We start from the raw sequence: 244,203 nt of genomic DNA, 5'->3' as shown, positions 1-244,203 counted from the left end.
TTTCTGAACGTTGAGTTTTAAGCCAACTTTTTCACTCTCCTCTTTCACTTTCATCAAGAGGCTCTTTAGTTCTTCGCTTTCTGCCATAAGGGTGGCGTCATACGCATATCTGAGGTTATTGATATTTCTCCTGGCAATCCTGATTCCAGCTTGTGCTTCATCCAGCCCGGAATTTCGCATGAGGTACTCTGCATATAAGTTAAATAAGCAGGGTGACAATATACATACAGCTTTGCCTCTTCCTCTCCCGATTTGCAGTCAGTCCATTGTTCCATGTCCAGTTCTGTTACTTCTTGACCTGCATACAGAGTTCTCAGGAGGCAGGTCAGGTGGTCTGGGATTCCCATCTCTTTAAGAATTTCCCACCGTGTGTCGGGTGGCTCCTGGTTCCTTCCGCCACAGGTCGTGAGGCGAGACCTCCAGTAACGAGCGCGCGGCGACGCGCGGCGGACGCCCGCGATCTGCCGCTCTAGCCTGACGGGAGCCGTCGAGTCGCGACTTCCGTCGGGCCGGGAAGGAGCCGGAAGTCCGGCGCGCGGCGGACGCCCGCGATCTGCCGCTCTAGCCTGACGGGAGCCGTCGAGTCGCGACTTCCGTCGGGCCGGGAAGGAGCCGGAAGTCCGGCGCGCGGCGGACGCCCGCGATCTGCCGCTCTAGCCTGCCGGGAGCCGTCGAGTCGCGACTTCCGTCGGGCCGGGAAGGAGCCGGAAGTCCGGCGGGCTCGGGGCGTCGAGATGGAGGAAGCGGAGTACGAGTCGGTTCTCTGTGTGAAGCCGGATGTTCACGTCTACCGCATCCCGCCGCGGGCCACCAACCGTGGTTACAGGTGACCACCTGCCGCCGGGCTAGGCTAGTCACCGCCTAGCCCTCCCCGGCCATGCCCACGCGCCCACTGTGGGAGAGGACGGCCCGGCCGGTTGACGGGCGAGGGGCGGGCGCAGGTCGTGCTGCCGGTTCTCTCAGGGCGAGACCGGAGCAGCGAGCGGTACCCCGACTTGCTCCTGTCTCAGTCCGACGAGTGGGGTCCCGGCGGCGGGGCAGGGTGCGAGCGGCGTACAGCGTTTAGACCCTGAACACGGTCGGGACGGGTGGCGTCACAGACCTTCCTTTCAGCGCTGGCTGACGGCCTCGAAGGGATCCTTGGGAAGACTTGAGGGCAGGAGCCCTGTCTCGGGCAGAAGGGATCCCTGGGAAGACTTGAGGGCAGGAGCCCTGTCTCGGGCAGAAGTCCCCCGGGAAGGAAGCAGCCCAGAACCGGTCCAAAGGAGCCGTCCTGGGAAGTTTTAAGCTGATGTTGAAAGCCCAGGGGCCCTTCTTGCCCAGCTTTCCTGGCACCAGCCTCGGCTCTGATCACAGCCTCTGGCTGTTGAGAGGCATCCATCCGCGCTTGTCTGGTGAAATGTTCTCCTGAGTCGAACAAATAGGCATGTTTGTGAAAGTAGATGATGTGGAAGTGAACACAGGAAACTGCCCTGCCAGAGGAAAGGGGGGGTTGGGAGCATACTTGCTTGCACCGTCTGTCTTTCTACAGTTTGCATTTTGTCTTCGTTGTCAACGACGAAAAATATTAAAAGAAAATAAGATAATGTCTCATATGGATAACCTAGCCTATGGCTACTTTGTGCCACACGGGGGTGGGGGTGGGGGTGGGCGGTCTTGAAGGCAATGTTTGTCCAGGTTATTTGGACATACAGGGTTGTCCTGCACCACAGGAATGGCGGAGTGTCAGCGTCTCTGGCCTCTTGTTACTTTTCAGTTGTGTTAACATGGCCTCGTAGCTGATTTTCTAGTGAACAAATACTTGATTGAACACCTAGTACCTCCATGACATAGTTTAAAAATAATATGAAAGCAACAATAGTGAGACAAAAACTCATTTGCTTTCTGTGGTCAAACGGGATGGGCCACCAAACCAGGGATGGTCATCTGCCTCCCTCCCTTCAGAAGGATGAGTCTGGTCCCCCAGAGATCGGGGTTACCAAGTGTTAAGGATGGCTAGGTTGGCACAAAGGGAACTGCCAGCCTCTGCACTTCAGCCTCAGATCTCTGCTTAACTTGAGTTAAAGGCCTCTTGTCTCAATAAGAGGAACTGAAGCTGAGTCAGCTGACGTGTGAATCGAAAGTCTGCATTAATGTGGCCTTCAAAACAACCTGCATCCACAGTTATGACGTCTCTCCAAGACCTGGCATATGCTTAGGGACTTCTAAGAAAAGCCTCTTGGAAACACCCAAGGTTTTTGCTTTTGGGGGGTTTACTGAGATGGAACTAAAATGTAAAGTTAATGTTTTAAAAGAGCCAAAAGAGGTCGTTGTGATAGGTCTGTTGTTTTCTGGGTTTATTTCTCCTCAGGCTGCCTTTGAGAATAGATTTCCTGAATACTCATTCACCCCCACATGTCCTGTTGGCTCTCCTTTGCTTGTCTGCTAACGCTTGCTCCCCTTCTCCTTTTCCTCCAAGATGGTCTTAGTGGTCCCAGATGATTGCTCTGACGGCCACAGCCTAGCAGTGTCTTCAGCAAACTATGGGCCCTAGTAGTTGCTTTCTCTACAGAAAAAAACCTAGAATTCTACTTCAGAGACGGTCTCTATAATCTGGAACTGGGGTTGGCCAGCTATGACCCATGTGTTTTTGTTTGGCTCATAAGCTAAGAATGGTTTGTACGTTTTTAAATGGTTGGGGAACATTTTAAAGACGAATTTTTCAGAATGTGAAAATTATATGAAAATCAGGTTGTCCATAAAGTTTCACTGAAATACAGCCCTGTTCAGTAGAAAATATGTAGTTAGAACACCTGAAGCGCCAACATGTGTCGCAGTATGACTGCTTTCCCTCTGCGGCTGCAGAGTGAGGAGTCCGGACGGAGATTGTGTGGTCCTTTTCCCGAGACGTCTGCCAACCCCGGTCTAGAGCACGCAGCCCACATGCCCTTCCCATCCCTATCCCCACCCCCAACATTGGAGAAGGGGAGCGGGAGCCTCTCGCAGTGGCACAACGGTTTTTGTCCCTTTAGGGCTGCGGAGTGGCAGCTGGACCAGCCATCATGGAGTGGCCGGCTGCGGATCACTGCAAAAGGCCAGGTGGCCTACATCAAGCTGGAGGACAGGACCTCAGGTAAAGGCCAGGGAGGCCTGCGTGGGGCTGAGGTACCACGCCTCCCACTTTGTAAAGGGAGGGGCGGGTGGGGCCTGGCCAAGCCACTCAGGGAATCAGGGGATCTGTCCTGGAGATCAGAGCCCAGGTATACCTGTACACTGACTCCATTCCCCAACCTTTAGTTTAAAAGAGTATTTTCCGTCAAGCACCTGTTCTTTTGGGCATCCTTAAGGCAATGGCACCCCACTCCAGTACTCTTACTTGGAAAATCCCATGGACGGAGGAGCCTGTTAGGCTGCAATCCATGGGGTCACTAAGAGTCGGACACGACTGAGTGACTCCCCTTTCACTTTTCACTTTCATGCATTGGAGAAGGAAACGGCAACCCACTCCAGTGTTCTTGCCTGGAGAATCCCAGGGATGGGGGAGCCTGGTGGGCTGCCGCCTATGGGGTCGCACAGAGTCGGACACGACTAAAGTGTCTTAGCATAGCATAGCAAGGAAATACTAATTTGGGAGCCCAGAGAGAAAAGGCCTACAGGTTGGTCCTAAGTAGGAAGCCCTGGAGCTTGCCTGGAAGATAAGCCACACGTTGACTTCTGCTGTTAGCTTGGTTTCTTAATCAGGAATTCTGCTTATCAACTAAATGGTAACTTCCCAGACTGACCACACCCCTAACTGAAAGAACTGGAAATTGTCCTTCTCAGCTCTTTCGTGGCGAGAGGACAAGCCACGCTGGGCTGTGTTGGACTCAGCTGACCGTTGTCACCCTTGGCAACATCTCCGGCAGTCCTGTGCCAGCAGCGCCTCTGGGTGAGCTGTGGAGGGCAACATGGCCTGGAGCAGTCCCAGCCTACCCCCTGGAGCTGGAGTCAGATGCAGGGCTTCTCAGTCAGATGCCCCAGCATTCTGTAATGTCTTCTTTTTCTACCATAGAGGTTTTCCTTTGTGGGGCAAATAAAATGCAAAGATTCGTGAGGAAAACTGGCTGCCTCTTCTCAGATCTGCATCACTATGTCTGAGCTATGGGGCCTTAGACAGGCCACATGACCTTTGACACCTTGGACTCCTTTTTGGTGAAATGGGGATCACATTATTTCCTGCTTCCCGGGATTGTTGACATACGAAATGAGCACATAGATATCCGAATGCTTTGTGAACTGCAAGGTGACCCAAAGCGCCAGTTTGTTTCAAGCATGACTGAACATTGATGGCAGAGGAGTTTGAAGGGACGGCTGCCTGGTCTGCCCAGAGAACTCTGGCTGCGAGATTTGCTGGACGTCCCAGGTGGCATCACAAGGGAATGGCAGCACCTGTTCTCTGGGGACCCTGGGAACTACGTTTAAGGTACTCACCTGGTGTACCAGCCACTGCTCAGAGCTGAGCCTCACGTGCAGGAGCCACCCCAGGACACCCTTAGCTTGGGGTCCCGCCCACTGGGTCGTGTTTGTCCCTCACTTTCCAATCACTCTAGGCCAGGGTGTCTCAGCTTCGGCAGTAGTGACATTTGGGGCCAGCTGAGTTATGTGGTCTAAGTCATACTTAAGGTACTCAGCACAGCTCTGACTTCTCCCCAGTAGAGGCCAGTAGCACCCACGTGCTGACGGTCACAAGTGTCACCGGGCATTGCCAGGTGCCCCTTGGCAGAAGGGAGGTCCACGTCACCCGTGACGGAGAACCACTGCTCTAGGCTGAAAGCATCCAGGTGAATCCCAGATCCCCAGGTACCAAACTAGAGAGGGCAGAGGAGTTAACAAGAAGCTACAGACTTGGTCCACCGATTTGGATTCAGTTCAGCCTTGATCGCACAGTCACCTCTGAACCATAGGATTTAGTAGAAACTGGTCAATACCTGACTCATCAACAGAGATCAGCACGCTCGAAAACAATACCAGTTGTAAATGCTCGCAGAAGATGTGTGTTGCACTACACCTTGGAGAGCCGTAGTTGATAAGGGGATGCATTTTACAAGAGCTGTTTTTATTGTTTTTTTAGTTGTACCTGTTTATTGCTACCAATTCATTTCCCTCTAACCCCCTCCGTCATGCCATCGCATGGACTGTAGCCCGCTAGGCTCTTCTGTCCATGGAATTTTCCAGGCAAGAATACTGGAGTCGGTTGCCATTTCCTCCTCCAAGGAAGAGCTGTTTTTAAAATCAGTCACTCTTTTGGCCTGTGATTAGATTAAATCAGCCTGCTTCAGGTCCTTCTGAGAGTGCAGAAACCCGCCCTCTTCACTGGGTTCACCTGTCCCTCGAGTCTTGCCTTTGGTACTGGAATGATGCAGAACGTGTGATCTCCCTGAACCAGGGCCCTCAGGGTACAGGCAGTGGATGTGAATGGGCGAGACATGGAATGGTGACCAGCTCCAGCCCGTCATTCTCACGTGGAAGTGGAAGCCCAACGTTGCTAGAGCTTTTGATTTTAAGAGAAGCCAGAAATCTGGATTATTTTACATGTAATTTGATTTTGAAGTGTTGGCAGTTAAGTTGAAAGTGCTAAACTAGGAACTGAGTCTGGCCTGTAGGCCAGCTCTGACTTAGACCTCTCATCGGTTATATTCCTGTTGTGTTCCTTTAGCCAGAATGCGTTTGACTTGAATTCCAGAGTCAGGTTTGCCGCTCTGCCTCGCAGGGCAAGAGCCCTAGTCATGGGATAGAAATAGGCTGTGAGGGCCTCAAGGCTCATCCTCACTTCCGCTTTCAGGGGAGCTCTTTGCTCAGGCCCCAGTGGATCAGTTTCCCGGCACAGCTGTGGAGAGCGTGACGGATTCCAGCAGGTACTTCGTTATCCGCATCGAAGATGGAAACGGTAAGCTCGGGACTCGGGGCTTCCTCTTCCGAGAAGGGTTTTCTCTGCCTTTGGAAAGTAGGATTGATTGTGTGTTGTCCCCTAGGGCGACGGGCGTTTATTGGAATTGGCTTCGGGGACCGAGGTGACGCCTTTGACTTCAATGTTGCCTTGCAGGACCATTTCAAGTGAGTGGTTCCAGGAGACACACTCATGCCTCCTCCCTCTTTCGTGGGACAGAATGATCTCCCAGGTTAGGATACCCAGGTGGTTGTGTGTGATCTGTCTGCTGGCAGTCTCAGGGGAACTCACTTCTCCTTTAAGACAGGTCCCCTCTGCGCTCTGCGAGTCCTCATCTCTGCCTTGAGGTCTCCTTTTCCTGAGGCCCATCTCTGACCCCCAGTCAGCTGCCCCAGCCTTGGAGGTGTCCCGTCTCTGCCCCCGTCAGTCCCTTGAGTGGCCGGGGTCCTTTCCCGGCTCCCTTGGCCTTTCCAGACCCATTCCTCCATGCTGTGATAAGCAGTGCTGGGATTCCCAGGCCACTCAGCACATGCCCTGCTGGTCCTTTCTGAAGCTAGAACGGCAGGAAAGCCTCTCCCCTGCCATCTGAGGCCTCCATCTCTGGCTGTGGGGAGTGTGCGGCTGCTCACGTGAGTGCTTCCAGCTCCGCTCGGCTCTGCGTGGCTGCTGGAGCGCTGCTCTTTGGAGGGTGAGGGACCTTTTTGGTGCTTTCCACTTGCTGGGCGTCTGTCCCGTCTCACCATCTACTTTTTAAGCCCCCGGATGGTGTTTTAGTCTTCACGCCACATGCTGAGGAGGAGAGGCCCAGGTTCTCAGATTTCCTGAAGACCAGTGTTAGGACCCTCTACATAAATGGCCTTGTGGCGTTTCATAGTCTTTGAGGCGTAGGCAGTCGGCATCCCGTGTTGCTGGTGAGGAAACTGGCAAACGCGCAGCTGCCTACGTGTCAAAGCCAGGACCTGAACGCAGGCCTAGTTCTCAAGCTGCTCTCAGGTCCTCCCGCAAGGCTGCAGTCACAGCCTTGTCCTGGACTGATGGCAGGTGGGACTGAAGCGAGGGCGTGAACACAGGGCAGCCCTCTCCTTCCTCACCTCGTCCTTCCTCTTCTCTCCCCAGGTGGGTGAAACAGCAGTGTGAATTTGCAAAACAAGCCCAGAACCCAGATCAAGGTCCCAAATTGGACCTAAGCTTCAAGGAGGGCCAGACCATCAAGCTCAACATTGCGGTGAGTGCTGCCCCTGCTCGGCGGCCTTGGCCACCACACCAAGCCCAGCCCAGAGCCGCCACTCTTCTCACAGTTCAGCACGTGTTTATTGAGCAGCAGCCCAATGCCAGGTATTGCGCTGGGGGCGAGCAAGAGGGCTTTGCTATCACAGAGCTCAAGAGTGGAGCTGAGATGAGGGAATCAAGATGTGATTACGTGGCGGGAAGGTTCTGTGACCTCAGGATGTCTTCAGTGCCGTGAACTCCTGGGGTGGGGAGTCCTGCAGCCTAGAGTTAGGGGGAACCAGAGACGCCTTCCTGAAAGAAGTGACCTACGAGCAAGGGAAGAGAGGTCAGAGGGCAGTTCAGAGGGCATGGCGTGTGCAAAGCCTCTTGAGGAACGTCAGTTGCTTGCTGACATAGCTGATGTTTCCGTGTTGGCTCTTGGCAGGGGGGCCCATGTACTTATCTCGGGTTGTGTTTTGGGGACGTCCCTGGTGGCCCTTTGGTTAAGACTCCACGTTCCCGATGCAGGGGACACGGGTCCAGTCCAGTCCCCGGTTAGGGAACTGGATCCCACATGCTGCAACTAAGAGATTCCTCGCACCACAGCTAAGACCTGGCACAGCCAAATTAAAAAAAAAAAAAGATGGGCAGTGCTCTGCTGGTGGGGAAGCGTCGGGTGGGCACTGGGGGTCGCGGGCAGCTCTGCTGGCGGTGGTGTCCTGGCTCCCTTGTCGTGGTCCTGACGGGCCCTGCATCTCAGGAGCAGTTGAGCTGGGCTGGAGTGCAGGACGTGGCCTCTGCCTGGGTGTGGGGGTGGAGCTGAATGATTGGGGGAACTGAGGAACTAGTGGATTTGTTTCTGAAGACAGTTTGTAACCCGAAAATAACAGTCTTCCGCTTCACTTACTATCTCTTTTCTCCTCTCTTCTGCTTCCTGCTGGTGATGATTTGGGACCCTTGAAGTTGGCCAACTATCTCTTAAGAGAAAATCCAGGTCATGTCCCGTGGACTGATTGGGATGTGAGTCTCTGTCTTATTGGGAAAGAAACTAACATTTAAAGAGCATCAGCCGTGTGCCAGGTAGTGTTTTTAGGGCACTTCTCACGTGGATTAAACATTCTCCCCGTTTACAGGAGAGGAAGTGGAGGCGTAGAGAGCTGGAGGATCTTGGGCAGGGTCGTCGAGCTAGAATAATCAGCACAGCTGTACGCATACCCGGGGCCTGGAGGGCTTAGGCTACCCACCCCAGTATTCTCCGGCGTCCCTGGTGGCTCAGCTGGTAAAGAATCCACCTGCAATATGGGAGACGTGGATTCAATCCCTGGGTTGGGAAGATTCCCTGGAGAGGGAGAAGGCTACCCACTCCAGTATTCTGGCCTGGAGAATTCCATGGACTGTATAGTCCATGGGGTCGAAAAGAGTCAGACACGGCTGAGTGACTTTCACTTCAGTTCACTTGACTCTGGTCTGTGATCTCAGCATTGGATTAAGCTGCTGCTCTCCTGGCAAGGTGGGAACCATGCCATCTTCATCTTTGAGATGCTCTGGCTTTTGGTTCACCTCGGTGTTGACGTTTCTGTTTTTCTTTATTAAATGTTTCGTTGAGGTATAATATACATACAGAAAAGTACACACATTGTAAATGCAGAACTCAGTGAATTTTTTAAAAACAAATATGCAGGCTTCCCTGGTGGTCTGGTGGTTCAGAATCTGCCTGCCAGTGCAGGGGATATGGGTTCTATCACTGGTCCGGGAAGATCCCAGATTCTGTGGAGCAGCTGAGCCTGTGCACCCAACTGCTGAGCCTGTGCTGCAGAGCCCGTGCTCCGCAAGAGGAGACGCCACTGCACTGAGAGAAAGCCCATGCACAGCCGTGAGGACCCAGTGCAGCTGAAGATGAGGAAATAAATGTTGAAAACACAAGTTTGCTCACACAAGCTAGCCCCCAGATGAAGACGTGGATGGCTCTCAGCACTCTGGAAGCCCCTCCCCTGCTCTCTTCCGCAGGACAGAGTGAGCACTATCCTGATGTTGTTTTTAACGTTTTATTGATTGACTCACACACCTCATACTCCTTTGTGTATGGCTCCTTTCGTTTACTCAGCCTGGCATGTGTGAGAGCATCCATGTTGCTGAGTGTAGTCGGTTTATCTTCGTGTGGTGGCAGGCCGCATCATGAGGCGGCGCCCAGTCGCCTGACGGCGGGCGTCGGGCGGGCATCGGGCGCCTCCAGTGCGGCTGTGACAGGAGCGCTGCTGTCGGTGTGCGGGTGGCGTCTTTGGTGCCCACGTGTGTGTATTTCTGTTGGGTCCATGTAGGAGTGGAATGGCAGGGGCATCAGGTCATATGTTCAGCTTTAAAGATTCTTACAAACAGCTTTTCAAGGTGAAAGCGCTGCGTGGATGGCTGCTGAGCGTCCTGGTGACGCAGACGTTTGGGGCTCCGGGGTCACCTTGTGAAGTTTTCTGATGGCAGTAGGGTCCAACAGAGCTGACCGATGCTCATTCCTCCCCTCTTTTTAGAGCATGAAGAAGAAGGACGGCGCAGCCGGGACGCCCCGTGCCCGGCCCACCAGCACGGGAGGACTGAGCCTGCTTCCCCCACCCCCAGGGGCAAAGACCGCTGCCCTGGCCCCTCTCTCCGGGGAGTATTTGTCTGTGGGGGGCTCTGTCATCCAGCCAGCAGTTTCTCCCAGCTCAGGTCAGTGTGTGAGGGTGATGGCCCCGCAGCTTGGGCTCCTCTTTCCCCTGGCAGCGGGCCCCGCAGCTTTCCCTCCTTCACCCATGTTGGTCACACTTAGTGCCCGTTGTGAGGAACTGGAGGTTGGGTGCCACAAAGCTGGTCCTGCCCACACTGGGTAAGGGCTTCCTCTCTTCCCACCACTTCTCCTTCAGGGTGTCTGTCCCGCCCTGATGGGCAGGGACTACAACTCACTTGTTGCCGTGAAATCTTCAGCGCATGGGTTCCTGGTTCTCAGAGGCTGCTCATTAAATGAGTGAGTGATGGTGACATGGTCTCTGGTCACAGGATGCTCAGTCGGTTCGTAACAGAAGAGAAGGGTCCTGAGCACAGAGGCCAAATGCACAGGGACCAGACTCACTACAGCCACGCGATCTGGGGAGCTGTCGTCATGGAAGAGGTGGCATTGAGTCAGGCCTTGAAGGACAAAGATCTGGGCAGGGGTGCTGGCGTTGCAGACAGAAGAAGAGCATGAACAGGACTTAGACTTTTAAGCATTGGTGTGTTAGGGAGATGGAGGCTGCACGAGTGTTCCACGGCGGGTGGTGGGAAGTATACCTGGAGATTGAGTTTGTAGCGGGCTCCTCAGCAAGGCTGTTGGGCACTGGACGCCGTGAGGCAGCTCCCCCAGCGGCTGTGCTGGCGGTCACTCCAGGCCGTGAGCAGCGCCCCTGGAGACCCGGGGCTCTGGACGTGAGTGCCTCGTGCCAGCCGCAGAGGTGCTGGGAGCCCAGCCCGGCCCCTCAGTGTCCCCACCCTGCCTGCCAGGCCAGTGTGATGGTCTTCACCTTCCTTGGGCTGGCTGACTGTCCCCAGACCCCTTGCTCTGACCAGCATCTTGGGCTGGAGGGGGATCCCGACAAGAAGCCTGCTTTCTTTTCCTTTTAAGGGTTGGGCTTACCTGGAGGTCAGGCTTCAAACCTCAGCCCTGTGGGGAATCCCTCACCCCAAGAGAACGGCAGGAGCAGCATTTGGGGAGTGCGCCTGCCTAGCCCCTGGAGTCACTCTCAGTGAGGTCACAGGACCCCTGGGCTTGGCATCCTGGGGACGGGGCGGGAACCTGCACACTTCACACTGTTGGGGGCTCACTGAGGTCTGAGGGCCATAGTCTCGGGCGTTCTGTCTGTGGCCGATGCACGTCCAGTGCCAACGTGGAGCCCCGTGTCACGCCAGATAGCGTTTGCGGGCACTGCAGGTGTGGCCCCAGGCCTCCGCTCACAAGGCTGTGCGACGTGACGCGCCAGACAGGCAGCTGCGGGTCGTGACTAGCCAGCATTCACGACCATTTGCTATATGCTCCCAGGCCAGACTGAGTGAGTTCACAGTCTAGCTAACCGTTGTGTGATATTCAGAAGATTGCCTGCTACTTTGTGCCTCGGTTTTTTATCTGTAGGAAAGGAGTGGCAATGATGCCTGCAGCACAGGTTTCCTGTGAGGATCCAACGCGCCAACCACACAGCGCGCAGAGCGGCACCTGGGGCAGCGTGAGCACGCCCCGAACCTTAGCTCTCGTTTGCGTGCCACTGCATCGGTACCACACCATCACTGTTGATGGGCCTGTTGGACGCCCTTCAACTTGTAGTAACACATTTGATCCTCAGACTGGTCAGTCTTATGAAAAGTGTGCATCACGACTGTCTCCATTTTAGAGACACGGAGACGGAGGCTGAGGTAACCTGCATGAAGTCAAACAGGCTGGCCTGTCTTGCCCCAGGGGCTGTGGTGAGGTTCAAACGAAATAATGTCTATTAAATACTTACGTGCTTATTCGCTCAGTCGTGTCCAACTCTGCGACCCCATGGACTGTAGCCTGCCAGGCTCCTCTGTCCATGGGATTCTCCAGGCAAGAATACTAGACTGGGTTGCCATGCCCTCCTTCAGGGGATCTTCCCCAGCCAGGGTAGAACCCAGGTCTCCCACATTGCAGGCGGATTTTACCTGCAGATTCTTGACCTCAGATTCTTTACCATCTGAGCCACCGGGGCAGCCCACGTTTTATAGTTCACTGAGTGTTTAACTGGGTGAATTACTGAACTGTGGAGGGCCCTACTTTTATGTGGTTTTCTGGCCCATTAGACATTAGACGTAGCTGGTGGGACGGCAGGTGGCTGGCACAGGGCCTTAGGAAGGGGTGCTGGCACCACTGGGGGAGGGGCCGGAAAAGCAGGCCTGCCGCCCCGTCGTGCCCTCCACCCGGTGACAGAGCCCACACAGATGCCCACTTGGGACTTCTGGAAGACTCCCCAGCCCCATAACAGTTTGGCTCCTAGGACTTGGCACATGTCTGGCACATAACTTTCTCAGCTAGTTGAGCCAGACACTGGCCCAAGGACTTTATATAAAGACAGTGTTGCAGTTTTGGTGAGCGTTCTTCATCTAAGAGGTCAGGAGGTAGTACACTTTAGACAGATTTCCAGCATAAATGGCTGGGGCGAGGTGTGCTCCAGGTAGAGTGATGGCATGGTACCCACCCCCGCTGGTCCCCTCCCCTCACCGGTCATGTGGCCTCTGCGCATCTCCAGGGGCCCCTCGGGCTCGTCAGAAGCAGCAGAAATGTGAATGGCTGGAGGTGTTTGTTGCCAAAAGGCACGTCTCTGCACATGTTTCTCAGCACCTTGGAATCACGACTCTGATTTCCTGGTTACTGAGGCAACCAGAAGGGGAGGTCTCTGACGCCTCTATCTCCTTCTCTCCTCTTCTTCCCATTGGACTTGGGGACGTCTGTAGGAGGTGCCACCGTGTCCTGGCCACAGCCCAAGCCTGCCACCACTGCCACTGCCGACATCTGGGGAGACTTCACCAAATCCACAGGGTGAGGAGGTCAGGTTCTCTGTGCTGGGACTGGGGCCAGGGCTGTTATTCTACAAACCTGGGATCGCCCCAGTGCCTTCCTTCTGATGTTGGGAGCAAGAGCACCGATGCAGACACTTTCAGGCCACTGAGTGCCCACTCCGGGTGGCACGTTTCTCTCTGGGAAGGCTTTTTGCTGCCTTCCGCTGCTGAATGGCCTGGAGCCGCCCTCTGCAGCTCCTTCTGGTCTTTAAACCACCTCACCAGGTACTCTGGCTTGTCACAGTACCTCTGATCTCCTCCCCACTAGCTATCCCAGGACACTGGGCCAAGCGTTCACCAGGGTTCTGGCGTTGGCCCATCCTCATGGGACCTCTGCCTTTTCTGCTTCCTTAAAATTTCAAGCCTTTCCTAGGGGTCAGGGTGAAAAGATGCTAAATACACAGCATCGTTATGTGGACAGGCTGTAGGCTGGAAGTCAGCACACACTTTCTCTCAAGGACCAGGAAGCCAAAGTTTAAACTGTGCAGGCTAGTTGGTCTCTATCCCAGCTCCTCATCAGCACTCCTGTAGCCCAGAACAGCCACAGTATGTGAGTGAGGGAGTGTGCCTGTGTAGCAGTGAAACTTGATTTACATAGACAGGCAGAAAACTAGATTTGGTCTAGTTCTGGGTTGTAGTTTGCTGACCCTGGCTCTAGAACATTCAGAAACTGGCTTCTTAGAGTTCTTTCTGCCTAGAGAGAAGTTACATCTCTTGTGCTCTGTATTTCCAAACATTTGAAATCGGTCCCCCTCCCTATCTTTCCAGGTCGACCTCCAGCCAGACTCAGCCAGGCACAGGCTGGGTCCAGTTCTGACCTGGACGTGACTCTTCCTCATACGACTTCTGGAGAGGAGCCGCCTCGTCGGGGCTGAAGGAAGGAGCCTGCGGTGCTCCCTGGCCAGCCTCTGTTGGGAACATGAGTCTCTCCTCTCCTCCTCCTTGCCTGGCTCTCTCAACAGACTGGGCGTGTTGGGCGGTACATTGGCCCATGTCACACTGTTGCCTGGGATTCGAATTTGCAACCAGAACATGGAAGAAGAGTTCCTGGATCCCTATCCCCGTCTGTCCTCTTGACATGAGCGAGACTCTGAGACTCTTCCATCATGATGACTCTTATTAAACACAAGCCCCCAAAGCAAAAGAAGGGCTGGAGTGTGCTGCCTGGTTCAGACCAGCCCGTCCGGGGGAGGCCATAGGTCTCACACCATCGCTGTCTGGAGGGGGCCTTTGTGCACGCGCGTCGGCTGAGCCACTCCAGTCAGGAGGAGGGAGTCCTTCCTGATTTCCAGCAGGTCTTTAGGCTGCAGCCTGAACAGATGATCAGGAGGGAAACCAAGAGTATTAACCAGCTTTTTAAAAGTCTTTTAATGTTTGCTTTGCTAATGTGCTGATCTGCACTAACGCATGGTCTTTGTAAAAGCATGCTCTGGCAGCCTGCCCCTGCAGGAGCCTCTGAAAGCATTCCTCACCGTCAGCCGCAGGAGCTGCTCTGAGCTTCAGGAGCAGTGTTCATCTCAACCTCATGGCCTGGTTTCCGTGTGTGCAAGGCCTGGTGGGCAGGGCAGGGCTGAGGCAGGCGCTGGCGGCAGGTAGGCCTGCGTCTGGGCCAGAGAGTGGCTGCTGTTCTCATGGAGGTGAGGGGTTTGGCCCTGGCGTCGCGGGCCGCCATCTGGGCTCCCAGGCTCACTGCGTGGTTCCTGGCGGACTTGGGCTCTCTCGCGGCTGTTTCCTGAAGTGCCTTGTCTGCAGACAGCTCCTTCCTTTCTCCTCTCCTTCGGGGACTGTGCGTGACACACAGAAGGAGTTCTGAAGCAACTGGAAGTCTAGGCTTGCCTGTGTTCCTGGTTTATAGGAAATACTTTTATCTGAGCACACCTCTAAAATCGCTTCCATTGACATCCAATACCTCTTTAACTGAAAGCGTTCCTTTTTGAAAGGTCTAGATGATGAACTGAAAAAAAAGTTGGCCTTTTGGTGGGACCAGATTTCTAAGATAAAAAATAAATCCTTCTCCTCTGTCAGTGTCAGAGAGGGAAATCCTTCTCTGTCAGTGTGTGTCAGAGATGGAAATGTTTTTGTCGCCATGGCTGCTAACTCCTCCAGGATGCCTCCGCAGGACACACACCGCCTTTTACCACTGAACCCATGTCCAGACTTAAGACTGGGGCCACAGCGACAGGTTGGCCAGAATGGGGGGATTTGGCCCTGTTGCCCTAAGGCAACCAGTAATTTCTCTGGTTACAGAGAACAGCCTTTCTGCCCTTCTGGGACATTCTGGGCTTCTTGCCCTCTAATGTGGGGGGCGAGCCTGCCTCCTGCCAAGACCTCCCCGTGGAAGCAGCTCCCTAAACAGTAAGGGTGTCGAAAAACAAGGTAAAGGCTGCGGCGTTTACCACGCCTGTGGCTTCTGTAACAAAGGTGTGCTTTCACTGTCGTTATAGAAACGGCCCCTCTGACTGGTAAGCAGCGTAAGGGGTGACAGGAGCAGGAGGTGGATGGTGAATGTGAGTCAGCGAACTCCAGGAGGCAGTGGCGGACGGAAGCCAGGCGGGCTGCCATCTGCGGGGTCACAGAGAGGCTGACACAGCTGAGCACCGGAACAGCAGCAAAGGACGAAGGGAACTGGAATTGAGGACCCAATTCCAGGGTAAGAAAAGGAAATTACCTCAAGGGCTCTCAGGAGGCGTGAACCGCTCGGCCTGTTTGCTGTCACTGCCCGTCTTCTCTAAGCCTCAGATACTGGGCAAGAGCAGGCTTGGCGTTAGAGGAGGTCCCTCCCCATCTTCCCTAAGCCTCAGACGCTAGGAAAGAGCAGGCTTGGCGTTAGAGCAGGCCCTTGACAGGAGCCACGTGCCGTTGAAGGTGAGCCCTTGGTTCTTGGAGACAGACCTGGGCTTTGATCTAGACCGTCTTCCGGTAAAAATGTGTGCCCGCGGTCTCCTTAAGCCAAATGTCACTCGGACGAGGCATCTGAAGCACTAGCAGGTGCCCATCCTGTAGTTTGACCTTAATCACCTTGATGTAGAATCAGGTAATGCATCCAGAACTGTTATTCATAATGGTGCTGCTGAAGAAACCGCAGTCAAAAAAATCTAACCTGGAAAGCACCTTGAGGGATCTGTAGGGCAGGGGACAGTCTGGTGCGTCACCAGCTAGAATCCCAGCTATGGGACCGGGGTCCCCAGGTCAGCCTCCAGTACCGAACCATGCATCTCCTCACTTCCTTGACTGGAGCTTCCAAACTGGGGTGGGGATAGGAGGTAGGTATTGGGTTTGAGGGCTTTGAGACTACAGGATATGTTCATGATTACATAACATTGCAACATGTCTCACCGGCTTTAAAAAGCCGACTGCCACATTGCGTGAGTTGCCCTGGTCCCAGGGCCATAGTGTTGAGGTGGGAAGATCAGCCTCGCCGATAGCCAACAAGAAGCTGAAGCACTCAGGTCAGCGGTCTGCAAGGACCCGGACGCTGCCAGAGCCACCTGAGCTGAGGAGCAGACCCTTCCCCAGTTGATCCTCAGATAAGCCCCGTCTGCCAGCACTTGGCAGCCCTGCAGAGGACCCAGCCAAGCTGTGCCCAGACCCCAGAACCCTGAAACTGAGTGAGTAAATGTGTCTGAAGCTGCCAAGTTTGCAGTGATATCATTAGGCAGCAATAAAGAACTAATACAAAAGGTGACAAGGCATCGAATGGGAGTCAGAGGAAAAGAAGGGGCTGGACACACTTAATGGCAGTATGGCCTTGGGAGGTCACTTATCCGGCTCCTTGGGGCCTCACTTTCCCTTTCTGTGACAACAGCCGTTGCTTATGTCCGCAAGGCACTGGTCTGTGCCCTTAATGTAAAATTTGTCTCAGGAACTTCCCCGGCAGTCCAGTGGTTAAGACTCCATGTCCCCACTGCAGGGGGCACGGGTTGGATCCCTGGTCCGGGAGGGGTCCACATGCTGCGGGGCAACAAGGCCCGGCTCCACAGCAAGAGAAGCCACTGCGGTGAGAGGCCTGCGGATCGGAACAAAGACTGGCTACCACCCTTAGCAACCAGAGAGCGCGGGCACAGAAGCACAGCCAGCACAGCCATGAATAAGGTTTAAAAAAGATCTTAAAAAAGTCAGGCGTTAGTTAAAGACCCTGTCAGTTAACCTTAAGGTATCCAGCAAGTCCAGTTAACTGGAACACATGTCCTCTAAGCCCCCTGCTTAATGTGGTCTGCCGATGGGGTGCAGAGTCCAACCCAGCCTCGCACCTGGGTTTGGCAAGCACTTGGCCCTAGCAGCGTGTGGGCGCCAAGTCCCAGTCGCGTGTTTCCGTTGCTGGAGCCACAGACTTAGACCCCACCACAGTGGGGCCGGCATAGCTCCCTTCTGGTGGCCGGACCTGGGCCGCAGGGCTGGGTGCCACCTGCTTATGGGGCAGCGACCAGTGTCAGCAGCCCTGCGGGTTCAAATGCCCACAGGCCAGGCTGGGCTGAACCGAGCCCCGGGTCAGCACGGCAGCGGGCTCAAAGCCTCCGGGGGAGGGCTGATGCCAGTGTGTGCTTCCCTGCGGTGGGCTCCTGGGAGCCCCGGGCTAAGAAGGTCCAGCAGAGGAGCTGTTTGCTGTCCCTCCCAAAATATCGGGAGGCAGTGCCATGGTGGAGAGGAAAGAACATGGGGTGAGACCCACTGGACTTCGCGCTGTGTGCCCTCGGTGAAGCCACTGCACCTTTGCGACGTCTCGGTCTCCTTACCTGTAAAGCTGAAATAACCCTAGAACCTGTAGCCTACAATTCCCCTTCACAGAACAGTTCAAAGGGGACGGAGGATGGAACGAGAAAATGGGAGGTTAACAGCCGGCAGTGTGGAAGGCCACCAGCGTGGGCTGCCTGCGAGGTGTGCGCACTGGGACCCCCAAGGGAGACCTGGTACAGGTGGGCCTGGACAGGTCCACTAGGGAGACGGGCAAGAAGGGGGGAGCGCAGACCCTGGAGCTCAGAGCAGGGTCTGAGCGCAGACCTCAACGCTGTGAGCAACATTCTGGAAGTGAGGGCTCTGTGGGGACAGGCAGGACCAGAAGTGGGCTGGGAAGGCCATGAGCCTGTCAGCACCTGGGTTCAGTCGCTCAGTCATGTCCAGCTCTTTGCAACCCCATGGACTGCAGCACGTCAGGCTCCCCTGTCTCCCAGAGCTTGCTCAAATTCCTGCCCATTGAGTCAGTGATGCCATCCAACCATCTCAATCTCTGCCACACCCTTCTCCTTTTGCCTTCAATCGTTCCCAGCATCAGAGTCTTTTCCAGTGAGTCGGCTATTCACACCAGGTGGCCAAAGCACTGGAGCTTCAGCTTCAGCATCAGACCTTCCAATGAATATTTAGGGTTGATTTCCTTTGGGATTGACTGGTTTGTTCTCCTTGCAGTCCAAGGGACTCTCAAGAGTCTTCTCCAACACCACAGTTCAAAAGCATCAACCCTTCAATACCCAGTCTTCTTTATGGTCCAGCTCTCACATCTGTACATGACTACTGGAAAAACCATAGTCTGTAGACTATATGGACCTTTGTCAGCAAAGTATATCTCTGCTTTTTAATATGCTGTCTAGGTTTGTCATGACAAGGCTGTGATCCATGAAGGAGCCGGGCCTGGGTAGGGATTCACCAAATCTGGAGATTCGGGACAGGTTGACACAGACCTGAGCCACGCTGGGGAAGCTGGGGGCCCATCTGCTTGCTGGCAGAGGTCGGTCAGCCCTCCTTAGGGAATCTGTGCCCTTCTCCTGCAAACCTCACAGCCCTCCTCATCCCAGACCCCAGGGATTGACCCCAACCTTGGACCACAGCTCTCAGGCCTGGCCCAGGTCGCAGCCTTGCCTCCATCATCCCCAGGTATCAGAGCCCTAAGGACACACTGGCAACCCCTAATGTAGTTTCTCAGGTGTAAAACCCAGGCTTTGACAAAGATAAAACTACCATTTGGGGAGCTTCCCAGGTAGCACAGTGGTAAAGAATCCACCTGCCGAGCAGGAGATGAGGGTTTGATCCCTGGGTCAGGAAAATCCCCTAGAGGAGGAAATGGCTACCCACTCCAGTGTTCTTGCCTGGGCAATCCCACAGACAGAGGAGCCTGGGGACTACAGTCCGCAGGGTCGCAAAGAGCTGGACACGACTGAGCACCGCCACCATCCATCCCCTCCTACCGGTGGGGAAACGGAACCATCAGCTGTAGGCCTGCTGCTTTTCTTTGTGGGAATTTACTTTTTTCCAAATGTAAAATCACAAAATCAAACATGCTTTTTCAGACAAAACATTCCTTCCTCCACCCTAGAGATTCAGACCTGCCTGCCTCCCCCTTTTGAAATGGACCCAGTGCCTTCAGGGATGCGGGGAAGTCGAGGCCCACTGAGGATGGACATCTGAGCTACTGCCAGAACAGGCAGGACACATCGCTGTTTCGTTCCAAAAGCATGCTGTCCTCTATGGTTTCCTCCCCATTCCATGTGGAGAAGGCACCCGAGCTTCTGAGACGGGAAGGGCAGTACGTGGGCTTCTGCCATTTTATCCACAAACAAGCGGAGGCCAGAGTGCCTCATCGGAAACTGCAGGACAACCAGGAAAACAAAGACATTCTCCCCACAGGTCAAGTGACTGATGCCTCCTCAGTCTGGTTGGGCGATGGGTCAAGGCCAGACTTCAGGAGTTTAAGACCTTGAAGGCAGGGCCAGGGGGCACAAGGGCTTCCCAGGTGGCAAAGAGGTAAAGAATCCTGCCGCCAATGCAGGAGAGGGGATTTCAACCCCAGGGTCGGGAAGAGCCCCTGGACAAGGGCATGGCAACTTACTCCTGTATTCTTGCCTGGAGAATCCCAAGGACAGAGGAGGCTGGTGGGCTACAGTCATGGGATCGCAAAGGGTCAGACACGAATTAGTTGCCAAACAGCTGGGGACACAGAACTCCAGACTGCTACTGGGTCTCAGTTCAGGTCGACCCTACCACCTTGCAGCTTCCAGGCCCTGAGCAACTGGCTTAGTCTTCAATTTCCCGTTTTGGCATAAGGAGCTAATAATCCCTGTTTGGGGGTTATTACCGTCCGGAGCAATAAATGCAAGCCTGTGGGAAAAGCCCTCCGTCCAGTGTGGCTTCCGGGCCAGAGCCCGCCTCACTCTCCCTGCGACCGGCCCCGCCCCGGGCCCAGGGCGCGCCCCCGACGCGGGACGACGCGAGGACGCGGGCGGTTCGGGCGCCAGCCCCTCTCGACCCCGCCTCTGGCCCCGCCCCCGGTCCGCCATTGCCCCGCCCACCTCTGACCCCGCCCTCCGGCCCGGCCTGCGCGGCAGCGGCGTTGGCGCGCAAAGGTAGGAAGCCGGCGGCGCGCCCTGCCGTGGGCCCGGGGCTCGGGCGCGCGCGGCGGGCGGCGGCCGCGGGTGGGGCGGGTCGCGGGCGCGCGCGGAGGCGGGGAGGCGGGCGCACGCGGAGGCGGGCCGGAGCCCCGGGCCTGGGGCATGGGGGCCTCAGGGCGCGCGCCGCCCCTCGCGCTCCCCGGCCCGCCGCTGGCGGAGAGCGCCCGCGGCCTCTGCGGACGTCCTGCCCGCCGTCCGGCTCCAAATCCCGCCCGATTGCCGCGGCCTAGGGTGGGCGGGAGGAGGCGGGGGCTCGCCCGGGACAGGCCTTTCCCAACTCCGCCACCAGCAGGCATCCCTTCCTGCGCTTCCGGTGGGCCGGGCGCCGGCCCTGCCCCCCATGCTTGGGATTTTGTTTCCGTGCAGCCTGCGAAGTCGCAAGAAGTCCCCTTTTGCCCATGAGGAGACTGAGGCCCAGCGCGGTCCACTGAGTTCCCCAACATGGCAAACCCTGCAGGGATTTGGGCCCTCCTGGGGCCTCTCACCGTGGGGCCTGAGACCCCCATCTCTGGGGTTGCCCTTGTGAGCCGGCTCCCTTGTGATTTTTATGCAAGCGCAAGAGGACAGCGCTCTGAGCCGGTGCCTGCCTTCTTGGGGACCAGTCTCCCCAGATCCCTCTGGGACCTCTACTTGTCTTGGGGATTGGGAGACGGTTGGAGGGAAGTGACACTCGGGTACCATCTGTTCTCATCTGAGATTCCCTGTTTTCCGTAGCTAAGCTCACAGCAGGTGCTTACCAACCAAATCCTGTGACCCGATCAGAGCAGAGGCTAAGGCCAGGGCAGGCTCCTCAGTCAGGAAAGACCTCAGGAGTCAGAAACGGATCTTGGAGATTTCTTTGACTTAGTTCCTCTTCTCCCGTGTTTCTCTCAAGCCCTGGGTCAGCCCTTGGAGACTAGGTACCCCTCCCATCTGGGAGTCCGCTGTGGGGGACACGGCCCAGTTTTTAACCTTGGGCTCCTGAGATGTGGCTGGTGTTGAATATGTGTTCCTGGGGTCCTTGTGGGATCCCATTCTGTGGAGAATACACAGCCCAAGACTTGCCCTGTGTGACCCCGACAAACCCAGGGAAATTTTCTTTTCCTTTCTATTTTTTTCTTTTTCATTTAGTTTCCTATATTACTCTTTGTCTCCTAGTATTCCTTCACTCACTCTGCAACTGTTAATGGTATTTGGAGCCTTAAGCTCTTCAGAGACACCAGTAAGCAAGGCCAACTTGGTTCCTGCCCTTGGAGCAGACCAACAGCATACCTGTAGGAAAAAAAATTTTTTTTGGCTGGAAGATCAGGGTTCACACTCTCAGAAGGTGACATTTTTGGCCGAGGTCTGGTTGAGAAGCAGAAGTTGGCCGTGAAAGGAAAGGGGAAGAGCATTCCAGGTGGAGAAGGTGACAGGTGCAAAGGCCCCGAGCTGTAGCGTGCTTGGTGTGTTTGAGAATCAGGAAGGCCAGCGTGGCTGGGGAGGAGTGCGCTGGGGGAGATGAGAATCAGGAAGGCCAGCGTGGCTGGGGAGGAGTGCGCTGCGGGAGATGAGAACCAGGAAGGCCAGCGTGGCTGGGGAGGAGTGCGCTGCGGGAGAGTAGAGATGAGGTGGAGAGGTGGACCAGGCTGGATCAAGCAGGCCGTGTGGGCGTGGTAGGACTTTGAATTTTATTCTGAGCGTGATGGTAGCCGGAGTAGGGGTTGAACAGAAGAGGGATGTGTGAGACCAGATGGGTGGGGGACGAGAGAGGCAGTAGGGACACCCATGAGGAGCCATCTTAGCAGGCTGGGCAAGAGGTGGCAGTGGCTTATTTAATACACATCAGAAACCTAGGGTGGTGACTGGCATACAGTAAGTACTACATAATGGTAGCCATCCTGTGATTGTTTAAAACTTTGGAACCAGGCACACGTGGGTCTCACCTGTGGCTTCAGCTCTTCATGGCTGGAGGTGTTGCTCTTGTTCAGTCACTCAGTTGTGTCCAGCTCTTTGCAACCCCATGGACTGCAGCACGCCAGGCCTCCCTGTCCCTCACCATCTCCTGGAGTTTGCTCAAACTCATGTCCATTGAATTGGTGATGTCATCCAACCATCTCATCCTCTGTCACGTTCTTCTGCCCTCAGTCTTTCCTAGCATCAGGGTCTTTTTCCAATGAGTTGACTGTTCTCATCAGGTGGCCAAAGTATTGGAGCTTCAGCGTTGATTTTCTTTAGGATGGACTGGTTTGATCTCCTTGCCATCCAAAGGACTCTCAAATCTTCTCCAGCACCACAGTTAGAAAGCGTCAATTCTTCGGTGCTCAGCCTTGTTTATGGTTCAACTCTCACATCTGTGCATGACTGCTGGAAAGACCTGACTAGACGGACCTTGGTCAGCAAAGTAATGTCTCTGCTTCTTAATATGCTATCTAGGTTGGTCATAGCTTTCCTTCCGAGAAGCAGTCGTCTTCTGACTTCAGGGCTACAGTTACCATCTGCAGTGACTTTAGAGCCAAGAAAAGGAAGTCTGTCACTGCTTCCACCTTTTCCACCTTTTCCGCCATGAAGTGATAGGACTGGATGCCATGATCTTAGTTTTTTTAATAGTGAGTTTTAAGCTCGTTTTTTCACTCTCCTCTTTCACCCTCATCTAGAGGCTCTTTAGTTCCTCTTCGCTTTCTGCTTTAGAGTGGTATCATCTGCATATCTGAGGTTGTTGATATTTCTGTCAACAATCTTGATTCCAGCTTGTAACTCATCCATGACTGGATGACTTTGAGCAAATAATTTTTGGTGTGGGGAGAGGAAAGGAAAGTGTTATTACTTGCAATAAGTAAGGAGAACACCTGGGATTGTTCCTAAAATAGTGTTTCTGAGCAAATCATTTAACTGCACCCAGGCTTATTGTTGTCATCTGTAAAGTGGGTAGAACAGTAGCAGCATCCAGGGCTGTCAAGAAGGTTTAAACAGATAAGGTAGAGGTGCAAAATTTTAGGCACAGGGTCTGGCTCATGGTAGGTTCAGTACTTTTATCATAATTTCTAGTCAGCAACTGGAGAATAAAGAAGGGATAATGGGTAAGAGCAGCTGGTACATTTGAGATGCATGAGTAGCCTTTGAGGGACTTTTTGGCTAGGGCCTGCAGCTGGACCTGGCAAACGGCAGCTTTGCAGGGCGGGCAGAGGGCTACGCAAGAGTGGGGAGGGAGTGAGTGCAAAGGGTGTCTTCTCTGGATGTACTCACCCAGCAGTGGCTGAGGGGCTGCAGTGCGCCAGGCGGGGCTCTAGGTTGGGTTCACCCAGCAGTGGCTGAGGGGCTGCAGTGCGCCAGGCGGGGCTCTAGGTTGGCTGCTGCTGCTGACAGCGCAGTAACAGCCAGCCCGAAGGGCTCCCCTGGCCCAGGGGCTGGACTCTGCGCGTCCACTGCAGGCGCTGGCCTTCCATCCCTGGCGCCCAGGGGCTGGGACTCTGCGCGTCCACTGCAGGGGCTGGCCTTCCATCCCTGGCGCCCAGGGGCTGGGACTCTGCGCGTCCACTGCAGGGGCTGGCCTTCCATCCCTGGCGCCCAGGGGCTGGACTCTGCGCGTCCACTGCAGGCGCTGGCCTTCCATCCCTGGCGGTGAACTGAGATACCTCATGCTGGCAACCACAAAACAAACAAACAAAGACCAGTGCTATTAATTACATAACAGTGGGGAGTCATTAAGGTAATTCTGGCTGATGCCATGGGCTTCCCTGGTAGCTTAGCTGGTAGAGAATCCACCTACAATGCAGGAGACCCTGATTCAATTCCTGTGTCGGGAAGATCCCGTGGAGAAGAAATAGGCTAGCCACTCCAGTATTCCTGGGCTTCCCTGGTGGATGAGACAGTAAAGAATCCACCTGCAACGTGGGAGACCCCGGTTCGATCCCTGGGAAGGAATCCCTGGAGGAGGGCATGGTAACCCGCTCCAGTGTTCTTGCCTGGAGAATCCCATGGACAGAGGAGCCTGGTGCGCTATAGTCCATGGGGTCTCAGAGTCGGACACGACTAAACAACTAAGCACAGCACAGCTGATGTGATAGTGAAATCCTGAAATCTCACTGACTTAGAACAAAAGAAGTTTATTTCTCATTCATGAGAAGTCCTGTGAGGTGGCTTTCTACATGGTGACCTACAGACCCAGACCCCTTCCAGCTTGTGGCTCTAGCATTCTCTAGGAACGCCGCATTATTTCCTTCCAGCTGGGGGACAGGGAAGGAGAGAAGTCCTCATGGGAGGTTTTCATGGGCTAGGTCTGAAGTGGCAGACTTTAGTTTTGTCTTAATTCTGCTGTTGCTGTTCAGTCGCTCAGTCGTGTCTGACTCTTTGAGACCCCATAGGCTGCAGCATGCCAGGCTTCCCTGCCTTCACTATCTCCCGGAGCTTGCTCAGACTCATGTCCGAGTCGGTGATGCCATCCAACCATCTCATCCTCTGTCGTCCCCTTCTCCTCCTGCCTTCAATCTTTCCCACCATCAGGGTCTTTTCCAATGAGTCAGTTCTTCGCATCAGGTGGCCAAAGTATTAGTTTCAGCTTCAGCATCAGTCTTTCCAATGAATATTCAAGACTGATTTTCTTTAGGATTGACTGGTTTGATCTCCTTGCAGTCCAAGGAGAGTCCAAGACTCTCAAGAGTCTTCTCCAACACCACAGTTCAAAAGCATCAATAATTCTGCTAGTGAGAACTAGATCACATGGCCATATCTGACTGCAAGGGAGTCTGGGAAATTACTTCTAGCCATTTCCCATAGAAGAACTGGAAATGTTTTTTGCTGAACACACAGCAGTTCCTATCACACCATATCCTGGTACATAGCTAAGCATGAATCATCTTATTTAAAACTCATGGTAAAAGCAGGCACTGTTATCATCCCATTTTACAGATAAAGAAACTGAGGCAAAGTCATTGGCCCAGGGTCACACAGCTGATGGGAAGCACAGCCAAATCCAGGCAGTCAGATGCTAAATCTGTAATATCCAGAGCTTTCCATGAGGAATTCAGTGGTTATTTTGAGAGCTGGATGGAAGCTATGAACATTAGAAAGTGCACATACACACAGGGTTTTTTTAGTATGGTTTCTTGGGCTCTGTGATAGAACCCAGAAGGACTGATGGGGAGAACTCTGTGGGCAGAGCCAAGGGTTCTGGCCTCTGACTCCCTTCCCCCATCCCCTAGGGCCCTGGTGGGGAATAATTTAGTTCAGTTCACCAAGCGCCTTTGGGCCCCCTCTCTGCCCATCTGGGCAAGCAGGGCTGCAGAACTTGGCTGGGGGTGTTTGTGGCCCCCCTCTGCTCTGGCTGTGGGTGTGCAGCCTGTATGGGGGGGTTTCTGGAGGCTGTGTCTGGAGGTGGGAAGATGGAGCCCCAGGTTTTTGTGGTGAGAGCTCCCTGCCTCTGAGTCTAGTTTTGCCTGAATCCGGCCTTGGTTGTCATGGCAACATCGAGGCACTTATTTTTTTGGCCCCGTGTGTTGGCTCCTGGTTTTCCATTCCTGGTTTTCCATTTCCAGGGTAGATTCCCTAGTTGGGGACAAGGGGTTTCAGGCTCAGCTTGGACTGTTGTGCATTTATACGGCACCTGCTGCATTCCTCGGTCTGACCTAGACAAGGTTGGTAGAGCCTTGGAGTGCAAATGCCCCTGCCTTGCCCTCAGGCCCTCTGGGAGGCTGCCTGGCTTAAGTGGAAAGAGTTTAGGGCTGCTTCCTCTTTCCGCAGCAGCCGCAGTTTGGAATAGGTGAGAGCCCCCAGCTCTCTGCGCCTGGTTTTCTCATCAGGACATGGGTTGAGGTGAGGATTCAAAGTGATCGCACAAATGTGACACAGTGTTAGAGCAGAGAGCACCCGGAGGCCGGGGGTCAAAAGGTAGCAGGAGCCCAGACGGGCGACGCCAGCGACAGCGGGAACAGCAGCCGCCTTGCTCTGACTGCTGGTGACGGACGTGCCAGCCGTGGTCAGACCCCTTACTCGGTTCAACCCATTTAATCCTCACGGTGACTGTCAGTTTCACGAGAACGCTGAGCCTCGGTGACTCGTGGGTCACACTGCCAACTAAGTGGCAGAGCGGGACTCCGCTGTGGCCCTGATTCCGGAGCTGACGGCCTACCCGCTGCGCCGCACAGCCTCCTTGCCCCAGGGGAGGAGCAGTGGGAGGCTGGGGGTGGAGCTCGGCGCCCTAGGGCCCGGGTACAGCGACCGTGCGGGTTGGATTTTCGGATGAACGAAACCAGTATGGCTCACACGTTCACTCTAAGCCCGGCGCTCAGTCACACGCCCTTTGCCCCCAGATGCCGCCCTGAGACGGGTGCCAATGTTTGCTCCCTGTGCAGGGACACTGAGGCTCACAGAGGCAAAGCTGCTTCCCCTGGGACGCGGCCCGGAGGGAGGCGTGGCGGGAGTTGGGTGGGGAAGGGGGATTCGGTTCCGTGCCTGCACTGGGCAGTTCCGCAGCCCGCTCCTGATGTGTGAAGACCTCCGAGCGCCTAAACACTTTTTCAGCAAAGCGTGTGACCCCTTTTCTGGGTCAGTAAAGATGATCTTGAAGACTGGCCTTTCCCGCCGCCTGGATGTGTGTGTGTGTGTGTTGGGGAGGGGCTTCACCTCCACGCCCTCCCCCTCCCCACCCTTCCCTCCGTCTCCCACTACTCCCCTTCTCCTCCCCTCCCCCCGCTCCTCCCCTCGCCCCTTCACGCCTCCTCCTCCTCAGTCCTCCACCACCAGGCTCCCCTCCCCCACCCTCCTTTCCCCTCCCCGGCCCCGCCCACCCCGTGATCACGTGGGGCCCGCCGGATTTAAGCCTAATCTGCCCGGCGCTCAGCCGGCGGTCTGGCTGAGGGGGAGTCTGGGTGGGTCTCCGGGGCCCTGGCAGAGGCCTGCAGAGGGTGCCCACGGGCGCCCTCCATGAGCTTGGGGCTGGAGCAGTCGTTGGAGGTGGTTATCCAGGTGGGCCCGGGGCTGTGCCCCGTGCAGGGCAGGGGCGTGGAGCCTCGCAGGAGAGGGTGAGGGGCGGCGCGTCTCAGGGTGCGGGCGTGGGTGCGCCGGGGGTCCCCCGCTTGCAGCTCTCGCTCAGGGTTGGGGTGGAGGGTTCTGGGGTTCAGTTCCGGGCTCTGTCCAGTGCCCCTCGAGTGAAAGGGAGTCCCCACCTCCAGGTTTGAGGGTTGGGGTGACCCCTGCTAGCACTGTGGGGTCCTCGCCCGTCCTGGGCGGGAGCCCCCGGCACGCCGCCTGCCCGGGGCTGGGTCTGTGAGTGGGCCGTGCCTTTGGTTCGCTTCTCGGGCCGCCGCGGGCCTCCTTCCCAGGGCAGGGGCGCACGGAGCCCGGTTGGGCTTCGTGCGAGTCTGACTCCCAAGAGTCCTTCCAGGTGGGGTTTCTTGAGCGCCTCCTGGGCACCCACGTCTCGGGAGGCAGCACTGTTTCTTTGCCACCCACGCCAGGGAGCCCCGGGTCTCAGCCCCCCCGCAGATCCTCCCGCTTTCCCCGCAGACTCTGCAGAGGAGCGTCCTGGGGTCCGGCCTGGCCCAGGACTCGCGGCCCGCCGGCCTGTCTGCCCGCATCAGGGAGATCGTCACCCGCAGCCTCTCCCAGCCTGAGAGCGCAGGTACCGCTCCCTGCGCCCGCCCCGCCCCAGACACTCCTGCGTCTCCCGTTTCCCAGTCCTCTCCACAGTCATGACGACGGTAACGACTGCAGCTTCCATTTCTTGAATCCTCACTGTGAGGCAGGCATGGACCCATGATGGAGGGGTCCCATTTTACAGATGAGGAAATGGAGGCTCTGAGGTGTCCTTTGCTTAGACTTGTCTCCACGTGCTGCTGTTAGAAGGCGGGGCTGAGCATCCCCTCCTTGCTTGCAGGCTGCCTGCTGCGAAGACTAAACCCCAAACACAGAGTTCTCTGCCAGGGAAGGGCTGACCTGGGTGAATCCAAGACAATGGGGAGAAGGCAACTCAGCTTAGCTCAGGGCTCTGTAGACGGCCTGGGGTTGGCAGTGCCCATTCTCCACCTGGGCAGGAAGGCTCATGGGCCCCCAGGCCCCTGGAGGGCGCACCCCACAACCTCCTATGTGCTTTGAGAGTCTGGGAAAGGCCCCCTCAGCTGCAGCTCCCTGCAGGGACCCTGTCTGTCTTCCTGCCTCCAGGGATGGGTGGGGCACCTGTTTGGGGAGGCGGTCCCTCTGGACGTAGGTGGAGGCCAGTCGTGTGCCCGCTGTCCTGCAGGCCCAGCCCCCGAGATGGCCTCCGTGCTGTCGCTGCAGGAGGAGAACCAGCTGCTGCAGCAGGAGCTGTCCCGCGTGGAGGACCTGCTGGCCCAGAGCCGGGCGGAGCGCGACGAGCTGGCCATCAAGTACAGCGCGGTCAGCGAGAGGGTGGGTGCTGCAGGGTGCAGGGCTCCCCAGCCTTGGGGGTGGGAAGCAGCCTGGGCAGCGTGCCGTGGGGGAAAGGTGGGCCCCAGAGCCAGGCGGCCTGTGTTCAAGTTGCGACTCTGCCCACTCGAGTGGCCTTGAACACGTCTCTCCACTCTGCATGCCTGCTGTCCATAGTGGGGACAGTAACGACACGGAGCTGCAAGGAACCGATGGGACGAGGGGATGAAGTGCCAGGAGCCTGGGTGTTTCATCCCCGGCTGTCCTGGGTTGGGTGGGGCACGGAGAACAAGACCCCCAAGAGTGCCCTGCCACCCCTTGAGTCTTTGGGCACCGCCTTGTACCCACATGTACCTGGGCCTTGGGGTCCACCCAGCAGGCTGGGGTGGGCACAGACCTGGCCCGCTCTCCCAGGTGAGGCCCCGCCAAGGAAGAAAGGGGTAGCCGGGCCTGCGTCCAAGTCCAGACAGGGTTTGTGTCCGGGGGCCTGTGCAGCGGGGCCGGGGCAGGAGGCCGGCGTGCTGCGTGCAGGTCGTTCTCAGTGCGTTGTCTCCTTCAGGCCACCAGGCTCGGGGCAGGCGGCCCTGGGGAGGTGATGGTGGCTGCAAGCTGGTGAGAGAGCTGCACGCGGGAGGGAGCGTGTGTGCCCGTGGGAGGGGTGCGTGGGTGGTAATGGAGTAACACATAATAGTGTCTGTGGGTTATTGAGCCCCTGCTGTGTGCCGAGTGTGCGCTGGGAGTTTGCTGTTTAAGATACAGAGGTTGGGGCCCTTCCGACACCCGTGTAATACAGGAGCTCACCGAGGCTCAGAGTGGGAGCACGCCGTGCTCCGAGTCACACAACCCGGGGCTCTGCACTGTGGCTTTGTTTCCTGGGGCTGGAAAGAGGCCACTGGGCTGGGCGTCCCAGCGGGCAGCTGGTCCTGGGAGAATGGGAAGGACCTCAGATACGACCCCCTAATACTGCAAGCGGAAAGCTGAAGCTGGCCCAGGGTCCCCTGAGCGGGACTGGTAGAACCAGGGTTGCCCAGGACTCACTGAGCTGGGCCTGTCTACACGAGGGCTTGTGACCCCGTGGTGGGAGGGGGAGGAGCGATCTGTGTCTCCCTGTGGGTGTGGGTTATGCCCGTGTCCTGGCATCCGCCTGCCGGGATGAGCCCCCGGCTTGTTGGGACTTGCAGAGAAGCAGGGCGGGGGGCCTAAAGCGGCCCCCGGCACTGGGCACAGCGCAGGGCTTGTTTTCCCAGGGTTTGCAGGGAGTATGGGGGGCAGGCTGGGCTAATGTGCATTGTTGGTGGTGCCTGAGCCAGCCCCTCCCGCTGAGGCCAGTCATCCTGGGGCCCCTGGCACAGTGTCAGGCCCCGGCGGGAGGCTGCCTCTTAAATGCCAGCTTCTAACCGACAGTGGGGGCAGCACAGCCCCCCGGCTGGGAGGGGAAGGGAAGAAGAGGTGGAGGGGGCCACTCTCTTTCCTGCGAGCATGCGGCTTGGGGGGCTGCGTTAGTCTAGGAAGTTCCCTCCTGCGGCTGCGGAGGCTGGGATAGCGTGCAGAGGGAGCCTGGCATGAGACTGTCCCCTGTGTGCGATGGTGTGCGTGGGCGCCCCCTGGTTAGATGAGGATGACCTTGAGGCCTGTCCTGGGGGTGGGTCTCCAGGGAACGTCAGAGCCTGGAGATCGCCTCATCAGCGGTGGGGAGACAGGCCCAGGGAGGGCATCGCGGGGCCAAGCCCGCTGGTAGAGCTGGGCTGAGCCCCTGGCCTGGGCGCTGCAGCCCTGGGGTATCGTCCTTCTCAGCTGCCCACGTGGTGCTGGGCTGCAGGCGGTGGGGCTTGCAGCCACAGCAGCGCATGTGGCCTGGCTTGAGGTTGTTTGGACCCCTTAAACTCCTAGCGGGGTGGAGCTGAGGTCGTGATCTGTGTCCAGAGGCTGCGTGTGGGGAGGCTGAGGTGGTGACCCCCCCAGGTCAGAGGGCGGACCTCGGGTCCCTGTGAGGCCCCCGCTCTCCTGTCCCTGAGGAGCAGGTGTTGGGCCAGCCCCGCTCCCGCAGTGTCCATGGTAACCTGGACCCAGCGATCGGAGCAGCAGGCAGTGGGTTGGGGGTTGCTAGGGGAGACAGTAAACTTCTTTCATCCTTGGCTTGGGAGCAGCCTGCTTCCCTTTTGACTTATGAGTGAAATTGAAAGGCAGACTTTGTGGAAAGAGGTGGGGTGTGGCCGGAGGGGCAGGGGTCTGGCTGTGAGCCCTGGGAAGCAGCGGAGCACCAGCAACAGCAGGGACCCCTCTAAACCCGAGAGAAGGACAGCGCCTGGTTCACACAGCGGCAGGGACCCCTCTAAACCTGAGAGATGTACAGCTCCTGGTTCACACAGCGGCAGGGACCCCTCTAAACCCCAGAGACGGACAGCGCTTGGTTCACACAGCTGTGTGAAACTAACACCGCGGCCACCGTCAGACCTTTTCTACATGTACGTGTGCATGCGTGCAAGTTGCTTCAGTCGTGTCTGACGCTTGGTGACCCCGTGGACCATAGGCCACCAGGCTCCTCTGTCCATGGATTCTCCAGGCAAGAATACTGGAGGGGGTTACCATGCCCTCCTCCAGGGAATCTTTCCAACCCAGGGATCGAACCCACGTCTCTTATGTCTCCTGCATTGATAGGTGGATTCTTTACCATTAGCGCCACCTGGGAAGCCCTTCTATATATATACACCAACAGCCCACCAAGAGGATACACTCAGATTCACAGAAGCTGCACCAGACACCACACCATCCAGCCTGCACGCACAGCCACACACCATGGTGTATCTGGTGTGCCCACATGGCAGACAGCCCAGTGCTGGCTGGATACATACAGCCAGACACAGGTGTGCACAGATGCACGCAGACCCCCCCCCCCGTACAACTGTGCACACAGGCGTACAAGTGCATGGACACGTAGGCACACACGCAGATGTACCCATCTGCTTCACCACAATGTACACCTTGGACCACAGATGGCAGCTCACCCAGGTCCCCATGAAGGCCCAGACACAGACACACAGGGTCACACATGGAGACAAACGACAAAACACACCCCCCCTACGCCCAGGAAGCACCTGCTTGATGCTTGACACACACACAGCATCCCGGTGCCACGGCCAGCACAGACGCTCTGCCCTTCACCTGGCTTGGGTGGACTCCACGCAGATACTGGCCACGGGTTTGCTGCCCGCCCTCCAGGGAGAGAGACCCCCTGCATATCGCCTGCTCCTGCACCCTCAGACCACATTCCCCCAACATGAGCTGCAGCTGCCACACAGCCTCCGTGGGCATAGGCCCCGGGCTGGGGGTGGAGATGAGGCTGTTCTCAGCTGGCTGGCTCCCTGAGCTTCTCCTGGTGCACTGCTTAACCCCGGCCTGGAGGGCCGGCCTGGCCTGGGCCCCTGGTCCGCATGGGTGATGGTCGTCGTCCCTGCCGTTGGCCTCCCCGGGACCAGACGTGAGTGGGTGTGTGAACGGATGCCCTGCCCCGCCTCTTGAAGGCCAGGCTCTGGGCTCGGCCCTGCTGTCAGTCCACTCTGGGGACCATCCTCCTCTGAGCCTTGCCATCCTCACCTGCCTCCTCCCTCCTTTCTAGACGGCTGGAGGAGGCTGGGGGCCCCCTGGGACCAGCAGGTGCCTGGAGGAGTGAGGGGGTTTGGGCTAGTGGAGGCCGTCAGAGCTGGCAGGCGTCCTGCCGCTGACCCCAGGGTCGGGTGATGAAGGGGCTTCAGGCTGCCTGGGCATGGGGCACAGGTGGGGTGGAGGTCCCCCAGGGAGGGGGAGCAGAGAGCTGGGGGCCAGGCTGGGCTGGGAGGCCGTTCATAAGCCACGCCACGTGTCAGGACACTTGTGCTCGCCTCTTAGAAACCTGAGCACTGTGTGTGGGGAGTGGGAGCCGGGTGAGTCCACTGGTGTCAGTCTGGGGTGTTTGAGACGACCTGAGTGTGTTGTGTGTGTGCATGTCTCTGAGCTTGCGTGTGTGCATGTGTATTGACGCCTCAGTGTATTGCCTGTGCTCGTGCTGTTAAGTCATCAGCATGCTATTCTGAAATAGCATGCTCACTGCTCTAAGGTACAGTGGGGAGCAAAATCCAGGTTTCCTGAGAGTTCGGGTGGCATGGCATGGATCTAACAGTTGCCCACGCAGGGCGCTGGGTGATTTGGAGCATGCCCAGGGCCTTCAAGGTTTGCCCCAGGGGCATCTTTGTGTTTTGTGTGCACACGTGTGTGGGCCCGCCTGCATGCGTCCCTGCACACCCTGTGTGTGTGTCTCTGCTGGCCTCCTCTGTGTTTATGCTTGGCCATGCACACGTGCACTGCGTCCTGGGCTTGCCCACCTGGGCCTGCAAGGCATCGTGGGTCGGCGTCCAGCCTGGCGCCCCCTACAGAGGCCTGAGCCTGCCTTCTGGGGAGGCTCAGGACTCTCACCCGGGGCCCTTCCCCGCAGCTGGAGCAGGCTGTGCGGCGGGAGTCCGGGGAGCCGGAAGCCCCCGAGCCCAGGGGGCTGGCCCTGCACAGCGTGGAGCTGCGGCGGCAGCTGCAGGAGGAGCAGGCCTCCTACCGGCGCAAGCTGCAGGCCTACCAGGAGGGCCAGCAGCGGCAGGCGCAGCTGGTGCAGCGGCTGCAGGCCAAGGTCGGGCCACCGCCCCGCCCCCCCGCGCACCTTTCGTCCCCCAACCCCAACCACCGCGGCTGACCCGCTCTCCGCCCACCCCCAGATTCTCCAGTGCAAGAAGAAGAGCTCGGAGACGGAGCAGCAGCTGCTGGAGAGATGCACAGAGCTGGAGCAGCTGCGGCTGCGGGTGGGCGCCGGGGAGGGGGCAGGGCTGACCCCTCCTGCCCTGCCCAGTCTGACGCCCCCGCTTCCCTACCCCTCAGGACGCAGGGCACAGCCAGGACCTGGAGAGCGCCCTCGTCCGCCTGGAGGAGGAGCAGCAGAGGTGGGCCCACGGGGGGCGCGCGAGGGCCGGCCGCCCTCCGCCCAGGCACCCACCTGCTCTCTTCTGCCCTGCCCAGGAGCGCCAGCCTGGCCCAGGTGAACGCGCTGCTCAGGGAGCAGCTGGACCAGGCGAGCTCCGCCAACCAGGCCCTGCGGGATGATATCCGCAAGGTGACCAGTGACTGGGCGCGCAGCCGGCAGGAGCTGGAGCAGCGAGAGGCCGCCTGGAGGCGCGAGGGCGAGGTGGGCGAGGAGCGGGGGGGCCACGGGGCCTGGGGATCCGGCCTGACCCAGGGCACGGCCTCAGTGGGCTGGCGGGGGAGGGGCCTCGCGCCACCTGGGCCCTTTGATTCTCCAGCAAGAACACGGGCGTGGGTTGTCACGCCCTTCCCCAGGGCATCTTCCCGACCCAAGGATGGAACCCGGGTCTCCTGCACTGCAGGCAGATTCTTTACCATCTGAGCCACCAGGGAAGCCCCATTAGGGAGGAAAATGGCTGTCATAATAATAGCCTTGATCAGTGCGTATTGTGTGAGAGGTGGGCGTTTTCTCCTCTGATCCTCTTAACTTACATGGACGGTGTTCCTGTCCTCCTGAAGAGAGGCTGAGCTGCTGCCCGGTCGTGCGGCAGGCAGCTGGGATGCAGACCGAGGTCTCAGGCATCTTCTGCCCTTCCCCACGGAGGCTTTGACACCCAGCTCCCTGGGCCAGGGGGAGGTGGGGGCTCGTGAGCGAGGCAGCTCCGACCCAGCCTTGCAAGCCGGCGCTGGTGACGGGACACGCACCCCCGGGGCGGCCCTCCGGACGTTCGGCGCGGGTGGGACGTGGGCCTGCCGCCCCGGCCCCTCACTCAGCCCCTCCGTCCCCCCAGTCTTTCAACGCCTACTTCAGCCACGAGCATAGTCGCCTGCTCCTCGTCTGGAGGCAGGTCGTGGGGGCCCGACGGCTGGTCAGCGAGGTGAAGACGGCCACCGAGAGGTGAGGCTGGCGGCGGAGGGGTCGCTCGCGGAGGCGTGGCCGCGGGACACCGCCCAGCTGGGCTTCAGTCCCGCCAGACCCGCCTGCTGTGTGCGTCTCCCGCCTTGGGAGACGCAGAGGCACCTAGTAATAATTAACTCTTAGCAGATCAGGGCAGTCATTTCGTATTTGCTTAATGTATTTACTAAACTGTGACTAAATAGTCATATTTTACTAAACTAAAAACTTATTTTTTTAGTAAAAACTACTTTTTTGTAGTTTTAACAATTTTTAGTAAAGTTTTTTTTTTTAGTTTAGAAACATATTTTACTAAACTAAAAACAATTTTAGTGTTTACTAAATTTACTGTTTCCTAGTAACTTCTAGTACCCTGGAGGAGGCCATGGCAACCCACTCCAGTATTCTTGCCTGGAGAATCCCCAAGGACAGAGGAGCCTGGCGGGCTGCAGTCCGTGGGGTCGCAAGAGTCAGATACGACGGAGCGGCTAAGCACAGCATAGTCATTACTGGCAGCTAGTAAACATCTACTAGATATTCGCTTCTAGCCAGGCTCCTTGTGCCTTTCGTTGCATTTCGTATCCCCAGTGTTGCTCTGAGGTAGGAACTGTAATGGTCCTCACTTTTCAGGGGAGGACACTGAGGCGCAGAGAGGCAGTGACTTTCCAAAGATCACAGAGCAGTAGGAAATAGGCTGAGGCAGCATTTATCACCTCTGTGTTTAATCCACTAGACTGTTCCGGGTCTACTGCCAAGGACCTTGCAACCTCTAGGGAATTCCCTGGCAGTCCAGTGGTTAGAGCTGTGTTTTCACTGCTGAGGGTCCAGGTTCAATCCCTGGTCAGGGAACTAAGATCCCACAAAATTTTGAAATAAGAACAAAGGACCTTGCAGTCTCTAGACTGAGGAAGTGAGTGGTCAGTGGCGTGAAAGTGGAACAGAAAGGATGCCCCAGATGCTCAGAAGGATGGAAGGGGTTGTGAAAGTAAAAGTCGCTCAGTCGTGTCCGACTCTTTGCCACCCCATGGACTCTACAGTCCATGGAATTCTCCAGGCCAGAATACTGGAGTGGGAAGCCTTTCCCTTCTCCAGGGGATCTTCCCAACCCAGGGATTGAACCCAGGTCTCCCGCATTGCAGGTGGATTCTTTACCAGCTGAGCCACCAGGGAAGCCCAAGAATACTGGAGTGTGTAGCCTATCCTTTCTCCAGGGGATCTTCCTTACCCCAGGAATCGAACTGGGGTCTCCTGCATTGCAGGTGGATTCTTTACCAACTGAGCTATGAGGGAAGCCCCCAAGGGAAGGGGTTGGGAGGCCGGAAAAATGCTTCATAGGGGAGATGGAATTTGCACTGACCCCAAAGGATAGGTAGGGTTTTAACTGGCAGAGATGAGGGCCCTCCAGGGAGAGGGAACAGCAGGAGCAAAGGCTTGGAGGTGGGAGAAAGTGGTACCCAGTGGGGCTGAAGCAAAAGGCAAGTGAGTGGGAGGTCAGGTTGGAAAAGAGCCTCACAGGTCCCTTGCCATAGGGGACTTGGTGTCTGCCCCCGCCCACCTCCGCCACACACAGCTTGTGGGATCTTAGTTCCCCGACCAGGGATCAAACCTGTGCCCCTGCACTGGAAGCATGGAGCCCTAAGAACTGGACCGCTGGGGAAGTCCCTTCCTACTTGCTCTTGAGCAAGTAAGGCTGTGGGGAGAGCCCAGAGGCAGGCAGACCAGTCTGTCTCCTTTTGTGCCTTAAGCATTAAGTAACGACCTTTTGGTGAGATATCTCATATTCACTCAGAATCCAGATTTCCAGTTGATTCATCAGTATCACAGATGGTTTTGCTTTGGTTTTTGCATTTAAAATTGTTTGAATGAGGATCCACAGATGTTCACAATGTGTGATTCACTGATTTGTCTTTTAAGTCAAATATTTTATTTGTTCCAGAAACTGGGACAGTTGTCCTCAGAGATTCCCACAGTCTGGATTCTGTGGTGTCCCTTAACACCTTTGTCCCCTGTACTTCTTGTAAATTGGATGTTGGATATAAGGCTTCATCAGATTGAGGTTCAGGTGGTTGTGTTTTGACACAGCTTCTTCATGGTGCTGTGTACCCTGCCGTCAGGAGCCTCTCTTTCTGTGTGTTGGCAGCCCTTGACACTCCATGCCAAGATCCAGACATTCATCAGAGATTGCAAAATCGTGACAGTCTCACTCTGTCACTGCGTCATGTATTAGCTGGAATTCTACAATAAGACACTTCCTCCTCTTAACATCTGATACCCAGTGGTACAGTTCATTCAGGAAAGGGAAGAATTTAACCTATTTGATGTATTTAAAATATGTATTATTTTAAATTAGCATTTAACATTTTAGCATCTTGCTTTTGAATAATTCACCTAAGCACAAGATTCAAATTTTACAAGGTGTACCGTGAAGAGTCCCTCCCACCTTTGACCCAGACGCTCAGGCACGTTTGATAGAAGCAAATACAGCAGACTGTACATGTTCCCCTCCCCTGGCCTCTTCCACTGCTCTTTTAAAAAACAATATTTATTTATTTACTTTTGGCTGTGTGGGCTTCTCTCTGCCTGCAGCAGGCGGGGCACGCTCCCTCGTTTGGCACATGGGCTTCTCGCGTGGTGGCTCTTCTGGTTGCAGAGCACGGGCGCTCGGGCTTCAGCAGGTGCAGCTCGTGGGCTCAGTAGTTGTGGCTCCCGGGCTTAGTTCTTCCATGGCATGTGGGATCTTCCTGGATCAGGGATCGAACCCGTGTCTTCTGCATTGGCAGGTGTATTCTTTACCACTGAGCCACCAGGGAAGCCCCCATTGTCGTTATAATTTACACCTGGAAGCCTACCCCCCCCAATCCAACCCCTGTTCTGTGTCCTCTCCACCAGGGACCTGCTGCAGCTGGGAGGGGAGCTGGCCCGCACCTCACGAGCCGTCCAGGAGGCGGGCCTGGGGCTGAGCTCGGGCCTGCGGCTGGCCGAGAGCCGGGCCGAGGCGGCCCTGGAGAAGCAGGCCCTGCTGGAGGAGCAGCTGCGGAGCAAGGAGCTGCAGGAGCAGGAGCTGGCCCGGCTGCAGCTGCAGAGCAACCTGGACAAGGCCAGCCTCAGTGCCAGGTGGGTTCTCAGAGGCACCGCTTGAGGCAGGCCTCACTGGAGCGCACGGCCGGGGGTCTGGGCTGGAGGGCTGTCTGTTCACCAGCCATTCCCCTGCGGGCGCTTGGCCATCTCCCCAGGCCCTCCATTTGGCAGAGGGGAAGACAGAGGTTCAGAGGGCTCTTGCCCCAGGTTGAATTCCATGTTTGCAGTCCAGCGTCTGCTCCCAGTGGTAAAGAACCCCTCTGCCAGTGCAGGAGATGTAAGAGAGGCGGGTTCAATCGCTGGGCAGGAAGATCCCCTGACCAGGAAGATCCCTCCTCCTCCTGGAGGAGGGCATGGCGACCCACCCCAGTCTTCTTGCCTAGAGAATCCCATGGACAGAGGAGCCTGGCAGGTTACAGTCCACGAGGTCACAAAGAGTCAGACACAACTGAGTGGCTTGGCACGCAGCAGCACTCTGCTCCTGAGATCGAGGCAGGTCCCAGAGTGCTTCCCCATGAGATAAAGTGCCTGGCACCTCATTCTCACTCAGAGATGAGAAGTCTGCAGCCCAGAGAGGAGACAGACTTGCTCCAGGTCACACAGCAGGAGAGGCAAAGCCTAACATCCCTGCCTCAGGTTTGGGGAAGCTGGGGGTTTGAGGAGAAGCTGAGTGGGTCTCCCATTCACCTGTGTAACTCCCCCAACTCCAGAGTGACCGAGCTGGCCCTGACAGTGGAGCGCCTTCAGGACCAGAATCTGGAGAAAGACCAGCTCAACAAAGTCCTCAGCGAGAAGCTTGAGGCCCTGGTGAGACGCGGGGTGGGACGGGAGGGACTGGACATAGGTTGAGGGCTGAGATGCTTGGGCAGCCCACTCAGAATCAGCGTCACGCCTCGTTAACTGAGCACCTAGTATGTGCCAGCCGTAGTGGTTAGCACACTCACTTCCTTTATCCCATTTCATCCTCTTAGCCATTCTGTAGCATGATCCCCATTACACAGACGAGGAAGCTGAGGCCCATGAGAAAATACTTGTCCAGAGTCTGAGAGCCATGATGCTAGTGTGTCAGGACTGGAACTCATGCCTATGCCCTGCTAGCCCAGGGCTCTTTCTGTTGGAACTCAGCTGCCTCCCCACCAGGGGGACACCCCTCATGGGTACTGCCTGGGTTGGTCATCCTGTGTGAGGTCTGGCCTGGATTCCACGTCCAGCTCTCTTCCAATAAGCTGTGTGCCCTGGGTCACACGTTGTACCTCTTGGGGCCTGGTCTGTTCAGTGAGGGCACTGGTGCCGCTGTGGGGTCTCCGAAGCCGCTGGCCTCTGGACATGGCTTTTGAGGCGCCCTGATAGGCAGTGGTCTGGTAGGCCCTGATAGGTAGGGAGACTGTGGAGTTTCTGACTAGGGCAGAGACCCTGACCACTCTTTCTTTGTCTTCCCAACACCACTCCAGGAATCCCTGCGGCTCCAGGAGCAGGCAGCCCTGGAGACAGAGGAAGGAGAGGGGCTGCAGCAGACCCTGAGGGGCATGGCACAGGTTGGAGCCAGGCCAACACTGGCGGGGGCCTGGGCAGGGCCAGGGCAGGCGGGCCTGGACCACCGCGTCCCCTGGTGGCCTTGAGCTGAGCTGCAAGCGGTTGAGGGCCCTGGTGCCCTCCCTGCTGTTTAATGCCCCTTCTATTAATAAGTAGCTCAGCTCAAACTCTGCCTGGAGAGGAGGCACTGCCTGTTCCCTGCCCGTCTGAGAAAGGCTCTATGGTGTCTTCCCAGTAAATGGACGGCGTCCTGGTGGGCTGAGGGCTGTGATCAGGAAGCCTTCTTTTGGGAGGGGCCTACGGTGTGCTGCAGAGGCTGTGGTGAAGCTGGAGGCCAGGACTCCTGTGGCCACGCTGCGCACCACTAACCGCGCAGCTCCCCTCCCCCTCTCGCTTACCCGCCCCCAGGCCGTCCTGTCGGACACGGACAGCGGCATCCAGTTAAGTGGCTCCGAGCGCACAGCAGACGCCTCGGACGGCAGCCTGCGGGGGCTCTCGGGGGCCCGAACCCCGTCCCCATCGAGGCGGCCCTCGCCCGGCCGCGGCCGCTCCCCGCACCGAGGCCCGTCCCCTGCCTGCTCGGACTCCACGCTGGCCCTCATCCACTCGGCTCTGCACAAGCGCCAGCTACAGGTCCAGGTGGGACGGGGCTTGAGCACCCTGTGCTGGGGCTCCAGCCTGGGGGCGGGCCTGGGGCCTCCGTGGGTGGAGCCTGAGCACCCTAGGGAACCCTAGGGAGAGCCAGAGCCCGGGGAGAGGGCAGAGAGGCGGGACCCCGAGGTGGCCGAGTGCTCCGCATCTGGAGTGGGAGGGGCTTGAGCTGATGGGGGCGGAGCTAGAGTCCTAGTATGGGAGGAGCTTGAGCCGCTGGGGGCGGAGCTAGAGTCCTAGTATGGGCGGAGCTTGAGCCGCTGGGGGCGGAGCCTGGGGTGGAGCTAGAGTCCTGGTGTGGGAAGGGCTTGAGCTGCTGGGGGCAGAGCTCGAGTCCTAGTATGGGCGGAGCTTGAGCTGCTGGGGGCGGAGCCTGGGGTGGAGCTAGAGTCCTGGTGTGGGAGGGGCTTTGCGCTACTGGGGGCGGAGCCTGGGCGGAGCTAGAGTCCTTATATGGGAGGAGCTTGAGCCACTGTGGGCAGAGCCTGGGGTGGAGTTAGAGTCCTGGTGCAGAGGGGGAGACGAGGCGCCCACATAGACCAAGACAGAGAGCCTTGGGTGGGGGCATCAGACGCAGGGTGCGGAAAGGAGTGTGCTTGGTGTTTTGGATACTTGGGTAGGAACTGCCTGGGGCCCCAGGAGCTGGAGGTTCAGAGCCCTGGCATAGGTGTCAGAAGGGTGGGAGGGCACCGTGTAGGGGAGTGGAAACTGAGTCTATGGGCTTCACTCCACTTTGACGCCCAGAGATGGACACAGGTCTGGGTCCCAGCGCAGGCTGGTGTACATCCTGCCGAGAGCAGGGGCTTCCCTGGACTCAGTGATTCTGCCACAGGACATGCGGGGGCGCTATGAGGCCAGCCAGGACTTGCTGGGCACCCTGCGGAAGCAGCTTAGTGACAGTGAGGGTGAGCGCCGTGCCCTGGAGGAGCAGTTGCAGCGTCTGCGGGACGAGGCCGACGGGGCCGCCCAGGCCCAGGAGGACGCGCAGCGGGAAGCCCAGCGCCTGCGCAGCGCTGTCGACCTCCTGAACAGGTGCCGGAGGCCAGAGTTGGGGCGCCCAGCCCCAGGGATGAATCAGCCTGCGCGTGCTGGGTGTGCACTAATATGGTCGTAACTGCCCACGTGTGTCTATTCAAATATAAGTCAACATTTACAAAAGTAAAAATTCAGTCCCGCAGTTGCATTAGCCTCATTTCAAGTGCACCTATGACTATGAAACATTTCCATCAGCCCCGAGAGTCATATTGGCAGTGTTATTCTAGACTCTGTTTCTTGGGGATTTCAGAGACAAGAAAGTATTCATTCTTGGCTGCCTGATGTTTTTGATTTTTTGTTCTTGCTTATTGTGTTTTTTTTTTTTTTAATGTAACTACATAATAAAAAGGTTGAAAATGGAGGGAAATAAAAAGGTGAAATCTCTTCACAGCCCTCCCTCCCCCACCCCTCCTGACCCTGTTAATGCCCTGGCTTTGCTTTCCATCGTGTTTCCTGACAGTTTGCAAACGTCCCCTGTGCACCTCCTGTGTGCCAGGCTCATTGCCAAGCCCTTCGCACGTATGGCCTCAGTCAGTGCCAGGCTCATTGCCAAGCCCTTCGCACGTATGGCCTCAGTCAGTGCCAGGCTCATTGCCAAGCCCTTCACACGTATGGCCTCAGTCAGTCTTCCTGTCAAACCCACACAGTTCACCGCTGTTGCTGTTGAGGTTGAGAGACTTGCCCAACGTCACGGCAGTGTCGCTGGGGTAGGAGATGGGATTCTGGTCCATCTGATAGCAAAACCAGTGCTTCCCATGCCTTCGAAGGAGGAGTGCTTTTTTGTAGTTGTATTCTTAGTGAATGCCTCATTTTGCATTCTGCTGTTTTTCTTAATTTCACGCTGTTAGGCTTTCCTCTGCCTACTGCCAGCCTTCGTACCTAGTGTATTTACAGGTTGCCATTTTGAGCAAAGGGGAGTTGGCAGTGGAGGATATGACAGCCGTCAGCCCTAAACCAGAAACTCCAGGCTTGGAAGGAGGCTCTTCCCTCCCTTGCCCTGGCTACCACGTGCTGCTGGCCTGGGCAGCAGACCTTGGGATCTGGACACGCCCGGTCTGTTGGGCCTCCAGAATTGAAGGGCACGGCTGCTGTAAGGGGGCCTTTCCTGGCGAGGTGGGCCAGCAGAGCTGGCGGCAGTGCTGCCCACACGTCTCAGGAACCTGGCCTGGCCTCTTCACCCAATGGCGAGGCTTCCACCCATTTCTCTGGGCTTCCAAGTGGGCTGGATGGGGAAGAAGGACATGTGGATTCTCTTTGCTGGAAAGAGTCGGCTCCAGGGAGATGTGGAGGAGATGAGTGGGCCACGTGCAGGGGGAGGAAGGCTTCCTGGAGGCACGGGCCTCGGAAGATGGCAGTCTGTGGTTCCTGGCTAGGACAGTAGCATGGCCATCCTCCCTGGTGGAAGGGGCCCTGGCAGCCCCTTCAGCGCCCCCTCCTCTCGTCCTGCAGGGAGAAGGACAGCCTGGCCCACAGCCTGCACGCAGCCAAGCAGCAGGTCGAGGAGCTGCGGCAGGAGCAGGAGAAGCTGCAGGCGGCCCAGGAGGAGCTGCGGCACCAGCGGGAGCAGCTGGAGGAAGAGCGGGAGGATGCAGCTCAGGACCGCACACGGGTGCACCGGGAGCTCGAACGCAGGTGGGTGGCTTCTGGCACTCTGCCGGGGCCGCCTGGCTGTCCCTGGGAGCTCGGGAGCACTGACTGTGTGCGGGGCCTCCTACTGTCTCAGGGAGTCCTCGAGGCACCGCCTGCTGCAGGGTCTTCTAGCCAGACCTACAGGAAACTGGGGCTCGGGCAGGTGGAGTCGTTTCCCAGAGATCAGAGAGCTGGTAGGAGGTAGAGTGTGGACCATGATAACAGCTAATATAATAGGAGTTACTCCGTTGTTCGGTCGCCAAGGTGTGTCCGACTCTGCGACCCCATGGACGCGTGGCATGCAGGCTTCCCTGTAGTTGTTATATATAATATATAATAACTTCCCTGTAATTACATATATAACACTCACATGAAAGCAAGCAAAGTCGCTCAGTCGTATCCGACTCTTTGCAACCCATGGACTGTAGGCTACCACACTCCTCTGTCCATGGGATTTTCCAGGCAAGAATACTGGAGTGGGTTGCCATTTCCTCCTCCAGGAGATCTTCCCGACCCAGCAATCGAACCCAGGTCTCCTGCATGGCAGGCAGACACTTTACCGTCTGAGCCACCAGGGAAGATAACATATGTAATATTAAATAATAGTTATATGTAACTTCATATTATAATACAAAGCTATATATAACATTTAGTTCACTTCAGTCGCTCAGTCGTGTCTGACTCTTTGTGACCCCATGAACCTTCAGAGTTAACCTCTTAACCCCTGTGCTGTTCGTTTATTTCTCTGAGGCATAAGTAACAGTGATGTTCAGCACGTTGTGGCAGTGGACATTATCCTTGTTTCTGAAGGCCCTTGGGGGGGTATGTCAGGTTACAATAAGGACACGTGTCTTTTTAACAACTTCACAAGGTGGGTGTTAACCCACTTTGCAGATGTGAAAACTGAGGTTCAGAGTCACCGTGGGCTTGGCTGCCCCTGCGGGTGAGGTCCTGCCTTGTGCCTGGCCCCTCGCTGCTCCAGCATGTCTGGCTGTGGGAGACTCGGGAGTGACCTGGGGCACCCCCTGCCCTCTGTCCCACAGCCACAGACAACTGGAGCAGCTGGAAGGGAAGCGCTCAGGGCTGGCGAAGGAGCTGGTGGAGGTGCGGGAGGCGCTGAGCGGTGCCACGCTGCAGCGGGACATGCTGCAGGCCGAGAAGGCTGAGGTGGCCGAGGCGCTGGCCAAGGTGGGTCCCCGTTTGCCACCCCGCCACAAGCCCACCTCTGTCCTGGGCCCCAGGCCTCCTCCCTCTGGCCACAGACTGACACCCTCCTCCTGGACTTAGGCTGACCTCTGATCCCAGCCGTGAGTGAACTGCCCTCCAGGCCTGGTCATACCTCTGCTTTTCCAGATGCTTCTGGGGCAGGGCCTGTGACTCAGGTCGTCCAGCCCCATCTCTGGGCACAGGTCCTGGGGTCTGTGAGGGCTGGGAGCACAGTTCTTGGTTGGTGCCTGTCCCACTCCCTGTGGTCTAGGCCCTGAGCAGGCCCACCCGCGACCCCGCTCTGGTACCCTCTGACCTCGGGCCGTGCCCCATGGCAGGAGCCTGCTTCGTCAGCCCTTGTCCAGCTCTGTGTGGGCCGCAGGCCGTCTGCAGGGATTCTTTCTGTCTCCTGTTGCATCTCCCTTCTCATGTCCCCCACCCTGTCTGAGGGCCTTGTCTCCCCATACCTCTCCCTACGCCCATCTCTCTGCCTTTCTCCTCATCCTTCCGCATCTCCGTGTCCCTTGCGTCTCTTCCCTGCTTTCTCCGCCTGACTGTCTGGCTGCTGGTCCCAACCCTGCAGGCGGAGGCCGGCCGCGTGGCGCTCGAGCTCTCCATGACCAAGCTGAGGGCGGAGGAGGCCTCTTTGCGGGACTCCTTGTCCAAGCTGAGTGCCCTGAATGAGGGTCTGGCGCAGGACAAGCTGGCTCTGAACCACCTCGTCGCCCAGGTACGTGGTGGGCCCATGGACCCTCCTGCCTTACCCCCGCCCCGCGTACCCAGGCCCAGCCCACCCCTCCCTGGATACCTCCGTCCCTCTGTCTCTGACTCCGTCTGTCTTCCTCGTGGTCTGATGGAAAAGAAGCTCCGCGGTCCCTGTGTCTCCTCCCCAATGGCCTGATGGCCTCCAGCCCCGCGCTTGGCCCTCAGGAACCTCCCCTGTCCTCCCGCCTGGTGTGGGTGACGGGTGGGCCCCTTCCCGGAACGAGGGCTGGGCTTGCCCCTGCTCTCAGCCCCGCCTGACCCGCAGCTAGAGGAGGAAAAGGCGGCCTTGCTGGGCCGGCAGCAGCAGGTGGAACAGGCGGCCGCCGCGTCTCGGGAGGAGCAGGAGCGGCTGCAGCAGGAGCGGCTGGAGCAGGAGGTGGAGCGGCAGGGCCTGGAGGGCTCCCTGCGGGCAGCGGAGCGGGGCCGGGAGGCGCTGGAGCGCCAGCTCCCCGAGCTGCACCGCGAGCGCTGCCGGCTGCAGGAGCAGCTTGCCCAGGTGGGTGAGGGGGCAGCGCTGGAGGGCTTCTAGACACCAAAAGTCACAGGCTCTGGAGCCTGATTCCCCACTGAAATACAGCCCCGCCTCTGCAAGCTGGGACCTGGAGCAAGCTCCCCAAGGCCCCCATGTCCTGGTGGCCCCATCTGCAACATAGGGATGATAGTTCTTATTCCAGAGGGTTGTTCTGAAGAGTGCGCCGTGTAAACACTTGGAGAAATGAGTCACCACTTAGTAAAGATACGATAATCGGTAGAGAAGTTCACAACTGAAATCAGATGTGCTGGGAAACCATAGCCGAAAGGGACCTTAGGGTGTCTGTCCCGGAGGGCCTGGCTTCCTGGGAGGGGTTGCTAGCGAGCAGCCCATGTGGCGCGGGAGCCGGGCTCCAGGCCCCTCCCTGTGGCCTGCGGGGCAGCTCTCCTGTGGTCTGTGCTGTATACCCGCTTTCCCTGGACGTGCTGGGGGAACAGCACGGGTTCGGTTACCGCCCAGACTGAGCGAGGACCCTGTGCGCTGCAGGTCCAGAGAAGGCTGCGATTTGTCAGGATACACACAGCACATCAGGGTAGACCCTGGGCTTGAGCCTGGTCTCCTGCCTGCCAGGCCAGGGCTGGGTCAGGCCCGGGGCTGGGATGCTTCAGGATAAGCAGGGGAGACCCCAGGGGTGGCGCTCATGGCACCTGGTGGGGGCCAGCTCTCCCGGCAGCTGAGTGAGCGGGAGCAGCAGCTGGAGCAGGCCCGACAGGAGACGCAGCGGCAGACGGAGGCACTGGAGCGGGCAACGCGGGAGAAGGAGGCACTGGCCAAGGAGAGGGCCGGCCTGGCAGTGCAGCTGGCGGCTGCCGAGCGTGAAGGCCGGGCCCTGTCAGAGGAGGCTGCACGCCTGCGGTAAGGCCTTGGGCTCTGCCTGGCCCCCCTGGGGGGGATTGGCCAGGGTTGCCCGGTGACCAGCCCCGCCCACGCATTGGACCCGGCTGGGCAGGTAGGGTGGCACCTGGCCCTGCCTGGCCACACCCCGGAATCCACTGGGGCCTAGGGGGCTGGGTCCCGGGCCTCAGGTATGGCGTGTGCTGCAGCTCAGAGAAGGAAGCCCTGGAGAGCAGCCTGTTTGAGGTGCAGAGGCAGCTGGCGCAGCTTGAGTCCCGGCGGGAGCAGCTAGAGGCAGACGGGCGGGCCTTGCTGCTGGCCAAGGAGGCCCTGACCGGTAGGCAGGCCTGGGGCAAGGGGCGGGGAACACCGGGCTCCACCCAGACTGTACCCCGTGGAGTCTTGGGCTCTCCCTGAAGTTGGGATCCTTGGCTCTGGCTGACCCGGCTCCCAGCCCCTCCTCTTGGTGGGCTGCGGGCTCCTCATCTGACAGTTAGAGATGAGGAGCCCCGCCTCCTGAGGCTTCACCGGGATGAGGTGAGGGAAGCATGGCCTTGGCCCGATGCCTGCTGTTTATCGTCCTCTGGGCCCTTAGAGAGCCCTGGACTCTCTGGAGCCGCCATCAGCTGCTTTTATGATGGCTTTCACTGCCCGCAGTCTCTGAACTCGGGGTTTTCTCTCGCTCCACATTTACTGAGCACCTCAAGAAGGGGAATGCCGACAGTGTCTGGTGGCCTCCAGCCCCAGGATGGCGTCTAGACTTGGCCCGCAGCGGGGCGCACCCTCGTCGCGCCATTTCCATTAGTGCTGGCAGCCCCCAAGCACACTGTTGCAGTCAGCCACTAAAGGCGGCGTCCTGCGGAAAGCTGTGCGGCCTTGGGAGGCCCCCTGTCTCCCCTGAGCCTCCCTGTCCTCATCTGGGGAGTGCGGGTAAGCCGCCTAGGCGTGATGTGAAGCTGTGACGTGCCTGCCAGGTGCCCGGCGAGTGAGCGCTCAGTGACGGGGGTTGCCGTATGTTTGTGTCCTCCCCGTTTTGGGGCCCCTTCTTCAGCATTTCGATGGCGGTCCAGGTGGGTAGGGCCACTGGGCCATGCAGCCGATGGGGAAACTGTGGCCCAGAGAGGGCAAGGAGGCTCTCCAAGGGAACTCAGCCTTGATACCAGAGGGACCCTTTCCCCTCTGGGACTTTGCCCCCGTGGCTCCCCTGGCCCGAGTCTGCTGGCCCACTGGGGAGTTCCCCCCAAACCTGACTCCATCCCATCTCTCCTGTACAGGGGAGCTGGCGGGCCTGCGACAGCAGATGGCAGCTGCAGAGGAGAAGGCTGCTCTGGACAAGGAGCTGACGGCCCAGAAGCTGCTTCAGACTGAGCGGGAGGCCCTTTACTCTCTGCGGGAGCAGCGGGCAGCCCACGAGGAGGATCTGCAGCGACTCCAGCGAGAGAAGGTTCGGGCTGCTGGCTTGGGGCAGACTGGGGAGGGCTGGGTTGGGGGTGGCTCTGAACCACTGGCTTTAGCTCTTCTGTGAGCTCAGGCAAGTCAGCCTTCTCACTCTGCCCCAGTCTCCAAATCTGTGAAATGGAACTTCATCTGTGTTTCAGAGGCCCTAGGGGCAGCTGGGAGGATCCATCAGGGGCCCCTTCTTATCAACCATGCAGATTCCCAGGCCCCAATCTGTTCCAGCCCTGGTGATCCGAGGCAGGAGGTCCGCAGACATGTTTGGAAAATGTTGATCTAATGTATAGCAGGAAAGCACTTTAATTTGTGAAGAAGTGCTATTTGCATATGAAAGTAAATTCTGGAGAGCAGAGCACATAGAAAAGCGAGGGGCCGGGTCACTGAAAGAGCAGAGCAGCGGTGTCTGAGCACACCAGCTCTGGAGCTGTGTAGCCCGGCTCAGACCTGATCTTGGCCACCTGCTGGTTTCGCTACCAAAGGCCTCTGTGCCTTCACTTCCTCGTCGTAACCGTGGGGGATGGTGATAGTTTGAGGCTGGCCAGAAGGCTTGTTCGGCATGGAATGGCAGACCTGAATGAACTTTTCGGCCAGCCCAACCACACGAAGGGCTCGCCACAGAGCAGGCGCTTTCTGGATGCTGGAGGCAGTTACTGCACTGAAACACTGCCCGGGCGGGCCTCTGGGCGGGGCCCTGCCTCACCGTCCTGGACCGGGCTGCTTCTGACAGAGGGTTCGGACTGTGGCCCCCTCCACCAGGGGCCCACGCACCCCGTCTTCTTGGATTTGGGTGGATGGAGCCCCCCTCCCCCAGCAGGGGTGGCACCGCGTTTTCCGCAGGGAGTCCTCACAGCTGTTAGGACGTGTGCGGGGCCAGGCGCCCCCCTCAGGCCCCGGGTGGGCTCTGCCTGTGCTGCCTGTGGGTCTCACCCACCCAGTCTGGGGGCCGGACTCCGTGCCCGCCCTCCCTCTCCCTGCAACCCCAGACTCGGCCTCTCAATGTCAGCAGATCTGTGGCTCCCAGACCCAGGCCTCCTCAGTCCTCACAGCCGACCCAGCCCCACTCTGCCCAGACCCCTGGTCCCAGGCCGCCTTCCACGCTCTGCTTGTGCGCGTGTTAAGTCGCTCAGTCGTGTCCCGACTCTTTGCGACCCCATGGACTGTAGCCCACCAGGCTCCTCTGTCTGTGGGATTCTCCAGGCAAGAAGACCAGGGTGGGTTGCCATGCCCTCCTCCAGGGGATCTTCCCGACCCAGAGATCGAACCCGAGTCTCTTACATCTCCTGCGCTGGCACGTTGGTTCTTGACTACTACCACCACCGGGGAAGCCCACAACAACCCACTGTTCTAAAACTCAGACTGTCCGTTATCACCCTGGCTTGAGACCTCTGCTGTCCCTAGGAATCAGATCACTCCTCCCTAACGTCCACTGGTCTGGCGTGGTCTGGCTTGACTGCTCCGTGTGGCTCTGGCCCTGGCCTTCACCCTGTCCACCTTGTAATTCCAGCTCCAGGGACCGTAAACATCACGGTTTCCCTGTTCGTCTTCCTCCTTCCTCCAAGCTGCCTCTGGGGCTGTACTCTGGCCCAGGGTCCTTTTTCTTTTTTCTCTACCTGACTGACCGCTGCTCGTTTCCTTCAGGAAACATTTTCTGCTCCCGCTCCACTCAGCCCCCATCCTCTCAGCCCGCTAGCTGCTGCTCCTTGGGGCTTGCACAGCCCCGGCATGTCCCCGTCATAGCCCTTCCTCTCACCTACCCCACCTGCCCCGAGGCCCGGCCGCCCTGAGGGTGGAGAGCGGCTGCCCGCCCAGCCGCGTGGGTCACGCGCACCTCTGCCTGGCCCTCAGGAGGAGGCGTGGCGGTCACGCGCACCTCTGCCTGGCCCTCAGGAGGAGGCATGGCGGGAGCTGGGCGCAGAGCGGGCCCGCCTGCAGGGTCAGCTCCAGCGGGAGCGGGAGGAGCTGCTGGCCCGGCTGGAGGCCGAGAAGGAAGAGCTGAGTGAGGAGATGGCCGCCTTGCAGCAGGAGCGCGACGAGGGCCTGCTCCTGGCCGAGACTGAGAAGCAGCAGGTGCGTGGGCTCCGGCGGCCGCCTGAGGGGCCAGCCCCTGCTCGCCACCCAGGCTTGCAGCCAGGGGTCCTTTCCGGGCCTTAGTTTCCTCACCTCACAGTGGGAACTCAAGGGGCATTTGTGAGGCGTCACCAAGACCCCCATGTCCAGCGGGTGGGCCTGGCACACGGCAGGAGCGTGACACATAGCCACCACAATCCTGAGACCGTGAGTGTTGTTCCCGAAAAGCTGACCCCCTCCGCTCACCCTTCCTCCACCCCGGGCCAGGCGTGGCGTCCCCGTGACCGCCTACGAGCTGTCCCCACGGAGCCCACGTGCAGCAGCTGACCCTCCTCAGAAAGAACTAACTCCTGACCTTCCTGTAACGAAATGGGGACAGGGCAGGCTGCACCCATCTCTCCTTACCCGCCACGTAACCCGGGGCAGTCACTTTACCTCTTTGAGCCTCAGTAGCCTCATCTGTAAAATGGGAATAACGAAAGGCCCTTCAGGATGTGCGATCTCTTAGGTTGTGTCTGTGTCCAGGTTGTAACCGCTGTTGTAACAACAGTGCGCCAGCGCTTTCCTGGGGCTGCCTCGACCCTGGCTCCACCTGCGGTGGCCGGTCAGGGCCCCAAGCCCCCGGGGGCACCGTTACCAGGGCAGGGTGGGGAAAGGCCCAAGCATCCCCCCAGGACCTCCCAGGGCCCTGAGCCCTTTGCTCCCGCCTCTCCCCAGGCCCTGTCCCTGAAGGAGTCCGAGAAGACGGCGTTGTCCGAGAAGCTGATGGGGACGCGGCACAGCCTGGCCGCCGTCTCCCTGGAGATGGAGCGACAGAAGCGGGACGCCCAGAACCGCAAGGAGCAGGACAGGGTAGGGCGGACGGGCCTGGGGCGGGCGTAGGCCAGGGCGGGGCGGAGGTGTGGCCCCGGGTGGGCGTGGCCCGGGCAGGGGCGGGGCTCGGGGACGGAGGTGTGGCTGTGCCCTGCGGCAGCTTCCAGGCTGTGCAGGAGGCTTCAGCCTTACTTGGGGGTCCCCACTGGAGGCAGAGGGTACAGCTGGGCCCTGTGAACCCCTAGCCTGGGGAAGACGAGCTGCGTGCAGAGCACTTGCTGGGTGTCAGGAGGTCACAGGGGCCTGACGGGCCGGCGTGCAGGGCCGTGCTGGGAGCCGGCAGTGGACGGTGCCCTGCTAGCCCAGCAGCAGTCAGGGGCGGGCTGGCGGGGGCAGGGCCGCGGCGGACACCACAGCACCAAGTCTGAGGAGCCATCGATCCTAGAGCACCGTGAACGCCCTGACGTCCGAGCTGCGGGACCTGCGGGCCCAGCTGGAGGAGGCCGCCGCGGCCCATGCCCAGGAGGTGAAGAGGCTGCGGGAGCAGGCCGGGGACATGGGCCGCCAGCGGGAGTCCTGCCTGCGCGAGGTGAGCCGCCTGCCTGCCTGCTCGCCCCTCTGCGCAGCACAGCTGAGGCCGCTGGGGGCCCAGAAGGTGCCCTTGAGAGTAAGGGAACGAAGGAAGGGAGGGAAGCAGCAAACATTTATTAAGGGCCTTCTGTGTACATGTGGAGCTTGAGCTCTCACAGAAAGGTTGGTGGGGCCCCTGCCTTCTTAACTCGCTATTGACCAGGGATTTTTGCGGAAACTGATGCCTGTGGCCAGCAATTTGTAGGTGAATATTGAGACGTTTTTGGTCAACACGTTCAGGTAACAGAAGTTGTATTAATACATCTCTGGTCAATAACGTGTTAAGGTTGATCCTTAGGATGACCGATCTTTTTGGGGGGCTGCGTTGCACAGCATGTGGCAACTTCTCCAGCCAGGGATCACACCCGTGCCCTCTGCAGGGGAAGTGTGGAGTCCTAACCACTGGACCACCACAAGAATCCCTGCAGGCGCTCTTGGTTGATGATTAGGTGGTCGTAGTGTTAGTTGCTCAGTTGTGTCTGACTTCACGACCCCATGGACTGTAGCCCACCAGGCTCCTCTGTCCATGGAATTCTCCAGGCAAGAATACTGGAGTGGGTAGTCGTTCTGCTCTCCAGGGGCTCTTCCTGACGCAGGGATTGAACCAGGTCTCCCGCATTGCAGGCGGACTCTTCACTGTCTGAGCCACCAGGGAAGCCCTGATTGATGATTCTTTCAGGCCAGAGCACCGCTGACTCCAGCATGCTTTGCCCCAAATCATAACCTGCTCACCTGCAGGCCCAGTCGCGGTAGAGGGATGGGGCAGGCGCCCTGTGGCCCGGGAGACGGGAATGGGTGGGCTCGCACCCAGCCCAAGGGGCCCCGGCCCCCGGCTGTGGACACCTGCTGTCCTCACAGGCAGAAGAGCTTCGGACCCAGCTGCGCCTGCTGGAGGAGGCACGCGGCGGGCTGCGGCGGGAGCTGCTGGAGGCCCAGCGCAAGGTGCGGGAGGGCCAGGACGGCCGCGAGGCCCAGCGCCAGGAGGTGGCCGAGCTGCGGCGCAGCCTGAGCGAGGGTGCCAGGGAGCGTGAGGCCCTGCGGCGCTCCAACGAGGAGCTGCGCGCGGCCCTGAAGACGGCAGAGAGCGAGCGGGTCAGGTGGGGAAGCGGCCGGTGGACCCTTTACCGAGCCCCGCCCCTTCGCCAAGCTCCGCCCCTCACTTCCCTGAACCTCATCCCCCGGACTGACTGCACCCCCAGGGTTCTGGGGGAATCGCACAGGTGGGGTGTCCCTACCCTCCGACCAAGCTCAGACTTGACTCGTTTGAGGTGATTTTCCTTCCTTGCAGGAAGGGGAGTGGTGATGGCCGGTCTGGTTGGGGGGGCGTCCAGACCCTGGCCCTACCTACCGGCATCGCCCTGGAAGCCAGTGTGCTCTCTGGTCCACCTCTCCCCACCGAGGGTCTGCTCCCCGTCCCTGGAGGGCCTGGCCCAGGGGAGGACTGCTTGGCAGGCGGCACTGGGCACCTGCAGGCAGGAGGCTGCCAGAGCCACTCCAGAAACCAGGGGAAGGGCTGCTGTACAGGGTCACTCAGGGTACCCTCCCCAGGACCGGGGGCCACCTCTGCCCTCTGTCTCCTCCAGCCTGAAGCTTGCCAACGAGGACAAGGAGCAGAAGCTGGTGCTCTTGGAGGAGGCCCGGGTGGCCGTGGGCAAGGAGGCCGGGGAGCTGCGGGCCGGGCTGCAGGAGGTGGAGCGCTCGCGCCTGGAGGCCCGGCGGGAGCTGCAGGAGCTCCGGCGGCAGGTACCCCACCCACCCCCCCGTCCCCCCACCGGCACTCGCTGTGCGCCTGAAGTCCACCGCACCCCCTTCCTGGAGCCGCGGCCCCTTGTGTAGTCAAAACCAAGGGCTTGAACTGTAACAAGGCCTGTTACCTGTCCTTGGTATTAATGGGTGGTCTTTGAGGAGTCCTCAAACCATGAAACTGTGCTTGTGTGTACTTTCGTGTACACATTTGTTCACATATCTCCAAAGATTGGGTCTGGGGCTCTTAGCCAGTTCTCAAAGGAATCTGTGAATAACCAGAGGTACAGATCCCATGAACTAGGTTAGGAGCTGGCAAACCCTTTTTTTGAAAAGCGCCCAATAGTAAATATTTCCAGGTTCCTGGGCCTTACAGTCTCTGTTGCGACTACTCTATGCTGCCATCATAGGGAGAAAGCAGGCCTGGATGGTACCTACATGAGTGCAGTGTGTTCCCTTAAAACTTTGCCTGTGGACATTGAAATTTGCATTTGATATACTTTACATGTGTCAGAAATATTCTTCTTTTGCTTTTCTTTCAACCATGTAAAAATGAGTCATTTCTAACTACTTAAAAACATACAAACCATCCTTAGCTCAAACCCTTATAGAAACAGGTGACTAGTGGAATTTGGCCTGTGGAATCTTGGCCTGCAGTTTGCAGAGCTCTGAACTAGATGACCTCCAAGGCCATCAAAAGCAGCAAGCATTTAACAAGTGCCCACTGTATACTGGGCACTGCTCTGGTCACTGAGGACTCAGGCTTCCCCACTCCAGAAGACCAGCAGGACAGGAAACAACCCCCTTTGGCACCCAGGCTCTGCCTCCCCCAGAGATACTACAGCCTGAATAACAGATCCCCCCCTTCCACCAATGCGCCCCTCTACCCAGGCCCCTCCTGTGAGGCTCAAGTCCTGGGAAACCACAGGACTCTCGGAAGGGAGCTCACACCCGTGTGCCAGGCTCTTGCTGGGGTTTTGGGTGAAACAGCACATTTTCAAGTTCCCTTTGCTACCGTGCTGCAGGGTAGGTAGGCCTCAGCCCCACCTGCTCCTGGGGAAATAGGGGGCTAGAAACGTCCCTTTGATTCTACTTGTCTGAGATCAAATCCCAGGGTGCTGCTTGTGGGTTGTGTGACTGGGCAAGTCATTTCACCTCTCTGAGTTTTCATTTTCTTGTCTGTTAAGGAGGGATAATATCAGTACCTATCCTGTATTAATGAGTTCACATGACCAAAGTACTTAGAATAGGGCTGGACATGTGATAGACACTCCATAAAAGTTAGGCATCATTGTGGAGGTGAAAGATGACCCAGAGTCCCTGCCCTGCAGAACTCCTAGGGGCCCAGCACTCCCTACCCCCACTCTCTGTGGTAGGTAGCTGTGATTAGGTGGTACACTGAGCTACTGGTACCCAGATGCCTGACCTGGCTGGAGTTATCAGGCTTCCAGGGGAGTAGGGTTGTGTTCAATGTATGTATCCCTAGAGCTTCCTAGGTGGCTCAGTGGTAAAGAATCTGCCTGCTAATGCAAGAGATGTAAGAGATGTGGGTTCCATCCCTGAGTCGGGAAGATCCCCTAGAGGAGAAAATGGCAGCCCACTCCAGTGTTCTTGCCCAGATAATTCCATGGACAGAGAAACCTGGTGGGCTACAGTCCATGGGGCTGCAAAGAGTCGGACAGTAAGCATGCACACGTGGTCTCCAGAGCAGCGGGTCCCGAGTTCCCTCGGTGCCAGGTTTGGACTGGGCGGGTAGTGGGGCAGAGCTAAAGGACTGCCATTGGAGCTTGTGGCAGTCACGGGCACCCTGGACTCAAAGGGAGCGTGGCGCTGAGAAGGGTCCTCGGTCCTGCCTGTGGCCACTCTCTCCCAGATGAAGATGCTGGACAGTGAGAATGCCAGGCTGGGCCGAGAGCTGCTGGAGCTGCAGGGCCGCCTGGCACTGGGCGAGCGGGCAGAGAAGGAGGGCAGACGGGAGGCCCTGGGCCTGCGACAGAAGTTGCTGCAGGGCGAGGCCAACCTGGAGGCCATGCGACAGGAGGTAACCAGATGGTGGCAGGCGGCCTGGACGGGAGGGTGCTCGCGGGCAGTCAGAAGGGGCTGGGGACTCCAGTAGTGGGGTCTTTTTTTTGGCCATGCTGCTTGGCCTGTGGGATCTTAGTTCCTCCACCAGGGATTGAACCATGACCCCTGCAGTAGAAACAGTCTTAACACTGGACCACCAGGGAAGTCGTGCTGGAGTCATTCTGAGAGATCACTCCTTAGGACTGGTCCCTGATCCCCACTCCTTTCTTCCCCAAGTATAATCATAATAATAATAATAATGACAAGAACTGTGTAGCAGGGGTGGGGAGAGCTTTGTAGACAGAAAGTTGTTTGATTCTCCCAGCAGTCTCATGAGGTAGGTATAATTAGCCCCAGTTTAGAGAGAGAACCAGATACTGAGGCTCAGAGAGGTCAAGGGCACTTCCCCAAGGTCACACAGCCACCCAGGTCTGTCTGACTCCAAAGCTGCACTCTTTCCACTCTTTTCTGGCACCGAACCTACTGTGTAACCCTGACTGAGTCACTCGACCTCTCTGTGCTTCAGAGCAATTATAGGATGGGGGGTGTATACCAGGCCCTGGAGCAGGTCTCGGCATCTAGGATGGATGGTGTTCAGTGAAACTAAGGCAGTGAGTGAGGGGTTGACTCATTCTCAGAACCAGAGGCGTGTGTCATCAGGCACGTCGCTCCTAGGGAGCTTTTAGTACCTCCTGTCATTGTCTGACTCATTGATAAATTATGTGCACGAGAGGCACTGTGGTCTAGTGGTTAAGAGAAAAGGCTCTGGGGCCAGGGTGCCTGACTTTGAATCCTAGCTCTCAGTTTTCTAGCATTGTGGCCTTGGGCACGGTACATAACTGCCCTGTGTCTCAGTTTCCTCATCTGTAAAATGGAGATGATATAGTGGTAATTAGATTTGATTTTCTGGGTAGGGGGGAAGTACTAAGTCCTATCTGTGCAGGCCTTAGCTGTTAGTTTATTACTAATAAACGGTGTACACTGCAAGGCACCTACAGAGAACGCAGAGAGAAAACAAATGCTAACTGTTTCCTTCCATACTCTCACCACGTTCGCGCATTTCCTGCTTGGGTGGAGACCACAGGTGCTGCGTACCCTACTTTTGGGCCCGTGGGCCGGGAGGCTGGATGTCGGTTGAGAGGTGGCTTTGCTGACCCCTACTCCTGGGCCTTGTCCCCGCTCCAGCTCCAGGGGGCCCAGCGGAAGCTGCAGGAGCAAGAAGGCGAGTTCCGGGCCCGGGAGCGAGACCTGCTGGGCTCCGTGGAGGAGGCGCGCGGCGCCCGGAACCAGCAGCTGGACCATACCCGCAGCCTGGGACTCAAGCTGGAGGCCGCCCGGGCCGAGGCCGCGGACCTGGGACTGCGACTCTGCGCAGCCGAGGGCCGCGCTCAGGGCCTGGAGGCTGAGCGGGCCCGCGTGGAGGCGCAGCGGCGCGCGGCAGAGGCCCAGCTCGCCGGCCTGCGCTCGGCCCTGCGCCGGGGCCTGGGGCTCGGGGGGCCGGTGGCCGGCTCCCCAGCCCGGGGCACGCCTGCAGGAGGTGAGAACGGAGGCGGGGGTCGGCGGGCGGGCCTTGCGGGGCCTCCGCCCCTCGTCCGCCCATAGGCCTAGCTCTGTCCCACCACGAGGCACCCTGGGCGCAGGGTGCCGGGCCACCCCTCCTCTGATTACCCCGCCCTGCGGCTGGTTCTGGTGGCTTCGCAGAGCCGGTCCACCTGGGGCCCAAATCACTTTCCGGCTCTTTAGCCGGGGCCACGCCCCCTGAGCTCATCTCAGCCCCGCCCTCTTGAGCCGGGCCACGCCCCCGAGCCCATCTCAGCCCCGCCCCCTCACTGAGGCAAACGGGCACACGTGGATTGATTGCTTCTTTTTAAAGGAAGTGGAAGGTGTTCCTTTTTTTTTTTTAATTGAACCATAGTTGATTTGCAATGTCATTTCTGATGTAGAGTAACGTGATAGTTATATCTATGTAAGTGGGCTTCCCCTATGGCTCAGTTGGTAAAGAATCCGTCTGCAATGCGAGAGATACCAGTTCGATTCCTGGGTAGGGAAGGTCCGCTGGAGAAGGGAAAGGCTACCCACTCCAGTATTCTTGGGCTTCCCTGGTGGCTCACCTGGTAAAGAATCCGTCTGTAGTGCGGGAGACCTGGGTTCCATTCCCTGGTTAGGAAGATCCCCTGGAAAAGGGATAGGCTACCCACTCCAGTATTCTTGGGTTTCCCTTGTGGCTCAGCTGGTAAAGAATCTGCCTGCAATGTGGGAGACCTGGGATTGATCCCTGGGTTGGGAAGATCCCTGGAGAAGGGAAAGGCTACCCACTCCAGTATTCTGGCCTGGAGAACTCTGTGGACTGGTATAGTCCATGGGGTTGCAAAGAGTCAGACACAACTGAGAGACTTCCACTTCACTTTATGTATGTATGTATATTTTAAAATATTCTTTTTTGTTACGGTTTATTACAGAATATTGAATATAGTTCCTTGTTATTTATCCATTCTATATAAACTAGCTCATATCTGATAATGCCAAACTCCCAGGTCATCACTCTCCTAACCATCTCCCCCTTGGCATCCACAGGTTTGTTATCCATTTTTGTGGCCCTGTTTCTGTTTCATAAGAGTTTATTTGTGCCATATATTTAAAAAAATATTTATTTATTCACTTGGCTGTACTTGGGCTTAGTTGCGGCACGCAGGATCTTCCATCTTTGTTTTTGGCGTGCTGGATTTTAAGTTAACTGGGCGAGTTCCCTGAGCAGGAATTGAACCCTGGCTCCCTGCATTGGGAGTGCGGAGTCTTAGCCACTGGACCGTCAAGGAAGTCCCTGTGCCGTATTTTAGATTGCACATATAAGTGAAATCAAATGGTATTTGTCTTTCTGACTTACTTCACTTAATGTGATAATCTCTAGGTACATCCATGTTGCTCCCAATGGCATTATTTTATTCTCTTTTATGACTGAGTAGTAGTTCATTGTGTATATGTGCTGCGTCTTCTTTATCCACTCCTCTGTTGATGGACATTTAGGCTGCTTCCATGTCTTAATATGAACAGTGCCACTGAGAACACAGTCTGCATGTATCTTTTTGAATTATGTTTTTGTCTGGGTATATGCCCAGGAGTGGGATTGCTGGATCATATGGCAACTCTATTTTTAATTTTTTGAAGACCTTCCATACTATTTTTCATAGTGGCTGAGAGTGCTGCATCTTAACGTCCTTACCTCCTCTGGGTCTGTCTGTCCTCTGTGATTGACTCCTGCCCTCTCTCCATCAGCTCCTCATCCTCTTCCTTCTCCCATCACGGTCGCCCACTCCTCCGTTCCGGCCTGTGGCCACTATGTCTACCCTAGAAAGATACACACTCAGCCCAACCACCCTCCAGGAACTTCAGAAGAGATCCTCCCACCTGCCATCTGCTCCCAAGGCCCAGGGGGTGACGCTGGGAAAGGCGGCCTTTCTGGAAGCCCTCATCTGGTCTCAGCCTAACCCCAGGCTCACCTTGACTCCAGGGCTAGAAAGTAGGTAAGGAAAAGTCAAGGGATATTGTTGGTTGGAATGTAAAATAATGCAGCCACTGTGAAAGAATAGTTTGGCAGCTCCTCAAGCAACTAAAATTTAGAATTACTATTTGTTGTTGTTGTTGCTCAGTTGCTGAGTCATGTCCGACTCTTGGTGACCCCGGGGACTTCAGCACGCCAGACTCTGTCCTCCATTATCTCCCAGAGTTTGCTCAAATTCATGTCCACTGAGTTTGTGATGCTATCTATCTCATCCTCTGGTGTCTCCTCCCGCCTTCAATGCTTGCCAGCATGAGAGTCTTTTCCAGTGAGTCAGCTCTTCGCATCAGGTGGCCAAAGTATTGGAGTTTCAGCATCAGTCCTTCCAATGAATATTCAGGGTTGATTTCCTTTAGCATTGACTGGTTTAATCTTCTTTCAGTCCAGGGGACTCTCAAGAGTCTTCTCCAACACCACAATTCAAAAGCATTAATTTTTCAGTGCTCAGCCTTCTTTATGGTCCAACTCTCACATCTGTTTATGGCTACTGGAAAAATCAAAGCTTTGACTATGCGGACCTTTGTTGGCAAAGTGATGTCTCTGCTTTTTAATGGTGTCTAGGTTTGTCATAGTTTTCCTTCCAAGGAGCAAGCATCTTTTAATTTTGTGGCTGCAGTCACTGTCTGCAGTGATTTTGGAGCCCAATTACCATATGACTCAATAATTCCACCCCTAGGTATATACCCAAGAGAATTGAAAAAAGGCACTTGAATAGACATTGTACACCATTTCAAAGTGTGCATGAGCAGGTGAATTGGTAATGTAGTATTTGAATACAATGGAGTTTATTCAACCTTAAGAAAGAGGGCCATCTTGATCTGTGCTGCAACATGGATGAACTTTAATAGGATTATATTAAGTGAAGTAAGCTGGTCACAAAAGGACAAATATAAGGACTTCCCTGGGGATCCAGTTGTTAAGACTCAGCACTTCCACTGCACGGGGGGGCGTGTGTTCAATCCCTGGTGAGGGACCTAAGATCCCGTAAGCCATTTAGCATGGCCAAAAGAAAAAAAAAAGGGACAAATATAGTATAATTACACTTACAGAAAACATTTAGAATAGACACTCATGGAGACAGAATTTAGAGGTTGCCAGAGGTGTGGGGAAGGGAGGATTACTGCTCAGTGGTTATGGAGTTTGCAGTTGCCTTTGTCTGCTGGGGCTGTTGTAACACAGCAGCACAAACTGAGTGGCTTAAACAAGAGAAATTTGTGTCTCGTGGGTCTGGAGGCCAGAAGTCCGAGGCCCTTTCTCTGCAGAGTGAGGGAAGAGTTGGCTCCAGGCTCCGAGCCTGTGGGAGTTTCTTAGCGGCGGAGCGTGCCCCGTCTTCACGTGGAGCTCTCCTTGAGGGTGTGTCCAGGCCCCGCTTTGTGGCTGGGCCAGGTCTCAGTCGCGACATGTGGGATCTAGTTCCCTGACCAGGGATCTAACCCAGGCCCTCTGCATTGGGAGCATGGAGTCTTAGCCACTGGCCTCCCAGTGAAGTCCCCCAAATGTCCCCTTTTATTAGGATACCGGTCATATTGGATTAGGGTCCATCCTTCTCCAGTATGAGGCTTCCCCGGTGGCTCAGGCAGTAAAGAATCTGCCTGCTGTGTGAGAGATGTGGGTTCCATCCCTGGGTCTGGAAGATTCTTTGGAGAAGGGAGTGGCAACCCACTCCAGTATTCTTGCCTGGAGAATTCCATGGACAGAGGAGCCTGGTGGGCTACAGTCCATGGGGTTGCAGAGAGTCAGACACGACTCCTCATCTTACCTCATGACAAATAAGGTCCAATTCTAAGGTATGGCGGTTAGGACTCCAACATATGGATTTTGAGGGAATGCAGTTCATAATGGGTGATGGAAAGGATTTAGAAACAGATGATGGTGATGCTCATATAAACAGTGTGAATATGACTAATGCCACTTAAAGGTGGTCAGGGAGCCCTATTTCGTTATATTTGTCTTATCACAATAAAAGTGTTTGGGGAAATTTCCTGGCTGCCCACTGGTTAGTGCTCTGTGCTCCTAGGGGCAGGGGTTTGATCTCTGGCCAGGGGACGAAGATCCTGCAAACTGTGCAGTGTGGCAAAAGAAATAAGAAAATGCTTGTTGTTAAAGATAAGGCGGTGCTGGGGGCTCGGGGTTTGTGTGGGAGGGCAGGGAGAGCCTCACTGAGGAGGTGGTCGGTAGGGAAGGAAGGGAGAAGAGGCTGCGGGCGAGTGGGTGGGTCCCGAGTGGCGGTCCACCGCCCTGCGACCTGCAGAGGCCACCGGGCAGCCAGGGTGCAGCGGGCAAGGTGGAGAGGGGTAGAGTGACAGCCACGGGATCTGCTCAGGCAGACCTTGCGGGCCCCCACAAGGTGCTGGCTTCACTGTGAAGGATGAGGCAGTGAGTCCATGTCCTGCTTGGGGTCCTTTGGGTACTCACGGAGCTACGAGGCCGTTAGGGTGTCACTGGGCAGAGGATGCTAAGGGCAGGCGGACTCTTCGTCCTGCAGTTCCCAGGTTGACCTCTAGGTGCCGTCCTGTTTCTAACTGCCCTGCCCCGCCTTTTCACTGCCCATCATCTCCCAAGCAGAGTTTGTTTTTCTGCAGGGAAATAGGGGCACCTGGATTCCAGTCTCAGCCCTGGATCTTCTAAGCTTTGAGGCCAGGCAAATCACTTAAGAAAAGGTGGAAAGGATACGCAGAACTATACAAAAAAGATCTTCATGACTCAGATAACCATGATGGTGTGATCATTCACTTAGAGCCAGACATCCTGGAATGCAGAGTCAAGTGGGCCTTAGGAAGCATCACTACGAACAAAGCTAGTGGAGGTGATGGAGTTCCAGTTGAGCTATTTCAAATTCTAAAAGATGATGCTGTGAAAGTGTTGCACTCAATGTGCCAGCAAATTTGGAAAACTCAGCAGTGGCCACAGGACTGGAAAAGGTCAGTTTTCATTCCAATCCAAAAGAAAGGCAATGCCAAAGAATGTTCAGACTACCACACAATTGCTTTCATTTCACACGCTAGTAAAGTAATGCTCAAAATTCTCCAAGCCAGGCTTCAGCAATACATGAACTGTGAACTTCTAGATGTTCAAGCTGGATTTAGAAAAGGCAGAGGAACCAGAGATCAAATTGCCAACATCTGTTGGATCAGAAAAAGGAAGAGAGTTCCAGAAAATCATCTACTTCTGCTTTATTGACTATGCCAAAGCCTTTGACTGTGTGGATCACAACAAATTGGAAAATTCTTTGAGAGATGGGAATACCAGACCACCTGACCTGCCTCCTGAGAAATCTGCATTCAGGTCAAGAAACAACAGTTAGAACCAGACATGGAACAGTGGGCTGGTTCCGTATTGGGAGAGGAGTACGTCATGGCTCTATATTGTCACCCTGTTTATTTAACTTATATTCAGAGTACACCATGCAAAATGCCGGGCTGGATGAAGCACAAGCTGGAATCAAGACTGAAGTGAGAAATATCAATAACCTCAGATACGCGGATGACAGCACCCTTATGGCAGAAAGCGAAGAGGGCCTGAAGAGCCTCTTGATGAAACTGAAAGAGGAGACTGAAAAAGTTGGATCAAAACTCAACATTCAGAAAATTAAGATCATGGCATCCAGTTCCATTACTGCATGGCAAATAGATGGGGAAGTAATGGAAACAGTGGCAGACTTTCTTTTCTTGGGCTCCAAATCACTGCAGATGGTGACTGCAGCCATGAAATTAAAAGATGCTTACTCCTTGGAAGAAAAGCTATGACCAGTCTAGACAGCATATTGAAAAGCAGAGATGTTATTTTGCCGACAAAGGTCTGTCTAGTCAAGGCAATGGTTTTTCCAGTAGTCATGTATGGGTGTGAGAGTTGGACCACAAAGAAAGCTGAGCGCTGAAGAATTGATGCTTTTGAACTGTGTTGTTGGAGAAGACTCTTGAGAGCCCCTTGGACTGCAAGGAGATCAAACCAGTCCCTTCTAAAGGAAATCAGTCCTGAATATTCATTGGAAGGACTGATGTTGAAGCTGAAACTCCAATACTTTGGCCACCTGATGCGAAGAACCGACTCCTTGGAAAAGACCCTGATGCTGGGAAAGATTGAAGGCAGGAGGAGAAGGGGACGACAGAGGATAGGATGGTTGGATGGCATCACTGACTCGATGGACATGAGTTTGAGCAAGCTCCAGGAGTTGGTGATAGACAGGAAGGCCTGGCGTGCTGAGGTTCATGGGGTCACAAAGAGTCGGACACGACTGAGTGACTGAACTGACTGAATCTGCTCTGAGCCTGTGCAGCCTGTGAAGGGGGAAGATTGGGCCTTACCTCTCAGGGAATTACTGTGAGGATGGAATGAGGTGACGTAGGGAAAGCACTGGTCCAGCATCTGGCACATTGTGAGCTCTCAGAGCGTGTGTTAGTCGCTCAGTTGTGTCCGACTCTGCAACCCCATGGGCAGTAGCCCTCCAGGCTCCTCTGTCCATGGGTTTCTCCAGGCATGAATACTGGAGTGGGTTGCCATTCCCATCCCCAGGGGATATTCCTGACCCAGGGACTGAACCTGGGTCTCCTGCACTGTAGGCAGATGCTTTACCATCTGAGCCACCAGAGAAGCCCTTAGCCATCAGTACAGAGAGGTAATGAAGCGAGGGAGTGTCTACCCACAGACTGGGCCCTGGGGATGCAGCCTTCATGGTGCTTGTGGTCTGGGGGTGGGGGGCAGACACTGGACCCCCAGTAGGTGGGAAGGAGCTCACCCCCACCCAAGGCTGGGGTCAGGGAGGCCTCTGAGGAGTGTTCTTTACATTGAGGCCTAAAGGAATAGGCCAGAGAAGTCTTGGGGAGAGAAGGGAATAGCACGTACAGAGACCCTAGAGCCTTTGTAGGGAGGAATGTTGTGGAGTGTGGTAGCTGTGGGTGGTATCAACTGGCCAGCTTATAAGGAGAGAGACTGATGCTAGGGAAGCAGCAGGGGATGGCCAGGACAGGGGCGTGATTTTGACGGTTGTGAGTGCTGATCGAAGGTGAAGTGAGAGGCTGAGCGGACCTAGCCGGTGCTGTGGGGAGCTCACGGGGGCGGCAGGGCACAGTAGGCACGATGCACCGGGATGGTGCAGACACCCCGCAGACAGCAGAGGCCAGTGGCTCCTGTGTCCCCCAGCGTGTCTCCTCCTCTAGGAAGCGTGGAAGGGCTCAGTAGCCCCGACCCCGTGGAACACAGCCCCGGGTCCCAGCCGCCCTCCCCAGGACCAGCCATCTCCCCAGCACCTGCAGACCTGGACCCGGAAGCGGTGCGGGGGGCCCTGCAAGAGTTCGTGCAGGAGCTGCGGGGCGCCCAGAGAGAGCGGGTGAGGGGCGAGGGGCTGCAGAGGGGGCCCAGAGAGAGCGGGTGAGGGGCGAGGGGCTGCGGAGGGAGCCACAGTCAGAGCTGGGTCTCCTCCCCGGTCTCCTCCCCGCCCGACCCCTGGGCTGCAGGATGAACTTCTCCTCCAGACCAGAGCCCTGAGACAGCAGCTGGCTGAGACGGAGGCCTCACGGGACGGCGCGGCCTTGCGGGCCAGGCAGCTGGAGAAGGCCGTGGTTGAGAGTGAGGAAGGTGAGTCTACCCTGGCGTCCTCACCTCACTCTTGGGCTCTTCCCATGGAGGCGGGAGGCGGTCTCCTCCTGGGGACCCTTGTGGGGAGAAACCCCGCGTCCAGACCCCCAACCCCCAGGGCTCCGAGGGCTCAGGTCTCGGCCAAGCCTGACGGGCCAGGTGGGGGCCGCAGTCCGGCGCAGTGTGGACGGGCGTCTGAGCGGGGTGCAGGCCGAGCTGGTGCAGCAGGAGGAAAACAGGCGGCGCGCTGAGCGGGAGTGCCGGGCGGTGCTGGACCGCGTGGCTACCCTGGAGAGAAGCCTGCAGGCCACCGAGAGCGAGCTCCAGGCCAGCCAGGTAGGCAGGGGGAGGGCGGCGGGCGGGGGCCTGGATATGCCTGCTGGGGTGTCTGTGAGTGCTCCCGTGTGTGGGTGTCTGTAGTGCTCCTGTCCATGAGTGGATGTCTGTGACTGCTCCCGTGCATGTATATCTGTGAGTGCTCCCGTGCGTGGATGTCTGTGAGTGCTCCCTGCCCATCAGTGATTGCTCCCAAACATGGATGTCTATGTGTGGGTGTCTGTGAGTGCTCCCATGCATGGGTGTCTGTGTGCTCCCGTGTGTGTGTCTGTGAGTGCTCCCGTGTGTGGATACCTGTGAGTGCTCCCGTGAGTGCTCCCGTGCGTGGGTGTCTGAGCATTCCAGTGCATGGATGTCAGTGGGTGCTCCCTGCCTGTGTATCAGTGAGTGCTCCCATGCGTGCTCCTGTGCGTGCTCCCGTGCATGTCTGTGTTTTGTCTGCGTGGGTCTCTCAGCACTCATTGAAGTGATTGGCTTGTGACTTTCTCCAAAAGCACGTTCAGGTTTTGTTGTCTGGTTTCACACTGAGGTCATTAGGCTATAGAAGAAAGAGTCTGGGCATTTACAGCTGACAGACATGGGTTTGAGTTCTTGCCTCGCCCTGTGGTTTTCATTTTTCTCATCTATGAAAGGGGGAGACAAGTAATTCTCTCCTGGAGGCCATGCACGCACACTGTGAACTCATAGACGGTGCTCACAGGGCCTGTTTCCTTTGTCTCTGTATAGTCACACCAGGGCTGTTCTGGGGGTTTATGTGTATTTGGGCGATGCCTGTGTATCCCTGTGTGTGTGTGTCTGGGGCAGGACACACAGGCCCTGGTACTGACGGTCAGGCTGCTGGAGCCTTGAGCCCTTCTTGCAGGCACAGATCCCCCCTTTCCCCTGGCCCTCCTGCCTGCCCCCGCAGCCCGCCCCCCGCCTCTGGCTCCGGGCCGAGCTTGAGCTGGCTTGTTGTGTCTGCGGCTCCAGCTCTGGCCGTGGGCCCAGCCGCAGGGGCGCGGGAGGCGGCCAGGAACAAAGCTGGGCGGGAGCCAGTGTGGGGCAGCGGGGCCCAGACACGGCAGGGCTGGGGCTCGAGCCCATGGACGGGGGGCCAGGCCTGGGGGGCTGTGGTCAGAGCAGCCCCGTGACCTGCCCAGCTCTGGAATGGTGACAGGAGAAAGGGACTCTGGTCTGTCTTCCTGCCCTGTCCCCAATCCCCAGGCCCCCTCACCGGCTCGTCCTGCTTAGGGTGGGAAGGACCATCATCCCCTACAACCCAGGGGGGCCCTGGGCCCCTGCCCGCCCGGCAGCTCTGGGCTGCCCTCTAGGGAGCCGTGGGGCAGAGCAGGGAGGCCCTGGAGTCTGCACTTTTACACCCCCCACCCCCCAGCGCTCTGTGAGCACCCAAGGTGTGGGCTCCCTGGATGTGCAATAGGGAGCAGGGAGGGAGGCTGAGCCTGGACCACATGGCCCGTGAGACTTGGTTGGAGCTGGAAAGTGCCCTGGGGTCCCTGAGTAACCCCGTGAACAGGGGGGCACTGAGGCCCCAGGAGAGTCAGGGGCTGACCCCTGATCCCATGGCGAGTGGTTGGGCCAGCCCCTTCCAGGCCGCCCCCCACTTTCTCCACGGGCCCTGAGGGGTGTGGGGGGCATGGGTGGTCTGCCATCACCCTGCCCCACCCCCAGGAGAAGCTCAGCAAGATGAAGGCCAACGAGGCAAAGCTGGAGAGCGACAAGCGGCGTCTGAAGGAGGTGCTGGACGCATCCGAGAGCCGCAGTGTCAAGCTGGAGCTGCAGCGGCGTGCACTCGAGGGGGAACTGCAGCGCAGCCGCCTGGGCCTGAGCGACCGGGAGGCGCAGGCGCAGGTCCTCCAGGAGCGGGTGGACTCGCTGCAGAGGCAGGTGGGTCCCCCCGACCTGCCCGAGCCAAGGCGTCATGGGGGCCCCGCTCTCCCAGCAGCCCTGCGAGGCAGCGTGTGTATCGTCATCACCCCATTTCCCAGATGGGCACATGGAGGCTCGCAGACCTGAGGTCTGTGCCTGAGATCACGGAGCTAAGCAGGGGCAGGGCAAAAACTAGACTTGACTGTTTGATGATGGAGTCTGCTCTGAAAGGAGGTGTATGGAGAGACAGAGACTTCACTCATTTTCTTTTCTTTCTTTAAATATTTATTCATTTTGGCTGCACTGGCTTGGTTGAGCCATGCAGGATGTTTCGTTGTGGCACGCAAAGTCTTAGTCATAGCAGGTGGGGTCTAGTTCCCTGACCAGGGATCAAACCCATGTCTCCTGCATTGGGAGTGTGGCATCTTAGCCTCTGGACCAGCAGGGAAGTGCTTAGTTTTTCTGTTTTTGCCTTGGCTACCAGGAAGCTCAGCTCTAACTGGAATGTTCAGTAGCTCTTCTAGCCCTACACCATCACCCGCCTACGCCAAGAACACAAAAACTGTCAGGGTGGTGGTGGTTACCTTTTCTCCTCCATAGCAGTGGGGAGACCACCACAGGGTCTGGGACAACTGGGTTGATGGCGCCCTGCAAGAGGGCACTTAACTGGCAGTGCGTCTTAGGCCAGGCAGCTGTTGGCAGAGCCTGTGGGAGTGCCTGGGAACCAGGAGTGTCTGTGACAAAGGCCTGGAGAGAGGTGGCAGGGCTTGGCTTGGGCACACCTGGACCGCCTGATCCGTCCTCCCCCAGGTGGCAGACGGCGAGATGAAGGCGAGCACTCTGCAGCTGACGGTGGAGCGGCTGAGCGGAGCCCTGGCCAAAGTGGAGGAGAGTGAGGGCCTCCTGCGGGACAAGGTGCAGGGCCTGACGGAGGCCCTGACCCAGAGCAGTGCCAGCCTTGCCAGCACCCAGGACAAGAACGTTCAGCTGCAGAAGGCCTTGACTGCCTGTGAACATGACCGCCAAGTACTCCAAGTATGGGGCCCCCAGGCCCAGCTGTGGGGGACGCGGTGGGGAGCTGGCCCCTGGGAGCCATCCGTGGGTGTGCCCTTTGTGGGGGTGCTGGCCCAGTACGCAGATTGGCCAGTGAGAGGAGGCTGGAGGTGGTCACGACGGCCAGGATGGGGTGTGGGGCCCCGGGTCAGGCCTGCAGGAGCAGGGCTGGGGTCTGGGGGCTCCCCGCCTTGTAGGGGCCCGTGGCCAGGCCTGCGCTCTGGCTTACCATGCAGGTGAGAGGACTGCCCGCGTTTTGGGCTCTGAGCCTGGCCTGGAGGTACCGGGCAGCGGGGAGCCCTTTGCCCAGGGCCCCCAGGCAGCCTGGCACCGCCCCCTTTCCCCCAGGAGCGGCTGGAGGCTGCGCGGCAGGCATCATCTGAGGCGCGGAAGCAGAGCAGCTCCCTGGGCGAGCAGCTGCAGACCTTGCGGGGCGAGCTGGCCGACCTGGAGCTGCGGCGGGCAGAGGCCGAGGGGCAGCGGCAGCAGCTGCAGGAGGTGAGGGCCAGGGCCCTTCCCACTCACCCCCACCTCCTCCCAAGGCTGGGCCGTGCCTCTGGGAGGCAGCGCGGCTCCTTCATCCATGTCCCCATTACTCAGGTGCAGAGACTGAGGTCCCAGGGACTGTTCCCCGCTGTGGGCCTCCTAATAACAGCCTCATCTCGTGAGTTGGCCGGGCAGCTGGCCTCATCACCCCCAGCATGATGGGGCTCTGGATGCCCACCCTGAGGCCCTAGGGGTCAGAGGCTTGCTGGCTTTTTCTGTAGGCGCTGCGGCAGCGGCAGGAGGCTGAGGCTGCGGCCCTGCATGCGGCCCAGAAGGTGCAGGACGAGCGGCGGCAGCTGCAGGAGCGCCTGGGGAGCCTGCAGCGCGCCCTGGCCCAGCTGGAGGCCGAGAAGCGGGACGCGGAGCGCTCAGCCCTGCGTCTGGAGAAGGAGCGGGCAGCCCTTAAGAGCACGCTGGACAAGGTGGGCCGTGGCCCTTGGGCCCTCCCTGGGCTGCCCCTGGTTCCCAGCCGTGCTGCCCGCTGGCCCCGCCCCCTCTAACTCAGCACCCCTCCCCGAGAACCCTGGGACCTCCCTCCTTCCCTGGGCACCCTGATGCCCCCACCCCGGGACCTCCCTCCTCCCCCAGCACCCTGATGCCTCCCCGGGACCTCCCTCCTCCCCCACCCTGATGCCTCCCCGGGACCTCCCTCCTCCCCCAGCACCCTGATGCCTCCCCGGGACCTCCCTCCTTCCCCGGGCACCCTGATGCCCCCACCCCGGGACCTCCCTCCTCCCCCAGCACCCTGATGCCCCCACCCCGGGACCTCCCTCCTCCCCCAGCACCCTGATGCCTCCCCGGGACCTCCCTCCTCCCCCAGCACCCTGATGCCCCTGCCCTCCCCTCCTAGGTGGAAAGGGAGAAGCTCCGCAGTCACGAGGACACGGTGCATCTGAACGTGGAGAAGGGCCGCTTGGACCGCACGCTCACGGGGGCAGAGCTGGAGCTGGCTGAGGCCCAGAGGCAGATCCAGCTGCTGGAGGTCTTGGCGCTGCCCACCCCGCTCTGGACACCCCAGCCCTCTGCCCCTCTGTAGCCCAGGACCCAGCTCCCCGCCCCTACAACCTGCAAGCCCAGACAGTCCTGAGGGTGTGGCCCAGAGCCAGGCCTCAGAGGGAGGAGGTCCTCTCCAAAGTGGAGAGAGACGGAGATGCTAAAGGCCTGTCAGCACACATGCACATGCGGGTGTGTGCTCACGCTTGTGGGCGTGTGCTCACACGTGTGTGGTCATGCTTGTGTGTGGTCATGTTTGTGTGTGCTCACCCTTGTGGGTGTGTGATCACGCTTGTGGGTGTGTGCTCTTGTGGGTGTGTGCTCACGCTTGTGGCTGTGTGCTCACGCTTGTGGCTGTGTGCTCATGCTTGTGGCTGTGTGCTCATGCTTGTGGGTGTGTGCTCACGCTTGTGGGTGTGTGCTCTTGTGGGTGTGTGCTCACGCTTGTGGCTGTGTGCTCATGCTTGTGGGTGTGTGCTCACGCTTGTGGCTGTGTGCTCATGCTTGTGGGTGTGTGCTCACGCTTGTGGCTGTGTGCTCATGCTTGTGGGTGTGTGCTCATCCTTGTAGCCAAAGAGAGCTACGAGTGTACGCGAGCGGACTCCCGTGCATGTAGCGTGAACCTTGTGCGTGTATGTGGCGTGTCTAGGTATAGGATGTTACCTGCATGATGTATCTTTGTGTACAGATGTCTTCGGTTTTGAAGACATACTTTGACTTGTGGCTGTGCCGGGTCTTCATTGCTGCAGGCTTCCTCTGGGTCCAGAGGCCCCTCTATTTGTGACGCCCCGCCTCTCACTTCAGCGGCCTCTCTGGTCGCCGCACGGGGTCTGGGGCGTGTGGGCCTCAGCAGTTGCAGCGCGCGGGCTCTGGAGCCCAGGCTCAGCAGTTGAGGCGCAGGGGCTCAGTTGGTCTGTGGCGTGTGGGATCCCCCAGGACCAGGGATCAAACCCGTGGCTCCTGCCCTGGCGGGTGGAGTCTTCACTACTGAGCCCCCCGGGGAGCCCTGGGTGTCTTCTTGGACGTGCGTGTGTGTGGTGCGTATATGAGAGTACTGGGCTCTTGGACACATGCGCACATTCATGTGAACACAGGTGGTTACATGCTTGCTTTATGACTGTATGTATACAGGCCTGTCTCTGCATTTGAACATCTGTGTGTGTGTGTATGCGTGCGCGCTCCTGAGTGGATCACTCAGCAACCTGACTCGGGATTCGCAGGCCAGGAGGGCTGGGTGGGGGAAGACAAGGCTCTGGTCCTGCAAGCCCCGCTTTGCCTGCAGGGACCCCTGGGCTTCCACCCAGAGAGGGCCTGGCCCTTCACACTCGCGCACACGTGCGTGCGCATCGCGGCCCCAGGCCTGACCGGCAGCCCCTCCTGCAGGCCCAGGTGGCGGCGCTGGAGCAGAACCACAGCCCAGCCGGGCTGGAGGCAGCGGAGCTGCAGCAGGAGGTGGAGCGCCTGCGCGGTGCCCAGGTGCGGACGGAGCGCGCGCTGGAGGCGCGGGAGCGCGCCCACCGGCAGAGGGTGCGGGGGCTGGAGGAGCAGGTACGCGGGTTCTCCGTCAGGAAGCTGAGCCAGGAGCGGGGCGGGAGCGGGAGAGGGCGGGTCTCACTGCCACTTGCCCCTTTCTGGCTTAGGTGCTCCGGGGTGTCCATAACTGAGATGGTTGGGGTGGACCTGGGCTGGTGTCAGCCATGGCTGGACACGGGGGCGCGAGTGAGGCCACTGGAGCTCAGTCCCCTCTCCATAGCTCTGCGCCTGGGCAGGCTGCCTTGCGACTGGCACAGCTGGCCTCAGGATAACCTAGCGACTCACAGTCCCGGGGGCTCAAGGGGCCGTTTTCCCTGAGAGCAACAGCCGGAGTCCGAAGGGCGCTCCTCCTGGGCGAGCTGAGCTCACAGGCTCCCCGTGACCATCGTCCCCATCACGTCTGCAGGGCAAGGCTTGCCCCGTGGGTCAGGCCGGGGCCCAGGTCTGCCCTGGAGTCCAGCTAGCACCAGGCCTGTCCTGGTGGTGAGAGGGGATGGGGCTCCCAAGGAGAGGCCGGGCAGTCCAGAGAGGCCCAGCCGCTCTGTGGAGCCGAACAAGAAGGGGAGGGAATTCCTGGGCTACTAGGACACCTGGCTTTTCCCTGAGCCCTCTGGGGTCCCCGCCCTCTCCCCGGCTCTGAGCCCAGGCTGGGCCTGGGTGGGCCCTTCTTCGTTCTTTTCCAGGTGTCCACGCTGAAGGGACAGCTGCAGCAGGAGCTTCGAAGGCACTCAGCCTCCTTCCCCTTGCCCTCTGGGCCCCCAGAGAAGTGAGCACCTCTCCGCTGGCATCCTAGTGACGGGACCCTGATGGGAGGGCCAGATGGGAGGGGCGCCCTCAGCGCAGTCCAGGGGGCCTGGGCCGGAGCTCGTGGGGGTGAGGGGCAAGGGGCGGGGTGCCAGGGCCAGGACGGGGCTCCAGCCTGTCAGAGCCGCCCCCTCGGGGGCCCCCTGAGGGCTGGGCTGGAGGGACCCGTCCCTGGCTGACCCTGAGCGCAGGCGTGCTGGCCGTGAGGGTCGGGCCCGGGGCAGGCACTGTGGCTGCTCAGAGGTCTCTCCATCTTAGTTCAGTGTTTGTCAGCAGGTTCCTCAGAATTCAGAGTTGCTGTATTTTTATACCTTTTTATGATGTTAACTGTTCAGAATTGTTGTTTTTGTAACACCCCCATTTTTTAAAGAACGCTTTGTACAGATGTGTCCTCTTGCTGTTAATGTGCCTCCTGGGAGATGGGGAGACTGGAGGGCCCTGGGGCCAGAGGGTTGGGGTCCCCTAGTGAGGGGTGCGCAGGGACGTGGGGGAGACTTTAGAAAGGCCCCTGCAGAAAGGTAAGGAACCACCTTACGGGACGGCGGGCTGGGGAGGCCTCCAGGGTCCTGGGCCATCCACTCATTTCACAGACGGAGCCATCGAGGCTTGGGGCTGGGCCCAGCTCTGCTCTTGCCAGCTGAAGCTTTCTGCCCTTTCCTCTGGCTCCTCCTCAGGACAGGTGCACCCCTCGAGCACCAGCAGGCCTTCCAGGTGGCATGGTGAAGGAGGGCAGGCCTGGGGGCGGACCTGGCGTCTGGCCGGGCCCCGCTGGGTGATCCCGGGCACAGCTGCTTCAGCTGTCAGCCTCAGTGTGCTCATTGGTAAGTGGGAACCTGCCTCCCGGGCCGGTGATGCGGGAGCACACAGCAGGTGCTTAGCCTGTGTTTCCTGGGAGAACTGCCTCTCAGCCCACGGAGCCCAGCGGCGGCAGCGTCTGCCCTGCCACTGACCGCCCGCCGTGGACCCCGGCGGGTGGGGAGTTCAGTACTGACTCTAGGCTTGGTTTCCCCTCTGTAAGATGGGAACGCTACCCGTGCCCGCCACACAGGCTTGGTTAGAGGCTTAAAGAGGGCTGTGTGCCAACCCTCAGACGGAGCCTGGTCTCCCCGTGCTCGTCAGAGGGCGCTGTTCAAACGGCCGGCCTGCTTCTGCCCCCTGAAATGCACCGGGCCTCCCTCCCCGCAAACGCCCTTGACGCCAGAGCCCCCCGACCCGACCTTGTAGCGCCCTCAGGCCCCTGCACAGGCGGCCTCCACCCTGCCAGGGCCCTTCCCCGGTGACGGGGGGCTCAGACCCCCCACACAGCCCTGACGGTGAGGAGGCCGTGTTCCTGAACCTTCCGTTTCTGATACAGCCTCCGGCAACACACACACAGCCCGGGGTGGGGCGGTTGTCAGGGCCCACCTTTCTGGGCAGAGCTGAGCTGGCACTGCGGAGGCCACGGTCGCCAGAACCGGCCCTTCCCCAGGGAGGCCGGGCAGCCTCGGGGAGGACGGCAGGGTTGGAGGCCCCGGCCATCTCGGCACTCCCTGCCGAAAAAGGGACTCTTTCGTAAAAACCTGTTTTTAATTTTGTATAAAACAAAGGTGGTCTACGCCCAGGGGCTGTAGGAGATTCAAGCAGACCAGCTGGGGTGGGGGGGTCACAGCCTACCTCGGGGGTGGGGGACGGTCCTGGGGGCGGGGGGGACGAGGAAGGCATGTCAGGGGCCCAGGTCCCACAGAGCACCCGGGTCATCCCCCACCCGGAGGCAGAGACTAGCCCTTCGGGAGCCCCCTTGCGGCTCCGGGGGTGGCCCCAGGCCCGCAGCCCTCTAACAGGACGGGGGGACAGCACCAGGTGAGGCAGAGCCTGGGGGCCCCAGGCTGGCGGGGGGCCAGCTCCCCCTAGCAGCCCCCACAGCTCCTGGCACAGGCGGCCGCCACAGACTGGCACAGGCCACTGCTGGCCAGCACGCCGCACTTGGAGAACTTGTCACGGCACAGGTCAGCTGTCGGGAGGGCAGGGAGGAGCTGGGGTCAGCGCGCGGCCGGGTGAGGGAACTGCCGCGCGCCCCAGCCCTGGTGAGGGGTCGTCCGAGGATGACACGGGACCCACGTCCGACCCACGTTTGATAAGCGGCAGGCGGGCCGGGGACACGGGAGGGGCGGGGTGGGGGCTTCCTACCCCGCAGGAGCTCCTCGTGGGCGCAGACTGTCCGGACGCAGATCTCCTTATTGACGATGTATACGCGGCGGAGGCTGAGGGGACAGGCCGGGAGGGCTCAGCCCCGGGGAGAAGACCCCACGCCCACCCCCGGCCTGGGAGTCTGTCCCCCCCACGGGGCTGGCTGGAGCCCCGCCCCTCACCTGTAGAAGCAGACTTCGTTGAGACACTGCTTGCAGGGCTTGTGTATGGAGTAGAGGCGGGTGCAAGGGTACTGCTCCTCGCGGCAGTCTGGGTGACAGGTGGGGTCAGGGCTGAGCTCGTGGCTCACAGCTGGGGCCCACCTCCAGCCGCACCCCCAGAGGGACTGGCTCTCGGGGCCAGGAACCCCTGCACCCTAAGGCCCAGCCTAGACACACGCACACACACACAGACACACACGCCAACGCACGCACACAGCACTGCCAGACCTTCCCAGACTGCCCGGTTTTATCCAATACATTTATACACATGCAAACTCACAACCGCACCGAGAGACCTATGTCCAAACAGACTTAAGTTCAAACAAACCTACAGCCACACACAGGCCCAGAAACATGGCAGCCTCACAGGAGGCCCCTCACACGGCACAGGGTCCCCCACACACAGGCCGGCGGGCTGTTGGCTGGGACAGTCCCACTGAGCCTGGGAAGCCCCAGAGCACCACTTGCCAGGGGGCTTCCTGCCAGCCACTCCCCCGTGTCTGGGACTAGAGGCTCCTCCTGAGGCCACGGCCAGTCCAGGCCCCTGCCCAGCGCAGGAGCTGCCAGGGTCCCTGCTGACCTCAAGCAGGGGCACCTCTGCAAGGCCCCCAGCCCACCACCTACCCCAGCAAGAGCGAGGGGCCTGGCTGCGTCTGACCTCCCGGGCCCCCCACCCCCCCCAACTCCAGGGCCTCCTCTGTCTCCAACCTCCTGGGACCCCCACCACCCTGTAACTCCCACCACCCCCTAACTCCCGGGGCCCCCTCTGTCTCTGACCTCCCGGGCCCCCCACCGCCCCCTAACTCCAGGGCCCCCTAACTCCCGGTGCCCCCTCTGATCTCCCGGGCCCCCCAGTGCCCCCTAACTCCCGGGGCCCCCTCTGTCTCTGACCTCCCGGGCCCCACTCTGTCTCTGACCTCCTGGGACCCCCACCACCCTGTAACTCCCACCACCCCTTAACTCCTGGGGCCCCCTCTGTCTCTCTTACCCAGAGGCCCCGGCTCCGTGGGCTCCGTCTCCACAGTCCCCGGTTCTAGAGTTGGGGGAGAGGCAGGCAGAGACCATTGGGACAGTCCCAGGCAGGGTGGGGTCGCCTCCTCCAGCCCCGGGCAGCCCTCCACACCCCCAGGCTTGGCTGGAGCTGGTGGCCTACCTAAGGTGGGGGCAGGGATGACTTCCTGCTGGACTTGCTGCTGGGACTGGAACTGGAACTGCTCCTCGGGCGGCCGAGGGGTCATCTCTGCCGGGAAAGGCGGTAAAGGGGTCTGCTCCCTCCCCGCAGGCGCCGCAGGCCTCCACGGACTCCCCACCCCGCTCCTGCCCGTGCTACCCTACGCTCAGTCCTTCACCTGGGTAGTCATAGTAGTCCGGATTGTCTGGAAATAAAGACGTGGAATTGGCGGGGGTCAGGCTGGCCCCCACGCACACTGCAGCCGGGGCCCACAGCCCTGAAAGCCCATCTCCCACCGCCCCACCTGACCCCCGGCCAAGCTACGCCGATCTGGGGAGCGGGCTGGGGAGGCCTGGGGGTGGGCGGTGGGCTTACCGATCTGGTCGCTGTAGTGGGTATACTGCACGTGGTCTGGGTACGGAGGCAGTGGGTCCAGATCATACTGGCCCTGAGCCAGCAGGCCTGCTGTGGGGAGACAGAGCTGAGGGGGCGCCAGCAGGGAGGGGCAGCAGGGCCCTGAGGACCCCTGAGGACGGCAGAAGCCCCTCGGGGGGGCCCGTAAGATCCCAGCGGACTCAGACTCACAGGATGCGAACAGCTTCCTTGTCCACAAAGGCCCTTACACGCCCTGGTCCTGGGCCGCCTCCCTGACCAGCTCCCCCATGCTGGCTCTTGGCCGCTCCTGCCTGCCCCAGGGCCTTTGCACTGGACTCTTCCTGGGCCTGAGAGCCTGGTTAACTTCTCCTCCTTCAAGTCTCTACTGAAGTTTCTGCTCTGCTCGGGGGCTTCCCAGGTGGCTCAGTGGTAAAGAATCCACCTGCCAATGCCGGGGACTGGGGTTCAATCCCTGGGTTGGGAAGATCCCCTGGTGTGGGAAACGAACAACACCCACGCCCGTGTTTTGCACTGGAAAATTCCACGGACAGAGGAACCTGGTGGGCTATGGTCCACGGGGTCACCAAGAGTGGGACAGGACAGTGACTGAGCGCCTGGGACTGCCCCGGCGGTACAGCGGCTGAGATTCTGTGCTCCCAGCACCGGGCCTGGGTTCAAACCCTGGTCAGGGAACTGAAGCCCACATGCCTCGACTAAGGCCACTGTGAAAGATCCCACAAGCTACAACGAGGCCTGAGGGTCCCATGTGCTGAAAGACCCAGCAGAGCCAAAGAAATTAATATTAAAAGATAAGAGAGGCCTTCGCTGGCCTGCCCACCCACACCATCGCGTCTTCCTGTTTCTTTCCATCACAGCACTCAACACAACCTGACATTTATCATCTCGCCCTTCTCTAGGCCGGCAGGGCACCACCACGCAAGGCAGGCATTTGCCCTCTTGATCACTGCATCACCAGGGCCTATCCCAGCGCCTGGCACAGAGTAGGCACTCCACAGGTATCTGTTAAATGAACGAATGTTAGACCTGGCAGGCCCTTTGTGATCCCCACTAACAACTTTCATGTGACAACCAGGGACCTCTCCAAGGTCAGGACTGCAGCTGAGCTGGCCCCAAAGGAGTGCAAATCCCAGGCCTTCAGAGCCTCTTTTAGGGGCCTCCATTCCTGCACATCGGCTCCCGGGAGGACCAGGCAGTGGGAGGAAAAGCGTGGCTCCTGGTGCCTGGGCCAAGCCTGCTGCTGCGGAGGGTTGAGGAGGCACCCCGGAGATGCCTCCAGACTTTGGGGGGGTTGGCCAGTCCAGTCTGTGGTCCAAGAGGTAGCAGGCCCTGGGGTTCGGGATACAGTTCCGGCCACAGGACAAGAGCTGGCCGCCAGCCCCCTGCCCGCACCCACGCGGGAGCCCCACCAGCCCAGTGCCACTTACCAGGCAGGAAGAGCAGGAAGAGGGAGGCAGCTCTCATGACTGCTCAGTGAGCACTCTGGGCAGGTGTCTGGGGACAGCTGGAGAAAGAGGAGGGGCGAGCTGCTCCCCAGGCCAACACCCCAGGGCTGCACAGCCGCTTCTGCTCCCAGAATTCAGCCTGGAGAAGGGGGGCCCAGAACAGAGGCCAGGCAGACGAGGGTCACGGAGGGCGGGCCTTGGGGGCAGCGACCACTTTGGAGGGATCTGTCCCTGAGAGCCCACTGGGAGTTCAGGACCTGAGGGACTCGCCTCCCCCTGGCTCCAGAGCCGATCGTGACAACGGACCCTACCCTGCTCGCCCACACTCCACAGACATTTCTAATCCCTGCCCCTGCTCTCCCCGCCACACCAATGCCCACCCTCTGCTCAGCACTTCTCCAGGAATCTAGTGCCCAGACCACAACCCAGGCCCATCCTTGGGACCCCAGTCCTGCCCAACTAACTTCACAGCCCAGACCCAGCAGTCAGCCAGACCGACACCTGCTCCCAATTAGCCCGGGGGCCCAGGCATCCTGCTCAGCAGGAAACCACATGAGCCCCGCCGGCTCCCGCCCCTCGAAGACGCCTCCTGCCAGGCCGCCCAGGACCTGGCTGATTCCATCACACACTCACGAGACTGAGGGCTATTTGTCTGCTGGGCAGGAAGCACTCAGGGTGGGGTCCGAAGAGCGTCTCTCCCGAGCCTGGAGGGCAGCGCTCAAGAGGACCACGGTCTCCCAGCCCAGGGGCCCTGGACCGCCTGAGACGGTACGACTGCCACACGCATAGCTGGGGGGAGGGGGCAGGCTCTTGAAGCTCTGGGTGAGTCCCGTCTCCAGTCTGGCCCCACGGTGGACTTGGCAGAGTCGACAAGTCCTCATGGCCAGCCCCAGCGCAGTGGGGGGCAGCCTCCAGACTGCCCGCCTTCCGCCGGGGGGCTGGGAGGGAGTCCTGAGCTCACCCACGGGGGCCCGCCCTCCCACAACATGAGGAGTTCTTCCAGGCGGGTAACTGGAAAACTGCCTGCCTAACCCTGCCCTCGCCAGGCCGCGGGGACTCAAGGGAGAGGGGGGACGGGGCAGAGACGTGGTACCTCTCCTTCTGTGACCCCCCCACCCCCACACCGGTACCTCTCCTTCTGTGACCCGGTCACCGCACACCTTCCCCGTCTCACTCCCTCTCAAGCCTTACTGAGGAGGGAAGGGGAGAGGAAGGGGTGGGGAAGCTGAGGCCTTTGACCCAGCTGCCCCGCAGGCCAGGCGTCCACTCTGAAAACTCTCGGCCTCCTCCTCGCGCGGGGACCCAAGGCCTGGAGCCCCCCTCAAGTCCTCCCTGCCCCCCATCTGGCTCCCAGGCTGGTTGGCGCTGTCGCCACTCGAAGGCCGCAGCTGGGGAGGTGGTTGGTGGGGGTTCTGTCTGTCCCCAGAGCACCTCCTAAGCCTCGAAGCCCCCCGCACGGGGCGCCCAGGCTCGCTAGGAGAAGGGGCCCCTGGCCAGGCCGTCCCGAGGAGAGTCCGCGCGGAGAAGGGGCCCCTCCAGGAGACGCGTCTGCAAGCGCGTCCAGACGGCGGGCGATCGGGCGGGGAGGGGGGCCGAACCTGAGGGACGAGGGGGAGGCCCAGCGGGCCGGGGACGCACCCCGGGGGCTCGGCCGGCCCTGCCCTTTGTCTCCGTCCCCGCCGCCCCGCGGACACCCCCGCCGGCCGCCACCTCCCTCCTCCGGGAAGACAAAAGCCGCCCCTCCAGAGGACCCAGGCTTCCCGGCGCCCTCTTACATCTGCTTAGACGGCCCCCGGGCCCGGGCCCCTCAGCCCCTGGGGGCCTGCCGACCTCGGAGCCCCGGCCCCCACCCCTGCCCGGCCCGCGCCTACCTGCGGGTCCCTGCGCGCCGCTCCGAGTCCGCGCGCCGCCGAGCCGCCCCTCCGCCCCCCGCGCCCCGCTCCGGGCCCCCGACGGGGCGGGCGCCGCCCTCCCTCCCGGATCCGCTGGGTCCTAACGCGAGCGCCGCCGGGCCGCCGTGCTCCGGGGGGCGCGGGGCCGGCCTCATGTCCTCTCAGAAGTTCGCACCGTGCAGGACGCGCCCCCGTCCTGTCCCCATCCCACCTGGCCCGCTGTCAACGCGGTGAGGCGGGCGTACCGCCTCCGCCGGACACAGGACGGAGCCAGCCTCCCGAAGGGGACCGCGCGCCCTGCCCTCCGCTCCGGCTTCTCCCGGCTTCCCCCGGCTTCCCCCGGCTTCCAGGACGCCCTCCCGGGCCTCCTGCGTCTCCCCAGGCAGGTTGCGGCCGCAGCGGGCTTCCATAACCAGCGTTTCTGCGGACCCACCGGCCACAGGCTACCGGGCCTGGCCCCACCATGTCCCTAGGGCCCCAAACTCAGTGAGGATTTAAGTCCAGAATCACAGCCTCCTGACCTTCCCCGGCCCGGCCCCGGCCCCGGAAGGTGTTCCCTTCAGGGAGTGAGCCCACCACCCTTCCCTCACACAGCTAACTCCCCACCCGCAGCCCGCCAAGCCCCCACCTCTAATCCCGAGTCCCGGATACCTGCCATCTAGGCCTGCCCACGTGGCACAAGTGGTAAAGAAAGTGAAGTGAAAGTGAAGTCGCTCAGCCGTGTCCGACTCTTCGCAACCCCATGGACTGCAGCCTACCAGGCTCCTCTGTCCATGGGATTTTCCAGGCAAGAGTACTGGAGTGGGTTGCCATTGCCCGCCTGCTAAAGCAGGAGACGTAAGAGATGCTGGTTCCATCCCTGGGTCCGGAAGATCCCCTGGAGGAAGAAATGGCAACCCACTCCCGCATTCTTGCCTGGAGAATCCCAGGGACAGAGGAGCCTGGCGGGCTGCAGTCCACGGGGTCACAGAGAGTCGGACATGGCTGAGCGGCCAAGCAGCAGCAGTAGGCCTTCCCAAACAGCCCTCACCCACTCACCCACTCAGGGTGGGCCAGGGGAGGCTTCTACCTGAAGCCTTTCACTGGTGTCCCGAGGTACCTGGGAACAAGTCTGAACTCCCCTGGAGACCCCAAGGACCCGACCTTCACCACAGCCCGGCTTTGCCTTCTGGCTCCCTCTGCCTGGTCTCCCAAAAGCCTCAATGGCTTTTTAGCTGTTTCTCATCAAACCCCTTCCTCTACCTGCCACAGGGCCTTTGCTCAAGCTGTGTCTCCCTCCTGCAACACCGATGAGTCCCTCCCCCTTCAGATGACAGGTCAAAGCCCCCCTTCCTCAGTGGAGGCACCCCTCTCCCTGTTCCCAGCCGTGGCCCCGGTGGCCTCTCTCCCCCCGAGCCTGTCCACTGCATGGAGACCGGGACAAGCTTGGCTTCAGCTCATCCTCCGTTTTGCTCACTCAGCACGGCGCCAGGCTCAGAGCAGCTGTTCAGTAAACATCTGTGGAATGAATAAACGAATGCACAGTGGATTCTCCTGGGAGACGAGCCAGGTGTGGGGGTTGAGGTCTCCTGCCTGGTCACAGGGGTCTAGGCCTGGCTGGGAGGGGGACCGAGATGTCCTCAGGCCGCCTTGCCTTTCCTTAGGCTGCTTGTCCTTTAGACTCTGAGTCCTATCAGGCAGGGAGTGAACCCGTTCCAGGAGTTATTAGTTCCAAAATGCTGGTTTGTCAAATGAATGGATGGATGAATAACTATGTGCCCCCCACCCACTGATGGCAGAACAGTGGAGATTTTTGTCACTGGCCCAGGGGCCAGCCCAGCCCTCCCTGCCCTCCCTAAGCCCCTCCCTGCTGCCAGGTGCAATCCCACTAGGGTAGAAGGAACCTCCTGGCTGATGGCTCAGCGGGTGAAGAATCGTGCTGCAGTGCAGGAGCCCCGGGTTCAATCCTTGGGTGGGAAGATCCCCTGGAGAAGGAAGTGGCAACCCACTGCAGTGTTCTGGCCTGGAGAATCCCATGGACAGAGGAGCCTGGCGGGCTACAGTCCATGGGGTCCCAAGAGTCGGACACAACTTAATGACTAAATCACCACCACGCTTGACAAAGGGGGACACTGAGCCCCAAGCTACTGCCTCTAGATCTTGACTCCCCGACCCTCCACTGCTTCCACACTCCTCTGTCTTAAGGACGCGAACACAGGCGGTAGCTCATTCGGGGCGGGGTAGCAGGTGGGGCACTCTTGTCCCCGTTTCCTTGGACAGCCGCCCCTTCCCTGCCCGCCTCTCACACCATGTCGTATAAACTGCGCCCAGGCAGAGGTCACCCAGGCAGAGCTCATGTCTTTTGTCCGCCACTGTAGCGCTGTGCCTGACACGTGACTGCCCCACACAGGCAGGAGTAACCAGTTAGGGGCAGAAGGGACTCACACCCAGGCCTGGGGGTGTCCTCTGGCCCCCGAGCAGCATCTGCCACTTGAACCGCCGCTGAGACTCAGCGCCCAGCGGAGGGTCTGTGGGTGCCCCTGGTGGCACAAGTTGTCTCTCCACACCCTGTGCCGTGGTTCTCGGTTTGAGTTAACATTCACTGAGCTCCCAGAGGGCAAGCTGCGGGGGAGGGGGGGGCGGGGTGCACAACGGCTTCCAGTAATAAGGCTGGGGAGGGGCTTTTCTTTCCTGTCGCCCCCCGCCCAGCACAGATGACCACATCTCCAGGGCGGGGCTCGGCCAGGGCGCCCCGCCCCCCGCCCCCACCCCGCCCGCCACTGGGATGACGTCAAGAGCACCCACCCTCTCCTGGGGGAGGGTGCACGTGGTTCTAGCTGAGCCTGAGTCTTCATCTGAGGGAGGGACTGGACCACAAACACAGCCCAGGATGTTGCGGCTGGGAAAGCAGGGAGCTGCCCCAGTTAACGCCTCACAGGTGCTGGCACTCGTCTGAGACATCCTGTTCTCTCTTGCCTCCACAGGAGAGTAGGAAGGTTAACAGCGTGAACTCTGGGGTCAAAGCGACCTGGTCCCGCCTCTACCTGCTGCACGGCCTTTAAGCCTCAGGTTCCGTGTCTGTAAAGGGGGGACCGGGAGTTCCCTGGTGGTCCAGTGATTAAGACTTGGTATTTTCACTGCTGTGGGCGCGGGGTTTGATTCCTGGTTGGGAAGCTAAAATCCTGCAAACTGTGTGGCATGACCAAAAACAAAACCCAAAAGAAGGGGAGGAACGGTGCTCCCCAGCCGAAGGATTAAATGACGATACATAAAAACGCTGAACAGAGCACTGGGCACGCGCGTGACCTGGAAATACTACTGTCAGACTGTCAGAGGACACGGAAGCTCAGAAAGGGGCACGGTCCACCGTGATCTGAAAAATTCAGGGGATGCCAGGAGCAGACACACGCGGGGGGACCCAGGTCTGTGGTGTCAGACAGGCACGGCCGGGAAAACTGGACGCCTTTATTTGCTACATTGACAGCGGCTCTGCCTGGGGCGGTGGCTGTCGTCTACATGGAATGTCCGGAGTGGGGGATGTGGATGGCCAACGTCTCCCTGGGGGGAGGCGGGAAGGTGCGGCCTCGGGGGGAGTGGCGGAGGGGGTCTGGGGTCCGGCAGAGGCTCAGAGGCAGCGGGTCCAGTGTGCAGGGCGCGGGCTGGCGGGCGGCTCTACCGGATGCGGCCAGCAGGGGGCGCTGCCTCACGGCCCGGCTGGCGGCGCTGCCTCACGGGCCCGGCAGGGGGCGCTACCTCACGGGCCCGGGGGGCGGCGGCCACGGCCGCTCCGCCAGCTCCCGCTCCAGCTGCTTGAAGCGCTTCTTGGAGGCCCGTTTGGGCCGGAGCTGCCGCAGGCAACCCGGGAGGTACTGGTCCAGCAGGCTCTGCGGGGACAGGGCGAGGCGGGGGCAGCTGAGGCCGAGTCCCCCCCAGAGCCCCCCCAGCCCCAGCCCGGGCCGGGCCGCACCTCCAGCATGAAGGCCGCCACGACGTTGAAGGCAACCAAGCCCAGCAGCAGCAGCTTGAAGGGGGTGCTGGTGATGCTCTTCAGCGTCAGCGGCCCCTGCAGGGGCCCAGGGGCCAGGACGAGGCCCACCAGAACGGAGCCCAAGAGCACCAGGGCCACCAGGAAGGGCACTGGGTGAGGGGGGAGCCCGTCAGGTAAAGGGGCCCTGAGGGCACCAGCCCTCCAGCCCGTCGTCCAGCGCGCCCCCGCCCAGCACATCCCCCAGCGCAGCACCATTGGTATACAGAGGCCGGCGGAAGGGTGCTCCCTTGGACACAGCGGCCGCCAGGATGAGGTACTGGAAGCTGGACAGGGAGAAGACCACCGTGTTCTCGTAGTTGGGCAGGTTGTCCGGTGCGGGCACGGTCCCGTTCAGAGGCACGAACCTGGGGGCACAGGGCCCAGGGTCAGGGAACCAGGGGAGGGGGACGGGACATGGGGGGATGCGGACCGGCTCCCGCTACTCACCAGGGCTGGGCCACCGTCATGAAGTAGCCCCCCAGCTGCACGCCGGCCACCAGGGCCACCTGCAGCAGCAGGCTGCCGAGCACCAGCCCGCTCAGCAGGGACCCGGGCGGCCGCGCCCGCCCCAGCACCCGTGCCGGCCCTGTGCGGCTCATGAGCACGGCCACCGTGGCGGTGATGACCAGGTCCACGGCCAGGAACTGCAGGTCGCCCAGGTTGGTGTTGACCTGCCGGCGGAGAGGGGGCAGGACAGCTTCCAGTCTGCCGGGAGGACCCGCCCTGCCCTGAAAAGCCCTGCTGCGGGAGGTATCCTGGTGCCCCGCCTCTCCGCAGCCCCTCGCGGGTCTGGGAACTCCTAGTCTGACGGAGCGGACACTCCCCTGCCTCTCTGCAGCCCCTGGCGAGTCTGGGGAAGGCATGCCCGCTGACCTGGGTGGCCTCATTCTGATGGGAGCGCCCAGCCTGAAGGAGGTCCTAGAGGACTCACAGCTCCTGCCCTCCGCCCTCCCCAGGCTGCAGGTGGACACGGGGCAGAAGCCAGCGCAAGGCCTCCGCCGCCCGTGGCGTCACCTGCTTCCGGGGGGTGCTCAGCGTGTGCTCCCAGAGAGAGGGGGCGATGCCCGCTGGCAGGATGCAGGGGGCACAACTGAGGTCCGGGTCAGGGCACGTGGGGAAAGGTCGCTCCGTGGGAGAGAGGCCACCGCCTCCTTCACCCCAGCCTGAGCTCTGCCTCGGTCTCCCAGCAGGTGGATGCTCCCAGGGGATGGGGGGGAAACACGAGCCCAGGACAGCTGCTCTGGTTTCTGAGGACCTACTGTGCACCAGGGGCTCAGCACTTTCACCATCTCAGACAATCCTCGCTGCTGAGACCCACAGTGCCCAAGCCACGCGGCTGGAGCAGGATCTGCAGCCACGCCGACTACCAGAACCTGCCAACTACTAGAACCTGCCGACTCCTCGCCCCTCGGCCAAGGGCCCAGGAGACGCTCACCGTGTAGAGGATCAGCACAGAGATGAACTGGGTCAGGCTGTACAGGGCCATGTACTTGAAGACGCTGAACGATGTGTCCAGGGAACAACGGCCTTCCCTGGGGAGCGAGCATGGGTGTTCGGGGTCCAGGCCCCACCCAGCCCCTCCCAGCCCCCGCCGGCGCCCGGCCTGCCTTACCTGATGACCATGGGCACACACTCGATGCTGGCCACGCTGGAGGTGAAGGGAGAGACCACCGAGGCCTCGGCCTGGGAGAGCGAGATGCCCACATCCGCTGCCTTCAGGGCCCCGCAGTCATTGGCGCCATCCCCGCACATGCCCACACAGTACCTGGTGGGGACGGGAGGGTGGGCGGCCCGACTCCCCCGCCGGCTCTGGGCCCACAGGGGCCTCTGCGGCTGGGACACCACCCCCCGCCCCGGGAGCTTGCAGGCAGAGCGGGGGCTGGCTGCACCCCCTGCCCGCAGGGTGCCTGGGAAATGCTCGGGAAACGGTGCGCTGTGCGCTCAGTGAACAGGTGCAGTTACGGCCGTGGGGTCTGAATCCATGCACGCGGAGGGCGGAGAGTACTTGGCCACTTTACATACGGGTCTTGAGCACCTGTGGCTTTCGGTATCTGCAGGGACTCTCAGAATCAGTCCCCCACAGATACCAAGGGCTGGGGTGCCTGTTAGCAGGACAGACCCAGGGGTGCCCGTGGAGTTCTCCAAGCTGAGGGCTCCCTAATGCCCAGGGTGGGAGCAGGGACACGTGGGCCAGCCGCCCCCTTCGGCCCACCCGCAGGCACTCACTGGAGCTTCTGCAGTTCACACACCAGCTCTGTCTTCTGCTCGGGCACCATGCGGGCAAAGATGGTGCCCTGGACCAACACCTGGGGGCACAGGGAGGAGGGAGGGGCTGAGGCGGCCCCAAGGAGGCAGCGGAACACGGCAGGGGTGGGGTGACCGGGGGACCCCGGGGGGCCTACCTTGGGCAGCAGCTTGGGGAAGTGCTTCACAAGGACACTGAAGCTGGACCCGCTGAGGGCCAGGTGGCTGGACCGGGGGTCTGGCTCCATGGTGTAGCTGGCAGCCAGGTCAGGACCCTGGGGGCCCGGGAAGGTCAGCTCAGCGCCCCCTGCGCCCCTTGAGAGCTAGGGCCTGGAGCAGGTGACATGGGGGTGGCGGCGTGGGGGGCTGTGGCTGGAACTCGGGGTCAGCCTCACCTGGGCCCCGTTCGTGGCTGCGAAGGACTCCACTGGCTGGAGCTGAAGGGAGGCAGGCTGGCCCTGCTCGGGGGGCGCAGCATGGACGATAACCAGGCGCTCCCGGGGGCCCACCATGCCGCAGCCCTGGGCCACGGTGACCGCCGTCTGCAGGTTGTCCCCTGGGGGTGCGGGGCAGGGTCAGGGTCTGGCCGCCGTTGGGGGGCCGTCCTAACCCTGACATGTGTATAGCTGGGAAAACTGAGGCTGGATGGACTCCGTCCGCTACGATCGGCTGAGCGAGCTCAGGCAGGGCACCAAGGTCTCTGAACCTGGGTCTCCTCATCTATAAGACTGTGTCAAAGGTCCTAGGAGAGGGCTTCCCCAGTGGTCCAGTGGATAAGAATCTGCCTCCCAATGCAGGGTCGCGGGTTTGATCCTTTGTCCGGGAAGGTTGCACACGCTATAGGGCAACCAAGCCCAGGCACCACGGCCACAGAAGCCCGTGCTCTGGGGCCTGCCAGCTGCGACCGCTGAGCCCAGCGCTGCCACCACTGAAGCTCGGGCACCCAGAGCGTGTGCTCTGCAGAGAAGCCACGGGAGCCCGCACACCGCAGAGACAGCAGCCCTGCTTGCTGCAGCCAGAGACAGCCTGAACCTGAGACCCGGAAACAACGCGCAGCCAGGAAGGGAACCAGCTCACGTTTAGAAGTGGGCTAAGGAGAGGCGGGGCCTGGGGTCAGTCCCACATGCACTGTGTGATGCTGTGGGCTCTGCTAGGAAGAGTGTGTGTGTGTGTCTGTGTACATGTGTGTCTCTGTGTGTACGTGTGTGTACATGTTTGTGTGTGTGGAGGCGCGGGAGGACAAGGAAAGGACTCAAACCTATTGAGCCCTACCATGCGTGTGTGTGTACGTGTCTCTGTGTGTGTACGTGTCTGTGTACGTGTGTGTCTGTGTATGTGTGTGTATGTGTATCTGTGTGTTTTTCTCTGTGTGTTATGTGTGTACGTGTGTGTGTGTGTGTTTATGGGTGTGTATACATGTGTGTGCGTGTGTGTGTGCAGGGGTGGGAGGACCAGGGGAGGACACAAACCCACTGCGTCCTTCCGTGTCACCCTGGCTGGAGTCTTTCTTCCTTCCTCCGTGAAACGGGCCTTCGGGGCTGGCCTGCCCCTCCGCCCTCAGGGCTGCTCACCCAGCGGGTGGGCCCCAGGCTGTCACTCCTGCCCAGCCTCGCCTCCCTCCTCTGTCAGTGGGGGTAACAACTACTGCTCAGAGTTGACGATACTTGAAACGTCTGAAGAGGACCAGACCAGGAGCAGGAGCCCAGCAGACGCCCCAGAGGGGATGCCGGCACCCTGCCCTCTCGGGGCCGCCCCGCCGGCAGTACCTACCTGTCACCATGACGGTGCGGATGTGGGTCTTGCGCAGAGCCTGGATGACGCCCGGCGTCTGCGGCTTCAGCAGGTTCCTCATGACCAGCAGCCCCAGGAGACTCAGCTCCTGCTCCACAGCGTCCCTGGGGGGCAGGCCCGGGTCAGAGGCCGCGGGCCACGCGCCTCCCCAGCCCCCGCAGGGCACCGGGCCTGGCTCCGCGAGCGCGAGGCGGGCGCTCGGTCCCCACCTGGGCAGTTGCTGGGCGGCTTCCAGGCTGGCCGTGACGGGCAGCGGCTTGCCGGCGAGGGCCACCACGCGGTAACCCGCGGCCGTGTAGCTCTGCAGCCTCAGGGCGAAGTCCACGGGCACTGCCGGGGGAGGGGGTGGATCAGGGGGCGGGGCCAGGGGGGCCCGCCGACCGGAACCCCGGGGGCCCCCTTCACCTGTGGCGGGGTCGCAGAGGCTGGCCACCAGCTCGGGAGAGCCCTTGACGCAGGCCTCAGGCTGGGCGGCGCCCGGCCAGGCCACCACCACACTCATGCGTTGCAGGGCCGACAGGAAGGGGAAGCGGCCGAGGATGCTGACGGGCGCCGGGGGCTCCTGCGGGACCGGAGGGCAGCTGAGGGCTGACCGGTGGGCTCCCAACACCCCACACCCCGCGGGCGCCCCCGCAACTCACCATGCCCTGCAGGTGGGGCTCCTGGAGCGGGGGTCTCATCACTGCCAAAACCTGGGTCCCAAATGTGGAGTCTGTAACTGGCCCCTCCTCCAGCACCTGGGAGGCAGGCAGAGGATGCAGGGATCAAGGGGCGCGGCAGCCAACCCTTGGCCCCGGGAAAGAGGCAGTAGGAGAGACTCGAGTTAGAAGCGTGGAGGACTTCCTTGATGGGAGGCCGGACGGAACAGACGTCACAAATGTGGGCTCTGGAGTGGGGAGGACCCGAGTTCAAACCCTGGCTTTACCATTTACAAGCTGGCTGGTGACTTTGGACACGTTACTCCAAATCTCCCCACTTCCTCCTGGTGAGGCAGCTTTTAAGCCCCCACTACGAGATGAGACCCCTGCAGCAGAGCGCTGGCATGGTGTTGGCACAGGCCGTGACCACTGTTGTTCTTGGTGGGGGTAAGAGAGAGACGCCCTGGGAGTCCCAAAAATGGAGATCGGGGGGCTCAGCCGAGGTGGGCTCACCCTCTGGCCCGGGTGCCCAGAGGCAGGGGGACAACCTGCTTGGGCTCCTCACCCAGCCAGTCGACTCCACCATCTTGAGGTCCATGGGGTCACCCACTGGGGTGTCCTGCAGCCGGCTGAGGGTGTGGCAGGTGGCCAGTGCCCGGAGCAGGGGCCCCATGGGCAGGCGGCGGGGCTCCGAGACCAGCGGCAGGAACTCCTGCCCCTTCAGGGGCACCACCCCCATCACGTCTAAGCCGTCCTCAGTGAGGGTACCCGTCTGCAAGGGGGCAAGAGGGCGGGTCAGTGGCAAGTCCTAGGTGAGTTTGGTCCTGTGGCGGTGGGTGCCCGCGTCCCTGGTTAGGGGGGCCCCTGGGAGCCCCAGGAGGCAGGGCTGGAGCCAGAAGAGGTATCTGTGCTTCCAGACCTTTGGTCAAGCAGGTCCCTCAGCCAGGATGCCCCACCAAGCCCCAGGGCTTCTCTGTCTGGCATCATTCCCTCCAGGGATACTACCCCGCCACTTGTCCACTGTGGCACCAAGAGGGCCTGGCTGTGCCGGGCTCCCAGGGAGATGAAGGAATGAATGAATGGATGAATGGGGTGAAAGGATTCCTGCATTTTCCGCACCGTGTTTCAGCGGCTCAGTTCCACACTGGCCCTTTCACGGGCCTGGGAGCTCTGCGATCTGACCACACTCCACTCTTTCAGTTTAAATAACACCCAGGGCTTCCCTGGGGGGTGCAGTGATAAGAACCCGCCTGCCAGCACGGGGATCCCAGGCTCGGGAAGGTCCTACATGACATGGGCCACTAAGCTCGTGCGGCAAAAGTACTGAAGCCGGTGTGCCCAGGAGCATGCGGTGCGGCAGGAGACGCCCCACGATGAAGCCTGGGCACCACAGCGAGAGAGCAGCCCGCTCACTGCAACAAGAGAGAGCACGCAGCCACAAGGACTCGTCTCAGCCAAAAAAACAACTGCGCAGATAATGTCCAGCCTGCTCACCAGGGCCCGCCAGCCTTTGATCAGTCAGGGCTCTGTGGGTCTCATCTCTTCACTGTTTCCCACAGTCTGTTCCTCCAAGGAGCCAGGAGCCACACGGCTTATCCCCTCCGCCGGGCCAGCCCCACTCTCATTGCGGTGGAAGCCACCCCTCAAAGATCACTGTGGGACTCAAAGAGCCTTGACTGCCCTCTCTCTCCAAGGGTGTCCCCCCGCTGCCTCCTCCCATGTACCCCATCTCTTCCTTCCTAGAGCCCATCGCCATCTGCAGCTCTCCATGGTCCTTGGTTCGCTCATCCTGGTGGTGGGCACATCTCTGAGGGGCTGACTGCTGGATCCCCTGTGGTACCCAGGGGCTTCCCAGGTGGCGCTAGTGGTAAAGAACCCACCTGCCAATGCAGGAGCCAGAAGAGACACAGGTTAAATCCCTGGGTCAGGAAGATCCCTTGGAGGAGGGAATGGTAACCCACTCCAGTATTGCCTGGAAAATCCCACGGACAGAGGAGCCTGGCGGGCTACGATCCGTGGGGTCGCACAGAGTCAGACATGACTGAAGCGACCTAGCACGCACGCTGGGTACCCAGCAGGCCCTCAGTGGTCTTCAAACAAATTAGGTGATATCGGACATTTTGCATTTCAGACCGTGAGCACGACACAGGTGGAGGGCACCTCTGAGTGTCTCCATCCCAGGACACAAGGCGGTTGCCGGTGCTCAGAGAAGGGCCCACGGGCCAGCAGTGGGGACAGCAGGCACTCGGTCAGCACTGCAGGGTGAGGGGTGTGTGGGTGTGTGCAGGGGGGCCTGGCCGTGACGTCGGCGTCCCCGCAGCACCTACCTTGTCGAAACACACCAGCCGGAGCTTGCCTGCCAGGTTGATGCGCGCCGGGTGGACGCAGAAGACGCCCTGGCTCTCCAGCCGGCTCTGGGCATAGAGCGCGCACATGGTCATGGCGGCCGGCAGGGCGGGCGGCACGGCCACCGTCACCACGTCCAGCGCCCGGATCACGATCTCGCCCAGGGGCACCTAGCGGGAGGCGCTGTCAGGGACTAGGGCCAGCCGGCGTGGGCCCTGGGCCCCCCCAGAACTCCCCCCCAGCCCCCAGGCTTACCTGGTTGCGGAGGAGGATAATGATGCTATAGACGGTGCCGAGCAGAGCTGGGGAGACAGGAGAGGCTCAGCGGGGCTGGGCCGGGGCTCAGGGCCCCCGAAGGGCAGGGTGCAGGGGGCCACTCACCCACGACCGAGAGGGCGGCCACGAACTTCATGCTGTGCTTGTAGAACTTGAAGCTGAGCGGCCGGGGGTGCAGGATGGAGCTCACCAGGCCCCCCTTGGCCGTGCAGAACCCTGGGAAGGGAAGCAGGGGTCAGGAGGGGTCACCCGGCCTGCCCCCACACCGCCCACAGCTCCGGGGTCAGCGATCGCCCAGCTGGGGACCCACAGCTCCTGCCCAGACTTCACAAGTTTACTCAACACGGAATCAGTAACACCAGCTACAAGCTGGGTGGTTTACTTCAAATCTAGATTCCAGCTTTGGCTGAAAAGAAGTCCAATCTGGTGACACTGGGTCCCCTTCCCACGCGGCAGTGGCCTCCTGGGGAGCACAGGGCTGCTCTCCCTCGGGGGCTCCTTCCTTCTCGCCAAGGTCCCGCCTGCTGCGCCCAGCCGGCCCGCCCAGCTCTGTGTCCCCTCTCCTCCGGCTGCTGACCCTGGCATTCCTGTTTGGCCCTCCGCCTCACACCTGTCTGCGTCACCACCGCCAGGACGTGGGGTCCCACAAAGGCCCGGGCCTGCAAGATGAGGGTCCCACAGAAAAGTGTGTGCCGCCGGTGGGCCTCCGGGAGGTAGGGCGCCGGGCCCTCGGGCAGGGCCGTCTTCAGCACTGGGATGCTCTCCCCTGGGGGGTACGTGGTGTGAGGCCCAGGCAGCGCCCCCACCGACCAGACCGAGCCCTAAGCAGAGAACTGTTACGGAAGCCCTGGGCCTCATTCAGCTCTTCTAACTGCGTGTGAGTCACTGCCCCCATTTTACAGAGAGGTACACTGAGGCCCAGAGCGCGCATTAGACCCAGGCACAGTGAGGCAGTCTCAGTCCAGGAAACGTCTCTCCAGGGAGCCGGGAAAAGCTGGGGCGCCAGGGTCGGGGGAAGGCACTGCTGTCTGTCCACTGGGATTACTTTGTAGCCAGCTGTGTTACTTTTATAACTCAAACCACCAGAGATTGACTCCAGCCCCAAGCCGGCTGCTGGTGAAGAGCAGCACGGCCTCCCCTGGGGTCTGTGGGGCGGGAAGGAGTGAGGTCAGGACGGTTACCTGAGAGCAAAGGGGAAAGAAAGCTCCAGCTAGGACCGTTCTGAAAGGCAGAGGAGCTTGGCGGCGGGGGTGGGGGCGGGCAGCGCCAGGGGCAGGGGCTAACCTGTCAGGGAGCTCTCGTTGACCACGCACTCGCCGGCCACCAGGGCCGCGTCACAGGGCATCAGGCCGCCCTCCTGGGGCAGCACCAGGCAGTCTCCGGGCACCAGCTCGCTGGAGTCCACCCACTCCTCTGCGAGCAAACGGGGTCAGCAGGGGCCGGGGCGGGGCCGGTGGCCACTGGCTCCTCCCCTCCGCAGGCTCCTCCCCCCTCAGCCTCTCCCTTCCCCCAGCCTCCTCCCCTCCCCTCCCCAGGCCGCCCGCCTCCCGTGCTTCTTACCTCCCTCGGGCCTGCAGACGCACACCCGTACAGACAGCTGGACCATGTCCCTCAGGGTCTGGCTTTGCTGTGGGCAGGCGGACAGCAGGGCACGGGTGGGTGGAGGTCCCGGGACGCCCGCCCCGTCCCCGCCGCCCCGCCCACCCACCTTTCTGGTCCTGTAGACGGACAGGCAGATGGAGACTGCAGAGACGAGCAGGATGCACAGGGCGTACCAGTAGTAGTGGTCGGCCAGCCACAGCGCGATGCTGAAGGCCTGGAACCCATAGTAGGGGTTCAGTGCCTGGGGGGGCGGGGAGGCAGCGTCAGGGCCCAGGGCCCCCGGGGGGGACCAGCCCCGGAGCGGAGGGACCGACGGCTCCAAGGACGGAAGCCAGGCCCGTCTCCTGGTCGGTCCCACCCCGAGTCCCTTGGCCCCGCTCTCTGCTCTAAGGGGACACAGGTCTCCAGGCCAGGCCCCCGCCACGCACACCGTCCGCCTGTCACACGAGGGTGAGGGCAGCCCCGCAGGCTGCCGCCGCCAGCTCCACCGTGCCGCGGGGGCGCCGGGGCGCGGAGGGCTCAGTCTCTGCCTGACGCCCCACGCTGCGCGCGGCCGACGGCCCGCACCAGGCCGGGCTCCGGGCCTCCCCTCTGTCTCGCCGGCTTCCGCCCCAGCTCAAGGGCTGTGTCAGCCCATACTCTCGGTGTGTCCGGCACTGGCTTCCCTTTGTCCCCGTGTGACCCTGGCCATGTCTTCCCCCCTCTGAAGCTCTGGCTCCTCGCGTATGAAATGCGTCCCTGCCGCGAGGCTGCTGGAGCAGGAAGGTGGGCAATGCCCGCAAGGACCCAGGCGCTGGAGCCCAGCTCTCAGTGAAGCGGGAGCCCTGGCCGTGTGGGGTGTCTCGTCCTCAGCCCAGCCCTGACCAGAACTTCCCATCCCTCTCCCTGAGCCGACCAGGGCAGGATCTGAGTCATCTCCACTGCGGAGAAGAGGGCGACAGGCAGGGCCTGCCTGTTAAGGGGCCCAGAGAGGGCAGGTCCCCGGTCCAGGTCACACAGGGCCAGAGCTGGGGCGAGGCCGGGACAGCCCTACCTCGTCCACCAGCAGTTGGGGATAGGACTTGACCGGGACGCTGATCACGTTGGGGCCGTAGACGGCCTTCCTGTAAGAGAGTGACAGAGCCGTCGGGTGCGGGGTGGGCAGCGGCAGCTGGACCCTCCGGCAGGGATGGAGCACCCCACTTCACAGCCAGGGAGACCGAGGCCAGGGAAGGCAGGAGACTGGCAGCAGGCTACGCCCCGGGGCGCAAGACAGAGGCCCGGCCCTCAGGCAGCCCCCACCTCACAGTGCGGTCCTGCAGGCCAAGGCCAGCGCTGGCGCGGCGGAGGTCATCACAGGTGTGGCTGCGGTCCAGCAGGCTGTGGGAGCAGAGAGGGGCTTGAGCGGGCGGCAGGGGCTGAGTTCTGTTCCCCCCTCCTGGCCCACCTCTGCCACCCCAGCCCCCGGGAGAAAGCACATCCCCCACTAACTCTGAGCCTGAAAGAAGTGAACGTGTCAGTCGCTCAGTCGTGTCCGACTCTTTGCCACCTCGTGGATGGCAGTCTGCCAGGCTCCTCTATCCAAGAATACTGGAGTGGGTTGCCATGCCCTCCTTCAGGGGATCTTCCCGACCCAGGGATCGAACCCAGGTGTCCTGCATTGCAGTCAGATTCTTTACTGTCTGAGCCACTACGGAAGCCCTAACTTTCCCCTTTTGTTCCTCTGATTGGGCCTCAAACCCTGTCACCCAAGAAAAACAATGAGATGACGAGAAGACTCAGCAGGGACAGCAGCTGCTGTTGTTGAGTGGCATCAGCGCCATGATTACTTACTGACACCAACGCCAGAATGAGCGGAAAACAACACGCTGCGTAACGTTTGCAGCATTGTTACCAGTCCTGCGTTAACAGGTTGTGTCTGCCGCTCTGATTTTGAAATACATATGTATATAGATAAAGTTGGCATAAGTTTTGTTAAAGCAACTATATTAAAAAAAGATGCCGCCTTAGATAGGTCACTTAGCCTCTCTGGCCTCAGATGTTCACGTGCAGGATGGCACCACCTCCCGGGGCTGCGGGTGGGGTCAATGGGGTAAGTTCTGCACAGTGTTCAGACGGCTCCTGGCACCGACTGAGTCACAAACACCTCAGTGACTCCTGTTCTGCTCTTGCAGCGGAGGCTCCTGGGGCATCCGCACGCCTGCTGGGCTGCGCTGCCTTTTACCAACCACCTATCGTCACTTCACGGCTCCTCCCAGCTGCATGAGCACGCTCTGCCCAGGACCCAGGAAGGCTGGAATTGTGCCCAATTTAGCGGACTCCGCGACCAGTAATGGCCGAGAGAGTACAGGTATGGCCCCCTGGTTTGTTCCTTGGGTGAGGGCACCCCCAGGCGTGTGCGCCTCACTGGCTCAAAGGGGCCCCCGAGGCCTGCTCCCCGGGTGCCCAGGATGAGCCCCTCTGCTGCCTTCTCCCTGCCTCCTGACCCCGGTGTCTCCTAGCATCACCTTCCAGCCTCCCTGCACCTGAATCCTGCCTTGGGGTCTGCTTCTTGGGGCTCAAACTAAGACATAAAGTGAGCTCATGTTTCTCAAGCCCTTAGTAGGTGGCAGAGCAGCTACAAGACCCCGCTCTGTGCCAGGAGGTCAGGGTCCAGGGCGGGCAGTCTGCTCATGGCGCTGCCAACACGGGCCGGGTGCTGGGCCAAGCCTTGTGCCCCAAGCGTGTGCTTTACATTCCAAACAGCGCTAGGATGGGGCTTCCTTGGTGGCCCATAGGTTGAGGGCCCTCCTGTCGACGCAGAGGACACAGGTTCGAGCCCTGGTCATGGAAGACCCCACGTGCCCTGGGGCAACCAGGCCCCTGCTCCCCAACAAGAGAAGGTGCCGCCCTAAGGAGCCTGTGCGCCCCAACTAGAAAACAGCGCCCCCAGCGGCGAAGACGCAGCACAGCCTGAAATAAACAACCTCAGAAAAACTCAGGCCAGGATCCCCTTCACGACTTATTTACAAACAGAAACCTTGAGGCCCTAACAGGCTCCGTGACCTTCCCGGGGTTACAGGGGGCCGAGGCCCGGAGCTGAGAGCGGAGTCCACCCTGGGCTGCCCCCCGCCACCCCCTCTGCCCGGCCCAGCGCCACCGCGGTGCCCACCTGACTTGGCGGAAGGCCTGTTGGGTCTCCATCCAGACGTAGCGCTGCCCCCGGAAGACGTAGTAGCGCAGCCTCCGCTGGAGGGGGCACAGAGAGGGGTGTGCACGTGGGGGGCGGCCCCAGGAGGGTGTGCGCGTGGGGGTGGCGGACAGGGGCCTGGGCTGAGGCGTGTGCCTGGGGGGCGGGCGGCAGGCAGGGGCCCCGGGAGAGGGGTGGGAATGAAAGAGGTGATCCACCAGGGACTCCCTGGGGCTCCAATGGCTGAGACCCCTCGCTCTCAACGCAGGAGCTGGGATTCCATCCCTGGTCAGGCAACTACGAAGAGAGCCTACGTGCTGCAACTAAGGGCCAGCGCAGCCAATAATTAATTTTTAAAAATGAATAAAAAATAAACTAATTAATTCAAAATAAAAAAGGTGATCAGCCAGTATCCTGGCCTCTTAGGAGAACCAGAGGTGCACGGAGCACAGTGGAGGCCAGCTCTAATCGCAGAGGGTGTGAAACTGGGCCTCGGGACGGGCAGGGCGTGTCTGGAGCCCAGCCGTCCACGTACCCGCTCTTCGGGCCTGTGGAGCTGCGCGGTGTCCTTCCAGGCGTCCTCCGGCTCTGCCCCCACAGCCGCCCCGCTCCGGCCGTCCTCTGCCCGCGTCTGTGGGGGCGGCTGCAGGCTGCGGAGGGGCTGGGGTTACTGTGGACCCCGGGCCGGCCCAGCACCCGCCTGTCCCCAGTCACCGCGCCCCCTGGGACAGGAGGCCCGGGTCGGCGCCTTCGCGGGAGGAGAGCGGGAGCAGGGCTCCTGGGAACGGAGACGCGGCTGCCTCACCCGTCCGCGCTGACGGCCTCCGTCTGCACTTGGACCGTACAGAGCTGCCACGAACTATCCTGGAACACGGAGGCGTGGACTTGGTCCGGAAGCGATCCTTCCCCTCCCCGGCCCCACCCCATGGCCAGGTGGTCCCCGCTGGAGGAGGCAGGGATCAAGGATGCGCGGGACCTCCTGGGAACCACCCGCCCCGCCCCGTCTGCCCACTGCTCAGATGGGAAGGCTGAGGTCTAGGGAGGAGACGTGCCCGTGTCAGGCCCCACAGAATGTCAGCAGCCAGGCTGGGCCGGGAACCCAGGCGTCCTGCGCCCCCAAGCCCGACGCACTGCCACCCCTCCTGCTCCAGGCTCGCCCCGCCCGCACCTGCTCACCTCTCTGTCTCTTGTTTCGACGACGAGTGTTTCGGCTCGGGCCAGGGTGCAGGGCCGCAGCCGCAGCCGCACCCCCCACAGGGGCTTCCACCGGAACAGCAGCAAGGGGAGCCCCGCCAGCATCCAGACCACGGCGTGATAGCCGAGGGCTCTCCATGGGCTGCCACAGTAGCCGCTGAGCCTCTGCAGGCGGGACAAGGCCAGGGCAGCTGGGCGGGCTGGTCCACCCCCACTCGGAGCTCGCCGCCCCTCCCTGTCCACGTGCACGCGTGTTCAGTCACATCCGACTCTCTGAGACCCCCCAGGTCACGACTGCAGCCCGCTAGGCTCCTCTGTCCGTGGGACTTCCCAGGCAGGAACACTGGAGCGGGCTGCCAAGTTCCTTTCCGGGGGATCTTCCCGACCCAGGGATCGAACCCACGCCTCCCGCGTCTCCCGCCTCGGCAGGCGGGCTCTTAACCACTGCGCTGGGGACCCTCCCCGCCCCGCCCCCCTCCACGTACCACGGATGAAACTGAGGAGCTGAGGGGATCTGTAGATGTCTCGATCGTCAGGGTCCCATAGCCGGCGGGCGTGCTGCCCACGAGCGGGCTGCTGTCTGTGGGCAGAAGGGGAAGCGTCCTTGGTGGGGGGCTTGGCCTCCTTCCTTAAACACGACTGAAGCTGATACACCTGGTAAGTCGGGTCCTCCTGGCCCTGTTCCCTGTGTCCTGCTGGCTCTCGCTCACAGCTCCTTGTTTCCTTGAGCGCCTGGTGATTTCTGACTGGCTGTGGCCCAGAGTCGGGGTCCAGGGCCCGCCCGGCTTCGCCAGCACCCACACACCCAGCTGCTGCCTTCCTGGGAGCTCTGTGCCCCACTTTCCACCTGGTCTCCACCCCAAGGGCAGGGACAGGGCTCTTCATCCTTGATTAACCTTCCAGCCCAGCACAGGCCTGGCCGTGAGGAGACGCTGAGAATCCGGACCAATAAAACATAAAGGCAGCCTCACTGTGGAGGTGAATTGAGGGGGGAGGAAGGAAGAACCCCATCACTGGGGGTGGGCTGGAGGTGGGAATGAGCTGAGCAAGCCCCCAGGGCTGGAGGAGAGACGCTACCACGTGGGAGGAACAGCAGGCAGCTTCCTTCTGTGAGGAAGGGGCCCATTTTAAAGATGGGTAAACTGAGGCTCATGGAAGCACGGTGGGCATTTCTACTGCAGAACTCATTCTTTTTCTCCTGCTTCTACTACTGTAGAGCTACATTCCTAGCAGAGCAGGCAGACAGGGGGCGATCTGGGGCCCTGGTGGGGGGGCAGGACTCACGGCTCCCAGCCTCTGCCAGGGTTTCTCCAACTGTGGTCCCCAGACATCTCACAGAAGCTAAGACATGACAATGCCCGAGCCCCTCCCAGACCTGCGGGCACAAAGGTGGTGGTGCTGGGCAGCCGCAAGTTTCCCAGGAAGAGCTCGCTGCGGGGTGGGGGGGGGGGGAAGCCGGGCAGGTGGGGAGCAGCCTGCTGAGTTTCTGGGCTCCCTTCCCCGCCTCCCCAGACAGAGCCCTGCGGAGGCCTGAGCCAAAGGTCCCACCTAACAAACCCAAGGTGTCCCAGGCAGCTGACCCTGTAGCAACCTCCAGCCCCTCAGGGGTTCTGGCCCCAAACACTCGGGTTCCTGCAGCTGCTCCAACCCCCGAGGCAGACAGGAGGGTCAGCGCTTCCCAAGGACCCACAACGTGTGGGCTCTGCTCCCGGTCCTTCTTACGTGGGTAACACAGTGACCCTGCCACGTGAGCACAGTAACTACCCCCTTTTTACAGAAGAAAGTTAGGCTCAGAGAGGTTAGGTAGGATTTTAAAGCCTATCAGATCAGACCAGACAGTCTGTTCTCTCTTCTCCCAGCCCCCACGCCTCCACCTAAGGACGGTGATAATAATTAGCGCGGTAAGGGTCAGAGTCAGCACCGCCAACGTCCATTACGCACCTCCTGGGTGACAAGAGTGGCTCGAACCTGCCACAGGAATGAGCTCCTTTCATTCCCCAGCAACACGATGAGCTGCTTATCTTTCCTATCTGTACAAACGGGGGAACTGAGGCTGAGTCACAAAGGCCCCCAAGCAAACGGTGGAGCCAGGAAGTCACGACCCAGATCCTGTGTTCTGGGGGCCAGTGGGCACCATCGGAGAGCAGGGCACACGCCTGGACCGCCTGAAGCCTCTCTCAACAGGACGACCCAAAACCCACACGCAGCCAGGCTCCACCACGGCCAAGCCACCCGGCCACTGGGCGGCTCAGAAAGCTATGGAGCAGCCACCAGCTCCAGCAAGGGCCTAGTCTCTAGGGAAGAGAGAGAGAGAGAGAGAGAGAGAGAGAGAGAGCGAGAGCGCGCGCGCGCGCACGCCACACACACACACACACACACAGAGACACACACAGAGACACACACAGACACATACACAGACATACAAAGACACACACACGCAGACACACACAGAGACACACACACACAGACACACACAGATGCAGACACACACACAGAGACACACAGATACAGACACACACATAGACACAGACACACACAGATATACACAGACACACACAGATATACACAGACACACACACAGAGACACACACAGACACAGACACACACAGATATACACAGACACACACAGATATACACAGACACACACACAGAGACACACACAGACACAGACACACACAGATATACACAGACACACACAGATATACACAGACACACACACAGAGACACACAGACACACACACAGACATACAAAGACACACACACACACAGACACACATACACAAAGACACGCAGAGACACAAAGCCTGAAGCTCTCAATCATCACACACACACACGAAGCCTGCAGCTCTCAATCACCTGGGCCTGGTCAGCCTCCCCTGGCTCACAGAGACCCCTGGGGGTGGTGCCTTTTGCTTTCCGGCCCCGGGCCCAGCCCCGCTTCTGAGGGAGGTTGTCGGGGCGCCATTCCCTGCCCGTCCTGATGGCAGCGCACAGATGACAAAGGCCTGAGCCCCGCTCTCTGCACGCGTGCGGCCCTCCTCTCTGCTGTGGGTCTGTGTGCGTCTGTGGCTGCAGGTGGGGAGCAGGCGGCTTGCCCTGGGGCAGGACACCAGGTGCTCAGGACCCATCCAGCCTGGGCCCCTGACAGGCCCAGCCCTTTTCCTGTTCTCGCTTCAAAGACCACAGTCCCCGCTGGCCTTCCCACCAGAGCCCCCGCCAGCCCTGGAGACCTGCCTCCTGAGGGGGCAGAGTGGGTGGTCTCTCCCTTTTAGGGCTGACCGCGGGTATAAGGGGAAGAGCACCTTACGGGGGAATTCCCTGGCTGTCCAGGGGTTAGAACTCTGTGCTTCCTCTGCAGAGGGCACTGGTTCGATCCCTGGTCGGGGAACTAAGATCCCCTGCAAGCTACAAGGTCAAAAAAAAAAAAAAAACAACCCAAAACCACCACCACAAAGGGGGCTGACACAGGCCAGGCACATCAAGGGCTTGACACGCTTGGATTCACTCATTCCTCACCAGTGTCAAGTGGGGACTGCTTTTATCCCCATTTTACAGATTAAGAAACTGAGGCCCGGAGAGGTGGAGTAAGTCGCCCAAAGGCACACAGCCAGCGTGTGGTGGGATGTGATCCAGCGGGTGTGATTGTAGGGTCCCTGCTCTTAACCACAGCTCCATGCCTGCCATCGCTGCTGTCCCCATCGGTAACCGTGGTCCTGGTTCTTTCACAAGGGCCTCGGCCTCTCTGGCTTCCCCCTCCCCAGGATCGTAACCCTGAGGCAGCTGGCCCAGGGGATGTTTGAAGTTCCTGAAGCGTGGCCTGCAAGTTCCTGAAGCGTGGCCTGTGCAGGAGGGCGTCACCGGCTCCTCTGCCAAGGAGGTGTGGCTTCCGCCCTGACCCATTTCTTGGGCTCCCTTCCACGCTCCCATCGCCCCATCTGAAAACCCACAGCTGTGCGCTCAGCAGCAGCTCCCTGGCCTCCACGCCCCCAGGCCAGCGGCCGTGCTGGGGACAGGGCTGCAGCGTGGTGCCCACCAACTTGTCTCACAACTGGAAAGGGCATTATTCCAAGTCCTCTCTGCCCACTTCCTGCCTCCGCTGAGAGCAGCATGTCAGGCCTGCCCAGGCGTCACCCTCACCCGCTCCTGCTCACAGCACCTGGAACCTACTGAATGAACGAATGAGTGAGGGAAGGCTGCACACCTCACTGACATAACAGGGCAGGGAAGCAACGGGGCAAGGGTCACTGAGTCCCTCTTGCGCCCTGGGCCAGCTGGCAGGTGCCGAGGGACCAGCCTCTTCTTGACGGGCCCCGCTAGAGCCCACCTGGAGCTGCCCTCACCATCTCGCTTCCCCCAGGGTCTAACCAGTGTTCCCTCTGGAAACTTCCTTGTGTCTGTCACACGCCCATCACTTCTCCCAGTCAACCTGGGGAAGGAGGAAGGCAGCTTGAAGGAGGAAGTCACATCTATGAAACACTCTAGATTCCCAGCAAGGTCAAGCTCAGGGCCTGCTTTTGCAGAACACCTGTCAAAATACTCAGAAGGCTTTGTTTATATCTACTCGCATCTGAGGCTCCCCAGGGATGGCACAGGATAGTCAGGGAAGTGTCTGATCTCTTTCGGGACCGCTAGCTGCTTGAGATGAGAAGACTTTCACAAATGACAGCATTGCTCTTCTCGATAACAGCAGCCGATCTTCACAGGTAACCCTCTGACGGAGGGACTATCATCATCCCATTTTACAGTTGGGGAAGCTGAGGAACACAGCCTCAAGGTCCCTTGCCTAGGCTCATAGAGCTTGAAAGGGGAGAAGCTGGAAATGAGTGGGTCTGAATGAACACATTCCTCCCATTCACCCTCACAGCCACCTCTCAGATACTAAGGATTAGGATCCCCATTTCAATGAGGCTCAGAGAGGTTGATTAACATGTCCAAAGTCACACAGCTCTGAGTGGTCAAGACTAGACTTGAACCTAGTCTGATTCCACAGCCCCGGGGCAATGCCAAGAGCACTGCAGAGGAGCATCGCAGAGCCGAGGGACTGGAGTCAAAGCCGTTTGGGAACCTCTTGTTTCCTGCGGAAGCGCCGGTTTCCTGCTGATGACCCGGCGGAGGCCCAGGGCAGCCTCCTCCCTTGCCGCGCTTCTCCTGCAGCCCAAGAGCTCCTCTCCGGGGCCAGGCTGAGTCAGGGACAACCTGCCAGGAGCTCCCTGATCTATGGATCTGGAGTCCAAGAGCCACAGTCCCTCAGCCGGTCTGCATTCTAGAGTCGGGACTGGGGAAGTGAGGTGGGAGACAGAAGGGAGGGGCCTGAAGGGTCTGAAGCTGCAGAGAGGATGCTCGGGTGTTGGTGGCCCTTGGCTGAGAAATGAGCCCTCTCTAAACACCGGAGGTCTACTGGTCCCCTTCGCAGCAGACGGGATTTAAATTAGGTGGCCTCCACACACACGGCTTGGGACAGGTGATAGGGACGGTGTGGTCCCTGGACCAGGGCACTGAGGCTTCCTCTGGAGGCCTGGAGTGACATTTCTACCCCAGGGCACTCCAGTCCTGAGATTCAGGAACCCTTGGCTCCTCCAGCTCCATTCATTCATTCAGCCCAAAGGAACACCCGCTCAGAGGCCCGGACGCAGCGACCTCCATGCCTCTCCCATCTGACGCCGGTCTCCGCACTGGGAGGCCCGCGCCCTGGTTAACCCTCTGCACGGCGGTGCCGGGCGCTAAGCCGCCGGGGCTTTAGGAAGGAGCCACCCCGGGCTCCCGGCCTCTCTGGGATCTGGAGTCGGGGTGGGGGGGTGCCCGGCGCAGAGTTGTGGGGGGCGGGGGGGTGTCCGGGGGCCGATCCCGCGGTGGGGGTCTCTGAAAGGCAAGTGGACCGCGCCCGGGTCTCGTCTGCCCGGCGGCGCGCTCACCTGCGCTCATGGCGGCTCCTCGCGCTCATCGCCGGCACGGGCGTCGCGAGGCCCCGCGGTAGGGGCCGAGGCGGAAGGCCGAGGGCGCGGGGCGCGGCGGAGCCAGGCCGCCCGCAGCACCTGCAGGACCGGGAGGAGGGAGCAGCCTCCACGGTGCCGCAGTCGGGTCTGCGCCCCCCGAGCCCCGCCCCGCGCCCGCCAAGCCCCGCCCTCTGCGTCCGCGCGCCCCGCAGGCCGCCGGGACTTGTAGTCCGAGCCGGCCCCGCCGCGCGCCGGGCCTGGGCGCCCAGAGACAGGAGCGGGAGCCCTGGGGCAGAGGCGCACAGAGAGGGGAAGACGGAGACCCGACAGGACGACCCTCAGACGCATGAACACGGGCGCACTCAGAGATCTAGTCCTCAGATGCAAGCGCGAGTGCACAGCCCTGCCCTCCCGCCCAGATTCGCCTACAGGGTGTGACCCAGCTACACCAGGGCCCCCGGGGTAGCAGCACGGCCTTGTTACACAACCACCTCAGACACACACGTGGGTTCGCACACACAGGCTGGACTCCCAGGACCCAGACACAGCTCAGATTCACACACAGAGCTGATGCTTAGACACACAGGTCAGACCAGCCCGGCCCGCCCCCCATTAGGTACAAGGCACGCTGGTTCAAGCTGCGCCCCCTCTTCTAGGCTCTGTGACCCCGGCAAGCCACTGCGCCTGGGTCTCGTTTCTTTTCTTTTAAAAGCATAGTTACATTTTATTTATTTATTTATTTATTTGATGAGGACTATTTTTAAAATCTTTATTGAATTTGCTACAATATTGCTTCTGTTTTATGTTGCCTAGCTTCCCGACCAGGGGTGAAACACCCGCAGCCGCCCCCCCCTCCAAGTTGAAAGGTGAAGTCTTAACCGCTGGACCGCCACGGAAATCCCCCTGGGCATCATTTATTGGCCTTTAGGAGGATGACGACGTGAGCAATACCTGCTTGACACTGCTGTGAGGCTTACAAGAGGAAAAGCATGTAAAGCACTTGGGACAATGTCTGGCAGCACTGGATAAATGTCAAAGGAAGAAGACACACCTGCCCGGAGACTCCGTCTCAGAAACACCCCTACAGAGATGTGTGTGCACACGGGCAGGCTCTGCAGTGATATACAGAATGCTTCTAAAATGCCAGAGAAATGGCAGAGGTGGGGCTTCCCTGGCGGTCCAGCAGTTAAGAATCTGCCTTGCAGTGCAGGGGACACTGGTGTGATCCTGGTCCAGGAAGATGCCATGTGTGTTGGAGCAACACAGCCACTCAGTCTACACGTTGCAACTGCTGAAGCCCGTGTGCCTAGAGCCCGCGCTCTGCAACAAGAGCAGCCGCTGCAGTGAGAGCCCTGCGCCCCGCTCACTGCAACCAGAGAAAGCCTGGGCGCAGCCACAGAGACCCAGCACAGCCAAAGATAAATAGGTAAGAATTTAAAAATAAAGAAACAGCAGAGGCATAACCTGGGTCTCAGAAGCCTCACAGCATGACTGCAGACAAGCCTGCACAGGTGGGAACAGGAAGCCCCCGAAAAGCACCAGGACCCCGGGCTTGTATGCGGCGTTAGCACGTTGTCCCATAGTGACAGGCACAGACATGGTGTCCCCTGACCCGGGGGTCAGTGGCTTCTGGACTAAGGATTTCCAAAGGATTAGAGACCCCGGGCTCCAGGGCAAACCAGGAAGGATCACATAGAGACTGGAACTGGGCCCAGCGCATCATTACGCATTTCTGCAAAGCCGGGAGCGGCTCTCGGAACTGGGAATAGAAGGGTGAACAGACATGGGCAGCAGCCGGGGGCAAGCAGAAGAAACTCCAGAGTAACTAAAGTGGAAAGGGCTGCAAGGAGACAGCTGTGATGAGGAGTACCCGTGCGGGGAGAGACTCCAGGGGAGGGCAGGGAAGGCTTTGACAGTGTCTGATACAAACCAGGAACTCCGTCCATCCGTTTCACAAAGGGGAGGGTGTTGGCAGGACTTGCTGATGAATGGGAGGTAGAGGTGCAGGAATGGAATCAAAGGTGCCTCTCCTCACTGAGTTTTGCTCTGAGCAGGTGGGGGCAGTGGAGCCGTTTGCTCAGCTGGGGCTGGGGGAGCAGGCTGACACCGGGGGGTGGGGCCAGCTTCCCTCGGTTCAGGTGAGAAGACCCGTTTCTTCTGCTGACGCCCCAGGGAGGGCAGCTTACTCCTCTGAGCCCCCATTTCCTCCCTCAGAATTTAGCTCGGTGCCAGTGCAGACCACTTAACCAGGGAACCCTGATTTTGGTGGCAGGCTGGACAGCTGATTTTGTTAAGGGAAGCACACTGATTGAAATGGCCCACCCTGGCCAGGCAGCATAGTAACCATTTGCATGAGTTGTTTTATGACAGGAGATCCTGATAAGGAATACGGAACTAATAAGCCACCACCAACCGGAAGAGTTCGGGAAAGGTCGAAAGGAGACACCGTGTGTCCGTCCACTTCCCCGAATCCCTCTCGCTAGCATCCATCTTGGCTTAGCGATGCGTGCGCCACCAGGAAAGACTCTGAATTAGAATGATTGGCCAAAGACCACCCGGAAACTAATCTCATCACCATAAAACCCAAGACTGCTAGCCACACTGCAGAGCAGTTCTCCTGGGTTCCCTTACCCTACTGCTCTCCACCCGGGTGCCCTTTCCCAATAAAATCTCTTGCTTTGTCAGCACGTGTCTCCTCGGACGATTCATTTCCTAGTGTTAGACAAGAGCCCAGTTTCAGGCCCCGGAAGGAGTCCCCCTTCCTGCAACAATTCTGCATAAATGACTTCTTCAGATGTCCCTACCAGGAGACTGCGTGCCACAGTGGCCAGGGGCTGGGCCTGGCCCTGGGGAGACCTGGGTTTGGATGCGCATCAGCTGTGTCTACTGTGAGAGCTTTAAAAAGTCACTTTTCCTCTCTGAGCCTCTCTCCTCCTCTGTGAAATGAAAGCTCTTGAAACGAGGTGGCAGGAGCCAGCTTTCATGAGGTCCTGGCGCTGGGCTAAAAACTTCCTAAAAGCAGGGGCTTGGGGACTGCATCTCAAGATTTGTCCCTTATTTTTTGTATTGCTCTTTGGGGCTTCCCTGGTGGCTCAGATGGTAAAGAATCCACCTGCAATGCAGGAGACCCAGGTATGATCCCTGGGTTGGGAAGATCCCCTGAAGCAAGGAATGGCCACCCGCTCCAGTATTCTTGTCTGGAGAATTCCGTGAAAGAGGAGCCTGGCAAGCTACAGTCCACGGAGTCACAAAGAGCCGTACACAACTGAGCCACTAACTCGTTCATTTTCACTTGGCATTTAAGAGACTCCGACCTCTGAGCCATCTGGGAAGGAGCGACAGCTGCCAGGTGGCCCACGGTCTTTATGGGAGGAGGCCAAAGGAGGCTTCCTTCCAAACCACAGAGGATATGTGAGGCCCTGCATCTGCCCAGGGTCACCTCTGGGGAAGCGGCTCTCCCTGTGGTCACCGGGTGGTTTGTGGGCCGGGACCCAGGGAGGAGGTTCCCTGCTGCGGCTGCTGCTTCCTCGGGGACCCACAGGAAGGGCATAATATACCTGGTTCTGTAACCAGATAGGGTAGAGGAGCCCTGGGGAAAGAACGTCAGGCATGGCTTTCTTGACATAAGAGAAGCCATTTTGGCCCAAGCCATTCTGTGATCTAAGCCTGCCCATGATGCTTGCCCTAGACCAGGTCTCAGTAACTAGTGATCTTAAGGGAACAAAAGAATAAAGGATTGTTATCAGGCAAGAGAAGTAACACGAGCAAAGATAATACACCAGTTGTAAATGTCAGCTTCTGTGTCAATGGTGATGATTAGCCTGAAATGCTCAACCACCAACTGGAACCTGATGTCGACCTTTTCCAACTCTTGCGACTTCAATCAACTAAAGCTTGGACTCTGTTGCCTGCCCAAGCCCCTTCATGAATATGCGTGCACCCTTAGCTTAAAACTCCTCTAGTGTTGCTATTTGGGGAGATGCTGCTTTGGGGGATATAGATCCCTGGTGTTCTCTTTTCTCTGCAAGGCATAAATCTTTCCTAATCCTGATCTTTTGGTTTGAAATCCCCAAGAGGCAAACCCAGTTTTCGGGTAGCAGGCCAAGTGGCAAAAGACCTGAGAATGCACTAATTTGGACTGGTTTACTCTAGAGCATTGCCAAACTTCTCAATTTCCCTGGTTTCACTACATCTTTGCAAGAAAAGGGATTTTCTCATGTAGTGACAAACCCCATGACAAGATGATGGCTGTCTAGACAGATCAGGTGGAGTTTCAGCAGTCAGTCTGGTAGTTTCCTGGGCAGGGAGGAGGCGGGAAGAAAACCTGACTGTCGGGTGTTCGTGGCACAGCCTCCTGGCATCCAGCCGTCAGCGCGACGTGGGCGATGAGAAGGGAGCGTTTTTCGTGTTGCACAGACGGCCCACCCTCTGCACAGGGGTCTCCCACTCTGGCCGCGTTGGAAACGCGCCACTTGTGAGAGTCCTGAGGGCTGGGGCCCGGATCCCGCAGGGTCTCGGTGCCCGAACCCGGGGATCTAGTCCCGAGGGCCGGGGCCCGGATCCCGCAGGGTCTCGGTTCCCGAACCCGGGGATCTAGTCCCGAGGGCCGGGGCCCGGATCCCGCAGGGTCTCGGTGCCCGAACCCGGGGATCTAGTCCCGAGGGCCGGGGCCCGGATCCCGCAGGGTCTCGGTGCCCGAACCCGGGGATCTAGTCCCGAGGGCCGGGGCCCGGATCCCGCAGGGTCTCGGTGCCCGAACCCGGGGATCTAGTCCCGAGGGCCGGGGCCCGGATCCCGCAGGGTCTCGGTGCCCGAACCCGGGGATCTAGTCCCGAGGGCCGGGGCCCGGATCCCGCAGGGTCTCGGTGCCCGAACCCGGGGATCTAGTCCCGAGGGCCGGGGCCCGGATCCCGCAGGGTCTCGGTGCCCGAACCCGGGGATCTAGTCCCGAGGGCCGGGGCCCAAATCCCGCAGGGTCTCAGTTCCCGAATCCGGGGATCTAACCTGGGCCCTCTGCAGTGAAGGTGGCGTCCAAACCACTGAACCACCAAGGAATTCCCAGGGAATTAATCACCTTGGAAATGTGATTCAGTTTTCCACACAGTAGGTATTTGAGACAAACCAGTTACTTGAGTTTACAGAGCATTTGCTCAACTGCAAGCTAGAAGCTTTTTTTACATTATTAGTTTTTTAAACTCATATGTGTTAGGTATTTATTTTTGAAGTTTTTTTCAGCATAACTGAAAACAGTGTGAGATATTTAAAGTGTATGATGTGATGATTTAATATACATTGTGAAGGGGTTTTCCCTCATTCATACGCTCACAAACTTTTTTTGGGCGATGGTAAGAACTCATATTCTTTTTTTTAAAAAAATGCTTATTTATCTGTTTTTGGCTGTACTGGGTCTTGTTGCTGGGCCAGGATTTCTCTGGTTGTGGCGAGTAGCGGCTGCTCTCTAAGGTACACCGGCTTCCCCTGCAGTGGGATCTCTGGCTGTGGAGCGCTGGCTCCAGGGCAGTGGGCTTCAGTGACTGCAGCTCATGCGCTCTAGAGCGCAGGCTCAGTGGTCGTGGTGCCCGGGGACCTGCGGCAGTGTGCGGGCTCTTCCTGGACCAGGGACTGAACCAGCCTCCTTTGCATTGCAAGGCAGATTCTTAATTACTGGACCACCAGGGAAGGCCCCCATTTATTCTCATGGAAACTTTACCCACAATTCTGAGAGGCGAATGCTCTTAATCTCCATTTTACAGATAGGAAAATAGAGGCTCAGAGGTTCAACTTGCCCAAAGACGGGGTAAGAAGAGGTGGCTGGCTTCAGCCCTTAGGGAAACTCAAAGCATTCCACGGGATGCCTTTTTGCAAGTGGAAGCACATCAGCTGGACACAATTAGGGCACAGAAGTGGCATGAAGGACGCAACACCGTCCCTGTTCAAGTCTGCAGTTTTATCAGAAAAGTCTTTGTGACTGAAAATAGAACATTCGCCTGCAGTCCAATTGAAGATTAAATAAGCAGTAAATTAAACGACCAGTCGATAACATACTCTAATTTAGCTCAAGTTTAAATGGGGTGAGAGAATGATCCATGGTTGCAAACTTGACGTCTGACAAAGCTGATTTGAAGAGGCAACTCCCCTGCTTCTCGTCAGTAGCTGGCTGGCGCAGAACTCATCTTTAAAGCCATTAAATTAGTCCCGAGAAAACCCATCTTTCCCTACAGGTCTAGAGATTAGAAGCAAAATCAAATTGCCCAGGTATGTGGCCTCCCCCCGAGGCCGTCAGGGATCAGTTATGTGTGAACAGGCCTGCAAGGTGGTGTTTGCCCAACTGCCGCCCAGCCCAGGGCGCGCAGGGTTGTCTGAGGCCTTTCCAGTTCTCACTTCCAAACCTGGAGCTCGAACATCTGAAGACTGTACTGCGTGTTCTTACTGAGGTGGTCAACAATTCTGAGATGCTAATGTTAGGGCTTCCCTGGTGGCTCAGTAAAGAATCTGCCTGCAACGCAGCAGACCAGGGTTCGACCCCTGGGTTGGCAAGATCCCCCGGAGAAGGAAATGGCTGCCCACTCCAGTACTCTTGCCTGGAGACTCATCCATGGGGTCGCGTCGGGCACGACTGTTTATCTCACACACACACAGTGTAAGGGCGGGGCGACAGAGGATGAGGTGGTAGGATGGTGTCACTGATTCAGTGGACATTGAGTGTGAGCGAGCTCCAGTAGGCAGTCAGGACAGAGGAGCCTGGCGGGCCGCAGTCCATGGGGGAGCAGATATGGGCACAAGCGACTGAACAATAGCAGCAGCAAATGGAAGGGCGAAGACTGTGTTTTCTAAATTTCTAGTAATTTAATGTTTGTTCCTTTTTTCTTGGTGACCTTGGCTCCTAGGCAGGAGGGGACAAGCCTTGCCCCTCACCTCTTGCAGTACCAGATGAGTGCCTTTGAACTGTCCCTTTATTTATGGGCTTGGTCTTCGTCACTGCACACAGGCTTCCTCTAGCAGCAGGAGCCTGGGGTCTCCCTGCGGTGACGTCCCTGGTTGGGGGCGCAGGCTCTCGGGGAGCAGGCTCGGCAGCTGCAGGAGCCTGGGGTCTCCCTGCGATGATGTCCCTGGTTGGGGGCGCAGGCTCTCGGGGAGCGGGCTCGGCAGCTGCAGGAGCCTGGGGTCTCCCTGCGGTGACATCCCTGGTTGTGGGGTGCAAGCTCTTGGGGAGCAGGCTCGGCAGCTGCAGGAGCCTGGGGTCTCCCTGCAGTGACGTCCCTGGTTGGGGGCGCAGGCTCTCGGGGAGCAGGCTCGGCAGCTGCAGGAGCCTGGGGTCTCCCTGTGGTGACGTCCCTGGTTGGGGGAGTAGGCTCTCGGGGAGCGGGCTCGGCAGCTGCAGGAGCCTGGGGTCTCCCTGCAGTGACGTCCCTGGTTGGGGGAGTAGGCTCTCGGGGAGCGGGCTCGGCAGCTGCAGGAGCCTGGGGTCTCCCTGCGGTGACATCCCTGGCTGGGGGCGCAGGCTCTCGGGGAGCGGGCTCTAGAGCACAGGCTCAGTAGTTGTGGTGTCCGGGCGTGACTGCCCCTCGGTCTGTGGTATCTTCCTGGACCTGGGATCAAAATTGTTCCCAGCACCTGCAGGCAGATCTTTTTATTTTTTGCATGACATGTGGGATCTTAGTTTCCCACCAGGGATCAAACCTGTGCCCCCTGCATTGGAAGTGCAGAGTCTTAACCACTAGACCACCAGGGATGTTCCACGGCTGGCCGATTATTAACCAGTGGACCACCAGCGAAGTCCAAACTGTCTATTAAAGCCAGAAATGCCCATTAAGGTTCATTCCCAGTGAGTCAGACATTTTTCTTAGCCTCTTGATACAAGAAGCCTTTGTTTCCAGGATAATCTCAGTGCTACAACTTGAAAAACAGCCTTGGAGTATCCCTCAGAGTGAATGCACTGGAACGTGTGTTGGAAATGGGTAAATAAGTTACATCCTTGCCAAAGAGCAGAGAACCAGTGGGTAAATAAGCTAAAGCTGAAGGTAAATTTCACACACACACACACACACACAGATCTTTAGTAGCACCGTGGACCTTATGTATCCTAAGGGTGAAAGTAGAAAGCTGCTGTTATTCACAGTAGCTAAGACGTGGAAGCAACCAAATCGTACATTAACAGATTACTGGATAAACAAAATGTGCCATGTACAATGGGATTCTTCAGCCCTGGAAGAGGGGATTCCGACACTCGCTGCACCAGGAGTGAACCTGCACAACTCTACGCCAACTGAAAGGTGTTACGAAAAAGACAAGTCCCGTCTAATTCCACTTCTGTGAGGTACAGTAGTCGGAGTCACAGAAATACAAAGTAAAGTGACTGGCTAGGCGCTGTGGACGGAGAAATTTTAAGTGTTCAACAGGTGGAGTTTGAGTTTTGCAAGAGGAAAATAGTTCTGGAGATAGAGAGGGCTGTGCAATAATGCGCATGTACTTAAACCACTGATCCGTCCACTGAAAAACGGCTGAGGTGGTAACTTTTGTGCATTTCACCACGAGGGAGAAAAACAACAGAAACTTGCTAATATTTTGTACCTCATTTTTGAAGGGAATGAAGAACTTCACACGTCTGAGATGACAAGGCTCTGGAGGAATGACATGAACGGTCAGCAGGGGTGTCAAAGTGGGGACTGGAGGGGCCTCCGTGTCTCACTTGACGAGCGACCACTGTCGTCTCAGCGTTACCGCTCTGGGGGCAGCAGCAGAGCCAGGGCGGCCACGGCGGGAACCCACGCTTCCCGCTGAGGTCCAGGCCTCTGGCGCGCCGCTGCGGAACTGGAGCTCACAGCTGTGTCGGGGGACTCTGTACCGCCGTCTCCACGAGACAGAGATGTGATTTTAAGTAATTCTAATCCTGGGAGCTGTAGAAGCCAGGATGCTGCACTCCATGGGCCAGTGCTCGCTGAGCACCCCAGGGAGGGAGGCGCCCGCGCTCCGGGGGCCGAGGGGCGCCCTCCAGGACGGGCACACGGGGCAGCAGAGCCGGGAGCGAGCCCCCGGGCCCTGCGGCACCGGTTCTGCGCCTGTGCGCATGCACTCCCCACGATGGCTCAGCTCTGGAGCCAGGTCCCCTTCAAGGACCGGGGCCCTCCTCACAGTGCACATCCCGCTGCAGCACATGGAAGGAACAGGCCTGCTTTTTATAAACTAGAATAACGTTTATTTATTTCTTAGACTGTTTATTGTACATGCTGTATTTGCGGGAAATCACGGCCTCTGAAGGAACTCAGGGGTGAACTGCATTCTGAGCCGGCTACAGTCAGGTTGAGCACGGCAGTCAAGCAGAAGCCTGCTTTTCTTTATAGGTTGCCATCATCTTCTTGATTTCAGCAATAGCTTTCCCAGGATTCAGCCCCTTGAAAAAAGGAGAAGAGCATCGATATGAAACGTTAAGTGGAACTGAACGAAGAGCCCGATGACCTTGGGCGAGACTCCCGCCGTTGCTGGTGCCGGGTCCAAGCCCCGCGACTACAGACCCCGGCCTCTGACTCCTCGGGGCTGGCTGGGGCGGAGAGCCCCCCATCCCCACTCCTGAGACGGCCGCTCTCTCTGCAGGAGCCTGTGGGTGAGGCTCCTGTGGTTGGTCAGAGCCCAGGAAGAGCTCCTCCTCCTGTGACCGCACTGTCAGAAGCAGGCAGGTGTCTTAAAGGCTTCACATCATACTATTATCACTAAATCACCATCACCGGAAACCAGCCTTTACAAGCCCTCAGAACTACGTGGGAGGAACGACCCTGTTACCCCTTCCTGAGCTCCATGAGTTAAGTGGTGGTGACGCTGGCATGAGCTGCAGCCTGGCCCACAGCTGCGAGAGCTGCCCTGCAGGAGGCACAGGAACGAGACCCAGCGAACGCCAGCCCCCGGGACAGCAAGGGGACAGCCCAGCGCTTGGTAAAGTCAGACGCTCGTCCGAGGCGAGTGGCGGTCTCCTCATTTTAGGACAACTCAACTTTGAAACTGAAGCGCGTAGGAAAAAAGAGATCTTCAGAGAGAGAGAGGCAAAGAGAAGTTTTCCTGAAAGCTTATGGGATTAGAAGTGTATCCCTTTGAACTGATCCTTCAAAAGGAAGTTCCCTGGACTATCAGTACACAACACGAGAAACGGCAGATGCTGACAGAGGGCACCCACCCCGCCGGCTGAGGGCGCCCAGGAAGCTGGCTCCAGCACGGCTTCCCGGAGGGCTGGGGGAGGACCTCCCGCCGCTCTGACCCGCCGAGCCGCGTACACGCCTGCCCGCCGCAGCTCAGGAAACGGTTGAGACTCAGACGGGTAGTAAGAGGGCCTGATGCGGCCCCGGGAGGAGGGCAGCCCTGGGCTGGGAGGCGCGTGGTGGGCCTCTAGCCCTGCCCCCGCCCGACCGTGACCCGTCGCAGGCTCAGCTTCCCCATGTGTAAAAGGGGGTGTACCGGACGGTTTTTAGGGCCCCTTCCAGCTCAACCACCCTGGGCCTGTGTGCAGCCTCAGAGCCCAGTGCTCGCCCCTCTTTACCAGGCGGCGGGCGGGACATGCCACGGCGGCCCCTGGCTGGTCCATCTGCTGCAGGTTCTCGCCCAGGAAGGCGCCTCAGGAGGCTGTGTGGAACTCTTAAGAAGCATGAGCACACGAGCCAGGCCGCCTTGGAGCGGCTGTTTTCTGACTGACCGGCTCCAATGGGTCCAGGACCTTTTTTGTTCTAAAGAACAGAAGGCCCCAGTGCTGAGCGCTCACTCTGTGCCAGGCCCTGTCCTGAGACGGTCCGCGGCGTGCGGCCGCAGGGCTCACTGGGCGGAGCCCGGGTAAGGGCAGGCAGCGCTGCCTGCGGCCGTCAGCACCCAGCTAGAGCCTGCCGATCCCCGCGCTGACGCCGCCGAGCAGACCGGAGCCGGGGGTCCGAACAGCGGCGTGGCCCAGTCTGGACTTCACGTCTGCTGAGATACGCCGCCTTTTCTTTTTTTAAGCCGCTAACTGGCTGGGCGTGAGTCTTCCATCTTGCTGCCTATCCTCTTAAAACGAAACTGCTCCATCCACAGTCCCGCGCAGAGGGCGGTCCTGGCGGCTCCCCGCCCATGGGCCGGACCACAGCTGCTGGCTGGCTCTGACGTGGGCTGTGCCGGGAGAGCTGAGCTGGGCCACGCGCCTCCCTCTGGGGAACGTAAGCCGAGAAATGAGGAGACAGGCAGCTGCTGAGGCTGCGGCAGGGCAAGCCCAGGAGCAGGAACAGGAAGAGGGAGTGAAAACTAGGCAAGCAGAGCTCCGAGCACGAGAGCAGACACAGCGAGCACAGGCCTGCCGCGGGGCAGAGAGCGGTGGGCGGAGCCCTCGGCCCCTACGCCGCCTATGCTCAGATGCTTCCATCCCGTGGTTCCTGCAGTCAGAGCGAGCCCAGCGGATCCGAGCAGGAACCCGCGTCCATGCCCGCGGGAACCCTGCCTCGCGCCGACACCCCCGGGCCCACACCGAGGTGACCGCGTGCTCTGCCTCCGGGGCACAGGTCGGCGGGGCCGTGGGCCGTACCTTGGGGCAGGTCTGCGTGCAGTTCATGATGGTGTGGCAGCGGTACAGAGAGAAGGGGTCCTGCAGCTTGGCCAGGCGCTCCTCCGTGAAGTCGTCTCTGGAGTCGATCATCCAGCGATAGGCCTGGGGGAGCGGGCACTGGTGAGCCGAGCTGTGCCCTGACCGGCGGGAGCAGCCCTCTGACTGACATCAAGGCTCCTGGCGTGCAGAGAACCCTGCTCACCCAGCTTAGAGGTCATTTCCACACCCTTTACTTCTCATCCTCTTTCAGAGAATGGCTTCCCACCCTTTCGTAGCATCTTCTGATCACCTCGACTAATGATCCCCACGCACCTCTGAGCCACAGCACCCAGTCCCTGGTGCCTAATTATGCACCAGGGGCGTCGTGTACTCGTCTCGTGCCCTCGTCACCCTCCTCCCTAGATCATGAAAGCGCAAAGGCAGGGAAGCTGTGCTTGACTCTAACTGCCTCCCCAGCACTACTCACTGTCTCTGAGTAAACAGACTTAACGTTTAATCTACTTATTGATTCTTTTAATGAGTGTGGCCATCCAGGAAGCCTGAGCTCAGCCAGCTGAACACGGACTCAGCTCCTGAGCAGCAGGCTTGCCCCAGCAGTGGCCGAGAGGCCCTCTGCACACCCCAACTCAGACACCGGTGTAAGTGCCAAGCGTGAACACACCTCACTATTCAGTCTTTAACTTGGCCAGGATCAGCACTGCTGACTGGTCACAGAACCACAGAACTTCTCTTTTTGTGGGAAAATGAGAATCAAGAAGTTGTTTTTTGAGTTGCTTAAGGCTCTATGAAAAGCACTGACCACAAATCTAAAAAGTATGAGCTTTCTGGGAACAAAGACAGTGACCTCGGCTGTGAACTACACACCCAGTCAAAGGTGATGAAAAGCAGCGCGCGGTTCTTTCTAAGCAACCCCTCAACCCAGCCCTGCAGGCTTTCATTGGCCGGGAAACCTCCAACCTTTCACTGGGTAACTGCCCCTCAGTGAAATTTCTCTCTGCCCTGCCTGCATGTTGAAAATCCCTGAGAGGGCGGTGGGGAGCTTTCTAACAGATGGAGTCAAGGAAAGCGGGCAAGTGGGCAGCAAAGAGCCAGCTGCACAGGAGAATGTCTGAAACATCTGCATGGCACGGCCTGCCACCTGCAGCCACCAGCCACGGGCATGGCCCTCGCCACACTACACGGAGGCCTTCTGCAGATGAAGCCCCAGATTCATCGAAGCCAGTGAAGGCGATGTGACCAACTGCCCTGTTTGTAGCGGGTGCCGGGAAGGACACCGCCCCTCACAACAGCTGGTTTCCAGCACACTGTCCTTCTGGAGTCCTGGAAGCCCGAGCCTCAGCGTCCCTCCCAACAACGCAGGTGCCTCACCTGCATGAGGACGGCGGGGCCCAGGTACTTGTCTCCGTTCCACCAGTAGCTGGGGCAGCTGGTACTGCAGCAGGCGCAGAGGATGCACTCATACAGCCCGTCCTGCGCGGGGAGAGAGGCGGTCAGGGCCCATCACTCCTCACAGAGCCCGTCCTGCGCGGGGAGAGAGGCGGTCAGGGCCCATCACTCCTCACAGAGCCCGTCCTGCGCGGGGAGAGAGGCGGTCAGGGCCCATCACTCCTCACAGAGCCCGTCCTGCGCGGGGAGAGAGGCGGTCAGGGCCCATCACTCCTCACAGAGCCCGTCCTGCGCGGGGAGAGAGGCGGTCGGGGCCTATGACTCCTCATAGAGCCCGTCCTGCACGGGGAGAGAGGCAGTCAGGGCCCATCACTCCTCACAGAGCCCGTCCTGCACGGGGAGAGAGGCGGTCAGGGCCTATGACTCCTCATAGAGCCCGTCCTGCACGGGGAGAGAGGCAGTCAGGGCCCATCACTCCTCACAGAGCCCGTCCTGCGCGGGGAGAGAGGCGGTCGGGGCCTATGACTCCTCATAGAGCCCGTCCTGCACGGGGAGAGAGGCAGTCAGGGCCCATCACTCCTCACAGAGCCCGTCCTGCACGGGGAGAGAGGCGGTCAGGGCCTATGACTCCTCATAGAGCCCGTCCTGCGCGGGGAGAGAGGCGGTCAGGGCCCATCACTCCTCACAGAGCCCGTCCTGCACGGGGAGAGAGGCAGTCAGGGCCCATCACTCCTCACAGAGCCCATCCTGCACGGGGAGAGAGGCAGTCAGGGCCCATCACTCCTCACAGAGCCCATCCTGCGCGGGGAGAGAGGCGGTCAGGGCCTATGACTCCTCATAGAGCCCGTCCTGCGTGGGGAGAGAGGCGGTCAGAGCCTATCACTCCTCATAGAGCCCGTCCTGCGCGGGGAGAGAGGCGGTCAGAGCCTATCACTCCTCATACAGCCCGTCCTGCGTGGGGAGAGAGGCGGTCAGAGCCTATCACTCCTCATAGAGCCCGTCCTGCGTGGGGAGAAAGGCGATCAGGAGCCTATCACGCAAGAGACATCTGTGACCTGAGCTGATTAAACATGACGTGTGGGGTCAGCACACAGGCAAAGTGCACTGAGCTTTGCGTGAGTTTTCTTGGCAAAATCCTGGGAGTGGTTTGCAGAGATTTACCAGATTCATAAAAAAGATCTTGGAACTGATCTTCAGACATGTGCTGGATCAGAGCCCAAAGTTCTTAAGTCCAGATGTACTTATCCTTTAATAAATAACCCCTTACTTATCTTAAAAAAAAAAAAAACAACAAAAAAACACACACACACATGAAAAGACCTTACCGCCTCGAATGCGGTCTAGCAGAAATTAAAAGCCCCCAAGTGTCGAGGCCTCCAGAGTCTACACCGGCCTCTGCCCTGGGTCAGCAGGGTCTCAAGGTTTCCAGGGGGAACATTAACACCGTCCCCAAGAGTCAGCCCACACTGAGCACTGGGTGCCTTATGACCTCATCTAAGCGGCACAATAACCCTGGGGTGGATTAGATTCCCATTTTACAGCTGAGGCTCAGAGGCTCAGCGGAACGGCCTGCTTTGGAATCCTTCCTCTAACACCGCCACACTCACAGACTCAACCTGCCCAACAGGTTCTAACAAACCGGACTTTGATTTGGGGAACAATGGAAACTGCTAACAAGTGGCACAACAGAAGGGCATGCTGACATCTGACGTGACAGCCATGAGCAGATGGCAGAGTTGATGGTCACCACTGTGAGCACAGGTCTCCAATAAAACCCGTGCTCTCAGCTGCTGAGCGTCCACGCCGGGCCCACTGTCTGGAAGGCGTAAGGTCACAGCGCTTACAACCTTTTATTAAGGTCAAAGCCTTAGTAACAGTCATGTTATTTAGTCTCCTTGATATGATAGACTTCTTGGAGTTAGAAATTAGGGGTAGAGCTACGTCCTGAGAATGAGAAAATATTTAAAGAGAAGTTGGCTGCTTGCTCTGACGTGCAGCGTCACCATGCTGACCCTCAACATCCCCACGATGACAGAGCTGGGCGTCCTTACTGTGACTTTCTACTTGCTTTTTGAGCTCTACCGTGTGGCACATGGAATTCAGTTTCCTGACCAGGGATCGAACCCACGCCCCTCGCAGGGAGCTTGGAGTCTTAGCCAGTAGACCACTGGGGAAGTCCCAAAGACTTTCCTTTCTTAATGTTTTATGGGGAAGAGGTATGTATGAGTCTCAGCTGTCTGACTCTACATGACCCCATGGACTGCGGCCTGTCAGGCTCCTCTGTTGGTGGGATTTCCCAGGCAAGAATATGGAGGTTTGCCATTTCCTTCTCCAACAGGGAAGAGAGGACACGCTAAATATTCCCTAGGACCTAAAAAGGCAAAATTCATGTATTCACTCACACAACTGTGTTTGCTGGTAAGACGGCTCACGCCATGCGACCCACAAAGGGCAAGGTGCGGCCCCGCCGCCGAGGCGCACTCGGCCTGCTGACAGGCTGCCCCGTAAATGAATGAGATGGTGGCCCGAAGCAGCGTGAGTCCCCGCCTCATGCAGAGGCAATGTTGGCACCTGTTTCCTCTGGTCCCCCTTCCCACCTCTTCCTGTCCAGAGGAGTGTGCAAGCCAGAGACTTCTTAAAGGAGGTAAAAGTGTGCGAGAGAGAGAGACTAAAGCCTTGATAATAACCCCTTCACTCTCAGAGACTCCACAGCGTGTCCCCAGGCGTGGCACCTCCAGGAGTAAGCAGACCCACACCGCGTTACCACATGTGCGGTGTCGGGAGAGGAGCAGGTCCCAGTCCTGGTTCCGCCTCACCTCTCACTCCTGTCTGTAACCAGAGCGGTGGCAGCCGGGCCGCAGACGGCCAGCACGTGCTTCATTCGCCTGTGCTGTTAGTAACGGACGCAGCCCTCGGTCCTCTGGGTCCTCTGCAGGCCCTGGCACCGAGGCAGCACCGCGCTGCCCCAGGCTGGGCCCTCCAGCCCTCAGTCCTCTGCAGGCCCTCACTACCCGCCGGGCCCTGATAGGCTGGGCATCAACCCTGGACAGTTAGTTCTGAAGGTCCTTTCCGGAAGACGCTAAACGGTCCACATCGTCTCCTGCTGCCCCTGCCGCCAGCCTCCCCAGCCCCGCCCCAGCCCCCTGGGTAAACATCTCTGCCACAAAATCCTCAAGTCAGACAATGAACGGGGACTAATGACCAGTTTCTCACGGTCCTCTATGGACTGCAGATACTGCTCCTTGCCTCCCTGGGACTCATCCTTCTTCTTTAAGTAAGGCTCGATGGACTTGTACTGAGCATAGAAGTTGCTCAAATCCTGTTAAGAGGAAGAGGAAGAAACGGGTCAGATTCCACCGCCACCCTCCGTGTCCTTATTTACCCCGTTTCTTGGACACTGCCCGCGTTCCTGCCCCGTGACAGCAGTCAGCCTCTTCCTCTGGCACAGACACGTGCAAATCCGTGAAAGGAGAAGTGGTCGTGTGTAGGCGTGCTCAGGAAACCTCTCCTCTAGCCACGTGAGAAACCTTCCCACCCTGCAGTACTTTCTCCCGATGTCCCTGAAAGCACCCAGTGAGGGACAGGAAAGGCGGTCAGATATCGGGGGGTGCAAATTAAAGCTTTCCCAATGGAGATTTTCCACATGAATTCTTTGGTGTGAGGGCTAAATTCTTCATTTCTGAAACTGTCCCAGGTCTAAAATTCTGTGTCCTGTTATTCCCAAACAATCCTCACCAAAGCAGCTGCTGGAGGATCTTCTAGGCCTTTAATCTTCTGCCATTCACATTCCTTAATTAAACTCACGACAGCAAAGAAACCTGCCCTGAAGAACTACAGCATAACACACACACCTCCCAACCCACTTAAAAAACAGAAAACTTACAGGAACAAGGTCCTTTATCACATACATATGTGGCAGAGGGTAGATTTTGGAAACTTTGCTGAGGTTGGTGTCGATCCTGCGGGTGCACGCAAGAGTGTTGCCTCCATTGATGTTCATGGCACAGGAGCCGCAGATGCCTGGAGAGGGAACAGGGGCGCCCCGACCCACTGCGTCAGCTCCCTGCCAGGCTCCAGCGGCAGCGGGGGCGCCAACACGGACACGCCGTGCGGAGGCGCCCACCGCCTTTCCCTCCCCTGCTTCCTGGAACGGAGACCCTAAAGGCTGCAGACCCAAAAGCCTGCTGTGAAACCAGGGCAGCCCTGAGGCTGGAAGGTGCCCGCCCAGGGTGGCGCTGCTGGGGCCCGAGGCCCGGGTCCTAGCTCCTCGCGCCAGGTTTGCTGAGGGGAAAAACAGCCTTCTCTGTGTGTTTCTTTTTAAAGTAACTGTTACTTGCCGTGCCGCATGGTTTGTGGGGTCTTAGTTCCTCAACCAGGGATTGAACCTGGACCCCTGGCAGTGAAAACTCAGAGTCCTAACCACTGGACTGCCTCGGAATTCACCGGACTCAAACCCTCAACAGATTAAGACCCCGTCGAATCACCACTGTCTTGGTCATCTTACAGTTGAGGCCTGGACACAGGTGTCCCAGAGGTCGCTCTGATTCTACTGTCTCCATAAAGCAGCTTGGTGCCTACACTGTGGACATGAAACCCACACGAGTTGCCTCAGCACCGGCTTCCCAAGGAGGATGAACTAATGTGAAACCAAACCAAAGGAAGCAAAAGAAGGCGCTGAGCAAGCACCGTGAAATGAGGTTTCCTTAGCTTGCACTCATTTCCTGCGTATGGAATTTCTTAGGTATTTCAGGGTTACAAATGACTACTCGATCTAACCCCTGCTACCACGTGTCTTAAAAAAAAAACAAAAAAAGAAAAGAAACTTCCCTTAAAAGGGCTCGCTGGGAAATTCTTTACAAACAAGGGAAACAGAAGTAGCCAAAGTTAGTATCATTCTGCCTTTTCTATTTTTAGCTCACATGGACCACACCTGGTGTTCTTGGCTCAGAAAGGTTACTGAAAGCATCTCTACTTCCTGTGCTGTCAGGGTGGTATTTGATTGCAGGAGGATGTTCCCTCGACAGCGGGATTCAGCCAAGCTATCGTGCCAGCAGCATCGGCTACATTAAACCCAACCCCGCAGGCCAGCCGAAGCAGAACAGACGTCTCAGCAGCAGGACTTTAAACGCTTGAGCCACAGCAGGACACGTGTGGAGTGCGGTGGGCCAGCAGCCCTGACGATCCTTCCTTGTACGGAAGGTATTTTAGGGACAAAGTCGGCCACGGCCGTGGTCTTGGCCCCAGCAGCCCTGTTCTGGTTTATCCCAGGCTTCCAAGCCAGGCTAAGCGCGTGTACCGCCTGAGGGAACAATTGCAGAATCTGACACCTCTGCCTGAGTCCTGGCTCCCGACTCACCACCTCCAGGGCCTTCCAGAAGCCCGGACCCTCCCCTGCGCGTCAATGACAGCAGCGCCTGCCTGCCTGCCCGGCGTGGAGCGCGCGGCGTGGAGCACGCGGCGTGGAGTGCGCACAGTCTGTGCTCCACAGCCGGCAGGATCATCAGCCGGCACAGCACCCCTGTGGTTTTTCCCACACTGGAGAACTCTCTGGATGATTACTTAGGAGTTTTCTTTAAATCAGCCCCCTTTACTTAAAGTCTTATTTAAAAACTCATTTCCATCACCGCTGCACTGTGGTGCGTAACTCTACTTTTCGGGTGTGTAGCCATGGAAGCACTGTCGTGCGTAACTCTACTTTTCGGTGCGTAGCCATGGAAGCACTGTGGTGCGTAACTCTACTTTTCGGGTGCGTAGCCATGGAAGCACTGTGGTGCGTAACTCTACTTTTCGGTGCGTAGCCATGGAAGCACTGTCGTGCGTAACTCTACTTTTCGGTGCGTAGCCATGGAAGCGAACGGTGTCGGTGGCACAGCCTGGAATCAGCGCGTGATGCAGCGATCGCTGTTCCCACCCAGAACCCCCCACCGACCACCTGCTCTGTGCACGTGTGATGCTGGGAGCGGGCAGTGGGTGCGCGACTCCCCTGTTGGACGTGGTGAGTGTCTAGAAAGTCCCCACCACCACCCGAGGGAAGGGGCTCTGTGGCCACCAGGCAGAGGATCTGAGCTGGTCCCTGAAGGGTGCAGCCGCTCACAGGGGCTGCCAGACACAGTAACCACGCAAGTGAAAGCTCCTCAAGGGAAATAAACTCCGAAACCCGAACCTGTATCCGGATTCAAACTCCCAGCACTTCTGCCCAGGAAAAGCAAGTGTGACCCGTGGCGGGGTACCTGGCGAAGCCCTACAGCCACCGTCCAGGTAGCCCCGGACTCGGCTCTGGCCAGCCCAGGCCTCTTTTGGGAACCAGGACAAAAGTGTCCAAGCCCAGCGACAGGGAGGCAGAGGCTCACCTTCTCTGCATGATCTCCGGAAGGTCAGGGTGGAATCCATTTCATTCTTAATCTTGATTAGAGCATCCAGCACCATAGGACCACAGCTGACCAAGAGAAAAAAAAATCACAGAAATAACAGACCCAGTTGTGTTTATGTTGACGCCCAATCTCCCTGCACGTCACCATGACATAACCTGAGACAGCGGCACAGGTTAGCTGCTCTGCTTACCCATCTGGCCTCTCGGGTCACCTGCAGACTTTTTCTAGGTTTTACTGTGTGCACAGAGTAGAGCGCACACACTCTCACAGTTACGGGCCACCGAGCTCTGCTCTGATGACCACACTGCACGTACGTGTCCAGGAAACGGAGCGTAAAGACAGGGAGGCGTGTTTAAGGAGCAACTTCCACACACTAGCAGCTTGTTTCTTCTTCTAAAGCTCCCTGAAAAGTTTCCCAAATTATTTATTTAAAATTTCAGTTTTATTTTTTTGGATGAAAACAGTAAGTAGCTTTACATGGTTAGTTAACAGCTTCTCAGCTCTGAAGCAGAGAGAGCAGTGTCCACATCACACAGGACTGCTGTAGGTGAATCAACACACAGGAAAAGCGAAACACTTAAGAGCAGTGTCTGCCACACACATTCAGTCTAACGACGACTGCAGAGACTTTGATTCAATGAAAATGGCTTATTCTCTCAGAGCCTCAGTTTCTTCATCTGTAAAATGGAATTAATATTTATATAAAATTATGAAGATTAAATAAAAACATATAGCAACAAGGTCCTACTGAACTATATTCAATCCTGTGATAAACCACAGTGGAAAAGAAATGCAAAAGCGTATGCGTGACTGAGTCACTCTGCTCTACAGAAACTAACGGAACGCTGCAAGCCGACTACCCAGCACTGCAATAAAGAGTGCGTTCTCAGAGCACCTGGCAGACGCGTGCACAGCACATCTACCTCCTGGTTGCCGCCTCCACCCTATTCTCAGTATTTCTCTCTGCGTGAGTTTAAAAAAATATGCCCCCTCCCAATTTTCTACCTGCCGTCTCCTTCTCTCCCCCACCCAACTCTGAGACTCCCGACAAACACTGTGAATTCAGGGTCTGCTGCTGCTGTCGTTCAGTCGCTCAGCCGTGTCTGACTCTTTGCGACCCCATGGACTGCAGCACGTCAGGTTTCCTGTCCTTCACCATCTCCCAGATTTGCTCAAACTCATGTCCATCGAGTCAGTGATGCTTTCTGACCATCTCATCCTCTGTCGTCCCCTTCTCCTCTGCCTTCAATCTTTCCCAGCATCAGGGTTTTTTCTGCTGAGTCAGTTCTCTGCATCAGGTGGCCAAACTACTGGAGCTTCAGCATCAGTCCTTTCAATGAAAATTCAGGACTGATCTCCTTTAGGATTGACTGGTTTGACTTCCTTGCTGTCCAGGGGACTCTCAAGAGTCTTCTCCAACACGACAATTCGAAAGCATCAATCCTTCAATGCTCAGCCTTCTCTATGGCCCAACTCTTATATCCAAACATGACTACTGGAAAAATCATAGCTTTGAGTAGATGGACCTTTGTTGGCAAAGTGATGTCTTTGCTTTTTAATACCCTGTCTAGGTGTGTCCTGGCTTTCCTTCCAAGGAGTAAGCGCCTTTTAATTTCATGGCTACAGTTACCATTTGCAATGATTTTGGAGTCCAAGAAAATAAACTCTGTCAGCTTCCACTCTTTCCCTTTCTTAAAGTGTATAACATGATAATCTGATACACAGTGAAAGGACTGCCATGATAAGCTGGTTAGTCAGCACATCTGCATTATCTGTATGTATTTCTACCAACAATATGTCACACCCTTTCCACTGTACCTCTGCTAACACTGCGAACTGTAACCTTTTTAAAAAAAACCTGGTGTTCTGAGAATGGAGACGTGTTATTATTGTCACGGTTTTGAGATCTTCGAATACTACAGTGGTTGAGTATTTGTCATAAATTCACTGACCTTTCCTCACATCAATTATTTATCGCAAGTCTGCTCTGTGCCAGGTTCTGTTCTGGGTGTGAGACATCCACCAGGGGACAAAGCAGATACAAACTCCCGCCCACAGGCAGCATTCACTCTAGTGGACTGATCTTACGGACTCAGTCTCTCCATGTTCCTTGCCTCGATGTGTACTAAAGTCTGGGGAATTTTCTTTTTGAAGGTCTGAACTACCATCTTCTAGAAGAGAAACTCTTGTGTTTTTGTCCACTGCTCCTCACTCCCAGGACTTCACTTCCGGTCACCAACTGTGTGGGTGCTGTTTCCACGCCAAGTGATTCTGCAACAGCAAGTGGGTGTCCCACAGTGGAACTCAACGCTGACACTATCAACTCGAGGTCCTGGAGACCCCTCCTCCAGTTTGCTAGAGTGGCTCACAGAATTAAAAAGAGAAAAGTTTACTGACTAGAATTCTGTTTATTATAAAAGGATACAGTCCTGCAACAGTCGAATGGAAGAGATGCACAGGGTAAAGGTATTTGGGAAGGGAGAAGAGCTTTCACACTCTCTCCTGAAGGCCACTCTCTCCTAGCACCTCCTGGGCTTTACTGATTCACCCTCTCTGAACCCTGGAATCAAGGATTTTCATGGAGGTTTAACTATGTAGGGAAGACTGATTACATCTGGTCACTGATAAGCGATTAGACCTCTAGCCCCGCTCCCCTCCTGGGAAACCTGGACGTTCCAGCCCTCGACTCATACATTCACCTAGCAACCAGCCCTAATCGAGTGGATTTAGGGGCTTTTAAGAAATCACTTAATATAAACCCAGGTGTGGCTGAAATGAGCTTGTTGTAACAAAAGATACCATTTCACCTCTGTTATTTATCTGAAGCTATCTGAGGAACTGAGAACGAAAACAAATCACCACAAAAGATGGCCCTATAGTTCTTTGGGATTACAAGCATTTTAGAAGCCACAAACCCAAGACCAAATATATACCACAGCATCACACATCTAATAAATCTGATGCTAATCCTGCTTCCGCCCTCAACCAGCAATTGGCTATCTGACTTCTGATTCTGAAAGTCAAAATTTTAAAACATGCAAAAAATTTACATGTTCACACTGTTAAAAGTCGACCACTTTTCCTTTTATGATACTGTCCTCTTTTAAGTCTAAAAGACCATGCTCCTTCCTGAGACCAGATGAATATTTTGTGTTTTCTTCTATTTCTTAACATTTTCAAAGTGTGTGCATGCATTCAGAGTCATTTCAGTCCTGTCTGACTCTTGTGACATGATGCAGCCCCAGGCCCCTCTGTCCGTGAGTTTCTCTAGGCAAGAATACTGGAGTGGGAGGGGATCTCCCGACCCGGAGGCTGATCCGCGTCCCTGCGTCTCCTCATCGGCAGGCGGCTTCCTTACCACTAGTGCCAGCCGGGAAGCCCTCTTTCCTGCCTTCAAGTCGTTATTTTTACATTAGTATTCAAAAATTCCATTTTAATACATATTTAATTCATATGTTCCAATCCCACTTTACCTGCGTCTCTGCATTAAGAGCAGTCGTCTGTGTGTGTTCAGTTAACAAGCAGTGTCTGACCTTAGCGACCCCCTGGACTGCAGTATACCACGCTTGCCTCTCCTCCGCCACCTCCGGGCATTTGCTCTAATCCATGTCCACTGCGTCGGTGATGCCATCCAGCCATCTCATCCTCTGCCGCCCCCTTCTTCTCTCGCCTTCAACCTTTCTCGGCATCGGGGTCTTTTCCACTGTGCTGGCTCTTCGCATCACGTGGCCAAAGTACTAGAGCTTCAGCAGCAGTCTTTCCAATGAACAATCAGGGTTGATTTCCTTTAGAATTGACAGGCTTGATCTTCATGCCATCCAAGGGACTCTGAATAGTCCTCTTCAGCACCACAATTCGAAAGCATCGATTCTTTGGTGCTCAGCCTTCTTCGTGGTCCAACTCTCACATCTCCATGACTGCTGGAAAAACCGTGTGTGCGCCAAGAAGCTTCAGTCATGTTCGGCTCTTGACGATCCTATGGACCACCGCCCACCAGGCTCCTCTGTCCATGGGATTCTCCAAGCAAGAATGCTGGAGTGGGTTGCCATGCCCTCCTCCAGGGGATCTTACTGACCCAGGGATCGAACCCAGGTCTCTTGGGTCTCCTGCATTGGCAGGCGGGTTCTTTACCACTAGCGCCACCTGGGAAGCCATACCTTTGACTATACAGACCTTTGTCGGCAAAGTCTGCTTTTTAATTCGCTTTTAATTTTGTGGCTGCAGTCACCGTCTGAATTGATTTTGGAGCCCAAGAAAATTAAAATCTGTCACTGCATCCACTTTCCCCCCTTCTATTTGAAGTGATGGGACCGGATGCCATGATCCTAGTTTTCTGAATGCAGAGTTTTAAGCCAGCTTTACCACTTTCCTCTTTCACCTCACTCTTTTTCACCCTCATCAAGAGGCCCTTTAGTTCTTCTTCGCTTTCTGCCACTAGAGTGGTATCACCTGCATATCTAAGGTTGTTGATATTTCTCCTGGCAATCTTGATTCCAACTTGTGATTCACCAAGCCTGGCATTCTGCACGATGTACTCTGCATATAAGTTTAACAGAGTGACAACAAACAGCCTTGTCATACTCCTTTCTCAGCTTTGAAGCAGTTACTCTAGAATTATATGTCCTTAACTTCTCAATGGATTGAAAGTTAATACTGTATCACTTCAGGTAGCCACCTTCCAACTTTACAGGAGAACTTGCTCTCAGCTCTTACGATGGTCATCAGTTGTCAGGACATCCCTGGTCGTTTGGCGCTCAGAGTCTGCCTGCCAGTGCAGGGGACATGGGATCAGTTCCCGGTCTGGGAAGATCCCACCTGCTGCGGAACAACTAAGCCCGAGGGCCACACCCTAGAGCCTGTCTACAGGGCCCAGGAGCCACAGCTACTGACGCCTGTGCGCCCAGAGCCCGAGCTCTGCAGCGAGAGAAGCCACTGGAATGAGAAGCCCACTGCCCGCGGCGGCTGCAGAAGACCCCGCGCCGCCAGAAACAAGGCGCCAGCGACCACCCGCAGCACGTGTGAGTCACACGGCAGGTGACACGTTAGACTGCTTTAAGCCATCATCTGCGTTAACAGTTAAGAGGAGAAGGGGTTACATTGATCATATCTGGTGCTTTTCATTACTTTCCTAGGAAGTGAGATTCCACAAGGTATTATTTTTCTTTAGCTTGAAAAACTTCCTCTTCCATGTGGCACAGGTCTCTGGCTATTCTTTCCCTTTTTGTTATCTGAAAATGTCTTAATTTCATCTTCATCTTGAAGGATCTTTTTGCTGAATACAGAATTCCAGTTCACAGAGCTTTCCTTTTAGTAATCGAGAAGTCGTCCACTGTGCTTCGGCTTCTGCACTTTCTGACGAGCAGCAGACGCTCACTCCCACCTCTGCATGCACTGTGTGTTTTCTCCTGGCTTTCAAGACTTTCTCTGTATTTTTATCCTCAGTAACTTGACCACGATGTGCTTGGTGGTCTTCTATGAATTACCCTGCTTGGGACTTAGTAAGATTCTTGAGTATGTAACTTATGCTTTTCACAAGCTTGGGTAATCCTTGGCCATTACCTCTTCGAATATTATTTTTTGCCTATTTTTCCATTGCACTTCTTCTGGGACTCCAATTACATGTGTGTTAGAGCGTCTAATACTGTTCCGTGGATCAATGAAATGCTTTTTTAAAAACTCTCTTTCCTTTTTGTCTTAAGAACAGGCAATTTCTAGTATTTTTTTTAAATTTCTAGTTACTTCCAGGTTCACCAGCGTTACCCACTGTCAGTTTCGACCTGCTCTTAAACTAAGCCCACTCAGTGAATTCTCTGCTTCCGATACTGTACTTTTCAGTTCCAGATTTTCCATCAGTTCTTTAAGTTTCTAACTCTCTGCTGAGACTTCCTATCCTACTGTGAGTATATCTTCCTTTATCTAAGAACACAATTACAATTGCTTAAACTCCTTTCTGCTGGTTCCCACAAGCGGGTTGCTTCAAGGCTGGTCTCTGTTCAGTCTTTTCACTCGAGTATGTACCGTGTTGCACTGCTTCTGTGTATGAGTAATTCTGGCTCGTATGTTGGCCATGTAAACGACACGACGCAGTAACGCTGGACTGGACTGTGCTTCTCAGAAGAGTGATGATTTTTTTTGTTGTTGTTAAGGCAACAATTAGTATGACTGATCTCAAGATCTGGGCAGTTCATAAACAGAATTTGGGACTCCCCCTCTGTACCTCGTTCCAGGATTTCCCCCTCCTTTTCTGGTCACTGTGCTGGCTTCCAAATGCATACTCTGGTTATGTAAGCTAGTGACCACAGTAAGACTGTGGTTTTTTTAATTGAGTTTTAGCCCTTGCACTCCCATATCAATGGGGGCTTACCCTCAGTTAAAGAACATGCAAAGAGAGTTTATTTTTGCAAACCATTCTATACCCCCAACTGCCAACTCTCTCTGCGTCTGCCTGCTTCGGTTCCTCTCCTGCGCCTCTGGTCCCTGCTGCTGCTGCCTTTTTTGAAGATGTATGTATCTTGCCTGTGCTGGGTCTTGGCTGCAGTGCACGGCTTCTCACTCAGGGGCTCCCCTGCTGTGGGGGCACAGGCCCCAGGCACACGGGGTCAGTAGTTGCAGCATGCAGGCTCTTCCTGAACCAGGGATCAAACCTGTGCCCCCCGTGTCGGCAGGCAGATTCTAAACCAGTACACCCCCAGGGAAGTCCCACTGCTTCTTATACTTGTTTTATAAACCAGAGTGTACAGTTATTATTTGTGGAAGGGTTAGGGCTTCCCTGGTCGCTCAGATGGTAAAGAGTCTGCCTGCAATGCAGGAGACTCGGGTTCGATACCTGGGTCAGAAAGATTCCCTGGAGAAGGAAATGGCAACCCACCCCAGTGTTCTTGTCTGAAAAATCCCATGGACAGAGGAGCCTGGCGGGCTACGTCTATGCAGTTGCAAAGAGTCGGACACGACTGAGCGACTTTCAATTTCACTTTCAATCTAATGAAAGCTATTCTGCCATTACTGGAAGTAAATGCAATTGATCTTTAAATTTTTTTATCATTAAAAATGTTATAAATTTAACTCTCCCAGTTTTAATCACATTCTGCAGTTTTAATTTGCAAAGTTTTTATTTTTTAAGTGATAACATTTTTATTATTCCTTAATCAAGTAGTTATTTAACAGAGTGCTTTTTAATTTCCAAGTAATTATGGTTTTTTGCTCTTAATATGAATTTTTAGTTTTATTGTATTATGGTCAGAAAGTGTGCTCTATACAATTTGCCTTTATTTGGATTTTATTAATAATTTTCAGTTGCTAAATATCTGATAATTTTGTCTGAGAAGATCATATATCAATTAACTCTACTAAAAGAGTTTATGGGTTGACAGAGTTTAAAAAAAGCATTTAGAATATTGGTAGTTTTCAAACATTTTTTTTGGTGCCATGGAAGCTTTTGTTCAAAGGAAATACTCATTTATAAATAAAACGGACCACAAAACAGAGCAGGGCTGGTGTTACTGGGGAGGCAGAGGTAGCTGGTAGTGGGAAGCTAAAGCCCAGCTCGCTAGACTCTTTCCTCTCGGTTCTCTGCGGAGCGCCTTTAAAGATGACGGAAGAGCAGTTCAGAGATGTAACGTGAGGGACTCGGCCTGCTGCTGCTCTGGAGACGTGGACTGTGAGCCAAGGGCTGCGCTGGCCTCTGAAGACTGGGAGTGGCCCTCAGCTGGCTTCTGCCAAGAGCTTGAAGGGACAGAATAGATGCTCTCGTCTCCAGAAGGAATGTGGCCTGTGGACACCCTGAGCTTAGTCATGAGACCTTTACCGAACTGCTAACCTACAGGACTCCAAGAGAATAAATATGTTGTTTTAAGCCACTAAATCTGTAGCAATTATTACTACAGAAATAGAAAGCTAACAAAAAGGAATGGATCACTTTTAATATTTTAACTCCATCCCTATCTTGGCCCACCACCATTCCGGACAAGTTTATGGTGTTCATCGTTATTGTAGAATACACAGGCCCACATTCATAAATTAACATAAAAACACTGAGGATTTTTAAACTGTTAATGTGTTAATAATTTCAGATCTATGCATAAAACAATCTCTACTGTTATGCTTTGAGATGGAAGTATTCTAGAAACTGTTACACTTTGATTTGGAAGAAGAAAAGGAATTTCATAAGAGCTGTTCTTCTTGGTATTATCGTTTTTTAATCTGAAATCCCAGATTATTTTTTTTTTTAATTTAATTTTGACTGGAGGAGAATTACAATGCTGTGCTGGTTTCTGCCCTACATCAGCATGGATTAGCCATGGGTATACACACGTCCCCTTCCTCTTGAGCCTCTCTCCTGGTACTATGTTTTTGAATCAGGTATCTATGTCATTCTTGTTTTAAAAACAGATGATAAACTCCAGAGCCACTGGATACTCTCAGTTTTAAAACCTTCCAAGGATGGGAAAAATGTGTCCCTGAATCAGACCAAGAGCTCACCTTCATTTATCAAATACCTAGCTTTCACAGAGATACTCACTTATTCAAATCAATCTCATAAGTTTGCATATGAGGTTTGTCTCCAGTCTTGTCTGGGTCCCATCGATAGATGGCAAATTTCTTGATTCGGGGTGCTGCGGCTGCAGCTGTCTGGACCCCACGGCAGGCCTGAAATTTAAAAAGTTCACAAGAAGGGGAAAAAAGAATCATTAAAAATGCAAGATAAATCATTCTACTTAGTCGGCACTATAAACTGCAATACTGGATACAAACTCGTATATTACTGACACAGTCTTCCTGAGAAACACAGCCATTCAAGATCCAACACAGGGCACCAAGCACCTATGAAACGCCAGCGATGGCACTGGGGGCCGGCGGAATGGCGCTGAGTAAACACACACAGCCTTTGCCCTCATAGAAACCAGTATGCAGTGAGCAAGAAGAGAAACGAAATACTTCTAATAAAACACAGCGAGGGAGCCTGCAGCAGATTTTTACACTACCCTAAGTGGCCGGGGAGGCCTCCATAAGGGAACTTAAGCTGAGGCTTCATGACTAGGGGTGAAGGGCAAGGAGAAGGAGCGTCATAAGCTGAAGGCACACGTGCAGAGGCCTGGGTGGGAGAGCACAGAGCCCTGTGAGGACCGAGAGACGCCCACTGTGCAGGGGCTGACCTGAGACGGGATGAGACGGGGCAGGCTCCAGGGAGGCAAGAAAGACTTCTAAGTTTTGATCTTATCCTAAGAGTAATGAGAAGCTAACAAAAATTTATCAGGTGGATGACATTTTATTTTTGAGAAGACCACCACCGGCTTACAAAGGAAGACTCGTCAGATGACATCTAGGGAAACCAGCTAGAAAGCGACTGCGGTGGCCAAAGCGAGACGCTGGTGTCGATTACGCATTTTAGTCTGAGCCACTGTTTAAAAAAAAAAAAAGACTAGGCGGCTAACACAACAAACATTTACTTCTCATGGTTCTGGAGGCTGAAGTCCAAGATCCCGGTGTCAGCAGCTCTGGTTTGGTGTCTAAGTGAGGACAGACAGCTGCATCCTGCTCTACCTTCACATGCTGCAAGGAGATCTCAGCTCTCTCCTTCTCTCTATAAGGGCAGAAGCCCATCACACAGGCCCTGCCCTCATGACCTAATCTAACCCTAATTCCCTCTCAAAGGCCCCAAGTTCAAGTACCATCACACTGGGGATTAGGGCCTCTGCTATGAGTTCTGGAGGAACACAAACAACCCACCCACAGCAGGGCAGCTGTGCACAGCAGTGCAGGAAACAAGAGAAAGCACACTGCATCTTAAAACAAGGTGAAATCTGGGCACTAACAAACAGCAGAGACCTGCGCTCTGAACACAGCTCCCGGGATTTACAGCCTGTGACAGGTGGTGTGGCGTGAGCCACAGGGCCCTGGAGCGCCGCCAGGGGCTGCTGGGAGACGACAATGGTAAGCGGGGCTGGCTTCCCGCCCTCCGTCCAACAGAGCAGCCGCCCCACAAAAACGTATTTGCAAAAGGGTGCTTTGCTCAAAAAGTTTTCTGTTTAAATTTATACTCATCTTCAAAGCCACTATTTATTACTGCCAGGCACTGTATTAAATGCTTTGTATTAATGATTCCACTGGACCTTCATTTTTAAAGATGAGACAAATGAGGCTCAGGGATCAAGTGACGGGCCCACGATCGAGAGCTGGTGAGTGGAACCAGGACTGGAACCCAGGTCTGGCCCCAGGGCCCATGTTCCCAAACACTATTCTGCTTACTCGGGAATCTTCTCAGGTCTCTCCTCTGTGCTGTTTTCTTCTCTTTCCATCCTAGCTCCTTAAGGACGTGTGTATTAGTCAGGGCTCCCCAGAGAAACAGAACCAACGGTGTGGCCCTACATACACACACGTGTGAAAAGGCATTTAGTACACAGAATGGGCTCACCTGACTATGGGAATTGGCCCGTGTGATTACGGGGATAAGGACCCCCAAGGTCCGCAGCTGCAAGCTGGAAAGCCACCGATGCAGCCCCAGCTCAAAAGTCAGCGCTCGAGACCCAGGAAGAGTTGTTACTTCAAGTCCAAAGGCAAGAAAAAGAAATCAATATCCCAGCCTGAGAGGGGGACTTCCTCTTATTTGAAGGAGGGCCAGTTTTTTGTTCTATTCGTATCTTCAGTTGACTGGATAAGGTCACCCATGTTAGAAAGCACAATATGCTTTACTCAGTCTATCTTATTTTTTGAAACATAATTAAAAATCTTTAAACAATTTAAATTAAAAAAAAAAAATTTTATTTTCTGGCCACATTGTGCAGCTTGTTGGATCTTAGTTCCCTAACCAAGGGGTGAATCCAGGTCCTCAGCAGTGAAAGCCTTAAGTCTCAACCACTGGACCACCAGAGAATCCCCTCAAATATTCTAATACAATTTTAAGGCTTACTTTGCATTTACAGTTATTACAAAACATTGGCTATAGTCCCCGTGTTGCCTCCCTGAGCCCATCTTACGCCCAGCAGACTGTGTCCCCCCCACCCCCCGCCCTGCACCGCCCCTCGCCCCACGGCCCCTGCGGGGCACCCCCCCCACCTGCCCCCGTAACCATGTTGGTTCTCTGTAACTCTGCTTCCTTTTTTCTTTTGTTCAGTATTTTGGTGTATTTTTAAGAGTCCACATATAAATTATATCATATAATAATTGTATTCCTCTGTCAATCTATCAATTAAAATGCTAAACTCATTCAAAACCACTCTCACTGAAACACTCAGAAAAACATTTGACCAAGTATCTGGGCCCAGTCAAGTTGATACAGAACATGTAACAGAATGGAACCCTATACTTTACATATATTTTACATCTCCCAGCATACCTGGTCCAGGCCTCTGCATATAGCAATTCAATCCACGGTTAGGAATGATTGAAGAAAAGAGCAAAAACTGAGCATTAGAATAATGCAAAAATGTGGTTTATTTTGAATGTACCTTAAAAGGCTGAACAACACGACCTACATCGAGCCATTAAGAAATAAAAGTACCCCTCTGTTTGTGGCATTGCCCTACAACGAATGCTAAGCCACAGCCATCCCCTAGTCCTTGAAGCCCTTTTGCATTTAGGCAGACAAAACAAGGCAGAGACCGCAAGTCCTGCGCGCTTCTCCTGTGGCTGTGAGGAGGGGGAAGGCTCTCGCCAGTCCAAAGAGTACTTGGCAAAATTCAAACTACATTCTAGGCCACCTAACTCTCTTATAAACGGCTAAAGAAAGCAAAAACTCTTAAGGTTCACTCAGTAATTACAAGAAATGCCCTGGAGTTTATTACTGGCTGGCAAAAACCACCCCAAATTAAATAAAGCTGAAGACATCAACCCTCAGTACGGGAAGAAAATGTATGAAGAAAATGAAAGTGAAGGTGAAGATGAAAGCTGTATTTTATCAAATCACCAAGCTGGTGAAGATCATTAAACAAAGGAAAGTCATTTCTGCAAATGAACCCTTTCCAACTCGAGACTCCATTGTGTGAAACGTCAGGCATGCTTGGCTAGCGCCACCTTGTGGCGACTAAGAGGAGGTGGACAGACTCGACATTTGGCCGCGTCGTCCCGACAGCCGCAGGCTCTCGGCAGCCCAGCACCTCTGCCCTCGGCAGTGAAAAGGGGCGTCCTAACCACTAGACTGCCGAGAATTCCCGGTTGCAGGTATTAGCTCCGGCAAGCTTTTGCTTGCTTAACACCCACGCCCACCCTTTCTGGGGACTGCCCTGGTGGCTCAGACGGCCAAGCGTCCGCCTGCGGTGCGGGAGACCTGGGCTCGATCTCTGGGTCGGGAAGATCCCCTGGAGAAGGAAATGGCAACCCACTCCAGCATCCTTGCCTGGAAAATCCCCTGGACGGAGGAACCTGGAAGGTTACAGTTCATGGGGTCGCAACGAGTCGGACACGACTGAGCGACTTCACTTCACTTCTTCCCTCTTTTTTGTGCGATTTAATGAGGTATATTCATTATAATAAATTCACCAATTTTAAGTGTATAGTTTGATGAGTTTTGATACAATTGTGTAACCACTGCCACAATCCCAACAGAACACCCCCCCTAAGAGAGTTCTCTAGCGTCTCTCTGCAGGCCGCGCCCGCGCCCGCCCCCAGCAGCTGACCGGCTTCTATCACTGCAGGTGCGCCTCTGACAGACTCCACACAACCACGAGACCACACATCGTGGGCCTAGCTTCTCCTGCTCCACAAAATGCTTCTGAGATTCATTCATGTTGCTGCGTATGCTCATAGACTGCTGCTCTTTAAGTTCACACCTTTCAGTTGGAAATAACTGTAGAATCCCATGCATTTATAAAAAATAATACTGAGCTCCCACCTGTCCTTTACTTGACTTCCCTCAGTGGTACCAATGTACAAAACCACAGCACAACAGTACATTACTATTAAGCCCGACACAGTCAAGGTATGGATTCCCTTATGGCTCAGCTGGTAAAGAATCTGTCTGCAATGCGGGAGACCTGGGTTCGAAAGATCCCCTGGAGAAGGGAACGGCTACCCACTCCAGTATTCTGGCCTGGAGAACCCCATGGACTGTGCGGTCCACGGGGCCGCAGGGTCGGCTGCGAGTGCAGAGCATCACGTCCATCATCACAAGGACCTGCTTCTCTAGAGTCACAGTCAGGCCCTGCAGACCTGCCATCCCCCCTCCTTCACCCCCCCCCCCCAATTAATTACTAACCTGTTACATTTCTATAAGCCTGTCATTAAACAAAAGTTATATAATGTAATCATCTCTTCTGTAACTTGGGGGGGGGGGGTGGTTCATTCAGCGTAACTCTCTGGAGGCTCAGCCACGTTAGACGCCTCAACACATTTCTTCTTATTGCCCAGTAGTGCTCCCCGGCCCGATGCACCACAGTCGAGCCATTCAACCACTAGAAGACTGTTTCCACGTTTGAGGCTATTATGAATAAAGCTGTAATGAACAGTTGTGGATAAATTTCTATGTGAACGTAAGTCTCCATTTCTCAGGGGTAAATGCCCAGGAGTGTAACTGCTGGGTTAAGAAAATGCAGAGGAACCAGAGATCAATTTGCCAACATTCACTGGATCATACAGAAAGCAAGGGAATTCCAGAAAAACATCTATCTCTGTTTAATCGACTACGTTAAAGCCTTTGACTGTGTCAATCATAACAAACTGTGGAAAACTGTTAAAAAGATGGGAATACCAGACCACCTTACCTGCCTCCTGAGAAACCTGTATGCAAGTCAAGAAGCAACAATTAGAACTGGACATGGAACAATGGACTGGTTCAGGACAGAGAAAGCAGTATGAAAAGGCTGTGTGTTGTCACCCCGTTTATTTAACTTATACGCTGAGCACATCATGAGAAATGCCAGGCAGGATGAGCTATAAGCCGGTGTCAAGGTCGGCAGGAGAACATCAATAATCTCAGATAAACGGATGACACCACTCTAATGGCAGAAAGTGAAGAGGAGCTCAAGAACTACTTGATGAGGGTGAGGAAGGAGAGTGAAAAGCCAGCTTAAAACTCAACATTTAAAAAACTAAGATCATGGCATCTGGTCCCATCACCTCCTGGCAAATCAAGGGGGAAAAGGTGGAAGCAGTGGCAGATTTCTTTTCCTTGGGCTCTAAAATCAGTGTGGTGACTGGAGCGGTCATGGAACCAGAAGGCGATCACTTTTTGGCAGGAAAGCTACAACAAACCTAGACAGTGTAATTAAAAGCAAAGACATCACCTTGCCAACAAAGGCCCACCAGTGAAGGCTACAGCCTTCCCAGCGGTCACATACAGTTGTCAGAGGTGGAACATAAAGAAGCTGAGCGCTGAAGAACTGATACCTTCGAACTGTGGTGCTGGAGAAGACTCTTGACAGTCCTTTGAACAGCAAGGAGATCAAACCAGTCAATCTTAAAGGAAATCAACCCTGAATACTCATTGTAAGGCCTGATGGTGAAAGTGAAGCTCCAATATTTTGGTCACCTGATGTGAACAGATGCTGATGCTGGGAAAGACTGAGGGCAGAAGAAGAAGGGGAAACGCTGGATGAGATGGTTGGATGGTATCACCGGTGCACTGGCCATGAATCTGGGCAAACCACGGGGGCTGGTGAGGGACGGGAGGCCTGCTGTGCTGCGGTCCACGGGGTCTCAGAGCCAGAAGCGACCGGGCGACTGAGCAACAGCGACAGGTGGCAGGAGAATGTTTACCTTTCAATAAACTGTGCTCCAATGTAGGAGCTGCTGTGCCTGAGTCAGGCAGGAGGGGGAGAGGGACAAAAGGTCTTAAAAAAATTAACTTCTACAAATTCAAAAACATTAGTAACCCTTGGAATTTAAAAAAAGCCTGGGACTTTGCGGTTGTCAGCTGCAACTCCCTGGTTTTAAAACCTGAGAAATCTGTACGCAAGTCAAGAAGCAACAGTTAGAACTGGACATGGAACAACAGACTGGTTCCAAATCGGGTAAGGAGTACATCAAGGCTGTATATTGTCACCCGGCTTATTTAACTTCTATGCAGAGTACATCATGAGAAACGCTGGGCTGGAAGAAGCACAAGCTGGAATCAAGATTGCCGGGAGAAATAGCAATAACCTCAGATATGCAGATGACACCACCCTTATGGCAGAAAGTGAAGAAGAACTAAAGAGCCTCCTGATAAAAGTGTAAGAGAGTGAAAAAGTTGGCTTAAAACTCAACATTCAGAAAACGAAGAGCATGGCATCTGGTCCCATCATTTCATGGCAAATAGATGGGGAAGCAGTGGCAACAGTGACAGACTTTATTTTCTGGGCTCCAAAATCACTGCAGATGGTGACTGCAGCCATGAAATTAAAAGACGCTTGTTCCTTGGAAGAAAAGTTATGACCGACCTGAAAGTGAAAAAGTGAAAGTGAAGTCGCTCAGTCATGTCCAACGCTTTGGGACCGCGTGGACTGTAGCCCACCAGGTTTCTCCGTCCATGGGATTTTCCAGGCAAAAGTATTGGAGTGGCTTGCCACTTCTTTCTCCAGGGGATCTTCCCAACCCAGGGATTGAACCCAGGTCTCCTGCATTGTAGGCAGATGCTTTATCGGCTGAGCCAACAGGGAAGTCCTACCTAGACAGCATATTAATAATAAAAGCAGAGACATTATTTTGCCAACAAAGGTCCGTCTAGTCAAAGGTATGGTCTTCCAGTAGTCATGTATGGATGTGAGAGTTGGACTATAAAGAAAGCTGAGCACCGAAGAATTGATGCTTTTGAACTGTGGTGTTGGAGTAGACTCTTGAGAGTCCCTTGGACAGCAAGGATATCAAACCAGTCACTCCTAACGGAGATCAGTCCTGGGTGTTCATTGGAAGGACTGATGTTGAAGCTGAAACTCCAGTACTTTGGCCACCTGACGCGGAGAGGCAACTCACTGTAAAAGACCCTGATGCTGGGAAAGATTGAAGGCAGGAGGAGACGGGGACGACAGAGGATGAGATGGTTGGATGGCATCACTGACTCGATGGACACGAGTTTGAGTAAGCTCCGGGAGTTGGTGATGGATAGGGAGGCCTAGTGTGCTGCAGTCTATGGGGTCGCAGAGTCGGACACGACTGAGCGACTGAACGGAAGCAATGTGAAGGATGGAGCTACCATCAACTGAGGCGGGAGGAGACGGCTGGTGTGTGTGTGTCAGGATTCTGGTTTTGTGCCAGCAAAGTTTATTAAATACCCATGTGGAAATTCTGAGAATATGGCTGAGTGGCCATCTGAGTCTGAAGACTTGGGGTGATGTCTCGGCTGGAGACATGAATTTAGGAGGCATCGAAAGCCCGAAGGAGGGTCTATAAAGATGAGGCCTAAGGAGAGAGTCCCTGGAGTTCGGGGCAATGAGAAGAAATCAGCAAAGGGAGAGAGAAAGGCAGGACTGCCAACGCGTGAGGAGGAACACCTGGAGCCCGGCAGGCAGGCCAAAGCCATGTTGTGAGGCGGGCGCTGACGGCACGGTTCAGGGAGAAAGCAGCCACTGGCGCTGGAGCTAACACAGCCGCCCCTGGTGGCCCTGACCAGGGCCGTGAAGTGCTAAGGGTGGAAAGTCTGACTGGAATAGGTTCCTGAGAAGATGCGGAGAGATAACTGTGGGTGGTGAGTTTAGACACCTCTTGGGAAATTTTTCTGTAAAGATGAGTGGAGAACTGGGGTGGTGGCTGGATCTGGCTTTTTCTGAGATGAGAAAAATTATACGACGTTTGTGTGCTGCTGCTGATTTGACAGAGAATGAAAACCTGATTGCGGGGCCGGGGGGGGGGGGGCGGTGAGGAGAATTTCTGGAAAGCTATCTTTCAATAAGCGATGGGACACGAGCATGAGTGAAGGGCAGCCAGAGGAGTGTTGCCAATTTCTCCACAGTACCAGGCAGAAAAGCGCAATATACGGCCAGATGTGAAGAGGTGGGCAAATATTTGAGGGTTTTTTTTGGTAGCCTACCTAGCAATTCATACTCCAAACCCAAGAGTGGGGGGGGGGGTCCTTCAAAAGCATTTTTACCTCAATCTACAAAACTAAAGACTGTTCAAGGCTGAGCGCACCTTTGTAGGACATCTTAGATAAGATGAGATCCACAGTTTATAATTTAAGGGGAGAAGCAAGATCAAACAACTGGACTGAAAAGGAACTGAGGATAAGAAGGGTGAATTCTCCATTATGTCGAAGGCAGCCTGTTTGTTCTCTGGGAAAGCTTCCTTAAGGGGCAGGTTTGGAGCTAGATGGAGACAGGTTTGACCCTGATGCTGGGAAAGATTGAGGGCAGGAGAAGGGGACGACAGAGGATGAGATGGCTGGATGGCATCACCGACTCGATGCACATGGGTTTGGGTGGACTCTGGGAGTTGGTGATGGACAGGGAGGCCTGGCATGCTGCGGTTCATGGCGTGGCAGAGTCGGACACGACTGAGTGACTGAACTGAACTGAGAGGCAGGTTTGCAGGTGGGACAGAAAAGTGAGAGACGGAAAGGAGGAAGGCAGGGAGGCCGCAAAAGCCTGGGGAGAACAAAAGGTCAGGCTTACTTCTGAAATGTGTGCGTGGCACTGCTGCAAACCAAAGCTCTACCACTTGAGAGCTGAACGTTCTTTGGCAAATTACATAACCTTTCTGATTTTAGTTCCTCTTTTGTAAGAAGGCGGGGAGTATTAACATCTACCTTAGAAGATTCAGTGGAGGGCCAAGCTCCTAGAATTGTTCAGAAAATAATTTCTGCTTTTCAATACTGGCAACCGTATCAGTTCCTGTATTATTCTGATTGGCAGACAGATATCCTAACCCTACCAGTGCTGGGAGCAAAGATACACACAAGTGAAAGCAGGTGGTAACTGCCCTCAAGGAATACACAGTCTAGACAAGAGAATGAAGCAACGTCACAAGCGACAACGCAGTAAATCCTTACAGGCAGAGTTGTGGTTCGCTGGTGCAAACTAAAGCGGAAAAGGAGCGCGGAAGAGAAATCCAGCATGTTCTAGGTTCCTAGAATCTCAATATGCCCCAAGGTAATACACCACGCTCATTACTATTCAGGCCGCTTTTGAGGGTATGAATGCACATTCCTAGAAAACGTGAGCGTGGAGGTGTAATCTTCTGTTTTCTCTGCCCTCAGGGCCCTAGGATGGCCTCACCGGGGATTACAAGACTGACCTCTGAAACCAGCCCTCTCTATAATTCATTCTTGGAAGAGGGACCTGAGCTTTGGAACTCAGTCTCATTGGTGGGGCTGTCACCACCTGACTGCTTGCTCAGCAACTATAAAAGGAACTGGTAAACAAGGTCATCAATCACCAATTTAATGCTCAGAGGGCACCAGCTTGAGGCTCTGGTAGGCAGGCCTCACTCCCATCCCTGCTTTTCAGAATGACTGTAAAGTGACTTGTCCAGGTTCAGGGACAGCATATTGGAAAGAATCAGCATTAGAAGATGGGCCATAGGCACTGCGCTGGAAGGCCACAGCACTTACTTAATACCAGACGTATTTTCACATGACTGCAAGGAGAGAGAGATGAATATATTTCGTACACCTATCACGTGGATTTTTTCACACATTATGTTCAAAACAGTGAGTTTAGGTCCTAGATCAACTGGTTCTTGGCTGTGATATTTTGAGCAAGTGAAAAAAAATCTTTTCGGGGGGGCCTCAGTTTTCAAAGGGAGAAGAAAATGGCAACCCACTCCAGTGTTCTTGCCTGGAGAATCCCAGGGACAGAGGAGCCTGGTGGGCTGCTGTCTATGCGGTCGCACAGAGTCGGACAGGACTGAAGCGACTTAGCAGCAGCAGCAGCTTTCAAATCTCTAAAAAGGAGGTTAGAATTCCTGCTCACCCACATCACGGGATTTTTTTCCCCAGAGGAAAAAGATCTGAAAGGGATTTGTAAAACCCTCGTCTTTGATATACACAGACTGCAAGGGCAGTTTCCCTTCCCCTTCTCCATGTTCCCCTTTTCCTGACAATATAAGGGATGCAGAGAAAAACTATCAACGCGCCCTGAACGATATGACTAAGAGCAGCGCCAACCTCTGGATCCGATCCGGGTCCAAACCGTGAGGTCGGCACTACGACGCCGACGAGACCACGGTGTTTGGGGGGCTCTCGGGTGCCCCGGGGGCCAGGTGGATGCCCCCGCTTCCCGCTTCTCCTGTGCTTTCCGTCTTGCCCGGGTCCCCAGCCGTGCGCCCTGCAGGGGTGCCTCCCAGGCCCTGCCCTTCACGCCCCGGCGGGTCCGTCTGTCCCAGGCCTGACGGTTTGCGGGCAGAACAAGGACCTGGCGTCCAAACGCGAGTCCTCGCGCTCTGCTGCCACCCGTCAGGCGTCACCCGCTCGCCATGTGACCCTGGGCGGTCCAGGCGCCCTCCCGATCCTCTCTCCCCCCGTGTCTACAAGCCCCCCTCCGCCCCGACCACCTCGCAGGTGGCACAGAGGAGCAGGAAGAAACCGGCCTCAGGACCCCGGGCGGCGGGAGCGGGTCGCGCTCCTCCCCGGCACCCGCCCCGCCGCCCCCTCACGTGCAGGCCGCCTCCGCGACCTTCACGCCAGCCCTCGCCCCCGCGCCGCGCCGCGGCTCACCTGCAGGCGGGCCCCGCCGAGGGCGGCGGCCGGGAACCGGCGCCTCAAGGAGAGCGCGGCCACTGCCGCCATCTTGGCTCCGGACATCGAGCCCCGCCCCTCGCGCCCGCGGTCGCACCCCGCCGGCGTCCCGCCGAGCACCGCGGCGCCGCGCCACGGCCCCTCGAGGCCCCGCCAGCGGCGCAGGCGCCGCCGAGTGGGCGGGGCTTCCGGTCCCCGAGGGGGCGGAGGGAAGGCGGGGAACCAGCGCGAGCGTGCGCAGTGCAGGGGCCGGGGCGGGCCCGCTCGGCTTCCCAGGCTGGAAGGTGACCTTCCCAGAGGAAGGGGGCGGGGTTTGAGGGTGGGCCGCGGGAGGGGGCGGGGCTAAGTGCGCGAGGGGGCGGGGCCGTCCGATCCAAGTCCTGTCCCGGTTTTTACCCCTTTTTTCTGTTCAGTTCAGTTCGGTCACTCAGTCGTGTCCAACTCTTTGCGACCCCACGGACTGCAGCACGCCAGGCCTCCCTGTCCATCACCAACTCCTGAAATTTACTCAGACTCATGTCCATCGAGTCGGTGATGCCATCCAACCATCTCATCCTCTGTCGTCCCCTTCTCCCGCTTTCAATCTTTCCCAGCATCAGGGTCTTTTCAAATGAGTCAGTTCTTCGCATCAGGTGGCCAAAGTATTGGAATTTCAGCTTCAGCATCAGTCCTTCCAATGAATGTTCAGGACTGATTTCCTTTAGGATGGACAGGTTGGATGTCCTTGCAGCCCAAGGGACTCTCTCAAGAATCTCCTCCAGCACTGCAGTTCTTTCTTCCGTAAAATTTACCAACCACATCACTCAGTTTCAGAGTCGTTTCTGAGACACAATGCAGTTTGCCTGAGACTACAGGCTTCAGCACTCCTGGGTTCCTAGAGACTCCTCGTTCCTGCTCAGTCGCTCAGTCGTGTCTGACTCTTGCAACCCTGTGGACTGTAGCCCCTCTCTGTCCATGGGATTCTCCAGGCAGGAATACTGGAGTGGGTGCCATTTCCTCCTCCAGGGGGGCAGTCCCAGGCAAATCAGGAGAGCTGATGAATGAACCAAGGGGACTTAAAAGACTGCGGGCAAAGGTGTAATTTATTCACTCATTATTCATTTTTTTGTCGTTTGTTCAAAAATATGTATGGAACGCCTACTATGTGCCAGGCGCTAGGATGCTGCAATGAGTGAGCAAGCCAGGTGAGGTTGTGCCCTCACTGAATTCACTCTCAAATCGGCAAGTAACTGGACAATTGCAATACAGTCAGCTCTGCTCTGTAAAAGTGGGCCAAGAGGGAAACTGGCTCTCCACGGTTTAGACATCTAGTGTCAGCAACCATTTTTTGAACACCTGCTCTGTACCATGCACTATGATCCATCATCTTAATCTATTTTTGTTTTAGCTTTTTTACTGGCGTGTAGTTGCTTCAGACGTTGTGTTAGTCTCTGCTGTGCAGCAAAGTGAATCAGCTATACGTATACGTGTGTTCACTCTTTCAAATCTCCTTCCTGTCTAGGTCAGCACAGAGCACTGAGTAGAGTTCCCTGTGCTGTACAATAGGCTGTGCGAGTGTGTTCTAAGCTCCATTCCAGTCGCCTCAGCTGCCTTTCCAGACCCCTGTCCCACTTCAGACCTGGGACCTGGGACCCTTTGCTGCAGTGTTTGCGTGGAGACAAATAGCTTCTGGAACAATAGAATACAAGGAATTCTCCGGGCAAGAAGACTGGAGTGGGTTGCCGTTTCCTCCTCCAGGGGATCTTCCTGACTCAGGGATCCGGAGCTGGGTCTCCTGCCTTGTAGGCAGATTGTTTACCAGCTGAGCTACCAGGGAAGCCCCAAAGAGACTATAAGGGACTAAATATAACTGCATGCATGCTGCAGTTGGAACAAATTATGGACAACATGATACAAAAAGACCAAAAACCCAACTGCCACTCCTGAGGAGCAAAACCAGGGTATTGGGAGCAAAAGCAGGGTTCCGGGCATGCCCCCTGCACATAACACAGCCAAAAGGGTGGGCAAAGCGCCTAAGCCACCCTTCCAGGCTGACCCCGGGTCACACCCCTGCCCTCTCCACAGGTAAGGAAGCAGCTCAGCAACCCCCGCCCTCCTAACCCTCTCCCCACCAGGAGTGAGCAAGGGTCACTTGATATCACTCCGCCTGCTACCGCAGGATCCTCAGTAAAGCCTTGCCTGAATTTCTTGTCTGGCCTCTTGTCAATTTCTGTTGATTACGGAGGCCGAGAACCCTGGTTGGTACCGACTCTGGTGGCTTGATTACCTTTGGCCAGGTGTGGCCCGTGTCCTCCAAGTCACTTGGTCTCGTCAGTCACCTCTGGCAGTCTATGTGCGTAGCTAACTTTACAGGTACCTGTGTTTCCCAGAATAATGTCCTTCCTTCTCTGCCTACTTGTTTTTTGACACATGAAAGCCACCTTTTTAAAACACGGGCTTCCCTTGTGGCTCAACTGGTAAAGAATCTGCCTGCAATGCGGGAGACCTGGGCTCGATCCCTTGGAGAAGGGAAAGGCTACCCACTCCAGTGTTCTGGCCTGGAGAATTCCATGGACTGTAGAGTGCATGGGGTAGCAAAGAGTCGGACACGACTGAACAACTTTCACATTTCACTTTTTAAAACCCTGAGGGAGTTCCCTGGTGGCCTAGTGGTTAGGATTTGGCACTTTCACCACAGAGGCTGGGGTTCAGCCCCTGGTCAGGGAACTGAGATCCTGCAAGCTGCATGGTGCTGCCAAAAGAAAAAAAAAAAAAATTGAAGTTATAATTTATTATAAAAGTTTCGGGTGTATAACATAGTGATTCACAAAATCTAAAGGTTTTGTTTCATTTATAGTTATTACAAAATATTGGGTATATTCCCTCTATTGTACCTCATATCCTTGTATCTTATTTTTTTTACTTTGTAGTTTGTACCTCTTAATCCCCTACCCTTGTGAAAGGCACCATTTTATAGTCTTTGGCTTCCACGTTCACATAATTTAAATGCTACTGGAGAAATTAAGAGGGTCAAATGAATTGGTGGATGAGGCTTAGTTTGTAGAGTCCTGGGCTTCCCGGGTGGTGCTAGTGGTAAAGAACTCTCCTGCCCATACAGGAGATGTAAGAGACGTGGGTTCAATACAGGAGATGTAAGAGACGTGGGTTCAATACAGGAGATGTAAGAGACGTGGGTTCAATACAGGAGATGTAAGAGACGTGGGTTCAATCCCTGGGTCGGGAAGATCCTTTGGAGGAGGGCACGGCAATCCATTCCACTATTCTTGCCTGGAGAATCCCATGGACAGAGGAGCCTGGCAGGCTGTGGTCCATAGGGTTGCAAAAAGTCAGATACAAGTGAAGCCACTTGGCAGAGCAGCTCAGGCTGGAACTACCACACGGCCTCATTAGAGGCAGCGTGTAGTGGGGCCACAAGGAATAACCAGGACTGGTCTAACCTTGACTCTTCCCCCGGAGGCCATGTGACCTTGGACTAGTCTTCCCGCCCCATCTCTGGCCTCCCTTGCCTGTATCATCAGCGTGTTGGGCAAGCTGATTTAGGATTCTGTGAGTCACATGGCGGCCTCGGGGGCTGCTTTGAGGGGCTGGCCTCGGGGTAGCAGGTGACAGGGCTGAGGTCACTTGGCTTTTCACTGGGGCTGACCCAGCATTGAAATAGAGCTCCTCCATGTCTGCCCCAAGGGGCTGCGCAAATTGGATGACATCGTGGAAAGATGGTCACTTTCCTGTGAAGTCCTCCAGGCGGCCTTACCTTCTGAGGTGAAGGAAGAGTGACCTCTGCCTCCTAGGGATATGTTTCCAGGGAACCGACCCTATAGGCATTTGTAGGTTCTCTCATCTCGAATGCAGATGCTACGCCTAGGTCAGCGACTACCCTTTGACTTTGCCCGGGTCACCTTGGACAGGGCAGTCTGAGGCCAGCGGCAGCGAGACCTTGATTTATGGAGGGGCTCTTGGTGCCAGTGGGCCCACGTGCCCTGCAGTCACGTCATTCCTGGGTTTCACAGGGATTTGGAGAGCTCAAATTTATGGAGAAATAAATTCCTGGGCGCCTGTACCTCCGCCCTGAACTTTGGGATTCCAGGAAGGCACAGCTGCAGGAGAGATTTCATGGCCTGCTCCTGACGTATCTTCCGAAGGTGTCTTTGTGATAAGACCCAGAGTTTCTTGGCCTGTTTCTGTTTGTCTCGCTAGTGAAGTGTTGCTTTTCGCCAGTCAGCTAGATGCTTTATGCTTATTCTGAATCTTCTCACTCACAAATATGTTTACATGAGCAGTCTCCTTTACTCCTCATAACAACCCTTTGGGGTTGGCATGACTAACTCCATTTTACAGACTTTAGTCTTTGGATAATGAAAAAGCTTGAGCAATCTTGGGTGTGAATCTTGCTTTAGGACCTCTTTCTTCTCCAAGAGTTGGAAATTAAAAATTTAAACCAAGAAGCCTAGAATCAATTGTCATTTGTATACTCAACTATATTTTGAGTGTCCTGTGATTTAGGACCACCTGACTGCCCACCCCCCCAGGCAGAGGCTAATGAAGGTTGGATTTAGCGGGGAAAAGCCTGATGATTTTATCGCCTGGGAGATCTATCTGCCTCAGAGAGAAACTCACTTCATCCCAATAGACCCCTGTGGTGGGACTCAGGGGCCTTCTCATCCAAAATTCAGGGTTTTCTTTATCTTTGACCAATCAGCCTTTGTCTTCCGTCTGTCTGGCGGACCCTTTCCCGTTTCTAGCCATCTTCCAAACATCTCCACCTGGGGTCCAGTGGCCTCCAAGACTGTCCTCTCCTGCCTCATCCCTGTGATAAAACCAGCTCTGTCCCCTCCTTGCCCCTCTCCTCCACGTCTTCGCTCACATCTATGCTGGGATCAGATAGATCTTTCTTCCTTTTCCACGTGGCCAATTTAAGGTTCAGCTTCAACTGTCTCCTCTCTAGGAAATCACCTCTTGACCACCCCCGTCAAAACATCCCTTGCATCTGCCATCCAGGCACATCACTCCTGGTTTCACAATTACCCACTTATATGTCTGTCTCCCCAAACTGTGGGCATCTTGAGGGCCTGGACCATTCACTTTATTTTCTTTGTAGGACTGCTTGCTGTCTGCAAGTTTGTTTTTAATTCTTTTGAATGTATTCATCATCTCAGCTTCTCATGCCAGGGACCAGGGACCACGTCTTTCTCGTTCACTGTGATGTCCCCAGAGTCTGGCACAGTGGCTGGTACCCACATGATGGCCAGTAAGCATTCAATGAATGAACAAATTTGTCTTTGTTTCCGAAGTGCCTGGCTTGGGGCCTAGCACACAGTAGATATGCAGTCAGTATTGGCAGAATGAAGGAGTAAATAAAAACTTAGGATGAGCTGTCCCTGCTCTTCATAGAAGGTGCAAAGGGAGGCTGGGTTGAGGTGGGTGGCTGGGGGAGGAGGGAGCCCCCTGGAGACCCAGGCAGCTTTCATCTCTGAGCCAGGACTCGGGCAAAGTGAGTGCATGGCATTTAAGGTGGTAAGAAAAAACAAAAAACAAAACAACTCAGTCATTAAGATATATTTTAATGCACTATTAAAAATGCAAAAATGTCATGACTGAAACATCAACATTTTAAGTACAGACAGCATTCTTCAAGAAAAACCAGTGAACTGAGTCAGTCAAGGGACCTGGGAGCAATTCACCCTTGGTTCCTTTTTGCCCTGGTGAAGACCAGAGACCACTCTTTCTTGACTTATTTTCAGTAACTTCTCCATCATGTCTTAGTCTTGCTGAGCCCTGTTTGTTTCCTTGCGGTTAGCATCAGAGAACTTTTAGGAGGCATCAAGGCGGTTGGGTGCTTTTTCAGGGACCAGGGTGAAGGAAGGAGTGGGCCTGGGTGGGCAGGAACGGGGGCAGAAAGTGGTGGTGGTGATCACAGTCCAGGCCTTCAGCTGGTCCGGCTGTCTCGTCTACAGGGAGCCATTGGGTGCCCGGGGCCAGCGAGACAGCCTTACAGAGAGGCTGGGGCTGAGACAGTAGGAGAGTGTTGCCTCCGTTCCCTTCAGCTGAGGAAGGGGTCCCTCCCCTGGAGCCCGGCCAGCAGGCCTGCCACCACTGAGACTTGCAAACCTCTGGGCTCCTCCAAGTATACCCCAGCGCTCTGCCTGGGCTCTTTTTCTTCCAGGAAGCAGCTTAATTTGTCACTGTGGGGCTCTGAGGAGAAGAAGAGGCAAAAATCGTCCCCCAGAAGTGGAATAGACGTAGTAGGAAAAACAAAATGCTATGGGGGGACTTCCCCAGCGATCCAGTAGTTCAGGACCTGCCTTCCAATGCGGGGGGTGCGGTGCGATCTCTTGTTGGGGAACTAAGATCCCATGCGCCCGGAGCAACTGAGCCTGAGCGCCGCAGCTAAAGAGCCCGTGTGCCGCAACGGAGACTCAACGCAGACAAGTATACAAATAAAAATGAAAAAATAAAATTAGAAAGGATTACGATTCACTGAAGGCTCAGATGATGGTTAACATTAAAAAAAAAAAGAATGCTGTTGGCCGCCTGGCCCCTGCCCCTGCCCCTGCCTGCCTGCGCTTACTCTCCGAGGAGCCCTTCTCCCTCCGCCAGCTCATTCAGGGGTCATCCTCACTGCGGCTCAGGATGCCAGGGACGGCGATGAGGGGGCTGCTGCTGCTGCCGCCGCTGCTGACCGTCGCTGACGCAGAGGACTTGACTGCGTCCCAGGTCCTTTATAGAGCAGTTCAGGTGCGTTCTCTCTCTTTGATCATGATATAGGGATTTTTGTCCTAAACAGTTGAGGCAGCTGAATCCCAGAGAGGGTCACCAACTCACCCTGAGTCATACAGCTAGAAGGCGAGCATCTTCTGTTGGGAGTTGGGTGGGCTGTGGACTTGCCCCCGCGGCCCTCGGGAGCCCAGCGGTTGCAGCCCTCTGATTGACCTGCAGAGGGCGCTCCTGTCACACAGACCGGCCCAGGGCTCCCCCCTCCCGCCCCGCCAGCCCCTTCCAGTCTGCCTTTAGAAAGGGCTCATCTCCGCCCTCTTCCCTTCAACCCTCACGGTGTAATTAGCCTTCTCAAAATATTCTGAGCGGGAGGGCAACAATCATATGCTACAGACTTCTCCAGTTTCATGAGCAGACTCTATGGAACTCCCGGAGCAAAAGTCACGAGCCATTCCCCACTCCAGATGGGGCTGTGTTTTGCACAGCTGAAGTCAGCTCAGCTGCTGGACTTAGCAAGTGGCCCGAGGGCTTCTGGGGACTGTCACGTTGCTGGGCCCTGCTGCACCACACGTGCGCGCGTGCACAGGCACACAGAGGCGCGCGCACACACACACACACACACAGGCACAGGCACACAATGAGAGCTCGTTTACTCTGCTACCTCGGTCTGGCTCTCATCTGCCTGCCACATCACCAACATACTCTCAAATTAGCCGTGAACTTGATCCTCTGGATGTGTGTGGGTATGTGCTTTTTAAACATGGTATATGATAAAACTCCCTTTCCAGCTGAATCTGAATTTTGAACACCCCTTACATGGCACAGAGACAGCACCAAGTAATTGAAACGCTAAAAAGGAATAGTGGTGAATATGCGCGTGCTGTGGCTAGATATTGGCTTGCTGAAAGCAAATCAAATCAGAAGAATGCAGAATGTTAAAAGCAAGTTGAGCGAATTCCTGGTAGTCCAGTGGTTAAGACTCTGCTCCCAATGCAGGGAGTATGGGTTTGATCCCTGGTGGTGGAACTGCCCACATGCCATGCGATGTGGCCAGAAAAAAAAAAAAAGCAAGACAAGCAGGAAGGCAGCCGATGGCATGGTTACGTGTGAAGGCCTTTGGGAGATTCAGCTCCTGTTGTGTCGGACACCATTATGTGACCTTCAGCAGGTTACCTAACCTCTCTGTGCAGACGTTTCCTATTGTGCAAAAAGGGGGTAAGAATAATACTCTCCTCACAGGGAGGACAGTAAATGAATTAGTACCAGTAAGCAGCCATCAGTCTTAAACTGGTGGTGGGAAGCCCAGCTTGTGGGGCAGAAAAATGTAAAAGGGAACTGTGAATTATTAGGGGGAAGACATCACTAGTCAGGATGGGAAGATTTCAGCATAAACAAGATGCCAAGAGTTTTAGGCAGCTTTAAAAATATTTAAAAATACCTATGTAGTTAAATTCTCACTATGTAAGAATTTCAAGCAGCATTAAAGTTTAAATCCCCTCTGCCACACTTCTTTCTCCCAGAAGTGATTACTATTGTGTTTCATGGGATTGCTCCCATGTCTTTTTCTTTGCATGTATATACATATGTATGTTTCTACAGAAATCATAGCTTTGCTTGACTTTGAAAAAACATATCTATGTATTTACTTTTGCCTGGGCTCGGTCTTCGTTGCAGTGTATGCGCTCTCTCAGATGTGGTGAGCGGGGGCCACTGTCTAGTCGTGGTGTGTGGGCTGCTCATCGCGGTGGCTTCTTCTTTGTTCCTGTTTTTCTTTTGCAGAACACAGCCTCCAGGTCCTGTGGGCTTCAGTGGTTGCGGTGCAGAGGCTTACCTCCCCTGCAGCACGTGGGACCTTAGTTCTAGACCAGGGATCAAATCTGTGTCCCCTGCTTTGGCAGGTGGATACTCAACCCCTGGACCACGAGGAAAGTCCCAGACTTTTTTTGTTTTTAAATACCAACATCAAGTGTTCTGTCTTGGAGCTCTTTCCTTGTCAGTATGCATAGTACTCATTTTAAGTGCTGCAAAATATGTAACTGTGGGGATGTACAATGGTTTGATCATTCCTCAGGAAGTTTCTTAATAGCAATGAAGATATACATGTTACTGTATTCTTCCTGGAATACAGAGTCGGTCTAGTGACCGCAGCTGCCCCAAAGCTTCAGGGGGCTCCCATTGCTCAAAGCCTAGTATCTCCAGGGTGACTTCAGTCTGTATCTCTGCCATGCTCTGTGATCACCGCTTCTTAAACCTCATCCCCTCCCCACTTGTGTTCCTGTCCAGCTTGGCGGCCTTCCCTTCCTTCTCTGCCCAGTCCTCCCGCCCTACATGCACTCATTCAGCTCAGATGAACATCAGGGCTGCCCTCGGTCACTCCCCCAGCTGGAAATAACTGTGAGTGTGAGTATGTGTGTGTGTGATTCCACAGCTTCTGTGCCTTCTTCATTCCTCCATCCAGCAATTATTTATCAAGTGTCTATCATTTTGTCTCTTTGCTCTGCTGTCTTCCCTGACTCTCTCAGTTCCTTGAGGGATGAGATCATGTCTCAGACACAGGGTTTCCAGGGGGAACAGACATTCTGGTTTGCTCAGCATGGTTCCAATTTTCACCTGTTAAACTGGTAGGATTATTATGTTGCTGTTCAGCAGCTACCCTGTGTCCGACTCTTTGCCACCCCGTGGACTGCAGCACGCCAGCCTCCTCTGTCCTCCACTGTCTCCTGGAATTTGCTCAAATCCATGTCCAGCGAGTCAGCAACGCTATCTAACCATCCTCTGCCGCTCCCTTCTCCTTTTGACTTCAATCTTTCCCAGCACCAGGGTCTTTTCCATCAAGTCCGCTCTTTGAATCAGGCAGCCAAAGTATTGGAGCGTCAGCTTCAGCCACACATTTCCCAATGAATATTCAGAATTGACTGGTTTGATCTCCTTTCAGTCCAAGGGATTCTCAAGAGTCTTCTCCAGCACCACAATTTGAAAGCCTCAGTTCTTCAGCACTTGGTATTCTTTATGGTCCAACTGTCATTCTGGCTTAGATGAAAAATTATCTGACCACTCTAGTTTTACACACAATAGATGCATACAGTCAATATCAACAAAAAAATGAATGAGTGGATGAATGAATATAATTTGTTTTTCGTGATTTTGAGGTGCCACTCGACTGAGCGGAAGACTTGAGGGCGCATTCTGCACTGTTCAGTCTCCCAGTTGTCATTGTGACCCCGTGGACCGCAGCACGCCAGGCCTCTCTGTCCCGCCCCATCTCCCAGAGTCTGCCCAAGTTCATGTCCATTGCATCGGTGATGCCGTCCGACCATCTCATCCTCTGACGCCCTCTTCTCCTTCTGCCCTTGATCTTTCCCAGCATCAGGGGCTTTTCCAGTGAGTCAGCTGTTCCCATCAGATGATCAAAATATTAGAGCTTCAGCTTCAGCATCAGTCCTTCCAATGAGTATTCAGGGTTGATTTCCCTTAAGACTGACTGGTTGGATCTCCTTGCCGTCCAAGGGACTCTCAGGAGTCGTCTCCAGCACCACAGTTCAAAGGTATCAATTCTTCAGTGCTCTGCCTTCTTTATGGTCCAGCTCTCCCAGCTGTGTGTGACCTCTGGGAAGACCACGGCCTTGACTGCATGGACCATGATACGTTCTGTATTATATAGAGGTTATTTCACTCCAGACTCTACTGTCTTTGAAGGGTTTTGTCATTGTTCAGTCACTCAGTCATGTCCGACTCTTTGCGACCCCATGCACTGCAGCACGCCAGGCTTCCCTATCCATCACCAACTCCCGGAGCTGGCTCAAACTCATGTCCACTGAGTCAGTGATACCATCTAGGAATCCTATTATCTGCAGACACTTGTTTGCAGGTGTTCTTGTTATAAGATTCTAATAGTTTCTCTAGTATGCTGAAAAATGACGGGTGCAAAGGCAACGTTTATTAATTAAAAGGATGGTGATGCTACTGAGTGAAGTAAGTCAGACAGAGGAGGAGAAATATTGTATGACATCCCTTATGTGGGATCCAAAAAGAAATGAGACAGATGAACTTACCTACTAAACAGAAAGAGACTCACAGGCTTAGAAAACGAACTTATGGTTGTCAGGGTGAGGGAAGGGATAGTTAGGGAGTTTGTGATGGTCATGTATACACTGCTATCTCTAAAATGGATAACCAACAAGGACTACTGTACCGCAGATGGAACTCTGCTCAGTGGCATGTGGCAGCCTGGAAGGGAGGGGAGTTTGGGGAGAAATGGATACGTGTATATGTATGGCAGAATCCCTTAACTGTTTACTTGAAATTATCACAACATTGTTAATTGGCTCTACCCCAATACAAAATAAAAAAGTTTTGTTTTTGTTTTTTTTTTAAAGCATGACTCATTGAACTTCAGTTAGAAAGTTGTTCCTAAGATGCGATAGTCAAGAGCAGCAGTTCAGCCTGTGGGCTCTGGAGTCAGACACCTGAGTGCATCAGGGTTCGGCCGCTTCCTGCTGTGTAAACTGGAACAAGTCACTTATTCGCTGAGCCTCAGTTTCCTCGTCTATCAAGTGGGGATAATAACCTTGCTGCAGCACAAATAGAAATGAGACTTTTCTTTAAATGAGGAAACAATGAACCGGCTGGGGAAGCAACACAAACAGGCCTGAGAGTCAGGCGGTCTTGGTTATTCTTCAGCTGCTGCTGCCAACAGGGGATCCAACCAGCCAGTCCTAGAGGACAGCAGTCCTGAATATTCATTGGAAGGACTGATGCAGAAGCTGAAGCTCCAGTACTTTGGCCTCCTGATGTAAAGAGCCAACCCATTGGAAAAGACCCTGATGCTGGGAAAGATTGAAGGCAAGGGAGAAGGGGGGCCTCAGAGGATGAGATGGTTGAATGGCTTCATCAACTTAATGAACATGAGTCTGAGCAGATTCCAGGAGATAGTGAAGGACAGGGAAGCCCGGTGCGCTGCAGCCCGTGGGGTCACATGGAGTTGGACGTGATTGGATGACTGAATAACATCGACTAACTAACACTCACTGCTGGACTCGCCCTCCCAGAGCCAGTCACGCTGACCCCATCTGAACTGTGCTCTGCCCGTGACGTTCCTCTCTGCCTGCGCTCTCTTGTAGCAGGCTTCACTTCAGAAAGAAGACCACAGGCCGATAACTCCAGAAAAGACCAACTCCAGTTACCAAGTTGCCTGATGCCAACCATGGCTGTTTTGAAATTTTGCAAAAGAAAAAAAATGCAAGACCTTCATGAGGATATGAAACCAGGAAGTGTGGGCAGAGTTGCTGAGGCGCGAGCCGGTGGTGTTTGCCTTTTGCCTGGAAAAGAATAAAGTTACTACTGTTCTTTCCTCCAAACTCCGTCTCTGTGTTTCTGTTTGGCGTCGGTGGACAGGGAACCAAGATTCTGGCATCAACCTCACACCTTTGTTGTCAGAATTAGATGAGGTAATGAGTGTGAACTGTTAGGCTGAACCATGGGAAACCATCCCTGTTTGACCCTTATCAGCTTTAAAATGGCATGTCACATAGTTTAACATGGCAGGTGCCTGGCAGGCAATCAGCATTTGAGAAATGGTGGCTAATACTGCAAGCCTGGGACCTGGGACCCTTTGCTGTAAAGCTTGCACCTGGACACAGCTCTCTTCCAGTAATAAAATACGAAGAAATGGGATGGAACTAAAAATTGTGTGCACGTGCAGCCGGGGGAAATTCTGTACCAAAAGATACAACCCCCCAAAAAACCCAGCTGCCATTTCTGAAGAGCAAGGAACAGAAGCTGAGTGTTGGGAACCAAAGCAGGGTACTGAGCATGCCCCCAACCCAATGCCACGAAGGGGTGGGCGAGCCACCTAAGCCATGCCCCCGGCCCACCCCTCAGTTCAGTTCAGTCGCTCAGTCATGTGCGACTCTGTGACCCCATGAATCGCAGCACGCCAGGCCTCCCTGTCCATCACCGACTCCCGGAGTTCACTCAGACTCATGTCCATTGAGTCAGTGATGCCATCCAGCCATCTCATCCTCTGTCATCCCCTTCTCCTCCTGCCCCCAATCCCTCCCAGCATCAGAGTCTTTTCCAATGAGTCAACTCTTCGCATGACGTGGCCAAAGTACTGAAGTTTCAGCTTTAGCATCATTCCCTCCAAAGAAATCCCAGGGCTGATCTCCTTCAGAATGGACTGGTTGGATCTCCTTGCAGTCCAAGGGACTCTCAAGAGTCTTCTCCAACACCACAGTTCAAAAGCATCAATTCTTCAGCGCTCAGCTTTCTTCACAGTCCAACTCTCACATCCATACATGACCACTGGAAAAACCTTAGCCTTGACTAGATGGACCTTTGTTGGCAAAGTAATGTCTCTGCTTTTCAACATGCTATCTAGGTTGGTTATAACTTTCCTTCCAAGGAGTAAGCGTCTTTGAATTTCATGGCTGCAATCACTATCTGCAGTGATTCTGGAGCCCCAAAAAATAAAGTCTGGACACTGTTTCCACTGTTTCCCCATCTATTTCCCATGAAGTGATGGGACCAGATGCCATGATCTTCGTTTTCTGAATGTTGAGCTTTAAGCCAACTTTTTCACTCTCCTCTTTCACCTTCATCAAGAGGCTTTTGAGTTCCTCTTCACTTTCTGCCATAAGGGTCATGTCATCTGCATATCTGTGGTTATTGCTATTTCTCCCGGCAATCTTGATTCCAGCTTGTGCTTCTTCCAGCCCAGCGTTTCTCATGATGTACTCTGCATATAAGTTAAATAAGCAGGGTGACAATACACAGCCTTGACGTAGTCCTTTTCCCACCCCTGGACACACCCTATCCTCACCCCGCTGTGCAAGGAGGAGCTTGTCCCCTTGGGGAGCAAGCAAGTTGCTTCTGTTCACTCCCTGCTGCGGTCAGCACACGCATCTCAGTAAAGCCTTGCCTGTATTTCTCATCTGACCTCTAGTCAATTTCTATTGATTGGAGAAGGCCAAGAACCCTGGTCGGTATCAATCTGATTGGATTGATATTTCGGCTTCCGTGGCCTAACTGAACAGGCATTTTATTGTTTCATTCAAAACATTTTCTGAGAACTGACTATTAAGGGACACTTGCTCCTTGGAAGAGAAGCTATGACAAACCTAGACAGCATGTTAAAAAGCAGAGACTTTACTTTGCTGACAAAGGTCCATCTAGTCAAAGCTATGGGTTTTCCTGTGGTCATGTATGGATGTGAGAGTGAGAGAGTCAATTCCTAGGCAGGTTGATAAGAAGTCTGGGGTCCCCAAGGAGGCGAAAGGGGTCTGTGGTTCTCCAGGAGGAGATAGGGGTCTGGAATTCTCAAGGAGGAGGAAAGGACAAACTTTTTTTTTCTCTACATTCCTTAGTCTTAGCCACATAAAACCTTTTTTTTTTTCTTTAAGTCTGGAACTGATTACACAACTCAGTTTAAACTCTGTACTAGGGATTATATAACAACAATGCTTGAGGACAGTTTCTCCTTCCTGAAAGCCTTGGAACTAATCCTGTCATCTGAGAATGTATATTATGGGAGTGGGTCTGGTAGGATCTTTCTGTTGTTAAGTTCTAATCCTGTTATCCTGAAATGTAAATTGTGGGAGTGGGTCTCGTAAAATTGTCACAAACTTGAAACATTCTTTCGGTTTATTTTAATAACTAATTTAAAGCATACAGCTCCCTGGCTGACAGTGGTGGGGGCGCTCCATCCCCTTCTGAAGTCTCAGAAGCTTCCTCTGTCCATTTTAAAACTCGGCTACACAAAAGCTCGAGTGATCAAACCTGGTCCTTGGTCCCGAAGTTGAATCTTCTTTGGAGGTCACGGATCCGACACTGTCCACCGTAAGCTATCCTCTTGGGGGCTCGTCCAGGATCTTCAGGACAAGGAAAGAACACGCAGAGCTCTGGCCTCCCTGCTTTCTCAGCACACACATGGCCTGCTTTACTTTTTAGGTCTTCGGTGTCCTTGTGTGAGTGAATGACATGCCGTGTGAAGCGGTGATGAGCCCTGCTATGCAGTTTTGTGGTGCCTCATAATGACTGAAGGCAGCCCCCAAAAGGGGAGCCTTGTTGGGGGTTCATGCCAACCTGCCAAGGCCAAGAGACACCCAAGGTCCCTGCTAGGGGAGCAGCCAGAGATGGGCAAAGCGTGTGGACTGAACTTTCCTTTCTCGGTCAGCTTTTCCTGATCTCTTTGACCATTCTGTAATTGTGTGGGGAATTAGAGCTACTAACCTAATCTGTCGGATCACAGACTTTCACGGGAATTGTGATCCACGCTGTTATTATGCACTTTTACTTAGACACCGTGTATGGAAGCGCCTGGCCTTGCTAGGAGCCGAAAGTTGCAGGAGCACGTGTGGAGCGAGGAGGAGCTCTAGCTCCAGGAACGTCTCTCAGGCTAGATGTCACCCTCCTGGCTGCCTGCCCCAGGGGTCACAGGGAGTCTTGGTCACAGCCGTGTCTCCTGTCCATGTGGAGAGAAGCACTGCTGGAGACCGCGAGGCCTTTTGAGGACACGGGTTGGGAACTGCAGGGTCTGGTCAGGCTGGAAGTGCAACGGGCTTCCTCCTCTGGCGGCGCTAGCTCTTAGCGGGCCAGAGGAGGCTCTCTGATGGCTTTCGTCTCAACTCCTTAGATATTCCTTTCGTGGAATCTGTGGAAATGAACTGGAAGGAATGGCCCTAATAGTTCGAGAACAAAAATCACTTTTCCCTCGCTGGCCAGCCCTCCACCACCTCTTTGCTCTCACATACACTGGCGTGGCGACACTCAGGAGGGACATTCTGGTTGTTGTTCGTCCCTTTACGACTCACACGCTTCCCCTAGGAGTCCTAGCTTGGGAAACATTCTGGGAAAGCTACTCTCCTCCACCCCGGGAGGCATCAGAAGAAAAGGGCAAATCAAACCAAGGTCCTGGTGTTATAGAACTCAGTCTGGGATGCCATCAGGTCTACCCCGGGGGCATCTCCACCCAACCTTGGTGGTAGAACTGGGAGGGCAGACAGAATGAAAACCACAATCACAGAAAACTAACCAATCTCATCGCATAGACCACAGCCTTGTCTAACTCAGTGAAACTATGAGCCATGCCATGTAGGGACACCCTCTGATGGAGAAGGATAAGCCTAAGGAAGCTTCCTGATGGGAGAGACTGACTGAGGGGGAAACTGGGTCTTGTTCTGATGGGTGAGGCCATGCTCAGTAAATCTAATCCAATTTTCTATGTTCCCTCCCTGTTATTTACCTGGGGCCAAACTATGGTGGAGAAAGGTCCCATGCAGACACTGCTGCACTCAGTGCCCCCGACCCTGCAGCACGCCACCGCCAGCCCACGCCTCCACCAGAGACTCCTGGATGCTCATGGGCAAGTCTGGGTCAGTCTCTTGTGGAGTCACTGCTCCTTTCTCCTGGGTCCTGGTTTGCACAAGGTTCTGTGTGTGCCCTCCAAGAGTCTGTCTCCCCAGTCCTGTGTAAGTTCTGACAGCTCTATGGTGGGGTTACTGGCGACCTCCTCCAAGAGGGCTTATGCCACACCCAGGTCTGCTGCACCCAGAGCCCCTGCCCCTGCAGCAGGCCACTGCTGACCTGTACCCCCTCAGGAGACACTCACACACAGTTCCGTCTCAGTCTCTGTGGGGTCTCTGGGTCCTGGTGCGCACAAGGTCAGGGCTGAACAGGAACCCAGTTGGCTGGGGAGTGAGCCACAGGTGAAAATCACATTGCTCACATCATCCAGGCTTGAGACAAGGCTGCAGAGCTGGGCTTTCTGCCTGAATATGTCTTTTATCTGGTGGTCCAGCTGGAGGAGAGATACCACATGCTGTCATCTGGTATCACCACACTGTATTATCAGTAACACTGCCAGCCCCTTGGAGCTGATGCCCCTTGGACAAGGATCCTGGATAAGTCCTCCTGGGCAGGCAGAGTTTATCCCTGGCTGCTCTTTCGCTTGGGGAGGAGGGATTCCACTTCCACAGCCTTCTGGCTGTGCCAGGGTGCGGATCAGATCCCATCTGGAATGAAGAGGCTGATACAATGACAACCCCAATGCCCCTCACCTGGGAACAGAAGACATATTCAAGTGCAGAATCAAGTTGTATCCCAGAGAATGGTGACAGGAAGGAGGCTGGAGGTGAGGGAATTATGTTTTCCCTTTCCACAGTGCTGATGGGGATTCTCTTCCTGAAGTGAGCAGAGGGGACTTGGCCAAGGGAACGCCTTTTGTCCAGAGGCCAGTCCTGGCAACGTGGCAGCAGCCACGATTCAGGCAAGAGAACCTTCTGGAGGGGCGAGATGCTGCACATTAGGGCCAAGGAGGGCTGATATCTATCTTCTGTTTCTCTATTTGGTATTATACAGTCAACTTTTGTTAGCCATTGCAGTCAGTCTAGCTGGATTCTGAGGGTTTAAGGAATGTACCTATTTCTACAACTGGGACTCAGCCTGGCAGAGATGATTCTGTAACTCTGCCATCCTATACGGTAGCTGCGCCCAAGCTTGCACTCGGTCGCTTCAGTCACGTACGACCCTTTGCAAACCTGACTGTAGCCCACCAGGCTCCTGTGTCCATGGGATTTTCCAGGCAAGAATAATGGAGTGGGTGGCTATGCCCTCCTCCAGGGGATCTTCCCCATCTAGGGATCAAATCCGCATCGCTTGCGTTGCAGGCAGACTCTTTACCCCCAGCTACCAAGGAAGCCCAATATGGTAGCCACTTGTGGCTACTGAATGCTTAAAATGTGGCTAGTCTTAAGAGAGATGTGATTTAAATATAAAGTATATTTTAGCTTTCAAGGACTTACTACCAAAAAAGAGAATGTGAACTATTTCACTAATATTTTAAAAATTTGATTACCTATTGAAAATAATTTGGATATACTGCTATAAAGAAGACATTATTAAATTAACTGCACCTGTTTTTCACTTTTAAAAATGTGGCTACCAGGAAATTTAAAATTACATATGTGGCTTGCACTGTTTCTATTGGAAGGTGCTGTTCCAGAAGTCTCCGGATGACTTTCAGAAATTCTGAGGTGAGTGAGTGGCCAAGATGTGAAGACACCAGCAGAATGGATTCAGCACGCTAGCGTCCCTTGGGGAGTTCCCAATATAGGTGATTCAGGAAACCCCCGTCGAGGATGGACTCCAGCAATGTTAGTTGGGTACAAAGGAGAAGAATGACCTCAGAGGGCTGGACCTGTGGGTGAAGTCCAGGAATAAGAGAACTGGAGATTTTAATTTTGCACCAGAACATCTGTCCAGAAACCCAAGATGGGGCTGAGAGGTAAGAAGCCCCCAGGTGCATCCCAAAGAGCTTGAAAGTGGCTTCCAGTTTCAGCAACCAACTAGGTGATCCTATTTCAGGGCCTTAGGAACTTACTCACAAAGACCCTGTTGATCATGGCTGTGGATTTATGTGTGTGTGCTTGGTCGCTCAGTCATGTCTGACTCTTTGCGACCCCACAGACTGTAGCCTGCCAGGCTCCTCTGTTCATGGGATTCTTCAGGCAAGAATACTGGAGTGGGTGGCCATGCCCTCCTCCAGGGGATCCTCCCAACCCAGGGATCGAACCCAGGCCTCCCCCATTGCAGGAAGATTCTTTACCATCTGAGCCACCAGGGAAGCCTATGGGTTTTATGCCATGGGTTAAATCGTACATCCTGAGCAACAACTCCACATTATGAGAACATGCTATCGCTCAGAGCAGTGGGCACACTGGTGCTTTGCCCAGATCCCTTTCTTGTTCTGGGAACCCATTCCCCAGCTCCTGGGACTCTTCTGCTAATAAGCACAAGCTGCGGGCAATTCCCTGGCCATCCAGGGGTTGGGACCCTACGCTTTTACAGCCACTGGGGGTGCGGGTTCAATCTCTGGTCAGGGAACTAAGATCCCGCAAGCCGAGCGGCATGGCAAACACAAAACTACAGCTGTGAGCCCTTTAGATGACTGCCTGTGGGCTCCAGGGACCCCCTTGCCTGTTCAGAGAGTTCAAGTCCCCACGGCCAGCGACTGACTGGTGTAGGTCATGAGACTTGGCCCCAGATGGAATGACTGAGCTGCCACCTCTGCTCAGAGGCCTCCTGTGACCACGCTGAGGCTACGTCTGAAATCACACTCTTGGCCTCTTCCCTTTTCTGGTCCTGCTCCCTGCGCGCCTTTCCTGGTTTCTCAGGGAGGCACTTCCTTAATAAGTCACTTGTTCCCAAAAGCTCACCTTTGGTTTTCCTTCTGGGGAACCCCACCAGAAAACAGTCAGACTTTATTGTGGGTGTTGGTCTTGACCTTGGGTGGTGGCCAGGCACTACACATCCATCGACTGTGTGGGATTCCAAGCCCTCGGGATACTCTTTCTGAGAGCCCTGGTTGTGCGTGCAGAAGGGCAGCGACCACAGGGCCAGGAGAGGGCCCGTGTGTGGCCTGCCTCACTCCGGGCCATGGCCATGAAGCAACCATGAACATCACACCAGCAGCCACAGGACTTCCCTCCGACCATTTATTTTGTTGCTGCTTAATCAGGCTCTTTCCCAACACGTCGCCATCTCCAGCATCACCTCTCGTCCAGAAAGTTGAAACCATGCCCCGCCTCTCGTCATCTTCACAATACCCTCTGCTCTCTTAATTTAAAATATATCAAAGCAAAGATCGAAACAGGACCTTGGCTGAGTTTTGCAACACGGAAGTATATTCTAGGCCTATGTTTATAGAAGGTGGTGGGTGGGAAAGAATGACGAGTCCAGGGATGCTGGGGGGATATCCACGGCAAGGGCAGTCACACGGGTGGGCAAGCAAGATGGGGAAGGCCGTCTGAGGCCTTGGGGCTTCAGAGTCATCAGAAACTGCTAACTTACTGATGGGGAGAGCCTTAGAAAAATCTACAAATACACACCGTCTCCACACGGGAAGTGCGCACTTCCCCTTAAGGCAGACTAAAAAAAGAAAAAATGAAAAAAATGAAAGCCCCCAAACACACATTAACCAAGCACAAAAACACACAGCAAACAATCTTAAGTCTCCAGATAAACATTCACAAATAGGCACTTGGTGTCTTCAGCTCTGGGGTTGGAGAAACCTGGGGCTTGGGCCCCCAAAGGCAGGAGCCGCTGTTCCCAAAGTGGGAACAACAGCTTCTGAAGGTGCTGGGGCCCCATCTGCTGGGGGGCACTGGCCCAGCTGGACGGGCAGGAGGCTTGTTTAAAGGAGACCCACCCCTCTCATTCCACTGCGACAGTGACTTGTGGAAGCTCTGCATCCTGTGCATTCCCTGAATATAGTGAACTGGTATTTCTAAAGAGCGCATCACCAAAAGGGCAGATGCTGGCCATTTATATGTGGGTGGCTGCCTCCTGGAGGCAAGCGCAAGGGCCAGAACCCGCTTGCTACAGGGCCCTGTACCCTCAGAGCCCACCACTGTGCCTGGCACTCAGGCACACAATATAGGTTTGCTGAATGAGTGAATAATCCAAGATCTCATTCTTCAGGAATTCAAATTTACAACCTTTTCATTGGTTATAAATCCGTTCCTTTTTAACTCTCGAAGTGGAATTATAATTCACTTATTCTCTGAAGTCAGCTGCCCTTAAAGGAAATTTTAAAGCTGAAACTAAGTCTTTTCAGTGGGAGCCAGAGAATGAATCTGATTATGTCCAAATGCTAGGATTTTCAGCATGTACTAAGAAACTTCAGTGGGGATCATCGGTCCATCTCTAAGGCCAGTAGCTGGCCCAGAACTGGCTGTTAGGGCTAGAGGTTAGGGCAGGGTCTTTACGTCTTGCTCCTGACATCTGGAGAGGAGAGGTGGGTCTTTAATTGTGTCCTATGGTGGGGAGGTCTGAGTGTGGCTGGTGGGGAAGAAGTCCTTGTCTAGCTGCCTGGAGAGATGGCATCAGAGCAGGAAGTGGAGGCCGTGAGAGGAGATGGGTCAGGGGCGGCCAGAGAATCGAGAACCCAGCAGAGAAGATGGGTAACACAGTTCACCCTGGGGCATCTTTGCACACGGAACCCTGAGGCCATGAGGATGCTGGGGGTGGGGGTGAGGGGGTGGAACTCCCAAACATCTGGGAGAGCCTGGGTCCATGAGAAAGATGAGGCAGATGAGGCAGAAGGAGCATCTCAGAAATGGAGAAGGCTGTGCTGATGAAATCTGCTGCCAGCGAAGGGTCTAAGCGCGATGACTGGATCCTCGGGGAGCGGGGAGCTGCCAGCGGTGTCTACACCGCAGAGGGCAAGCAAGGGGATCTGCGGCAGCCTGGAAAGGAATGAATAAATGGGGTGGCCCCCTGGACAAAGGGCAGTGGATTTCAAGGATGACGGCAGTTCTAGGTACACCTGGATCCCAGAATCCCCTCCATGCTGGCTGCCTTGGCCCTCGGGGCATGGCTACTGGGCAAACTGGTCGTCCCAGAGCCTCTTCCCGTCTCCTCTCATTCCATTTTGGACAACAGACTAAAGACTCTGGGGAAGGTTCTGGGTCCTGGGGTTTTTGGCTTGCTTTTCACATCAGGGCTACACAGACTCTGGCCAAACGTTCAGCTATTTTCAGGACGGTCAGCGTGGAGGTTAACAGGGGGAGGTGACACTGTGGATGCTGACGCCCTTGTGAGGGAGGGCAAAGGCACGGATACCCCACACCCCTCCCCAGTGCTTGAAGGCCCCTCAGTGGCGCCCGCAGTCCCGTTCCGGCAGGGGGTGCTCTGGGGGTACGAAGAGTCTGGAGAAGTCAGGGAGGGCGGGGGCACCCGGGCCCCTGTGGTGTCAGCCCCGACAGCTGGGTTTCCTCCTTTTTGTTATACAAGCGCCTGACTCGGCTTTGGTTGCTGAGTACTCACTTCAAACATGGTGACCTTGAGTAAACACGCTGCCAGCTACCTGACTGGGTAAGGAGCCAGGCCGCCTCCCCTCACTGAGGCCCTTTCTTCTAGAGATCTTAGTTGATTCTGATAACTGACAATTGGGGCTACCTTTCCCCCCCCCTTCCCTTGCTTTAAATTTCCACTCTCCCATTTAAAATTCACCAAGAGAAAGCCCTCAAAAAACCAGACCCCCACCCCCAACTCGCATACAAGCAGAGGCCCAGTTTCCTGGGTTCTCTCCCCACGACCTCGCTGTGTGGCCCAGGTGTGCCAGGCAACTTCCGGGTCCTGTAAGTAAAAGTGAAATTGAAAGTAGAAACGTTTTCCCCAAGTTCCCTGATGGCTATCGCTGAAGGGCATCCTGCAGCCACGCTAAGAACCAGAGGCTGGTGCGGCGCCAGCACGGCAGCTGTGGGGCCGCGGCCGCTCGCGGCAGCCCCGCGCAGGTCAGGGCTCCATGTGCCACCACTTGAAGGCGAAGGGCTTCCGGCGCACGTTGGTGCCGCAGTGCACCTCGCCCAGAAACCTGTGGTAGGCGGAGATGTCGTCCACGAAGGTGCAGCAGAGGCCCAGGGGCTCCAGCAGGGAGCGCACGTGCGTCTCCAGGCAGCACACCTCTTCCACCTGGGGCCCGAACGGCTTGGGGATGCCCAGGTCCTTGTCGAGCACGATCATGTTCACCTGTGGGCAGGCGGTGCCGCGGTTACCTTCATGGAGCGTCTGCTCTGCCCGCCCTGTTCCGAGCCCTCCAACAGCCCTGCGATCCAGGACTGTGACTACCCCCACTTTACAGATGAGGAAGCTGAGGCTCAGAGGGGGCTATGCACTCCATACACGGCAGAGCTAAGTGGAAAGCCTAGCAACCCGCCCCGGGTGTATGTGTATGGACATACATGTGCATGCGGCTGTGTGTGTATGCATCGGTGTGTGCACTGCGGGCACGCACGCACGCACGTATGTTTTCATGTGCGTATATACGCATCTGTGTTTCTTGTGTGTGAGTGTTTTAACCTCTTTCTAGCTCATAGAAGACTCTCCTCTATGATAACAAGAATCTGTCTTGTCTATAAAGGCCCTTTGAATTTACAAAGCACTTTCCACTGTGTTAAGGTGAAGCCTCCCCCAGGATCCCAAGGGGAACCAGAATGAGCAGTCTTCCCGGCAGGGTGAGTGCTGGGGTGGGGGGCCGCACGGCAGCTCAGCGGGCCTGGGGTCTGGGCCTCCCACTCGGCCAGCCTCAGCCAAGGGGTCCCTCCGGGTCTGGCCCGCCCCTACTGACAGTTTGGGTGAGGTCCGGAGCCCAGAACACCTCACCATGTTTGGGAAGAAGGCCCTGGCCTGGCGGTTCTTGTCCATCTTGAACAGGGCGGGCAGGTCGATGATGTCCTGCTCTGTCAGTCCCAGCTCCTTCTTGAGGATGTCGCGGTTCCAGTCCAGGCAGCGCTGGGTGACGGGGAAGAAGGGAGGGCGGGCGAGTGAGGGGCACCCTGACACCTCTGTCCACCTCAGCCCTGCCTGAGGCATTAGACCCGGGGCCCCAGCACTCCAGGGAGCGTGCAGGGCTCCTCCAGCATGGGGCCACCTCTCCCATGCCCCTCCCACCCGCGCTGAGAGTAAGAGAGAACGAGAGAGAAAGTCACAGAATTCATACCAGGAGCTCCCAGCAATGATACTCAGCACTCATTTACTGATCACCAACTACGAGTCAGACCCTAAGCGCTTGCCGTGCAGCATCCCACTGAATCCTCAGGCCACCCCAGGCGGTAAGAACAAGAGTGCCCATGGTCTTGATTAACAATAAACACTAATCCGCATGAGCGCCCTCAGGGTACGGCTCTCAGTGCTGCACGTATGCTCCTTGTCTCAACCTCAGTCTCACGAGGTGGACACTATTGGTATCCCGTTATTGGAGACCAGGAGGCTCGGTGGTAAAGAATCTGCCTAACAAGACTCAGGTTCAGTCTCCAGGTCGGGAAGATCCCTGGAGAAGGAAATGGCAAGCTACTCCAGCACTCTTGCCTGGGAAATCGCATGGACAGAGAAGCTGTTGGACTACAGTCCATGGGGTCACAAAGAGCCGAACGTGACTGAGCGACTTGAGTCATGTTCTTAATACACATCTTGAGTATTAGAGACGAGGGAAGCTAAGACAGAGTCCTTAGTGAGTGGCCCAGAGTCCTAGTGCGGAAAGCGAGGGGTCATGGTCTGACCTCAGATCTACCTGACGCCAAAAAGTGAAACAGAGAGGGGTTGCGATAAAGTCAACTTTCAACCGGCCGTGAGACGTTTGGGGACCTTTGGGAAACTTGGGGTTGCTTCTCCAGCATCCACTCCACCCCCCCCGAAATGCAGCAGCCAGTCGCTGGGTTGAGCTGTTGTCTCCTCGCGACGGCTGGTGCCCCTGCCCCTTTGTTCCAGGGGTCAGTTCAAGGGCAATAAACTAGGATTGAGGCAGTCAGCATATGAAATTCCTCTGGCTATAATAATCGTTTCAGGTTGGCGCAGAGTGAAATGCAAAGCTTTTGTTTAATTGTTGGCGGCATGTAAGACCTCTTCCTTTGTGGAGGTATGAGGGGGTGGATGGGAGACCTTGAACTGCTACAACTAAGCTCCTGCCAGGAGGGTGCCTGCAGAGCCCAAGTGCAGAGATGGAGCCAGAGCCCTGATGAGCCTACGCCTGAAATCCACGCCACTGTCGAACTTTCGACTTGTATGAGCCAGTCGTGCCCTTTTGTCTAAATATGTCTGAGTTTTTTTTTAAACTTGGTGCTTTAAATATGCCCACGCAAACAGAGATCTAATTCAACTAAATAGGACCCTGTTGACTGGTTTCTACTTCTGGATATAATTTTGAGATTTAGGAATTCAGAAAGTAGGATTCATCCATAGATAGAGAACTTCAGGAATCTGTGACCCCTAAAAAATAAAGCTTCAGGGCGTATCTTCATATAAGAGTTTTCCTGGAAGTAGGTCTGTAGTTTTCGTATTTTGGTGTCTGTGGGTCTTCCCCAAATGTTGCGGGCTCTAGCCTTACAGAAACTTCGGCTCTTGAGCACCGCTTGGTACATGTTCCTTCCCAGGTCTCCTGTCTGCTTCTGGCCTCTGCTGGCCTGCACCTCCCCTCACTGTCACACCCTTCAGCTTCCAGTAAGGAGTAAGTCAGGCAGGCGGGCCGCCATCCCCTAGGGCGGCCCCAAGGCAGCCTCTTCCCTCCCACAAGGCCCGGCTCACCTGGAAGTACTGGTTCTCCTGCACAAGGCTCTCATTGGACAGAATCTTGTTGATGGTGATGCGCTTGCTGCTCATCCCGCCCAGGCCTGTGGGGGTCAGAGGACAGGGGATGGTCTATGTCCTGCCTGGTGCTCCTCTTTGCCAAGACTCTCAGCTTCTGGGCTACCTCTCAGGACGAGGCCGATGGAGCAGGGACAGGCAGGAGCGTGGGAGGGCAGCCCCTGCAGACGCTTCTTTCCCCAGGGCTGGCCATGTCACCAGGGCCAGGGAAGAGGGGGGCCGCTGCCTTGCTCTCTCTCTAGCCTGAGGGTGGGGTGGCAGAAGAGGCCTGCTTTCAAGGATGAGCAGCAGGCCAGGGGGAGGGTGGCAGAAGCGACCTCCTTACAGGGAAGAGAAGCAGGCCAGGGGCAGGGTGGCAGAAGAGGCCTGCTTCCAAGGACGAGCAGCGGGCCAGGGGGAGGGTGGCAGAAGCAGGGGGCCAGGCGGCGACGCCCTCCTGTTTCAGGCCCGCCTCACGCCCGGCCCCCGTGCTGTGCTGGGCCTGCATCTATCTCCTGTCAGCTCGTGGGGGCCCATGTGGTTTCTGATTGGTGACCTCCAACGCTTAGGGAGCACCTGCTGTGTAGCAGGGAGCCGTCTGGAAATTCACTGCGGTAGCTCAGTAGTCTCCCCCCATCTCTTATCAGGTAGCTTCCAGCATTAAAGATGAAGAAGCAGAGGCACAGAGACGCTCCCTGACTCATCCGAGGCCTTACAGCTGGTGCCTGAGCCCGCAAGCAGACCAGGAAGCCAGACTGCAGAGCCTAGCTATAGACGCCTTTCTTCCGTGTCTGATGCTGGTCCACTGCGTTTCCTAGCTTTGCAGCTTGTTAGTGGCAAACAGATGGGGGCTGCTGCTGAGCTGTGTCCAACCCCTTGGACATATCTGTACAAAGATAGTAGCTCCTGTACCTGTGGGGAGCTTTGAGGGGTTAATATAGAAAGCAGCTTTCAGAAAGTTGAGACTCATGCCTGCCAACCTAAAAAGTTCCTATCGGTGGGAATTAAAAAAGGATAGTGGTCTTAAGCTTATCTTGTCTGTCCCAGACACTAGTCACTATCAGGAACGCTGCCTTTGGACATGGAGGGTGGTCATGTACGTAAGTATCAACCAGTCTGAGGGATACAGACTCTTGGGATTAGGTGGATTAGAGATGCCAACCTGAAAAGTGACAAAAACTAATTTACGGAAAAACACTTAAGAAATTGTCATGGAAAAAAAAAAAAGAAATTGTCATGGCGTCTCTAACGTGGGTCACTGAATCCACCTGATCAGCTCCCTTTGTTTCCATGGTTAATTTAAGAGCAAAGCTCCTCCCAGTCTGTCTGTCTCAATTACGTGTCTGAATTAACGGTTTCTCGCTCCAGGACTAGTGGTGAAGCTGTCTTGCATTGTGTTGTCAGCTCCCACTCTTCTTCCTGCCCCTAAACCGCAGGATGTACGCTCTTCTCTAGCTTGTTTCCAAAGCTCAAGGTCCCCGAGTGATGGCACTTAGCTTTTGAACCATTTAACTCTCCTCGGGGCTGGTGCCATTTGAAGTGTCCCACAGCACGTCCCGAAGAACCACAGGCCCCTGTCGAGGGTCATAAGGGGCAGTGGGCGGCTTGAGGTGGGGGTGACGACCACGAGGCCCACAGAGGCCAGGGCCGCCTCCCACCAGGATGACTCCATGGCCTCGGAGCGGGCTGGACAACCGGAAGTGGAGCTGGCTGTCCGGGACAAAGCGCTCACCGGCCCCGTCCTCCCAAAGGCCCCCGGGGGCCCAGCTCGCTGCCAGGGCCCCGTGGGCACTCACCTTTGAACATGATGGCCTCCCCATGGCCCTCCTTCTGCTTCTCTCTGAAGAGCTTGTAGCAGGCTGAGGTGCTGGCCATGAGCATCCGGAATTTCTGTGAGAGACCGTACGGCCGGCCGGTCAGCAGAGGGCAGGTGGCCGAGCCGCGGGGGGGCTCCTGCCCTGAGGACCCGGGGCCCTGCCTGCACATTGTCTCAGCCACCCATGCCGAGTGGCGAAGGCTGCCTGGCAGGATTTCTCTATTTCAGAGGAGTATTTCTCACCCTTCCTGCCACAGAAATTTTCCTGCCTCAGCAACGCTGTTGAGTCGAAGCTCAGAGTAAAAGGTGACCTTGGACAGAGAGGGAGAGCATCTCCAAGGGGCCAAGAGGCCCGGCCATTTGCTCCAGATTTCCAGGGTTATTAAGTTGCAGACATTTCTTTGCATTTCAGAAAACGAAAGACTCTCTCTAGGGCCCCAGGCCCCTACGCCATTGCTCTCCAGGGCATTACGGCCAGTACCGTGGCCACTAGCCCTGTGGGGTTATTGGACACTTCAACTGTGGCTGGTCTTAGTGGAGATGTGTGAAGAATAAAGCACACACCAGATTCTGAATGCTTGGTATGGAAAAAGAACATAAAACCTCTCATTATTAATTTTTATAATGATTACATGTTGAAATGCTAAAATTTCAGATTTATTGGGTTAAACATTTACTGGCCACAGCAACAACATACAAACCAGCTTCAGCCTCCTTCCTTCTTCCTCTGTACAGTCCATTTCCACTAGATACCCCCCTGCTGACAAGAGCTGGTAGTACAGGGCTTCCGCACCAGCCTCTCCCCTCCAGCCTCAGAGGTCAGCTCACCTTGGTGCCTGGGATGGGGACGAAGGTCATGAATTCATCCACGTGGCCCACGGTCAGCCAGTCTGAGTAGAGCTCCACGGGCGCCTGTACCTGCTGGGCCTGCAGGAAGTCCCGCACCACCCTGGTCATCCTCCGACCACCGGACCTGGGTGGGGTTGGGAGGGGGCAGTTCTTCAGAAGGTTGCCCGTCGTGCCTGTCTCGCCAGAGGGCTTGCAGGAGGAGTTCAGCCCCTGGAACCCAGCCTGGACCCAGCGTGGCATCAGCAGAAAAGTCATGAGAAGGAACCTGAGTTGCAGAGACACTGGCCCAGCTAGAAAGGCAGTTGAGTCCAGGGGGGAATAAGGAAGTGTCAGCTGCAGCCATGGTGTGTGTGAAGGCCATGGAGCCCGGCCTTTAGGCCTTGAGGGTGTCAGTGGGTACAGGGAGGCCAGCTTCTGTACCCAGGGGTCCTTCTTGGACTGCTGGAGGGGCTAAGGCTCAGGCAGAGTTCCAGAATCTGCCCCTGCCTATGTCCCTCTTTGCAAGTAACATCTCAGTTTCAATCTTCAATCAAGTGACGCCTCTTCCAGGAAGCCCTTCTTGACTTCTACACTCCCTGAGGTCTTCAATCTCCCCATTACCCTTACACTATAACCCAAGATCTTCACAGTGGCTGGAAAATCCGTTTTTGATCTGGCCCCCGTCTCTCTCTCCTACTTCACCTTACTCTTCCTTGTTCCGTAGGTACCTACTTAATCTTCCTCACTGCACCTGGTAGCACCCAGAGGTATCTTACTTGGCTGCTTGCTCCCACGTTTGTTTTCTGTATTGCCAAGACCCCCACTCATCTTCTCTCAGTGCTGCTCCTCCCCAACTCCTGCACCCTTCCCCACCTTATTTATAACCTCATCGTGGACCCTCCCATTTGGGGAAGAGGGTCATTTACTTAGTTTTACTTCCCTGGTGGTTCAGACGGTAAAGCGTCTGCCTACCATGCGGGAGACCTGGGTTCGATTCCTGGGTCGGGAAAATCTCTTGAAGAAGGAAATGGCAACCCACTCCAGTATTCTTGCCTGGAAAATCCCATGGACAGAGGAGCCTGGTAGGCTACAGTCCATGGGGTCGCAAAGAGTCAGACACGACTGAGTGACTTCACTTCACTTCATGTTAGATCCTAATTCACACTAAGATGTAAAGGTTAACTTGATTTTCTTTCCAAGAATGTCTATATCTTGTCAGTCATGGGCAGGTTAATTCTCCTAGCCAATCACTCCATGTCTGAGCAACCCAGTCTGCTCCGACAGAAACAACCGCTACCCCCCCAACCCCCACCCCCCTCCAGCCCCTCCCTGGCTTCTCTTACAGAGGGAAGCTGCTCCCGATGAGGATCCGGCCCAGCGGGTATGTCTTGCCATCCACGGTCACTGGCGGACTGACCTCCAGGTTCCCAAAGGAATCCAGGCTGGTGACAGTCTCAAAGAGTGGCTCCCGGGTCACATAGCCAAAGTCTGGGCCCTGGGCAGGGGGAACACACCCGTGGTTAGTCCCCCGTGGCCGGGAGCCCTCAGTCCCAGCCCAGCCACCCTCTGAGGACCACTTTTCACCACCTTTGGTCTGGCCCTGAGAGCACTTAGCTTCTGGGGGTTGCCCATTTGCTTCTTTTTTTTTTTTTAACTTCAATAATAGAACTATTTTATTAAACAAATGAACGTACTTATTTTGTACAACATGCATTTCTTTCTTTCCTCTGCCCCAGGAAGCCAGCGCTCTAGAACCCCATGTTTATAAAAACTCACTTTGGCAGCTACTATGACAAGGTGAAAAAAGTGCAATTCCGAAAGTAACAACACATAACCAAAGTGGGGAACAAAAAAAGGCAGAGTTGAGTGGGCCCAGTGCTGCTCATCTTCTCTCAAGAGAAAACAATTTAAGAATAGAAACTCTTGAGCATTATTTAAGCAGTACTGCCCAACTCTCTTGGTAGCATCTCTCTTTCAATTCCATTTATCTTGATGTTGTAACTAACTAATCTGTTACTTCTTTAAGAAATTCTGCCCTGGTTTATATCCTTTTCAGCGGCCCATATCCCTTTGAGCTTCATCCGACTCTTTGCGACCCCATGGATTGTAGCCCACCAGGCTCCTCGGTCCATGGGATTTTCCAGGCATGAATACTGGAGTGGGTTGCCGTTTCCTTCTCCACCATTTGCTTCTTACTCCCGCTGAAGAGCAGGAACCCCGCATGGGGAGGCTGTTTGTGAGCACGTCGGTATGAGTGTAAGTATGAGTGTGTGTGTGTGTGTGTGTGTGTGTGTGCACGCGCGCACATCTGTGTCTCTGCATCCGTCTCTATTTCTTAAACACAGAGAAATACTGGCAATTTCATGATTGGTCCTTGTTTTGTGCCATTGACATCCCTGTTCCTCTGCTGATGTGAGCAAGAAACGGACCTTTGCTGATGTTAGCTATTGATGGATGGGGGCTGTTTGTTACTACGATCTTACCAAGTGAAAGCTGGCCAAACATGCAAGAACGTCAGAGAAGTAACATATACACAATTTCAACCCAGCCCCAACCAACCATGTCTGTTCACTGAGCCCAGATGCAGCCTCAGACTCCTTCTTAGCACAGAGCTCTAACAGACTGGAGTTACATGATACAACCCCCGTAATGAGTGTGGCAAAGCCCCTGTGACTCCCTGAATTTTAAGTTTCCTTTCATGATTTTTTTTTTTTTTTGGTAAAAAGGTAGGGATCTTGCTTGAGAGCTTGCGCTGGGGCTGGAACGAAGCTTGTCTGACAGACATCCTTGCTAATAAAAATCATAGAGTGAGAAGACGTGGCTTATCCTGGCCCAGCTCAGAGGCTCAAGGGACAGCTGTGCCCAGAGGGGTGAATGGCTGCAGCTTAGCGCTTTCTCTCCTGGGAGCCCCAGAAGGCAAGGTGTGATCTGCCAGAGGCTGGGGCAGCTGGGGTTTTATAGCCTCACACAGGGGGCGGGGGGCAGGCACGCAGCACAGAGCCAGGCTCGGCCCAGGCCTCCAGGAACCGTGCAGCCCAGGGCACTGGTACCAGGCCAGCCTGGCACACTGCAGGCAGGTGGTGACCCGGGAAGAAGGTGAGAACAGGATCTGAGGCCTCGGTTCTCAGGCCTGTGGCCACTGCTGACCGGTCTGACTGCCCCTCGTGCTGGAGCAAGTGGACAGCCCGTACTGAGGACGTGCCAGGGCTGGGGATGAGGACCAGAGCAGCAGCTAACAACAGTCCTAGTGCTGGGAGCAGCACGGGCGTCTTAGATCACGCCTGCGGTCTTCGCAGCAAGTCTGTGAGACGGATGCCGTTCCAATCCCCGTTTCACAGACGAGCGCACTGAGGCCTGAGGAGGTTAAGTTGCTTGCCCAAGGCCACGCTGCTGCTAAGGGGCGGAACTGGGACTCGAGGCCAGCTCCATCTGGCGTTCCAGAGCTGTGTGCTCACTGGCCCTGCCATCTCCCCGTGATGAGGGGACAAGGTAAGTGAATGTTCTCAAGCAGCAGGTGCTGACTTGGTTAAGGGCTGCCTCTGAGCAGCTCTGATGTCTCATGGGAGGCTGTCCTGCATGTTACTTTGGGAAAGACCCCTAACCTACATTTTATGCTCCAGCCAAGCTCTCCCTGCCTATTCAGGGCAGAAGGTCAGGACAAGGAAGACTGAGTTTGGTTCTGTCCTCATCCAACTGGTTGTTGAGGGCATAAAAAGAGAGTGGTAATGACCTCTAGGATCAAGGGTGGGGGTTAGATTGCTTTCTTAAAAACTCATGAACTGAAAAATCACAGCCTTACTGAGCTTTGAAGTTGGAACCAGGCTTTCCAACAACTGATTATAAGTTTCCTCCTTGAAATGTATTTTGTTGCAAGTTGGAGGTGGGGGCAGGGGCAGGTCTCTGTCTCCCACAGAATCAGTTATGAGAGCAGGAAAGGATGTTGGGGGTTACTATCCCAATGACCCATTCTGCAGATGAGAAGATGGAAGCAACAGACTAATTTGCCAAGGGGCTTCCCGGTGTCTCAGACGGTAAAGAGTCCGCCTGCAACGCAGGAGACCTGGGTTCAATCCCTGGGTCCAGAAGATCCCCTGGAGAAGGAACGGCAACCCGTTCCGGGGTTCTTGCCTGAGACTCCCGGGGACAGAGGGTGCCCGAGGTCTCCCCACTGCTCTGCCCTGCAGCCCCGGGCTGCACCCCGACCCCATCCTGCAAGGCGGCCCTCAGCCTCTCACCAGGAGCTGCTTCACCGGGAAATCCTTCAGGTTTCCATCTCTGGGGGAGTCCAGCACCACGGGGAAGCCTTTGTGCGGGGCCTCGATGTAGCCAAACTCGATTTCATCCTGTGGGGACAGCGGGAAGAGCCATCCAGTGAGCCCAGGGGGCCTCCAGGGAACTCCAGCCGCCTCCCCGGTCCCGCGCACACGACGGCAGGGGTTTCTCATGCAGCCTTCCTCAGGGCTCTGCAGGCCCCCATTGTGCTTGCACTCACTGACCCCGCTGTAAAAAGCCGGTAACATCCTGTGTGCATCTTCCTGCAAGGAACACCTTAACTCGAGAGCCATGCTGTATTCACAGATGGGCTCCTCTTTGGCTGTTGTAAAGTGCTCCACAGAGAGGCCACCGGTCACGCGGTCACCCCTCCCCACAGACGGACGTCTCGGTTGCTTCAGTCTCCGCCCCTCTAAGAAGCTGCAGTGAGCCGCCTGGTGCGTTTATGTCCCTGTGCACACGCACACGCGTGATCTGACACAGAATTCACACGTGCAGAGCAGCTGGCTGCCAGGGTGCTGACACTAAGCTGCCCCTCTTGCCTGAGTCCTGAGCCGTGTCCTTCCCAGCCTGGGGGGCCTCACCTGGATCCATCGGTCTCCCCGGTTCATGTACTGGAAGCAGACCTTCAGTTCGCAGTTGGTTTTCTCCACCAGGTTCTTCACCTCTTTCAGGAACAGGTAGTTGTCCTTCATGCTGAGAAGCATGGGCAAGAGGGAGAGACCAGGAGGGAGCGTGAGGAGGCACAGGCCCGCCATGGGGGAGGCGCGGCAGCGGGCCCCTGGGCCGGGCCGTACTGGGCAGGTGAAGCCCCTCTGGGCTCACTTGTGCAGAGGCTGCTGGAGTCAAGGGCCGTGCAAATTCAGCCCTTCCTGCAGTGTCTGCCACAGTCATGAACAAAGAGAGGAGGGGAATTCTCACCCCGCCTCCCGAAAGCCTTCCACCTCCGACTCCCAGATTTCCAAGGAACAGTTAACCTAACCCAGAGGCAGGGGATGGGCTCAGAACACGGGGCATGTGGCCGGCATCGCCTGCAGGCACTTCTTTCGCCTGCTTCTCTGCTCAAGGGGGCTCTCTAGCCAATAACACGCTCAGTGAAAAACTGCTGGATGAATAAGATGAACTGAATATCCATCACAGAGGAAGGCTCCCAACTACATGGTAAGGGCCCAAAAGATACGGGAAAGAAAACGCAGCTATCACTTTTAGAGCACAAAAACTCTGCTCCAGGACCTTGACAAATGCTTTGCCTGCTTCACCCCACTTAATCCTCGCAGAGACTCTGTGATGTCACCATCTCAGAGAAACAGAGGCACAGAGAGGTCACGTTAGTGCTCAAGGTCACACAGCTGAGAAGCAACGAGCGTGACCTGACCCAGGTCTCTCACCTCCTGAAGCCCCAGCTCCAGCTGCCTGGCCTGTCTGCACCGTGCCTACCGCTTACCAGCACACAAACACCGACACGGGAGGCAGGATGTTGGGGGTCATGATCCACGGAGCGATGCGGAACGTCACGGTGTCCGTGAAGACGGGCGTCAGAGGGATCTCCTGGGCGTGGGAGAGATCAGGAAGTCTTGTCAGGGTGCTTTTCACTCCTGTCTAACAAAGTAGGTGAGACCAGTAACTGCTGTTCAGTCGTGCAGTCGTGTCCGACTCTTTGCGACCCCATGGACTGCAGCACGCCAGGCCTCCCTGTCCATCAGCAACTCCCGGAGTTCACTCAGACTCCCGTCCATCTAGTCGGTGATGCCATCAGCCATCTCATCCTCTGTCGTCCCCTTCTCCTCCTGCCCCCAATCTTTCCCAATAGCAGTACATTACTGAGCACTTACTGTATGCCAGGTCCTATTGTGACAGGTGAGATTTCACTTCTGCCATACTCAGGGGTACATACTATTTTAATCCTTGTTTTGTAGATGGGAAAACCAAGTCACAGACCTCTGATTCACAAACTGTACATAGCTGTCCAAGGTCAAGTGATCAGTAAGTGGGTGAGCCTGTATTTAAACACGGACAGTCTGGCTGTTGAGCTCAATCTCAACCGCTATCTGATTTCATTGCATCCAAGTTCTTTTCCTGAAATCGGCTCACATGATGACTGAGTCAGACCCGGCCTTCCTCAGTTTTTGCTCTGGGTACCTTGCTCTTTTCTACGTGTGAACATTTTAACGTTATCGGGCGAAATTTTGCTCTGTCCAGATTTTTTTTTAAGGAAAGGTTCGGGAAGCTTGCCCGGAACATGAGGGAAGATGAGGTAAGATCTCGTTGCATGGCTGGCTTTGGAAAGCTACGGGAAGCCGTGTCCTGCCCTTGGTGGGGGCATGGGGGCGGCCCTTCCCGCGAGCGTCTGCCTTCTGCCGGCATCCGCGGGGGGGGGGGTGGGCTGCTCTGAGACCCTGATGCACGGCAGGTGCAGGACCAGCCCCGCCCCACCCCGTCGCATTATCTCCGCTTTTTCTGCCTTTCCCTCCTCCCAGGGACTCGAGAGCACGTTGTGAATAGTTGCTCCAAGCTTGGATGCTCACAATCACCCCAGGAAGCAGAAGCATTTGTCATTTCTACTTTCCAGGTGGGGAAACCAAGGCACACAGGGCCAATTCACTTGCCCAGTGCCTCGTGGGCTCAGACCCGGGCAGTCTGACTTGGGCTCCTTCTCATAACCCTGAGGCCCAGCTTCACCTGCGGCGGAGCCCATGGCATCTCGTCTTGAAGTGGTCTAGAAGCGAAGCAGAGGAGCAAGCCCGTGTCTGAGGGGGCAGCGGGGCCCTCCATCTGAGTGAAGGGGGCCTGAGAGCCAGCGCTCCGGGGCTGCAGTTTTGGTAAGAGGTCCTTACGGGTGGAAAGCAGCCTCAGCTGGGGGCACCGCTCCCATAGGGGGAGAGTACTCGCCTCCTCGCTCACTTTCTGCAAACCAGGAGCGCAGGTGCGCGAGATGTCTGGCCGCAGCAGGGGGACATAGTTCAGGACCGTGATTCAGCAGCTCCCACAGCGAGGGTGTGGGGCCCGTTAGGGAGGGAAGAGCAGGGCGCACACGCATGGCTTAGTTTGCTCCTCGTGCCAACCAATGGTTCCCTGTGCCCAGAACTACACCCACCCTGCACAGGGATGGGGGCTTCCCAGCTGGTTCAGCGGTAAAGAACCTGCCTGCCAACTCAGGAGACTCAAGCTGGATCCCTGGGTCAGGAAGAACCCCTGGAGAAGGAAATGGTAACCCACTTCAGATATTCTTGCCTAGGAGATTGCATGGACAGAGGAGCCTGGCTCCTCAAGTAATGTCTGATCTCGCTGCATCGAAGTTTTCTTCCTGAAGTCAGCTCACATGATAATCAGGCCAGGCTCAGCCTTCCTGTTTCTGCTCTGGGCACCTTGTTACAGTCCACGGGGTTGCAAAGAGCCAGACACAACTGAGTGATTGAGCACACTCACACACACACACACACACTCTCCAGGGAGCAGGCAGACCTGGGGACAGGCGTGAGGTCAGAGAAACACCCGAAGAGCATCCTGGGGAGGAGGTACAGTGAGGAGGACCCCAGGGCGGGGCTCGGAGGCCCTGGCGGATGTGTGCAGATGATGGGAGCACTTAGATCTCCAAACCTGGACTTCCTCCAAGGGGAGCCCGCTCCGCCCCCGGGAGCCCCTCCAGGCGAAGGCCCTCACCTCAGCCATGTACTCCAGCAGGCTGACGTGGATGGAGACCAGGCCCGAGAAGCCCTCGTCGGGAAAACGCAGGCCTTCCACAAAGAACAGCAGCTCCGCAGAGCCGCCCGTGTACTTGACCACGTGGTAGAGCTTCCGCCGGCCCAGGATGTGGACGTAACGCTGGCCAAAAAAGGGGTCTGGAGGAAGAAGGACCCAGGTCAGGCCCCACTCCCCCAGCCGACCGTGGGGCGGGCTCGCCGATAGGGGCGCGACAGCAAAGCCCCTTGTCCTCTAGACGCAGGGAAAGCACAAGCGGCCAACGCCACCGGAAGGGCCGCGGCCCGGTCACCGTCCCAGCCCTGCTGGGCCCTAGCCTTGTAGCCCCGGACCAGACACCCTCCCAGCTTCCGGCTTCCTCGGCTATAGAGTGAGTGAGCTCTCCCCAGGAAGGAGACAGAGATGAGAGAAGCTGAGGACTGGGCAGCCAGTGGTGGCAAGAAGGGAATTATTGTTCGCATTTTACAGAGGAGGAAACTGAGTCCCAGAAGGGAAAATGGCTTGTCTGGCGTCATATAGCCAGTATGTAGCTGAGTTGGGAATCAAATCCCTAATTCTGAACCCCAATCTCTCCTCCCCCTTATATAAAGAAAACACCCACTTATGCCCTCAATTCCCCTCTGTACAGTGGAAGCCGTATCAGCACGTGGGTCTCTCGCTGTGCATTTTTTTTTCCTGGTTGCACACGTTTGCGGCTGGGAGGAAAGGCCAGTTTCTCCCGCACTCCTAGGCCACTGAAATCTCCTGGCTCCTCGCAGCACTGTTCCCTCTGCTTAGAAAGCTTGTCTCCCTCCTTCACGCTTCTGAACTGCACCCAGATCCTCCAGAGACCAAGCCAGGGGCTCTGTCTGCAGCGTCTGCACCCCCGTCCTTCCCTGTCCCAGCCCAAACGGACATGATCTCAGTGTTCAGCTGTTGGCCCCCAGAGCCTGTCACCTGCATGATGGCTGAGACAGGCCCGGCTGGGCCCAGCACAGGCTGCGTTTGATAAACATCTGCCGAATGCACCACTGCGCCCGTGTCACCATATGGCAGCACTTTCAGGCCAATTCAGAGTGCATACACTGAGTTACTGCTCTCTGACCACATGGGCAAGGACCTCTGCGGGAGACAGAGAGGGTCAAGAAGTGGCCCCTCGCAAGGCTCAGCTGGTGATAAGATCGCACAGATGAGGGAAGCGTCACAGTAGAGCTCTGCGGTGAGTGAGCTGGAGGGGTTACTGGGAGGCAGAGGAAGGGAGAGGGATGGGAGGCGTTTGAGCGAAGAAAGGCAGCCTTTGAGATGCCCTTGGGGGTGGCAGAGGTGGGCACAGCGAAAAGATGCAGTACTTGCATTGCCACACGCACGGAGGTAGGACCCTAGGCAGTCCCAGGAGAAGTTTCTTTACGCCTGCAGAGCTGGGAGGGCGGAGGCAGGCTCCGCCTAGTGCTGTGGTCAACAACAAAGGGGCGATTACTGAGCAGGCACCCGAGGGCTACACCGTGTGCAAAATGAACAGAGGAACCAGCGAGGCCTGGGCTCGGGATGGCACCTCACACAGGGGAAGGTGCTCAATTAGACCTTGGTTATAAATACACCTCCCTGAGGGTGGGTTGCCTTAGTGGCTATGACTTCCAGAGTCAGAGAGATGCCTCTTTGGCTTTCAAGCTGCAAAACCCCAGGGAATTCACTTAACCTTCCTGAGCCTCAGTTTATTCATCTGTTAAATGGGAGACAGTAACACTCATGCCACAAGGTGCTTGCAAGATAAAATCAGGAACCGAGGTAAGCTTGGTAACCAAGGGTAACGACCGGTAACACAGCTGGGACCCGCTGGTATTACTGTTATGAGAACCTGTGAATGTATCGGCAGACCCTTTACTGAAAAACTCACGACTTTCTCGTTGAATGGTTTAGGAATAGAAGGCAAAGAAAAAAATACCTCACCTCCCTTTCTGTGGGTGGGTCCAAGAAATGAGGAAGACAGACCGAGACACTGTGTGTCCCAAGGGGTTTGTCACAGGTCAGTGCAAAAGGTGACATCCTTCTCATGCAGAAAAGACACGTGTCCTGTGTCCCAACCACCGAGGAGGTCCAGATCGCTCTGCATCATTAAGGAAAATTCTCCCCCAGGGACCCAGGGCCTCCTATGACATGTCCCAGGCTGCACTTGAACTGATGCTGGGAAAGTGATCTCAGGCCACGAAGCTGACTTGGTTTTCCAGAAAGCTCCAGAACTTTCCCACGGCTCAGGGCAGCTAGGTGGGATATGTGTGCGTGTGGGCTCCCCCAGGCCTGGGAGGGTGGGGCTCTGGCAGGGGAGCTGGGTGGGGTACGAGGACACGTTTTGGCCCATCTGTGTGTAGTCTTTTCTGTCTGTGGCCCACAGTATCTCGGGCCAGCTCTGGGTAGATCGATCACTCGGTGGGAACAATCAGCCACTGTCCCCGGAGCCTCGTTCCCCTGTCTCCCATCCCCAGCTGGACGCAGGCCTGCCTCCGCGTGGCCAGCTCCCCCTGCAGGAACCAACAATGCCCCTCTATGGCGCAGGCCACGCGCCTCGGGCTGGCCCTGCCAGCCACCCTGACCTCTCCTTAGCCCTAGGTGTTGGCCTGCAGGCTGGCACGTGGCATCACCCTTCCCGTCAGGGTGGAGTCATTCCACCTCCCAAGGAGACTCTGATAGTGTGAGCAACTGTCCTGGTTTGCCTGAGATTGAGGGGCTTTTCAGAATGAGGGATTTTTAGTGCAAAAACCAGGCAAGTCCTGGGCAAACTGGTACAAGCTGGTCACTGCAGCCCTGCAGAGAAAGGTCAGGAGCTGACCTCTGAGACCCGAGGGCAGAATCCGAGGCTGGGGTACACACGCCTGGGTCTTCCTAATAGCACCAGGGACGCCTGTCCACGTCAATGACTATAATTAGCGATCACGATAGCAGCCCCCTGAAAGAAGCAGCCGTCATCCACGGGGAGCATTCCATGGACCGGCTGCTGAGTGCTCACATGTTTCTTATTTGATCTCTGTCACCAGGAGGAGGACAGTCAGGGCCTCCTTAGCCACGAGTGACATCCCACACGAGGTACCCAAGGGCTGGCCTGCTGAGACTTGCCCACACCCGGGATCTGAACCCCCTGGGCTCCAGAACGGCTTCTCAGGGTCCCTGAGCCCCCAGCCCAGCCCCTGGCCGTTGAGTACGAGTGACATGTGACATTCATGTAACACCACACAGCCTCACCCACGGTACACTTGGAGTTTGACAGAGACCTCAAGATGTCGCACAAAAGGAAGAAAAGGAAACTGCGCCATCGACAAAATCCCTCTCAGCCTGCTCTTTGGTGCCGAGTGTTCACCCGGGGCTTCGGTTCTGGGGGAGACAGATTCTCCCGGGCTCATCGCTGCGTCAGTGAGGCCGTGCCCCTCCACGGGATGGCAACCTGATAGCACAGCCTGGGGATGGCGCAGCAAAGCGCTTCCAGCGGCAGCTCCTGTCTGCTCCGGACCCAGCTCGGAAGGCTGGGCGGGGCCGGATGTAACCCCGAGCCAGACCTCAGGCTACCGCCACCCTCGGAAAGGCCTCCAGGTCACGGCTGGGGGCCGCCGGTAGCAGCAGGCCGAGCGTCACAATGTGACCTCGGGGGCTGCCCGTACCCCTCCCGCCCGGCCCGCAGCCCCACCCGCTGTGGTAACCCCGGCCTGGATGGGGTACACAGCCACGGCTCGGGCCCCCTGGGGCAGTGGAGCCGGCCTGCCTGGGGACCTTCCAGCCCGCGGCGGTCACTGCCCGATCCCGGGGCGGATCAGCAGGAGGACGGGCTTCAGGTGGCAGCTGTCCACTGCGGCCCTGGCAGAACCCCTCCCGGAGGTGAGGGCCCGGGGACCTGCCCCGGTTCTGAGTGGGCCTGTTCCGTGAGGTGGGTTCCAGAGCTAGGAGACCCCAGGCTCCTGGAGGGACAGGCACGCAGGGCAGCTCCACCCCGCACCACGGCAAATCGCAAAGCGAACTATTTTGCTGAGAGAGCTTTTTAACACATAAATCAGAGCCTGACAGTCGCTTGCTTAAAAGCCTCTAATGGCTTTTGGGTGCACTTAAGAGTCAATCCAAGGCCTCTCTCTGCCCTGGCCCCTGCCCGGTCCGCTGACCTTGACTCCAACACATCCCTTGCTGCGGTCTGCTGCCTGCTCCCCTAGTGCTCCAAACCGGTTCCCTCTGCTTGCAACACTCTTCCCTCAGCTCGGGAATGGCTGGTTCTTTCTCATTGTCAGGAGACCTGGGCTCGATCCCTGGGTTGGGAAGATCCCCTGGAGAAGGGCATGGTAAACCACTCCAGTATTCTTGCCTGGGAAAACCCCATGGACGGAGGAGCCTGGCGGGCTGCAGTCCACGGGGCTGCAGAGAGCCGGGCACGACTGAGCGACTGAGCACTCAGCACTCCTCATGGCTGGTTTGGATCTCGACTCAGACGTCGCCCCCCTTGGAGAGGCCCCTGACCCTCTATGCCAGTGGCTCCCGCCTCCACCTGCTGTCCCCTATGACTTGCTCTGTGTCCTTGCCTTGTCAAGCTCCCCGTGATGTCTCCCTTACAGGCTGTCCCCTCCCTGAGGGCAGGGTGCTGACCCAGGGATCCTGGTGCTGAGACCCAGCACCCGGCACGGAGGGGCTCAATAGCCAACCACAGAAGGCATGAGATAGAGCGGGCAGCTGTAGGCATTAGCCCCTTGCAAAGCATGTTTCCCACACAGGGGGGCCGGACACCCTGTCCTTGGCAAGACGAACAAGGGGTCTACTCCTTGAGGGTGCACACAGCATCATCAGGGGCTCTTTCAAAGTTGGGGTGGGGGGACTTCCCTGGGTGGTCCAGTGGCTGAGACTCCACGCTCCCACTGCAGGGGGCCTGGGATCGATACCTGGTCAGGGAACTAGAGGCCACGTGAGCCCACATGAGCCCACGTGCCACAACTAAGCATCCCCCATGCTGCAATGCAGACCTGGCGTGCCAAAAACAAAAAGTCGGGGCAGTTTTTCATTTTCAGAAAGTCTGAGATGAGAAACACTGGCCGGGGAGAGGGTGGGTCCCTGCTTCAGGCGTCATGAAGGTGACATGAGTCTGGGGAGGTCGACTCACAAAGCCCGTGACTGTCACCGCTGACTCCTTGAGGGTGGAGAGGCCGCGCCCTTGGGGCCCTGACTTCACAGGGCCGAGGTGGCCCTGGATGATGGTTGGTCCATTACCAAGAGGCCAGTCCTGGACCTCTCCAGCCACCTGCCCCTGTGATGACTAAGGGGGCCCTGGGGAGCCTGAGAGGGTGAAGCACGCTCCCCGAGGGGCAGGAGCCACTGGAGGGTGGGCGGGGGACACTCACTCTCCACGTAGAACACGCCCACTTTGTCCGAGTCCGACATGGAGATGTAGAGGACGATCTCATAGCCGGCAGGGAGGTGCTCAGGGCCTTTGGTCCGCAGGATCATCTGGGACATGTCCTTCAGGTCTGGGGACGGAGGCAAGGGGAAGCTGGAACTGAGAGAACAGCTCTAGGCTGCGGGGGTCGGAGGTGTGGGGGAATGGATGAAGGTACTTGGGAGGTACCAACTTCCAGTTATCATCGGGGATGTGAGGAACAGCACGACTAATCTCAGATACTGCTGTGTGTCTCACGTGAAGGTCGCTAAGAAAGTCAATCCTAAGAGGTCTCCTCTCAAGGCTTTTTTTTCTATTTCTTTAATTGTGTACCTATATGAGATGATGGATGTTTACTAAACTTCTTGAGATACTCACTTCATGATGTATGGGAATCAAATCACTGTGCTGTGTGCCTTAAACTCACATACTGGTGTATGTCACTCATATCTCAATTAAGAAAAACAAAGGAGAACTGTGGCTGGAATGCTGGCCTGTTACTTTTATAAGCAGGACAACGCAAACCCCAAACATATATATTATGGAAACTATAGAAAAGTGTAAAAACTAGTTGCTATCTCCAATACCACAGATGACCTCCCATAACACTTTTGGAACATCCTTCTGCTCCTTTTTTTAACATAGGTGCAGCTTCGTAAAAAGCGTGGTTCCAATCCAACCGAGCGGTATTGATAGTTTTGCCATCTGTTCTTAGCAAGAGTGGATACCTGAGTCCAGTCCTCAGGAGAGCCAAGGTCACAGCCGCCTCCCGCTTTGCCCAAGACTTGGCCTGAATGTCCCCACCGCCCCTCCCTGCCCATCCTCGCAGCCCCGAGTGCTGACCCCGCGCACCTTCCTTGCTGTAGACCTTCTCATCGCTGCAGTCCTCCTGGGGCAACCAGGGTGTGTCTCGGTCACAGTTCACCAGCAGGATGGCGCCCTGGCCCTCAGGGCCCCAGGTCCAGGATGCCTGTGGCGGCGAGGACAGAGGGCAACGCTGTTGTCTCTACTTCCGCAGATGTTCCCAACCTCAGTGCAGACCCCACAGGCCACGGGGGAGACGGCCCAGGCTGAGACTCAAGAGCAGCCACGGGGGCAGGTGTGACCCGGCGAACGTGAGTCCTGCGTGTGGTGCCTGGAGAGAGCCAGGGCCAGCACCAAAGGCAGGCTCAGGTGGGGACAGACAGTGGCAGAGAGACAGGTACAGAAGGCTGACTCGGGCGTTACGAGCCTCACATCTGGTGCCCCACTGCCTGGAGTGGGGTGGGGAGGCAGGGTCCAGAGAGATGGACAGGCAGACATTTCATGACAGGCTCTAAGGTGGAGGGAAGGCAACACAGGGCCTGACTGCAGACCAAACTACAAAGCTGCAGCAATCGAAGCAGTATGGTGAGAGCACAGAGACAGACACACAGATGATCGGAGCGGACAGACAGCCGGAAATGAAGCCACACTTACAGGGGCCGTCAGCCCACAACAAGGGGGCAAGACTACAGCGGGGAAAGACAGCTTCTTCAACAGACAGTGCTGGGCAAACCTGGACAGCTACACCAAAAGAACCAAACTGGGCTTCTTTCTTACAAATGCCATAAACGAGCATAAACGTAGAATAAAGACGTAAACGTAAGCTCTGAAACCACAAAACTTCTAGAAGAAAACACAAGCAGTGTGCTCTTTGACATCAGTCTTAGTAACAGTTTTTTGGGATCTATCTCCTCAGGCAAGTGCAACACAAGCGAAAACGAACAGGATCACATGAAACTAGAAAGCTTGTGCTCAGCAAAGGGGGCCACAGTGAACAACAAAGGCGAGATGAGAGGCTCTGCCATCATAGGACCAGTCGCAAAGGAACGTGCAGACGTGTGGCCCAGGACTGTCCAGTGCTCGCACCACTGCATGATTCCTCGGTGTATTAGTAAAAAAATAAGAATTATTTGCTCCCCCCCAAAAAGAAAAGACATATGTATTCCCATGTTACTGCATTATTATTTACAATAGCCAAGATATGGAAGGAATTTAAGTGCCCATCAATAATGAATAGGTATGGGAACACGTGTACACCCGTGCTGGATTCATGTTGACGTATGGCAAAACCAATACAATATTGTAAAGTTAAAAAAAAAAAGTGCCTGGCGCATAGTGAGAAAAAAAAAATAATAATAATGAATGGATAATGAAAATGCAGTACACATACTGGAATAGCACTCAGCTACAAAAAAAAAAAAAGAAATCTTGCCATTTGCAACTACATGGATGAACCTAAGTGAAGTAAGTCAGAGAGAGACAAGTACTGCTATGTATTATAAATGAAAGCTGTGAAGAGAGTAAATGTTAAGTGTTTTCATCAGAAGGAAAACTTTCTTTTTTTCTGTTTCTAAAGATTGAGGGCAGGAGGAGAAGGGGCGCCAGAGGATGAGCTGGTTGGATGGCATCAGCCACACAATGGGCATGCGTTTGAGGAAACCCCAGGAGCTGGTGGAGGACAGGGAGGCCTGGCACGCTGCAGTCCAGCGGTGGCAAGGAGTCGGGCACGGCTGGTGAGCAACAACTCTGTACCTATATGAGATGATGGATTTACACTGAACTGAGTGCGGTGACCATTTCATGGTGTGAGTCCAATCACCAGGCTGTGTGCCCAGAGCAACTGAAGCCACACGCCACAACCACTGAGCCCGCGTGTGCTCTGGATTCGCTGCCGCAACTGCTGCGCCCACGCACCACAGCTCCAGAGTCCACGCGCTGTAACCAAAGGTCCCACGTGGTGTAACCGAGATCCCTAGCGCTGCAACCAAGACCCAGCGCAGCCTAAACAAATAAAGCAAGCCCTTCTGCGGTACCTTAAACACACACGCTGATATACGTCAATTATATCTCAATAACGCTGGAGGGAAAAAAGAGGCACCCAGAGGGGCTCAGGGCTCTCGGGTGAACGGACACCCGGCCATTTTCAAAGTTGCTGAGTGCTCCAAGTGGGACCTGTAAGGTGATCCCTTTTCAAGACTGCAGCCAGAGCGATATTAGGACGAACTCCAACCGGATCGCGTTGCTTCCCTGCTTCACGCCTTGTCAGGGGCCCCCTGTTGACTCGGGATGAAGCTCCCGGCCCTCACCGCGGGCTGTGGGGCCCCGTGAGACCTGCCCACCTCGGCCCCTTTCCGTCTGCCTCCCCGTCGCTGGCCGCCTCCCGGCTCCCAGAAGACTCCAAGCTCGGGCCTTCGCGCGCTGCCCCCTCTACCTGGAAAGCGGCCCTGCCCCGCTTCACCTGGCCAAGTCCACCCCTCCTTCCGGTCCCAGAGCATAAGCCCCCCTTCCTCCTGGAAGCCTCTCTGATATTCCGGACCAAAGCAGCTTTCCCTGGGTTCACGCTTACGCCACTGCACGCGCTCCTTCTGGGGCGGACTCAGGACAACTGTGCTGAAACCGCCGCCAGAGTCACTCTTCATTCACCGTGGCCCCCACCCCCCTGGACTGCAGGCCCCGGTGGCCGGGGCTGCTGTCTCTCCTGCTCTCGCCCAGGCCTGACCCAGTCCTGAAACATGAGACGCTGACAAAATATTTATGGGATGAATCAAAACAACAACGCACACTGGTCCCTCACACTGGTTAGAACGGCCATCATTAAAAAGTCTGCAAATAATAGATGCAGGAGAGGGTGTGGATGAAAGGGAACTGTTGGTGGGAATGTGAACTGATGCAGCCGCTGTGGACAAAAGTACAGAGGTTCCTCAAATAACTGAAAACAGAGTTGCCGCATGATCCAGCAATCGCATACTTGGAGATATTCCCAGACAAACCATAATATGAAAAGACACACGCTCCACCACGTTCACAGCAGCACCAGTCACCGTCGCCACGACACGGAAGCAACCTCCGTGTCCATCGACGACGAACGGAGAGGCTGTGGAGCGTGCGCACGCCGGCCTACGGCGTGGAGCGTGCGCGCGACGGCCTATGGGCGTGGAGTGGAGCGTGCGCACGCCGGCCTACGGGCGTGGAGCGTGCGCGCGACGGCCTACGGGCGTGGAGCGTGCGCGCGACGGACTACGGGCGTGGAGCGTGCGCGCGACGGCCTACGGGCGTGGAGTGGAACGTGCGCGCGACGGCCTATGGGCGTGGAGTGGAGCGTGCGCGCGACGGCCTATGGGCGTGGAGTGGAGCGTGCGCGCGACGGCCTATGGGCGTGGAGCGTGCGCACGCTGGCCTACGGGCGTGGAGCGTGCGCGCGACGGACTACGGGCGTGGAGCGTGCGCGCGACGGCCTACGGGCGTGGAGTGGAACGTGCGCGCGACGGCCTACGGGCGTGGAGTGGAGCGTGCGCGCGACGGCCTATGGGCGTGGAGTGGAGCGTGCGCACGCCGGCCTACGGGCGTGGAGCGTGCGCGCGACGGCCTATGGGCGTGGAGTGGAGCGTGCGCGCGACGGCCTATGGGCGTGGAGTGGAGCGTGCGCGCGACGGCCTATGGGCGTGGAGTGGAGCGTGCGCGCGACGGCCTATGGGCGTGGAGTGGAGCGTGCGCGCGACGGCCTACGGGCGTGGAGCGTGCGCGCGACGGACTACGGGCGTGGAGCGTGCGCGCGACGGCCTATGGGCGTGGAGTGGAACGTGCGCGCGACGGCCTATGGGCGTGGAGTGGAGCGTGCGCGCGCCGGCCTACGGGCGTGGAGCGTGCGCGCGACGGCCTATGGGCGTGGAGTGGAGCGTGCGCGCGACGGCCTATGGGCGTGGAGTGGAACGTGCGCGACGGCCTATGGGCGTGGAGTGGAACGTGCGCACGCCGGCCTACGGGCGTGGAGCGTGCGCGCGACGGCCTATGGGCGTGGAGTGGAGCGTGCGCGCGACGGCCTATGGGCGTGGAGTGGAACGTGCGCGCGACGGCCTATGGGCGTGGAGTGGAGCGTGCGCACGCCGGCCTACGGGCGTGGAGCGTGCGCGCGACGGCCTATGGGCGTGGAGTGGAGCGTGCGCGCGACGGCCTATGGGCGTGGAGTGGAGCGTGCGCACGCCGGCCTACGGGCGACGGCCTATGGGCGTGGAGTAGAACGTGCGCGCGACGGCCTATGGGCGTGGAGCGAGCGCGCGACGGCCTATGGGCGTGGAGCGTGCGCGCTACGGACTATGACTCAGCCACCAAAAAAGAATGGTACACGCCGTCTGCAGTAACATGGATGAGTTAGAAAGTGTCATACGAAGGGAAATAAGTCAGAAACAGACAAATACCAGTGACACCATTTACATGTGGAATCTAAAATAGGACACAAATGAACACATCTACAAAACAAAAATAGACTCCCAGATACAGAGAGCAGACTGTGGTTGCCCAGGCGGTGGGGAGGTAAGGACGATGGCTAAACAACAAGGCCCTACTGGTTAGCACAGGGAGCTGTGTTCATGTCCTGTGATAAGCTGTAATGGAAGAGAACATGAATATATAGGTAGAGCTGAGTTACTTTGCTGTATAGCAGAAATTAACACGACACTGTAAATCAGCCATACTTCAATAAAGTTAAAAAATATTTATGAGATGAATGAAGATCCCATTAAACTGCAGTGGCCCAGATGAAGGAAGTCAGGGCAAGAGGCCCACAGGGGCTGGGTGAGCCCCCAGCTCCTCGGGGGAAGCAGGACGCCTCAGGGGCTGCCCTGGGGCCTGCCGTCGTGTGGCCGCAGACACTGAGCACACATCTGTGGGGCTGACTCGGCCTCAGGAAGGCAGGGCTGGGCGGACGCCACTCCCTGGGAACCTCGGGGAGCCGGCTCCCCTACAGCCCCGAGGAACCCCTAGAGGCACGTCGAGAGTTTGGAGCTGGCTGCCAGGCCCCAGGCTTCTCACGGGGCTGTATTTACTTACTTTTTTAAGTACCCATCTCCATATAATTTAAACCAGCATACAGCTTGTTATTACAAAAGTAGTGTATGCCCATGGCAAACATCTAAGTGCTCTAGAAGAGCACAAAATGGAAAATAGAAGCCGGGATGTGCACAGAGCAAAACCAGCGGAACTTAAAAATGGGGTTGAGATTCACACTACCATATATAAACTAGACAGCCAGTGGGGGTTTGCTGTAGGACTCAGGGAACTCTAACCAGGGCTAGAGAGGTGGGATGGGGTGGGAGGTGGGAGGGAGGTTCTCGAGGGAGGGGATATATCTATACCTGTGGCTGACTCATGTTGATGTATGGCAGAAGCCAACACATTACTGTAAAGACACTATCCTTCAATTAAAAATAGATAAAACAAAACGGGGGTGAGGAAGACGACTTGGAGAACACAATGCTGTCTGCACAAGTTAAAAATACACACACCCTAACCACACCGCATGTTTTGCAAGAATCACAAGAATGGAAAGTGACCCATTAAAATCATCCAAGTGGTCCTTTGCAGGGGAGCAGAGTCGGAGTGAGGGATGTAGGACAGAGGAGAATGAATGAATGAACAAATGAGTGAATGATGAATGACTAAATGTGCTCAGGCGTGTCCGACTCTTTGTGACCCCATGACTGTAGCCCATCAGGCTCCTCTGTCCATGGGATTCTCCAGGCAAGAATACTGGAGTGGGTTGCTATGCTCTCCTCCAGGGGGATCTTCCCAACCCAGGGAACGAGCCCAGGTCTCCCACATTGCAGGCGGATTCTTTACCATCTGAGCCCCCAGGGAAGACCGGATGAACAAATAAATGAATACACAAAACCAGGAAGAGGATGTGTGTGCATCATTAGAGATGACACGCCTTGAATTGGGAATGATTATTGCAATCTTCTGCTCCTGATGGCCAAAAAAAACCCCCAAAAGGCAAAACAATAAGAGCAAATGCTTTGGCGGCACTTCCTCTGTGGCAGGACGTTCATCCTTTACACCAACTGCATGACCTGGGTGTCCCCACCCTCTGGATGGGCCACTGAGACTTGGGGACCAGCTCTGTGGCTGTTCCTCTAAGGAGCTTGCTCCTCAGTGGGCTCTGTCAATGGTGTGTGTGTCTGGGAACTTGTCTTATCATCTGTAAAGTGAGAGTTGTTGGAGTTTGCTGGGAGGACCGTGGCTGCCTGCAGGCCCCAGCCTGGGGCTCTGGCCCTGGAAGCCCCCCATTCAGGGCCACCTGCCCTGGGAGTGAGGTACCTTTCTTGGGTTGTTCTTCTCCACCACGCCGTCGCGGTCTGCGTCCACATCCAGGGAGATCTCTGGGGACAGACAGGTGGGTGAGCTGCTGGGCTGGCCAGAGAGGGTGGGGAGGGGGCAGGAGGGGGACCTATGGGGTTACGGTGCAGCTCACCCGAGGGAAGAGCTGTGCTGAGGTCACCTTAGCCAACTCCCTGCCTCAACACCACACTGCTGGATGGAGACACGAGCGGACACCATGCAGACTGCGAGACTCACGAAGGTGCTGTCAGGTGGGTCTGGGGTCTCCCGCCCCCTTGCTACTCCTCTATAGCTCTGGGTGGTGGGCGGGATGAGCCGCACTGGGCAGATCTGGGAGTTCAGAGAGGTCAAGGCGTGTGCCCAGGGCACAAGGTCACAGGGTCACACAAGGAGATCTGAAGCATACACCGCATTTGGTGTGAATCGAAGCTCAGATGATGGAAGCTTTCACGGGACTCCCTACCTGCCTTCCTGGCCTGTCCTGGGGTGTGTACACACATGCATCTGTGTGTTTCTCTTCCAGAACTCCAGGGGGTCTAGACCCCACACCTAAGGACTGAGGGGTTTACTTTGGGTGGGAAACTGCATTATCAGCTCCTCTTGATCTGACTGTGCCCAAGAGGCCAAGCCGCCAGATAGAGGATCCAGGATGGGGTCCTCGCTGTCCCTCCTCTGGGGGAGGGACCTTCTTTGTTCATAGGCCTGCTGTGGGGACTACGTAGGGCAATGAAATGAGCCCAAAGTTCAGCATCAGACAGGACTGAGCTTGAACCGTGGTTCCGGCTTGTAAGCTGTGTGGTGCTGGGCGGCTTAGACAGCTTCTCTGAGCCCCGGTCGCTCTACCTGAAAAATGAGGCGCTTTCCCGTTAGATGAGTTGTCCTAATTGCAACGGTAGGCGCTGCCGACGTTTTGAGCCAGACCGTTGCTGCTGCTGTTGTGGGTGTGCCCTGTGCATTGCAGGGTGTTTAGCCACATCCCTGGCTTCTACCCCCGGATGCCCGTAACATCCCCCCAGCTGAGACAACCAAAAGGTCTCCAGATATTGCCAAAGGTCCCCTGGGGGCAACATGGCCCCCTGAGTTAGAGACCAAGAGGGTGAGGCAGGGGAAATGTTGGGAAGGTGGTGGGAGCGACACGCGGAGTGAGGCGAGCTGGGTCCAGGTCGCGGACAGCCTGTGGGCTCAGCCTTGGGCTGAGCACGACTTGGACGGAGGTCGGAGCTGGTTGAGAACGACCGGGTTCCTGGTCGGTCCCGCTGGCAGCTGAGCTGTCTCCCTGGAGGGGTGGCGTGCCTCCTCTCTCTTAAGTCAGGGATTATACGGAGGGCCTCCCTTTGCCCACAGCCCGGTTCCCTCCTCACTCTGAATGCGGCTCTTCCAGGTCTGGAAGGAGGTAGGAGGGGGGTTCTAAGGGCACCGAGTCCTTGGGAGAGGGAGGCAGTATCCCCGCTTCTGCACCCCACGTTAGGTGCTGTAGGAAATAATTATATAAACTCCTCCCATTGATCCCATTCACACAGCAAATCACTACTGAGCATCGACTGGGCTCTAGGCCCCACACATGGGGAGCGGGGTGGGCAATCGGCCCACAGTGCCTGCTCTCAAGGAGCCCCCAGTCTTTTGTGTGTGTGGTTAGCCGTTCATTCGTGTCCAACTCTGCGACCCCACGGACTGTACACCACAGCCTCCTCTTTCCATGGGATTCTCCAGACAAGAATACTGGAGTGGGTAGCCTATCTCTTCTCCAGGGGATCTTCCTGACCCAGGGATCAAACCCAGATCTCCCGCATCGACAGGTGGATTCTTTACCGTCTGAGCAACCAGGGAAAGTCCTATGAGATAAATATTATTGTTCCCACTTTATAGGCGAGCAAACTCAGACTTGGAGATGTCACGTCAGCACACTGGGCTGATGATCTGGGGGGATGGTGCGGGATAAGACTTCTAGGGAGAAAGTGGAGAAGGCAGCCCCACCAGCTACTGTTAGAGACGGAAGGCTTAGAAGGACCAGTATCGATGCTGGCTCCCAGACAGCCACGGACTTTCCAGCGGGACATCCCCAGGGGATGCTGCTGTTTGGGGAGGTTGCCTTCCTGAAGCTTCTCCCAGGGGACCTGCTGCAGACCCAGCCCTCTCCAGGAATCACTCTTTGCTTTTCAAGATAACAATCTCTCCTGGATGTACAGTTCTTTGTGGACAGGAGCGCACTTCCCATGGGTGTTTTCCCTCAGTCACCACCCTCCTGGCCATCCTGCCATAAATAGGAGGAAGCAAGGCGCCCAGCAGGGCAGTGACCATGAAGTCCCTGAAAAGTGCAGAGCCAGGGGTCGCCCTCAGGTCTCAGACTCCAGACCCCTGCCCTTGGCTGTTTTCTCCACAGTCTCAGGCTGATTCCGCCCTGGGTTGTTTCCAAAACCGAAGCCCACCTTCCAAGACCCAGGACTCACTCCTCTAGAGGTCGTTCCCAGAGGAGGGGCCAACTCCCCACCCTGGTGACCCTGTGGCTTTGGTCTCTAGGCTGCAAGGCGCCACTGCATCACGGCTCCTGCGGTCCATGAAAGCTGTGGTCACAGGAGAGAAATCAGGAGCGTTTCCCTGTACTTCATTATGAACTTTTCGTTATTCTGGGCCACACCACGTGGCTTGCAAGCTCTTAGTTCCCTGACCAGGGACGGAACCTGTGGTGCGCACCAAGTCCTAACCACCAGAATGCCAGGGAACTCCCCATTATGAATTTCTTACATTAAATTTTTGTTATCAATGTAATATTTGCACAAGTGCAAAAAAAAACAAAAACAAAACAAAACAAAAAAAAAACAACCAAAGAGAGTACCAAACAGCTTCTAAATAAACCCAGGGGTTCTTTGTTTAACCTGTCCCCTCACGGCCTGAGGCAAGCTCTATAATACCAAATAATATGCCTATTATTTTTTCTTCAGTTTATTCAATTGGGACAAATTTCACTGACTTCCCATGAAATCACATCATCGGGCTCCCTTATCATCCACCTCCTGACATCCCAGGGTGCTTGACACCTTCTCTCTTGTGACTCTTGACAAAACTTTATGGTCAGTTGGAACGGCCTCCTCACCCTGCCGCCCTCCCTCGGAGACTCCCCCAAGTTACAAGGTATTCCTCGAGGACTTCTCCCCTTCAAAGCTTCCCTCAAGGTCCAGTTTAACTGGATTCCTATGGGATGCTCCAGAGGGGATGGGAGCAGGCTTGCGGCCTGCCCAGGGCTCTGCCTCCCGGAGCGGCTCTGTCTTCCCTGGGGAGGGGGAGGCGACATCTGTTTCAGGGCCACTGGGCTCCAGACATTTCCCGGAGGCTCCAAATCCTGCCTCGGCTCCCCAGAATAGCCCCAAGGTGTCAGGTGGCACCCAGGGTGTGAGACAGATTAACTGGAAATGTCACCAGGACTGGGCTCAAGGCAGCCTGCCCTGGGGAATCAAGACACCGGCCTCGGCTTCCACACGAGCGCTTTGGCGGCTGCCAGCCCCTGGACGGTGGCGGGGCACCAGACCTTCTTGCCTGACGCGGCAGCTTGGGGTGTGGCGGGGAGGGGACTCTCCCCGACAGTCACTGAGGGCGGTTATCCTGGGTCTGGGAGCGGGTACAAGGAATGAGGGCCTTAGGCTGATGCAAAAAAATCCTCCAGGGTCCCATCCACATGCTCCTCCCTTTGCAGGACCTCGGCAAAGAGGGTGAGGCTACGCCTCTCTCCACCATCTTCCCCTCGAACCCCCTTAACAGCGAGGAAGTTGTGAATCAGCCCTACCCAGGGGCTCGGAGGCTCTCCGGGATCAATGAGCTCGAAACTCACTTTATAGCCTCGAAAAAGTGAGGTCCAGGGAACTCCCTGATGGGCCAGTGGTTAGGACTTTGTGCTTTCACGGCCAAGGGCCTGGGTTTAATCCCTGGTTGGGGAACTAAAGCCCCACAAGCCAAATGGCACAGTCCCCCCACTCAAAAAAAAAAAAAAAAAAGTGAGGTCTACAGGGAGAGGACATATCACAGGTTTTTGGCAAGACTAGGACCGAGAACCGCAGCCTGATTTGACCAATGATTTTGTTCTTGATACCAGGAGGAAGACTGAAGCACAATAAGGTTCTTCAGCGTCACATAGGCAGAGAGAAAATGGGCTGCCCCATGCCCCAAGAGGAAGCGACAAAAGCAAAGAGCATTACCTCAGCACCTAGCCCCTGCCAGGCCTGGGGATGCCCCATCCCACTGAACCCCTATAAGCACTGTGCAAGAGTACACTGGAAACCCATTTTACAGATGAGGAAACTGAGGCTCAGCAGAATGGTGGTCATAATGTGGCTGGAGAGGGGAGAGCCAGAACTTAGACCTACTGTATTTCTGTGCACTCTGAGGCCAGTGTTCTTTCTACCCAGTGTGGACTCAGGACAGAAGTAGGGTGAGATGGACACTAATACATTCCTGGGGGACAGTCCCACCATCCTGGGTCATTCAAGGCATTCTTGCCTCTGAGCCGCCACCCTCAAATGATCACTTAGGCTGTGGGGCTCCTGGGGCAGATCCCTGAGGGAAGACAAGACCCGGATGGGTCAGACAGACCAGTGGATGGGTCCCAAGGCAAACCTAGCTTTCACCAGGCTTCCTGGTGAAACATAAATTCAGTGGGTGTGAGTTTTTCATAAAGCATTATTTCTTCAATGTGAACGACTGTCTTCTGTTTTGAGATTCAGTTCAGTTCAGTTCAGTTGCTCAGTCATGTCTGACTCTTTGTGACCCCATGAATCACAGCACGCCAGGCCTCCCTGTCCATTACCAACTCCCGGAGTTCACTCAAACTCATGTCCATCGAGTCCGTGATGCCATCCAGCCATCTCATCCCCTGTCGTCCCCTTTTCCTCCTGCCCCCAATCCCTCCCAGCATCAGAGTCTTTTCCAATGAGTCAACTCTTCGCATGAGGTGGCCAAAGTATTGGAGTTTCAGCTTTAGCAACAGTCCTTCCAATAAACACCCAGGACTAATCTTTAGAATTGACTGGTTGGATCTCCTTGCAGTCCAAGGGACTCTCAAGAGTCTTCTCCAACACCACAGTTCAAAAGCATCAATTCTTTGGCACTCAGCTTTCTTCAAAGTCCAACTCTCACATCCATACATGACCACTGGAAAAACCATAGCCTTGACTAGATGGACCTTTGTTGGCAAAGTAATGTCTCTGGTTTTTCATATGCTGTCTAGATTGGTCATAACTTTCCTTCCAAGGAGTAAGCATCTTTTAATTTCATGGCTGCAGTCACCATCTGCAGTGATTTTGGAGCCCAAAAAGATAAAGTCTGACACTGTTTCCACTGTTTCCCCATCTATTTCCCATGAAGTGATGGGACTGGATGCCATGATCTTTGTTTTCTGAATGTTGAGCTTTAAGCCAACTTTTTCACTCTCCACCTTCACCTTCATCAAGAGGCTTTTTAGTTCCTCTTCACTTTCTGCCATAAGGGTGGTATCATCTGCATATCTGAGATTATTGATATTTCTCCCGGCAATCTTGATTCCAGCTTGTGCTTCTTGCAGCCCAGCGTTTCTCATGATGTCCTCTGCATATAAGTTAAATAAACAGGGTGACAATATACAGCCTTGACGGACTCCTTTTCCTATTTGGAACTGTTCCATGTTCAGTTCTAACTCTTGCTTCCTGACCTGCATCCAGGTTTCTCAAGAGGCAGGTCAGGTGGTCTGGTATTCCCATCTCTTTCAGAATTTTCCACAATTATTGTGGTCCACAGAGTCAAAGGCTTTGGCATAGTCAATACAGCAGAAATAGATGTTTTTCTGGAACTCTCTTGCTTTTTCGATGATCCAGCAGATGTTGGCAATTTGATGTCTGGTTCCTCTGCCTTTTCTAAAACCAGCTTGAACATCTGGAAGTTCACGGTTCACGTATTGCTGAAGCCTGGCTTGGAGAATTTTGAGCATTACTTTACTAGCGTGTGAGATGAGTGCAATTGTGCGGTCGTTTGAGATCATGCCCTGCCTACTTTTTAGGTGCTAACATGTTAACAAGATGGTAATAATTGATGGTAAATTGCTTTATTAATGTCTTTTTTTCTTTTCGGCCAACGTTCAAAATCATTAGGTCTACTAATTTGGTGGGGAAGGGAGGGGACATTTTACTGACCCATGGAGCCTAAATATCTGGAACTTGTGGCAGTTACAGAAATAACTTTCCAGTGAGAGCGTCAGCACCCCAGAAGGATGAACCTGGTCATTCATCACGTATTCAGTATCTTCTGCCCGGTCTCAGCGCTGTGGCACCCTCCCCTGCCTCGTGGCTGTTGTGTAGTCGCTAAGTCAGTCTGATGCTGTGACCCAATGGACGTAGCCCCACCCGGCCTCCCCTGTCCATGGGTTTCCCAGGCAAGCATACTGGAGTGGGTTGCCATTTCCTCCTCCAGCAGATCTTCCCAACAACCCAGGGACCGAACCCATGTCGACTGCATCGGCAGACTCTCTGCCCTTGAAAGACCAGGGAAGCCATTCCTACCTCCTCACAGTGTTACTATACCATCGGTTCTGGGCCCGCGCCTGCCTCCCTACCGTGTCACTGCGCCGCCCGTCCTGGGCCCGCGCCTGCCTCTCACGGTCTTACTAGACCATTCCTCCGGGGCCCGCGCCTGCCTCTCACAGTGTCACTGCGCCGCCCATCTGGGGCCGCTGCGTTTTGTGGGAGTATCGTCAGTGGCATCGTCAGCCCCTGGGAGCTCCCTCCTCTGCCAGGCTTCCGGCCGCTGCCCGACCCGCTAACATCCTCAAGTGTCCTTTCCTCTGTGGGGTTGGGTTTCCTAGGGACAGTCACCTGAGACAGCCTGGGGCACCGTGTACCCGTGAGGCTCACACGTGCCAGCCCTCAGCTGCAGCGCTGGAAGCTTCGGTTTCGTCTCCCGAGGCTCCTCCCCCCAACGCAGTCCTGAGGACTGGCCCCCGGAGACCGGGCACTCACTCCCTCAGTGCGGAAAGAGGGGCAGGTGACCGGCAGTCAAGCCTGTTTGGGAATCAGCTCAGAAGTGGGAGAGCAATGCTACTGAGCCTGTTTGGGGCTAAAAGCACAGGGTTGCAGAAGGAAGGGCTGGCTTGGGAACTAGTTGTTTTGTGGGGGGATTTCTGAGCCCCCCCCTACCCCGGGAGAATATGACATAATTGAAACAGCTGGGTGTCCCGTAGACCACGTTCTAATGTGTGGCCCCAGGCAAACCTTGGTTTTCTCATCTGTAAAATGGGGACTATAATAGCATGCTCTCTTAGAATAGATGTGAGAACAGACTGAGCTCATGATAGCTAAACCACCTCGCGCTGCAGCCTGAAACACTGTCAGTAATCGCCGCCTCCCCGCCAAAGTCCTGGACACAGAGCAGCTGTGCAGCAAATAGACATCACTGTTACCTTCAACACCCTCAGGACATAGCTGATGCTCAGGAACAGGTAGCTTACCTTCCCCTGACCTGTCGCCACTCTGTCAGTGTTAAACTAAGGACTCACTGAAATGTCCCCCTGGCTTGAACATTATAGGAGCTAAACTGAAAGGACAAGTAATACCTTCACTGCAGAAGAGTCCATGGAGTGAAGCCCCGGAACCTCGCATTCCAAGTGCCCTGGCATCCAGGGGAGGGGAGTGTGGCGCAAACGGGAAGAGCCCGCAAAGGAATGAGCCTGAGCTCTGGACCCAACCGGCACCGTGTTGCTCTGTGACTTTGAACCAGGTCCCTAGCCTCTCTGGGCCTCAGTGTCCTTGTGGATCAAATGAAGGGCTAGGACGAGGTGGCTTAAGGACCCAGGCTGCATCTTTGCACCCTGGGGGCTGGGTCTGGGTCTGCATCTTTGCACCTGGGGGCTGGGTCTGGGTCTGCATCTTTGCACCCTGGGGGCTGGGTCTGGGTCTGCATCTTTGCACCCTGGGGGCTGGGTCTGGGTCTGCATCTTTGCACCTGGGGGCTGGGTCTGGGTCTGCATCTTTGCACCTGGGGGCTGGGTCTGGGTCTGCATCTTTGCACCCTGGGGGCTGGGTCTGGGTCTGCATCTTTGCACCTGGGGGCTGGGGCTGGGTCTGCATCTTTGCACCTGGGGGCTGGGTCTGGGTCTGCATCTTTGCACCTGGGGGCTGGGTCTGGGTCTGCATCTTTGCACCTGGGGGCTGGGTCTGGGTCTGCGTCTTTGCACCTGGGGGCTGGGTCTGGGTCTGCATCTTTGCACCTGGGGGCTGGGTCTGGGTCTGCATCTTTGCACCTGGGGGCTGGGGCTGGGTCTGCATCTTTGCACCTGGGGGCTGGGTCTGGGTCTGCATCTTTGCACCTGGGGGCTGGGTCTGGGTCTGCATCTTTGCACCTGGGGGCTGGGTCTGGGTCTGCGTCTTTGCACCTGGGGGCTGGGTCTGGGTCTGCATCTTTGCACCCTGGGGGCTGGGTCTGGGTCTGCATCTTTGCACCTGGGGGCTGGGTCTGGGTCTGCATCTTTGCACCTGGGGGCTGGGGCTGGGTCTGCATCTTTGCACCCTGGGGGCTGGGTCTGGGGACGGCAGGGGAGCAGCCGGGGCTGGAGGGACAGTGTAGGCTTTGTAGACAGGCCATTCTCCTCTCGGCAAGCGAGCTCTTCTCCGGGCTGCAGGGCAGAGGCGGGGAGGAGCAGCCTTGGCTCTTTCTCCCCACGGTCCACAGAGCCTGCGCCAGGGACTGTGTCAGCCAGCTGAGCTGCTGGAGGACCAGGGCGCGCCGCCCCCGCAGCACCCCAGGCCTGCGCTATTAGAGGAAGCTCCGAGTGCCAGGCGGGCAGCACTGAGAACAGTCCAAGCGCCTGGGAAGGGCAGCAGTGCCAGCCCCTGGGGAACAAGGGCGCCCAGGCCGGAGCCACGCAGACTCACCGATGGCCGTGAGGAAGAGCCCAGCCTGGTCGACGGGCGTGATCCCCTCCTCCTCATAGTAGCTGACGGTGACCTTGATGGGGGTGGGGGGGCACAGGGGGAGGGAGAGAACAGAGGTCACAGGTCACAGGCAGGAAGACCCGCAGGGACCACCTCACAGTCTGTCAAGCCGATCCGCTCTAACCAGCTGGACCCTCTCCTCCAGGAAGTGCTCCTGGCTTGGTGGGCTGTTTCTCTCAGAATATCCAAGTAGACAGGGGGCTCCCCTCTCTCAGAGGGCATCCAGGGTGTTGTCTGCTACTTGACCCCCGGTGCGTCCTGCTGCCGGCCCCCACTTCTACCGGGGTGTGTATCTAGCTCCCGCTCAGCAACAATGGAGCTTAGGCTGTTCTCACTGGACGACGCCCAGTGCCATCTCTGACACGGGACACATGTGACGTTCACGTTAATAATTAGAGAACCCAGGGAACAAAGGGTCTGGTCTCGGCTCTACCTCTTGGGCACGGGCGCCCAGCATCCCATCTGATACACGATGAAACCAAGGACGTTCGTGGCCGTCGCTTCCAATAGTCTAAGAGTCTGTGCTAAGAGTCCCGTGACATTAACCTGCCATGAATTCATCCTTCTGTGGCTGTAGCCATGAGCTGATTTACTGAGCGCTTAAAAAGTGGCTGGTTTGAACTGAGATGGGCTACAGGTGTGAAATGCACAGAAGATTTAGACTCGGCGTGGAAAAAACCTTGGTCTTGTTTTTATATTGATATCACGTTGAAATGACAGTATCTGGATATATGGAGTTAAGTAAAAAAATCATCAAAATTAAGTCCATCTATTTCTTTTTGCTCTTTTACTTACTTACTTATCGGCCATGCTGCCCAGTATAGGGGAACCTTAATAACAGTTCCCTGACCAGGGATCGCGCCCATGAGCCCTGCAGAGACCGTGTGGAGTCCCAACTACTGGACCACCGGGGAGGTCTCTCTTTTTGCTCTTTTAATGTGGTTGTGAGAAAACTGAAACCGACATGTGTGGCCCATGCTCGGCTTTTCCTGCCCGCGCAGATCCTGCCCGTCCAGATACCGGCCTGGCCCCCGGCCCCCAGGCCCGCGCAGGAGCGCTGCCCCGCCCACGGTACCTTGTCGCTGCTGGCCTCGGGGCTCGCCTGGCTCATGGTGAGCCGCAGCGTGGTGCTGGGCGACAGGGGCCAGCGCTGCTTGCCATTGGTGGCCACCTCCTCGGCCTGCCCGTCGTGCACCACCTCCACCCGCACGTGCTCCGAGTGCTTCAGGCTGAAGGTCTGGGCCCCCGCAGGGGCCGCGCTGTAGGGAGAGAGAAGGCCGCATCGCAGGGACCGCTGGGTGGGCGGGACAAGGGCCTTCAGGAAGAGAGCCCTGGGGGGGCAAGGCTGCAGGGCTCCCCAGGTGGCCGGGTCTCCCAGAGGACTCAGCTGTAAGGTAATCACCCGGTAGTGAAGAGGGCATTGGCTAAAGATACAGATCCCTTCAGTGGGAGGGATAAATTAGGAGGTTGAGATGAACTGATACAGACTGCTATACACAAAACAGATAAACAACGAGGACCTACTGAGGAGCACAGGGAACAATAGGAACCTGTAATGGAAACCCAACATCCGCTGGATCATGGAAAAAGCAAGAGGGCTCCAGAAAAACATCTATTTCTGCTGTATTGACTATGCCAAAGCCTTTGACTGTGTGGATCACAAGAAACTGTGGAAAATTCACCTGATCTGCCTCTTGAGAAATCTGTATGCAGGTCAGGAAGCAACAGTTAGAACTGGACATGGAACAACAGACTGGTTCCAAATAGGAAAAGGAGTTCGTCAAGGCTGTATATTGTCACCCTGCTTATTTAACTTGTATGCAGAGTACATCATGAGAAACGCTGGGCTGGAAGAAGCACAAGCTGGAATCAAGATTGCCAGGAGAAATATCAATAACCTCAGATATGCAGATGACACCACCCTTATGGCAGAAAGTGAAGAAGAACTAAAGAGCCTCTTGATGAAAATGAAAGAGGAGAGTGAAAAAGTTGGCTTAAAGCTCAACATTCAGAAAACGAAGATCATGGCATTCAGTCCCATCACTTCATGGCAAATGAAGCAGTGGAAGCAGTGGAAACAGTGTCAGACTTTATTTTTCTGGGCTCCAAAATCACTGCAGATGGTGATTGAAGCCATGAAATTAAAAGATGCTTACTCCTTGGAAGGAAAGTTATGAACCTAGACAGCATATTGAAAAGCAGAGACATTACTTTGCCAACAAAGGTCTGTCTAGTCAAGGCTATGGTTTTTCCAGTGGTCATGTATGGATGTGAGAGTTGGACTTTGAAGAAAGCTGAGTGCCGAAAAATTGATGCTTTTGAACTGTGGTGTTGGAGAAGACTCTTGAGAGTCCCTTGAACTGCAAGGAGATCCCACCAGTCCATCCTAAAGAAAATCAGTCCTGAATATTCATTGGAGGGACTGATGCTGAAGTTGAAACTCCAATACTTTGGCCACCTGATGCGAAGAGCTGACTCATTTGAAAAGACCCTGATGCTGGGAAAGATTGAGGTCAGGAGGAGAAGGGGATGACAGAGGATGAGATGGCTGGATGGCATCACCGACTCAATGGACATGGGTTTGGGTGGACTCCAGGAGTTGGTGATGGACAGGGAGGCCTGGCGTGCTGCGGTTCATGGGGCTGCAAAGAGTCAGACACGACTGAGCGACGGAACTGAATGGAAAAGAATCTGAAAAAGAGTCTGTATGTACATGGCTTCCCAGGTGGTGCTAGTGGTAAAGAGCCCACCTTCCAGCGCAGGAGACATGGACTCGACGCCTGATCTGGGAAGATCCCATACACCAAGGAGCAACTAAGGCCGTGCCCTGCGACTGCTGAGCCTGGGCTCCAGGAGCGGGAGCCAAACTACCGAGCCCTCGCGCCAGAGCCCGTGCTCCACAGCAGGAGAAGCGCTGCAGTGAGAAGCCCATCCGCCTCGGCGCAGTGGCCCCCACTCACCACAGCTAGAGAAGAGCCCAAGCAGCGATGAAGACCCATCACTGCCAAAAATAAATGTTAGAAGAAATACACGGATTCCCCGGGCTAATCTTGTGCCCACTGAATCAGAATGTTCCAGGGTGGGGCCTGGGGAATCTGCTTTTATTTTTTAAATTAGTAGGCTTTGTTTTTAAAGCAGTATTAGGTTTACAGAACAGTTGATCGGATAGTACAGAGAGTTCCCATATACCCCTTCTCCTCTATGCAGTTTCCCATATTATGAATATCTTGCATTCATGTGATACATTTGTTATAATTAATGAAGCAATATTGATGTACTATTATTAACTAGAGTCCAGAGTTTACTCTGCATTGTAGTCTTACGAGCTTTGTCAAATGCACAGTGTTAAGTATACACGTTTATAGTATCGTACAAAATAATTTCTCTGCCTTAGAAATCCCCTGTGCTCCACCTAGTCATCCCTCCCGGGGACCTGAGTCCTTAACAAGATCCCTTGCATTTCTGATGGGCAACCAGCTTGGAAGCCACATGGTACTGTAAGGGTAGAGGTCTGAGGCTCAGAGAGAAGACCGAATTTGCGGCAAAGACAGTTGCTGGGCCTAGAACTCTTGTCTCCCAAGCCCTGTTCAGTGTCTGAGCTGAAGACCAGGGGAGCTCGGCTGCCAGCGAAGAGGCAGGCTTCCAGGTGCTGGGTTTGCACACAGACGGAGCCGTGAACTAGGAGCTTAACGGGCAGGGCTGGGTGGGCTCTGCACAAAGATGCCTCCTTTTCGCCGCAGCTTTCACGGCTTGGAATTCTCCTATTTGAGAGTCATTCCTCGGGGTTCTGGAGGAGTGTTCTACTGAATGGGAAATAGAATTCTTGAGAAACCATCAAGATTTCGGGGCGGGAAAATAACTGGTTTGAGCTGGTTGCTGTGGACTAGATGTTTGAGTCTTCCCAAATTCAGACATTGAAGCCCTAACCCCCAATGTGATCGTTGTTGAACATCAGATGAAATCAGGAGAGTAAGGTCTAAGTGATAGGGCTTGTCTCCTCGTAAGAAGAGGCAGAGAGAGCGTGGTCTCCCTCTGCGGGCACCGAGGGGGGGCCGCGTGAGCCCACAGCCGGAAGGCCCTGGGTGCAGACCAGGCTGACAGCCAGGCTGGTGCTCTGATCTCAGACTCCAGCCGACAGACCTGGGAGAGATAAATGTTTGTTTTTAAGCCACTGAGCCCGTGGTATTTTGTGGACCTGGGAGAGATAAATGTTTGTTTTTAAGCCACTGAGCCCATGGTATTTTGTTTCAGCAGCTCAAGCAGATTAACACTCCGACTTACAGGGCGGTAACAGGAAGGACTGGGAGACAGAGGAGGAAGGCGCCCAGGGCTGACAGTTTTGCTAAATCTCCAGCCCACGGTCTGAAGGCTCCCAAAAGCTCAAGAGGGCTCAGAGGGATCTAGGCGGGTTCTCGTGGGGTTTAGGACGAAGATATAGGTGCAAATGTCTGCCTCAGAGGCACAGCTGCGGTCTCGAAGGCCTGATGCTCTCGGGCTCCCAAAGAGTTCTCCACCATGATCGGGCGTCAGAATCATCAGCGGGTACTGTTTAAACCTTCACTTTCTTGTTTTTAATGGCTACAGATTTGTGGGTGCCATTTTCAGAGAGTCTGGCTGGCATGACGGAAGTGCGCCTGGGGCCGTGGCCAGGGATGAGTGAGAGCTTCAGAACGGCGGTTCTCAGAGTTCAGGAGCGGCAGCTGCAGCGGCAGAACCACTACCTGGAGGGCTTGTCAAAGCATGGATTGTCGGCCCCTTCTCAGCATTTCCGACTCTGGTTTTCAAAGAGGCAGAGGAACCAGAGATCAAATTGCCAACATTCACTGGATCATGGAGAAAGCAAGGAATTTCCAGAAAAACATCTACATCTGCCTCATTGACTACATGAAAGCCTTTAACTACAAGGATCACAATAAACTGTGGAAAATTCTTTAAAAGATGGGAATACCAGCCCATCCTATCTGTCTTCTGAGAAACCTGTACGCAGGTCAAGAAGCAACAATTAGAACTGGACGTGGAACAACAGATTGGTTCAAAATTGGGAAAGAAGCCTGTATACTGTCACTCTGCATATTTAACTTATATGCAGAGTACATCATACAAAATGCTGGATTGGATGAAGCACAAGCTGGAATCAAGATTACAGGGAGAAATATCAACAACCTCAGATATGCAGATGATACCACTCAAACTGCAAAAAGCGAAGACGAACTAAAGAGCCTCTTGATGAGGGTGAAAAAGGAGAGTGAAAAGGCTGGCTTAAAACTCAACATTCAAAAAATGAAGATCATGGCATCCGGTTCCATCACTTCATGGCAAATAGAAGGGGAAACAGTGGAAACAGTGGCTGACTTTATTTTCTGGGCTCCAAAATCACTGCAGATGGTGACTGCAGCCATGAAATTCAAAGATGCTTGCTTCTGGGAAGGAAAGCTATGACCAACCTAGACAGCGTATTAAAAACCAGAGATATCACTTTGCTGACAAAGGTCTGTCTAGTCAAAGCTATGGTTTTTCCAGTGGCCATGTATGGATGTGAGAGCTGGACTGTAAAGAAAGCTGAGTGCTGAAGGATTGATGCTTTTGAACTGTGGTGTTGGAGAAGACTCTTGAGAGTCCCTTGGGCAGCAAGGAGATCAAAGCAGTCAATCCTAAAGGAAATCAACCCTGAATATTCATTGGAGGGACTGATGCTGAAGCTGAAATTCCAGTACTTTGGCCACCTGATATGAAGAGCTGACTAATTGGAAAAGACCCTGATGCGGGGAAAGACTGAGGGCAGGAGGAGAAGGGGACGAAAGAGGATGAGATGGGTAGATAGTGGGACTGACTCCGTGGAATTTGAGCAAATTCTGGGAGGTAGCAAAGAACAGAGAAGCCCACCATGCTTCAGTCCAGGAGATGGCAAGGACTCAGTCACACAACTTGGCAACTGAACACGAGGCCTGAAGTGGGGCCTGAGAAGCTGCATTTCTATCATGCTTCTGGGAACTGTTGGTCCTGCTGCTCCACGGACCACAGCTCAAGAGCCACTGGTCTGGACGTGCAGCGCTGCACTCTGGTGCTTGGAGTCCTGGGACAGTGGCCAAGGCCGTGAGCGGGAGTCTGCCGAGACCACCAGGCAAACAGACCACCAGGCAGGGCCTTGCTGACCCAGGCCACAGACGGTGAGAGTTACTGGTGAAGGCTACTGCGTTCCCGAGCTCTGTCAGGAGAGGGCGGCAAGGCCTGGGCAGCCCCATGCCCAGGGCTGGAACAGGAGATTGTAAAAAAAGCTTTCAGAATCACTCTGTCTCTTGTCTGTCTTCTTCCAAACCACTCAGCCCATCATGGGGACACTTGGCTGTGGTCTGTTGTGGCACAGAGTCTGGGCAGAAGGCAGAAACCCTGGCTTGGGGGGGATATGTGCCAAAAATCTGGGTTCAACCCCTTTTGCCACTGACGTGCTGAGGGGGACTTGAGTGTGTCCCTTGCACCTTCTGAGTGTCCACTTGTCAACCCATAAGATGAAGAATGACCACCCATCCCTCCTGTCCTACAGGCCTTGTCTTTTCCTCCTTGGGGCGGGGTGCGTCTCCTGTTGCCACGGGATGCCACTCTGTCTCCTCTGGGTTGTAAGGCCCTGAGGGCAAGGTCTGTTCTCCTCCAGAGCCTAGCACAGGGCTGAGCACATCACCCCCACTCAGCAGAGGGGGTGGAGCTGAGCAGGACAGACTTCCCTGGTCACTCAGATGGTAAAGAATCCAACTGCAATGCAGGAGACCTGGGTTTGATCCCTGGGTCAGGAAGATCCCCTGGCGAAGGAAATGGCAACCCACTCCAGTATCCTTGCCTGGAAAATTCCATGGAGAGAGGAACCTGGTGCGCTACAGTCCATGGGGTCACAAAGAGTTGGACATGACTGAGTGACTAACATTTTCACACGTTCTGAGCAGGACAGAAGTGAACCTTTTAGACGTGCCAGGCTGGAAATCCCAAAAGGAGGTGTGGTTACCCATGAGATACTTTTAGGTGGCACATGGATGCATAATTTAAAAGAAGATAGGTATTCACTAAACGTGTTATCTTTTATGGAAATTGATAAAGGCTTGGCATTTATGGTAATGATATAAGATCTCCACTTAAAGTTATAAGAAAAATAAGAGATGGTTTAAAGAAAATTTTAAGTCAATGATACTAGAGTTAGAATATGCTTTTGGTAAAAATCATGAGCGTCTGGGTAGCTGTGCGCTCAGGTCTAGGAGATATCACTCTAGTGCAAGCCCTGGGTTTGACCATCAAGCTGCTGGGTGGCCTTGGCTGAAGCACGTGTCCTCTCTGTTTCAAGAATAAAGTGAAAGGATGGGACCAGGACAAAGCTGGCTGGAGTCTGGGGAGCGCAGAGGGGCGGGTCTGGACAAAGGGGTGGCGAAGGAGGTGCTGACCAGGCGGGGATCTCTCTGCTAGACGCCCACCCCCTTTAACCAGAGCCACTGTTATTTCATCTGGTTTATATATTGGGTCTCTGCATACAACTCCATTAAAAAATTGCTTTGTAAACTCACAGGGCAGGATGATCTTTTAGGGCCCAACTCTGACAATGGTTGCTCTGAGTGATGCTCCCCACCTCCTTCATCCCTCTGAGCCAGTGAGAAACTAAAGGAGGCCCCAGAGGCTTGGGGGTTAATACCCCACCTACACTGGAGCTCTAGAGCCCCACAGCCTCCCGTCCCAGCCCTGCTCTGAGCTGAGCAAACAGCTATTCATGGAGTGGCCCTGGCAGAAGCAACAAAGGCACCCATTGTTTCCTGTGGAGCCTGCTGGCTGCCTCCCTCCCCAGGAAGAACCTCTTAGAATCCCCTGCAGAAACCCAAGAGCCAGGGGCTGTGGGCATCTCGCTTCTCCCTGGAGGCTGCAGGGAGGCGCTCAGGGGGACAGTTATGGAGGGGACAGAGCTGGGATCATGGTGGCCATGACCTCCGGCTTACGGGAAAGAGGCTAAAGATACGTGGACAGAAGGACAGGCGGGGGCCACGTCTGCACCGCCCATCATATCCCAGCACCCAGGACACGGCCACACTCAATGTATATATTTCAGGAATAAATGAATGAATGGACCCACACTTCTTGGTTTTCCAAACTGTATTATCAGAGTGATTAAAAAAAAGGGAAAGCAATCAGGTTACTTGCCTGCTGGAAAATACTCAGTGGCTCTTCAGTGACCACCAAACAGTAAAATTCAAACTCTGGGGCCTGATACTCACCCAGTGGTACTCAGCCACCGCGTCCCACACTGACTCCCCGCCTCACTGCCTGCAACATCCCCACCATCCCAACTCCCGGTGCTGTCTCATCTCACCATGCGCTTTGCATGTGCTGGTCCTTCCACCTGTAATCCTTTCCCCCGACTTCTCTGCCTGGCAACTCATCTTTCCTGGATGACTCAACTCAACCGATTTGGCTCCATCCACGTTTATTCTCCCTGGTGGCAGCTCATCTTCTTGGAGGCAGAGTGTATTTTCTTTCACTTTCAGCACCTAGCTTAGCACAGCCATGCAGTAAGTCAATGTTCGCCCCAGGAAGGGCTGGAAGAGGGGACTTGCGTATGTGGCCACTCACGTGACAGAATTTATTGAGGACTTTTTATGTGTCAGGCGTGTGCCAGGCACCCCACTCCAGTGCTCTTGCCTGGAAAAGCCCACGGATGGAGGAGCCTGGTGGGCTGCAGTCCATGGGGTCGCGAAGAGTCAGACACGACTGAAGCGACTTAGCAGCAGCAGCAGGTCCTGGGATAGAGCAAAATGGAAAATATGCTCCTGGGGCCGTGGAGCAAGTCCTCTAGTGGAAGAGCAAAGGCCCTTGATGGACGCACAGCTGCGGCGACAAGTATGAAGGCCGCTCTAAAGGAAGCGTCTGGGCTCCAGGAGGCCTGGCCCGGAGGCCGAGGACGATTCCTGGAAGACGCGGCATTCGAGTTGAAGTTTTAATTTTACACTCTAAAGTATAGCTTAGAGTTTGTTAGATCAGTGGTTCTTAACTTTGAATTGCGCTGGCCACACCTGAAAAGCCTGTTAAAATACAGATTGTCAGGCTACCCCCAGAGTTTCTGACTCGGCAGATTGAGGAACATGCATTTCTTCCCCGCAACTTTATTGGAGAACTGACAAATAGAATGGCATGGATCATCGAAAAAGCAAGAACGTTCCAGAAAAACATCTCTTTCTGCTTTATTGACTATGCCAAAGCCTTTGACTGTGAGGATCACAATAAACTGTGGAAAATTATGAAAGAGATGGGAATACCAGACCACCTGATCTGCCTCTTGAGAAACCTGGATGCAGGTCAGGAAGCAACAGTTAGAACTGGACATGGAACAACAGACTGGTTCCACATAGGAAAAGGAGTACGTCAAGGCTGTATATTATCACCCTGCTTATTTAACTTTTATGCAGAGCACATCATGAGAAACGCTGGGCTGCAAGAAGCACAAGCTGAAATCAAGATTGCCAGGAGAAATATCAAAAACCTCAGATATGCAGATGACACCACCCTTATGGCAGAAAGTGAAGAGGAACTAAAAAGCCTCTTGATGAAAGTGGAAGTGGAGAGTGAAAAAGTTGGCTTAAAGCTCAACATTCAGAAAACAAAGATCATGGCATCTGGTTCCATCACTTCATGGGAAATAGATGGGGAAACAGTGGAAACAGCGACAGACTTTATTTTTTGGGGCTCCAACATCACTGCAGATGGTGACTGCAGCCATGAAATTAAAAGGTGCTTACTCCTTGGAAGGAAACTTATGACCAACCTAGATAGCATATTCAAAAGCAGAGACATTACTTTGTCAACAAAGGTCCGTCTAGTCAAGGCTATGGTTTTTCCTGTGGTCATGTATGGATGTGAGAGTTGGACTGTGAAGAAAGCTGAGCGCCGAAGAATTGATGCTTTTGAACTGTGGTGTTGGAGAAGACTCTTGAGAGTCCCTTGGACTGCAAGGAGATCCAACCAGTCCATTCTGAAGGAGATCAGCCCTGGGATTTCTTTGGAAGGAATGATGCCAAAGCTGAAACTCCAGTACTTTGGGCACCTCATGCGAAGAGTTGACTCATTGGAAAAGACTGTGATGCTGGGAGGGATTGGGGGCAGGAGGAGAAGGGGACGACAGAGGGTGAGATGGCTGGATGGCATCATGGACTCAATGGACGTGAGTCTGAGTGAACTCCGGGAATTGGTGATGAACAGGGAGGCCTGGTGTGCTGCGATTCATGGGGTCGCAAAGAGTCAGACACGACTGAGCGACTGAACTGACTGAACTGAAGGAGTATAAATGGAAGATGTGATGCACATATACTGAACTGAACTGAAGAGGTATAAATGGAAGATGTGATGCACATATACTGAACTGAACTGAAGGAGTATAAATGGAGATGTGATGCACATCTACTGTGAGAGACAACTGCTTTGCTAACAAACTCCCAGCTGAAGCTGTTGGTCCAGGGACCAGTGTGGGAACCGCTGAATTTGCCCAAAGTGATGAAAGGAAGAGGAGCAGAGATTTCCAGGCAGCAAGGACAGCGTGGGTGATGGCCTGAGGCAGACGTCAGCCCAGCGTGTTCGAGAAACTGGAAGAAGGTTAACCTGGCTGGAGTCTGTGAGCACGACAGAGGGAGAGCAGCGGGGAGAGGACCCAGGCGACGGTGAGGGGCCGGCCACTCCCCTGCAGGCCCTAAGGCCGCTGCGCAGGGAAACGTGAGCGTCTTGCCTGCAGACAGCTCCTCCAGGGCGCAGGGTGGGAGGCAGAGTCAGGAGAGCGTTGGGGGCAGGGACCAGTGGGAAGGTGGCCGCAGCTGTCCAAGGGAGCGCTGGCGGTGGCGTGGGGCGGGGCGTTGGCTGGGGAAATGGAGGGACACGGCCAGTCAGCGGGCATCAAACAAAGGAACTTTGAGCAAGACTGGAAAGCAGTGTCAGATGTAGAAGAGGCGTGTTCACTGTGCCCGGCCCAAGGGGATTCTGGGTGCTGCAACCTAACATCTGCTCAGCCTCACAGATGCTGTGTGACCTCGAGGGAGCCATCAGCCTCTCTGGTCCTCCCGTAGTCAGTGGGGAGGGCCAGCTTGGCCTCTCAGGGCTGGGACGCTCCCTCCGCCCCAGACTCAAGGGCAGGACGTGCCTGCAGCTTGCTGGCATCTGGCTCTCCTAGCTTGTCCACCTGCCCTGGGCCTCGTTAACACCAGCGGGGCTTACTCCACTGTGAGCCCAGCTCCTGGCAGCCTGGGTGTGACATCCTGGCCCCAGGTGTTTGCAGGAATCTGAGGGGGTTTGTGGGTGCCAGCCTGGCGTGCAGCCCCACGGCGAGCACCCACCCGGAGCCTTCTGGAGGGGGAGGCAGCTGGAGCTCTGGAGTGGGCAGCTGGTCTGGACTGGGATCCGTGAAGACAGACCGTGACTCTTGTTTTTAGCCAGCCCTCTTCTGTGGCACTGGGGCCTCCAGTTGCCCAGGGGCCCTCTCCTTAGGGAAGAAACAACCTAATCCACGGTCACTCCCTCCCCAGACACCTGCAACCACTCCCTGCAGATCAAAGTTTAATGCCTGATCCCAGCGTTCAAAGCCCAGGTTTAAACGAATCCACTCTCTAGTCTTACACTCCAGGCTACAGAAACTACGTCCTTTCTGCCCCCCAGTGTCCCTACTTTCCTGCCAGGCACCTTGCTCCTGCGTGGCCTGTCCGGGTCACACTGTGAACCCCCGTCCATCCTCCAGCTGGGTTGCCACCGCCTCCAGGAAGTCTTCCCCGATCCTATCAGCCAGGACCCACCTCTCCCTCCCTGTGCTGGTGCTTCAAACAATACTTAACACGTCTTCAACATCTCTCTCCCGTGAACATTCTAAACGTTTTGAGGCCACAGTTCATTATTATCTGTCTTAATAATATAATAAACCCAATGGGCTTCCCAGGTAGCAATAGTGGTAAAGAGCCTGCCTGCCAATGCAGGAGACACAGGAGATACAGACTCCATCCCTGGGTGGGGAAGATCCCCTAGAGGAGGATACAGCAACCCACTCCAGTGTTCTTGACTGGAGAATCCCATGGACAGAGGAGCCTGGTGGGCTACAGTCCATGGGGTCACAAAGAGTCGGACACGACTGAAGCGATTCAGCATGCACAAAACCCAATACTAATTCACGAAAACTACTGACTATGTGCTGGACACTGTTTCAAGTCCTAAGCCCATGTAATCTCAGTCTATCCTTTTGATAAACCCCACGAGGCCCGTGTTAATGTCATCCCGTTTTATATATGAGCAGGCTGAGGCCCACAGAGGGCAAGCATTTGCTCTGAGTCTCAGGGACAGACCGAGACAGGCAGGATGTGGGGGAAACTGAAGCTCTCTGAGCTCCAGGCCTGGCTGCTCCGGTCCTGGGAGATATCCAGGGGTTCCAGTCCTTCCTAAAAATCATCTGGGTAGGGACACCTGGTGAAGGAGGGGGAGTGCCAGGCCTGGGTCAGGAAAGGATCAAACGAGAAGCCCCCACTTATTTTGCAGGTGGGCATCAGTCCAGAGAGCAGACACCAAAAGCTGGCATCCTACCCTGGGTCTTAGGATAAGTGACCAAGGCAAGCTGTCAGTGTCCTGGGCATGGGGCTGGGCACTGCTGGGCAGGACAAACCTGCCACAAAAAACTGGCCTCCCCCGAAGCTGAACCACGTGCCTGTCCATCTGGGGATGGGCACTGGGGTGAGCCCTTGCCACTGTGCTCCCACCTGACTCAGGCCCTGTGGATAGGGACAGAAGATCTGGGGGACCCCAGCCGTGCAGGGAGCGATGGGCTCGACCACAGGGAGCTGCCACTCTGGGGACTAGCCTGGCACCAGAGCCTTTCCTTGTTTGTAAGAGTTGAGGGCCCTGGGTGTTGTTCTAATTTATGGGGCCACCTGGCCTGGCCTGAATTCCACCTCTGTCATTCTCTCAGGGGCAACGCTGCCCTGGCCAAGCTCGGCCACATGCCCTGGCCTTCCGCCGTTCCGTCCAGCGGTGCCCATCCCTGAGGCTGGTGGTGGAGCCTGGTGACAATCCAGTCTATGTGCGCCCCTGGCCACATCCATCCATCCAGCCAGCCAACCAAGGAGCCATCAATGACCTGAGGGCAGGAGGCTCACAGGAACGAGGGAGGCATAGAGCAGGGGGAGGACACGCCTACAACACCCGTCCCAGAAGACGGCCTGGCAGGGCGGCCACAGGCGTGGGCTCCGCAACGCCGCCATCTAGCAGCTTGGCCACCGTGGACAAGCTCCCCCGGTGCGTTTCCCCGTGACAGCACCTGCTCGCTATGCTGCTGCGGGTTTTGCTGCTGCTCTTTAGTCACTAAGTCATTCCGACTCTGCGACCCCAGGGACTGTCGCCCACCAGGCTCCTCTGTCCACGGGACTCCTCGGGCAAGAATACTGGCGTGGGTTGCCATTTCCTTCTCCAGGGGAATCTTCCCAACCCAGGGATCCAACCTGTGTCTCCTACATTGGCAGGTGGATTCTTTACCATTGAGCTACCTGGGAAGCCCACTGTGAGGTTTAAACTCAAATAAATTATCAAATCCCTGGAGTAAGAAATGGCACCCCACTCTGGTATTTTTGCCTGGGCAGAGGAGCCTGCCAGGCTACTGTCCATGAGACTGCAAAGAGGCAGACACGACTGAGCAACTGAACTCAAATTATGAAATGCATGTTATGAATGCACAAAGTGCCCATAAGGCTGCCTGGTACAGAATAAGTTAGCTAGAAATATTAAGTAAATAATAAGATCTATAAAGAAAAGCAGCAGTTCTGAGGTGGGGAGCACCTAGGGCTTGGGGTTGGCACCGCGAAATGCAGGGTGGGTGGGGAGGAGTTCAGAAAGCTGCTGGGAGGTGAGTCTTGCCAGGCTTGCAGAGGTCTGGGGGCCGCGTGCCAGGCAAAGGGAACAGCACCTGCAGAGGCCCGGAAGCAGGGAGGAGGAGGTGCAGTCAGGGGCCAAGAGCAGCGTCCACACAACCGGCGAGGCTGGAGTGGACGCAGGTGGGTCAGCAGGAGGTGGGGGGCCTGACACCCGGTGGGAGGGGCGCTCAGGCACCGCAGGCCCTAGCGCTTCGATAGGATCCTAAGGATACTTCGTAAAACACTCACACCAACAAAGAGTCAGAGAGAGGGCGATCTGAGTTGAGTTGAGGGAGTGATGTGGGATTGAATTTAGCTTTGGCAGGTTATCCTCCAAGGCTGGGGGCTTCCCAGGTGGCTCGGCCTGCAGGAGACGCGGGTTCTGTCTCTGGGAAGACCCCCTGGAGGAGGGCATGGTAACCCACTCCAGTATTCCTGCCTGGAGAATCCCACGGACAGAGGGGCCCGGCGGGCTGCAGTCCATGGGGTCACAGAGAGTTGGACCCACCTTAGCGACTGAGCACACAGGTGCCCCCAAGGCAGGATGCGCAACTGCCCTGAGCCCTGTTTGCCCAGCATTTTACTGCACTGACGTCTGGGACTCCTTCCCTGGTACCCCCTCTCCTGTCTTCTGTCGGATGGTGGCAGGCCAGGCCCTGCTGGGAGAAATGGCTGGCCAGCCTCTGCCTTGGGGAATCTCAGAGGAAGGAACCCCGGCTCACTCTACTTCCAACCTCATGGGCTCATCATGAGGTCAAATGCAGCCAAGAGAAAGCCCTACAGAGGCAAGAGGCGACCGATAACATTATCTCTGCCCTGAAGCTCCTGTAGACCTCAGGAAACGGGTATGGAGAGAGCTCACAACCCAGTCAAGAACTCTTCCCCTCCTGGTCAGATGCATGAACCCAGGGCTTGTGGGTCAGGGGATGAGTCAGGCAGAGCGCAGCTGCCTTGTCACCTTATTCCAAGGCTGTGCGTTCTCCAGGCTCCCAGGGGATCTGGCGGAGGTGAGCAGCAGGATGAAATTGACATGGGGGTGCCACTCACTCAGCGCTTTCTCTCCAACAACAAGTCAGAATCAGATGTGGACTCGGGTAGGCCCACCAAAGCAGCAGCTGCAGGCTGAAGGGACCGTTGGGGGAGACCGCGCAGACAAGGCCCGTGCGCAGACAAGGCCCGCGCGCCAGACCTCAGATAAGCGCTCTGCGTTGGGGGCAGGGAGGGGAGAGGAAACAGCAAGTATCTTTAACAAGGATCCCGAAGTAAATCTCTACAAAAACATTTCCTACTTCCTTCTTTCTGTGCATCTGTTTTTAGCGTGCTGCAGGCCAGCCCTCAGAATGTCGCTGGGTCAGGTCATCATCCCCAAAGGACCGGTTTTGCTGGGAGAGGGTGGGTGGCCCTCAGGGCCAGCCAAGGAAGGGGCAGGCGAGGCCCCTGCATTGCGTCTGGAGGTGAAGGAGGTCTGTGCGCGTCTCAGGAGAGGGGACCCAGAGCCCTTAGGAAAGCGGGTGGGTGTTGCGGTCTGTTCACTCATCTTTGTGATTCAGGACCGAGGGGTCAAGACACCACTCCCTCACTGACAGGACCTAAGGCCCACCACCTTGTCCCTCAGTGTCTCCTTGGAGACTGGAGACCCTGGGGCATCACGTGGGGGTTGAGTCAGGACTTGTGTCTGGGTTGGGAGGGAAGCGGAAGGTCAGTTGGGGGTGGGTGAAGTCTCCGGGAGCAGTGTCTCATGGCCCTGGTTGGGGGTGGGAGGGACACAGGTTAAGAGGGTCATCTAATTCAATCTGAACTGGAGGTTAGAGGGGCTTCCCCAGTGACTCAGTGATAAAGAATCTGCCTGCAGTGCAGGAGACCCAAGAGATGCGAGTTTGATCCTTGGGTTCAGAAAATCCCTTGGAGAAGGGAATGGCTACCCACTCCAGTATTCTTGCCTGGAGAATTCCAGGGACAGAGAAGCCCGGCGGGCTACAGTCCATGGGGTCACAAAGAGTCGTACACAATTTAAGTGGCTGAGGACACAGAGGTTAGAGAGGAGATTAAGGGCATGAATTCTGAGCCAGACAGGATTAGACCTGAGTCCTGTGTGACATCAGGTAAATGGCTTCACCTCCCTGAGCCTCACTTTCCTCATCTACAAAATGAGATGATCCAAGCACAATCTCCAAGGTCTGCGGGGAGGAAAAGAGGAGATAACGCACTTGGTATGTTGTTGTTTAGTCACTAAGTCATGTCCGATTCTGCGGCCCCAGGGACTGCAACACACCAGACTCCTCTGTCCTCCACTACCTCCCACAGTTTGCTCAAATTCATGTCCCTTGAGTTGGTGATGCTATCTAACCATCTTATCCTCTGCCATGTTGACAGATGTTCTTATCATTACAGCTATCAGGAGTGACAAGAGGTCAGTCTCCTTAGTATCGGGAGGGGCTTCCTTCCACTGACCAGCGGTTCTTAGCTGGAGGCGACTTGGCCCACCAGGGGCAGCTGGGTTATCTGGAGATTTTCTAGGTGTCACAGCTGGGGGTTGCTACTGGCATCCATGGGCTTCCCAGGTGACCAGTGGTAAAGAACCTGCCTGCCACTGTAGGAGACATAGGAGACGCAAGTTTGATCCCTGGTTGAGAAGATCCCCTGCAGGAAGGCACAGCAACCCACTCCAGTATTCTGGCCTGGAGAATCCAATGGACCGAGGAGCCTGGCGGGCTACAGTCCATGGGGTCACAGAGGGTCGGACACGACTGAGCGACTAAGCACGCACTGGCATCTGGGGGGTGAGAAGCCAGGGAGGCTGCTAAGCATGGTACAGTGCCCAGGACACCCCTGGTGGCAACGAGTCATCCTGGCCCAAATGCGGCGGTGCCGAGGCTGAGGCGCGTCGCTCTAGACCTGTGCTGCGCAGGACACAGTGGTCACGGCCAGCGGCGCCTATCGAGTGCCTGAAATGCGGTTAGTCCACACCGAGGCGTGCCGAGCAGTACGAAACACATGCTGAGTTTCCAATACTTAGTATGAAAAAGAGGATGTCAAACTAGCTCTGAACAATTTTTATATTGATTATATATTGAAACACTAATATTTGAGGTATATTAGGTTAAAATATCAGCAGTACGTGAACCGTGAATTTCCAGATGTTCAAGCTGGTTTTAGAAAAGGCAGAGGAACCAGAGATCAAATTGCCAACATCTGCTGGATCATGGAAAAAGCAAGAGAGTTCCAGAAAAACATCTATTTCTGCTTTATTGACTATGCCAAAGCCTTTGACTGTGTGGATCACAAGAAACTGTGGAAAATTCTGAAAGAGATGGGAATACCAGACCACCTGACCTGCCTCTTGAGAAACCTATATGCAGGTCAGGAGGCAACAGTTAGAACTGGACATGGAACAACAGACTGGTTCCAAATAGGAAAAGGAGTACGTCAAGGCTGTATATTGTCACCCTGCTTATTAAACTTATATGCAGAGTACATCATGAGAAACCCTGGGCTGGAAGAAGCACAAGCTGGAATCAAGATTGCCGGGAGAAATATCAATAACCTCAGATATGCAGATGACACCACCCTTATGGCAGAAAGTGAAGAAGAACTAAAAAAGCCTCTTGATGAAAATGAAAGAGAGTGAAAAAGTTGGCTTAAAGCTCAACATTCAGAAAACGAAGATCATGGCATCTGGTCCCGTCACTTCATGGGAAATAGATGGGGAAACAGTGGAAACAGTGTCAGACTTTATCTTTTTGGGCTCCAAAATCACTGCAGATGGTGACTGCAGCCATGAAATTAAAAGACGCTTACTCCTTGGAAGGAAACTTATGACCAACCTAGATAGCATATTGAAAAGCAGAGACATTACTTTGGCAACGAAGGTCCGTCTAGTCAAGGCTATGGTTTTTCCAGTGGTCATGTATGGATGTGAGAGTTGGACTGTGAAGAAAGCTGAGCGCTGAAGAATTGATGCTTTTGAACTGTGGTGTTGGAGAAGACTCTTGAGAGTCCCTTGGACTGCAAGGAGATGCAACCAGTCCATCCTAAAGGATACCAGTCCTGGGATTTCTTTGGAAGGACTGATGCTAAAGCTGAAACTCCAGTACTTTGAGCACCTCATGCAAAGAGTTGACTCACTGGAAAAGACCCTGATGCTGGGAGGGATTGGGGGCAGGAGAAGAAGGGGATGACAGAGGATGAGATGGCTGGATGGCATCATGGACTCGATGGACATGAGTTTGAGTGAACTCTGGGAGTTGGTGATGGACAGGGAGGCCTGGAGTCCTGGGGTTGCAAAGAGTCAGACACGACTGAGAGACTGAACTGAACTGAACTGAACTGAATTGAACTGAGGTTAAAGTATAAGCTATTCGTAGCTCAGTTGGTAAAGAATCTGCCTGTAATGCAGGAGACCCAGGTTCGATTCCTGGTTTGGGAAGATCCCATGGAGAAGGAAATGGCAGCCCACTCCAGTATTAATGCCTGGAGAATCCCATGGACAGAGGAGCCTGGCAGGCTATTGTCCATGGGGTCGCAAGGGTCGGACACGACTCAGCGACTAGGGCTTCCCAGCTGCGCTAGGGGTGCAGAACCCGCCTGCCAGTGCAGGAGACGTGAGACACATGGGTTTCAGCCTGGGTCGGGAAGATCCCCTGGAGGAGGGCATGGCAACCCGCTCAAGTATTCTTGCCTGGAGAATCCCACAGACCGAGGAGCCTGGTGGGCTACAAGTCCACAGGGTCGCAAAGAGTCAGACACGATTGAAGTGACTTAACACACACGCAAATGTTATTATAATTAACTTTACCTGCTTATTTGAACCTTAAGGCTCTCTTTGTGGCTTGCATTCTATTTCCACTGGACAACAGGGGTCAAGAGTGTACTGCTTCTCTGCGGGGCGTGTGAGAGGGTCTTGGGCCAAATGCAGGTAGGAGGTGAGGGTTGCAGGGGCTGTGACTGGCTTCTTGAGAAAGCACAGAGGGGATGGTCGCACCTCTGCGCCCTGCCAGAGGGGGACGAGCACCCCCTTCCCCGCTCTCTGCCACCCCTTGACAGAGGGTGGGCCTGAGCCTGACCCCTTCTTGACTCCCCACCCCCCAACGGAGGCATCATGCCAGCCTCTCAGGCTGCACTAAAAGTGCCCCGGTGGACAAACAGGCGGGTATGGTGACAGCTGAGGCTTAGAGGCCTGAGTGTCCTGGCTCCTGGCCCACTCGCTGGCAGTGCCCAGTTAGGACGGGGGTGGGGAAGGGAGGGGAGCACCCCCAGGGCCACTGAGGCCTGGACCACACTGCACTTCTGAGTTGTGACCCTGAGGTTCACACACGGAGACTGGAGGCAGGGGCCATGGCTGGACAGGGCCCCCCGGTCTGCAGGGTGACCGGCTCTTTGCCCTCGGGGTCGGCCAGTGCCTGCTGAGGAGGAAGGGGGCAGGGGACTGGCCTGGCAGGGCTGGCAGGGCCACTGGAGGTGACAGAGGGAATGCACTGGGAGGGTGTGGGGGAAGACACAGGGATGGGGTGTCGGAGAGGCTGGGAGAGGCAGGGTGCCCGATGACAGAATGATTTGGGAGCAGTAAGCCACTCAAAGCACAGAGTGGATCGGGGGACTTGCCCACGGGCATCAGCATGGGGTCCCCACCCCAAGTCCTCCGTGCTCCCTCCTCTCAGCACCGACCCCTCCCATACCAGCAATGAGGAACACTTCAAGGACCTGGAGCAGAGGGCTGCAGGGTCCCACCTGGGACTCTCCACCGCTTCCTTGGCACCAGTCTGGGACTTGGCCGCTTCCTGGCGGGGGCGGGAGCGGTGGGGCGCTTACTGCCATTCCCCCATCCCACGGCCTGCGGTCCCAGGAATCCTGCACCCCACCAGACTTTGAGGACGGGAGGACAGGGCCAGTGGGAACAGGGTCCTGAATGAGGAGAGCTCTTCTGACAAAGACCTGCACGTCCACACCCTCCCTCTGGTGGAACAAGGTCCCTCCCTGACCCCAGGGTGAAGTCAGGGGAAGGCATTTGGGGACAGGGTGCTCCTGGCCAGTGCTTGGGGACAGACAATCACCCGGAGCCCCCACAGGGCGAAATTGGAGCCTAGGCCACCCCTTGGCCAGGTTCCCTCTGGCCATGCCCCAGACGGATCCAGGAGGAAGTTCAGCTGGTCTGGGAGTCGGGGGAGGGTCTGGGCTGCAGTGGGAGGTGAGCCAGAGAGTCTGGGGGCTTCAGGGTGCTGCTGAGGGCAGAGCGGGGAGGGGAAAGAGAAGAGGCTGGGGAAACCGAGGGGTGCCCAGGTCGTCCCCGGAGAAGGGCTGGAGAGGGTCGGGGGCGGGAAGGCTGGGGAGAAGCGGCGGGGGTTCTTGGTAAGGGGTAGTGGGGGTTCCCATGCTGTGCCTGCATATCTGGGGGGTCTCTGTATATGGGGGAGTCTGACACAAGGTTTGGGTGCTAGTTCTCAGGATTTCTGGGCGCGGGGGCCTCGGACGAGGGGCGACTAGGGCTGGAGGCAGCCTGTTCGTGTCCCCGAGTCCGGCGAAGGTCTCGGGTTTTCTGGGCCCAGATTTCAGGCCCAGCCAGCAGGCGGAGGGGCGCGGCGGCCCGGCTCACCTGTAGACGTCGGTCCAGAGGTGCGTGCCCAGCACGTACACCGCCTCGACGCGGCTGCCGTAGTGCAGCCGCACCGTCCGCTCGCGCAGCATCCTCGCGCAGCGCCCGGCCTCGCCCGCGTCCTCGCCGGGCCGCTCGCGTAGCACCTGCCGCAGGTGAGCCCCTCGCAGCCGTCCGCCCGCAGCCCGCGCCCCGCCTTTATCGGGCCGCCGGTGGGCGGGGCAGCCCGCGGCCTCCTCTCGCAGTGGGCCGCGGGCCCGTCCGTCAAGCGTGGCCACGCCCCCGCTTGGTCTGGGTGACGTCAGCAGTTGAGTTGCTCATTCTTTCATTCCACAGACATTCCGCTGGCCCCCAGCTGCCGGCGCCAGGACGCAGGGCCAGCCGCCCCTCTGGGCGACCCCAGCCCCGCGGGCAGATAATGCAAACGCCACAGGGGCGGGGACAGAGCGAGTGGATGCGCTGACCCAGCCAGGACTGGGGAGTGAGCGTTCTTAGAGGAAGGGTTTGCATTTCTCGAATAACGAGCGATGTTGAGCATCTTTTCTTGTGTTTCTTAGCCATCTGTGTGTCTTCTTTGGAGAAACGTCTGTTTAGGTCTTCTGCCTGAACCAGGGCAAGTTTGCTGTGCGGAGCAGGGCCCCAAAGCCAGTGCTCCGTGACGACCTGGAGGAGAGGGTGGGGAGGGACGCGGGAGGAGGACTCAGGGTGGAGGGGACACACGCGCACCTATGGCCGATTCATACTCAAGTGTGGCAAAAGCCATGACAGTATTTAAAGTAATTATCCTCCAATTAAAATAAATAACTTAAAAAAAAAAAAAAGAGGGGCTTGCAGACTGAAGGGAAGAGTAGAGAGGGAGCTTCCTGACCAAATGGGGAAGCCAGATACAGCCTGACTGCCCCCATTAACCCCCCAACAATCAGGTCAATATTACAGAGGGGATGTGGGGAGGTGGGTGGCAGTGGGGCTGGAATGTCAAGCCAAGGCATTGATTGATGGGTGGGCAATGAGAGCCCTGGCACGGGTCCTTAGTGAGGAGTGGCTGGGGGCGGAATTGAAGGAGGCCCTTCTGGCTGTCTTGGATGGAATGCCAGGAGGTGTCCTGGGCAGGGTCGACAAAGACCGCTGCTGGGCTGTTGAGAGCTCTGGAGAGAAGGGGATTATCTGACCAGTGTTTGTGGACTGAAATATTGATATTCCCGTGCAGGGACAGTGAGGGATCGATCACTGGGGCCCTGGGCAAAAGAGGCTGCCCCTGCAGAGGTCAGCCTGTGACTTGTGGGCCCGCTGGAGGTGCACGATGGCATTGGGCGGGATCCCCATCCCAGACCCTTCCAGCTCTGAAGCCAAGCCAGATAATTCACAAAGGACTGAGTGGCCCTTGGTAGAAGGGGCTGGAAGTGGGGTGTTTCTGAGAGGGCAGAGGTTGTAAGAAGGATGTGCAGGCTGGAGAGGATGCTTACACGGGAAGGGGGTAAGTCTGCTGGGGGATGGGAGCCATGGGACAGGGTGTGTCTGAGTAAGAGGGTTCAGGCTCACAACTGCTCAGAGCGGAGACACACCCAGATGCCTGACCCCAGCGGCCTCTTTGAGAGGCCCACGTTAGGAGACGGCCAAGAGCCCAGCTGCTCCCGGGTAGCTGAGATCTGGAAGGCACGCAGTTGGGGAAGGGGGAAGGCCTGAGTCGGGCTGGGGGCGTGCATCTGCCCCCAAGGTGCACACACCTGGGAAGACCTGGTAACTTCTGACAGGCTCCCGCAGTTGCTGAGTGCACCATCCAGTCAGAAGGCAGGGTGGCCCCCTGCCAAAATAGTACAGTATTCGTGCAGCTCAGAACTAACCCCGAGGCCCCCAGGGTGGACTCTTGTCTGGGCGTCCTTTACCAAAATTAGTTTCGAGCCCCTACTATGTGGCAGATACGGGACATATGCCAGGGTACCCACCTTCCTGGGGGTCATAGAATCCGGCACCCTCACGTCACCCGCTGGGGCCCAGAATGGGGGAACAGTACCGCACCCCCACCGAGGCTGGGCGGGCCATCTCAGGTGCAGGGGAGAGAGAAAACCAGGCGAAGGTGGCGCCTGCCAGGAGACAAGGAGGGGCAGCGGCCCTGAGCACGCTCCTTCCGTGTGCTGGGCGCTGGTCCAGTGGCACTTTTCATGTACTAGAATGAGATCATTATACCCTCCCAATCACCCCGCCACTTTACAGATGAAGAAACTGAGCCACAGAAACGGTCGAGAATTTGCCCTTGGTCGGTCTCGTAGCGCCTAAGAGCACAGAGCCAGGAAAGCAACTTGTGCGGGTGTGTGTGTGGGTGAGGTGGGGGTAGGGGCAAAGCGGGTGAGAGCAGGGAGGGATGCTGGCCCCTGCCTGGCGGATGAGGAGGCCCAAGCTCTAATCCCAGTCGTGCCTCTGTGGGACCTGGGACCTCATTTTCCTCATTTACCTGATCTGTGAACAAAGTGATCTCTCAGCCTAGATACAAGGATGACTTGATATGTGACAATGTATGGAAAACATTAGCACAGTCTCTGGTACAAGACGAGTGCTCAAGAAATCAAATTCCCTCTTCTGAAAAAAAAAAAAAAAAAAATCCCACCCAGGCCTGGCAGACCCACCTTCAGGGCTCCCATCCCTGGCTTGGGGCCTGTGATGCTGGGTCAGAGCGCGTGGCTGGTGGGACAGGAGCCTCCGGGTGCCCAAGGGTTTAAAATAGCTGAAGTGGTCACAGCTGTTGGTGGATTCAGGGCCGGAGGTCTCACCCATCACGGCTGCTCCCCTGGGGCCAGGAAGAGCCACGGGGCACCTCATTGTGCCTTTTGGGGAAGGCCAGCAAAGGACAGGCTTAGCTGGGGCCAGTTCTGGCTCCGACCTGCACCCCACACCCCCGACTCACTCTGGCTCCTGCCACGCAAGTGGCCGGAGAATCTGGGCTGGGAGAAGCCCATCTGAGCTGCTCCCTGCTGGGACCCTATACTGGGGGGCGATCTGTGCCAGGCCTTGAGGGGAGCTGGGAGATGACCCAGATATCTCACAGGCCTGCCTTGTCCTCAAGTTCACTTAGGGCATCACACGGGCAAGAATTTAAAAAGAAACACATAAGTAATATGTATTTCTTATTATATGCTATGGTCAAATATTATTTTGACTGTGCCTTGCCACTTTGAGGATCTTACTTTCCCAACAAGGGGTCAAACTGGTGCCCCCTGCACAGGAAGCTCACAGTCCTAACCTCGGGACTGCCAGGGAATTCCCCTACCTGATCATTTGGAAAAAGTTTTATAAAAGGTCCCCCACGACCCCAGGAGAGGGATGACCACTGTGAACATTTTAGGGGGTGATCTCACAGGGCCCACGCAGAGGCAGTGAGATGCTGCTGTACACGATCACGCTTACTGAGCCCTCGGGCTATGCCAGGAACTTCTCTAGGGCTTGACACCTCTTAGCTCATTTAATCCTCGCAACAGCCCTGTGAGCTGGGAGCTAATAATATCCCTAATTTGCACAGAGGCACCAATCGGCCTGGAGGTGAGAGCATGCGTGGCTTTTGGACTTGGCAAACCTGGGGTCAAGTCCAGTTCAGCGCCTGAGGAGCTAGGGGACGTCTCTGGGCCTCGGTTTCTTCCTCTGTACAGGAAATACTAGCAGCGCCCAGCCCACAGGGCTGTAAGGAATAACCAGCGGACACCGAGCAAAATGCTTAGCACATCAGGACCACAGACTCAAGTTCTAGTAGATGGTAATTCTTTTCTACGCTTGTATATAGTTAAGTTTTTATAAAAACTGTCTTCGAACTGTACGTGTTATTTAATGACACACTTTAAGAACCTCTGCAGTGCGTCCCAAGCAGGCATTCATTCTGCTGCAGCAAACACAGAAGTGTGACTTTTCTCAAACAAAAATGAGACTTTTCAGATTTTGTTTGGTCGTTAAGTTGTCTGAGTCCTTTTCAGCTCCATGGACTGTTGTCTGCCTAGCTCCCTCGGTCGATGGGATTTCCCAGGCAAGAATATTGGAGTGGATTGCCATTTCCTTCATCACAGAATTTTCCAGAACCAGGGATCCAATGCATTGCATCAAGCCCGCATGTCGTGCATTGCAGGCGGATTTCTTACCACTGAGCCCCCTGGGAAGCCCTTCTTTTCTAATAAACAAGGAAAACAAGGACATAATGAACAGGCTAGGCAAACAACATAAGCAGGCCTGAGAGAGTTAAGCAGTCTTGGTTCTTCTTTGGGCTTCTCTGGTGGCTCAGCAGTAAAGAAGCCACCGGGTTCGATGCCTGCTTGGGAAGATCCCCTGAAGGAAATGGCACCTCACTCCAGTATTTCTGCCTGGGGAATCTCATGAACAGAGAAGCCTGGCGGGCTACAGTCCATGGGGCCACAGAGAGTTGGACACAATTTAGTGACTAAATAACAGCAACTGAAACAACAGTGAGAACAGCTAGCACGGTTGTAGCTGGACTCGCCCTTCACAGCCGACGCCGCCCTGACCCCGCCGAAGTGCGCTCTGCACCTGGCGTTCTCCACCCCCAAGCCTCTCACAGCGTTCTTCATTTTAGAAAGAAGGTCGTGGGCTGGTAACTCGGAAAAGACCAACCCCAGTTACCGAGTTACCTGATGCCAGCTGTGGCTGGTTTGAAGTTCTGCAAAAGGAAAAAAAAAGCAGGACCTTCATGAGGATATGAAGGCTCCCCTGTTCCCCAGGGAGGAGGGCACGTCTCTTGAGGCGCTAGCAAGCCGGTGTCCCCTTTGCCTGGCAAAGAATGAAACCCCTCTTCCTTTTTTATTTTCCCTCCAATCTGTGTCCTTATTTCTTTTCAGCATCGGTGAACAGGGAACCAAGATTTTGGCATCAATCCCCATTCACATTGTCTAGGACTTCATAGTTTGCAAACCAAAGCAGGGTTCTAATAAGCTGAGGAGACTCAGAGAACATAAGGATGGGTGCAGGGTGTCCCAGCCAGACTGCAGACGGAGCGACCCAGGGTAGGGAGCAGCAGGCAGGATTCAGTGAAGCCCTGTGTGCCAGGCTGCCCCGGGTACCAGGTGGTCCGAGAGCTGGACAGCAGCCGCCGTACAGCTGTGGCCTCGAGGGAGGGGAGGGCACGGGTGGGGGGCCCTGTGATCATCTTCAGGCCCCCCTGAAGCCACCCAAGCAGATGGCTATGTCTAAAGTCCTTAAATACGGAAGCTCTGGAGGGGCCACTGAGCAGGGCCCCAGGGGTCCAGAGAGGGGACGCAGGCGCCATGCAGACCAAGGGCGTGGAGCTGGGTGGCCCCGGAGGGGTGGGCTGACTATGGGGAGGGGAAGACGGGAAAGGTGTTGGTGACAGAGGGAAATGCACACACGGAAGGGCCCAGGGAGTTCCATCTGGCCAGGCTGAGGATGGGGAGAGGCTGGCCTGCCATGGCCATGTCACACCAGGCCTGATCTTATGTCACGTAAAGGACTTTTGACTTTATCTCAAGGTCACAGGAAAGCTGGGGAAGGACCTTGAAATGTGGCAATGACCTGATACGTGCTTTAGGAAAATCACTGTGGCTGCCGTGTGAGCCGAAGTCCACAGGTTCTGATGGGAGGCCAGCCAGAGCAGTGAGGTGATGGGCCTGGGCCGTCACAGGAGAGCCGAGGAAGGACCCTGAAACACAGCAGTGACATGGTGGATGCTTTAGAAAGACCACTCTGCCTGCCATGCAGGGCTGAATTCAACAGGAGTTCTGACAGGAGGCCAGAGTGGTGAGGTGATGGGGCCTGGGTCATTGTTCCCAAGGCAGCTTCTCTGGGCCCAGGGACCTCCTCCACCCTCAACTCTGCCCTCAAGAGCAGCTCCCCACATCCTGGGTCTCTCTTTGGGCCCTCATAGCCCCTTTCCCCAGCCAAGCCCACCCTCTCATCCCACCTGTAAGGGGTCTCTGGCCAGCCAGTGAAGGACGGGCTCTGGGATGAGGGAGTCATTCTCCTTCTGTCCCAGCCCTTGCTCTTGCTGGATATTTCATTTAGGGGGAGAGCAGGGCTGGGGCTTCCCTGGTGGATCAGATGGTCAAGAATCTGCCTGCAATGCAGGAAATCCAGGTTCGATCCCTGAGTTAGAAAGCTCCCCTGGAGAAGGGAATGGCTACCCACTCCACTATTCTTGCCTGGAAAGTTCCATGGACAGAGGAGCCTGGCGGGCTACAGTCCGTGGGGTCACAAAGAGTCAGACAGGACTGAGCGAGTCACACAGTTACAGGGCCGGGGTGTGGCACGATTAATGCCAGCGGCTGGAGCAAGGTTGTTCTGCAGCCGCTAATACCATAGGTGTCAGAACGAGGCGCGCGTGTCCTGCTCTAACTCGTCCTTCAAAGCCTTCCGGGGCTGCTGCCACCTACAGACGTCTACTTTAAGGGATTGCTTCATGCCATGGTCGCGGCTGGCCATGCTGACGTTTGTCGAGTAGGCAGGCTGGCTGGCAATTCGGGGAGAGTTGATGCTGCACTCTTGAGTCTGAAATCTGCAGGCTGGAAATTCAGGCAGGGTTTCTATGATGTTTTCTTCTTTTTTAATTAATTTATTTATTTGGCTGCGTTGGGTCTGAGTTGCTGTGGCGTGCGGGTGCTTTCATCCACGAGCACAGGCTTCTCTCTAGCTGTGGCCTGGGCTCAGTAGTGTGGAGTGAGGGCTTAGAAGCCCCATGGCATGTGAGCCCTACCAGGGCTCAGACCTGTGTGCCCGGCATGGGGAGGCGGACTCTGAATCATGGAACCTCCAGGAAGTCCCCTCCTCCCCACCTTTAAAGATATTTATTTGGCCTCACTGGGTCTTAGTTGCAGTATGCGGGGTCTTCAGTTGTCGTACGTGGGATCTAGTTCCCAGACCAGGGGTCGTACCTGGGCCCCTGCACTGGGAGGACGGAGTCTCAGCCACTGGACCACCAGGGAAGTCCCTGTGTGATGTATTCTTGAGGCAGAATTTCTTCTTTTTCTGGAAACCTCAGTCTTTGCTCATAAGGCCTTCAACTGATTGGATGAAGCCCATCATCCACAGTATGAGGCGGTGGTGGTGGGGAGGGCAACCTGCTTTACACAGAATCTACGGATTTAAATCTTCAGATCAGATCAGTCGCTGAGTCGTGTCCGACTCTTTGTGACCCCATGAATCGCAGCACGCCAGGCCTCCCTGTCCATCACCTACTCCCGGAGTTCCCTGAGACTCACGTCCATCGAATCAGTGATGCCATCCAGCCATCTCATCCTCTGTCATCCCCTTCTCCTCCTGCCCCCAATCCCTCCCAGCATCACAGTCTTTTCCAATGAGTCAACTCTTTGCATGAGGTGGCCAAAGTACTGGAGTTTCAGCGTTAGCATCATTCCTTCCAAAGAAATCCCAGGGCTGATCTCCTTTAGAATGGACTGGTTGGATCTCCTCGCAGTCCAAGGGACTCTCAAGAGTCTTCTCCAACACCGCAGTTCAAAAGCATCAATTCTTCAGCGCTCAGCCTTCTTCACAGCCCAACTCGCACATCCATACATGACCACAGGAAAAACCATAGACTTGACTAGACGAACCTTTGTTGGCAAAGTAATGTCTCTGCTTTTGAATATGCTGTCTAGGTTGGTCATAACTTTCCTTCCAAGGAGTAAGCGTCTTTTAATTTCATGGCTGCAGTCACCATCTGCAGTGATTTTGGAGCCCAGAAAAAGAAAGTCTGACACTGTTTCCACTGTTTCCCCATCTATTTCCCATGAAGTGATGGGACCGGATGCCATGATCTTCGTTTTCTGAATGTTGAGCTTTAAGCCAACTTTTTCACTCTCCACTTTCACCTTTATCAAGAGGCTTTTTAGTTCCTCTTCGCTTTCTGCCATAAGGGTGGTATCATCTGCATATCTGAGGTTATTGATATTTCTCCCGGCAATCTTGATTCCAGCTTGGGATTCTTGCAGCCCAGCATTTCTCATGATGTGCTCTGCATATAAGTTAAATAAACAGGGTGACAATATACAGCCTTGATGTACTCCTTTTCCTATTTGGAACCAGTCTGTTGCTCCATGTCCAGTTCTAACTGTTGCTTCCTGACCTGCACAGCAACACCTAGTCTGTGTCTGACTAGACAACTGGGGAGCCAAAGCCAAGCCACATTGACATGTAAAATTAACCATCATTAACCATGCCAGAGGGCTTCCCAGATGGCGCTAGTGGTAAAGAACCTGCCTGCCAATGCAGGAGACATAAGAGACATGGGTTCAACCCCTGGGTCGGGAAGATCCCCCGGAGAAGGAAAGGGCAACCCACGGCAGGATTCTTGCCTGGAGAATCCCATGGACGGAGGAGCCTGGTGGGCTACAGTCCCTGAGGTTGCAAAGAGTCGGACACGACTGAAGTGACTGAGCACGCATGCCTGCAACCATGCCAAGAAGTGGCTAAGGCTCTGGTGCAGAGGTCACCACCCCATTTACGGGTCGTGTCCTTCTGGCCAGGCATTCTTGCTACAACCCCAGAGGCAGCCTCCTCCACATTTCAAAGGGTGAAATGACCTGCATGTGGTCCTGTCCCTAAGCGCTGGGATTCAAACCCAGCTCAGTTGGAGGAAGGAACCTGGCCTCTTACTCCTTCCACGCCTCTAAAGCAAAGCTACAAATGTACACCTGAAGAAGACGTGATGGGTCGAATCTCTGAAGCGCTGCCAAGGGCCAGAGGAGGCTGACTGGTCTGTGTAGACCTGTGCTGTCCAGCATGGTAGGTAGCTGCTGACATCCAGGGCCACTGAGCACTTGAAATTTGGCTAGTCCAAATTGAGATGCTCTGTGAATGTAACATACACAGGTTTCAAACAGTTTGTAAGAAAAAGAAAAGGTAATTAAAAACATATTGACTACATGTTGAAATGATAATAATTTGGATGTATTGGATTACATAAAATATTATTCAAATTAATTTCACCCATCAATTTTGAAATGTGGCTACTAGAAAATTTAAAAGTGCACGAGGCATGAACTTGTGAGTTGCATTAGATTTCTACTGGGAAGTGCTGGTCCAGACGCTTCTAAACTGTTAGGCAGGAACTGTTGGTACCTTGTCTGTGATCATCGCTCCTGGGTTGAGCTCCGGCGCCTGGGCACAGTAAGTACATATTTGGTGAGGAGAGTGGAATTGCTCTGGAGTCCCCGAGGGCATCAGTGGAGTCTATGGTAAGCAGATGCAGACCAGAAAAGGTGGAGGTGGGAAGAGGTGGTGCCCACGAGGTGGCGCCAGATCCCCACTTTAGAAGCAGGAAGGAGGGAGGCGTTTTTGTTTTTTCTTCCTCACCTAGCCTGCAAGAAGCTGATCCCGCAAGAATGCCTGCTGCCTCGGCCCAGCCTCACTTAGCTCCTTTGTCTGGCTTTTGGGACCCTATCTCCCACAGGGGGCTGGGGTCAGGGTTCAGGGATTTGGTGTGAATCCTTAGAGGGGGGCCCTCTCCCTGGACAGAGGGGCAAGTGAGGATGGAGCCCACATCTGCCTGCGTCTCCTGCACTGCACGCAAATCTTTACCCACTGAGCCACCTGGGACCCAGAGAAGGGGGAGTGAGGCTGAAAGAGCGGCAGCGCCCTGCACAAGCCTGCTGAGAGCACAGCAGGCCCCGTGAGCTTCGTCCTTTTCACAGGTCTTCTTGTCATAAGGCCTTGGTCCTGGGGCCTTGGTTGTTGAGTTGTTGATTCACTCTGACAAGCACTTGATAAATAATCAGTGAGATAAATAGTCACTGAGCATGTGCCACGCGTTGGGCTGGGCAGGAGCAGGTGCATGCACACACACACCCTCTTATAAGAACAGGCGTTTCTAACTACCTGGACACGGGTGCTATAATTATTCCTGCTCCACCTCATGAGATGGTTAAATGCCCCATCTCTAGAGGCAGTCCTCTTGGATTTAAGCCTCAGCTCTGACACTTGCTGGCTTTAGAGACCTTGGAAAAGTCATTTTACTTGAGTCTTGATTTTCTCATCTGTGAAATGGGATAACCATGATCGCTACTTCCCAGGTTGTCATGAGGTTTAAATGAAATAATACATATATAGGGCTAAGAAAAAGTAGAAAGTGCTGGATTCATCTTGCCTGTGATTAAAAAAAAATTTTTTTAATATATTTATTTGCTTAACTTGACTGTGTTGGGTCTTACTTAGTTGGCATGTGGGATCCAGTTGCCTGACCAGGGATGGAACCCCAGCCCCCTGCATTGCGAGCACAGAGGCTTAACCACTGGACCACCAGGGAAGTAAGTCACTTGCCTGTGGCTTTAATGGTCGTCACAAAAGGCCCCTGCTGAGCAGAGCTGCAGCAAAGGCATCAGCTAAGCACCAGAATGGGGATGCCCAGACGGCATAGCGAGGGGTCCCTGGGAAGCACATCCCATGGCAGGAATTCAGCACAAGTTGTTTGTTTGGGAGGCAGTCCCAGAAAACACCAGTAGGAGAATGAGAAGTGAATGCGTAAACGTTAAGGAATTAATAAGGACAGCAGCTGATTTACCTTGGCAGGCTACTGCAGCTCGTGGAGCAGTAACACCGAGCGGACATGAGCTTGAGCAAACTGGGAAATGGTGAAGGACAGGGAAGCCTGGCGTGCTGCAGTCCATGGGGTCGCAGAGAGTCGGACATGACTGAGCGACTGAAAAACAACTCAAAGTTGTTCCAGCGAGGGGTGAGGGAGCTGGGGTGTTCATCCTCCACCCTCCAACTGAATCACGGGTAGAGGGCTGTGTCTGGGTGGGGGCTGGGGTAGTTCCCAGCACTCCTGGTCTGTTGTCTGCTCATAAAGAAAACCTCCAGGCAGAGATACAAGTGCTGTTAGGAGTCTGACTGGTATGTACAGCCTCTGCTTCAACAGAGAAAGGAAAAGTTAATTCAAGCTAAGGAAAGAAGGAAAGGCTTCCTGGAAGAGGTGGCCTTTGCGCTCACCTGTGAAGGTTGGGTAGGAGTTTGACAAGCAGAGGTGGGGGAGGGGCCTTTCTGTCAGGAGGCCAAGCACAGCCAAGGAAAGGGAAGGTGGAAGCTCTGGGTCAGCTATGGGGGGATGTTTCGGGGACTAGGCCAGGAAGACTGTCCGCGGCTAAGCTATGGAGGCCTCGAGTGCCAGGCCAGAGAGAATTCTGGCTGGATTCTCTGGGCAGTGGTGAGCCATGGAAAGTAGAACTCTCTGCTGCAGGTGGTGGTAGGTGGGAGGGACTCCCGAGAGCAGGTGGGAGGCTGTGCTCCAAGTGGCAAGGGACGAGCGTCTAGGTGGGACAGTGGAGCTGACCTTGGGGGCAGGTTGGAGGTCGAAAGACTTTCCGGGGTGAGTTCTAGAAGCCGTGGGGCTTGGGGATCTTTCTGTCCCTCTCCTGGGTAGAAATCTCAGGCGAGTGCTTTTCTGAGCGGCTGTGAATGGCTGTGCCATATGCCCAGCTTCCAGCAGGGGTGCCAAGCACACAAAACCCTCAGCCGCTCAGCGCTTCTGCGCAGTTATTGGAGGGGTTGCTTTCTTCAGGGGGGAGCTTGCCGTGACCTCTTAGCGCTCAGAGAGGGAAGGGGCTCGTTCTGAGTCTGTTATCGGAGGGGTTGTTGTCTTCAGGGGGGAGCTTGGCGTGTCGCAGCCGGGAGAACCCTGGAGTCGGGCCGCCTGGTTGGACCCTAGTGCTGCTTTGCCTGTGTCCTGACCTTTCCACGTTGCCACCTGAAAATGCAGACGATTGAAAATATCTTCTTCACATGTTTGTTAAGAGGATGAGAGGACATTAGTCACCTAGAGCCCCCGGCCCAGACTCGCTGCAGCTGCCCCTGGTGGGCCGGACTGGACAGGGCATTGCCCAGGAGGGCTGAGGCCCGGAGGACCTTCGTCCGTAGGAGGCAGCTGAGCATCCGGAGCCCCAGGCCTTGCTGAGGGGCCCAGTCCCTCCAGACAGCCTGGGGACCTCCGACAGTCACTGGGACAGTGGGAGTGGGTGGCCTGGTTTTAATTTCCGTAGTTATTGTTACATGAATGTTAGTGTGAGCTTTTGGTGCCCTTGAGGGTAGCTTTTCTGAGTAGAAAAAAGTCTTCGGACTCCCCTTTCCTTTAAAAAAATTATTAGTTTATGATGTTCAATTTATTATAAATCCAACACTCTCATGTTTGGCCTTTGAGTTAGGTTAAAAAGCTTCTTTTATGAATATGGCAACTTTGAAAATAATTTTAAGGGGACATTAGATGAGTGTTTATAATTAATTATAAAAATAATTAATGGTTAATTAAATATGCTTAAACATCTTAAACTACATGTAAATTTAACATATTGTTTCTTTTCAAAACACTTCACTTGCTTTAATGACAAACAAAACTCACTCAAGCACTTAAATAGATCTTAGAAATCCAATAATTACATTTATGAATGAGGTGAATTTAAATTCTCATAGCTATTCTAGTACTGTTGACAAATTTAGTAAGATTCTGACTTGAAAATCAGAAGTCTAAATCAATCAGTGATTCATTTATGCATGTTAAATTAGAAACTTAAAGACTAATCTGCTATTCCCATAGAGCATATTCTTTTAAATATTACAAATATTTAAGATTTCAAGCATGAACCTTTTTTTTTAAAATCTTGGACATTATCTCTCTTTGTTTTATTTGATCTCATTATGAGTCTTTTAACATTTTTTGCCTCTAAGATTGGAAAGCAATGTAGCATTATAATTATATTCACATATGGCCAAGATTTTTGTTTTCTTAGGAACTTGAGCAATTTAACATGAGGTTAAATGAAGTTTCTAAGAGAGTTCGGATGCCCTTGCCATGTCTAATATACTTTGGCACCCATTATTTCTTTGAAAAAAAAATTTCTTTATTTTTAATTACTTACTTGGCTGAACTGGGTCTTAGCTGCGGCACGAGGGATCTTTCAAGTTGGGGCATGTGGGATCTAGTTCCCTGACCAGGAATTGAACCTGGGCCTCCTTCACTGGGGGCACACAGTCTTAGCCACCAGGGAGGTGTCAGCACCTGTAATTTCTTAACGCAAATATGTAACTACTATATTTTTGATTCTGTATTTTTTTTTAAACTCAATTCTTATCATGCTTAAGGGATGTGGGCTCATATGTCAAAGATTTTGCCACCCCAAGCAAATTTTGGGGTTGACTTCCCAAGTCATTCTGGGGTAATCCTCTCCTCTAGGATTCTCTCATGTCCACAGAAACCTCAGGCTTAGATATAGGCTTTTTCCCGTGACCTTGCTGGGACATGAGTCCACTTATAATCTCTTGAACAAGATTTCCCATCATCTAAAACGTGAGTGATTTTATAGCCTGGCTCCTGTGAGTTCAGTTTATGTAGTCCCCATTTCTGAAGTCAGATTTGAGTTGCAGTGTCTGGGTTTGGGTTCAGCTGATGAATTTACTGCTTGATTCTGTTCTGAAATTTGTTCAAAGATTTTCTTTTGGGGCCACCCAAAAGATGTTACTGAATCTCTCTGCTTTTGCCTGGCTCCTGGGAAGAATTCTAAGGTTTGTTTTTTTTTTTTTATTTTAATTAATTTTTGGCTGCGCTGGGTCTTCGTCTCTGCGTGCAGGCTTTCTCCAGTTGCAGAGCTCAGGGTTCTCCTTGCAGTCGCCTCTCTTGTTGCGATTCACGGGCTCTAGATCCCGGACCAGGGATCAAACCCGTCTCCTGCATTGGCAGGTGAATTCTATCTACTGGACCACCAGGGAAGTCCCTAAGATTTCTCTTGTAATAGTGGTGATGAGTCTAACCTTAAGAAGCCAGGATGCAGCTGAAGAAATGAAGAAATCGGAGTTGAATGGGTTAGAGGTGGAGTCTGGGGTGGGGGCCTCCCCCCTAATTCAGGTCTCAGCTCCCTGACAACCTGGCTAAGGCAGACCCCAGCCCCCAGCACTCCATAACACAAAAGTCACACTAGCTCAGTTTCCTCAGATTGTTACTAACTGAAAATACCTAGGCATGTAAAAAGCCAAGACACGCAGTTTAATTTGAATTTCAGATCAACAATGGATAATCACCCCAGAGTATTGCTTGGAACGTGGAAAATTATTCACTGTTTATCTGAAGTTCTACTGGGTGTCCTGTAGTTTATCTGGAAGCCCAGCTGATTCGTGCTGATAACTGTCTGTCCTGCACCCTTCCCCCAACTACACTGTGATCCTGGAGGGTTCAGTCTCTGTCTTGTTCACTGCTGTGCTCCTGGTCCCAGGACAGGACGCAACTCATGGTGGGTGCTCAATGAATGAGTGACTTAATGAATGCAGGAGTCGAGAGAGGTGTGGTGACTGAGCAGGACCCTGCTGTATCCCCTGCCTCCTGTTTGTAGAAAAGCTTTGGCTTCCTAGGCCTTCTCTGAGTTCCAAAGAGCAAATTTAATCAGAGAAATGAAAAAAAAAAATTAGTAGAATCAAAGAAAAATAGTCAAACAAGGAAAAATAATAGTTTAGAGATAAAACAAACTCAGGATCTGTTGGGGGCCGGCGTGAGGCACTCCGCCCATGGCAAAGGTCATGAGGAAGGAGGCTTGACATACGCAAAGGCGGGATCGAGCCTCAGGAGTCCCCCTGGAAATCCTCGAGCATCTACCCCCATAACCAGAGCCTGCCTACTTTACTACTTTGTGCTCTCACCTACACCTCTGGCTTTACGGGGGGCTGTCCCCCACCACCTCTTTCGGAGAAGGAGTTAACTTAGAGCTCCAGTTAATAATAATTCCTGGGCGTGATAGGAGTGTTTTAACCTACAAACTCCTCTGAAGGTTCTCTAGCCTGCCTGACAGGCTTGTCCGGCCACATGTGATTGCTCACAGCCTCCCAACTGTGAGAGGCACGAGATGCTTTAAACCTTCTAAAAACAGGTTCTTTAGAAAAGTTAGAAAATTATTAGTATAAGTATAATGGGCTGATTAGAAATTGTATTGGTGAAGGGTTTTTTCATTTGTTGAGCCAATGTTTACTGCTAAGTCTCCACATCCCCTGCCCTTACACACATTAATGAATATATAAAAGAAATAAGTATTAACCTTTGATATCAATCACGTTAGACCTTAGGCTAAGTAAATTCTTTCCTTAACTAAAACCCACTACACCCTCACCCTATAGGAATGTAACTTTATTTGGGTGGCGTCTGTTTTAAGAATAATCACCCCTGGAGAAATAAGTGTCCTGGTTGACTGACCGCTGTCACAAGGAGAGGGTCGTAAATTGTCAGCAGGCCCCCTGGCCAGAAGATGATGTAACACCCCTAAGACCTCTGTATACATTTGTATGAAGCACCTGACTTTGATAAAAGTCAGGACTGCTGACCCCGCGTGACTTTTGCATAACATCTCAGTGTATAAAAGTAGACCATGGAAAATAAAGAATTGGGATCAGTTCCTCGAAAGACTGGTCTCCCCATGTCTCTCTCTCTCTCTCACTCTGGTTGAGTCTCCATCTGGAGCGCGGAACCCACCATGCTTACTAATTATGCCTGGGCTTCTAAGATCCGACCGGGGAGGCCTCAGTGTCTCCTCTCCTTTGGGAGAACGGAAGGACGCCTGTGGCCTACGTAAGTGGTGCAAGCTTCTTGTCTTGAAGTTTTATTGGTCCCCCGCGTAAACCAAGCTACTCAGCCTCTTTTCTCCACTGAATTTTCCTACTGAGCTATCCTTATTCTTTTCCTTAATTAACGTTTAATTAAGCAGTTGTTTCCTGACCCTCGCCTATGCTGTCTCTCCTTCGAATACCCTGGATCAGCTGGGGCTGGACCCCGGCAAGGATCTTCAGATCCACCTTATGGCCTATATATATAATATTCTGAGCCATGTCCTTTGAGCTGTTTTGTAGATACTGAAACCCCTACCAAGTGGAAGAAGTTAACTTCTCTCTTTTTTTGGCGGTGCCATGCAGCATGCAGGATCTTTGTACCCAAAAAGAGAGAAAGAAATCCCCTCCCCTCTTCTTTCAGAAAATGGTTTGCTGTGCAGAGCCCCGCTTACCCGTGTGTGTGTATGTGTGTGTGTGTTTGTGTGTGTGCGTGTGTGCGCCCACCGCACGTGTGCGTCCTGTGCTCAGTCACTTCAGTCATGCCCGACTCTTTGTGACCCCATGGGCTGTAGCCCTCCAGGCTCCCCTGTCCATGGGGTTCTCCAGGCAAGAAGACTGGAGCGGGTTGCCAGGCCCTCCTCCAGGGGATCTTCGCCACCCAGGGATGGCATCTGCGTCTCTTATGTCACTGGCACTGGCAGGCGGGCTCTTCACCACTAGCGCCACTCGGGAAGCCCTCCTCTCACCCATATGACAGACTCACGAATGCCCCCCTGGTTTCTCCGTGCCAAGGCCAGACTCAGACCCTCTGAATTCCCATTCTTTGCCGGATAATGATGAGCTGAATAGCTTGTCTCTGCTGATCAATCAGAACAAAATGCTTGTTACCCGAACTTGAGCTTCTTTCCTCCGTCCAGGCCCGTGCTGTGGCCCCCACCCCTCCTGAGGACAGGCGGGCCTCAGGATGGAACAGTCTCAGACCCTCCTTCCCGCCCCGCAGCCTTTTCTTCGCTTTCCCACACCTGATCCTTGCAGCCTTGTTTGCGCCTCGCTGTGGAGAGAACCTCGCTTCGCTCTCAGCAGCTCGCACCACTTACAGTCAGCACATCCTCCCGGGCGCCAGAGGCCCCACCATGCGCCGCAGTGGCGTCCGCCCCGAGACAGTCCTCTTCTTTGAAGGCTCTTAGTCTGGATTTGTTGGGTTTTACTGGACAAAGGGAACATTTCATGCAAAGATGGGCTCAATAAAGGACAGAAATGGTAGGGACCTAACAGAAGCAGAAGATATTAAGAAGAGGTGGCAAGAATACACAGAAGAACTGTACAAAAAAGATCTTCATGACCCAGAGAGTCATGATGGTGTGATCACTCACCTGAACCAGAAATCCTGGAATGTGAAATCAAGTGGGCCTTAGGAAGCATCAATATAAACAAAGCTAGTGGAGGTGATGGAATTCCAGTTGAGCTATTTCAAATCTTGGAAGATGACGCTGTGAAAGTGCTGCACTCAATATGCCAGCAAATTTGGAAAACTCAGCAGTGGCCACAGGACTGGAAAAGGTCAGTTTTCATTCCAATCCCAAAGAAAGGTAATGCCAAACAATACTCAAACTACTGCACAATTGCACTCATTTCACACGCTAGTAAAGTAATGCTCAAAATTCTCCAAGCCAGGCTTCAGCAGTACGTGAACCATGAACTTCCTGATGTTCAAGCTGGTTTTAGAAAAGGCAGAGGAACCAGAGATCAAATTCCCAACATCCACTGTATCGTGGAAAAGCGAAGAGAGTTCCAGAAAAATATCTATTTCTGCTTTATTGATTATGTCAAAGCCTTTGACTGTGTGGATCACAACAAAGTGTGGAAAATTCTGAAAGAGATGGGAATACCAGACCAGCTGACCTGCCTCCTGAGAAATGTGTATGCAGGTCAGGAAGCAACAGTTAGAACTGGACATGGAACAACAGACTGGTTCCAAATCGGGAAAGGAGTACATCAAGGCTGTATATTGTCACCCTGCTTATTTGACTTATATGCAGAGTACATCATGTGAAACGCTGGGCTGGAAGAAGCACAAGGTGGAATCAAGGTTTCCGGGAGAAATATCAATAACCTCAGATATGCAGATGACACCACCCTTATGACAGAAAGTGAAGAGGAACTCAAAAGCCTCTTGATGAAAGTGAAAGAGGAGAGTGAAAAAGTTGGCTTAAAGCTCAACATTCAGAAAACTAAGATCATGGCATCCGGTCCCATCACTTCATGGGAAATAGATGGGGAAACAGTGGAAACAGTGTCAGACTTTATTTTTCTGGGCTCCAAAATCACTGCAGATGGTGACTGCAGCCATGAAATTAAAAGACGCTTACTCCTTGGAAGGAAAGTTATGACCAACCTAGACAGCATATTAAAAAGCAGAGACATTACTTTGGCAACGAAGGTCTGTCTAGTCAAGGCTATGGTTTTTCCAGTGGTCATGTACGGATGTGAGAGTTGGACTGTGAAGAAAGCTGAGCGCCGAAGAATTGATGCTTTGAACTGTGGTGTTGGAGAAGACTCTTGAGAGTCCCTTGGACTGCAAGGAGATGCAACCAGTCCATCCTAAAGGAGATCAGTCCTGGGTGTTCATTGGTAGGACTGATGTTGAAGCTGAAACTCCAATACTTTGGCCACCTGATGCAAAGAGCTGACTGATTTGAAAAGACCCTGATGCTGGGAAAGATTGAGGGCAGGAGGAGAAGGGGATGACAGGATGAGATGGTTGGATGGCATCACCGATTCAATGGACATGGGTTTGGGTGGACTCCGGGAGTTGGTGATGGACAGGGAGGCCTGGCGTTCTGTGGTTCATGGGGTCGCAACGAGTCGCACACGACTGAGCGACTGAACTGAACTGAACTGGACAAAACTTAATCAGACAGCAAGTGGCAGAGCTGGGGTTCAGACCCAGGCCTTCTGCTCCGGAAGCTCTGCTAACCCGTCTGTCGGGGCCCCTACCGCCTACACGACTCCAGGGAGATACACACACACACACACACACACACACACACACACACACACACACACACACGAAACATGCGTGAGCAACCCGCGTGCTGGAACGAGGGCTCGCGCGCCGTGGCCAGCAGCACCCCTGGCCTCCAGGCTCGTCCCAGGGCGTGAGCGCGCCCCGCCCCCGCGCAGGTGCGCGCCCCGCCCGCCCCGTGCGCAGCTCACGCGCGCCCAGCGCTCCAGGCACTGCGAGGCACACTGTTTTGTGCCGGAAAGGAAGCCGAGTCCGAGGAAAAGCTTGAGGTATCTCTGACTGTGGCTCCCCCTCCTCCCTCCGCCATTTGCGGGGTCTCCCGACCCCCCTGCCTTCACAGGAGGGCGGCAGTGGCCGCCAGTCTCTCCCGAGGTTGTGGTTCAGGCCCCAGGCGGAGGGGGCGGGAGGAGGCAGTCCATGGAAGTGGGCTCCAGCCCGCAGGATCCTGCCCCTGAGCTGGGAAGGAAGGCTGAGCCACAGCAGTGCCCTCGAGTCCACCCTGCTGGCTCCAGAGAGGAGGGGGCTCTCCTCTGGGTTAGCGCTTTGCTTCTGCTGCCTGCCAGCCAGGTGAGTTTGGGCTAGTCACTTAACGTCTCCGAGCCTCCGTGTTTTCCCCTATTGCTTGTTATTGTTGCTCAGTCGCTCGGTCATGTCCGACTCTGCGACCCCATGGACTGCAGCACGCCAGGCCTCCCTGTCCATCACCAACTCCCGGAGTCCACCCAAACCCATGTCCATCGAGTCGGTGATGCCATCCAGCCATCTCATCCTCTGTCGTCTCCTTCTCCTCCTACCTTGATCTTTCCCAGCGTCAGGGTCTTTTCCGGTGAGTCAGTTCTTCACATCAGGTGGCCAAAAGATTGGAGTTTCAGTTTCAGCACCAGTCCTTCCAATGAATATTCAGAATTGATTTCTTTTAGGGTTGACTGGTTTGATCTCCTTGCTGTCCAGGGGACTTTCAAGAGTTCTCCAGCGCCTGTCCAGTGTCACACAGCTGTGAAGCAGCAGAGGTGGGATTTGAACCCAGACCCCCTGCCTCTCCTGCTACACTTTCAACCTCACGCTGGGACTTGGTGAGGACCAACCCGGCCCTATCAAGTGTTCAGCACAGCACCAGGCATGGTGTGCCTGCTAAGTCGCTCAGTCGAGTCTGACTTTGTGGCCCCATGGACTGTAGCCCCCCAGGCTCCTCTGTCCGTGAGACTCTCCAGGCAAGAATACTAGAGTGGGCTGCCGTGCCCTCCTCCAGGGGATCTTCCCCAGCCAGGGACCGATTTCAGGTCTTTCAGGTCTCCTGCCGTGGCAGGTGGGTCTTTACCACTAGCCACCTGGGAAGCCCAGGCCCACAGCAAGTGCTCAGTGTGTGCTGTTCCTTTTTCTTGCTTGCTGGGTGAGTCCTCTCAGAGGTGAAACCTTAACCTCTCCCCAGCAGGCTCATGACAGACTTCCCCCTTCTCCCCTCCCTCTGACCAGTCGGCCACCTCGGCGCAGGTTGACATCACACGCTGACCTCACCCCACCCTTGCCCCTCATCCTCTGCCATCATCTAAATGGGGCCAGTTAAGGGTAATCCACCCGCTGGCCGCACCTCCCTGCCAGGCGCACACCCTCCTTCTTCCTGGGCTCCGGTTCAACACCAGGATCAAATGGTTTTGCACGTGCCCCTGGCGGCCATGTGCCTGGAGCCTTCAGCAAGGGCCCTGGAGCCGGAGCGCCCTCCCCTGCCGCCCGGAGCGCCTCGGCTCTCACGGCCTGCGCTGGGCTCAGCGTTGCCTGCGTGCTCTGATTTCACTCCACAGCAACCCTTTGAGAGGCGGCACGTTTTTCTTCCCATTTTCCAGATGGGAAACTGAAGCTCTGAGAATTAAAGTGCCTTGTAGTCTGGAAGTGAAGCTGAGGATAGAGGGGCTGTGGCCTCTGCCCAGGGGAATGACGGGGTACACTCCGGTGAGGGTGGCGTTAGTCTGTCAGCGGGGAGAGGTAGGGAAGTGAGGAGAAAGGGGACGGGCAAGCTGGGCAGGGGACACCATGTGGTCAGGGCTTGGACGTTTCAGGGTTTTTTTTTACTTTTAAAAATAATTTATCTGTTGGCTGTGCTGGGTCTTCACTGCAGCCTGGCCTTTTCCTGGTTGCACCGAGTCGGGGCTCCTCTCCAGTTATGGCGGGCAGGCTCCTTATCGTGGTGGCTTCTCTGGTTGCTGACCACAGGCTCTGGGCCCCTGGGCTTCAGTCATAGCGGCTCCTGGGCTCCAGAGCACAGGCTCAGTACTTGGGGCACACGGGTTTAGTAGCTCTGCGGCTTGTGAGAACTTCCAGGACCAGGGATCGAACCCGTGTCTCCTGCATTGGTAGGTGGATTCTTTACCACTGAGCCACCATGGAAGCCCAATTTTTTTTTTTTTTTTAACAGTTTAGCACATTAAGATTCCTTAACCCCAACATTTTACTGGTCTAAGGTCTTGTATTTCTTGCATTCTCAACTTCTATTAACCCAGAGCTAGAAAACTCAGAAGTTCTGTAATTCACACATACTGAGGAGCCCTGTGTCTCAGATCCTGTAATTTGCAGATTCTATGATTAATTTCAGGAGGATGCTGGGGGTGTGGGTGGGGAAGGCAAGAACAGTTCTGGTCCATAAGCAGCACTCCCCCCACCCCACCCCCACCCCTCCCTTCCTCAAGTGTTGACTTCCCCAGGGCTGGGTACAACAGAGGAATCAGGAAATGCAGAAATGATTGACATCTGCGTAAAAAAGAACAGGGCTGGCTGGGGGTGGAGTCGGGGGCTGGGATGGTTTGGGGCCAGGTACAGGGTTTGTGTTGGCACAGTTGAGAGGAAAGAGTCAAGTGCATTTGTGGAAAACCCGTACAAAGTTGTGGACAAAAAGGTTGAGCACCTGAGCCTGTATTTGAAATGGAAACCATGCCAGCCTGGGCGTGCAATGGAATCCTACATGCAGGAAAGCCCCAGGGCTGCTGTGAAGCCAGGGTGAACAACGAGGGTCAGCCAGTGTGTGGATGGATGACCGACAGTGAACACCTTAGGCGCATTCTTTAGGCGCGGCGGATTCTTTAGGCGCGGCGGATTCTTTCAGCTCAGAGGCGGTGTCGTTGCGCCGTGAGGACAGCGCTTCGCCGTCTCATTAGACTGAAAAATACACAGCCCACCGGACCTTAAAGGCACACCGCTTGCCCACCAGTGGATGCATGGATAAACTAAATGTGATTCATTCATACAACAGAGTGTTCTTCCTTAAAAGGAAGGAGGGCGGCCCTGGTCCAGGGGTTACGAATCCCTCTCGTAGTGCAGGGGACGCCGGTTCAACCCCTGATTGGGGAAGATGCCACGTGCCGCGGGACAACTGAGCCCGTGTGCTCTAGCTACTAAGTCTGTGCTCTGGAGACCACGAGGCGCGTCTCCTGAGCCCACTTGCAGCAACTACTGAAGCCCGTGTGCCCTAGAGCCCATGTTCCGTAACAAGAGAGGGGACGAGACTCTGATGAGTGAGAAGCCCGCACGCCCACCTAGAGACAGCCCCCGCTCTCCGCAGCTGAGAAAGGCCCCCGTGCACAGCAGCAAAGACCCAGAGCCGCCAAAAGTAAATAAGTACTCAAACGGGAAGGGGGTTCCGACACACGGTGCAGCATGGGCGGATCTCGAGAACGTTAAGGAAAGAAGCCAGTCAGGAAGGTACTTAGAGGAGACTTCCCTGGCGGCCCAGGGGCTGAGACTCTGGGCTCCCAGTACGGGGGCACTGGGTTCGATTCCTGGTCAGGGAACTAGATCCCACGTGGCGCAACGAAGGCATGGCACTGTCAAATACATAAATAAATAAATATTTAAAAAAAAGTCGTCCTTAGAGTAGTCAGATTCATAGATACAGAAAGTAGAATGGTGGTTGCCAGGGGCTGGCAGCTGGGGAACAGGGAGTGATTGCTTAATGGGGGCAGAGTTTCAGTTCTGCAAGATGACGCGTTCTGGAGGTGGTGGGGGTGATGGCCACACAGCACGGGGCTGCGCTGAATGCCCCTGAACTGTTCGCTGAGCAGTGGCTGCAGGGGCAACTTTTATATGCTGTGTATTTCACCACAATAAAGAAAGGTGCGCCAGTCAGCGTCCTCTTCTTGTTTTGACATGATGGATGGGCACCGGTAACAGTAAAAGGCCGCGTGACGGTGATACGCACGCTGTCAAGGTGTAGCTGGGCCAGTGACCCGTCGAGCTCTGAGCAGCCAGGCAAAGGGGCGAGAGGACAAGCCTGTGTCATAAGGACTCCGTCACAGGCTGAAGCGCCACGCAGAGCGTGATGGACAGGCGTGGTCGTGTTCCAGGGAACCTGTATCTGTGGACGTGCAATCCGAGTTTCATTCAGTTTTCAAGTGTCGTGGACTAGTCTTTTGCTCCCATCCCCACCAGTTGAAAACATGACAACCATTCTTAGCTCACGGGTTGTAGAAAAATGATAGGTGGGCCCCAGATTTGGCCTGTGAACTGCAGTTCGCCAAGCCCCGGGAGCGTCAGGCAAACCTAAACCAAGGGACGGTCTATGAAAAAAAATTGCCTGGACTCTTCAAAAATGTCAATTTCGTGAAATACCAAGAAGGTCTGAGGAGCTGCTCCAGATTAAAGGACCCTAAAGAGATACAATGGCTGGGTGTGACACATGATCTTGGATTTTCTTTTGCTGAATTGGATGTTAGTTTGACAATTGGTGAAATCACAATGAGATCCATGGGTTAGAGCAGAGTGTTGTATCACTGTGTTAATTTCCTGATTTTGATAATTGTATTGTGGTTATGGAAGGGAATTCCATACTTTTAGGAGATGCATACTTAAATATTTACAGAAAAAGAACATCATGCCTGCAACTCACCACAAAGTGCTTTGGGAAACAAACAGACATGTGATACATGGACTGTAAATACCCAGGATATAAGTCCATATAAACTATAAGTAAATGCATACAGTGGGAGAGAGAGAGAGAGCACCGACGTAGTAAGACGTTATCATTTGTGGACTCTAGGTGATCTACAGCCCGGCATCTGCAAATTCTTTGTTCTTTTTTTATTTATCTTTATTATTTTTTACACTTTTTTGGCCATGCTGTGTATGTGTGGCTTGCAGGACCTCATTTCCCAGGCCAGGGATTGAACCTGGGCCCTTAGCACTGAAAGCGTGGAATCCTAACCACTGGACCACCAGGGAATTCCCTCTTTGTTTTATTCTCGCAACTTTTCTGTAAATCTTAAATTATGTCAATAAAACAATTTTAGGACAAAGCAGAGGACTGATCATTCTGTTCTGTTTTACGTGTCTACAGACAGCTATTGCAAAACTGCCGTCCACAAAAGGTCCCATTTCTCTTTCTCACGGCAGTGAGTGGACATGCCTGTTTCCCCACATCCACGCTGACACTGAGTAGTATTCATCTTTTGAGTCTTTGACATCGTGATAAATTGAAAGTATATCTCATTTGTTTTATTGGACATTTCTTTTTGTTACAATTGGGGCTGAGCACATTTTTCTTTGTGTACTGGCCATGTATATTTTCTTCTTTTGTGTAAGTAGGAAGCAAAGGGGACCCAGACCCAGACCCTGGACCCTTGTACTTTACTTGTTAAGAATTATTTGTTCATTCATGTGGCTGTCCCAGGTGTCGGCTGCGGCTTGTGGAATCTTTAGTTGCACCATTTGAACTCTTGGTTGAGGTGTGTGGGATTTAGTTCCCTGACCAGGGATGGAACCAGAGCCCCCTGCTTTGGGAGTACAGAGTCTTAGCCACTGCACCAGCAGGATAGTCCCTTTTGGACCCTTTTAACATTTAGAGGAGGGACAGAGGAGCTGAGGAAAGTCAAGATGCCAACAAAGGTCCATGAAGTCAAAGCTGTGGTCTTTCCACTAATCACGTATGGATGTTAGAGTTAGACCCTAAAGATGGCTGAGCGCTGAAGAATTGATGCTTTTGAACTGTAGTGTTGGAGAAGACTCTTGAGAGTCCCTTGGACTGCAAGGAGATCCGACCAGTGCATCCTAAAGGAAATCAGTCCTGAATATTCATTGGAAGGACTGATGCTGAAGCTGAAGCTCCAATACTTTGGCCACCTGATGCAAAGAACTGACTCATTGGAAAAGACTCTGATGCTGGGAAAGATTGAAGGCAAAAGAAGGGGGCAACAGAGAATGAGATGGTTGGATGGCATCACTGAGTCAATGGACATGAGTTTGAGCAAGCTCTGGGAGCTGGTGATGGACAGGGAAGCCTGGTGTGCTGCAGTCCATGGGGTCGCAAAGAGTCAGACACAACTTAGCAACTTTATAAAACAACAACGACAAAAGATGGCCAGGAAAGAAGGTGCTTCAAGAGTGAGGGAGGCCAAGTGTGTCCAAGGCTGCTGAGAGGGCCAGTGAAACGGGGACAGGGGAGTGACTGGTGGGCTTCGTCGGCATGGAGGCCAGGAATTACAGAGGGTGGCAGGGAGCTTGGGAAGTGAGGTTTGCAAGAGACAGCCTGTGCCAGCTATTTCAGGAAGGCCGCTGTGAAGGGGAGCGGAGAAATGGGGTGGGAGCTGGAGGGGAGTGAGATACAGGGAGGGTGGTGTTGCCTGTGTTTGCTCACGGGGAACATTCAGAAAAGAAAGAAACTGATGACTCAGGAGACAGGAGCGATACCAGGAGGAATGACGTTCTTCAGAAGAAAAGCGGGGGTTCCCTGGCGGCCCCGTAGTTAGGATTCGGGGCTTTCGCTGCAGTAGCCCAGGCTCAGGCCCTGGTCGGAGAACTGACCCTGCAAGGCGGGCAGCAGTGGGATGGCCTCCCCAGTCCATGGGGTCAGCGCCACGGGGACACCAGTGACGACTGAATGCACCGCGCTCGGCACCCTAACTGCCCCTGCGAGCCCCAGGCACAGCCACACACCCGGCTCCCAGGCATCTCGCCGTGGACGGCCACCTGGCCAAAGAAGAGCTTAGCTAGTCCGGGCCTCGTCTGTAGATTGATGATGGCTGAATTCATAGGGTGCTTGCAAGGATTAGATGAGAGCATCTATGAAGATCAGCGTTTGCAATCAGGAGTGGTTTTACCCCAGGGAGTCAGTAGGCAATGTCTGGAGACATTTTTGATTGTCCAACTGAGTGTGTGTGTGTGTGTACACAGGTGCTCCTGGCATCTAGTGGGATGTTGCTAAACATCCTGCAGTGTCCAGGACCGCCCCGTGACAAAGAATTATCTGCCTCAAAGCCGTGATGGAAAGTGTGCCAGGCACAGGGGAACAGCTCAGCCGATGTCAGCTAATGTTATTGTTTTAAAGCCTCTGGGGACTTCCCTTGCTGTCCAGTGGTTAAGACTCCATGCTTCTACTGCAATGGGCGTGGGTTCCATCCCTGACTGGGAAACTAAAATCCAAACTTCTGTCTGAACCAGCTCCTTCCCTCCCCGCTTTCTCCCATTTTTCCCATCCAAGAAAAAGTACCACCGTCTGCCCCAGGCAAGATATATATAGTATCCTCAACTCCCCTTTCCCCCTCACCCCCAAATCCAGTCCATCATCAGCAAATCCTGTGACTTATTCCCCCAGACATACTGAATCTTTACACTCCCACCCCAGGCATGCCCTCAGTCCAAGTCCTCATCATGTCTGCCCTGGACAGATGAGTTGCCTCCTGACTGCACTCCCTGCTTCCCTCTGGCCCCTCTTCTGTGGTCTCCCATTCAACAGCCAAAGTGATGAAAAAAGGCACCAGATCATGTCCTCCTGCTTCTGGTGGTTCCCACCTCTCACATCTCAACTCTCTCCCCAGCTCACCGAGCCCCGTGGGCTGAGCCCTCGTGTCTACTCGCCCTCCTCACCCTCTCCTCTCTGGCCACGCTCGCCTTCCTTTGGCTTCTTGAAAGTCTGAGCTCCTTCCTCCTTAGAGAGCTTGTCCTGCCTCACTGGCCCCTCCTCAGGAGTGGTTTTGTCATTCAGATATCAGCACTTCCTTTTTTCTTAACCATTAAAAAATTATAGTTGATCTACAATGTCATGTTATATAGCAAAGCAATTCATTTATACAGATACGTATATATATATGTATGTATACGTGGGCTTCCCCGCTGGTTCAGTAGTAAAGAATCTACCTACGTTGTAGGAGCCACAGAAGACTGGGGTTCAATCCCTGGGTCAGGAAGATCCCCCGGAGAAGGGCATGGCAACCCATGCCAGTATTCTTGCCTGGAGAATTCCATGGACAGAGGAGCCTGGTGGGCTATAGTCCATAGGTTCACAAAGAGCTGGGCACGACTGGAGCGACTGAGCACGCATATGTATC

The 244,203-nt window shown here is 55.6% G+C and overlaps 6 protein-coding genes across 27 annotated transcripts; 2 read left to right on the top strand and 4 right to left on the bottom strand.

Moving 5' to 3' along the window:
• The first annotated feature begins 668 nt into the window (after positions 1–668).
• NECAP2 (NECAP endocytosis associated 2) lies at positions 669–14,738 on the top strand. 4 transcript variants are annotated; one of them, XM_006066583.4, is made up of 8 exons: positions 669–826; positions 3,012–3,112; positions 5,801–5,905; positions 5,991–6,072; positions 7,022–7,130; positions 9,637–9,814; positions 12,581–12,665; positions 13,454–14,738. In XM_006066583.4, exons 1-8 carry the CDS (start codon positions 735–737, stop codon positions 13,500–13,502), a joined length of 801 nt encoding a protein of 266 aa, XP_006066645.1. In that variant the 5' UTR covers positions 669–734; the 3' UTR covers positions 13,503–14,738. The 4 variants fall into 4 exon arrangements, with proteins under 4 accessions (XP_006066645.1, XP_006066647.3, XP_044794168.2 ...); XM_006066585.4 differs by lacking the exon at positions 9,637–9,814; XM_044938233.2 differs by lacking the exon at positions 12,581–12,665.
• A 5,207-nt stretch (positions 14,739–19,945) lies between these two features.
• CROCC (ciliary rootlet coiled-coil, rootletin) lies at positions 19,946–71,017 on the top strand. 4 transcript variants are annotated; one of them, XM_044938223.2, is made up of 37 exons: positions 19,946–20,016; positions 27,523–27,637; positions 28,256–28,404; positions 32,870–33,055; positions 33,141–33,224; positions 33,301–33,362; positions 33,439–33,604; positions 34,233–34,339; positions 37,226–37,450; positions 38,125–38,221; positions 38,866–38,949; positions 39,356–39,586; positions 40,431–40,630; positions 42,083–42,265; positions 43,306–43,450; positions 44,052–44,198; positions 44,499–44,729; positions 45,427–45,620; positions 45,809–45,936; positions 46,874–47,043; positions 48,942–49,121; positions 49,839–49,973; positions 50,380–50,523; positions 51,423–51,661; positions 52,148–52,307; positions 54,181–54,348; positions 55,557–55,908; positions 63,084–63,253; positions 63,381–63,501; positions 63,674–63,837; positions 65,506–65,721; positions 66,514–66,738; positions 67,105–67,254; positions 67,524–67,724; positions 68,153–68,284; positions 69,679–69,843; positions 70,512–71,017. In XM_044938223.2, exons 3-37 carry the CDS (start codon positions 28,270–28,272, stop codon positions 70,596–70,598), a joined length of 5,784 nt encoding a protein of 1,927 aa, XP_044794158.2. In that variant the 5' UTR covers positions 19,946–20,016; positions 27,523–27,637; positions 28,256–28,269; the 3' UTR covers positions 70,599–71,017. The 4 variants fall into 4 exon arrangements, with proteins under 4 accessions (XP_044794158.2, XP_044794157.2, XP_044794159.2 ...); XM_044938222.2 differs by lacking the exon at positions 19,946–20,016 and adding an exon at positions 26,836–26,982; XM_044938224.2 differs by lacking the exons at positions 19,946–20,016; positions 32,870–33,055 and adding an exon at positions 26,836–26,982.
• Positions 71,018–72,184: 1,167 nt separating this feature from the next.
• On the bottom strand, positions 72,185–78,041 carry MFAP2 (microfibril associated protein 2). 13 transcript variants are annotated; one of them, XM_025278872.3, is made up of 9 exons: positions 77,900–78,024; positions 76,011–76,087; positions 74,566–74,652; positions 74,369–74,395; positions 74,173–74,259; positions 74,008–74,052; positions 72,981–73,068; positions 72,799–72,872; positions 72,185–72,622 (listed from the first exon to the last, which is right to left on the bottom strand). In XM_025278872.3, the coding sequence occupies exons 2-9, from the start codon at positions 76,045–76,047 to the stop codon at positions 72,519–72,521; spliced, it is 549 nt and encodes a 182-aa protein (XP_025134657.1). In that variant the 5' UTR covers positions 76,048–76,087; positions 77,900–78,024; the 3' UTR covers positions 72,185–72,518. The 13 variants fall into 13 exon arrangements, with proteins under 13 accessions (XP_025134657.1, XP_025134654.1, XP_006066644.1 ...); XM_025278869.3 differs by having other exon boundaries at positions 74,566–74,655; positions 77,900–78,015; XM_006066582.4 differs by having other exon boundaries at positions 76,011–76,167; positions 77,900–77,977.
• Positions 78,042–81,344: 3,303 nt separating this feature from the next.
• Positions 81,345–101,273, bottom strand: ATP13A2 (ATPase cation transporting 13A2). Of its 2 annotated transcripts, none has more exons than XM_025278867.3 (29): positions 101,078–101,273; positions 95,651–95,745; positions 95,148–95,330; positions 94,777–94,835; positions 94,507–94,621; positions 93,954–94,030; positions 92,105–92,182; positions 91,857–91,926; positions 90,930–91,064; positions 90,782–90,848; positions 90,506–90,634; positions 89,832–89,987; positions 89,327–89,437; positions 89,201–89,247; positions 88,927–89,115; positions 87,165–87,371; positions 86,603–86,698; positions 86,367–86,523; positions 86,171–86,291; positions 85,941–86,065; positions 84,566–84,726; positions 84,329–84,445; positions 84,153–84,232; positions 83,539–83,691; positions 83,362–83,458; positions 82,374–82,597; positions 82,140–82,291; positions 81,867–82,036; positions 81,345–81,783 (listed from the first exon to the last, which is right to left on the bottom strand). In XM_025278867.3, the coding sequence occupies exons 1-29, from the start codon at positions 101,085–101,087 to the stop codon at positions 81,649–81,651; spliced, it is 3,516 nt and encodes a 1,171-aa protein (XP_025134652.2). In that variant the 5' UTR covers positions 101,088–101,273; the 3' UTR covers positions 81,345–81,648. The 2 variants fall into 2 exon arrangements, with proteins under 2 accessions (XP_025134652.2, XP_044794161.1); XM_044938226.2 differs by having other exon boundaries at positions 90,930–91,037.
• An 8,998-nt stretch (positions 101,274–110,271) lies between these two features.
• On the bottom strand, positions 110,272–140,140 carry SDHB (succinate dehydrogenase complex iron sulfur subunit B). 2 transcript variants are annotated; one of them, XM_044938220.1, is made up of 8 exons: positions 139,965–140,140; positions 128,925–129,058; positions 120,386–120,471; positions 117,919–118,055; positions 117,238–117,354; positions 114,018–114,119; positions 112,629–112,751; positions 110,272–110,489 (listed from the first exon to the last, which is right to left on the bottom strand). In XM_044938220.1, the coding sequence occupies exons 1-8, from the start codon at positions 140,049–140,051 to the stop codon at positions 110,412–110,414; spliced, it is 864 nt and encodes a 287-aa protein (XP_044794155.1). In that variant the 5' UTR covers positions 140,052–140,140; the 3' UTR covers positions 110,272–110,411. The 2 variants fall into 2 exon arrangements, with proteins under 2 accessions (XP_044794155.1, XP_044794156.1); XM_044938221.1 differs by having other exon boundaries at positions 128,925–129,052; positions 139,965–140,138.
• Positions 140,141–159,173: 19,033 nt separating this feature from the next.
• On the bottom strand, positions 159,174–217,565 carry PADI2 (peptidyl arginine deiminase 2). Of its 2 annotated transcripts, none has more exons than XM_006066574.4 (16): positions 217,363–217,565; positions 197,960–198,143; positions 196,825–196,897; positions 187,919–187,980; positions 181,655–181,772; positions 180,768–180,893; positions 175,390–175,568; positions 173,174–173,328; positions 172,314–172,425; positions 171,693–171,800; positions 168,801–168,952; positions 167,458–167,602; positions 166,610–166,703; positions 164,775–164,860; positions 162,858–162,986; positions 159,174–162,224 (listed from the first exon to the last, which is right to left on the bottom strand). In XM_006066574.4, exons 1-16 carry the CDS (start codon positions 217,452–217,454, stop codon positions 161,991–161,993), a joined length of 2,049 nt encoding a protein of 682 aa, XP_006066636.1. In that variant the 5' UTR covers positions 217,455–217,565; the 3' UTR covers positions 159,174–161,990. The 2 variants fall into 2 exon arrangements, with proteins under 2 accessions (XP_006066636.1, XP_006066637.1); XM_006066575.4 differs by having other exon boundaries at positions 173,174–173,277; positions 217,363–217,563.
• Between the last annotated feature and the right edge of the window lie 26,638 nt (positions 217,566–244,203).

This window comes from Bubalus bubalis, chromosome 2, assembly GCF_019923935.1.
Source record: "Bubalus bubalis isolate 160015118507 breed Murrah chromosome 2, NDDB_SH_1, whole genome shotgun sequence".
In the NCBI taxonomy this organism is placed as follows: Eukaryota; Metazoa; Chordata; class Mammalia; order Artiodactyla; family Bovidae; genus Bubalus; species Bubalus bubalis.
This window is presented reverse-complemented; position numbering and strand designations above follow the sequence as displayed.

Excerpts from the sequence above, each read along its gene's own strand:
- NECAP2 (XM_006066583.4), top strand. The coding sequence starts at position 735 with ATGGAGGAAGCGGAGTACGAGTCGGTTCTCTGTGTGAAGCCGGATGTT. Across the intron at positions 5,906-5,990 it reads CCGCATCGAAGATGGAAACG|GGCGACGGGCGTTTATTGGA; the intron begins GTAAGCTCGGGA and ends GTTGTCCCCTAG. Across the intron at positions 9,815-12,580 it reads AGCAGTTTCTCCCAGCTCAG|GAGGTGCCACCGTGTCCTGG; the intron begins GTCAGTGTGTGA and ends GGACGTCTGTAG.
- CROCC (XM_044938222.2), top strand. The coding sequence starts at position 26,941 with ATGAGCTTGGGGCTGGAGCAGTCGTTGGAGGTGGTTATCCAG. Across the intron at positions 38,950-39,355 it reads CCCTGAGGGGCATGGCACAG|GCCGTCCTGTCGGACACGGA; the intron begins GTTGGAGCCAGG and ends ACCCGCCCCCAG. Across the intron at positions 49,974-50,379 it reads ACCGCAAGGAGCAGGACAGG|AGCACCGTGAACGCCCTGAC; the intron begins GTAGGGCGGACG and ends CATCGATCCTAG.
- MFAP2 (XM_025278869.3), bottom strand. The coding sequence starts at position 76,047 with ATGAGAGCTGCCTCCCTCTTCCTGCTCTTCCTGCCTG. Across the intron at positions 74,396-74,565 it reads CCACTACAGCGACCAGATCG|ACAATCCGGACTACTATGAC; the intron begins GTAAGCCCACCG and ends CTTTATTTCCAG. Across the intron at positions 72,873-72,980 it reads AACGAAGTCTGCTTCTACAG|CCTCCGCCGCGTATACATCG; the intron begins GTGAGGGGCGGG and ends CTGTCCCCTCAG.
- ATP13A2 (XM_025278867.3), bottom strand. Across the intron at positions 89,438-89,831 it reads GGCGGTGGTGACGCAGACAG|GGTTCTGCACGGCCAAGGGG; the intron begins GTGTGAGGCGGA and ends TTCCCTTCCCAG. Across the intron at positions 83,692-84,152 it reads TGTGAACTGCAGAAGCTCCA|GTACTGTGTGGGCATGTGCG; the intron begins GTGAGTGCCTGC and ends CGTCCCCACCAG.
- SDHB (XM_044938220.1), bottom strand. The coding sequence starts at position 140,051 with ATGTCCGGAGCCAAGATGGCGGCAGTGGCCGCGCTCTCCTTGAGGCGC. Across the intron at positions 129,059-139,964 it reads TCGGCGGGGCCCGCCTGCAG|TTTCAGGCCTGCCGTGGGGT; the intron begins GTGAGCCGCGGC and ends GAACTTTTTAAA. Across the intron at positions 110,490-112,628 it reads GCACGCAGACCTGCCCCAAG|GGGCTGAATCCTGGGAAAGC; the intron begins GTACGGCCCACG and ends CCTTTTTTCAAG.
- PADI2 (XM_006066574.4), bottom strand. The coding sequence starts at position 217,454 with ATGCTGCGCGAGCGGACGGTGCGGCTGCACTACGGCAGCCGCGTCGAG. Across the intron at positions 198,144-217,362 it reads CTCTGGACCGACGTCTACAG|CGCGGCCCCTGCGGGGGCCC; the intron begins GTGAGCCGGGCC and ends CTCTCCCTACAG. Across the intron at positions 180,894-181,654 it reads GAAGGTCTACAGCAAGGAAG|ACCTGAAGGACATGTCCCAG; the intron begins GTGCGCGGGGTC and ends CTCCGTCCCCAG.